This window comes from Capra hircus, chromosome 5 (assembly GCF_001704415.2).
Source record: "Capra hircus breed San Clemente chromosome 5, ASM170441v1, whole genome shotgun sequence".
NCBI classification, from domain to species: Eukaryota; Metazoa; Chordata; class Mammalia; order Artiodactyla; family Bovidae; genus Capra; species Capra hircus.
This window is the reverse complement of record NC_030812.1, coordinates 78,770,753-79,059,110: the sequence shown is the minus strand read 5'-3', so window position 1 is coordinate 79,059,110 and position 288,358 is coordinate 78,770,753. Positions and strand designations below refer to the sequence as shown.

At 38.3% G+C, this 288,358-nt stretch overlaps 3 protein-coding genes and 1 pseudogene across 4 annotated transcripts; 1 reads left to right on the top strand and 3 right to left on the bottom strand.

Annotated features, from left to right (window-relative positions):
* Positions 37,396-39,398, bottom strand: LOC108636029 (synaptosomal-associated protein 23). The gene has a single exon (XM_018048365.1). It carries the CDS (start codon positions 39,250-39,252, stop codon positions 38,617-38,619), a length of 636 nt encoding a protein of 211 aa, XP_017903854.1. The 5' UTR covers positions 39,253-39,398; the 3' UTR covers positions 37,396-38,616.
* LOC102182484 lies at positions 114,290-132,394 on the bottom strand (annotated as a pseudogene).
* On the top strand, positions 144,434-236,560 carry FAR2 (fatty acyl-CoA reductase 2). The gene is made up of 12 exons (XM_005680707.3): positions 144,434-144,594; positions 183,046-183,275; positions 201,239-201,414; positions 206,103-206,282; positions 216,308-216,485; positions 217,768-217,812; positions 219,765-219,883; positions 220,984-221,051; positions 223,709-223,880; positions 228,650-228,779; positions 233,254-233,381; positions 234,556-236,560. The coding sequence occupies exons 2-12, from the start codon at positions 183,087-183,089 to the stop codon at positions 234,716-234,718; spliced, it is 1,548 nt and encodes a 515-aa protein (XP_005680764.1). The 5' UTR covers positions 144,434-144,594; positions 183,046-183,086; the 3' UTR covers positions 234,719-236,560.
* Positions 242,068-286,096, bottom strand: ERGIC2 (ERGIC and golgi 2). Of its 2 annotated transcripts, none has more exons than XM_005680706.3 (14): positions 283,828-283,846; positions 276,744-276,886; positions 274,981-275,089; positions 273,071-273,117; positions 271,479-271,549; positions 266,480-266,520; positions 260,331-260,432; positions 259,159-259,254; positions 257,007-257,062; positions 256,053-256,151; positions 250,546-250,643; positions 247,106-247,268; positions 244,357-244,439; positions 242,068-244,195 (listed from the first exon to the last, which is right to left on the bottom strand). In XM_005680706.3, exons 2-14 carry the CDS (start codon positions 276,847-276,849, stop codon positions 244,133-244,135), a joined length of 1,134 nt encoding a protein of 377 aa, XP_005680763.1. In that variant the 5' UTR covers positions 276,850-276,886; positions 283,828-283,846; the 3' UTR covers positions 242,068-244,132. The 2 variants fall into 2 exon arrangements, with proteins under 2 accessions (XP_005680763.1, XP_005680762.1); XM_005680705.2 differs by lacking the exon at positions 283,828-283,846 and adding an exon at positions 285,965-286,096 and having other exon boundaries at positions 242,757-244,195.

Sequence of the window (288,358 nt, the reverse complement as noted above, 5' to 3'; positions counted from 1 at the left end):
GGGCTCCAACATTACTGTGGACAGTAACTGCAGCCATGAAATTAAAAGATGCTTGCTCCAAGAAGGAAAGCTATGACAAAGTTAAAAAGCAGAGACATTACTTTGCCAACAAAGGCCCATCTAGTCAAAGCTGTGATTTTTCCAGTATCCATTCAGTCATGTATGGATGTGAGAGTTAGACCCCAGAGAAGGCTGAGTGCCAAAGAATTGATGCTTTCAAACTGTGGTGTTTGAGAAGACTCTCAAGAGTTCCTTGGACTGTAAGGAGATCAAACCAGTCCATCCTAAAGGAAGTCAACCCTGAATACTCATTGGAAGGACTGATGCTGAAGCTGCAGCTCCAATACTTTGGCCACCTGATACAAAGAGCCAACTCACTAGAAAAGACCCTGATGCTGGGAAAGATTGAAGCAGGATAAGAATGGTGTGACCGCAGATGAGATGGTTGGATGGCATCACTGACTCAATGGACATGAGTTTGAGCAAACTCCAGGAGGCTTGAAGGACAGGGAAACATGGTGTGCTGCAGTTATGAGGTCACAAATAGTCGGACATGACTGAGCAACTGAGCTGAATTGATTTCTATTAAAAACATTAAAAGTGCTAGTATAATAATTTGGAAACACCTAGGTTTATGTGCTTGATCATGTAGGAAACTGTCTTTCAGTGTAAAAATAGTATAAAATTCTGTCTTGAGTTATATATACTTTCACTCACATAGGTTTAGCTTATGGCTTTAGTAGTTTTACTGTTTGACATTGTCAATAAATTTTAATGCTGTAAATGTGTGTCTGTTAGTTGCTCAGTCGCATCCGACTCTGTGACCCAATGGACTGTAGCCCACCAGGCTCCTTTGTCCATGGGATTCTCCAGGCAAGAATACTGGAGAGGGTTGCCATTTCCTTATCCAATGCTCTAAATAGCATTACTCAAAATAAATTAGTAATCATTGTTTAAAAGAAATCTAGCAGAACCATCTTTATAAAATTGTAATTTTAGTTTGGCTTAAGGCAGTAACTTACCACAGAATTATTAGATTTTCCTTGTGAACTTTTACATTTATAAAAATAAAAAAAGAGAGATTAATCATGGGAAATGTAAGCAAGGCTTTGTTACCTAGTTCTTTTTCAAGAATGTTTGGCTAAAATGTCATTTTTTTTAATACAAAAAGAAAAAAAACTTTTACATATACCATTTATTACATATAGCAGATGGGGTTTGCCAGGTGGCTCAGTATGGTAAAGAATCCTCCTCCCAATGCAGGAGACACAGATTCAATCCCTGGGTTGGGAAGATCCCCTGGAGAAGGGAATGGCAGCCCTCTCCAATATTCTTGCCTGGGAAATTCCATGGATAGAGGAGCCTGGCGGGCTATAGTCCATGGGGCCACAAAGAGTCAGACATGGCTTAGCGACTAAACAACAACAACATATGCCAGATACCATACCTTATTAGTATGTTGCATGCTAAAAATGTTTTATAAGACTTACCCTACTTGGGTGGGTAAAAAAATCAAGAAGAAAAAAATGACATTTTCACTATCTATATTACTGACATGCATTAAAGCTGATGTTCTTTGTGCAGAGGGGAAAGTTACACCAAAAGAGTAAACTAAATCTTCAGCCAGAAGAAAGAGATCATGAGAAAAATAACATTCTTTACTCAATAGAGCATTAACAATTTTAATTTACTTCTTATATCTACAACTTACTAATCACATTACTGTACCATGCACTGTACATACAGTTTTTATGCAGGTGTTCCTGAGATCTGATCATTACTGCAAGGATTCCTCAAAGGCATAAAAGACTAAGAAAGACTTCCCTAACACAGAGACATTACTTTGCCGACTAAGGTCCATCTAGTCAAGGCTATGGTTTTTCCTGTGGTCATGTATGGATGTGAGAGTTGGACTGTGAAGAAGGCTGAATGCCAAAGAATTGATGCATTTGAACTGTGGTGTTGGAGAAGACTCTTGAGAGTCCCTTGGACTGCAAGGAGATCCAACAGTCCATTCTGAAGGAGATCAGCCCTGGGATTTCTTGGGAAGGAATGATGCTAAAGCTGAAACTCCAGTACTTTGGCCACCTCATGCGAAGAGTTGACTCATTGGAAAAGACTTTGATGCTGGGAGGGATTGGGGGCAGGAGGAGAAGGGGACGACCGAGGATGAGATGGCTGGATGGCATCACTGACTTGATGGACATGAGTATGACTGAACTCTGGGAGTTGTTGATAGACAGGGAGGCCTGGCGTGCTGCGATTCATGGGGTGGCAAAGAGTCGGACACGACTGAGCGACTGAACTGAACTGAACACAGAAACATCTGTTGGACACTGCATGGAATGCTTGCTCAAGGCAGTTCATGATTTCAACACTGAATTGTTTTGTTTGTTTTAAAGACATCATTTCTATTTTGAAACTAGGATTTTGGATGGATGTTTCTGTGGGGGGAAAAGGACCAAGATAAAATCAATACAAAACAAGAAATGAGAGTGAAAGTATTCAGTTTCATTCTAAGATCTGAGAAGTTGTGCCATGCCTAACAAGTGCACATATGCTATAAGAAAATAATTGAGTTACTAAAGAAGGAAATACAATTATTTTTCCTTAAGAAAGCTGTGGTACATATACACAATGGAGTATTACTCAGCCGTTAAAAAGAATTCATTTGAATCAGTTCTGATGAGATGGATGAAACTGGAGCCGATTATACAGAGTGAAGTAAGCCAGAAAGAAAAACACCAATACAGTATACTAACACATATATATGGAATTTAGAAAGATGGCAATGACGACCCTGTATGCAAGACAGGAAAAAAGACACAGCTGTGTATAATGGACTTTTGGACTCAGAGAGAGAGGGAGAGGGTGGGATGATTTGGGAGAATGGCATTCTAACATGTATACTATCATGTAAGAATTGAATCGCCAGTCTATGTCAGACACAGGATACAGCATGCTTGGGGCTGGTGCATGGGGATGACCCAGAGAGATGTTATGGGGAGGGAGGTGGGAGGGGGGTTCATGTTTGGGAACACATGTAAGAATTAAAGATTTTTAAATTAAAAAAATAAAAAACTAAAACAAACAAACAAACAAACAAAAAACTTCAATAGAATTACCCACTGGGAAGTCTCAGAGTATTCATAAATTTTCTGGAGTGGAGTGCAAGATTTTTAAATAATTATTATTCTATGTTAATTTCTATAATTTTTATATTTTTGCTACTATGAACATAATAGTTCCTTTCATTGTGTTCTCTAATTGGTTATGATATTTCATAAGCAAGTTATGTTTTTGTGTGTAAGTTTTAAAATCCAAATTCCCCACAAAGCTATTATCTTTTGCTATTAACTTCAGTTGCTTACTATGGATGTTCTAGACCTAAAACAATTTAATCTACAAACAATGTTAATAAATAATGGCAATGATAGTAAGGTAGTAAGTATGTGTTATGTAAAGTTGTCCAACATTCTAATATTCTCTTCCTATTAGCATCCCACCTCGATTTGGAGAGCACTCCAAGTATATGCAATATTGCAATGTTGGTGGGAGAAGTCCTCCCACCAACTTAGAGCACGGTGACTGACACTCTCCAGGGCTTTGCATCTTGAGCCTGTCACTTGGCAGTGTGCTCACTGTTAGAGATGATAATCACAGTGACCAAGGCAGCCTTTGTAGATGAATTGCACTAGGACTACTTCTGACCAGATACCTGCCTGGTATCTCTGCTTCCGCAACTTTGGGGCTTTGTCTAATCCTGTTGTTTCTAATTCTGGTCCTCCAGCCTGTCAACAAATCTGTAAGCCTCCTAAGAATTTTCTAACCAACTTCCTTTTTGCTAAAATTAAGTAGAGTTTTAATTAAAGTAATTTTCATTCTTAATTATTCCTTGGTTTTAATAAGGCTATTTGTAATGTGCAAACTCAGTTGCTCAGTAGGGTCTAGCTCTTTGTGACCCCAAGGACTGTAGCCTGCCAGACTCCATTGTCCATGGGATTATTCCAGCAAGAATACTGGAGTGAGTTGCCATTTCTTCCTCCAGGCTATGTGTAGTAATTCAATCTTAAATATTATTTTAGTTATTGACCTATAGCAAATATTCTTTTTTGGATTAAGGAAATTAACTTTAAATTCTGTTTACTATTTAAAAGTTTTTAAACAAAGAATGGAGTTTGAATTTTTGTCATACTTTTTAAGCATCTACCAAAAAGATGGTTTTGTGAGTTGACCTACAAATGTGACATATCATAATAATGATTTTCTTACATTGAATCATTTCTAGAATAAAGTCTACTTGATCATGATGGACTATTCCTTTACTTTACCTTCATTTGCTGAGCATTTAACCCTATACATTTACACTCACAAGTAAGATATCCCATTGTGGGCCATCTTTGTTAGTTTTTGGTACCAGATTTATATTCAGTTTAATTGGTTCATATTTTCATCTTTTTCTGTAATATAGATTATATGACACTGCTGCTAAGTCACTTCAGTTGTGTCCAACTCTGTGCAACCCCATAGATGGCAGCCCACCAGGCTCCCCTGTCCCTGGGATTCTCCAGGCAAGAACACTGGAGTGGGTTGCCATTTCCTTCTCCAATGCATGAAAGTGAAAAATGAAAGCGAAGTCCCTCAGTAGTGTCCGACTCTCAGCGACCCCATGGACTGCAGCCCACCAGGCTTCTCCGTCCATGGGATTTTCCAAGCAAGAGTACTGGAGTGGGGTGCCATTATATTACACATATATTCTTTAAGAGTTGAAGTTAATAATAACACCATAAGACCCTCAAGCAATTATTGAAGATAAACCTTTCACCATAGACAAAATAGTCAAAGATCTTACAAGACTGAGTTTTTTTTATAAGATTTAATTATATTTTATATAAGGTCTATTTTAATTATAAGTGGAAAATTCTTACTATTTTCTAAAACTAAAAATGTAAGCATGCTTAAGCAATATAATTAAACTCTACTGATTCTAGATATAAAACATATGTTTCATATTTAGATCATAAGCAAACAATCCAATCTCTATGTCTACCTGTTGATAGGTTACCCCAGTTAAAGCTTAGAAATCTTAAAGAACTTTCTTATTTCATGTATTAAGATTATAAATCTCCATAAGAACCTTCTACCTATTTCTTGGTACTGTGAGTATAAAATGGAAAGCTAGTTTATTTGTTGCTTAAAAAATACAGTTATTTGTACCGCTTCTGCTTTCAGTCAGTTCAGTCACTCAGTTGTGTCCAACTCTTTGCTACCTCATGGACTGCAGCATGCCAGGCCTCCCTGTCCAGCTCCAACTCCTGGGGTTTACCCATACTCATGTCCATGGAGTCAGTGAAGCCATCCAACCATCTCATCCTCTGTCTTCCCCTTCTTCTCCTGGCTTCAATCTTTCCCAGCATCAGGGTCTTTTCAAATGAGTCAGTTCTTCGCATCAGGTGGCCAAAGTGTTGGAGCTTCAGCTTCAGCATCAGTCCTTCCAATGAACACTCAGGACTGATCTCTTTTAGGATGGACTGGTTTGATCTGGCAGTGCAAGGGACTCTCAAGAGTCTTCTCCAATACCACAGTTCAAAAGCATCATCTTCAGTGCTCTGCTTTCTTAATACTCCAGCTCTCACATTTACACATGACTATTAGAAAAACCATAGCTTTGATTAGACGGACGTTTGTTGGCAAAGTAATGTCTCTGCTTTTTAATATGCTGTCTAGGTTGATCACTCTGATATTCTTGCCTGGAGAATCCCAGGGACGGAGGAAACTGGTGGGCTGCTGTCTATGGGGTCGCACAGAGTTGGACATGACTGACATCTGCTGGATCATGGAAAAAGCAAGAGAGTTCCAGAAAAACATATATTTCTGCTTTATTGACTATGCCAAAGCCTTTGACTGTGTGGATCAAAATAAACTGTGGAAAATTCTGACAGAGATGGGAATACTAGACCACCTGACCTGCCTCTTGAGAAATCTGTATGCAGGTCAGGAAGCAACACTTAGAACTGGACATGGAACAACAGACTGGTTTCAAATAGGAAAAGGAGTATGTCAAGGCTGTATATTGTCACCCTGCTCATTTAATTTATATGCAGAGCACATCATGAGAAACGCTGGACTGGAAGAAACACAAGCTGGAATCAAGATTGCCGGGAGAAATATCAGTCACCTCAGATATGCAGATGACACCACCCTTATGGCAGAAAGTGAAGAGGAACTAAAAAGCCTCCTGATGAAAGTGAAAGTGGAGAGTGAAAAAGTTGGCTTAAAGCTCAACACTCAGAAAACAAAGATCATGGCATCCGGTCCCATCACTTCCTGGGAAATAGATGGGGAAACAGTGGAAACAGTGTCAGACTTTATTTTTTTGGGTTCCAAAATCACTGCAGATGGTGACTGCAGCCATGAAATTAAAAGAAGCTTATTCCTTGGAAGAAAAGATATGACCAACCTAGATAGTATATTCAAAAGCAGAGACATTACTTTGCTGACTAAGGTCCATCTAGTCAAGGCTATGGTTTTTCCTGTGGTCATGTATGGATGTGAGAGTTGGACTGTGAAGATGGGTGAGCGCCGAAGAATTGATGCTTTTGAACTGTGGTGTTGGACAGGACTCTTGAGAGTCCCTTAGACTGCAAGGAGAGCCAACTAGTCCATTCTGAAGGAGATCAGCCCTGGGATTTCTTTGGAAGGAATGATGCTAAAGCTGAAAATCCAGTACTTTGGCCACCTCATGTGAAGAGTTAACTCATTGGAAAAGACTCTGATGCTGGGAGGGATTGGGGCAGGAGAAGAAGGGGACGACAGAGGATGAGATGGCTGGATGGCATCACCTACTCAATGGACGTGAGTTTGAGTGAACTCCGGGAGTTGGTGATGGACAGGGAGGCCTGGCATGCTGCAATTCATGGGGTGGCAAAGGATCGGACACGACTGAGCGACTGAACTGAACTGATTGTATCCAAAAGTTTGATTTCACTATAGCATAATTTTTTTGCCAAGTTTCCATGTCACTCTCTCCATACATCTCACCCTCTCCTCCCCTTTTCCCATGTCCATAAGCCTGTTCTCTATGCCTGCTTCTCCATTGCTGCCCTGCAAATAAATTCTTCAGTACCATCTTTCTAGATTCTGTATATATGTTAGTATACGATATTTATCTTTCACTTTCTGACTTACTTCACTTTTTATAATAGGTTCTAGGTTCATCCAGTTCATTAGAACTGACTCAAATGTGTTCATGTTTATAACTGTGTAGTATTCCATTGTGTATATGTACCACAACTTCTTTATCCGTTCATCTGTTGATGGACATCTAGGTTGGTTCTACGTTCTAGCTATTGTAAATAGTGCTGCAATGGGATACTCATGTCTTTTTCAGTTTTGGATTCCTCAGTGTATATGCCTAGGAGTGGGATTGCTGGGTCATATGGTAGTTTTATTCCTAGTTTTTTAAGGAATCTCCATACCATCTTCCATGTGGCTTTATCAATGTACATTCCCACCAACAATGCAAAGAGGGTTACCTTTTCTCCACATCCTCTGCAGCATTTATTGTCTGTAGATTTTTGATATTGGCCATTCTGACCGTTGTGACATGAAATCTCATTGTAGTTTTGATTTGCATTTCTCTAGTAGTGAGCAATGTAAAGCATCTTTTCATGTGTTTGTTAACCAACTGTGGAGAAATGTCTGTATAGGTCTTTTTTCCACTTTTTGATTGGGTTGTTTGTTTTTCTTATATTGAGTCATATGAGCTGCTTATATATTTTGGAAATTAATCCTTTGTCAGCTGTTTCATTTGCTACTATTTTCTCCCATTCTGAGAGTTGTCTTTCACTTTCCTTGTAGTTTTCTTTGCTGTGCAAAAGTTTTTAAGTTTAATAAGGTCCCACTTGTTTATATTTGCTTTTATTTCCATTACTCTAGGAGGTGGGTCATAGAGGATCTTGCTTTGACTTATGTCATTGAATGTTCTGCCTATGTTTTCCTCTAAGAGTTTTATAGTTTCTGGTCTTGCATTTAGGTTTTTAATCCATTTTGAGTTTACCCTTGTGTATGGTGTTAGGAAGTGTTCTAATTTCATTCTTTTACATGTAGCTGTCTGGTTTTCCTAGCACCACTTATTGAAGAGGCTGTCTTTGCCCCACTGTATGTTCTTTCCTCCTTTGTCAAAAATAAGGCACTCATAGGTGCATGGGTTTATTTCTGGGTTTTCTATCTTGTTCCATTGGCCTATACTTCTGTTTTTGTGCCAGTGCCATATTGTCTTGATGACTGTAGCTTTGTAGTATAATCTGAAGTCAAGAAGGTGGATTCCTCCAGTTCCATTTTCCTTTCTCAAGACTGCTTTGCTCTGGAGCCTTTTGTTTCCATATGCATTGTGAAATTTTTTGTTCTAGTTCTGTGAAAAATGCCATTGGTAATTTGATAGGGATTGCATTGAATCTGTAGATTGCATTTGATATTATAATCATTTTCACAATATTGATTCTTTCTACCCAGGAACATAGAATATCTCTCCAACTGTTTATGTCATCTTTCATTAGTGTCTTATAATTTTCTGTATACAGTTCTTTTGTCCCCTTGGGTAAGTTTATTCCTAGATATTTTATTCTTTTTGTTGCAATGGTGATTGGGATTGACTCCTTAATTTCTCTTTCTGATTTTTCATTGCTAGTATACGGAAATGCAAGTGTTTTATGTGTATTGATTTTGTATCCTGCAACTTTGCCAAATCACTGATTAGCTCTAGTAATTTTCTGATAGTATCTTTAGAGTTTTCTGTGTATAGTATCATGTCATCTGCAAACACTGAAAGCTTTACTTCTTTTCTGATATGGATTCTTTCTATTTCTTCTCTGATTGCTGTAGCTAGGACTTCCAAAACTACGTTGAGTAGTAGTGGTGAAAGTGGATACCCTTGTCTTGTTCCTGATCTTAGGAGAAATGTTTTCAGTTTTTCACCATTGAGAATAATGTTTGCTGTGGGCTTATCATATATGGCCTTTACTATGTTGAGATAGGTTCCTTCTATGCCATTTTTTGAAGAGTTTTAATCATAAATGGGTGCTGAATTTTGTCAAAGTCTTCTTTTGCATCCACCAAAATTATCATATGGTTTTTATCTTTCAATTTGTTAATATGGTGTATCACATTGATTGATTTGCTTATATTGAAGAATCCTTGCATCCCTGGAATACCCATCTTGATCATGGTACAAGAACTTTTTAACGTGTTGTTGAATTCTGTTTGCTAAAATTTTATAAAGGATTTTTGCATCTATGGTCATCAGTGATGCTGGTCTGTAGTTTTCTTTTTTGTGTTGTCTTTGTCTGGTTTTGATATCAGAGTGATGGTGGCCTTATAGAATGAGTTTGGAAGTGTTCCTTCCCCTGCAATTTTTTGAAACAGTTTCAGAAGGATAGGCATTAGCTCTTCTCTAAATGTTTGATAGAATTCACCTGTGAAGCCATCTGGTCCTGGGCTTTTGTTTGTTGGGAGATTTTTTATAACAGATTTGACTTCAGTTCTTGTCATTGGGTTGTTCATAATTTCTATTTCTTCCTGGTTCAGTCTTGGAAGATTAAACTTCCAAAGTAGAGGATTAGTACTCCAACTTTCTTTTGCTTTCCCTTTGCATTGAATATATTTTCCATCCTTTCACTCTCAGTCTATATGCGTCTTTAGGTCTGAAGTGGGTTTCTTGTAGACAGCATATATATGGGTCTTGTTTTTGTATCCATTCAGCCAGTCTGTGCCTTTTGGCTGGAGCATTTAATCCATTTACATTTAAAGGAATTATTGATATATGTGTTCCTATTGCCATTTTCTTAATTGCTTGGGGTTTGTTTACATAGAGCTTTTTTTCTCTTGTATTTCCTGACTATATAAGCCTCTTTAACATTTGTTGTAAAGCTAATTCGGTGGTACTAAATTCTCTTAACTTTTGCTTGTCTGAAAAGCTATTGATTTCTCCATCAATTTTGATTGAGATCTTTGTAGAAAAATACTGGTTTTAGATTTTTCCCTTTCAGTACTTTAAATATAACCTACCATTCCCTTCTGGCCTGCAGAGTTTCTGCTGAAAGATCAGCTGTTAAATGTACAGGTTTTCCCTTGTATGTTACTTGTTGCTTTTACCTTACTGCTTTTACTATTCTTTCTTTGTGTTTAATCTTTGATAGTTTGATTAGTATGTGTCTTGGCACGTTTCTCCTAGGATTTATCTTGCATGAGACTCTTTGTGCTTCTTGCACTTGATTGATTATTTCCTTTTCCATATAGGGGAAATTTTCAACTATAATCTCTTCAAAAATGTTCTCATACCCTTTCTTTTTCTCTTCTTCTGGAATCTCTACAATTCAATCTCTAAAATTCAATGGTGCATTTAATATTGTCCCAGAGGTCTCTGAAACTATCCTCACTTCTTTTCATTCTTTTTACTTTATTCTGCTCTTTAGCAATTATTTCCACCATTTTATCTTCCAGCTCACTGATCCATTCTTCTGCTTCAGACGTTCTGCTACTGATTCCTTCTAGAGTATTTTCAATTTCAGTAATTGTGTTGTTTGTCTCTGTATGTTTATTCTTTAATTCTGCTAGGTCTTTGTTAATTTTCTTGCATTTTCTCCATTCTGTTTTCAAGGTTTTTGATCATCTTTACTATCATTATTCTGAATGCTTTTTCATGTAGTTTGCCTATTTCCTCTTCAATTATTTGGACTTCTGTGTTTCTAGTTTTTTCCTTCATTTGTGCAGTATTTCTCTGCCCTTTATTATTTCTTTTAAGCTTATTGTGTTTGAGGTCTCCTTTTCCCAGGCTTCAAGGTTGAATTCTTTCTTCCTTTTGGTTTTTGCCCTCCTAAGGTTAGTCCAGTGGTTTGTGTAAGCTTCGTATAAGGTGAGATTTGTGCTGAGTTTTGTTTTGTTTTTCTTCTGATGGACAGGGCTGAGTGAGGTGGTGATCCTATCTGCTGATGATTGAGTTTGTACTTTTGTCTTGTTTGTTGTTTGAGTGAGGCATTCTGCATGGGGTGCTACTGGTTTTTGGGTAGTGGTAGGTCTTCTATTCAAGTGGTTTCCTTTGTGGAAGTTCTCATTATTTGATACTCTTTAAGATTAGGAGTTCTCTGGTAGTCTGGGGTCTTGGAGTCAGTGCTCCCACTCCAAAGGCTCAGGGCTTGATCTATTTTGCAGACATTTCCTCCACAAAACCTATGGGATATTCACAGAAGATTGGGGAAAATTCAAGAGAATTTCTTCTTGTGGTGGTGGAGGGGAAAACCAGCTAATGTGGAAATTTGCAGAGAAGGGTTTCTTTGTCATCCCTTCAGATAACAAACCTTAATTAGCCCCAGTACTTCAGTTCTAAGAAGGTGTATAGGATATGTGAAATCTACAGCTATGGAGATGCAGAGACCTAGTTCAGCCCAAGACTGAGGTTAACTCAGAACAAAGAATGCCCCCACATCCCCAAAACACTTTTAACTGGTGAGGATACAGAGAAATTGGAACTCTCATTCATTGCTGATTGGAGTGAAAAATGGCACAGCCATTTTAGAAAACAAGTTGATAGCTTCTTACAAAATTAAACATATACTTACTTTGCAATCTAGCAATCATGCTCCTTGGTATTTACCCAAATGAGCTGCAAGCCTAAATACACACAAAAAAACCTAAATACACACAAGCCTAAATACACACAAAAAGGAATATTTACAGAAGCTTTATTTTTATTCGCCAAAATTTGGAAGCAATCACTATGTACTGCAGTATTAAGACAGTAAAATATTATTTGGCACCAGCAAAGAAACCAGCTATCAAGGCATAGAAAGACATGGAGGAACCTTAAAATCAGATTCATAAGTGAAAAACTGTTGTATACTATCTAATTCCAAGTGAATATATAAAAAGTCAAAATTATGTAGATTAAAAAATTCTGTGGTTGACAGAGGTCAGGGGACAGAGGGATGAATAAACAGAGCAAATAGTATTTTTATGGCTATGAAACTATTCTGTTGGATATTATAATGATGGATATATATCATTCAGTTCAGTTCAGTTCAGTCACTCAGTCGTGTCTGACTCTTTTGTGACCCCATGAATCACAGCATGCCAGGGCTCCCTGTCCATCACCAACTCCCCGAGTTTACCCAAACTCATGTCCATCAAGTCGGTGATACCATCCAGCCATCTCATCTGTTGTACCCTTCCCCTTCCCCCAATCCCTCCCAGCATCAAGGTCTTTTCCAATGAGTCAACTTTCACATGTAAAGAAAAGTATTGGAGTTTCAGCTTCAACATCAGTCCTTCCAATGAAAACCCAGAACTGATCTCCTTCAGAATGGACTGGTTGGATATCCTTGTAGTCCAAGGGACTCTCAAGAGTCTTCTCCAACACCACAGTTCAAAAGAATCAATTCTTCAGCACTCAGCTATCTTCACAGTCCAACTGTCACATGCATACATGACCACTGGAAAAACCATAGCCTTGACTAGATGGACATTTGTTGGCAAAGTAATGCCTCTGCTTTTTAATGTGCTATCTAGGTTGGTTATAACTTTCCTTCCAAGAAGTCAGTGTCTGTTAATTTCATGGCTGCAATCACCTTCTGCAGTGATTTCAGAGCCCCCCCCCCCCACCAAAAATAAAGTCTGACACTGTTTCCACTGTTTACCCGTCTGTTTCCCATGAAGTGATGGGACCAGATGCCATGATCTTCATTTTCTGAATGTTGAGCTTGAAGCCAACTTTTTCACTCTCCACTTTCACTTGCATCAAGAGGCTTTTTAGTTCCTCTTCACTTTCTGCCATAAGGGTGGTGTCACCTCCATATCTGAGGTGATTGATATTTCTCCTGGCAGTCTTGATTCCAGCTTGTGCTTCTTCCAGGCCCGCTTTTCTCATGATGTACTCTGCATAGAAGTTAAATAAGCAGGGTGACAATATATAGCCTTGACGTACTCCTTTTCCGATTTGGAACCAGTCTGTTGTTCCATGTCCAGTTCTAACTGTTGCTTCCTGACCTGCATTTAGGTTTCTACCTTGACAAAACACATGAAATGCACAGCAAGAGTGAACCCTGGAGTAATGATGATAATGATATGGTGATAATGATGCGTCACTGTAAGTTCATCAGTTGTAACAAATGTGCCACTCTTGCGCAGGATATTGGCAGTAGGATAGGGTGAGAGGAGGAGCACAGGAGGAATATGAGAATTCAATACTTTGTCCTAACTTCTTCTGTGATCATAAACCACCCTAAAAATAGAGTCTATTAAGAAAGAAAAGAAAAAAAGAACAATACTTTGATGCCTGCTACAACATATGAACCTTGAAAACATTATGCTCTGTGAAATAAGCCAGACAAAAAGAACAAATAATGTATGATTCCACTTATAAGAAGTACCTAGAACAAATAAATTCATAGAGACAGAAAATGCAGCAGTGATTACCAGGGGTCAGGGGAAATAAGAAATTGTTATTCAATGTGTACAGAGTTTCGAAGAGCCAACTCATTGGAAAAGACCGTGATGGAAATACTGAAGGCAGAAGGAGAAGTAGACAAGAGGATGAGATGGTTGGATGGCATCACCGACTCAATTGACATGAGTTTGAACAAACTCCAGGAGATGGGGAAGAACAGGAAAGCCTGGCATATTTCAGTGCATGGAGTTGCAGAGTCAGACATGAGGGACTGAACAACAACAGAGTTTCAGTTTGAGAGGATGTAAAAATTCTGAAGGTGGACAATGGTGATGATTATGCAACAATGTGAAACTTCTCAGTAACACTTGCACATTTAAAATAGTTAAAATAGTAACATTTTTGTTAAATATATATTATCAAATTTTTAAAAAGCAAAGAAAGGAAAATCTTTGTTTATATGTACTTTTAGAGTATTTCTATTTTCAGTAATTGTGTTGTTGTCTCTGTATGTTTATTCTTTAATTCTGCTAGGTCTTTGTTAATTTATTCTTGCATTTTCTCCATTCTGTTTTCAAGGTTTTTGATCATCTTTACTATCATTATTCTGAATTCTTTTTCAGGTAGTTTGCCTATTTCCTCTTCAATTATTTGGACTTCTGTGTTTCTAGTTTTTTCCTTCATTTGTGCAGTATTTCTCTGCCTTTTCATTATTTTTTTTTTAAGCTTATTGTGTTTGAGGTCTCCTTTTCCCAGGCTTCAAGGTTAAATTCTTTCTTCCTTTTGGTTTTTGCCCTCCTAAGGTTGGTCCAGTGGTTTGTGTAAGCTTTGTATGAAAGTGAATTTGCTCAGTCGTGTCCAACTCTTTGTGACCCTATGGGGCGTAGCCCACCAGGCTCCTCTGTCCATGGGATTCTTCAGACAAGAATACTGGAGTAGGTTGCCATTTCCTTCTCCAGGGGATCTTCCTAACCCAGGGATCAAACCCAGGTCTCCTGCATTGCAGGCAGATGCTTTACCCTCTGAGCCATCAGGGAAGCTGTCCTGAGTTTTGTTTTGTTTTGTTTTGTTTTTTGTCTGATAAGGCTGAGTGAAGTGGTAATCCTATCTGCTGATAATTGGGTTTGTACTTTTGTCTTATTTGTTGTTTGGGTGACGCATTCTGCAGAGGGTGCTACTGGTGTTTGGGTGGTGCTTCAGACATTCTGCTACTGATTCCTTCTAGATTTAGCTGAGTTTCCAATATGGGCTTCCCTGGATGGCTCATATGGCAAAGAATCTGCCTGCAATGCAAGAGACCCAGGTTCAATCCATGGGTCAGGGAGATCCCATGGAGAAGGGAATGGCAACTCACTCCAGTATTCTTTCCTGAAGAATTCCATAGATGAGGATCCTGGTGGGCTATAGTCCATGAGATCACAAAGAATCAGACATGATTTGACTCTTTGTTTCAAATTGTGTTTCCAATGAAGTTAATTCACAACCAAGTTGAACAATTTACTGAATAATCCTTGTCCAAGAGTATTATAGTTGCATCTGACTTAAGATTTGGCAAATAATTGGACTTTCTCTTTTTCTCAGTCTTTGTTTGTTCTAAGTGAGGTAAGATACAGTGGGCCTCTGGGCCAGACACCTGGTATTTGTCAAGTGGAGTAAAATTCAAACTTTGTTCTCACTCAAATAATCCAAATTTAGTGGTAAACCTGAGCTCTGCCAAAACAATGAAATAAGGTGCCCTGTCTGCACATGCACAGGAAGGTTTCTTGGGGATCGAAAAGGGAGGGGGGCAACATCCCATAATCTGTGGACACTCATCCATAGGCCTCTGTGGTGGGATCAGTTCAGTTCAGTCACTCAATCGTGTCCAACTCTACGACCCCATGGACTGCAGCACGCCAGGCCTCCCTGTCCATCATCAAATCCTGGAGCTTACTCAAACCCATGTCCATTGAGTTGGTGATGCCATCCAACCATCTTCTCATCTTCTGTCATCCCCTTCTCCTGCCTTCAATCTTTCCCAGCATCAGGGTCTTTTCCAGTGAGTCAGTTCTTGGCATCAGGGGCCAAAGTATTAGAGTTTCAGCTTCAGCATCAGTCCTTCCAATGAATATTTGAAGGGATCAGAAAGGGAGGGTGCCCCATCCCATAATCTGTGGACACGCACCCATAGGCCTCTGTGGTGGAATACACCTTAGAAAAAGGTTGCATGTGCATACATCTTGGGGAGGTTCCATGGACCATCAGGAAGAAAGAAACAAGATAATTGGCGAAAGCTAAACAAAGCCCTGAAAGGACTGTCTTATATAAGGGATTTACGAACCCTCTTACTTTGCTCCTCATTTAGGATGCCCACACTCCTCTCCGCCTATTTGTCTCTGCCTAGTTTCTGCTCCTCCTCATCCAAGATGCCCACATTTCTTTCTGGGTGTGTATTTCTTCTCCACTTCTGAGTTAGATAACAAAATGTTTTCCTGTATATGCTCTCCCCTACATTGTGCTGCATATCTAATAATAAATTTTGTGCTTGTTTATATATTTTTTTCCCTCCTTTGAAACATTCTTGCTTTCAAACAGGGGCAAAAGTCAGGGCCACTTTGACTCTAACCTCTAGCCCCTGGTGGTCTAGTTGCGAGGACTCTTCATTTTCATCCAGGTTACCCAGGTTGAATTCCTAGGAAGGGAACTAAAATTTCTCTCAGGGACTGCTCACTGCTCTCCCTCTGAGATCAAAAGGCCAAAGATTCTACATGAAATGTTTTCTATCACTGGACAACCTGCAACTCTCTTAACATGCTTCACAGGTTTAAAGCTGGAAAATTCAAAAGACATCATATTATGTGACAGAATTTATGTTGCTCCTGGGATAACTGGGTCCACAGTAATATTTATAAGACTAAGGATAATATTGTACTAACTTCAGTACAATATCATGTGATCAGCTTTTCCTCAAACTAGAACTTCTTTCCTTGTTCTGACACATTAAAAATTCACCCATCCTCCAATAATAGAAAGAAGTTGGAGCACCCTAATATATTAGCCAGGCCTCTTTAGATTCTAAAGTGCTGAATCATTAGTGAATAAAGTTATACAAATTTTGCTTTGTCTTCAGATTTAAAAAGAACCTGTGTTTCCATACTTCCTTCATAGATGAAGAAACCAGTGCATACACAACTAGCTGAAGTCACATTTAAATATTTTCCCTAAAAGTTGATGTATCTTTCCCTCTGCTTCTGTATAGCCTAAGTGTAGAAATATAGCATTCAAAAGTGATTTTAAGTACATTCAAGATATTAGTGATAGAGAATGGTGATAAATAAATAATGTATTATTTAACAGTATTTTAACAGTATTTTTTATGTACTTATTATATGACAGGCACTGGAGTAAACATTTTAGAAATGCCACATTTACTCCAGGGATTACACGCCAAGATGGTTACATGGCAGGCTCCTGAATTTCCCTTCTCCCATGAATCCACCAAAGGTACACCTGTACATGAAGCAATTACATATGAGAGAATTCCAGAAACTAGATGCTGCTCATACACATCAGGTGACTAAGACAATTCCCACATCAAAATGAACAGGAAAGGCTGAGACACACTCTTACCATAAATCCAGCACCCACATAGCACTGTACAATGGAAAGGTATTGCCTAACTTCCAGCTTATACCTGACATGGGTAGGGTTTGGACCACACATCTTACATCTTAACGCCCAACTTTTAAGGCTCCTACTCAAAGCATGTGCACCCAAAACATCTAGCTCTGAAGACTAACGGGTCTTTATATAAAATGTAAAGGAATCAATTTATCAAGACATGAATATAAAGATTTGAATGTAAGACCTGAAATCATAAAACTAGAAAAAACAGGTAGTGAGATCCTTGGCATTGGTTCTATTGATGATTTTCTTGATGTGTGACTTCCAAAGCAAGGCAACAAAAGCAAAAACAAACAAGTGAAACTATATCAAACTAAAAAGTATCTGCACAGCAAAGGGGGTCATATGCAAAATGACATGAAAACTACTAAATGGGAGAAACTATTTGCAAATTATATAAATATATGATAAGAGGCTAATACCCAAAATATATAAATAACTAATACAGTTCAAAACACACAAAAAATAACCTGATTTAAAAAGTGGGTATATAAATTTCCAAAGAAGATATGTAGATGGTCAATAGGTACATGAAAAGATATCCGATGTCACCAATCATCACAGAAATGCAAATCAAAACTACAATGAGATATCATCTCATTCCCATCAGAATGGTTATTATCAAAACAATAGGCAATAGCAAGTGCTGGAGAGAATGTGGAGAAAAGGGAACCCTTGTGCATTGCTGGTGGGAATGGTAATTGGTGCAGCTACTATGGAAATCATTATGGACATTCCTCAAAAAATCAAAACAAGAACTACCATGTGATCCAGCAATTCCACTTCTGGGTGTCTGTCTGAAAGAAATGAAAACACTAACTCAAAAAGATATATATACCCCTAAGTTCATTGCATCATTGTTTACAACAACCAAGATATGGAAATAGCCTAAATGTCCATTAACAAATTTAGAGCAGATGCAGGATAAAGAAGATGTGGTGTACATATATACAAAGGAGTATTATTAAGCTATCAAAAAGAATAAAATCTTGACAATAAAAACATGGCTGGACCTTGAGGGCATTATGCTGAATGAAATAAGTCAGATATGCATGTATGTGTGCATGTGTGAGTGTTCAGTGATATCCAAGTCTTTGCTACTCCACTTACTATAGCCCACCAGGCTCCTCTGTCCATGGGATATTCCAGGCACAAATACTGAAGTGGGTTGCCATGTCCTTCTCCAGGGGATCTTCCCAACCCAGGTATCAAACCCACATCTTCTATGTCTCCTGCATTGCAGGCAGATTCTTTGCAAACCATCTGGGAAACCCAATAAGTCAGACAGAGGAAAGCAAATACTGTAAAATCTCACTTATATCTGGGATCAAGAAAGAAAGGAAAGGAAAAAGAAAAAAAATGTCATAAATACAGAGAACAGACTGGGGTTTGCCAGAGATGTAGGGTGGGAAGTGGATGAAATAGATTAATGGATTCAAAAATTACAAACTTCAGGTATTGAGGGGATCAAAATGGCAGAGTACAAAGATCCTGAACTCACCTTCCTCCATGAAGACATCAAAACTACAACTTATATAGAGCAACTGTCCCTGAGAATGATATGAAAACTAGCAGAATGGCTCTTCTCCAACCAACACGATAAAGAAAGAACCATATGGAGACTGTTAAGAGGGGAAGAAAAGTAATCTAATCAAGTCCTATATCCCTGGTGAGTAACCCAGAAGAAGAGGGGGATATCATAGGCTCAGGTATCCTTCCTAAGGAGCAAGGGGTTCTAGCCCAGCATGGGTCACAATAGCCCTGATTTTCAGCACTGAGAAACAAACCTCTTGGCTGGTTTGAAAACCAGTGGGGCTTAATGGAGGCTTGTAGGAAACTGAGACTGTGCTCTTGAAGACCACTCACACAGACCTACTTGTTGCAAGTCCCAGCACAGAGACAGTTGATTGACAGTGGCCTGGGCTCTAAAATGAGAAAAGGAATATGTTCACATTAAAAAACAAGACAAAGTCCTAGAAATAAACCCTAATGAAGTGGAAATAAGTAACTTATGAATAAAGAATTCAAAGCAATAGTCATAAAAATGCTCAATGAGCTCAGGAAAATAATACAAGAACACTGTGAGAACTTTGACAAAGAACTAGAAAAGATTTTAAAAAATAAGTAATCAGCTGAAGAGATGGTAACTAATATTAAAAGTATACTAGAAGGAATTTAGAGCAGATTAGGTTATACAGAAGAATGCATAAGCAACTGGTAAGAGAATTGTGGAAATCACTCAATTAAAACAGCAAAAAGAAAAAAAAAATTGTTTAATGAAGATAGCTTAAGGGACATCAGGGAAAATATCATGCATAATAAAATTCACATTCTAGGGGAAGAGACAGAGAAGAAAGAGAAATGGGGTACGAAAATGTATTGATTAAATTATGACTGAAAACTTGCCTAACCTGAAGAAGGAAGCAGATATTCAGGTAGAGCAAACAAAGAATTCCAAACAAGATGAGACCCACCCCAAGACATATCATAATTAAAATGACAAAGTTAGAATTTTACAGTCAGCAAGAAAAAAACAGCCATATACAAAGGAACTCCCCACCCATCAAGACATAAACTGATTTTTCAGCAGAAATTTTGTAAGCCAGAAGGGAGTGACATGATATATATAGAATGCTAAAAGGAAAAGATTGCAATGATGAATACTCTATCCAGAAAGGTTATCATTCAGAACTGAAGGAGAGATAAAGTTTTTTCCAGATAAGCAAAAACTTAAAAAATTCAGCACCACTAAACCAGACTTACAAAAAATGTTAAAGGATTTTTTAACTTAAAAAAAATTGCTGTAACAAGAAATAAGAAAATATATAAAGAAAAAATATCTCTGATAATGGTAAATATATAGTAAAGACAGTGGATCAAAAATGCAAAAATCTAGTGTGACGATTAAGCAAAAAATTATAAAATCAGCTGTAACTTCAATCAACAGTTACAATAAAGGCACAAAATATCAAAGTATAAAATATGAGGAGGGGAGGAGTAAAAAGGGGAGAGTTTTTGAATGTGTTTGACCTTAAGTGACTATATATCCTCATGGTAACCACAAATGATGCTCAGACAGTAAAGAATCTGCCTGCAGTGCAGGAGATCTGGGTTTTATCTCTGGGTCTGGAAGATCCCTGGGGAAGGGAATGGCTATACACTCCAGTATTCTTGCCTGGAGAATTCCATGGACAGAGGAGCCTGGTGGGCTACAGTCCATGTGGTCAAAAAGAGCTGGACATGACTGAGCAATTTTCACTTTCACAACCACAAATCAAACCCTACAATAGATACACACACACATACATATAAAGAGAAAGGAACCCAAATATAATGTCAAGGAAGATCATAACACCACAAAGATCAGACTAAGAAATGAAGAAAAGAACAAATAAGAACTACAAAAATATCCAGAAAGCAAGTAACAAAACTGGAATAAGTACATAACTATCAATAATCACTTTCAATGTCAATGGTCTAAATACTCTGACTAAAAGAAAAAGAATAGCTGAATGGATACAGATATAAAACCCATATATATACTCCTACAAGAGACTCACTTCAGAGCTAAGGACACACACAGACTGAAAATGAGGGGATGAAAAAAGATAATTGATGCAAATTAAAATGACAGGAAAACTAGGATACCAATATTCATATCAGAAAAAATAAACTTTAAAATAAAGTCTACAACAAAAGACAAATAAAAGCATTATATAATGATTAAGTGATCAATTTGAGAAATAGATATAAGTTGTAAATATATATGTACCTAATATAGGAGAACCAAACATATGTAACAAAAATTAACAGACATAAAGGGAGAGATTGACCATAAAGCAATAACAGTAGGGGACTTTAATTATCTATGTATGTTCACAAATAGATCATCCAGGCAGTATATCAATATGGAAACAGTATCCTTAAATAACATATTAAGTCAGATGAACTTAATAGATAACTACAGAATATTCCATCCAAAAGCAGCAGAATGCATTCTTTTCAGGTGCACATAAAACTTCCTTCAGGATAGATCACCTGCTAGACCACAAAATAAGTCTCAATAATTTCAGGAAGACTAAAATTATATAAAGTATCTTTTCTGACCTCAATCACTTAAAACTAGAATTACAAGAAAAAAACTAAAGAAAGACACAAATATGGAAACAAAACAACATACCACCAAAAAGAGAGAGAGAGAGAGAGATGACTTGAAAAGATGAAAAAAAAAATTTTTTTTCAGTTAGACTCATCAAGAAAAAAAGAAAAGGTCCAAATAAATAAAATAATAAATTTAAGAGTAAACGTTATAACCAATATAATAGAGATACAATCATAATTTGCATAGTTATGTGCCAACAAACAGGACAACCTAGATGAAATGGATAAATTCCTAAAATACACAGTCTTTCAAGACAGAATCAGGAAAAAAAAGTAGAAAACCTGAACAGATCACTTACTAGCATTGAAATTAAACTTCCCAAAACAAAATTCCAGGATCAGATGTTTTCACATGGAAATTCTAACAAACATTTAAAAAGAGTTAATACCTATCTTTCTCATAAGTGAAAGTGAAGTCACTCAGTCGTGTCTGACTCTTTGCAATCCCATGGACTATAGTCTACCAGGCTTCTCTGTCCATGAGATTTTCCAGGCAAGAGTACTGGAGTGGGTGGCCATTTCCTTCTTCAGGGGATCTTCCTGACCCAGGGATTGAACCCAGGTCTCCTGCATTGCAGGCAGATGCTTTACCCCCCAATCTTTCTCATAACTATTTGAAAAAACTGAAGAGGAGGTAATACCAATCCTACGAGACCAGTATTACCTGTATAACAAAACCAGAAAAAGATACTATAAGAAAAGAAAATTATAGGTCAATATCACTGATGAACATAGATGCAAAACTATTTAATAAAATATTAGCAAACTGAACTCAACAATACATAAAAGGAATTATACAACATGATCAAGTGGAATTTATTCCTAAGGTACAAGGCTGGTTTAATATCCACAAACCCATCAATGTTATATACCACATTATCAAAGCAAAGAGTAAAAATCAAATTATCATTTCAATAGATGCAAAAAAGCATTTGACAAAATTCAACAACCATTCATGATTAAAACTTTCAAAAAAGTTGGTATAGAGGGAACAAAACTCAAAGTAATAAAGGCATTTTGTGACAAACCTACAGCTAATGCTGTACTCAATGATGAAAAGTTAAAAGTTATTCCTCTAAGATAAGACACAAGACAGGGATGTCCATTCTTATCGCTTCAATTTAACATAGAGTTAGTATTCCTAGGTAGAGCAATTAGATAAGTAAATAAATAGCATCCAGATTAGAAGGGGAAAAGTCAAACTACCACTATGTATAGACAACATGATACTATATAGAAAAAAACCCTAAATTTTCCACCAAAAACTACTAGAACTAATAAATGAGTTCAGTGAAGTCATAGGATAAAAAATCAACTTACAAAATTCTGTTGTATGACTATACAATAATGATGAAACATCACAAATAAAAATTCTTAAAAATCCCTTTTAAAATTGAATCAAAAAGAATAAAATATTGAGGAATAAATATAATCAAAGAGGTGAAAGATCTGTACTCTGCAACTTGTGAAGTGTTGATGAAGGAAGTTGAATAAAATAAAATAAATGGAAAGATTACCTGTGTTCAAAAATTAGAATTAATATTGTTAAAATGTCCATTCTATCCAAAGAAATCTGATGCAATCCCTATAAAATACCCATGACATTTCTCATAAAACTAGAAAAAATAATCTTAAGTTTGTATGGAACCGCAAAAACCCCAAATAGCCATAAAAATATTGGTGGGGGGGGGGGGCAAAGGGAAGCAAAAAGTATCATACTTCCTAACTTAAGACTACATTGCAAAAGTATAGTAATCAAAGCAGTATGGTACAGACACAAAAACAGACATATGGATCAATGGATCAATGTAACAGAATAGAGAATCCAGAAAATAAACCAAGACATATATGATCCATTAACCTATGCTAGAATATACAATAGGCAAAAGGCAGGCTCTTAAGAGTAATGTTGGGAAAACTGAATAGCATCCTGTAAACAAATGAAACTAGAACATCTTCTCACAGCATTTTAAAAACAAACTCAAAGATTTAGGTATGAGGCCTGAAACTGTAAAACTCCCAAAATTAAATCTAGGTAGTATGATCTTTAATACTGAGTCTTAAGAATATTGTTTTGTATCTGTACCCTCAGGCAAGAAACAAAAGCAAAAATAAACAAATGGGACTTAATAAATCTTAAAAATATTTTGTGTGGAGAAGGGAACCAACAACAAAATGAAAAACCAACTTTCTGAACAGGAAAAGATATTTGCAAACATTATGTCTGAATAAGGAGTTAATATCCAAAATATACAAAGAATTCTCATAACTCAAAATCAGACAAAACAAAATAAAAACAAGCAACTTTTTATTAAATTAAAAAGTGGGCAGAGGAGCTGAATAAGCATTTTCCAAAGAAACATACAGATGGCCAATAGACAAAGGAAAAGATACTCAACATGACTAATCATTAGCAGAATGAAAATCAAAACCACAAAATATCACTGGACATCTGTTAGGATGGTTGTTATCAAAAAGTCAAATGATAACAACTGTTGTGAAAGTTGTAGAGAAAATGGAATCCTTTTGTACTATTGGTAGAAATATAAATTGCCACAGTCACTATAGAAAACAGTATGGAGTTGTCTCAAGAAGTTAAAAATAGGACTAGCATATGATTTAGCAATTCTGTTCCTGGATATATATCTGAAAATAATAAAACCACTATCTTAAAGACATATCTTCACCCCTATGTTCAGTGTAGCACTATTCACAGTAGCCAAGATATGGGCAACGACATATGTGTAAGCTGACAGATGAAAAGTAAAAGAAAATGAGGTATATGTGTATAATGGAATATGACTCAGCCTTGGAAATTCTGTTTTTTGTCACAACATGAATGAACTTAGGGAGAAGGTAATGGCAACCCACTCCAGTACTCTTGCCTGGAAACTCCCATGGACAGAAGAGCCTGGGAGGCTGCAATCCCTGGGATCACTAAGAGTTGGACACGACTGAGCGACTTCACTTTCACTTTTCACTTTCATGCATTGGAGAGGGAAATGGCAACCCTCTCCAGTGTTTTTGCCTGGAGAATCCCAGGGACGGGGGAGCCAGGTGGGCTGCCGTCTATGGGGTCGCACAGAGTAAGACACGACTGAAGCAACTTGGCAGCAGCAGCAGCAGAATGAACCTAGACACCATTTTGAAGTGAAATAAGGCAAACACAGAAAAACAAGAACTCCTATGATATCACATTTATGTGGAATAAAAGAAAGTCAAAGTTATAGACACAGGAGAATGATTGTTGCCAGGGGCCAGAGGGTGTGGGACACACAGAGACTAGTCAAGGGGTATGAACTTTCCATTGTAAGATGTATAAAGCCTTAGAATATAATGTATAACGTGGTGACTCTGGTTTATAATACTCTATTATATAACTGAAATTTGCTAAGAGAATAAAATTGAAGTATTCCCATCCAAAAAAAGGTGAATATGTGGTGATAAATGTGTTAATTAACTCAATGGTAGGAATCCTTTCACAATGTATATGTATATTAAATCATCACATTGTACACTTTGTATTAACATTTTACTTGTCGATAATATCTCAGTAAAACTGTGGTGGGGGGGAGGGGAGAGCACATTTACTTCTCACAATGATCCCCTTAGGTAAATACAGCTATGGATTTTCTCTGAGTGAAAGAACCTGAAGCTTAAAGGATATTAAGCAGTTTGCCTGAGATCAGTAGCCAGTGGCAGAGGGGGGATTAGAAACAAGGTCTAATTTCAAAGCTCATGCCCTTAATCATTACAGAATTTGTAAACATTTCCATATGGTCCACATTACAACATTGAAAGTTCATGTATATACGGATTTTTGTTTTAAAGTTAAAAGATATGATAATGAACAACAACAACAAAATGCATGATTTTCTCTAGTCTTAAACTTTACATGTCCCTTTCATGGTTCAGCATTAGTTCAGTCTGATGCCTAAAATTCTCTTCTATCCTGCCTAGCTCCCTCTAACTTGGTGAGAAGAAGTAGAGTATCTATGTATATACAAATTTATCTTTTAACCAAACACAGAAATGATAGAAGCAGAATTAAAGGTTCTGACTTCACCACCACAAACTCCAGGAGCTCAGTGAACTAAAGCTTGGAATTATATATGGTCACTAAATATGTGTGCCTAGCTAGTCTTAGTCCTGACCTGTGGACCAAGGTGATATCTACAAATCTTATTTAATATTTTCTCACATAAACATCTCAGAATCCTTAAGGATGACATTGTAAAATATCTAGACACCAAAACTCTTTATTTAGGCTGTGGCAGTGAATAAAATGTCACATGGAAATCTGGGCAATTCCTAGATATGTATTTAAAATTTTTAAAAATATAGTTTCTTTAAATTAATGGAGTTTATCTTTTTAGATGATTTAGATGATTTGAAGAAAAAATTGAGCAAAAAATAAGAGCTTGCATTTACTTCTCATCTCCCTCTAACTCAGAACTGACTTTATTTGTAACAACTTGCACTAGAGTAGTACATTTGTTACAACTGATGAGCCGATATTGATACAAGCACACTTTGTTTTACTGTGCTTTGCTCTACTATGCTTTGCATATACTGTTTTTATACTGAAAGTGAAAGTCGCTCAGTGATGTCCAGCTCTTTGTGACCCCATGGACTGCAGCCTACCAGCCTCCTCTGTCCATGGAATTCTCCAGGCCAGAATACAAGCTGTTCCCTTCTCCAGGGGATCTTCCCAACTCAAGGATGAAAGCCAGGTCTCCCGCATTACAGGCAGAATATTTACCATCTGAGCCTCCAGGGAAGGTTTATGACAACCCTGCTTTAAGCAAGTTTGTTGATGTCATTTTCCTATCAGCATTGTCTCACTTTGTGTCTCTGTGCCACATTTTGGTAATTCTCATCAGTTCAGGTCAGTTCAGTCGCTCAGTCATGTCCGACTCTTTGCAATCCCATGAATCGCAGCACGCCTGGCCTCCCTGTCCATCACCAACACCCAGAGTTCACTCAGATTCATGTCTATCGAGTCAGTGATGCCATCCAGCCATCTCATGCTCTGTCGTCCCCTTCTCCTCCTGCCCCCAGTCCCTCGCAGCATCAGAGTCTTTTCCAATGAGTCAACGCTTTGCATGAGGTGGCCAAAGTACTAGAATTCCAAATTTTTTAGTTATTATTTCTTGTCACAATTGTCTGAAAACAGTGATCTTTTATGTTACTATTGCAACTGTTTGTGGAGGCCATAAATTGCATCTGCATGAGACAGTGCACTTAATCAATAAAAGCTGTATGTGTTCGATTGCTCCATTGACCAAGCATTCTCTGTCCTTCTCCCTCTCCTCGGGCCCCCTTATTCCCTGAGACACAACAATATTGAAATTAGGCCAGTTAACAACCCTGCAATGACCTCTAGACGTTAAAGTGAAAGAAAGAATCACATGTGTCTCTCTCACTTTAAATCAAATGCTAGAAATGATTAAGCTCAGTGAGGAAGGCATGTCAAAAACCAAGACAGACCAAAACCTAGGTCTCTTGCACAAAACAGTTAGCCAACTTATAAATGCAAAAGGATATTTCTTAAAGGAGATAAAACATGCTACTCTGGCAAACACAAATGATAAGAAACAGCCTTACTGCTGATATGCAGAAAGTTGTAGTGGTCTGTATAGACGATTGGACAAACTACCCCATTCCCTTAAGCCAAAGCCTGACCCAGAGCATGGTCCTACCTCTATTTAATTCTACAAAGACTGAGAGAGGTGAAGAAGCTGCCAAAGAAAAGTTGGAAGCTAGGAGAGTTTGATTCATAAGGCTTTAAAAAGAAAATATCTCCATTAACACAAAAGTGCAAGATGAAACAGCACCTGCTGATGTAGAAGCTACAGCATTATCCATAAGATCTATTTAGATAATTACTGAAAGTGACTACATTAAATGACAAATTTTCAGTGTAGGTGAAACAACCTTCTATTGCAAGAAAATGCCATCTAGGACTTTCATAGTAGAGAGGAGAAATCAGTGCCTGGCTTCAAAGCTTTGAAGGACAAACTGACTATCTTGTTAGAGGCTAAAGTGGTTGGTGACTTTAAGTTCAAACCAGTGCTCATTTACCATTCTGAAAATACTAGGGCACTTTACAGTTATGCTAAATCTACCTGCTTGTGCTCTATAAAGGGAGCCTCAAAACCTGGATGACAGCACATCTATTTGCAACAAGGATTATTGAAGATTTTAAAGCCACTGTTGAGACCCACTACTTGGGAAAAAAGATTCTTTTCAAAATAGTTCTGGTCAACGACAGTGCACCTGGTCACATGAGAACTCTGATGGAGATGTAAAATGCGATTCATGCCATTTTCATGCCTGCTAATGCAACATCTATTCTGAAGCTCATAGATCAAGGAATAGTTTTGGCTTTCAAGTCTTATTCTTTAAGGAATACGTTTCATAAAGCTAAACCTGGAGTAGACAGTTATTCCTCTAAAGGGTCCTTCTGTAACAGATTTACCATGATTTATGATCATGATTTATGATTTACCACTTGTGATTTATAGTAAGAGTCAAAATATCAACATCCACAGGAGTTTAGAAGAAACTGATTCCAAACTTCATGGACAACTTTGAAGAATTTCATGACTTCATTGGAGGAAGTCACTGTAGATATGATGAAAATATTGAAAGAACTAGAATTAGAAGAGGTACCTAAAGTGTGACTGAATTACTTCAATCTCATGATAAAACTTTAATTGATGAGGGGTGGCCTCTTATGAATGATCAAAGAAAGTGGTTTCTTGAGATGGGATCTACTCCTGGTAAAGACACTGTGAAGATTGTTGAAATGACCACAAAGAATTGAGACTATCACATAAACTGAGTTAATAAAGCAGAGGTAGGGTTTGGGAGGCTTGTCTCCAAATTTGGAAGAAGTTCTAGTGTGGGTAAAATGCTATCAAATAGCATTGCAAGCTACAGAGAAATCATTTGTGAGAGGAATAAATGTGGAAAATTTCACTGTTCTCTAATTTTGAAAAGACCCCACCAACTACCCTGCTTTTGCCATCCGTCACCCTGATCCATCAGCAGCCATCATCATTGAGCTAAAACCTTCTATCAGCAAAAATATTGATTTACTAAAGGTTCAGATGATGGTTAGTATTTTTTAGCAATAAAGTACTTCTAATTAAGGTGTGCACATTGGCTTTGTTTCTTGATGTTTTACACATAATGCTATTGCACACTTAATAGACTATGGTATACTGTAGACACAACTTTTTAGATAAACTGGAAAACCAAAAAATTTGTGTGACACTTTTTTTTCAATTTGCTTTATTGTGGTGGTCCAGAACAGAATCCACAAAATCTCTGCAGTACGCCTATACATTATTATTAACTAAAGCTCACAGTTTACATTGGGTTTCACTCTTGGTGTTGTGCATTCTGTGGGTTTGACAAATGTATAAGGGCATGTATCCACCATTATAGCCTCCTAGAATTTCACTGCCCAGAGTACCCTCTGTGCTCTGATGACCCTATAATGACCCTCTGTGCTCCACCTAGTCAAACCTCCTTCTCCCTTTATCCTCTGACAACCATTGAACTCTTCCTTGCCTCCAGTGATTTGCCTTTGCTGGAATGCCATGTAGTTGGCGTTAGATAGTTTGGAAACTTCAGATTGGCTTCTTTTTCTTTATACCTTTTTATGACTTGATAGCACATTTCTTTTTAGAACTAAATAATATTCTGCTGTATGTTTATAGCAGTTTGTGTATATATTCACCTATTGAAGGACACCTTAATTGTACTAGTTTTGGTAGTTGTGAATGAAGCTGCTATAAACATCCTTAGGCAGCTTTTTGTGTGAGTAACTTGCCTGAGGTCACATAGTGGTGGGCCAGACCCGGCCACCTGGTTCCAGAGCCCATGTCCTACAGAGTCTCCCTGCAATGTTTTCTTAGGAGTATAACAAAACTGAAACTCAGTGATTATTTCATAAGGCCTCCAGATGATTCCAGATCTCCAATTGGTTTCTTGATTTCAGACTTGATCCTCTCAAAATTATCCCACATATAGCTACCACTGTAGTTTAACAAAAATGAAACTTACTCAAGTTATTTTCTGCCTCAAAACTTCATCCTCCTGTAGAAGAGCTAGGCCCCTTAGCACAACATCCAAGAGACTTTATGTGAGCACGTCTCTGCTTCATAACTTCTGTACGCCTTCCCACATTGGCATTGCAGCTACAGGTAACAGTCTATGGTTTCTTACACACACTCCATAATCTCTAATTAGTTTCTGAAACACATGACTATATGGGCAGTTCTTACACCAAGTCTCATTCCATCAGGGAAATGCCTATCAACCCATGGCCAAGAATCTTTTCCATACCAGGCACTCCTCTTAACTCCACACACTTCCCTAGGGATGTGCCCTCCTCTACACTTGGCAAATCTCCCTTAGAATTTTATTTATGGATTCTGTACTAGAGTCATAATACAGGGGTCAACTTTTGCCTTTAGACTACAGGTTTTTTGAAGGCAGAATAGACCTCATTCCCTTCTTTTCATATATAAACATTATATAATTAAAAAATTTGACCAACACTGAGGAATGAAGGAGTGATCTAGTGGTTAGCCCTGGCCCCTAAATAATTCTCCCTTACCATTTATCAGTTCAGGTACTTTTGAATGAAGTCATCACTACTAAGAAAAAAACTCAGGAGTGGAAAGAGGGAGGCACAGGAGCTCTGCTCGGTACCTGAGCCTAGTGTGAGGCCTGCAGCTCCTGGGAGCTCACCAAGCCTCTTGACCAGTTTGTGGCAAATGGGAGAGAGCCTGAAAGGAGTGACATGGAGTATAATAAAGCTGAGTATTCTGTCTCGAAATAGGACCAGAGACTAGGAAACACACAGATCAAAAGATGCTGAGTCAGTGTTAGTGAAATTTCCCAATTGCATCATGGCTCCTTTAGAAAAGTTTTAACTGAAAATATCCATGTTTTATTTCACATCGTGCCCTTGCACATAACTGCCAAGCCATAAACCTTAACACAACAAGCTTCCTGTTTTTATTCAAAGCAGTCTAGTGAAGAACACAGTTGCCATGTTTTATAAGATAGAGTTATTTTTCTCCCTCCAGTTCTTTTCAGCATACAGTGTGATTTAATGCCACTCTCTCCCTTTTTGAAAACCTAACAATGCTCGTTTATTTCTTGGTTATAACAAGTCACTTGCTTTAATGTGTCAGTTTTCTCAGAAGGCTGCCTATAATAGAACTGTCTTGATAACTTCAAAATAAAGCCTAAGAAATCAATTTTAAAGGGTAAAACCCTGCTATTGCAAGTTCTTTGTAGGTGTGTGTGCCAAATCAGGCTATTGACATTAAACTAGCTGACTTTAATTTCAATTCATTCACTCAACAAGCAAGTATTGAGTCCTACATTTATAACATTACCTTAAAATAGATTGAAAGGCTTGTCAAAGAACTTGCTAAATAATCTCCTAAGCTTGTTGACATGAATAATTCCTGATTTATGTTGAATGAATAGAGTTCTTGGTATTGGAGTGTTTACGCATTTTCCTTTTTATCAACCAGGGAAAACAATTAACCCTCGAGAGGAAAAAAAATCACAAAATATAGTATAATGCAGCTAGAAAGGGAAATAAACATCAGACTAGCTCAGTTCAGTTCAGTTCAGTTGCTCAGTTGTGCCCGACTCTTTGCAACCCCACGAACCGCAGCACGCCAGGCCTCCCTGTTCATCACCAACTCCCGGAGTTCACTCAGACTCACGTCCATCGAGTCAGTGATGCCATCCAGCCATCTCATCCTCTGTCATCCCCTTCTCCTCCTGCCCCCGATCCCTCCCAGCATCAAAGTCTTTTCCAATGAGTCAACTCTTCGCATGAGGTGGCCAAAGTACTGGAGTTTCAGCTTTAGTATCATTCATTCCAAAGAAATCCCAGGGCTGATCTCCTTTAGAGTGGACTGGTTGGACCTCCTTGCAGTCCAAGGGAATCCCAAGAGTCTTCTCCAACACCACAGTTCAAAAGCATCAATTCTTTGGCGTTCAGCCTTCTTCACAGTCCAACTCTCACATCCATACATGACCGCTGGAAAAACCATAGCCTTGACTAGATGGACCTTAGTCAGCAAAGTAATGTCTCTGCTTTTGAATATGCTCTCTAGGTTGGTCATAAGCCTTCGCCAAGATATTGAAATCTGAAACCCAAGTTTTCCCTGAACTCATGCCAAAACTCTCATAGCAAGAGAAGGTTTAGTAAGTGTTTTCATTATTTTGTTACAGTGAAGTCTCAAATGTAAAATGTATCATAGTTAAACATCAGTGTAAGTCTCAGTTGTATCCAAATCTTTGCCACCCCACAGACTGAAGCCCACCAGGCTCCTCTGTCCATGGAATTCTCCAGGCTAGAATACTGGAGTGGGTCACCATTCCCTTCTCCAGGGGATCTCCCCACCACAAGGATCAAACTCATGTCTCCTGTATTACAGGCAAGTTCTTTACCATCTGAGCTACCAGGGAAGTCCAAACATCAGTTGAAGAAGGTATTTAAGAGACTTTTTAAAAAATAAATTGATTCTAAATTAATTACTCTTTTAGACTACCTGCGTTTCTCATCTTCTGTGAAATAAGAAAAATTGTTACACCATTTTCCAAGAGAGCAAATATGTCAAAGCCATGGATACACAGATGCAGTTTTGTTCACAGTGACACACACGTACACAATTTCAGGTTAAGGAGCTACTACTATTCTCTACTGCCATCAATTCTGAATACTTTTCCTAAATGCAATTTACTCCAATTAATATCTTAATCATTTCAGCTGTAAAGTAGGGACAATATTAGTGCCTACCTCCTGGGTTAGTTGTGTGAAATGAATGAACATATATAGATAGATAGATAGATAGATAGATAGATAGATAGATAGATAAAGCACTTACAATGATGTAGCACACAGCTGGTTTTTTTAAGGGTTAGATATTATTATTCATTCAAAAGCTGTGATATATTTAGAAGTTAGACATGTTGTCTAATTTGTGTTCACAATTCAGATAGCATGAAAGTATGGGCTATAAGAAACCCAACCAACCTCACCAGTAACAAATAGGAGTATGAGGAGTACAAAGAAAACTCACCTCCATAAAAAGATGATTATGTAAGAAGGTTAGAGTTGTCTAGGTTGAATTTTAAATGTGCTTGAGGAGCAGGCTTAGTTAGTTTTGACAGTGGCAGAAATCTATTTGTGTTGCTTTACAAATGAAGATATGTACTATCAGGAGGGTACTAAAGACATAAATGGCCTAGATTCAGTTAGGCTAGTTGGAGGTCTACAGAAGAATTAGAAGCTGGGGAACAGACCAAGAGCTGATGGACTGCAGAACAAGGATGGAGGAGACAGTGGAAAGCATTAGCTGGGCAGAGATGTGCAGAGGTGGTATCATAGGCAGGAAATTTTAAAACATCAAAAATGAGGGGAAAAAGACAGGTGACAGAAAACTGAGAGGTGGCAGAAGGGCAAACCTGTGGGCAGGAGGTAGAGGGAGGACATGGAGACTGTGAGCGAGTGCTCTGAACTCATGCAGGCTAAGAGGAGGCTGAGAGCGGGGCCTACGACCTTACAAGCTCAGGAAGGGGAGAGCAGGAGGGACTGCTCAAAGCTTAATATCTGAGCCACCCCTGTATCCCCAGTGGGCTCACTGAGTGCTTTTCAACATGGCGAAATTGCCTGAACTATATGAAACTTTAACACATTAAATTCTATCAATAGTGCCTGTTTCATACCACAGTACTCACAAAGAATAACATGTGGCTGTGCATCAAAGTTTTCCCTAGTGGCTCAGACAATAAAGAGTATGCCTGCAGTGTGGAGGACCTGGGTTTGAACCCTGGGTCGAAAAGATCTCCAGGAGAAGGGAATGGCAACCCACTCCAGTATTCTTGCCTGGAGAACCTTATGGACAGAGAACCCTGGCAGGCCCCAATCCCTGGGATTGCATCAAAATCCTTGTTGCATCTTATTTAATGGAAGCTGGCAGAAAGAGAGCCTAGCAATGTGCCCAGGACAGAAAGGGGCTGCTGTCTGCTATCATACAAGTGGAAGTCAAGCTGGGATGGCACAGGTGAGAAGTAGAAGCAAGGTGTCCTGGTGATGGGGTGAAGGGTACTGGGACAGCAACGCCAAACTTAGCAACAGAGGGATGTTGAGACAGGCATGGAATACATGTTCACAGAATTTATCTCAGGGTGGTGGGGTTAATTTGAGGGTTTCCTTTGCAAAATGTATTTTCCAAATTTTTCAAACATAAATATTTGATTTTGATGATTAAAAAGACAGTTTTCCAAAAGCAAAGAAAACAAAATAAAGTAAAAGCCGCTGAGGTTGGTGCTACCTGGGCAAACCTGTATTTCCTGCTCACACATTGTAGTTTCTGCTCCCATGTGCCTTCAAAGTACCCTCTACCATCTGACAACTTGCTTTAGGGGCTTGGCATCTCAGGTTGAGGAGGACTGCCTCCACCTGGCAGCAATGCCATCTAATTCTTACCATCAGCTCCATTATGGTGCAAAATTTTTCTGGGGTATAATTTTGAGGACACAGACCTTGAGATGTATCTGTAAGCCCTCATCATCAGTAGAAACTTTAAGCTGTTACCCTTCTGAATAGATACACTGAGTAAAATTGTTTTATAGGAAATATATGTGATCTTGAGCCAGAGAGTTTGGAAGCTGGCTCCATCATTTATTAGCTGTATATTAGTTAATCCCTTTGTGTTTTATTTCCAAAATTACTGAAAAAGGGTAAGAATCTTACTCTATGCATTATAAGGATTAGACAGGAAATTTTAAAGTGTCTAGTGTATGACAGATATAAGGTGTTCAACAACAACAGAAAATAGCTGTTATTATTGTTAAACCAGGGAGGTGATTATGGCTGATTATGCACTTAAAGAGCATACCATTTAAACAGACAGGTAAGCTAATGATTATACAGAGTGTAGAAAGTACGCTGATAGAGCTATGTTCTAGGAACCTGGAGGTGGGCACACACATTAGATCGGGAGGGGACCAGTTTCCTAAGCTAAGTGTGCTTGTGCTGAATCTTGATGAGAAGTAGAGTCTACCACAGGGACAGGCTTAGGGTGGAACGGAGAGGTACCAGCCTCAAGCACAAAATTTAAAAGGGGAGAGGGCAAAATACTCAATAATCAATAGAAATAATATTTTAATACAATACTTTAAAAGTTGAATTAGCAAACTGTAGCCTGCAGGTTGACTGCTTGTTTGTATAAAGTTGTATTGGAGCAGAGGCTGCCCTTTAGGTGAGGTAAGGCAGGGGCACAGAAATGCAGGATCAATTTCTGTCTTTATTTCAAGTTTGAATTTTTTTGTTTATTGTAGATTTTTAAATTATTTTTTAACATTATTTTTCTTGATCACTGCACTTACTGGCACCTCCTTAGATTTTCTGCTTCAGAGGAGTGCCTTACCCTCTGATGAGAAGATAACAGAGATGGAAAAGTTAGGGGATACATTCCAGAAGGGAAAGAAGCCTTGTGAAGACCCTGGGGGCAGGCATGGAATGCTATCCTCACACCAAACAAGAAGACGGCTCCGCGGGGCTGGAACAAAGAGAGCAGGAGGGAGAAGAGCAGGTGAAGGGTCAGAGAAGCTGGGCAAGGCAGATCTTGAGGAACTGTTAAGTACAAGCTTAAAATAACTAAAATTCTAGTGAAGCACCAACCATTTTCACTAGCAGATTGATGGGATAACATTTTCGTTTGAGAGAAAACAACTGTTGGAGAGCCAAGACCAAAGGATTTAAGAGGCTATTTCAGTTACAGGTAAAAGGATGGTGACATGAACTCCAGAGCAGACAGTGTGGGACAGCAGAAGGGCCTAGGTTCACAGACATCTAGAAGGAGGGAACCTTGAATAAGCATTGACAATAACTATCCTAAAATCTCTCCCCTCTCTGCTAGAAAGATGGTAATGCCATTCACCTAGATAATTCATACAGGAGGAAGAGTAAGTCTGGGGGGAGATGATGATGGGGTTGGTGTGGACACAGGAAATTCAGGGTTCAGGTAAGAGGTATAAATGGAAATAACATCACAGGATGGTTACAATCACCAGGAGAGTTTCCAAAACTCCGCTGGAATGATAGACACTATGTGACCAGGCACCAAACTCAGTCCTTTTTCTTGGAAAAGTCAGCTAGGCAATGTGAGGCTGTGGAGACCTGCCTTGTGCAGGGGTCTATGAACCTCTAATACTCAGAGTTCCCCTCAGAGAAAAACACTCACTGGTGTGTCTTTGTAAAGTTGCAAAGCCTGTCCCTCTGGTCATTACTGAAGGAACCAGGAGTTGGTGCCCAAGGGAAGTCAACTACAAGAGAGGTGGTTTGGTCCCAAATCCACTCTTATGGTCCCTTTGTATGGGAAGTTGATAAAATGCCCTTAGTGTAATCTACCAGAAGTAAGTGTATCCAAAAGAAAGTAGCAGGGATTAATGGATGCCTGCTCTGAGGAAACAATAAAATGACCAAAGCAGGTGGGGAGCTGTTATATCTTGTTTAGCAATGAGCTATTGATACTTCTCCCTGAAACTGGCTGTCCGCATTGTCTGGCCAAGGAATCCCTGGGACTCATCCTAAACCAACAGTGGCCAAGATGGGTTTTGGTGCATGGAGTCACAAAGAGTTGGAGATGACTGAGCGATTGAACAATATTTTTGGGGTAATCCCTACAAGCCCCTGACATGTCATTAACATGTGTAGGTTTTTTCCATGTAACCTAAAAAAACTATAGGTGAAGTAAGGCCCCCTTCTCTTGGGAGAGCCAGAAGACCAAAGTCTGACGGCAAGGTTGTGACAGAAACCAGAAGCTCATAGCTAAGAAGGTTAGGACACTGGCAAATTCCAGAGCAAAACTGAGTCACAAGCCAGCACAGGAATCAGATCCTGCAGACTGACAATGGGGAGCATAGGGAGGAGCCCCAACAAAACTCATTCAACAGTGACCTGGCCAAGTCAGTTCTCTGCGCCTTGTTTTTCTAATCTGAAAAATGGAGTTAATCTTGGTACTTCTACATGAGGTTGTGATGAGGATTAAATGAATTAAATGTGCAGTGTCCTTATAGCCAGGAATAAAGTTAACATTATGTAAATGGCTGTCAAAAATACACTATTTGCTTTTATAAAAATTGACTTGTATCGGCCCTTTTCTCCCTTCTTAGACATTGTGTAGCTTCTGACACGCATCACAACTAAAGTTAACCAATTGCCAAATGTACACCAAAGTCCTGGGTCAAGAAGAGCCCCTGGAGGAGGGCACAGCAACCCACTCCAGTATCTTGCCTGGAGAATCCCTTGGACAGAGGACCTTGGCGGGTTTCAGTCCATGAGGTCACAGAGTCAGACACGACTGAAGCAACTTAGCACAGTACAGACACACATCAAGGCCAACAAATTGCTTGATTCAGCTTGGGGTTACACTGTCTCAATTTGGTTTATTTAGCAGCTGTATACAGGACTGCCAGGAATATTAATACATTCCCCAGTGAATCTGGGGAAATAAGCACTTGTGTCTACACTGGATATTTAGTTTTTAAGGTTACTTATAGGGGGAAAAAATATCATCCTACTCTGATGTAGTTCCTAATAAGGCCACTAATCAACAGTAAAAGAATGTCTTTCAAAGTGAAGAAACAGCAGTTAACAAAGTCAGTTGCTGTGAATGTCCTTTATTTCCAGAGTCTAATTTTCCTGTTTGATAATAAGCATCTCCTTTAATTTTTTTTTCTATAAGATATGCTCTTTCTGATTCTGAAGTAATTCTTCTGACTGATATATATGCAATTCATTTTATACAATTTTCAATTGGCTAGAAAGAAAAGAAAGGGCAATTTTCATTGAGAAGCTACTATGGTTTATGCACTATTCTCTTCACTGTTACACATTTTTCTCATTCACTTCTCACTGCACACTTATAAAGTTAGCAATATCATCCTCACTTAAAATGTGATTAAAGAAAGAATCTAGAATTGTTTACTTCTCTTATTATATTGAATCCAGAAGATCATATTAAATCATAAACAGTTTTTTGTTCATATTTTCTTTTTTTTTTTTTCCATTAGTTACAAAATTTAATTGTAAGGATCAAACAGTAGTTATTTGTCAAACCAATCGACATTAATAGCCTTGAAGTGTGCAGAAGCTAGTTTTTAAATAAAAGTGACAAATACCGGTAAGATTCTTATAACACATAAACAAATGTGATTCTGGAAGTTGAGTACAAGAGAATGATAGTGCAATCATCAATAAGTAAACCAAAGGCATAATCTTCTAAATTATTTAAACAGAATAAATTCTAGTTTAAAAAAAGTTTAAAACTACATAAAACTCAAAGCAATCTAACTGTTTTCTACCTGAGATCAAAATAAGTTTTTTTTCCTATCTAAACATAATTTGTGGCATTGAGGTAAATCTGAATTCATGTGATACACTTTGTCAAACTTTTCCAAAAAATTTTAAGCCCTGCTGTAGAGAGAAATTCTCATGTTATACATTCATATTTACACATTTTTTCCTCAAAGACTAATGACAAATTTATGAGGTTAATAGGCCTGTAATGGGACCATGATACTATTAATAATATGAAAATAAAGCTACTCATTTATACCATGTGTTCCTATATGTGCAATATGAAATGGATCATAGAATCTATGTACAAAGGTGAATCACCAAGAGTTCAGAAATTAAGCTTACTTTAAAAAAGCTCGTTCTGTTCTTTTTTGGAGCAGAGGTTGCAAAGTTGTGATGCATAACAAAAACATTGTGTACCCGGGCTCCAAAACCAAACACTGGCCTAAACTGGCAATAACTGCAACTTAAAATAAAAATTAAACCCTACTAGATATTCACTGTGGTTACGCCACTTTTGGCTTTAGGGTCTGTAGGTTTTACTGAGGTAACAACCTCTTATCTCTTGCCTCCCCTCCTGTGCTTGCCCCTACTGCCTCCAGCTTCCTTTCATGTGGCTGTCTTTGGCAATGCTTCCAAATTTTGAAAGCAGAAGAACCTGCTAAAGTAAACGGAGAGGATGAAAAATAAAACTATAAACGATGTATGAAAATCAACCTAACTATATGGACTGAGAAAGAAAATGCTAGACGGAAGACTAAGAATACCCTCAAGGGAAAATTAGAAAATTTTTTTTTTAAATTGGGGACTGTTACTCCTAGATCTTCTTCCACACCTCCTGATTAGAAGAGTGTGGAACCAAAATTTCAAACTCTTGAAAGGTGATGACTTTGAAGGAGGAGCTAAGGAAGTAAATAAATGATAAAGAAGTACAGCAGTAGCTTTAGCTGTCAATGAGTTTCTTTGCTCTAGCATTGGCATTATCAATACGATCTTTGTTGGTATCAGCCTTTTCTGTGATCCGATCTATTTGTCGGTTTTGAGCTTCAATCTCATTGCCCATGTCCAGAGCCATGTTTTTTAGGTTTCCTAGGATACTGCCCACTTGAGTCAGGTTCTCTTCCATTTCATCTTCCCTGGCATCATTTGTTATACGTTTAATGTATCCCCCGCTGGCTGCTCCTGCAGTCGCTTGTTGAGGCTGACCATTTGTCACTCGGCCTGGCTGCTTAGATACTATATTGCTAGGAGAGTTGTCTCCACCATCACCCCATGTTGCTTTATAGGCTTTACTAGACTCAAAGTTCTTTGTCCTACTACATGGGCATACACAAAGGCCACAGCACTTGTTGAGTTCTGTTAAAGTCTTCTCTGCTTCTCTCATGTCTTTGTTTATTTGGTCCATGCCTTCTTCTATGCGTTTTAGTTGTTCCCCTTGTTCATCCAGCATAGTGATAGTCTTGATTCCTGCATCCTGCGACTCAATGGCTAAACCCAGGATTCTCCTTGTACTTTCCAGAGACTCATCAGTAACCTGGTTAGCCCTCAGCTGAATTTCTTCTGCTGACAGATTATCCATGGTCAATTAAAATTCTTGATAGGTACAGAAACTGAAATGTGGATATTCAAGCAGAGTTCCAGCCACTCCTCTCCGGCCGCTACAGCTCGAACACCCGCAGGCCGGACTCCCAGCTGCGACCTTCTTGCGCCTGCGCTCGCCAGCACTGCGCGCCTGCGCACTTCCCTGGCGCGGCGAGCCCCTCATATTTTCATAAATGATGAATTCCACATTAACACTGAAAGAAGATAATACAGTGCTTTGTTTTGTATTTTATTTATTTATCTATTTTGCCTCTCTTCACAACTTGAGGAATTTTTAGTTCCTTGACCAGGGAGTGACCAGGGACCCTTGACAGTGAGAGCTCAGAGTGCTAACCACTAGACTGCCAGGGAATTCCCAAGGCTTTAGCCTTCTATGAACTGCTCACAGGGAGTATTCACTCTGCTTCCCTCTGGTAAATGCTTGACGTGTGACATCTTCCCTTCCCTCTAGACATCCCAAATCTTCCAAGAATGAGGGTACAGGACTGCCAAAGAGCAAAGATTTAATACTGTGCTTTAACTTGACTTAATTCTAACAATCTGGAGCCTGTTAACCTAAGGTTTAATGGATTTCTCCAATTGGCTTAGTGATAAGGAATCTGCCTACAATACAGGAGACTCGGGTTCAATTTCTGGGTTAGAAAGTTCCCCTGGAAGAGGAAATGGCAATCCACTCCAATTTTCCTTACCTGGAAAATTCCATGGACAGAGGAGCCTGGCAGACTGCAGTCCACAGAGTCACAAAGAGTTGGACATGACTGAGCAACTGAGCACACACACACACAGTCTTTATGGGAGATGTGCCTTCTTGTTTGAAGACACTCAGAGCTTCTTATTTAAAAACACAGACTATGCTACTCTTCTGTCATAGCCAGAAATCTCACTGTAGCGTCAAAAAGAGGAGAAGGAAAAGTTATCCAATTTTTAAGCTTCTTTAACTTTCCAGATTTAATTGAGTGGTATCCTTTTTTCTTAAGGATCTAAGTGTATCAACTGAGAAGAGCTTCTCCTTTACTCAGTAAAAGAAGAGCTTCAAATTTTCTTTATTTAACAAAGCAAAATTGGCAATCAGATATATCATCGAAATTATTATCCTCTCAATTCATCTTTCTTCTATATTTATTCTTTGGTTTAGCCTTCAAAAAGCACTAACAAAATACAAGAGTAGCCACTGCAGAAAATTACCAACTGATAAATTACATTTATAGTTAAGGGATTTTTGTTGCTGTTGTTGTTTATTTTCTTTTGTTTTTAAATAAAAGTCCATGGAGTCTACTTGAGCAAAATAACAACAATAAATAACTTTATTGGAAGACTGGGATATTTATTAGAATCCAAGAAAGAGTGAAAATGCCTTGGAAAGGACAGGATCTTAGGAAATTCTAGGGACCCAGTAGCAGAAATTCATGGATTTTCTAGAATGCTGTCTAGAGTTACTGAGCTTCTAGAAACTTTCAGAGCCTGTGTCTTTTGGGTCAATAATTCCAAATCCCTGGAAAGGAAAATCTAATTGACCTCACTAAAGTCAGGTAATCACCCCTGGATTAGCCCTCCAGAAGTTTCCACATCTCTCTCTCTCTCACACAAACACACACACACACACACACACACACACACACACACACATGTATGCAAGAATGTTTCTGTCATGGGAGACAGTGGCAATGTGATACACCATCCCAAACATCCACTTTCATGATTAATACCAATTATGTCCTAGGAAATGCTGTCTTTCTTGCCATGTATCCTCAAAACACAGTGTAACTGCATCTGAATGAATGCCAGGAAGGTTTGAGGTCATGCCATTGTTAGTGTCAGAGAGAGGCGCTACTTTGGAGTATGGTTTGAGTGGCAGAGGCACATAAGCAACAAAGGAAAACGCTAAATAAAAAAAGAAGCAAAATAATTAACATTGAATCCTGCCCCTCAGATACTGTGAATACAATAAACTCCTGCATGATAAAGTGCTTTTCCTTAGTGGTGCTGAAAGTCAAGTGTCTTGTTTCTCTTTGTGTTCCAGTCTGATTCCAGATTAGTGATTCAAATTTGCAATAGTTGCTTTTCATGGCTCAAGACCATTTTGCCATAGTAAACAATTCATATTACTCTTTAACTTGTATATCTAGATCTCAATGTGATACTACGTAACACGCTATCGGTTTTATTAATTTATTTTTGAATTGGAAACTAGAGGAATCTTGAACACTAGAATTGAAAATACTGATAAATTTATTTATATAAAAGTTCTTAATATGATGCATTAAATTTTTTCAAAGAAATTTCATTTTTATTTAAAACTTTGATATTCAATAATTTAACTTGTAGTTTGACTTTTCTGTAAAAGATCATTTAGATGCTTTAGAAAACAGTATTAAAAATACTTTCCTTATTATCAAACTTTGCATTTAATTCTCATTAAAAGATAAACACAAACTTTATCCCTTTTAAATATAATTTCACTTTATTAATTGATTCTAAGCATATTCAAAAGCAGAGACATTACTTTGCCGACTAAGGTCCGTCTAGTCAAGGCTATGGTTTTTCCAGTGGTCAAGTATGGATGTGAGAATTGGACTGTGAAGAAGGCTGAGTGCCGAAGAATTGATGCTTTTGAGCTGTGGTGTTGGAGAAGACTCTTAAGAGTCCCTTGGACCACAAGGAGATCCAACCAGTCCATTCTGAAGGAGATCAGCCCTGGGATTTCTTTGGAAGGAATGATGCTAAAGCTGAAACTCCAATACTTTGGCCACCTCATGCGAAGAGTTGACTCATTGGAAAAGACTCTGATGCTGGGAGGGATTGGGGGCAGGAGGAGAAGGGGACGACAGAGGATGAGATGGCTGGATGGCATCACAGACTCGATGGATGTGAATCTGAGTGAACTCCAGGAATTGGTGATGGACAGGGAGGCCTGGCGTGCTGCGATGCATGGGGTGGCAAAGAGTCGGACACGACTGAGTGACTGAACTGAACTGAATCTAAAATTGAATGCAATTTATACTATTGTCTTGGTATTAATAAGGAGTATGTCAAGGCTGTATATTGTCACCCTGCTTATTTAACTTCTATGCAGAGTACATCATGAGTAACGCTGGGCTGGAAGAAACACAAGCTGGAATCAAGATTGCTGAGAGAAATATCAATAACCTCAGATATGCTGATGACACCACCCTTATGGCAAAAAGTGAAGAGGAACTAAAAGCCTTGATGAAAGTGAAAGAGGAGAGTGAAAAAGTTGGCTTAAAGCTCAACATTCAGAAAATGAAGATCATGGCATCTGGTCTCATTACTTCATGGGAAATAGATGGGGAAACAGTAGAAACATTGTCAGACTTTTATTTTCTGGGGCTCCAAAATCACTGCAGATGGTGACTGCATCCATGAAATTAAAAGATGCTTACTCTTTGGAAGGAAAGTTATGACCAACCTAGATAGCATATTGAAAAGCAGAGACATTACTTTGCCAACAAAGGTCCATCTAGTCAAGGCTATGGTTTTTCCAGTGGTCATGTATGGATGTGAGAGTTGGACTGTGAAGAAAGCTGAGCACCAAAGAATTGATCCTTTTGGAATGTGGTGTTGGAGAAGTCTCTTGAGAGTCCCTTGGACTGTAAGGAGATCCAACCAGTCCATCCTAAAGGAGATCAGTCCTGGCTGTTCATTGGAAGGACCGATGCTGAGGCTGAAGCTCCAATACTTTGGCCACTTCATGTGAAAAGTTGACTCATTGGAAAAGACCCTCATGCTGGAAGGGACTGGGGGCAGGAGAAGAAGGGGACGACAGAGGATGAGAATGCTAGATGGCATCACCGACTCAATGGACATGAGTTTGGGTGAACTCCAGGAGTTGGTAATGGACAGGGAGGCCTGGCGCGCTGCGATTCATGGGGTCGCAGAGTCGGACACGACTGAGCGACTGAACTGACTGACCGACTGACTTGGTGTTAATAATATAATTAGTGATTTCTTTAAACTCAGGCAAGAAAAATCATTTCTGGGAATAAACGATAAAGAATTTTTGAATTATGTGCATCTTTATTTTTTTATTCACCTTACCATTGTCAGTCCATCAAGTGTGCATTCATGTATATGCAATAATTATATTGAGTTATCTTGTTACTTTGGCAACTTTTAGTCATATAAAAGTTCTGGATTTACAGATTTGTCATTATTTTTTTATTCGAAGTTATATTTGTTGAGATAGAAGGTTAGAACATATATAACCGTGCATTAGCTTGATTTGTGATTTAAATGTCTAGACAGTAAAAGCTAGTCAATATTCAGTCAAACTCCACTTGACTCTTGCAACAGGTTTCTTTAATATTATAAGCAGAGCTACATGTATGATTTTCTCTTTATATCTTTCCCCTTCTCATTCATTTTTTCCCTCTGTTACTCTCTGACTCTTTAATTACAGAACTGGCCATAAGCCTTGCTAGCAGATCCAGACAAAGAACGGGAACAAAATAAAACCCTACAGAACAATCATGCAATATTTGAAGAGATCTGTCCTACTGGTAAGAGCTATACTTTTGTTCAGCGTTATCACATGGAAGCATCATTGATTTAAGGTTGCACAGATACAAAGCAGCATGTACATAATTATTTGTTCTTTGGGGTGTAGTAATTTTCACATTCTTTTGTCCTATGACATGTAAGGCAAATTCCTCCAGTGGCCCCATAACCATCTGATTCTAGCTACTATTACAAGGTCCTTCTCTCAGAATTTAAAGCATCTCATCACTGAACTTTTTACTCTTCACAGGTTTACCTTTCCAGATTGTTGTATACTTGAAATCGTAGAGAATGTAGCTTTTTCAGATTTTTTTTCAGGTAGTAATATTCATTTTGGATTCATCTGCATTTTTTTACTGGCCTAATGCCAAAGCCTTTGACTGTTTGGATCAAAATAAACTGTGGAAAATTCTGAAAGAGATGGGAATACCAGACCACCTGACCTGCCTCTTGAGAAACCTATATGCAGGTCAGGAAGCAACAGTTAGAACTGGACATGGAACAACAGACTGGTTCCAAATAGGAAAAGGAGTATGTCAAGGCTGTATATTGTCACCCTACTTATTCAACTTACATGCAGAGTACATCATGAGAAACGCTGGGCTGGAAGAAGCACAAGCTGGAATCAAGATTGCCAGGAGAAATATCAATAACCTCAGATATGCAGATGACACCACCCTTATGGCAGAAAGTGAAGAAGAACTAAAGAGCCTCCTGATAAGAGTGAAAGAGGAGAGTGGAAAAGTTGGCTTAAAGCTCAACATTCAGAAAACGAAGATCATGGCATCTGGTCCCATCACTTCATGGGAAATAGATGGGGAAACAGTGTCAGACTTTATTTTTCTGGGTTCCAAAATCACTGCAGATGGTGATTGCAGCCATGAAATTAAAAGACGCTTACTCCTTGGAAGGAAAGTTATGACCAACCTAGACAGCATATTAAAAAGCAGAGACATTACTTTGCAACAAAGGTCCATCTAGTCAAGGCTATGGTTTTTCCAGTAGTCATGTATGGATGTGAGAGTTGGACTATAAAGAAGGCTGAGTGCTGAAGAATTGATGCTTTTGAACTGTGGTGTTGAAGAAGACTCTTGAGAATCCCTTGGACTGCAAGGAGATCCAACCAGTCCATCCTAAAGCAGATTAGTCCTGGGTTTTCACTGGAGGGACTGATGTTGAAGCTGAAACTCCAATACTCTGACCGCCTGATGCGAAGAGCTGACTCATTTGAAAAGACCCTGATGCTGGAAAGAGGGCAGGAGGAGAGGGGGATGACTAGGATGAGATGGTTGGATGGCATCACCAACTCAATGGACATGGGTTTCGGTGGACTCCGGGCGTTGGTGTTGGACAGGGAGGCCTGGCGTGCTGCAGTTCATGGGGTTGCAAAGAGTCGGACATGACTGAGCAACTGAACCGAACTGATTGAATATCTCATTTATTTTTATCACTAATTAATATTCAGGGCAACCCAGGTATCGTTAGTGGTAAAGATCCTGCTTGGCAATGCAGGAGACATAAGAGACTGTGGTTCGATCCCTGGGTCAGGAAGATCCCCTGAAGGAGGAAATGGCAACCCACTCCAGTATCTTTGCCTGGACACTCCCATGAAGAGAGGAGCCTAGCGGGCTACAGTCCATGGGATCACAAAGAATCGGACATGACTGAAGCGATTTAGCATGCAAATAATATTCATTGTATGGTGGGATGTGCAAGTTTATCTTTTCACCAATTGAAGAACATTTTGATTAACTCCAGGTTTTGGCAAATATGAATAAAGCTGCTATAAACATCCATCTTCAGGTTTTATGTGGATATCAGTTTTCAGCTCCCTGGTTAAAAATTGAGGAGCATGATTCCTGTATTGCATGGTAAATATGTATTTAGCTTTCTTCAGTTCAGTTCAGTTCAGTCGCTCAGTCGTGTCCAACTCTGCCACCCCATGAATTACAGCATGCCAGGCCTCTCTGTCTATCACCAACTCCCAGAGTTCACTCAAACTCATGTACATCGAGTCAGTGATGCCATCCAGCCATCTCATCCTCTGTCATCCCCTTCTCCTCTCGCCCCCAATCCCTCCCAGCATCAGAGTCTTTTCCTTTTTAAAAAAAAATTTTTTTTAATTACTTTACAATACTGTATTGGTTTTGCCATACATTGACATGAATCCGCCGCAGGTGTACATGAGTTCCCTACTCTGAACCCCCTCCCACCACCCTCCGCATATCATCTCTCTGGGTCATCCCCGTGCACCAGCCCCAAGCATCCTGTATCCTGTATCAAACATAGACTGGTGATTCATTTCTTACATGATAGTATACATGTTTCAATGCCATTCTCCCAAATCATCCCACCCTCTCCCTCTCCCACAGAGTCCAAAAGTCTGTTCTATACATCTGTGTCTCTTTTGCTGTCTCGCATACATGGTTGTCATTGCCATCTTTCTAAATTCCATATATATATGTTAGTATACTGCATTGGTGTTTTTCTTTCTGGCTTACTTCACTCTGTATAATCAGCTCCAGTTTCATCTACCTCATTAGAACTGATTCAAATGCATTCTTTTTAATGGCTGAGTAATACTCCATTGTGTATATGTAACACAACTTTCTTATCCATTCATCTGCTGATGGACATCGAGGCTGCTTCCATGTCCTGGCTATTGTAAACAGTGCTGTGATGAACATTGGGGTACACGTGTCTCTTTCAATTCTGGTTTCCTCAGTATGTATGCCCAGCAGTGGGATTGCTGGGTCATAAGGCAGTTCTATTTGCAGTTTTTTTAAGGAATCTCCACACTGTTCTCCATAGTGGCTGTTTTGGTTTGCATTCCCACCAATAGTGTAAGAGGGTTCCCTTTTCTCCACACCCTCTCCAGCATTTATTGCTTGTAGACTTTTGGATAGCAGCCATTCTGACTGGTGTGAAATGGTACCTCATTGTGGTTTTGATTTGCATTTCTCTGATAATGAGTGATGTTGAGCATCTTTTCATGTGTTTGTTAGCCATCCATATGTGTTCTTTGGAGAAATGTTTATTTAGTTCCTTGGCCCATTTTTTGATTCGGTCATTTATTTTTCTGGAATTGAGCTGCAGAAGTTGCTTGCATATTTTTGAAACTAGTTGTTTGTCAGTTGCTTCATTTGCTATTATTTTCTCCCCTTCTGAAGGCTGTCTTTTCACCTTCAGAGTCTTTTCCAATGAGTCAACTCTTCACATGAGGTGGCCAAAGTACTGGAGTTTCACCTTTAGCATCATTCCCTCCAAAGAAATCCCAGGGCTGATCTCCTTCAGAATGGGCTGGTTGGATCTCCTTTAGCTTTCTTCAGTTCAGTTCAGTTCAGTTCAGTTGCTCAGTCATGTCTGACTCTTTGCGACCCCATGAATCGCAGCACGCCAGGCCTTCCTATCCATCACCAACTCCAGGAGTTCACTCAGATTCACGTCCATCGAGTTGGTGATGCCATCCAGCCATCTCATTCTCTGTCGTCCCCTTTTTCTCCTGCCCCCATCCCTCCCAGTATCAGAGTATTTTCCAATGAGTCAACTCTTCGCATGAGGTGGCCAAAGTACTGGAGTTTCAGCTTTAGCATTATTCCTTCCAAAGAAATCCCAGGGCTGATCTCCTTTAGAGTGGACTGGTTGGATCTCCTTGCAGTCCAAGGGACTCTGAAGAGTGTTCTCCAGCACCACAGTTCAAAAGAAACTGCCAAACTGTCTTCCAAAGTGGATGTGCCATGTCCTCCGCAATTAATGAGGGCTTCTGTTGCTCCACATTTTACCAGCAGTTGGTGTAGTTAGCATTCTGAATGTTGGCCATTCTAATTGGTATGTCATGATATCTCATTGTTTAACTTGAAAATTCTTTAATGACGTGCAATGTTGAACATCTTTTCATATGTTTATGTGCTATTAATATCTGGATGTATGCTTTGGTGAGATGTCTGTTTGGATCTTTTGCTCATTTTTTAATTAGGTTGTTCATTTTGTTACTGTTTAGTTCTTTGTACATTTTGGATAACGGTCTTTTATCAAATGCGTCTTTCATAAATATTTCTCCCAGTCTATGTATTACCTTCTCATCTTCTTGACATTGTCTTCTGCAGGGTAGAAGCTCCAATTTAATGAAGTCCATCTTACCAATTATTTCTTTAATGAATTGTGCCTTTGGTGTTGTACCTAAAAGTCATTGCCAAACCTAAGGCTATCCAGGTTTTTCTCCTACTTATCTTCTAGAAGTTTCATAGTTTTGAGTTTTACATTAAGGTCCATAATCCATTTTGAGTTAATTTCTGTGAAGTGAATAGTATCTTTGTCTGAATTGCTTTCTAACTGTCCAGTTATCCCAGCAACATTTGGTAAAAACATTATCTTGGTGCCATTGTATTTCCTCTGCTCCTTTGTCAAAAATCAGTTGATTATACTTTATGTTTATGTGGGTCTCTTTCTGGGCTTTATTCTGTTTCATTGATCTCTCTGTTCAATATCACACTGTCTTGATAACTGTGACACCACAATCAATTTTGAAGTTGAATGATGTCAAGCCTCCAACTTTATTCTTATTAATATTAAGTTACTTATTCTTAGTTTTTTGCCTCTTCATATACTCCTTGGAATCAGTTTGTTGATACCCACAAAAATACCTTGTTGACATTTTGATTTATATTGCATTGAATGTACAATCAAGTTGGATAAAACAGACATCTTGACAATATTGAATGATCATAGTCATGGATATAGAAAATTTTTCTAGTTAGTTATTTTTCAATATCTTTCATCAGAGTTTTATAGTTTTCCTTATATAGATCTTATACATATTTTTATTAAATTTATACCTACTTATGTATTTAATTTGAGAAGGATGCTAATATAAATGGTTAAATGTTTTTTAGCTTCAAATTCCTTTTGTTCATCGCTGGTATATAGGAAAGGGATTGACTTTTGTACATTAATCTTGTACACTGCAACTTTGCTATAGTTATTTATTAATTCTGGGAGGTTTTTGATGATTCTTTTGGATTTTCTACCTAGACAATCATTTATTCTGTGAAGACAGCTTTATTTCTTTTTAGTCTGTTACATTTTATTTCCTTTTATTGTATTCTTCCTGGAGAATCCCATGGAACAAAGAGCCTGGTGGGCTACAACCCATGGGGTCGCAAAGAATCGGACACAACTGAAGTGACTTAGCACACAAGCACGCACACAATGAACTACAATAATTGATTTTTGCATGTTGAACCAGGCTTTCATACCTGGGATAAATCCTACTTGGCCATGGTGTATAATTCTTTTTATAAATTGTTGGATTAAACTTATTGATACTTTGTTGGGGATTTTTGCATCCATTCATGAGAGGTATTGGTCTGTGGGTTTGTTTTCTTTTTCTAATATGTTTCCCTGCTTTTTATTATTATTAGAATATTAGAGTAATGCTGGTCTCAGAATGATTAAGGAAGTGTTTTCTCTACTTTTATCTTCTGGAAGATGTAAAGAATTGGTACACTTTCTCTCTTAAATATTTGGAATTCTACCAACTAGTGAACACATCTAACTGGTGATTTTTGTTTTGGAAGATCATTAATTATTGATTTGATATCTTTACTAGTTACAGGTATATTAAGATTGACTATTTCTTCTTTTGCTAGTTTTGACTAATATTGCCTTTCAAAGAATTGGTCCATAGGAATAAATTACATTATTAAATTTGTGTGCATAGAGCTGTTCATAATATCCCTTTATTTTTGTTTTTATATCCAAGAGATCTATTGTGATGTCCCATTCTTAATTTCCAATATTAGTAATTTGTGTTGTCTCTCTTTTTTCTTAGCCTGGCTATTCTTTCAATTTTATTAATCTTTCAAATTTTTATGATTTTTCCTATTGATTTCCTGTTTGCAATTTCATTGATTTCTGCTTTAATTGCTGTTAGTCCCTTTCTTCCACTTAATTAAATTTAATGTACTCTCTTTTTTCTAGTTTCCTAATGTAGAAGCCTAGATAACTGATTTTAGAGGGTTCTTATATTCTAAAAATATATATTGAATGCTTTAAAATTTTCCCTAAACTCTACTTTTGCTGCATCCCACAAATTTTAAGTTGTATTTTCATTTAGATAAAATCTCCTCTGCGCTATGTGTTATTTAGATGTGGGTTGTCTAATTTTCAAGTATTTGGTGATTTCTCAGCTGTTATTGATTTGTATGCTTTCTATTCTTTTAAATTTGTTAGAATGTGTTTTATGGCCAAGTTTGCTTCCCAAACTCTCTTGGTTTTACATGTAAACTTAAGAAGAATATATATTCTGCCATTGTTGGATGTAGATAATTATATTCAGTTGATTGATGCTGTTGTTAAATTCAGCTATTTCCTTACTGATCTTTTGCCTGCTGTATCTGTCCATTTCTGATAGAGGGATGTTAAAATCTCCAACTATAACATACTGATATATTTCTCCTTGCAGTACTATCAAGTTCTGCCTCATGTACTTTGATATCCTCTTGTTAGATTACTATGTCTTCTTAGGGGGTGACCCCCTTAGGGGTTAAAGATTATTATGTCTTCTTAGGTTATTCATCTCTTTACCTTTAGCTTCATTAATGTTCCCTCTTTATCCCTTATAACTTCCTTTGCTCTACAGTCTGATCTGTCTGCAATTAACATTGATAATTCTGCTTTCTTTTGTTTAGTATTAGCATTGTATATCTTTCTCCATCCCTTTCCTTTTCATCTCTCAGTACCGTTCAGTTGAGTGGCTCAGTCATGTCTGACTCTTTGGGACCCCATGGACTGCAGCACGCTAGGCTTTCCTGTCCATTACCAACTCCCGGAGCTTGCTCAAATTCATGTCCATCAAGTGAGTCCATCCAACCATTTCATCCTCTGTCGTCCCCTTCTCCTCTTGCCTTCAATCTTTTCCAGCATCAGGGTCTTTTCCAATGAGTCAGCTCTTTGCATGAGGTGGTCGAATTATTAGAGTTACAGCTTCAACATTAGTCCTTCCATGAATGTTCAGGACTGATTTCCTTTAGGATGGACTGGTTGGATATCCTTGCCATTCAAGGGATTCTCAAGAGTCTTCTCCAACACCACACTTCTAAAGCATCAATTCTTTGGTGCTCAGCTTTCTTTATAGTCTAACCCTCACATCCATACATGACCACTGGGAAACCATAGCTTTGACAGGATGGACCTTTGTTGGTAAAGTAATGTCTCTGCTTTTTAATATGCTCTCTAGGTTGGTCATAGCTGTCCTTCCAAGGAGCAAGTGTCTTTTCATTTTCATGGCTGCAGTCACCATCTGCAGTGATTTTGGAGCTCATGTATTTGCCATGAAGTAATGGGACCAGATGCCATGATCTTAGTTTTATGAATGTTGAGTTTTAAGCCAAATTTTTCACTCTCCTCTTTCACTTTCATCAAGAGACTCTTTAGTTTTTCTTCACTTTCTGCCATAAGAGTGGTGTCATCTGTGTATCTGAGATTATTGATATATGTCCCAGCAATCTTGATTCTAGCTTGCACTTCATCCAGCCTGGCATTTCACATGATGTACTCTGCATATAAGTTAAATAAGCAGGGTAACAATATACAGTCTTGACATACTCCTTTCCCAATTTGAAACCAGTCTGTTGTTCCACATCCAGTTCTAACTGTTGCTTCATGACTTGCACACAGATTTCTCAGGAGGCAGGCAAGGTGGTCCGGTATTTCCATCTCTTGAAGGATTTTCCACACTTTGTTGTGATCCACATAGTCAAAGGCTTTGGTATAGTCAATAAAGCAGACTTAGATGTTTTTCTGGAACTCTCATGCATTTTTGATGATCTCTGGATCCTCTACCTTTTCTGCGTCCAACTTGAACATCTGAAAGCTCACAATTAATGTACTGTTGAAGTCTGGCTTAGAGAATTTTGAGCATTACTTTGCTAGCATGTAACATGAGTACAATTGTGTGGTAGTATGAGCATTCTTTGGCATTGCTTTCCTTTGGGATTGGAATGAAAACTGACCTTTTCCAGTCTGTGGCCAGTGTTGAGTTTTCCAAATTTGCTGGCATATTCAGTGCAGCACTTTCACAGGATCATCTTTTAGGATTTGAAATAGCTCAACTGGAATTCCATCACCCCCACTAGCTTTGCTCGTAGTGATGCTTCCTAAGGCCCACTTGACTTCACATTCCAGGATGTCTGGCTCTAGGTGAGTGATCACACCATCGTGGTTATCTGGGTCATCAAGATCTTTTTGGTATAGTTCTTCTTTGTATTCTTGCCATCCCTTCTCAATATCTTCTGCTTCTCTTAGGTTCATACCATTTCTGTCCTTTATTGTGCCCATCTTTGTACAAAATATTCCCTTAGTATCTCTAATTTTTTTGAAGAGATTTCTGGTCTTTCCCATTCTATTGTTTTCCTCTATTTATTTGCATTGGTCACCGAGGAAGACTTTCTTATCTCTCCTTGTTATTCTTTAGAGCTCTGCATTCAAATGGGTATATCTTTCCTTTTCTCCTTTGCCTTTTGTTTTCCTTCTTTTCACAGTTATTTGTAAGGCCTCCTCAGACAACTATTTTGCCTTTTACCATCTCTTTTTCTTGGGGATGGTCTTGATCACTGCCTCCTGTACAATGTCACGAACCTCAATCCATAGTTCTTCAGGCACTCTGTCTATCAGTCAGATCTAATCCCTTGAATCTATTTGTCACTTCCACTGTATAATCATAAGGGATTTGATTTAGGTCATACCTGAATGGTCTGGTGGTTTACCCTATTTTCTTCAATTTAAGTCTGAATTTGGCAATAAGGAGTTCATGATCTGAGCCACAGTCAGCTCCTGATCTTACTTTTGTTGACTGTGTACAGCTTCTCCATCTTTGGCTGCAAAGAATAAAATCAGTCTGATTTCTGTATTGACCATCTGGTGATGTCCATGTGTAGAGTTATCTCTTGTGTTGTCAGAAGAGGGTGTTTGCTATGACCAGTGCGTTCTCTTGGCAAAACTGTGTTAGCCTTTGCCTTGCTTCATTTTGTACTCTAAGGCCAAATTTGCCTGTTACTCTAGGTATCTCTTGACTTCCTACTTTTGCATTTCATCTCTATGTGTCTCTATATTTAAATTATCTAAATCCTGTAGACAACACACGGTTGGGTCTTGTTTTTTTGGTTTTTTTTTTTTTTTTGATCCATTCTTATAATCTTTTCATTGCATATTTATATCATTGACATTTAAGAGGACTACTGATATGGCTGTATAAATATCTCCCATATTTGTGATTGGTTTTTATTTTTTATTTTTTTGCCCTTATTCTTTGTTCTCATTTTCGTGTTTTGAACTTTTTCTGTTTTTGGTGGTTTTAATTAAGCATTTTATATGGCTCTTCTATATATTTTACTTCTAATTTTTTATTCACTGGTACTCTTCTTTTCTCTACAAAGATCCAAACTTCTGACCAGTTTCATTTTCTTTCTCTCTGAAGAACTTCTTTTAATATTTTTTGCTAAGTAGTTCTAATGGCAACACATTTCTTCAAATTTTATTAATCTGAGAAAGTCTTCTTTTCTCTTTTACTTTTGAAATATAATTTTATGTGGCACAGAATTCTAGGTTGATGATCTTTTTTTTTCTCTTAACAGTAAACATTACATTTCATGCTATTCTTTGAGTATTTTCTGAGGAGAAATTGGGTGAATTTAAGAATTCTTATTTTTGTTTCTCTATAAATAAGGTGTTTTATTCCTCTGACTTTCTTCAAGATTTTTTTTTCTTTACCTTTGATTTTCTAACGTTTGAATATGAAAACCTTAGGTATACATTTGTAGGTTGGTGGGTTTTTTGGGTTTTGTTTTTTATTTTTGTTTGTTTTTGCATTTATCCTGCCTAGTTTTTCTGAGATTTCTGGATGTGTGGTGTGGTGTCTAAAATTGATTTGGATTTATTCTCAATAATTATTGCTTCAAATATTGGTCTGTTTCTCTCTTTCATTTTCTTCTGGTATTCTCATTATGCACATATATTTTGTAGTTGTCCCATAGTCTTTGGATATTTTTCTTGCTTTTTTCTTTTTTTCTTTTTACTCTTCAGCTTTGGAAAGAATGCTCAAACTACCACACAACTGCACTCATCTCACATACTAGTCAAGTAATGCTCAAAATTCTCCAAGCCAGGCTTCAGCAATATGTGAACCATGAACTTCCAGATGTTCAAGCTGGTTTTAGAAAAGGCAGAGGAACCAGAGATCAAATTGCCAACATCTGCTGGATCATGGAAAAAGAAAGAGAGTTCCAGAAAAACATCTATTTCTGCTTTATTGACTATGCCAAAGCCTTTGACTGTGTGGATCACAAGAACTGTGGAAAATTCTGAGAGAGATGAGAATAGCAGACCACCTGACCTGCCTCTTGAGAAATTTGTATGCAGGTCATGAAGCAACAGTTAGAACCGTACATGGAACAACAGACTGGTTCCAAATAGGAAAAGGAGCATATCACAGCTGTATATTGTCACCCTGATTATTTAACTTATATGCAGAGTACATCATGAGAAATGCTGGGCTGGAAGAAGCACAAGCTGAAATCAAAATTGCTGGGAGAAACATCAATAACCTCAGATATGCAGATGACACCACTCTTACGGCAAAAAGTGAAGAGGAACTAAAAAGCCTCTTGATGAAAGTGAAAGAGGAGAGTGAAAAAGTTGGCTTAAAACTCAACATTCAGAAAATGAAGATCATGGCATCCGGTCCCATCACTTCATGGGAAATAGATGGGGAAATAGTAGAAACAGTGTCAGACTTTATTTTTGGGGGGCTCCAAAATCACTGCGGATGGTGACTGCAGCCATGAAATTAAAAGCCACTTACTCCTTGGAAAAAAAGTTATGACCAACCTAGATAGCATATTCAAAAGCAGAGACATTACTTTGCCAACAAAGGTCCGTCTAGTCGAGGCTATGGTTTTTCCAGTAGTCATGTATGGATGTGAGAGTTGGACTGTGAAGAAGGCTGAGCACCGAAGAATTAATGCTTTTGAACTGTGGTGTTGGAGAAGACTCTTGAGAGTCCCTTGGACTGCAAGGAGATCCAACCAGTGCATTCTGAAGGAGATCAGCCCTGGGATTTGTTGGGAAGGAATGATGCTAAAGCTGAAACTCCAGTACTTTAGCCACCTCATGCGAAGAGTTGACTCATTGGAAAAGACTCTGATGCTAGGAGGGATTGGGGGCAGGAGGAGAAGGGGACAACCCAGGATGAGATGGCTGGATGGCATCACTGACTCGATGGACGTGAATCTGAGTGAACTCTCAGAGTTCGTGATGGACAGGGAGGCCTAGCATGCTGCGATTCATGGGTTGCAAAGAGCTCAACACGACTGAGCGACTGAACTGAACTGAACTGAACTGAACTGAACTGAACTGATTGTCATACCCTCAAGTTCAGAGATTCTTTCCTCAGTGATATCTGGTCTATCAATGAGCCCAGAAGACATTCTTCATTTCTGCTACAATATTTTCCATCTCTTGCATTTACTTTTTATTCTTTCTTAGAATTTACATATCTCTGTTATATTATCCATCTGTTCTTGCATATTATCTATTCTTTCCACTAAAGTCTTCAGCATCTAATGATAGTTTTAAAGAAATTCTTGGTCTTATAATTCCAACATTCCTGCCATATCTGACTGATTTTGATACTTGTTCAGTGTCTTCACACTGCATTTTTTACCTCTAGTATACCTTGTAATATTTGTTGTGGTGGTGGTTGTTGAAAGCTAATCTGAGTGCTGGGTAAAAGTAATCACAATAAATAGGCATTTAGTAATGTAATGGTTATATATGAAGATGGGAAGCATTGTATAATCCTATGGTTATGTCTCAATCTTTTGGTAAGTCTGTGCCCCTGGGCTGTGAACTTCACAGATTCTTCTCAGTTTTTCCCACATTAGATGGAATGAGACAGGGGAGGGGGCTGGAGTCAGGTGTTTCCCTTTCTGCAGTTATGTTGGGTTCTGATAAAATCTCTACAGTTTGGGCTCTAGCAAAATAATTTTTCTTCATGGCAACCTTGTTAAGAAGAGCAGAATATTCTGGCTTTTAAAAAGTGGTTCTTTCCCCCCTCCCACTGTGGAAATACCAGGGGATTATTCACTTGAGAACTTGCGAGATGCTAGAAGTAAAACTCACAAAAGCGTGTCCCGCTCCTGTCTGATTACTGTGTCTCCCTGGTGACTGTAACTCTCAGCGTTGTCCACACTGAGCCTCCAGCAATTCATCTGCTGCAGGTCAGGCATCCCTACTGACACTGATAACGTGAAGGTTTCTGCTACGGGTCAGTTTCTCTTTCCGTCAGTTGTGATTTTCTGTACCCACTCATTTGTTTCTCCACTTTTGGTGGCAGTAGTTTGCCCTGTGACTTCATTTCTCTGCCAAATCTAAAAAGAATTATTTTTTGCTTTGTTCAGCTTTTTCTTTGTTGAAATGGTGTGGTTACTCATAGCATTTTATAAAGTAAACGTTTTAATATAATTTAAATAAAGACATAGACACGAGCATATGATGTCTTAATTTTTCTTTTTTTTTCCATCTTTGCCTGGTACTCCTCTCTCATATTTCCCCTTCATGCATTAGTGCTTCTCCTTCCCCAACCAAGGTAACATGTTAATAACCTAGTATGTATCCTTTGAAGGATACATGTATCCTTTTTTCCCAAGCTTTCATAGACCTATAAATCTATACATATACACATAGCAGTGAAGTCGCTCAGTCGTGTCGGACTCTTTGCGACCCCATAGACTGTAGCCTACCAGGCTCCTCTGTCCATGGCATTTTCCAGGCAATAGTACTGGAGTGGGTTGCCATTTCCTTCTCCAGGGGATCTTCCCAACCCAGGGCTCAAACCCGGGTCTCCTGCATTGTAGACAGATGCTTTACTGTCTGAGCCACCAGGGAAGTCCATATATATACACATACATATTCAGTTATTTGACATTGATTCAATATGAACAAAATCACATTATACATGTTTTCAGCATATTACTTTCTTCATAAACTAAACCTCTTGGAAATTTGTGCAATTCAACTGGCATAGCTTGAATTTATTTCTTTTTAATATCTTCATAATAGTCAGTAGAGAAGATATGCTTTTAGTTAATTCAGCTGTAACCCTATTGTGCTCTATAACAGTTCTCCAAAGAACTCTCAATGGCATCATTCTCATAAAACTCTGGATGTTATGACTCAGGGTTTGAGAAAACACTTGAATACACCTATATTTAGAGTCAGAATGTATGAGTTTAGTCTCCACCTGTTACACTTTCACAATGGTCAATAAAGGAGTTACATAACTTTTAAGGACCTATATATCTCCATAAAGGAAAAGAAAACAAGAAAAAATTCTGTAAAATCCGTATGAGATTAAAGCCCAGGTTGACATTATGATTTCTGCCTTCTTAATCCTGAACAAAAAGCCTGTTATCTATGTTAGAATGAGTGCCATTTGGGACTTTGATAACTATAAATAGGCATTGTTTTAAAACACTAAGGTTACAATAATTGGTTATACAGCAACAGAAAACTAATTAAGTGACCTTATTCAAGACATAAGTCCAGTCTTCCATACTCTAAAATAAAAGCCCAAAGGATGAGCTTTCTAGTTGTAGAACATTGTATTTTTATGATTTGACTGTACATCAAAATCAGTGTATCAGTTTCCATGATACTCTTGATTAACAGAAACACGGTTTGTTTGTTTCAGCAGCATTTAGCAATTACACCACTTTGGGAATACTTGGGTAAATTTACAGTCTCCAACTTTGAGGTGTCATTAGAATGCTCAGACATATTATTTTAGATCTGTCATATTTTAAAACTATTTTGCATATGAAATTAAAAAGCTCCAGGCAGATTAAGAGAAAAACATTTATTTTTATGGGGTTGAATAAAATGGTAAGTCATTAAGCAGTAGTTAGGGAGAGAAGACTGAAAACAGAAGCTAGTTATTTTAATAATCTATTTCTCAACATTGACCATGAGCAGCCACGGTTTTAAGATACAACCCTGGAGACTACTCTCTAACCAAATCAGCATGGAGCTGAATTGTCTTGACAAGAGTTGTGTGTACAGCATGTGTGAGGATGCAGAACCCATTTCATAAAATCAGAATCCTTTGCAGACTTATCAGCACTTGTGCCCACTGGAGAGCAAGATGATAAAATATCTAGCAAGTCTTCTGTCCATGACTTCAAAAGTGGATGAGAATTTTAAGATTTCTAGTAAAATACTCACTTGAAATGGTCTTGAATCATAGATATCTCTCGCAAGAAAAAAAAAAAAAGTAAATAAGCAAGTTTCCACCCCAAATTGCCTGAATTTATTTTCTAGAGCTGTAGTAATAAATTACTGGGTAGCTTAAGCAACAGAGTTTTATACTGTCACAGCTCTGGAGGATGGAAGTCTGATCTCAAGGTGAGGGCCTTGCTCCTTGTGGAGGTTCTAGGGGAGAATCCTTCCTTGTCTTCTGGCTTCTAGAAGCTGTCTACATTCCTTGGCTTTCTTTCCTTGCCCCCCACATTGCTCCAATTTCTGTCTTGTCTTCAAATTACTTTATCCAACATGTGGCTCATATGGTAAAGAATCTGCCAGCAATGCAGGAGACCCAGATTCAATCCCTGAATCAGAAAGATAGCCTGGAGAAGGGAATGCCTACCCACTCCAGTATTCTTGCCTGGAGAATCTCATGAAGAAAAGAGTCTAGTGGGCCACTGTCCTTGGGGTCACAAAAAGTCAGACATGACTGAGCAACTAAGCATGCTATCACTCTATGTGTTTCAAATGTCCCTCTGCCTTTTGTTTATAAAGGCAATTGCCATTGGATTTAGGGCCCATCTGGACAACCCAGTAAGACCTTTTCTGAAGCCTTTTAATTTCATTGCATATGCAAAGACTGTTTCGTCCAAAGCAGGTAACAGTCATAGGTTTCAGATATCTGCACCAGGACATATATTTTAGGAGCCGCAATTCAACCTACTATGTAATAGCGAAGAATCTTTGTATTCTGTTAAAAGTTAATCACTAAAAAGGTGTTGCCTATAAACTTAAATTATACATAATAGCCCCTCTCTGGAAAGCCTGACTCTCAGGTAATGAGCACTAAGCTAAAATAACTTTGCTTAGCTCACAGGAAACATCCTTACCAGGCCCACTTTTGAATGACTGCAAGAAGAAAAAAACACATCCCCTTCTGAGGCTGACTGGAGCCAGGAAATGTTTGACTTTACTCTCTCCTCATTTAGTATAAAAGAGGCCTGAATTCTAACTCACACAAGTTGGCTCTTTGGAACATGAGTCCTCCATATTCTTGGTCTGCCAGCTTTCTGAATAAAGTTGCTATTACCTTCCCTACCAATTCACTTTTTCGATTTATTGGTCTGTTGCAGGGTGAGTAGTATGTGCTTGGAGGCAATAATGACTACATGGTTTCTTCTCGCTGTTATATGCTTATGGGTTGATTTATGTCTTTCTCTACATTTCTCCCAAATTCATGTGTTGGAGTCCTAACCCTCAGTACCTCAGAATGTGACTTTATTTGGAAATTTGTTGTTGTTAAGTTGTGTCATACTCTTTGCAACCCATGGTCTGCAGCACGCCAGGCTTCCCTCTCCTTCATCATCTCCCACAGCTTGTTCAAACTTATGTTCGTTGAGTCAGTGATGCCATTGAACCATCTTGTCCTCTGGTGTCCCCTTCTCCTCCTGCCTTCAATCTTTCCCAGCATCAGGGTCTTTTATAATGAGTCAGATCTTCATATCAGGTGGCCAAAGTATCGGTGCTTAAGCTTCAGCATCAGTCCTTGTAATGAATATTCAGGACTGATTTTCTATAGGATAGACTGATTTGATCTCCTTGCAGTCCAAGGAACTCTCAAGAGTTTTCTCCGCATGACAGCTGAAAAGAATCAATTCTTTGCATTCAGCCTTCTTTATGGTCCAACTCTCACATCCATACCTGACTACTGGAAAAACCATAGATTTGACTAGATGGACCTCTGTCAGCAAAGTGATGCCTCCAATTTTTACTGTGCTGTCTAGGTTGGTCATAGCTTTCCTTCCAAGGAGCAAGTGTCTTTTAATTTCGTGGCTGCAGTCACCATCTGCAGTGATTTTGGAGCCGAAGGAAATAAAGTCTATCACTGTTTCCATTGTTTCTCCATCTATTTGCCATGAAGTCATGGGACCAGAAGCCAAGATCTTTGTTTTTTGAATGTTGAGTTTTAAGTCAGTGTTTTCACTCTCTTCTTTCACCTTCATCAAGTGGCTCTTTAGTTCCTTTTTGCTTTTTGCCATAAAGGTGGTGTCATTTGCATAGCTGAGGTTATTGTCATTTCTCCTGGTAATCTTGTGTGTCATCCAGCCAGGCATTTTGCATGATGGGAATAGTGTTGCAAATGTAATAAGTTTAGATGAGGCCATTAGGATGAGACCTAGTCTAATATGACTGGTGTCTTTATAGAAAAAGAAAATCTGGACGCAGACATATACATGCACATAGAGAATACAAAGTGAAGATGGAGGTAATGATCAGGGTTATACTTCTGGAAGTCAAGAAAAGCCAGAAAAATTGTCAGCAAAAAACTGGAAGCTAGGTAGGTGGCACGAAACTGATTCTCCCCCACAGCTTTCAGAAAAAGAATACTGTCAACACTTTGATCTTGAACTTCCAGACTCCAGAACTGTGAGATAATTTCTGTTTAATTCACCCCTCCATGTCCTTTATTAAGGCAGTCCCAGCAAATGAATACATTATCCATAAAAAAATCATTTTAAATAGTGAAAGTAAAATTATGGTTTAATAACCTATACTAATGTCAAGTACGGATGTGAGAGTTGGGCCATAAAGAAGGTTAAGTACCAAAGAATAGATATTTTTGAACTGTGGTGTTGGAGAAGACTCTTGAGAGTCCCTTGGACAGCAAGGAGATCAAACCAGTCAATCCTAAAGGAAATCAACCCTGAATACTCACTGGAAGAACTGAAGCTGAATGAAGCTCCACTACTTTGGCCACCTGATACAAAAAGCCAACTTATTGGAAAAGACCCTGATGCTGGGAAAGACTGAAGGCAGACAGAGGATAAGATGGTTGGATGGCATCACTGATTCAATGGACATCAAGTTGGGCAAACTCCAGAAGATGATGAGGGACATGGAGGCCTGGAGTGCTGCAGTTCATGGGGTCACAAAAGTTGGATGCGACTTGGCAACTGAACAATAACAACTAATGTTTTGTCAACACTCCATTGAAAGTATGTTATTTTACTTCTACTTATAAATAATGCTATAATAAACATGTAATTTTGTCCATATGGTATTTTCCTTTTTGTGATTATTTTCTTTGGTTATGTTCTAAAGAATGAGAATCCCATTTCAAAAGATTCAGAGCAATAAAAAAAAGTTTGAAGAACTCCCCTTGGAAACTTCTTGCAAATTGTTTTTCAGAGTTGTAACAGTTTACCTTTATCTGCTATGTGATGAATGATTTCAACACCTCTCACCACCAATTGACAGTATCATTTCAAGTGCTGTCATACCAGCTGTTTTGGCAACACATTTAGAGTTATTTTTCCAGTGGGGTCCGGGGGTGGGGGGGGGTGGGGGGGTTGTAACAAAGTATATTTATGTGGTCCTAAGGCTATGGTTTTTCCTGTGGTCAGGTATGGATGTGAGAGTTGGACTGTGAAGAAGGCTGAGCACCGAAGAATTGATGCTTTTGAACTGTGGTGTTGGAGAAGATTCTTGAAAGTCCCTTGGACCGCAAGGAGATCCAACCAGTCCATTCTGAAGGAGATCAGCCCTGGGATTTCTTTGGAAAGAATGATGCTAAAGCTGAAACTCCAGTACTTTGGCCACCTCATGCGAAGAGTTGACTCATTGGAAAAGGCTCTGATGCTGGGAGGGATTGGGGGCAGGAGGAGAAGGGGACGACAGAGGATGAGATGGCTGGATGGCATCACTGACTCGATGGACGCGAGTCTGAGTGAACTCCGGGAGATGGTGATGGACAGGGAGGCCTGGCGTGCTGCGATTCATGGGGTGGCAAAGAGTCGGACACGACTGAGCGACTGAACTGAACTGAACTTTTTCTGTCTCCTTGCTTTCAGGCAACCACCAGAGAAAATTGGTCACAGGGTCTTTAGGCTACATTTTGCTTAATACATTTAACTGTAGAGCGTCCAATAGAAGAGAATTCAAAATGAGTGTGATCGTTTCTAAGAATGCAAAAAGTGGTTCATATGAACTTCAACTTGCATGACTTAAATTTTATTTATTTGCATGCCGATTGTTGTAATGAGGAAAATGAAGACAACTTATAGGACAATATTCCTTTTTTGGCTTTTCTTATTATCTTCCACATTGTCCAAGAAATGAACTTGGGCGTTGACTGCTTTTTTTGAGCACGTCCTGGCTCAGAACTGTGACAGCCCACTCATGTGCCTGTCTGTCCCCTTAAAAGTCTTCCCTGATGAAGGCTTCAGTTTTTCCTTTCAAAACGTATCAGAGACCAAACCAAATCTCCCGCCGCCCCCTCCCCCAAGCTACTAGGCTTACGAACAAAACCTCTCTCATTCTCTTTTCTTAATCTTAAGAAGTGCTGCAGAGCAAAGCTGACCGGCTGCATTTTAGCAGCCACATCTCTGATCCTCTCTAGTCTCCTATCCACCTACCTACTCCCACCTGACGCAGATAGAGCCTGCTTTCTACCCTCCGCACCCGGAGCAAGAGTAAACCTCTTGCCTCCGCCCAGCACGAGGGGCTCCGTGAATCCAGCCCCTCCTGGATTTTTAAAAGGACACTGCGCTGGTCGGTCATTGCCAGGAGCCTCCGCAGAGTTTGGAACCGATAAGAGAGCATCCCTCCCACTGGGCGTGCAGTACGGACAAGCTGAGTACACTTGGATTTTTGGCTGCCTCTTCTGCTAGGGTGGTTGGGGGAAAGGTGCGTCCTCCAAGCGTTCACAATAGAACCTCTGACCCTCTGTCTCCTTCTTCTGTCTCCGTCTCTCCCTTCCGGCTCTGTCTCTCCTCCTCCCTTTTCTCCCACCTCCCACCCCCCACCCCCTTTCTTTTAAGATGTGGGAGCTCCCCTTCTTTTCCAGACCAGAGAGGGGCGCCTTTCCTGCTCCCTCTCCCCCCTTACCCACCGATTTTAAAAAGAGAAAAAAATGAGGGGAAAAAAAATCCTACCCGGGAGTAATAGCGAGCGGATCTGCTCGGCGCTGAATGAATGGAAGCTGCGGGGCGGGCCCGCGCGCACTGCCGCCCTGCCCACCATGAGGTCGCCCGGCGGCCTGTAGGGCCCTCGCCAGCCCCTCGCCCTCCTCCCGCCCCGGGTAGAAGCAGCAGACGGCTCCGCGCCCGCCGCCCAGGCCGCGGTGGCCGCGGGGAAGGTCGGAGGGAGGGTGGTTTCCTCCCGCCCCACACCCAGTCTCCAAGCCGGATATATAGAGTGTCACGTTTGGGAGCCAAAAGACGAGAGCAGCTTCCTTGAGACTGGAGCACTTCCCGGAGCCCCGGGGAAGGACTGGGATTTCGAGGTCCACTAGTTGAGCACCCCCGCAGCCCGGAGGAGCAGGTACTCGGGGTCGCAGTCCGGCCACGCGAGCGCCCACGCCTCTGCCGGCGAGAGCCGGCCGGGGTGGCCCGCAGGCAGGGCGCGGCGGGGTCGAAAGCGAGGGCGGGGCGGCCTCGAGGCCCCGAGGAAGGGTGGGCGCAGGGCCAGGCGGGAGCAGTGGGATTTCCGCGGCTCTGCCCTGGAGCTGCCCTCGCAGTCCGCAGTCAATCGTCGGCGGGTTAGCGCGCTGGGCGCCGGCATCCCTAGCCGAGGTGGGGCGCGCGGGGGCGGGAAGGGCGCGCGACGGGAAGGGCACGGTTGGGTTAACGCCGGAGTCGCGCCGTGGCCGCGGGCCCATGGGGCAGAGGCACCGACCAGGTCTCGCGGAGGCCTCCTCTGCCCCCCGGGCTGTTCCTGGAGAGAGCAGGCCACGTGGGGCGTGGCGGCTGCCCTCTTTGCGCGCTAGAGAAGTGGGGCGCGAGACTCCGAGCCCTACCCCGGGCTGTGGCCGCATGCATCCTCCTACTCGGGCCTCGCTGCTTACCGACCCCTAGACTGCAATGGGCCTGGGCGGCGTCTTACACCATCAGGTGTGTTCCACCTCTTCTTGCTGGGCCTGGGCGTCTTGGAGAGAGCAGGTAAGCGGGTACCAGAAGATTACTACTGGTGCGGATGGGCTTGAGGGAAGCTGCTCACTCACCCTTGGCGAGTACGATAACCCGCGGGGCAATTCCATACAATTAAAAGACTAAATGACCATCTTCCTCCTAGAAACCCTAGAAAAACATCCCACCTGCCAGCCTCCTAGTCTTTCACCTCTCGGGATGGGTAGAATTATGAACACTTATTCTTCCATGGATGGGCGACTAGGTGTGAGCGAAAAGACTCTTTCTGGACCTGCCAGAGCTTTGGCGGCTGGTTGAATTATGTATTGCCCTATTGTGACATGAACAGGGACGAGAGTGGGGACAGCAGAGTGACCAAAATCTCAAGTGAATCGTGTTTTCCTACTTGTTAGAGGCTGCATCAAGAAGTGTTTGACATGCTGTGCAAATGAAAATTTGAGAATTACCCTGAGGTTTCAATTACCCATATCTCAGTATCCCTATTCATATGAGTTGGAGATTTGGCTGAGATGCGTATTTAATGGAAAAGGGCAAGGAGACTAAATACAGTTTTAAGTCAGTCGCTCAAACGGAAGGAGCAGGTCTTAAAGCAAAATCCATTTTAACGGCTATTTGTGTGTGAGTCTTCTAGGAGATGGGATCAGTTTTTACCAGCCAGACTCAAGACTCACAGCATTCTTCTGTTGTATTTCTCAGGGTACAGGTCTTTAGGGTACTCTTTTCCCTTTTCTGAGGGCATCTTCTACACCTGTTCTGTTAACAAATTCCTACCTTACTCCTATTTCTGAGTTATAGTTATCTATAAAATTGATATAAATCAGCATGAGTTGGTAAATCTTACAATGAGACATTTCTCCTTAAAAGAGGGAGTGTGACGTCTAATTGCAGAAGAGGGAGAAGCTTCTGTTAAGGTGGTAAAATAAATAAAATACCTCATATCAGAGTCATGGGTATCACTTTGGGGTTTGTGAAGAAAGTCATCTTGAACGTCTCAACATCACCTTGAATGTCTCATCGTTTGCTTTACTATCGTTTGAAAATGCAATCAGATGTTACTTCTTTCTGGCAACATCTGGGCAGCCCTAAGAACTCTTTGTGTTAATACTTGTGTGCCTGTGAAAATGTGCGCGTGAACAAGCACAGCCGCTGAAGGAACGTTGGTGTACGCGGACACCAGCATGCCGCCTCTGCCAGTCTCTTGTGACATTGTGTTTGGTCTCTTTGAGGACATTCATTACTCTTGAAGAGGAATTCTTAATGCTTTATTTTATTTTCTTAACAGAGCACTTAAGGATCTGATAAAAGCTACAAAATATGAAAAACAAACTTATGCGTATTAGCATAGAATTTTATCTACAATTTCAGGAGCTCACAGCCTCTTGGATACCCAGTCACCCGGATGATAGAGGTCCAGAGACTTCAGGCTAGGCCAGCTCACAGGGTCCAGTACCTAGAAGGGCCCCATACTTGGTTTAATGTTCTGCTGTCACTGTCAGCTGTCTTAGTAATTTTTAAACAGGAGCTTCAGATTTTCATCTTATACTGCTGCTGCTGCTGCTAAGTCACTTCAGTTGTGTCCGACTCTGTGCAACCCCATAGCTGGCAGTCCACTAGGCTCCCCCGTCCCTGGGGTTCTCAGGCAAGAACACTGGAGTGGGTTGCCATTTCCTTCTCCAATGCATGAAAGTGAAAGTGAAGTCACTCAGTCGTGTCCAATCCTCAGCGACCCCATGGACTGGAGCCTTCCAGACTCCTCTGTCCATGGGATTTTCCAGGCAAGAGTACTGGAGTGGGGTGCCATTGCCTTCTCCCATCTTATACTAGACCCTGCAAATTCTGTAGCCAGTGCTGAGCCCAGGTTCATAAGCCTATTCTGTTACTTCCTGAATAACAGCACTGTCTCAGCAATCCAAAGTGACTGGTAAATTCTCTGATACAATCTGAAAGTTAGCTGCGGCAGGCTTCTGTCGCTAAGTCCTTCTACACCCAGTCTTCTCATTGATAAAATAAACACAACAGACATCTACTGCTGCAATCATCTTAACAGGTTGTTGTAAAAACATAGGTAAAAAGAGCTAATAATTGTTAAACTGTCTACTTACCTTGAACAGTTGTATACTAATAAAGACGGTATTATTACAGATTTACTTTTCTACTCCATGTTTCAGAAGTAGCTTGAGGAAATCTGGTTAAGTACATCAAAAGAGTTGCAGAACTTTTATAACCATTATATTTTGGTGAAAGAAGAAAATAAAACAAAAAGTAGCTATGATTTTTAGTATTTTAAGTATTCCTTAAAAATCATTATTTGAGCAAGATTGGAATTGTCAACTAAAAGTACAGAATACCTTTCTGGATCCCAAACATACTTCTAGAATTAAATTGATATTTGGGGAAAGTTCATCCAAAATTGAACAATGAAAAACTGAGTCATTGATTGAAATTTTTTGAGAAGGTAATCCTTTCTGCCTCATTTAACGTTTAGATACTCATATTTTCAAAACCTTGAGCACAGTACTCTTTTTGGGAGATGCCTGGCAATGTAAAGTACACCTAGTCTCTTAACAGGTTATCTTCACTTCCTGTACCACTGTGAGAGGAACTGAGAAACCCTGGACAAGTCCTCTGTCCCCACATTCCTCCCTTAATCACTTCCCTCTGACCTCAGAACTTATCCTTACCACAGCTTTCATTCTCAGCATGATGGCAACACACTGGTTGAGGAAGAAATAGACTGAAAGGAAATGGGTCCTTTCTGAAAGAAAGGAAATGGCAACACACAGGGTTGAGAAAGAAAATAAACCGAAAGGAAATGGGTCAGACTTCCATATTAAAGTCTTAAAGTTGAGGCATTAAAAGAAGGTGGATGGGGACTCTTTCTTTCATTCAGCTCCTCTGTGCAGAGGCATGCTGTGAACTTTAGAGTGTTAAGTAACCAAGTCCTGTACTCCATAGATTTATGATATCATTGGCAAGATCGCATATGTAAATACAAGTTGTTTATTAACACACCTGATAAGTTGTTACAAGTCAATATGAGATTAGGCACCAAATGAACGGTACAGAAAATAAATACAATAAGTTCCTAAGAAGAGAGTAAAGTAAACCAAACTGGTTGGTGAAGTTTAAGAGTTACATGAGTTGGTCCTTTAAGTTCCCCTTCTAATAGAGATGAATGAATGAGGCTTTTGGATGATAAGTGTGCAAAAAATGGAAATCTGAAAGGGTGTAAAGTTTCACATAAGGAAAAGGCAGGAGATAAAAAGCACTTTCCACTGGCTAGTTTTAATCATTTAATATGTAGTTATTAAGCCCATTCTGTGACCAGACACGGATGACAATTTTCCTGCGTTTAGTGTGGAATAAAGCACATGTATAAGATCTTCTGGATCTTACAGACATTAAAAAAGAAATGCATAATAACACATTGTTAGAAGTAGTATGGAGAAGAGCGAGGGGCTGTGGAAAAAACGGGCTGATTCAGATTTGGTGCTCTGTGAAGGTCTCTGAAAAGGAAAGATTCAAATTGATATTTGAAGGAGGCACAGGGATTCACTTGGCAAAAAAGAAAAAGGAGGGGAAAGCAATTTAGGTAGAGGAAATAGCAAGTAGGAAATCTGTAAAGAGAAGAAAAGCTTGGAAGTGTTCAAGGGATAAAAAGAAGGCACGCGTGTTGGAAAAGGGAGTTTCTGAGAGGCTGGACATGAGTGTGTGAGTGTGTGTGTGTGTGTGTGTGTGTGTGTGTGTGTGTGTGTGTGTGTGTTGCGGGGGGTGGGTAGGCAGGAGCCTGATCATGCAGATCATCACAGATCTTGATAAAGACTGTGAATTTTATTTTAATGAGAAGCCTTTGAAGACTTTGAAGCCAGAGGGTAATTTACATTTAAAGGATATCTTTGTAGCTGAAATAAGGAGAATGGACTAGCAGGATCAAGAATGAAAAGTAGAATACAGTTAGGACACAGCCAGAGACTGTGCTGATAGGGAAAATGGAGAGAACTGGGCACACTTGAAGTGCATTTCACAAGTTGAATTGATATACCTTGGTGAAAGACCCGATGAGAGGTGGGGGAGGAAAGAAGTGTGAGAAGAAATTGCTTCAGTAGATACTACTGAGTTTTTATAACTCAAAACTATTGTCCCTGATGCATAGAATTTAGAGTTTTCACAGAAGAACTGAAAAGTGACATGGAAACTGATAATACTGCCTGGTACCTCTGAAAAATATGCCAGGCTGTTGGAAATGGGGTGAGAGATAAGAAAATAATATGCTTTTCATATTATCCTTTGTAATATTGAGATTTTTTTATGAAATGTGCACACACTTTATAATTTTCTAAGAGGTTACCACCACAACAAATATGACTGTTGCTCTTCTGACTTGAATACATGTATAGCATATGGGATAGTCTAAAATGACAAAAACCCAGATAGAAAGGTCTGATGCTTATGAAAGTGATTGCTCTATAGCATAACATACTCCCTTGCTTAGAAGCTTTCTATTCTTCCACCTTTTTTTGTATCAATGTTTCCCAGAAATGTAGTCTATGGATCATTAGTTTCTTGGGATGTTAATAATAGTCAGGTAAAGAAAAAGAAACGCTTCCTGATCATGTAAGTGTAAGGAACAATTTAACCCAATTAAGCAGTTTTATTGCAGGGGTCCTCGGAGCCTTTAATACACTAATAATGCACTTTAAGAATCATCAAGAAAGAAGAGGTATTTTATGCTACATTTCCTAAACTTATTTGACCTTGAAATGCTTTTTTTGGCAGAACATCTGACAGAGTCAGCATTAGCCTAACACGCTTTGGGAAATGCTGCCCTATATTAATAGATTAAACCTCTTAACATCCACAGCTTTCTATTAACCATCAACTTCTCTTATCTCTTTCATGCAACTTAGCTGGAAGAAAGCAGAAGACCAGAATTGAATTGACTCTGTTAATAAGCTCAAAATTGATGATGAAAACAATTCCACTGTATGAATCAGTGATAAAATGATATTCACAAGCAAGATCTGCAGTGTGACTAAAAACAATTTTAAAAAATTTAACTTCTACTTTCCTGGCAAGGCTATGCCGGACCTCTTGAGGGTACATTCTGTCAAGTTTAGATGTACCCATGAGGAAGCTGATGCATAAACAGTGGGGAAGGGCCTCTCGTGTCCCATGGTAGTTCTGAGCCTTAGTTGATGTTTGTAGTATATCTCCAACAGGGCACACAGTGTGAACACATAGGATGTCTGCAGAAACAGTGATTTTGCAGTGAATCTCGTTCATCTTTGTTTCTGCTTCCCAGTGTATTTGCCTGGTGGTGGGCTGGAGGCAGAAGTGCAATTTATGACCAAAGAACAACCAGCAGAGCAGAACAGAAGAAACAAATTCACACAGCTATGGACTCTGGCCAGGGCTTCATCCACTCAGTGCTCTAGCCAAGGGGTCTGCAAACAGTGACTCGAGGACCAATTTTGGCTCCTGCCTATTTTACTATATCTATTGAGCTAAGAATTGTGTTTATATTTTTAAATGGCTATTAGAAAAGCAAGAATAATGTTCCATGGCACATGAAAGATTTCATAAGTTCACATGTTATATGCATCAATAAAGTTTTATTGGAAATCAGCCAGTGCCGTGCACTAATTCATCCTATTATCCTATTGCAGCTGCTTTGGTGCTCCACATTATAAGTAGCTGTGATCTGCAAAGCCTAATACATTTACCACCCAACCCTTTACGTAAAATATTTGTCAGCCCTTACTCTAGGCTACTAACTCATTGGCTGTCAAAATTTTAATAGACTTCTTTTATATATTAGGGGGTAGTCAGTTCAGGCTCGGAGAAGGCAATGGCACTCCACTCCAGTACTCTTGCCTGGAAAATCCCATGGATGGAGGAGCCTGGTGGGCTGCAGTCCATGGGGTCGCTAAGAGTCGGACACGACGGAGTGACTTCACTTTCACTTTTCACTTTCATACATTGTAGAAGGAAATGGCAACCCACTCCAGTATTCTTGCCTGGAGAATCCCAGGGATGGGGGAGCCTGGAGGGCTGCCATCTGTGGGGTCACACAGAGTCGGACATGACTGAGGCAATGTAGCAGCAGCAGCAGCGGTTCAGGCTGCTATAATAAAGTACCGTAGAATGGGTTGCTTATAAATAACAACAAAAACCTGTATTTCTTACAGTTCTGGAGGCTAGTGGTCCAAGATGAAGGCACCAGCAGATGTGATGTCTGGTGAGGACCTCTTCCTGGTTCACAAATGTCCTTCTTTCCTTCGTAACTTCACATTATGGAACTTCACAAGGGAGTTCTTAGGAGTCTCTTTCATAAGGGCACTAGTCTCATTCACCCAGAGAAGGCAATGGCACCCCACTCCAGTACTCTAGCCTGGAGAATCCCAGGGATGGGGGAGCCTGGTAGGCTGCTGTCTATGGGATTGCACAGAGTCAGATATGACTGAAGTGAGTTAGCAGCAGCAGCAGTCTCATTCACCAGAGTTCTCCGTTCGAGACCTAATGACTTCCCAGAGACCCCCACCTTCAAATACCATAAGGTTAGAGACTAGATTTCAACATATACATTTTCAGAGGATTCAAACATTTCAGTCTTATGTCAAAGCTAGGAATACAGATAGGTAAACTGATGTATTAGAAGCTCCTCAAACATTATTGTCATTGGAGTCGTGACAATGTCATTTATTGTGGATAACTAGCCTTGATTCTGGGAAAGATTGGGGCAAAAGAAGAGGGCAGCAGAGGTGGAGATGGTTAGATAGCATTACTAACTCAGTGGACATGAATTTGAGCAAACTCTGGGAGATAGTGAAGGACAGGGAAGCCTGGCCTGCTGCAGTTCATGGGGTCACAAAGAGTCAGACACAACTAAGTGACTGAACAACAGGATAGTTAGTGTTGCCTGCCAGTGTAAAGAGCAGAAGGTAGTTTTGAGGTGATGGCTCTTGAAAGTTACTCAGACATTTAAACTCATATGTAAAGGATGGGCTGTCAGATAAACATACCCAGGGTCCAAGAAGTTTAGGGGGTAATTAACACCCGTATTACTTAGTTGTTGAAGTCTGCTGCTGCTAAGCATGTGTTTCTTGTGAGTAGTCACCTTTGATTTTTATTTCAGTAAAGCAAATCTGTATTTTATTAATGCATCCTTTTTGTGAAGAGTGATGGTTTAAGGGTGACAGTCTTAAGTTTGGGATGACAACTGTACCTTTCATTATCCCTACCCTGCACTTATTGAGTAAGGATTTTTGGTACAAGACTCCCCAGGTACCTTCATACATAACCATCACAGCACAGGTACAAATGTGAGAACAGCTGGTCCAGTTGCTTCTGTGGGACTTAGAAACAGAAGATGGAGATGGAGGCTTGTACTTAGGTCTGTCACTGTGGTCACAGAGTCTATCCAGAGGTCAGTATTCCAGGGGAATCAATCAAATAGGATGAAATACGGGGCTTCTTGCCAGCCACATTCATCAGGGTACTTTGCATGACTAATTCAGAGACCTGTCTTTAAAAAAAGGATTGGTTTCAGGTGAGATCTTCATTCAACAGCTAATTTTTCCACTTAAGTCAACACTGTATCAAAGCAAAAATAATATATATTTCTTTGTGGAACCAACAATGTGATACACAATGAAAAAATCATCTTACTGTAATCAACAGACACTGAGAATAGCATATATCTATTGTTTTAGTCATGGTTTATTTTAGAACTCCTAGATAATTCGTATCCTTTACCTCTGAAGTCCAGCAAAAGCCCTTTCTAGCAGCAGCTGGCAATGCATCTCCTCTGGCTTTTGGACATGCTTTCTAATGCATTTTAACTTCACAAGCTCCTCCAGAGATGGCCCCCAATTGTTGAAGCACACACTTGAGGGAAGGACAAGAAGCTCTGCCTTCTGAATCTGTAGAAAAGGCAAAACTCTGACCTGTCCTATCCACTTACCCACCCATTCACCTCAGTGGAAATGCTGGGTCAATAACTTTCGCTGGTGAATAACAGGATGACCACAGGAGGCAAGAATAATATTTTCTGAGCTAAGAAATGAGAAAAAAGTCATTGTGAAAATGCTCCACATTTTAGATCATTTCAGAAAAATGGTGCTTTATTTATCACAGGTCACATTCCACAAAAGTCAGTGCAAGTTCCCAGTATTTTTGAAGGCAAGATAGTTGGAAATTAGGAAGACCGTTAAATTATGTGTCTGGTCCCAATATATTTAAAACCACTAAAGCATTTCAAACAGAATTAGATTCTCCTATATTGTTAAGAAACTGGAATAATCTGCCCAGAAGAATTTGATAACCTGAACGAAAGAAGCTCTGTATAACAATTCACTATGTGTGCACATATTAAAGTTTTTTCACTATTGTTTTCAAGAAAGAACATTTAATACTAAATAGTGTGTTGGTAATAGCATAATTTTATCCAATAATAAAAGCATTTTAGAGATAGATAACACTCATTTAATAAAAATGGAACTATTTGTCTAAAAATTAAGAGAAATTGTCCACTTAATTCCACATGAAACATAAAAGTACATAAGACACCCTGATAAATATTAGTGAAATCAACTTTATGTCTGTGCATTTTTGGTTCTATTATGCTGTAACTGTTGTCTCTTTCTGAATTGACTCACTTCCATTGTGTTTCATTTACACAAGACCTTCAGGACATAACTGTTCTGAAGATAACTGTGTCTTCTGAAGGATGGACTCTTATTCTCTCACCAAAATGCTTTGAGAACATTAAAATCTGGTTACAAAACTTCTCCAAGCTGCAGGAGAGTTTGAAAGAGTTAACAGTTCTTGAACTGAGCAGTTTCCTTCTTTCTCAGTAACCTGGACTTGTCAAACCTCTCTCCTTACTAGAATTTTGACGTTACTTCTTTCTTTTCTTCTTACTATTTTGGTCCAGTCCTGCCTGAAGCAGTGGTTATGCAAGTGCCATTGAGTGCGCTGCTGATCACAGGATTGCACTTTAGGTAAATTTAGGTCTCAGTTTCTTTTAGGACAGTGAAACTTTCTCGAATTAGCCTTCCCCTGAACTCTTAGACATACTATATGTTAGCACATATGCCATCTAATCTTACATACATAATGGTGAGCAAACGGCTTTGCCTTAACTAACTCAATTCATATTCTAACTTGTAGAATGTTCAAGTACCGTATCTATATTTGATCTAAATTTGTCATTTTATAATGAACAAGACAGTCCAGAAGACCTGAAGTGACTTGTCACATATCTATTTAATGAATAAGTGTAGAATATTATCCAGATCTTATGACTGCAAATTCCATGATTATTCTATTTATTCATTCATTCAGTTTACTGAGCATCTACCATGTGTCAGATTGGGTATTCAGTACAGTTCAGTCGTTCAGTTGTGTCTGACTCTTTATGACCCCATGAATTGCAGCATGCCAGGCTTCCCTGTCCATCACCAACTCCTGGAGTTCACTCAGACTCACGTCCATTGAGTCAGTGATGCCATCCAGCCATCTCATCCTGGGTTGTCCCCTTCTCCTCCTGCCCCCAATCTCTCCCAGCATCAGAGTCTTTTCCAATGAGTCAACTCTTCACATGAGGTGGCCAAAGTACTGGAGTTTCAGCTTTAGCACCATTCCTTCCAAAGAAATCCCAGGGCTGATCTCCTTCAGAATGGGCTGGTTGGATCACTTTGCAGTCCAAGAGACTCTCAAGAGTCTTCTCCAACACCACAGTTCAAAAGCATCAATTCTTCGGCACTCAGCCTTCTTCACAGTCCAACTCTCACATCCATACATGACCACAGGAAAAACCATAGCCTTGACTAGATGGACCTTAGTCGGCAAAGTAATGTCTCTGCTTTTGAATATACTGTCTAGGTTGGTCATAACTTTTCTTCCAAGGAGTAAGCATCTTTTAATTTCATGGCTGCAGTCACCATCTGCAGTGATTTTGAAGCCCCCCAAAACAAAGTCTGACACTGTTTCCGCTGTTTTCCTATTTCCCATGAAGTGATGGGACTGGATGCCATGATCTTCGTTTTCTGAATATTGAGCTTTAAGCCAACTTTTTCACTCTCCTCTTTCACTTTCATCAAGAGGCTTTTTAGCTCCTCTTCACTTTCTGCCATAGGGGTGGTGTCATCTGCATATCTGAGGTTATTGATATTTCTCCCGGCAATCTTGATTCCAGCTTGTGTTTCTTCCAGTCCAGCATTTCTCATGATGTACTCTGCATATAAGTTAAATAAGCAGGGGACAATATACAGCCTTGACGTACTCCTTTTGTATTTGGAACCAGTCTGTTGCTCCATGTCCAGTTCTAACTGTTGCTTCCTGACCTGCATATAGGCTTCTCAAGAGGGAGGTCAGGTGGTCTGGTATTCCTATCTCTTGCAGAATTTTCCACAGTTTCTTGTGACCCACACCGTCAAAGGCTTTGGCATAGTCAATAAAGCAGAAATAGATGTTTTTCTGGAACTCTCTTGCTTTTTCCATGATCCAGCGGATGTTGGCAATTTGATCCCTGGTTCCTCTGCCTTTTCTAAAACCAGCTTAGGCACTGCAAATATAGTGGTAAGCAAGTTATAGTACCTGCCATTAAGCTTTAGTACCCTCTATTCATTGAACATTTTTTAGCCAGTTAAAACTTTGGAGTTTGTGAAATCTTTCAGCAAAGACCCTCAGTGTAAAAATATAAGATATTTTTATAAAATATAAGATATAAGATATTTATTTCCTGTTCTTTCCCCTCCTAACCAGCTTTAGCAAATGATTTAGCTTCCCATGACCCTGAGCAGTTAACACCAAGAAGAGAGTGATGGTATTAAAATGGAAATGCAATTAAAATGAATTAAAGTCCACAGGAAAGGTAATGAAAATTCTCCCCAAGGAACAGTGTTCTCCTGTATTCACCAGAAGTCCTGAGGATTAACTAGCCTGTGTCACCTTCCTCTTAGTCACTCACTCTTTCCCCAGACTGCCATGGATGGAGATCAGTCTTCATGCTTCCTCCTTTCCTTTCTGCCCTTTAAGATGGATAACACAATCTCTTTGTGTTTTAAGTAGTTAACTGCTAATCATAGTGGAAAAGAGAAATGGAAGAGCAGAAACAACCAATGTGGGCAAGTTATAGTTTCAGAATGATACCTTTGAGTCTTGGTGGAGGGCCAGTAGTTAGGCACTGACTTCCTGTGTGATGACACGTGGACACCCCATTATCTTCAGCCATCCAACTTTATTTCTACAAGTGAGATCAAAAGCCAATCCTCTGTTTGAAAAAATCCTCACCTATACTCTTAAGTATTTCTCTCATAGTTCAGTTGGTAAAGAATCTGCCTGCAGTGCAGGAGACCTGGGTTCAATTCCTGGGTTGGGAAGATCCCCTGGAGAAGGAAATGGTGACCCACTCCAGTATTCTTGCCTGGAGAATCCCATGGACAGAGGAGCTGGCAGGCTACAGACCATGGGGTCACAAGAGTCGGACACAACTTAGCAGCTAAACCACCATCACCATACTCTTAAATCTGGATGAGGGTATTTGTCTGATGGGGACATTTATAGTTTTCAACAGATTTTCAAAGGGGTCATAATCAAAGCAAGATGGGGAACCACTGCCTTAGGAACAATCAAATGACCATTTTACCTCCTTGAAGACCTCCAGACTCAGGAAAGATCCCTTCTGAGGATTTCTCACAAGGACCATAGAGCTGTTCTGGATGCTTAGGTTTTCTTGATCCATTTTCAGTGTATCACACAATCCAGAATGTTCCATTGTTCCAAAACAGAAAAAGGATCCTGCCATTCCCTTGCCTAAACCTTCTGCTGCTCTCCATTCCCTAGAGCAGCCTTTCAAAGTGTGTGAGATGCTAGTTGAAGTAGGTGTGGGTGGTAGGCCTCCCTAACGCAGAAGCACTTTGAGCATCACCCGTCCTTCCTGCATCTCAGAAATCTGGAGCCTTGAAAAAGCAAGGAGTTGAAAGGTTGGTTCCTTCCCAAGACTATGAGAGAAGCAACTATTTTAAGCCTCTTCTCGGCTTGTAGATGCCATCTTCTCTCTGTATCTTCACATCCCCTTCTCTCAGGTATGTCTGTGTGTCCTAACTTCCTTTTTCATTAGGATACCAGTCATATTGGATTAGGGACCCGTTCTACTTCAGTACAGTTTCATTCTAATAAGTTACCTCTATGATAATCCTATTTCTAACTTATGTCACATTCTGAGATACTACAGTTGAGGATTTTAACGTTTGAATTTTGGAGGACACAATTCAACCCATAACACCCAGGTAACTAGTACTTGATTCTTCTTTACCACAGTGGAATGTGGTGATGAAGCTCTGTCTACAAGGCATTTCAGTGTTACTCAAACAAAACAAAACCTCCACCAAAAGCAAACAAGAACAAACAACATGAAACCGAAACCAAAACCAAAAACAGAAAAAGAAGAAATGAACACTTCAAAACTATGCATTTTAGATATGGATTAATAATAAACATAGGTAATAACTATTCTCTTTTTTCATGTGTTTTTAATTTTTTTATGAGGTATAACTTATATGTGAAAGAGTGAATGTGTCATAAATACAGCAAGTAGCTCTCAGATTTCAGCTTCCAGATTATAAAGAAAAACACTACCAGCTTTCCACACACTGCCATCCTGTCATCACCTATTGCCCCCCAAAGTAACTGTTAAACTGACCTCTAGGTCATTGATTGGTGAGTGGTGGTGGTTTGGTCACTAAGTTGTGTCCAACTCTTGTGACTCCATGGACTGTGGCCTGCCAGGCTCCTCTGTCCATATGATTCCCTAGGCAAGAATACTGGAGTGGGTTGCCATTTCCTTCTCCAGGGCATCTTCCTGATCCAGGAATCGAATCCACCTCTCCTGTTTTGCAGGTGGATTCTTTACCAACTGAGTCACCAGGGAAGCCCAAATCATTGATTAGCAAGATTCAAAGATAGATTAGTTTTGCTAGGTTTGGAGTTTTATATATAAGTAAAATACAGTGTGTGTTATTTTGTGTCCAGCGTATTCACTCAACGTTATGTTTTTAAGATTCTTTCAGGGCTTTGTATATTCATTCACATTGCTGTCTATTATTCTGAATGTGAATATACCACATTTAATTTATCTTCTACTGTTGATGACAAGTTGGGTAGTTTCCACTATAGAGTTCTTGGGAATAGTGCTACTAAGAACTTTCTCATGAATGTCTTTTGCTGAACAAATGTACAAATTGCAGATGGGAATACCTCTATATGGAACTGATTTAAGTAGAGAGCTTTAATAAAAACTGCCAAAGGGTTTACCAAAGTGGTTTTGCAGTGTATACTCCCAGAAGCAGTAGTCAAGAGGTTCTACTTGTTCCATTTGTCAATACAATTTGACATTTCTTCATGTGTTGTTTGCCTGTTTTTTTTCATTTTATCCATTTCAGTGGGAGAGTAGTTGTATGACATAGTACTTTTGCTTATATTTTTCTGGTGACTGACAGTGGAGCACCATTTTGTACATTGGCCATTTGGATATCTTTTCTTGAGGTGTGCCCAAGTTTTTACCCATTTGTTTATCAGGTTTATTATTTATTGTGTAATTTTTTTCATGATTTGTGCATATACTTTATCTATCTTGGGTGCAATTCCTTTATTAGATATATGTAATTTGAATACCTTCTTCAAACCTGTCACTTGCCTTTTTTTCCACTGAATTTTCAAATATGTAATTTGAATACCTTCTTCCAATCTGTCACTTGCCTTTTATACTCTCATTAAAGCTTTAGTGAGCAAGGCTTTGCCCACTGGAGCAAAACCCAGTTTTCACCACCCAGTCCCTCCCATCAGGAAGCTTACAGAAGCCTCTTAGCCTCATCCACTAGAGAGCAGACTGAAGAAGCAAGAACCACAATCTCACAGCTAGAACAAAAACCACATTCAGTTCAGTCAGTTCAGTCGCTCAGTCGTGTCCGACTCTTTGCGACCCCATGAATCGCAGCACGCCAGGCCTCCCTGTCCATCACCAACTCCCAGAGTTCACTCAGACTCATGTCCATCAAGTCAGTGATGCCTTCCAGCCATTTCATCCTTGGTCGTCCCCTTTTCCTCCTGCCCCCAATCCCTCCCAGGATCAAAGTCTTTTCCAATGACTCAACTCTTCGCATGAGGTGGCCAAAGTATTGGAGTTTCACCTTTAGTATCATTCCATCCAAAGAAATCGCAGGGCTGATCTCCTTCAGGATGGACTGGTTGGATCTCCTTGCAGTCCAAGGGACCCTCAAGAGTCTTCTCCAACACCACAGTTCAAAAGCATCAATTCTTCGGCACTCAGCCTTCTTCACAGTCCAACTCTCACATCCATACATGACCACTGGAAAAACCATAGCCTTGACTAGACGGACCTTAGTTGGCAAAGTAATGTCTCTGCTTTTGAATATGCTATCTAGGCTGGTCATAACTTGTCTTCCAAGGAATAAGCATCTTTTAATTTCATGGCTGCAATCACCATCTGCAGTGATTTTGGAGCCCCCCCCCCAAAATAAAGTCTGACACTGTTTCCACTGTTTCTCCATCTAAAAATCACATTAGAGAAAGTTAATCAGGATGAAAAAGCAGAGAGTTATGTCCCAGATGAAGGGACAATATAAAACCCCAGAAAAACAATGAAATGAAGTGGTGATAGGCACCTTTCAGAAAAAAGAACTCAGAATAATGGTAGTGAAGATGATCCAGGATGTCAGAAACAGAATGGAGAAGATGCAATAAATGTTTACCAAAGACCTAGAAGAAATAAAGAATAAACAAACAGAGATGAATAATATACTAGAAGGAATCAATAGCAGAATAACTGAGGCAGAAAATGGAGAAGTGACCTGGAGAACAGAATGGTGGAAATCACTGCCACAGAACAGAATATAGAAAAAAAAAAAAAAAAGACAGCCTAAGAGACCTCTGGGACAATGTTAAATGCACCAACATTCATATAATAGGCTTCCCAGAAGGAGAAGAGAGAACCTGAGAAAATATTTGAAAGCATAATAGCTGAAAACTTCCCTAACATGGAAAGGAAATTGTTGTCAACCAAGTCTAGGAAGTGCAGAGAGTCCCAGGGAGGATAAACCCAAGGAGGAACACAACAAGACACATAGTAATCAAACTGACAAAAATTAAAGACAAAGATTAATATTAAAAGTGACAAGAGAAAAGCAACAGATAATATATACGGGAACTCCCATCAGGTTATCAGCTGATTTCTCAACAGAAGCTCTATAAGCCAGAAGGGAATGGCATGATATATTTAAAGTGATGGAAGGGAAGAACCTACAACTAAGAATACTCTACCAGCAACACTCTCATTCAGATTTGATAGAGATATCGAAAGCTTTCCAGACAAGCAAATGTTAAAGAGAATTCAGTGCCACCAAACCAGCTTTATAGCAAATGCTAAAGGAACGTCTCTAGGCAGGAAGCACAAGAGAAGGAAAAGATCCATACAAAATAAACCCAAAAGAATTAAGAAAGTGGAAATAGAATCATACATATCGATAATTACATTAAATGTAGATGGATTCAATGCACTAACTGGCTGGGTAGGGAATCATGTGCATGTATGCATTTCCACTTACTGCATCACTCAGCTTAACCCCCCAAATTGTGTGTGTTTCATATTGTTAGGTTAACAGTGTTCCCATTATGGCTTTATTTTTTGTCTGGCTACTGATTGTAAAAACTGATAAACATCTTTTACTATTGTGATCATGTAACTATTATTCACTTAATCCTGTTGTATCATGATTGGTCAATGGAAAAATAATAGAATTCTATATCTCCAAAATTACAATTTAATAGAAAACTTGCAATTGCTTTTTAAAATCCAGATGCGTATCAGAATTATCTTGAAATTTTTTGGAAAATACAAATGCCCAGGTATTGCTATTTTTTCTCCAGAGCTTCAGATATGTTTCTAATGAGCAGCCATGTTTAAAAACAACTGGACTATGTGATAATCTTTTACTTTTGTGTAGTTTGTTTCACTTTTTCTATTTCATATTCAGTGCCCTCATTTCATTTGGTGTATGTTTTCCAATTTCATCATCTCTATTTTTTTTTATGTTCTTTCTCAAGCCTTTATCAAGCATAGTAGAAAAGCTTGTGTGTGTGTGCGTGTGTGTGTATATATATATATAGTATGTATAATATATATATTTTATAAATCTAATGAGTTTTTGTCCAAGAAATTTATGACATTTTGATTCTACTTGTTTGACTTAGTATGGATAGAATGCTAGATTTCTTATTTTTTTTAAAATAGATATGCAACAAGCAGCAAAAATTTACTGTATAGCACCAGGAACTATAGTCCATATCTTGCAATAATCAATAATGCAAAATAATCTGAAAAATAATATATGTGTGTATATATAACTGAATCACCTGAAATATTATGTCAACTATACTTCAATCAAATGTATATATTAAGAAAAAATAAGTCAAAGTATAAAATTTAAAACAAATTGGGCCCTAGATATAGTGACTATGGATGAAGAAAATTGCTGTCTTAATAGCATGATGAGTTCATCACCAAACATGGGGAACAACAATCAAAAGGCTTATCTTTGGTTTTTAAGGCAGATAAACAAAGGGATTACGAGCCTCCATGGAACCTATACACTAATGTCTCACTAGTTTCCCCGGTTCACTTCTATATGGAAGATAGATGAAGTAAGGAGAAATCAAAGATAGAGCGATTTAGTTGGCCTGTCATTCTTTCATGAATTCAATCAACATTTTTAAGTTGTTTGCAAACCAGTAGACAAAACAAACAAATAAATAGCCAATTCCATATAAGCTGATGTTTCCTGGAGGCTCAGAGAGTTTGGCAGGTCTCTATCTCCAACAGAGTGAGGCAACAATTGGGAACCACTTCCCAAAAGAAGTCAGTCTGTGCTTTGGACAGGACAAAGGCATGTGGTTGGGTGAAGCGGGCATAGCCTCTGGCACTAGTCTACAAACTATGTGAACTAGGGTAAATCACTTTAATTTTTCTGTGCCTTGGTTTTCTACTTGTAAAATGAGGTTTATAATAGTAAGTATTGTTAAATTGTGCTGACTCATAGGTTAATACAGGTAAGCCATTTAGAAGAGTGATTGGCCCAATGAGTTAAGCTATTGTCATGTGGGAGAGTTAGAGAATTACATGGGCCCTGCAAAACAAAGAGGTATTATCTATAGTAGTGGCTCCCAACTTTTCTCGTATGAGGGACCAGTTTTGTGGAAGACAGTTTTTCCACAGACTGGGGATATGGGATGGCTTCAGGATGATTCCTGCACGTTACATTCACTGTGCACTTTAACTCTATTATTATGGAGGTGTGCTCAGTCACTCAGTCATTTCCAACTCTTTGCAACACCTTGGACTGTAGCCTTCTAGACTCCTGTCTCCATGGGATTTTTCAGGCAATAATACTGGAGCGAGTTGCCATTTCTTTCTCCAGGGGATCTTCCTGACCAAGGGATTGAACATGCATCTCTTGTACCTCCTGCATTGCTGGCAGATTCTTTACCACTGAGCCATCAGGGAAGCCAACTCATTTCTTGTGCACTTTAATTGTATTATTGCATTGTGATATATAGTGAAATAATTATACAACTCACCATAATGCAAAATCAGATCATCAGGCACTCAGTTCTCATAAGAAGCATGCAACCTAGACCCCTTACATGTGTAGTTCACAGTAGGGTTCGTGCTCCTGTAAGAATGATCTGACAGGAGGTGGACCTCAGGCAGTAATGTGTGTGATGGGGAGCAGTTCTAAGTACAGATGGAGCTTTTCTTGCTTGCCTTCCCCTCACCTCTGCTGTGCAGCCCAGTTCCTAACAGACTATGGATGGTTACCAGTCCATGACTGAGGGGTTGGGGACCCCTGGTTTATAACATATGAGTCCAATGTGAGAAGAGAAGGAAGAGAAGAGCAGACCAGGGCTCAGGAGTCTAAACTCTTGTCCTGATTCTGCCCCCTGCTCACTCAGTGTCTGTGTGTGTATTAGGAAATGACTGGATTATCTCCAAAGTTCCTCCCAGCTCTCAAACCCTAGGGTTCTGTGGCTCCTGCTGAGGTAGGCTTAATAAATATCATTTGGGTTCTGGTTTGTTGTTGTCGTTCAGTTGCTCAGTCGTGTCTGACTCTTTGCGACCCTATGGACTACAGCATGCCAAGCTTCCCAGTCCTCCACTACCTTCCAGAGTCTGCTCAAACTCATGTCCCTTGAGTCAGTGATGCCGTCCAACCATCTCATCCTCTGTCAACCCCTTCTCCTCCTGCCCTCAATTTTGCCCAGCATCAGGGTCTTTTCCAATGGTCAACTCTTTGCATCAGGTGGGCAAAGTATTAGAGCTTTAGCTTAAGCACCAGTGCTTCCAATGAATTTTCAGGGTTGATCTCCTTGATATTCAGGGGACTCTCAAGAGTCTTTTCCGGCACCGCAGTTCAAAAGCATCAATTCTTTGGCACTCTGTCTTCTTTATGGTCCAGCTCTTATATCTGTACATGACCACTGGAAAACCATAACTTTGACTATATGGGCCTTTGTTGGCAAGGTGATCTCTTATTTTTTTATACTGTCTAGGTTTGTCATAGCTTTTCTTCCAAGGAGCCGGTGTCTTTTCATTTCATGCCTGTAGTCACCAGTGGTAAAGAAATTTAAAAAAGAAAGAAAATTCTATTATGAGATTTCCAGTTGAGTGACTAGCTGAGCACTGATTCATTTCAAAAGAAATTGCAAGGCATGAAGAGACTGGTGTATGGAGACTGGGAATGATGTAGCACAGATTCATGGATAGAATTTTTAGGTTGAAAGAAACCATTTCTATCATTTTAATTCAGGGTGGGGGAGAGGCAGTGCATTTCAGTGGCTCACAATGATTATAGAAACAGAAGCTCAGTGATCAGGGCCCAGGCTTGACTCTTTCTGGAAGGTTACTTAAGTGCTCTGTTTCTTCATCTTTAAAATGCAGATAAAATGCAGGCTGAACTGTGCACAATGGCCGTTTGTAGGTCACGATGGTTGACTGTTGGCAATTTCTCATCTTCAACCTAATAATAGACACAAGTAAAGAATCCGCCTGCCAATGAAGGAGACGTATGAGGTTCAGTTTTAACTCCTGGATCAGGAAGATCCCCTGGAGCAGGAAATGGCAACCCACTCCAGTATTCATGCCTGGGAAATCCCATGGACAGAGGAGCCTGGTGGGCCACAATCCATTGAGCCACCAAGAGTCGGCCATGACTGAGTGACTCAGCACTCATACACACTGAGAAATAAAAAATCGAACAATCTAAAGGCAGCAGTTAATACAGGATAAGGTGCCATAGAAATAGTGTCCTCATTAGTAAACCTATTTTACTTGTTTGGCATTTATTGCACCAGGTTTTATTTGGTAAGAACAATAGGCATTGCATAATGCCTCTATTTAAGCCTCTTTTCCTTCCTTAGATATAGGCCTATAAATATAGGTTAAGCAATTAGTCTGTCAAAGTACCACTGTATTCACTTTCAGGATGGCTACTACTACCAGTTTGCTTGTTTCTAGTGCTTTCATCTAGACAGGCATGTAACTACTCCAAAGGGAATTTTAACATCAAAGTTCCTGGGTTGAAACTAGCTTTCTCTACCTCTTTTCCTCAAACCACCCACTCCCTCCCCTTCCCAGCCATTGGCATCCTCAGGCATAGTTTCTACCTCCCTCAGAGTGTAATGCCACACATCATCTGAGGACCCTCAACATTACAGTTACCAGACTGGTCCTCAGGGAGGTGAAAGGAGCAGGGGTTTCTAAGAGTGGCCCTGCATGGAAGCCCAAAGGAGGAGCTAACTGAGGAATACTAGAGAAATAACAAAAACAGAACGTTTTCTATTGGAAAAGGAAGAAGAAAATATGTCCTGAATAAAAGCAGTATACCAGCTACAGTTCCTTACAAAACTGTTTGCTGATCATTGCCTGGCATCATTTGTCTATTAACCATGATTTATGGGGTTGGATTGATGTAAGTCCTGCCATGTGATTTGTCTTCTTACTTTCTTTCTGGTGTGTTTTGAAGAACTCTTCATGTTGGTAAATTTACCAGGTGTTTTCTCTTTGTCTTAGACTTTTATGTCTTGTTTAAAGACATCCTTCCCTATCTGTTTTGCTTTTTAAGTAATCAGTTTGTAAACTTCTTCCTCAGTGAGACTGTGATTTAAGACTCAAGGTTTAGTCAGTTCAGTTCAGTCACTCAGTCACGTCCATCTCTGCGACCCCATGGACTGCTGCATGCCAGGCTTCCCTGTCCATCACCAGCTACTAGAGCTTGCTCAAACTCATGTCCATAGACTTGGTGATGTCATCCAACTGTCTCATCCTCTGTTGTCCCCTTCTCCTCCTGCCTTCAGTCTTTCCCAGCATCAGGGTCTTTTCCAAGGGATCAGTTCTTTCCATCAGGTGGCCAGATAATATTGGAGCTTCAGCTTCAGCATCAATCCTTCCAATGAATATTCAGGACTGATTTCCTTTAGGATTGACTGGTTTGCTATTCTTGCAGTCCAAGGGACTCTGAAGAGTCTTTTCCAACACCACAGTTCAAAAGAATCAATTCTTCGGCACTCAGATTGCTTTATGGTCCAACTCTCACATTCATACAGTTCAGTTCAGTTCAGTCGCTCAGTCGTGTCTGACTCTTTGCGACCCCATAGACCGCAGCACGTCAGATCTCCCTGTCCATCACCAACTCCCGGAGTTCACTCAAACTCATGCCCACTGAGTCGGTGATGCCATCCAACCTTCTCATCCTTTGTTGTCCCCTCTTCTCCCACCTTCAATCTTGCCCAGCATCAGAGTCTTTTCAAATGAGTCAGCTCTTCGCATCAGGTGCCCAAAGAATTGGAGTTTCAGCTGCAACATCAGTCCTTCCAATGAACACTCAGAACTGATCACCTTTAGGATGGACTGGTTGGATCTCCTTGCTGTCCAAGGGACTCTCAGGAGTCTTCTCCAACACCACAGTTCAAAAACAATAATTCTTAGGTGCTCAGCTTTCTTTATAGTCCACCTCTCACATCCATACATGACTACTGGAAAAACCGTGGCTTTGACTAGATGGACCTTTGTTGGCAAAGTAATGTCTGCTTTTTAATATTATGACTAGGTTGGTTATAGCTTTCCTTCCAAGGAGCAAGCATTTTTTAAATTCACAGCTGCAGTCAGCATCTGCAGTGATTTTGGAGCCCAAAAAATAAAGTCTGCCACTGTTTCCACTGTTTTCCCATCTATTTCCCATGAAGTGATGGGACTGGATGCCATGATCCATGTTTTCTGAATGCTGACTTTTAAGACAACTTTTTCACTCTCTTCTTTTACTTTCATCAAAAGGCTTTTTAGTTCCTCTTCACTTTCTTCTATAAGGGTGATGTCATCTGCCTGTCATCTGAGGTTATTGATATTTCTCCTGGTAATCTTGATTCCAGCTTGTGCTTCATCCAACCTGGCATTTCACATAATGTACTCTGCATATAAGTTGATTAGGCCGTGTGACAATGTACAGCCTTGACAGCCTCCTTTCCCAGTGTGGAACCAGTCTGTTGTTCCATGTCCAGTTCTAACTGTTGCTTCCTGACCTGCATACAGATTTCTCAGGAGGCAGGTCAGGTGGTCTGGTATTCCCATCTCTTGAAGAATTTTCCACATTTTGTTGTGATCCAAATAGTCAAAGGCTTTGGCATAGTCAATAAAGCAGAAATAGATATTTTTCTGGAACTCTCTTGCTTTTTCCATGATCCAGTGGATGTTGGCAATTTGATCTCTGGTTCCTTTGCCTTTTCTAAGTCCAACTTGACCTGGAAGTTGGAAGTTCACGGTTCACGTACCGTTGAAGCCTTGCTTGGAGAATTTTGAGCATTACTCTGCTAGCGTGTGAGAGGAGTGCAGTTGTGCGATAGTTTGAGCATTCTTTTGCATTGCCTTTTCTTTGGGATTGGAACAAAAACTGACCTTTTCCGGTCCTGTGGCCACTGCTGAGTTTTCCAAATTTGTTGGCATATTCAATGTAGCATTTTCACAGCATCATCTTTTAGGATTTGAAATAGCTCAGCTGGAATTCCACTACCTCCACTAGCTTTGTTTGTAGTGATGCTTCCTAAGGCCCACTTGACTTTTGCCTTCCAGGATGTCTGGTTTTAGGTGAGTGATCACACTATCGTGATTATCTGGATCATGAAGATCTTTTTTGTATAGTTCTTCTCTGTATTCTTGCCACCTCTTAATATCTGCTTCTGTTAGATCCACACCATTTCTGTCCTTTGCTGTGCCCATCTTACATGAAATGTTCACTTGGCCTCTCTAATTTTCTTGAAGAGATCTCAAGTCTTTCCCATTCTATTGTTTTCTTCTATTTCTTTGCATTGATCACTGAGGAAGGCTTTCTTTTCTCCTTGCTATTCTTTGGAACTCTACATTCAGATGGGTATATCTTTCCTTTTCTACTTTGCCTTTTGCTTCTCTTCTTTTCTCAGGTATTTGTAAGGCCTCCTCTGACAAGCATTTTGCCTTTTTGCATTTCTTTTTCTTGAGGATCATCTTAATCACTGCCTCCTATACAATGTCATGGATCTCCGTCCACAGTTCTTCAGGCACTCTGTCTATCAAATCTGTCTGACTCAAGGTTACAATTAGTCTGTTTCCTCCTATTGGTGTCAATGCAATGATACAGTTCACACAAAGGAAGGGAATACTCCGAGTGAATTGCATGCTAGTAAATCATGGCTGATTAAAATCACTCTTATTTTCCTGAGTGTTTAACAAGTTGAGGTACTATGCAATATACTTTATAAAATCCATATCCAGTCAATCATGGAGGTTACACATTTTGCAGATAAGGAAACTAATATCTACAAAGTTTAAAATAGTCATTAGGCAAACATTAACACAAAAATACAGTTATTGTTGAAGCATAATCATTTAAGAGAGCCAATTCCAACTCAAAAATCTATTTTGAGAGTGAGTAAAAAGAAGCCTTTGGTATTGAAACACTCATGGTTTAGATACAGTAGATATTTGTGTTGAGAGTAGTATCCTGCTTTCCTGAAAATCAGTACAAAATTACTGTATATTCATTTTTGATGAACAGTGTCTAAGGGATAGAATTGTGGGTTTTTCTTCACTCTCAAGAGAGAGTTTGGAAAATAATTGTATCAACAGGTAAATATGCGAAGTCTCAGAAAGGAAATTGGCTGTTGAAGATAGACTCACCTTGCAAATTCAATACACTTGAGCTGTTAAAGTTCTAATATAATGATATGTGGTGGCTAAGAAAAAATGGAGAACAGAGAGGCATCAGGTATGCATGTATCCTAGATGTTATTGTATAGGGAAAGCAGGATGCAAATGAACACCTGGTAAAGATTTTTTTTTTTTTCTCTCATTACCTTTGGGAGTTAGACAACTTCACTTTCTTTTATTAAAAAAAAAAAAAACTTGGCTTTTGCCAAATCACTTGCTGTCTCTTCAGTTTTCACATCCATGGATAATTGTATCTACTATTCACCTCCCAGGATTGTGGTGAGAAAATGCTGAAATGTGCATATTTGAAGAACTATTAAGATGAAGTGCAGGATATTATAAGAGTTGCTAAAATGTTAATAGTAAGTAGTATTGATAGCACACAAGACATAAATTTGTATGCATGTGGATAGATTCCAATATCCATGTCTATATATAATTTTGTACACAAATAGTAATAATAACACCCTTAATTTAAATTACATTTTATACCCCATGAAGGATTTTTCCATTGTTTCACATCAGCCTCCCATGTGAGTTGGGCCAAGTGTCATCCTACCTTTCCATGTTGCTCAGGCAGGTTTTGTTTTCTCCCCAAAGGCAAACCTCTCCTCTTGTGCAATTTCTGCAATTTCTGCCAGTCCTTGTTGCCATTACTTTTCACCTCCAGATCATTCTTCAATATCTGTCAGACACGCAGCTCACAAATGTCCATTCCTTTAAAACTTCTGTCAACTTTCATATCAAACACTAAATAAAGCACCTTGTTTTTAGAAACCTACTTCCTAGTCTAACCTTTGCATGTTGCTCCAGACTGCTGTATCTGAAATCTCTAAATCTAACAGTTCACACTGGGACAGTGACATTCTTGATTCCAGCTCTCTCATTTTCTTTCTCCCACCAGAGCTACTGTTCCAGTTTGGCAGGACTGCCAATCATTTGCCTCCTTTCTGCCCATCTCTCTCCCCCTCCCCCCACATACACACACACACACACACACACACACACGCATGCACACACACATACACTTTCTCCTACTCATCATGAGCGTCCTCCTGGTTTTACTTCCTTCTCTGAGCACCAGGTCCGCTACTTTACCCATCTGCCAGCTGCTGACCTTTTCCATTTGTTTTCCCCAAGTCCATTGTTTATACCCCCAAATATGCATGTTGCCAACAATCTATTTTTCCTGCTCCAACCTCAGGCACTCAGGTGTTGCTGGAGAAAACCATGTAAGTATTTGTATGAAGTGGTAGATAGTATAAATCTATCTTTAACCTCTGCTTGACACTCTGCAGCTTCAGCTTCTTCACTGGTTTCTGGTCTGTTTTCTTTCTTACCTAGAGCAATGATTATGAATATTTATCCCTTTCCAGGAACACTTTCCCTTAGCTCTTTAATTGGCAAAATATGATCTTGCCCTATACTCCTTAGAGGAAAAAATATATAACCAAAGATCTCACTCAGGTTCTGTTTTGACCTACATTTATCTACCTCCCCTCTCCCATACTTCTTTCCCCCATTTTCAGAGGATGAAGTGACCTTGCTATGTTCAGTGTTGATCACTCTGTCTTTTCTACTAATTCTATGTCCTCTCAGCTTCTCTAAAACCTCACCTACATTTATTTTCATTCTTTCTCTTTTCTGTCTAATTCCTCTCAGGTTCTGCATATGCTCAAACACCCCTGTCACCAGTAAATGAACTTTCCCCACTCTTCCTTATTTGTGTGTTCTTCTATTCTGCTGTTACTGCCTCGTCACCTACATTGCTTTTCTTTCTTTTCCTACTCACTTTCTCCCAGAGGTAATTTACTCTTCCTGTTCTAATTAAGTGAACTGTCCAGAGTTGTCCTATAAATACTATGATCAAAGCCAGTTCATGCATTATTCTGACACAATTTGATGCTTTATTTAGTCACTGTTTTCTTCTATGTTGACATTTTACCGTACTCAATAAAGATGCCTTCTGTGGATGAGTATGTGAATGTAACTTGCTGCTTTGACCAATGACTGGGAATGGTATCTGGGGACCAAATGTAAGACCTCATGTAGGAAATGAGAACTTTAAAGATAGTGATGGGAATTATGGGGAAATACAGATCCCTCATTATCAGCTACTGATATGACATTCTTAGAGAAATGGTGCATCAAAAATAAAAAGTGTAGTCAAAGTAAATGTGCATATCCTCGTCAATTAATTATAAATAGGTTTTGCACTCAAAGTTCCAGAAAGTGCCAGAGGGTGAGTTTGTGATAATGTGTCACTTAAAAGTAAACATAGATGTCAAGGGAAGTCTTTTCTGTATGGTTTACCCTGGCTTGAAACCAGAGACCAGTTGGGAGTTGTTGAACTTTGGTTCTTTCTCCATAAAAGAAGAGAGTGTGTACTTAGATGAACCTGCCTCTGTTGACAGAAATTACTAAGATTTATGATGCTGTGAGGGACTATAGGGAACCTTTAACTGTTAGCAAGTGTCAAGTTTCCTCAATGATGTTCCTGGTCAACTCATTTATAGGAGTAGGGAATGGTATGTCTGCTGATGGATGAGGACCCTTAGGGATACTAAATTTGTGCATGTCTAGATGCTACAGAAGCTGATTCCTGAAGACCAAGCTCAGAAGGAAATGAAATGAAAGTAATTCAATAATAATAACATAATATTCCTCTTAGTATATATAATAATATATATAATATGTTATATATAGTATTATTCCAGTACTTTGGCTACCTGATGCAAAGAGCCGACTCGTTGAAAAGGGCCCTGATGCTGGGAAAGATTGAAGGCAAAAGGAGAAGAGGGCATCCGAGGATGAGATGGTCAGATATTATCACTGACTCAGTGGACATGAATCTAAGCAAACTCCAGGAGATAGTGAATGATAGGGAAGCGTGTCATGCTGCAGTGCACTGGGTTGCAAAGAGTCGGATACGACTTAGCAAATGAACAACAACAAAATTCCTCTTATAAAAATGGTGGAGTAAAAAATTGAAAACTAAAACAAAATACCCAAATAAATATGATGAGTAAAAATTAGATGACTTCAGTTTGTGAAATTTAAGGATATTAAATTTAAATATTATACTTTTTAGTTTTATAAAATTATATACATGTTGCTTAAGTTTTCAAAAGCACTAACTGTAGGCCATTTTTATGATCTTCATTATCAAATTTAATTTTAAGCTCCCCAAATTGTTCTTTCCCCATATGAAAATTTTGGGAAAATGTTTACCAACTTTGTTAAAGTGAAATTTAATTCCTAATAGATTGTGGTGGTGGTTTAGTCTCTGAATTGTGTCTGACTCTTGTGATCCCATGGACTATACCTCACCAGGCTCCTCTGTCCATGGGATTTCCCAGGCAAGAATGCTGGATTGGGTTGCCATTTCCTTCTCCAGAGAATCTTTCCCACTCAGGGATCGAAACCACGTCTCCTGCATTGCAAGTGGCCTCCTGCACTGCAGGTGGATTCTTTACCACTGAACTACCAAGCCTGTTTATTTTTCAATAATTTCAAAAGTGGTAAATGAAAATTGCTAATGAATCAAGGTGTGCATTTTTTCCCCCTCAGCCAGTTTGCTAACGTGTGCATCATCTCATTGGGGCCATTGGCCTGCAGCTTAAATGCTCTGATATACCAGTTATCAGAATTCTAGCTGTGTTTGGGTAAGAACCGCAAAACAGACATTTAATTTGCCAATGGCAAAGACAACATTTTGAATATTTTTTATTTAGTTTGCATTACTTTCTTTTACCTAGAAAAGAGAAGGTAATTTCAGAGAAAAAAAAAATTGAAGTATAGATAAAGCAATTCAAAGATCATCTAGAGAAAAATGAAATAAGAACTATAGCTAAAACTATCACAACATTAACAATTGTTATAATTGAACAGAAAATCTTAAATATATAGTCACAAAACTGAGGAAATAATGCTACAGATGTTATGTATATAAAATACAGAAGTTTGGCCCTTGCCCTCAATTATAAATGGTCATATGTAATCATTTAGGCTGTTCTGATTCTGCCTTAACCACTCCGTGTTCACTTGGGCTTTTACCTATGTCAATGCACAGAAAATGGCAAAAGGGAAGTTCTACATAACTCAATCAAATACTTTTTCAGAGAAAAAGTAATAGTTTTGGTTGTGGAAGGGGCAGAAACTATAGGTTAAATTATTCTTTAACTGATGCCTATTGAATTGTGTTTAACCATGCTGCGCTCCTATCATCCATCAACTTACTTAAGCAAGCTAAACCTACACATAGGGCTTACTTCATAAAATGAAGCAATGATGAACCTTATTGAGATCCAATCTGTGGTCAGTTGAAAAATAACCCACGCTAAAAGCCAGAGGACGTTTATGTTTGGTGTAACAGTGAATGGAGTCAGAGCATTTAGATATAAAGTTTGACTGCCTTCATTGGGCACTCAGACCTTCAGATATTTGATGCAAATTTCATCAGTCTTATTTTAGCCCTTCTTTTTTTTGGGGGGGGGGTGCATTGAGTTTACGGTAACAATACAGGTGGAGATGAGCTGCATAGATTTCCAGGAATCCACAGAGCAAATAACAGAGCTAGCTGGGGTTGTGGTCTAGACTAGAGATTCTTAAGGGAGGTTCTTTTCTGCTTCTGTTTTTGCTTTTACTAGAGCATCTTATTGTACAAAGGCTTCTGTGGAGAAACATGAATGGGAGAATGATGCCACTGAGACCTAGACCAGGGGTCCTCTTAACTTCATGGTGGCGTCTTTTCAGACACAAACCGGGATAGAATCAATTGTTTCTGTGACTCACATAGGAAGGGCTATTCTAGGGTTTTCTCCTACAGTTGGATAAATAGCAAAGTATTTGAAAATGATAAAAATGGAGATTGGGTTAAATAAAGCATTGAAATGGCATTACTGTGACACAGTAGCTGACCTAGCATCAAACTCACTGACTCATAGATCTCAGTGCTGGACAAAACCTCAAGTGGGCGCTTGCTCTGGACTTTGGAAGGTATAAGTATGCTCACCTTGTAGCTCTGTTGCAGAATTTTCCCCAGATTATGTGTAATCATTAACTTTATTGTTAAATAGCAATTGTAATGTAAGTCAGAAAAATTCAACAACCGTATTTCTGTCCAGGAAACCAATTGCCTTTATGAATAAGAACCATGCAAGAAGAAGTAAGGAAAATTGAGTTTATCTATACTGCTGATGTAAAAGGGCTATGTGGCAATGCAAGGACAGTGGTTAATCTGCATGTTGCCTCCAAAATTTCAAGTGATGTCCATTACATCTATGAGACACATTGCTCATGGTCTGCAACTTGGAGGCTAAATGAATGTTTTTTTATCTGGTGACCAGTATAAAATTAATGACCCTCAGAAATAGTGGCCTAAGTCTGTCCTAATAATTATAACAATAAAAATAATGATAAAAAGAATTCTTAATAACATTAATTTCCAATTCCGTCACTCTTTTTTTGTTCTTAAAATATGCCAGGAATTCTCCTCCTCCCCTCCCTTCCCTCCTTTCTTCCTTCTTCCTTTTCTTCCTTCCTCTTCTCTTTCTTTCTATTTTTTAAAAAAATTAAGGACTGTGTTGTTCAGTCATGTCCAACTCTTCATGACCCCAGGGACTGCAACATGCCAAGCTTTGCTCCCTCATCATCTCCCTGAGTTTGCCACAGTTGATGTCCATTGCATCAGTGATACCATCCAACCATCTCATTCTCCGTTGCCCTTTTCTCCTCCTGCCGTCAATCTTTCTCATCATCAGGGTCTTTTCCAATGAGTCGACTATTCGCATCAAGTGGCCAAAGTATTAGAACTTCAGCTTCAGCATTAGTATTCATGCTTCCAATGAGTATTTGGTGTTGGTTTCCTTTGAGATTGACTCGTTTGATATCCTTGCTGTCTAAGGGATCTTTAAGATTCTTCTCCAGCACCACAGTTCGAAAGCATCAATTCTTTGGTGCTCTGCCTTCTTTATGGTCCAGCTCTCACAACCGCAGATAACTACTGGAAAGACCATAGCCTTGACTATATGGACCTTTGTTGGCAAAGTAATGTCTTTGCTTTTTAACACACTGTTCAGGTTTGTCATAACTTTCATCATCTTCTAATTTCAAGGCTGCAGTCATCATCTGCAGTGATTGTAGACCCCAAGAAGAGGAAATTGTCACTACTTCCACATTTTCCCCTTCTATTTACCATGAAGTGATGGGACCAGATGCCATGGTTTTAGTTTTTTTAATATTGAATTTTAAGCCAGCTTTTCACTCTCCTCCTTCACCCTCATCAAGAGGTTCTTTAGTTCTTTGCTTTCTGCCATTAGAATGGTAGGGACTGTACATATCACCAAATGCACATATTCAAAAATATATTCACCTCTGGCTATTTTGCTAGGGATACCATAATAAAACAGCAAAACCAGGTGGTTTAAATGAGAGACATTTAATTTCTCATAGTTCTGGAGGCTGGAAATCCATGGTCAGGTTGCCGGCAGGTTTGGTTTCCTCTGAGGCCTCTGTCCTTGGCTTGCAGAGGTGGCCTCCTCACTGTGTCCTGACATTGTCTTTGTTCTGCATGTGCACACTTGTACACACACCCCCCCACACACACAGGTGTGCACACACCCCTCCGATATTTAAATGTCCTTTTCTTATAGGGACATCAGTCAGAGTAAATTAAGACCCACCCTAAATAACCCAATTTTAATTTAGTCACCTAGTTAAAGATGTCTCCAAATACAGGTACATCTGAGGTGCTGGGGGTTAGAGTTTTAATATCACAATTTGGCAAAGGGGGAAGACACAATTCAGTCCATGACAATATCTTAACTGTATTGCATCTGAAACCTGATGCCAAAATTCAGGTTGTAGCTGAGATATATAATGAGAAAAGGAAATGGGAAGGAAACCGACACTGATTTTTTTATACTTCTTTTGTGTGTGGAGCACTGGGCTTGGTAGTTCAGAGGCTAATGCTTCTATAGCCACCTGCTGCATACTCACCCTGTACCAGGATCTTTATGTTCATCCTTTTCAGCCCTCACAATGAAGCTTCAAGCCAGACATGATCTCCACTTAACAGAAGACAGAACTGAAGTGATTGGTGCTTTTCTGAGCTGAGATTCACACCAAAGCATATCAGACTAAGAATCCCTTGCTCACTCTTCATGACACCAGAGTGATACCTGTATACACTAGATCCCTGAGAAGCAACCCATGGCCATTCCAACTTGTATGGTCTAATTTCAGAAACATTGTCCTGTTTTGAGTGGGAAAACTGAGGGCTACAGAGAACAAAACCTCTCCTGGCCCCTCTGACTCCTCTGTGTTGGTTATCTGTCATCCTAAGCAAGTAGTCAATTGTCAACTACAATTGCCTCAGTCAGACATGGAGTTTTGCAGCCAGGAACGTTGCTGATGGGAATGAAATGGGTTCTTTTCCACATAAAATTTAAAACTTTGCTATGGCGACTGCCAAGAACAGAAAAGTGGGTGATAAAAAATCATGCCTTTCAAAGTAGGTGGGCTAAGGAATGTTAATATTAAAGATGTTGCTGTTTATCCCATATTTCAATGGAAAATTCTCTTTAAGAGGAATTTGGGGACAATTCAGTACTTTACAAGATCAGTCAAGAAAAGCTTCTGAAGAATCAAACAACAAAAACTGCCTTTAAAAGGTCAGCATTACTGGTGAAAAGGTAATAGGTACAGCTAACCCAAAGGCAGATGCACTGCTGGGGAAATAAGAGGATGTGAATGTGAAGCTGAAATATCACTTTTCTCAAAGAAAAGAGCTATCACTTCCAAATACAGGAAATGTTGTTCATTGAACCCTAAATGTTTTGCAGAGTAATAACGAATAATTAGGGCTTCCTCAGTGGCTCAGTGGTAAAAATCTGCCTGCAATGCAGGAGCTGCAGAAGACATGGGTTTGATCCGTAGGTTGAGAAGATTCCCTGGAGGAGGGCATGGCAACCCACTCCAGTACTGTGCCTTGAGAATCCTATGAACGAAGGAGTCTGGCAGGCTAGAGTCCATAGGGTTTCCAGGAGCTGGACATGACTGAAGCGACTTAGCATGCACACAATGAATAATAATTGTATTCAGAAGGCATCTCTGTGAGAGCCCAGGACCACCAGTTATAGATTAGCTCATAAAGACAGTCAAACCTATTCAGAATGCTCCTGAGTTTTTCTTTCAGGATGGGTTTCCAGTGCCCTCATGCTGCTCTGGGTCAGGTCTGCCAAACTATCCTCTTCCAATGAAGTCTTTGACGTCACATCCTGGGTCTTGAGGAAATTCCTCCATCTTGATTTGTCTAGTCACTCCTGGTCCTACTGAATTAGTTTCTCAAATTGGAGAGATGCCATAACAAACTGATATGTGACCACTTCTAGAGCACATGTATACAGTTTAACCCCAAATTTCATTGTCTTCTAAGTGTTTTAGACCCCGTGGAGGACTTCTAGGAGAGAGATACATGGCCTGGAGAATCTTTCCTCTCTTCAAACTGAATGTCTTTTCCTAAGCTTACATATTCTATGCAGTGTGTCTATCTATCTATCATTATCTATCTGTAAAAACCACTCACAAAATACAAAGGGCCAGAAATCTCTGGATTTCTTGAGAGAGCATTTGACTCTCTCATGTCCTAATCCTTCTGTGTGCAGATAAAACATCAGCTTGTGATATATCTTCTCTCTATCTTATTGGTATTAGAGTGGGAAGACAGCTCCTTTTGCTCTTTTCTAAGCATATATGTTTTTACATCATCAAAGCCTATCTATTACTCTTAAATGTTCATTAATTCTTATGTACTTATCTATAAAATATGTAATTGCATGTTTTTACTTGCCTCAATGAGCAGTGTTTACCTTGCCAGTGCTTAACATTTTTCAACTATATCATGTAACAGTTGGCAAACTTAGAGGGAGATATAGGAGACGTAAAAGATGCTGGTTCCATCCCTGAGTTGGGAAGACCCTCTGGAGAAGGAAATGGCAACCCACTCCAGTATTCTTGCCTGGAGAATCCCATGGCCTGAAGGGCTTGGTGGACTACAGTCCAGGGAATTGCAAAGAGTCAGACACGACTGAAGTGACTGAGCATGCATGCAGAGGGATATAGAGGTTTTTTTATTAGTTTTTCTGAAATTCATTCACAAAATTACGCATTAAAGATTGATTTTTCTATAGCTACAGTAATAAAAATTTGGTTGAAATGTGCCTTTTGGAGTATAGTACATTTTTATATTTCTCCAGAAGCTAATTAGCAGAACACTCCAATTAGCATTTTACGTTAACCACTAGCAATCTAACTTATTTTTTATTTATCAAGCACAAACAGGTATCATTCATGTATTAACTGACTGTTTTAATTCCAGATGAGAATTTACTAAAACTCCTCAGATTGCTAGATTCTGTACCATGTTATTGTATTATGAAACCTCAAAAAGAAATACACAAAAGACTGCCTTAACTGCAAATATCCACACAAATTTGGAACTTTATCAAGGTGATGGTTGTGTACCATTCTGAATGTATTAAATGCCACTGAACTGTTCACATTAAAAAGGTTTGTTTTATGTTATGTGAATTTCACCTCAAAAAAAAAAAAAAATCAACACAAAGATAGAAAAATCTCCAAGAAGCTCACCTCTCTCCTTTATAAAAAAAAACCTTATATAACTCCACTAGGATAAGTGTCTATCCAGGCCACAGAAATCAATTTGAACCTGCAGTTCTAAGAAAGATTAGATCAGGCTTTAAATAAAGAAGTTGTAGGCAAGTTAAGTTGTCACTGAATTCTTAAATACCACTCAAGTGTCTAAGAACTGTACTTCTTCCAAAATATTTGTTCTCATCATGACAAACTGTGTGGCCTGGTTCCTGAGATCCATTATAAAAGTTGAGCTATCATCCTTGTTCTTAAAAGTCCCTGAAGAGGAAATATTTTTTAACATTTGGCATTTGTGGCATTTTCTGTTATTTTGCTCTGACTCTCAAAGTTTGTATGGCTCAGTTAAATCTCTCTTTCTGCTTTTAATACCCATTTCTTCTCTTTTAAATTCTCAGTAGGAATAGATAACAGCTGACCTGGGTCCAGTAGATACCACTTCAGAAACTTCATATTGTTACTGATCTTCATTTTCCAAGTTTCATAAGCTTTTCCTCAAAGATTTGAAAATAAATGCTAAACTATCTTTATTATTCACCTCTTGTCTCTTTTCAATATTTCCATTTCATGTATCATTTCATAGGCTCCTAAATAAGATAAAATTTTTACCCAGATGTATGATGGAAAATTAATTTTTTCTTCTAACATATCTTCTTGTCCTCTGGACACACAATAATATCACCAAATGCCACTGGTGCAATGAATTAAAATGTGTGTTCACATCTGTATCTCATTTGCTCTGTCAGCCGTATTCTCTTTATTTAAAACAATGACACTGATAATGTGTCGTGCTATATTCTGCATTAGAATTCAGTCTGTATTCAAAATCTTTAGCTATTACTGATGGCTCTTGTCTCTCTGAAATGTTTTATGTGTTCTACGTGTGTTTGCTGTTAAAGTTCACTTTGTATACTTCCTTTCAGTGCTTCCAATTCTTTTTGAATTCTAAAGCTATTTCCAAAATATTCATCCACCTGAGTCCAACCTGGAAAGGCCAATCTTCCAGTGTCTTATTCAGATGGAAATGGGATGTATTTTCTATGTGTGGCTGCAAGCAATACTGGAACATAGCAGAACAGGTGGATGAGGGGCAAAAACAGAAAGATGATGAGGACAGTCCTGGTGATTCACCGGTCAGAGCCCCTAGCTAGGGATCTTGAGTTGACAAGGAGACCATATGAGAACCATGAGTACAGAGTGTGAACCTCTAGTACAAGTACTCCAGCTTATTAACTCCCTGGGAGAAAGCTTCTCAAGCATGATGTATTCATTTGCTATTGCTCCAATAACAAATTATCATGAACTGGGTGGCTTAAGTGATATACCTTTATTTTCTCATAGTTCTGGAGGGTAAAAGTCCAAGGTCAATGTGTTGGCAGGTCTGGTTTCTTCTGGGGCCCTCTTTCCTTGGCTTGGTTGCATTCTTGTTGTGTCTTCAAATGATCTTTCTTTTATGTGCACATCCCTGATGTCTCTTTGTGTGTCCAGGTTCCTTATTTTCACTAGGTCATGACCAATTGGATTAGAGCCCACTCAAGCATGCTTATTTTAGCTTAATCACCTCTGTTAAGGCCCTATCTCCTAATGCTCCAAATATCTTCACTTCCAGGGTTTGCTGAGAAACTGAGGCCTCTTTTCATAAGTGTGTGCATGCTCGGTCATGGCTGACACTTTGAGACTCCATGGACTGCGGCCTGCTAGGCTCCTCTGTCCATGGGATTCTGCAGGCAAGAATACTGGAATGGGTTGCCATGCCCTCCTCTAGGGGGTCTTCCTGACCCAAGGACTGAATCCATGATACCTGAGTTTCCTGCACTGGCAGGTGGATTCTCCACCACCTCACTGACTGGGAATAGAGTGACTTAATTTCACTCCTCACTGGGTGCTTTTCACATCCCTGCTCCTCAAGTGTCCCCTGCACATGCCCAAACTTCTACTCAAATCTTTTCCTCAGGATTAACTTCTGTGGAAAGCCAGACTAGGACAGATACAAAGGAAAGTATGTTACAGTGTTGTAGGGTGACACAAAAACCATCAGCCCGGCATCAGATGACCTGAAGTCAAGTTGGGTCTTCAAATCCTGATCATTTGGCCATCAGGTTTTCAATCTCCTTAAACCTCAATGTACTCTTCAGTAAAATGGAGATGATAATGTCTACTTTTAAGGGTTCTTTCAAGTTCTAAATTAGAAAATGAATATGATACCATAAAGTTATTTTAAAATATTGCCATAGTATTAATAGCACATATCTTCTGTTCTAAAAGAATGTGTTTAATTTGGACAGTCAAATTTAAATCTATGAATTTTTATACTGTGTATGGCAGTATATGGTTAAGATCAAATGAATGACCATCATAGTCACTGCTGAAAATGTTAAATAACAGCAGATTCAAACTCAATCCAGAAAGCTATCCTGACTTCTGGATCCATTTGCTTCGTGATATCTATTATTCATTTGCTCTGGGAGAGAAAGGTTATATAAGAAACTTCCTGCCATCAGAGCTTCTGATCCTATTTGGAGCACAAGACATGTACACAAATGAAATAAAAAGTAGCAGGTGTTAAGTGCTAGAATATTAGATGAATAAACCTCATACAAACTTAGAAAATTATACAGGGTAAACACTAAAAATGGTTGTGTGTTCATCCTTCATGTGGGCTGTCATTAAACACTGCGTTCATATGTTAAAGAAATTTTCATAAAACTAAACAAACAAAAAAAGAGTTTTATAAAAATCACACTGCAGACATAAAAATTTAGTACTGAAAAAGACCCTGTGAACAATTTCCTAGCCCACTGGCTTTTAATCATCCTAGGGGCAAGACCATCCCAAAGAAAAAGAAATGCAAAAAGGCAAAATGGTTGTCAGAGGAGGCCTTACAAATAGCTGAGAAAAGAAGAGAAGCAAAAGGCAAAGGGGAAAAGGAAAGATATACCCATCTGAATGCAGAGTTCCAAAGAATAGTATGGAGAGAAAAGAAAGCCTTTCCCAGTGATCAATGCAAAGAAATAGAGGAAAACAATAGAATGGGAAAGACTTGAGATCTCGTCAAGAAAGTTAGAAATACCAAGGGAACACATCATGCAAAGATGGGCACAATAAAGGACAGAAACGGTATGGACCTAACTGAAGCAGAAGATATTAAGAAGAGGTGACAAGAATACACAGAAAAACTATGCAAAAAAAGATCTTCATGATCCAAATAACCATGATGGTGTGATCACTCACTTAAAACCAAACATCCTGGAATGTGAGGTCAAGTGGGCCTTAGGAAGCATCACTACCAGCAAAGCCAGTGGAGGTGATGGAATTCCAGTAGAGCTATTTCAAATCCTAAAAGATGATGCTGTGAAAGTGCCTCACTCATTATGCCAGCAAATTTGGAAACTCAGCAGTGGCCACAGGACTGGAAAAGTTCAGTTTCATTCCAATCCCAAAGAAAGGCAATGCAAAAGAATGTTCAAACTACTGCATAATTTCACTCATCTCACATGCTAGCAAAGTTAATGCTCAAAATTCTCCCAAGTGAGGCTTCAACAGTATGTGAACTGAGAAATTCCAGATGTTCAAGCTGGATTTAGAAAAGGCAGAGGAACCAGAGATCAAATTGACAAAATCCATTGGATCATTGAAAAAGAAAGAGTTCCAAAAAACACATCTACTTCTACTTTATTGACTATGCCAAAGCCTTTGGCTGTTTGGATCACAACAAAGTGTGGAAAATTCTTCAAGAGATGGGCATACCAGACCACCTTACCTGCCTCCCAAGAAATCTGTGTGCAGGTCAAGAAGGAACAGTTAGAACTGGACATGGAGCAAAGGACTGATTCCAAATTGGGAAAGGAGTACATCAAGGCTGTACATTGTCATCTTGCTTATTTAACTTATATACAGAGAATATTATGTGAAATGCAGGGCTGGATGAAGCACAAGCTGGAATCAAGATTGCTAGAAGAAATATCAATAATCTCAGCTATGCAGATGAGACCACCTTTATGGCAGAAAGTGAAGAGGAACTAAAGAGTGTCTTGATAAAAGTGAAGGAGGAGAGTGAAAAAGCTGGCTTAAAATTTAACATTCAAAATAACTAAGACCATGGTATCCGGTTCCATCACTTCATGGCAAATAGATGGGGAAACAATGGAAACAGTGACAGACTTTATTTTTCTGGGCTCCAAAATCACTGCAAATGGTGACTGCAGCCATAAAATTAAAAGATGCTTGCTCCTTGCAAGAAAACCTATGACCAACCTAGACAGCATATTGAAAAGCAGAGACATAAAATCAAAAGTAAATGTCCATCTAGTCAAAGCTATGATTTTTCCAGTGGTCATGTATGGATGTGAGAGTTGGACCGTAAAGAAAGCTGAGTGCCGAAGAATTGATGCTTTTGAACTGTGGTGTTGGAGAAGACTCTTGAGTCCCTCGGACTGCAAGGAGATCTGATCAGTCAATCCTATAGGAAATTAGTCCTGAATATTCATTGGAAGGACTGATGTTGAAGCTGAAGCTCCAATATTTTCTGGCCACCTGATGGGAAGAACTGACTCATTTGAAAAGACCCTGATTCTGGGAAAGATTGAAGGCAGAAGGAGAAGGGGATGACAGAGAAGAGACGGTTAGATGGCATCACTGACTCAACATGAGTTTGCGCAAGCTCTGGGAGTTGGTGATCGACAAGGAAGCCTGGTATGCTGCCGTCCATGGGGTCACAGAATCGGACATGATTGAGTGACCGAACTGAACTGAGGATATTTGAAACCATGAGAAGGATGGCTTGGGCTGTTATGACTAGAGTTGGGGAAGCATGAGTGGTGGAGCCTAGAAATGCTGGGCTACCCTGCAGTAGAGGGTAGCCCAATAGCCCAACAAGGAACTCCTCTGCCCCATCCTGCCCACCAATCTCCCAGTCTTCTCACACTCTGTTACATAGGATAAAGTGATGCTCACACAGGACAAAAGATTCTCCATACTGGGTTTAGTGTTCATATTTCAGACAGGGCTATATGGTTGAACTACATTTGAACCACAGATGCAAACTATGTGTACTTTTAAGTTTGCTAATAGTCACACTTAAGTATTTTAAAACTGGTGAAATTAATTTTATAATGTATTTTATTCAACCCAGAATATATAAGACAGTATCATTTCAATATGTATTTAAAATGTGATTATTAATGAGATATTTTATGGTTTTTATACTAAATCTTCAAAACCTGGTATATATTTACACTTAACAACATGTCTCAATTCAGACTAGCCATATTTCAAATGCATAATAGTCACCAGGAGCTAATGGCTTCCATATTGCAGCTCCTGGAGAGTCTGTGTTTTTCTAAACCATTTTGCCTTTCTTACAGTATACATGTCATAAGCAACTGAGTGAAAGACCTCAGTTGACTCCATCTACCATTCTTGCCACTGTATCATAGAAAGAAATGAGATTTGTCTAACTGTGTTTGTCAGAAAGCTAAAGCCATGTTGGTTGTTATTTTGTACCTCCTGATCATCTAAGGAGTTGGAAATTGATTTGTGTATGAGTCACTTGAGTATTTTTTTTTTTAATATTTGAAGGTAAATCAACCATTTTATAATTCCAGGGCTAATTTTTTTCTGAAAAATATGCAATCGTTTTGCCATTTGCCATAATTGCTTTCATTATTCAGAATATTACCAGCCTTCCTGCCAGAGTGTTTTATAGCTTGATTGTTCTTAGGGCTCTGTTTTTCTTTTTTAATAGTAGTTTGTCTAAATTCCTCTTACTGAAACTTCCACAAATATTCACACATTTCCTCCAGCTAATGAAACTATTTATTTCTTGCCCATTTTTTTTTTACAAGATCAGTTTTGCATGTCACTAAGTTCCTTCTAGCATTTTTTCATGCTATACTGAATATAACTATTTTGTCCATTCTTCCTCTCACTTATCTAAAACATAGCTATTAAATGATAAAAATTTTTGCCTGGGGTATTATATAATTATTTTTCATAAAAATTCTGTTTCTACTTGACTTTCAATAAAGATACCCCTGAAGTAAAAAATATAAATATAGTTTTTACTATTTGGATTTCAAGTGCAAGACATTTGAACACTAAATGTTTAAATCCAGCAAAACATAGATTTTATGTCAATGGCTAGATTATGAAAAAGAGGCACTCATATCAACTTTTCTCAGGATTCTTAAGGGATGATATATCCACATTTTAGTTGGAATTTGGTAACTTTATTGTCAGAAAGTGGACAAAATAAATGGTCATTTCTAGTCTATACATTGTGTGGGTGTGTGTGTGTTTGTGAACTTCTCAGCCAAAATACAGAGAGTTGTATATTTCAGGGAATGGAATTTTTTCCATTATTTTGTTGCATTATTGTTGATTTACAATTTCATATTAATTTTTGCTATACAGCAACATAATTGAGTTCTACATATACACACATTCTTTTTCATATTCTTTTCCATTATGGTCTGTCAGAACATATTGAATATAGTTTCCTGTGCTACACAGTAGGGCCTTGTTGTTTATCCAGACAATGGATCTTTACATCTGCTTTTATTTAAGTTTTTTGAATGAATTTTCTATAGAAGTCCATATTATAAGCATTTTAAGTGTAAGTATTCCCTTCTCTTGGTTTCCCAGGTGGCACTAGTGGTACATAACTCAGCTGCCAATGTAGGAGACAGAGAGATGCAGGTTTGATCCCTGGATTGGGAAGATCCCCTGGAGGAGGGCATGGCAACCCACTTCAGTATTCTTGCCTAGAGAGCCCCATGGACAGGGGAGTCTGCCCAGCTACAGTACACAGGGTTGCAAAGAGATGGACAGGACTGAAGCAGGTTAGCATGCGCACATGCATTCCCTTCTTCAGGGATCAAACCCTGGTCGGCTGCATTGCAGGCAGATTCTTAACCATCTGAGCCACAAGGGAAGCCCATAAGTATTTTTTTGCTAACTCAATGGTATCTGTCATAATCACTCCATGTGCCTGTCACTGTAGTGTGAAATCAGCCATAGATGATATGTAAAAGTACAGGCTTGACTGTACTTCAATAAAACTTTACAAAAATAGACATCAGGCTATATTTGGCCTACATGCATGCCAGGTCACTTCAGTCATGTCTGACTCTTTGTGACCCTGTGGACTGTAGCACTCCAGGCTCTTCTGTCCATGGGATTCTCCAGGCAAGAATTCTGGAGTGAGTTTCCATGTCCTCCTCCAGGGGATCTTGGCCCCTATTCTAGATATTCTAGAATCACTCACTTTACTCTGACTGTATAAACTAGCCATTCAGTCTCCCACCCTGATTCTGGCATAATGTTGAGTTGTTACACTGAGCTTTGAATACAATGAAGACAATTTCAGACTAATTCTCATCTGACTATGAAACTGTATTTGATGTCTTTATTTTCCTGCTGTGTGTATAATAAAAAATTATTTATACCCCTGCTTTTAAAATTTATCCGATGTTTACACTGCTGTTTTATTTTGGTAGTTTCCATAAAAATGCATCCCTCAGCTTTGTTTGAGGCTTACCGTTTTTAGCCCTTAAGTTTTAGTTATATCCCACTTTGAGTTCTTTTACTATATGGTGTGTGTGTGTATGTGCACGCACGCGTGTGTGCCCTCGCTCAGTAGCTCAGTCATGTCCAAATCTTTGTGACCCCCATGGACTGAAGCCAGCCAGGTTCATCGGTCCATGGAAATTTTCCAGGCAAGAATACTGGCGTGGGTTGACATTTCCTAATCCAGGGGCTCTTTCTGACCAGTGGATCAAACCTGTGTCTCTGGCATGTCCTGCATTGGCCAGAAGATTCTTTACACTGCTACCTAGGAAATGCCTCGCTGCGTGGTGAACACTCTTAAATTTTCTGACATATTGTTGTTTTGCTTAGCCACTAAGTTGTGTCTGACTCTTTTGCAATCTCGTAGACTGAAGTCCACCAGCCTCTTTTGTCCATAGGATTTTCCAGGGAAGAATACTAGAGTGGATGCCATTTCCTTCTCCAGGGAGCTTCCTGACCCTGGAGTCGAACCCACATTTCCTACATTGCAGGTGGATTCTTTACTGCTGAGCCATCAGTGAAGCCTTTCTGACTTATGCTATAGCATAAAAACAGCCTTCCAAGGATGGTTTATCATAAATATTTCTCCATAAAAGTATAGGGATGGATTTATAATGCTCCTGGCTGAAATGGACAACAATTTCAGGATGAATGTGGCTGAAGCCATCACCACTGAAAAATGAGGCCAAGGTTTTTTGAAGAACATTCAATAGTAGAACTTAAATGTGATGCTTTTGAAATCTTAATGTGAATGAACACTCCAAAACAAATGCAACATAATAGCCAAAAGTTTTCAAAGACAGAAAGGCCTAGAGCCACTGAAGAAATGTTTCCTCTGGTTGTGGATACTCTGGGTTGCTACATGTGTTAGGTGGCTAAGTTACAATTGCTATGGGAACTGAAACTTGACCTTTGATATATTTGCATATTTACCACTAACATTATATTAACAAGCTTTTGAATTTACCCTGTGTTTGTAAATGGCTTTGTTTTAGGCTTTCAAGGAGATTAATTTGAAAAGCTCCTTTAGGATGTTGAAAGTGTCTTGACTCTTCGCCACCCCATGGACTGCAGCCTACCAGGCTCCTCCACCCATGGGATTTCCCAGGCAAGATTAGCATCAGAGTTTACTTCTGTAGAATCAGTGCGTTGATGATGCTTTTTGAGGACAGGCAATGAATTCCCATATAGAGAGTACTCCTTGCTTAGCTATTTGTGTAGGTTGATTAAAACTTTGTCTTCACAGCCTCTAAGCAGGTAGATTTTCTGTGGTTTGTCAGAAAGCAAGAGAAGAAAAGCAGTAGTTCAGTGAGTAGCCGTGAGAAATGACCATCATTGATTCTTTCACCTTCTTCGTTACATCAAATTCAAATATGGGTGCGTCAACACACTACTGTAATTCCTACTACTGTTTCATCATTGTGCTTCTACAAAGTTAAATCAATTAAGCTATTCTTTATGATTATGAAGATTTGAATATTCTGTGTAAATATGAACCGTTAGGCTTATGAAGCCCCTACAAGATTTCAGAGTACCAGAACTCAAAAGGACTCACATAGACGAACTTGGAAATGAAAGGAATTGATCATTTATGAAGCATTTCCTGACCTGGGCTGTATGGTGGGTGCTTTATATATGCAATCTCATGTAATCCTCACAAGATTCTCCACAGGACAGATGAGGTTGATGAACTTTCCCCGGTCCCACAGTTAGTTACTAATTATTTGAACCTCGCTCTGAATAACTCTAGAATCCCAGAATTCTTTTTTTTTTAAGCTGTTTTTGCAGATTTCTAGTTCAGCAAATAGTTGTTACATTTTTATCAAATCACTCAAAGTTACCATAAAATATTCCATGAAATTTTGACTTTGATATTTTCAAAAACACCTGGAAATACTGAAATTACCCTCTGGATATACTTCAGGAGTGAAGTCCATTTTTATCAGATTTTATAACAATTAGTGAAATATAAGGGTCTGGTCAGAATAAAGTAAAAATGAAAGTGGAAATGCAAAGCAAGAGAGAGTTGAAATAAAGGCCTTGGTTCCTTCAGTGGCATTTTTCTCCCATTTATATACATTCCTGTAAGTTGGTGTCTACATTGCAGATACCAAAAGCTTTTTGTTTTTATTTCTGTTTGACAACAAAGGGATTAAAATGCTAATATTTCTATTATGCAACTTTTCACATGAGCAGTTACAGTACAGGGTCAAAATCTGACTGCAATGCCTTGTTAAAGCACAGTAAAGAGCTTTAATAGGAAATGTAATAGAGCCAGATTGTTCTGGGCTTTAACACAAAGCTTAGGTCTACTCTCTTTTGCCTGCTCCATTTAAGTTACCTACTGCCCCCTGCAGGCATTTAAGTTTTCCTCCCATAAAATAGAATTGTTCCTTCAAATGAACTGTGCTTTATTTCTTAGAGGAATAAAATCGTGTATCCATATAATAAATAAAATAAAAAGAGAAATTATATTGTAGTGATTTGTTGGAGGGGTTACCAGATTCCAAAGACTAATCTTCAGCTTCTCAGTTTCTGAAACTGAGTTGTAATATCATTTTAACATTGACTAGATTTAATGGAATGAATTTCCAGTATATGAACTCATAAGAAATTGATCTGTGAACTAGAATCCCTGTTTATTATGTTTCTGTTGGATGAAGACTTTTTCCTAGGAACTAAAATTTTTATGTCTTCACTGCAAGGAAACCTCCTTCCAGTATCTTGGTGACTGGATGCTACGGCCAGTCCAAAGAGTTGAGATGGATCCCCACTCAAAATTTGATTTGGATTTCCAGACTGATCATCACACACACACATACACACACACCAAGAATGTATGGAAAGGTTTATTATTCCCATAATGAAGCTTTCTGGAGAGAGCAGTACAGGTCTCTCAAGCTGATCTGAAGTGTCTTGAAGGAACTGCGACAGGAGGGAGCCCAGCGTTTTTGTGGTGGTTAGGGGCTGAGGCTGGAGTGAGGGTTTTAGCACATAATTTACACTTACTGTTGGTGACAAAGCACCTAGGCTTTCTTATCAGCATGCCCAGCTGAGAGACAGAAGGGGAAGAGGGCGGGGTAAGACATAAAAGATATCTGTATTCAAACATGAAGCAGACTGTTATGTTGGGTCCAAAAAAAGATTGTTTAGTGAACACGGAATTAGTGCAATGTGCAGTGAATACTTGTGAAATGGATCATACAAAGTGAGGCAGTGACGTCTAAGCAGAATCCTGTCCTACAACAGTACAAGCCCTTCTGGCTTCCATAATGCCAGGGTTTTATGTCTCTATCTTGTGATCACTGTTGGGAGAAAAAAAAAAAATCTATGAATTCTTGTTCTTTTCTTCTGTTCATGATATTTTCCCTGAAAACATTCTTTGATATTAGAAAATTTGGTAAGCTTTCTGACAAACCCAGTCCTTCTTGAATTTTTAGCCTGAGATTCAACTTACCTTTTTGATGATTTCTTCAGATCAATAAATTTCATCTTTGGTGGAGATAAACTATTTTAACTCATAGTATTTTAAGAAAATGTTACTGTTCATTCACTATCCACAATCACTTTCAGTTATTTTTCTAAACTGGATGATAGTGAATCTTCTATTGTTTATAAAGTCTCATCTTCTATCCAGGACACTGACCTTATTCTTCCATTTCGTCATTTAAAAGGAACATAATATGAATAAGGTGGCATATTGGTCACAGCAGAGAAAATTGCTATACATGATGGTTTAATGGATGGATAGGACAGTAGCGAAGTTGAGATCAGTTCTGAATGACTGTAGACAACAGTTCTGTGTCTCTGCTGAGGAGAGATCAAAAGAATATACACAGAGAGAATATTCAGAATACATCTGGAAAAAATGAGGAGAATTGGGAGAAAACCTCTTAAAAGTTTATTTTTAAATTTGCTTATAAGAAGAATAAACTACCTTTTATGCTTGCAATAGTCTAGGTCAGTGATTCTTGATATACTTGGAGTCACAGGTGGGAGAGCTGATGAAAATACTTGATGGAGAGAAAAACTCACGTGAAACAACATTTATTTGCCTTGGACCTATAATGTGAACTGTTATTCCGTGCTAACCTTATCCTGCATGGTAGACAAAAAAATATTCCCAAGGGCAAGAATTTGTTTCATATGCTACGTGGCCTGCAGTGTTTCCTTATTGGCTGGCTAGATTTGTTTAGAGTTTCCAGTTTGTCTCTGAACCTGGCTTTGTGTTTTGTTACTCATGGCAACCCACTCCAGTATCCTTGCCTGGAAAATCTCATGGACAGAGAAGCTTGGTGGGCTGCAGTCCATAGGGTCGCAAAGAGTCGGGCATGACTGAGCAACTAACACTAGCTAACTACCTCAACTATTAGCCCATTTATGGAACTGAAATATGAGATGCACAGTCTTAGATTTTTATGACTGTGTTGAAGATAAAATAGCCCTTTAACCAAGATCAGATATACACATAATAATAGCAACCTTTGATTGAATGGTTACTAGGTACCGGACAGAGTACAAAGCATAATCTCATGTAATCCTCCAACAACTTTTGATGTGAATATTAATCCCATCTCTTTGATGAATAAAAATGAGACTTAGAAGGTTTAATGATTTGCCTAAGCATTTATTGAGCATCCCTTGAATGTCTGATACTGTAGAGGAATATACCAATTAAACAAAACATAGACTCAGGAATCTTCTAAAACTAAAAGTTTTCTTTTAATTAACTGCATTTTATTCCTTTTTTCTCTTTATTTTTTTATTGAAAGATAATTGCTTTACAGAATTTTGTTGTTTTCTGTCAACCCTCAGCATGAATCAGCCATAGGTATACATATATCCCCTCCCTTTTTAACCTCCCTCCCATCTCCTGCCCCATCCCACCCCTCTAGATTGATACAGAGCCCCTGTTTGAGTTTCCTGAGCCATACAGTAAATTCCCATTGACTATCTATTTTACACATGGTAATATAAGTTTCCATGTTGCTCTTTCCATACATCCCACCCTCTCCTCTCCCCTCCCCTAAGTGCATTTTAAAATATCTGTGTTTGAAATTATGACATGTAGTTCCCAGCCTTATGGTTTAATTATAACTCAAACTAGTGGTGTGGACGTCAACTTCTTCTAAAAGTCTATGGGTGTTCATTTAAACAATGATATATTCAATCATAAGGCTCTGTTGATGATGGCAAACAGAGTTGGTGAATTTGAAACAAAATAAAATCTCAGACTTAATGCAAGCTAATTTTTACAAGCCCCAAATTCATCTCCCTTGTTTGTACATATATGAAGTAATTGATTCAGCATGCTGCTGCTAAGTCGCTTCAGTCGTGTCCGACTCTATGCGACCCCATAGATGGCAGGGACCCCACCAGGCTCTGCCGTCCCTGGGATTCTCCAGGCAAGAACACTGCATAACTGTGTTGAAAAACAGAGACATTACTCAGCCAATATTACCCTGCTGGTCCCTATTGTCAAGGATATGGTCTTCCCAGTGGTCACGTGGTTATGAGAGCTGAACCGTAAAGAAGGCAGAGAACTAAGGAAGGCAGAGCACTAAAGAATTGATACCTTTGAACTGTGGTGCTGGAGGAGACTCCCGAGAGTCCCTTGGACAGCAGGGAGTTCAAACCTGTCAATCTTAAGGGAAATCAACCCTGACTACTCATTGGGAGGACTGATGCTGAAGCTGAAGCTCCAGTATTTTGGTCACTTGATGCAAACAGCCAACTCATTGGAAAAGTCCCTGATGCTGGGAAAGATTGAGGGCAGAAGGAGAAGAAGGTGTCAGAGGATGAGATGGCTGGATGATGTCACCAATGCAATGGGTATGAAATTAGATGGTGAGGGACAGGGAGGCCTGGCGTGCTGCAGTCCAGGGGGTTGCAAACAGTCAGACATGACTGGGTGACTGAAAAACCACAATGGTGACATTAAATGTACTTCAAATAGATGTTACATTGCTGCTTCTTTGTAGCTGTGAACATCTATGTACTTTCAAAATAACAAACTTTAAAAGAAATAGAAGAAAAAATAATGTTTAGAGAGTTTCCTATTTATGTTTCAGTTTAGTTCAGTTCAGTTGCTCAGTCATGTTCGACTCTTTGCAACCCCATGGACTGCAGCACACCAGGCTTCTCGTCCATCACTAACTCCCAGAGCTTGCTCAAACTCATGTCCATCGAGTCAGTGATGCCATCCAACCATCTTATCCTCTGTCGTCCCTTTCTCCTCCTGCCTTCAATCTTTCCCAGCATCAGGGTCTTTCCCAATGAGTCAGTTGTTCACATCAGGTGCTTCACCTTCAGCATCAGTCCTTCCAATGAATATTCAGGACTGATTTCCTTTAGGATTGACTAATTGGATCTTCTTGCAATCCAAAGGACTCTTAAGAGTCTTCTCCAACACCACAGTTCAAAAGCATCAATTCTTTGGTGCTCAGCTTTCTTTACAGTCCAACCCTTACATTCATACATAACTACTGGAAAAACCATAGCTTTGACTAGATGGACCTTTGTTGGCAAAGTAATGTCTATGCTTTTTAATATGCTGTCTAAGTTGGTCATGGATAAGGCGATGGCACCCCACTCCAGTGCTCTTGCCTGGAAAATCCCATGGATGGAGGAGCCTGGTAGGCTGCAGTCCACAGGGTCGCGAAGAGTTGGACACGACTGAGCGACTTCACTTTCACCTTTCACTTTCATGCATTGGAGAAGGAAATGGCAACCCACTCCAGTGTTCTTGCCTGGAGAATTCCAGGGACTGGGGAGCCTGATGGGCTGCCGTCTATGGGGTTACACACAGTCGGACACAAATGAAGTTCCTTAGCAGCAGCAGGTTGGTCATAGCTTTTCTTCCAAGGAGCAAGTGTCTTTTAATTTCATGGCTGCAGTCACCATCTGCAGTAATTTATGCTTACTGTTTTGAAATAGCATTGTGTAAAGACAATTTGGATTCTCTTCCATTATTCTTTTACATTTGAATATCATAGCACCTTTCCTTTAAGTATTATCATCAATATCTACCCATAGCTTTGATACAGGTTTTAGCATATTAGTGCTTTGTAGTAATATGTCCTCTTTTGAAGATTTAAAAAAAAAAACCTGAAGCATAAAAATGTTAAGTGTCTTTGTGAAATAAAGATGCAATCAGTGCTGTACTTCTACCTACTTGGTTATAAAAGCTGAGTGATTTTGAAATCTAAAGAGATGGACTGTATTACAGCCACTGTTTTCTTTCCTACCTCTTTATGCTCCTCACCTTTCCTGATCTTTCAGAATAATTTGAAGTTCATAACACCCTCCCTTTCCTTTCTCTTTGACCTATGTATTCACCCATCTACTCGCCAAACAATTATTCTGAGTAGCAAACACTAGAGATACAAAGATAAAATCATATCCTCTTTCTCAAGGTACTTAAATTAAATTCTAAAGGAAAGACAGATTTGGTATTGAAAAGGCCCCTGGTAAATACACTGAAGTTCCAGGAAACACCATTGACCCAATCTGAGGGGTTGAGCTGGGCCTGTTAAGGAAGCCAAAAATAATGTGTATGACTGAAGTGTCTGGTGTGTTAGGACAAATGGTAGAAGTTGAAAATAGGATAGCATGCCGGGATCAGCTCACTTATAGTGCCTTGTTATATACCACAATTGAGAATTCAAATTTCATTGTGAATCAGATTAACAGGATATAAAAACTGAAGAAGATTCAATGAGAGTGACCTGGTAATATATGCAAAGATCCCACTGGAAGCTAGGTAGAGGCACAATGTCCCAGATTAACAGAAAAGGTGACAGGGAATTGGAGGGGACCATTGAGGTCCCAAGGGGCTTTATAGATGGCTCAGTGGTAAAGAATCCACCTGCAGGAAACATGGGTTCAGTCCCTGGGTGTAGAAGATCCCCTGGAGGAGGGCAAACCACTCTAGTATTCTTGCCTGGAGAATCCCATGGAAAGAGGAGCCTGGCTGGGTACAGTCCATAGAACCGGAAAGAGTCAGACAGAACTGAACATACACACACACATCTAATATGAAAGCTTGATGTTAATAGCCAATAAACACATGAATAATTCTCAACATCTTTAGTTGTTAGTTAAATTCAAATTGGGCTTCCCTGATGGCTCAGTGTTAAAGAATCCACCTGTCAATGCAGGAGATACAGGTTCGATCCCTGGGTCAGGAGAATACCCTAGAGAAGGAAATGGCATCCCACTCCAGTATTCTTGCCTGGGAAATCCCATGGACAGAGGAGCCTGGTGAGGTAACAGTCCATGGGGTCACAAAAAGAGTCAGATATGACTGTGTAACTGAGCACAGCACACACTAAGGTCCCAAACAGCTGCACTGAGAATGTAGCAGGGACATACATGAAAGAGGTTAATTGAGGCAAAATCTCCAGGATTCATAGATTGATGTTTTGTGGGGAGTAAGTGACATAGAGATAATTCTCACATTCTGGCTTGAGTTATGAAGTGGTGGTGGTGCTATTAATCAGGATTGAGAATCAATTCATCTCTTTAATCTTTTGTGGTTTTGGTGCCATTGAACCATCGGAGGTGAACTGTGTAAAACCCAATTAGAGATGAGTCTAGTGCTTGGCAGAGAAGTCTGGTTATAGATAATATAAAGATTTAAGACCATATAGGTTGTGGTTGAACCTGTGTGTATGAATGAGGTCATCAGTTTCTATATGAAAAATGAAAACTGCAAAGGGCCTAGGGTCTCCCCCAAGTAAGTACTACAAACTCCGAATCAAATTGCAAACAGGCTTATCTGGTTCAAAGTCTATATTTGATGCCTTCTGAAAATCATCTCATTGTTACAGTTTATTTTCTCCAAGTAAAAGATGGGTGGGCATTTTGGTGCACACAGATGATAAGGACATTTTGGTGCACACAGATTTGAGACCATTCAGGGAGCTATTTGTATTCTCAAATGAACATTTATTTGTTTAGCTGATAAATATATTGGTGGTCAATACTCTTGAGAACTTCATTTATTTTGAAAGTGAAAGTCGCTCAGTCTTGTCTGACTCTTTTTGCGACCACACGGACTGCCCATGGAATTCTCCAGGCTAGAATACTGGAGTGGGTAGCCTTTCCCTTCTCCAGGGGATCTTCCCAACCCAGGGATTGAATCCAGGTCTCCTGCATTGCAGGCAGCTCCTAGCTGAGCCACAAGGGAAGCCCAAGAATACTGGAGTGGGTAGCCTATCCCTCTCCAGCGGATCTTCCCAACCCAGGAATCTAACCGGGGTCCTGCATTGCAGGTGGATTCTTGAGGAACTGAACTATGAGGAAAGCCCTCATTTATTTTCTTACAATCAAAAACCAAGTTCTGACATGAGCTATCCATAACCTTCTAGTGAAACAATGATCCCAAATCCATTCTAGGTAAATCTTCATGGAAAATCTGAAAAGCATAAAAGAAAGAAATCTCAGTAATATTTTCCCAGAAAGTGGATGCTCTTTGGATTACATTATGCATTAGACCCTGAGAATTCATGGGGACAGATAGTAGGAATAACTCTGTAATTGATTTCAAAGATGACTTTTGAAGAAAGAACTGATATGTGATATTCAGTACTCCACAGATAAGAGAAATACTTAACAAAATTTAATGTTGCTGAAGTTTTGGTCTAAAGCTGTGGCCTTTGGTTTGTATGACATTCTCTTCTGACAAGCCAGGAATCACCTTTTTTTTGCCGAGTTTTATGGTTTTATTAACATAAACAAAATTGCTCAGTAGCCCTCTCTTCATTTTCTTTGCTGTGCAGCCTGGCGTTGGGATTGCTGACTCTGATGGCCAGTAGGGCTGCTCTTTCCACAATGGCTTTGGAGTTCTTGGAGGAGATGTTGTGAGCAGTCCCGGCACTGGAAGACATTACACATCAGCAGTACTTCAAGCTCCTTGAGGTTGTGGACCAGGAACTTCCGGAGGCCACTGGGCCACAAGCACTTTGTTTTCTTATTGCTCCCCTAACCATGTTGGACATCAAGGTCTTTGGCCCTTGAACCTCCTGCCCACCCTGTTTCAGTGCCTCTGTGTTTCTGATGGTTCTGTTTAATTTTGATATTATCGGTCTGACTGGTGCTGGATGAACTCCTTGGTCCTCTTTTTGACCCTGATTTTGGGCTTCAGGAGGGGACTGAGAGTGGCAATGATGCCAAGCAGGAGATGGCTACCACTTCCTAGGCAGCTCCAAAAAAGAGGAGAAATCTCCTCTTTGAACCACAGAAAAATAAATGGAAGTATAGTTACTCTTTTACAATTGTTTCACCTTTATCATTTTTTCAGGAAAGTAATTTATGCTGTACATCTATCCTCTTTTGCAAAGAATTATTACCTAAGCAGGAAGTTTCCTTGGTTTTTGTGTTGCCATGAGGATATCACCCAAGAGTGAAGCTCCTAGTGTGAATGGAAGCTCCCTTTGTGGGAAGTGTCTGCAGACTTAACCCTTGGGCCCCGTGACAATCTCCAAGTTATGGCAATTGCATTAGGTTTATATGACCATCCACCTCTGAGATTACTAAAGTCATTGCAGTTCCCACAATATATATATTTTTAACTTTCATGAAAACTGTGTCAGTGCAGGAATAAAGGTTATAACTGGGTGGAGTCTTGATCACCATCAGCACCTTGCAAATTTCAGAAGACTTTGAGTTAGAAAATATATCAAAGGTAAAATATAATCTTTTAATAGGATCTAGAGTGGTAAGGCCCAGCTGAATTTTGTAATCAGTGACTTGACAAACTGTAGCCAACTCACAGCAACTTGTTTCTTGGGCATAGAAGCAAATGGGAAACATCTCTGTATAAAAAAAGAAATGAATTTGTTCTTCATATAAAAACTAGGTCTTTTGCTTTTCTCCCTCATTTTTTTCCTAAGTGTCTCCTCTAAGCTAGGACTATGCTGGCACTGGAGACACAGTGAAGACCTGATATTCTAATGGAATATCTGACAAAGTATATGCAAACTGAAACAGCTGAAAATTATCATAAGTTTTGTGAAAGAAATTTACATGAATCCAAGAGAAGGAAACATATTCATTACTATTACATGGGGTGTTCCAGAGGGCTTCTCTGGGCATGTGGCATTTAATCTGACACCTGAAGGGTAAGACAGGAACCAGCTTTGTGAACTGTGTGCTCCATGGAAGGAACAGTCTGTGCAATGGTCCTGGGGTGAGCTTGTGTAGCTATATAGCTGCTGTGGGCTTTTACAAAGTCTCTCTTTTTTTTTTTTTCTTGACAGAATCATGCCAATGACTCCTTTATAATATTATATTAATTATAAATATGGGTACCTGGGATTGGGTAGTAAAAGTTTATGCATTTTACTACCTTCAGGAAATGCTCTTGTGTCCTCTCCTAGACCTGAATCGTTATATCATTACACAGATTTCAGGGGTAGTGGAGAGAGATCTGTAAAATTGGAAGAAAATTTTATTTTCTCTGTTCTCAGCACAGAACAGGCCTGGTAATGTTCAGTGCACTGATGTGCTATACAAATCTTTGCCCTTTTGGGGGGGAGGGGTGTTAATTAATCTATATATTTTAATTGGCAGATAATTACTTTATAATACTGTGGTGTTTTTGCCAGACATTGACATGAATCAGCCACAGGTGCACATGTGTCCCCTCCATCCTGAATCCCCCCCTACCTCCCTCCCCACCCCATCCCTCTTGGTAGTCTCAGAGCACTGGCTTTGAATGATCTGTTTCATGCATTGAACTTGACTCGTCATCTCTTTTACATATGGTAATATACATGTTTCAGTGCTATTCTCTCATATCATCCCACCCTTGCCTTTTCCCACTTAGTCCAAAAGTCTTCTTTACATCTCTGTCTCTTTTGCTGCCTTGCATATAGCATTGTCTTTATTGTCTTTCTAAATTCCATATATATGCCTTAATATACTATATTGGTGTTTCTCTTTCTGACTTACTTCACTCTGTATAATAGGCTCCAGTTTCATCCACCTCATTAGAACTGACTCAAATGCATTTTTTATAGCTGAGTAACATTCCATTGTGTATATGTGCCACAGCTTCCTTATCCATTTGTCTGCCAATGGACATCTGGGTTGCTTCCATGTCCTAGCTAATGTAAACAGTGAACATTGGGGTACATGTGTCTCTTTCAGTTCTGGTTTCTTTGGTGTGTATGCCCAGCAGTGGGATTGCTGGGTCATATGGCACTTCTATTTCAGGTTTTTTAAGGAATCTCCACAGTGTTCTCCATAGTGGCTATACCAGTTTGCATTTCTACCAGTGGTGTAAGAGGGTTCCTTTTCTCTACACCCTGTCCAGCATTTATTGTTTGTAGGCCTTTTTGATAGCAGACATTCTGACAGATGTGAGATGGTACCTCATTATGGTTTTGATTTGGATTTCTCTAAGAAGGAGTGATGTTGAGCATCTTTTCATGTGTTTATTAGCCATCTGTATGCTTCTTTGGAGAAATGTCTGTTTAATTCTTTGGCCCACCTTTTGACTGGGTTGTTTGTTTTCCTGGTATTGAGCTGCATGAGCTGCTTGTGTATTTTGGAGATTAATTCTTTGTCAGTTGTTTAATTTGCTGTTATTTTCTCCCATTCTGAAGGCCACCTTTTCACCTTGCTTATAGTTTCCTTCATTGTGCAAATGCTTTTAAGTTTAATTAGGTCCTATTTGTTTTCTGTTTTTATTTCCATTACTCTCTGAGGTAGGTCATATAGGATCTTGCTGTGATTTATGTCAGAAAGTGTTATGCCTATGTTCTCCTCTAGGAGTTTTATAGTTTCTGGTCTTATATTTAGACCTTTAATCCATTTTGAGTTTATTTTTATGTGTGGTGTTAGAAAGTGTTCTAGTTTCATTCTTTATAGGTGTTGACCAGTTTTCCCAGCACCACTTGTTAAAGAGATTGTCTTTACTCCATTGTATGTTCTTGCCTCCTTTGTCAAAGATAAGGTGTCCATATGTGTGTGGATTTATCTCTGGGCTTTCTATTTTGTTCCATTGATCTATATTTCTGTCTTTATGCCAGTACCATACTGTCTTGATGACTGTAGCTTTACAGTATAGTTTGAAGTCAGGAAGATTGATTGCTCCATTTCCATTCTTCTTTCTCAAGATTGCTTTGCCTATTCAAGTTATTTTTTTTTCTTCCCATACACATTGTGTAATTATTCTAGTTCTGTGAAAAATACCATTGGTAGCTTAATAGGGATTGCATTGAATCTATAGATTGCTTTGGGGTAGTATACTCATTTTCACTATATTGATTCTTCCAATCCATGAACATGGTATATTTCTCCATCTATTTGTGTTATCTTTGATTTCATTCATCAGTGTTTTATAGTTTTCTATATATATAGGTGTTTTGTTTCTTTAGGTAAATTTATTTCTAAGTATTTTATTCTTTTCATTTCAATGGTGAATGGGATTGTTTCCTTAATTTCTCTTTCTTTTTTTCATTGTTAGTGTGTAGGAATTCAAGGGATTTCTGTGTATCAATTTCATATCCTGCGACTGTACTATATTTGTTGATTAGCTCTAGTGATTTTTCTGGTGACATCTTTAGGGTTTTCTATATAAAGGATCATCTCATCTGCAAACCATGAGAGTTTTACTTCTTTTTTTCTAGTCTGGATTCCTTTTATTTATTTTCCTTCTCTTATTGCTGCAGCTAGGACTACCAAAACTATGTTGACTAATAGTGGTGAAAGTGGGCACCTTGTCTTATTCCTAATTTTAAAGGAAATGCTTTTAGTTTTTTGCCATTGAGAATAATGTTTGCTGTGGGTTTGTCCTATATGGTTTTTATTACATTGAGGTATGTTCCTTTTGTGCCTGTTTTCTGGACAGTTTTGATCGTAATTGGGTGTTGAATTTTCTCGAAGGCTTTCTCTGCATCTATTGAGAAAATCTTATGGTTTTTATCTTTCAATTTGTTAATATGGTGCATCACATTGATTGATTTGCAAATATTGAAGAATGCTTGCATCTCTGGGATAAAACCCACTTGGTCATGATATATGATCTTTTTAATATGTTGTTGGATTCTGTTTGCTAGAATTTTGTTGAGTATTTTTTCATTTATGTTTGTCAGTGATATTGGCCTGTAGTTTTCTTTTTTTGTGGCATCTTTTTCTGGTTTTGGTATTAGGGTGCTGGTGGCCTCACAGAATGAGTTTGGGAGTTTACCTTCCTCTGAAGTTTTCTGAAAGAGTTTGAATAGGATAGGTGTTAGCTCTTCTCTAAATTTTTGGTAGAATTCACCTGTGAAGCCATCTGGTCCTAGGCTTTTGTTTGTTGGGAGATTTTTTTATTACAGTTTTGATTTCCATGCTTGTGATGTTAAGCACTGTTAAGATTTTCTATTTCTTCCTGGTTCAATTTTGGAAGGTTATAGTTTTCTAAGGATTTGTCTATTTCTTCCAGGTTGCCCATTTTATTGGCATTTTATTGCTCATAGCAGTCTCTTGTGATCTTTTGTATTTCTGTGTTGTCTGTTGTGATTTCTCCATTTTCATTTATAATTTTATTGATTTGATTCTTCTCCCTTTTTTTTCTTGATGAGTCTGGCTAATGTCTTATCTATTTTATTTATTTTCTCAAAGAATCAGCTTTTAGTTTTGTTGATTTTTTCTATAGTCTCCTTCATTTCTTTTTCATTTATTTCTGCTCTGATTTTTGCCTTTTTTAACCTAGTTATTTTGCTGATCTGAAAGGAATAAATTTTCACTTTGTAGTAGTCCTCACCCTTATGCCAAATTGGACCAAGGTGTTTTTCTTTCTACACATTTTGAGTCTTGGATCTAAGCAGCTTTTATGGCTTACTTGAACTCTTTCAGGTTGTTGCAATGTTTCTACAAGGTTTAATACTTAGTGTTTATTGAATGAATCCTCCTCCTAAGTCACGTCAGTCATGTACGACTCTGTGCGACCCCATAGATGGTGGCCCACCAGCCTCCCGTCCCTGGGATTTTCCAGGCAAGCATACTGGAGTGGGTTGCCATTTCCTTTTCCAGTGCAGGAAAGTGAAAAGTGAAAGTGAAGTTGCTCAGCCGTGTCTGACTCTTCGTGACCCCATGGACTGCAGCCTACCAGGCTCCTCATCCATGGGATTTCCCAGGCAAGAGTACTGGAGTGGGTTGCCATTGCCTTTATTGAATGACTAGACGAGGGGAAAAAAGATGAATGAAATGTAGATACCGAAATCTATACCATATTTTAAACTCTCACTATTTTGGTAAGTACATAGGGAAAGAATAGCCAAGTGATACCAAAAGGTACAGGGAAGGCTCTGAAAAAAGGGGGATCAATGAAATGAAGAAGCCTCATATGATTCTTTAAATCTGAATGAAATAATGATACTGGCCAAACACAAAGGATCTCAGATAGAAGGCAGAACACAAAGCATCGTTAGGTCTTCAAGGGCCTCAGAGACCCATGGTATTCTCATAAGTCTTAGTCTCTAGGAAAGAGCAGCTATACCATAGCTGAACACTAAAGGAGGTTGCAAACAGAGACTTAGAGGTCCAGAACTTCTTGATTCTTATTTTGATTTGTCTTAAAAAGAAACCTGTATTCTGTTTTACTGACTTGTGGTTACCAACTGTCCATTATAAAAAGCTTGTTTAAAAAAAATAAATTCCCTTTACTTTGATTAGAGCCAAGGATGGTGTCTTAATGATAGCACATCCTGAAAGTAGAAGCCTAATAAAGATGCAGTGTTATAAATGATAGTGTTTCCTTTAAGTTTATACTGGGAGGCATGTTTCACGAAAGCACATTTTTACCCAGTGAGAACAGTCCCACACCACCTGTTTGTCTGACTTGTTTCCCAAAACCTGGGAGTGGATCACTAAAGGATCTAGTGGTCGTCACCCTTGTACAGAATTGGACGAGGTTGTTTTTCTTTCAACACAGTTTGAGTCTTGGATCTTAGCAGCTTTTATAGATTACTTGAACTCTTTCAGGTTGTTGCAATGTTTCTATAAGGTTTGATACTCAGAACATTAAGACACAATATTCAAAAAGTGACACCTAAGTTTACCTAATGCAGATTCTTGCCTCATCACAACTAAGACTGATTGAGAAACTGTGCTGAATTTCCTAAACTCTGGTTTGTGTGCAACTTGGCAGGAGGGCTTGGACCCTGAGAGCTGAACCACAGGGCACTGTGGGGCATGCAACTCTCCTGCAAAGCTTGTCTTTGGCTGTGTGGATTAAATAATGGTTTGGCTTTGCTTTGGTGTCTCTGACCTCTCTCAGGCAGTTAACATATTTCTTGATCCCTAACTAAAAGGAAAACACAGTGGGATTCAACTCTCATTGTTTTCACCTCTAATTGGGGGATTAAGACACACAGACATTTAAGGAAGGGAAAGAACAGTGAAGGTGCTAAGTAAGAATAAAAGGAGATTATAAGATGAAATGACATGAGGCAATCAATGATTATGTGCCAAGGACTGACGTAAACTGTAGCTGAGGGGATGGGTAGAGGGAGGAGATGTGCCAGGATCCCAGAGTAGCCCAGGCAGGTGTCATGGATGAAGTCAAACCTGATTTGGGCCTTGAGTAGGCCAGTAGTTTGCAAACTTCCATGCTCATCAGAGCCATCTGGGGAGGTTCTAAAGAAGGCCAAGTAGACAGGCATAAAAGAGGAGAGAGGGTGCCTCTGAGAAGGAAAGAAAGTTTAAAGAATCAAAGTTTGTTTGGTTGCTGTAAAAAGTTAGTGTAGGAGGAGAAAAAAGAGAGAAGGCAGAAAAGTCAGGTTTCATCTGATTTTTAAGTAACCTTGTGTGCCAGGCCAAAGAATTATGGAAACATATTTGGCTCAGAATAGTAGGGTATTTTCAGCCATAGCACCTGACTCTCACAACTGGACAAGGATATTAGAATTCCTCTGTATCACATTGCTCCTCACTTCCCACTTCCACTCCCTGCTTGGAAGCTTAACAGAAATTAGGTGTAGATATGTGCTAATATGGGCTTCCCAGGTGGCACTAGAGGTAAAGAATCCTCCTGCCAATTCAGGAAACATGAGACATGGGTTCAATCCCTGGGTCAGGAAGATCCCCTGGAGGAGGGCATGACAACCCACTCCAGTATTCTTTCCTGGAGAATCCCGTGGACAGAGGAGCCTGATGGGCTACAGTCCATCAAGTCATAGAGTCAGACATGACTGAAGCGACTGAGTACACACACATGCATGTGCTAATACATCACCACTTTCTCATTCTCTCACATAACAGGATTCCAGCTGTTACTGTGGGGATGTGGGGATTCATATAAAAGCAGTGCTGTGTGGGAACCCCTGAGTAACAGCCCAGCAGGGGGCACCCTTGAGGCAGCAAAGCTAACACCTCCAACGCAGGGCACTCATCCTGTTTACCTAGGATGAGGGGACTCTTGCATTGGTCCGTCCTGAATCACACAGATATTTTCATTATGGCTTGGGTCCACTTGTCACTTTGATTTGTTCTAGTGTCTCTCTGCTTCTTTTTCTTTCTCCTTGTTTGAAAGATGTGCACAGGTAATGTTTCAATTGTATCGTAGCTTAGTGGGCTGAGGCCATTTTGATGGATGAATGAATGGATGATAGCTAGCTAGCTAGAGATTTTTTTTTTTTTTAAAGAAGCCCATCTAATGAGAAGGAGATGATTCTGTTTCCACCTGGCATTTCATAAGATTCTTTGCAAATAAAATTCTATTCAATTTTAAGATAAATGTTACACTGTGCATGTATGTTAAATTGCTTCAGTTATGCTTGTTTCTTTGTGACCCTATGGACTGTAGCCCACCAGCCTCCTCTGTCCATGAGGTTCTCCAAGCAAGAATACTGGAGTGGGTTGCCATGCCCTTCTCCAGGGAATCTTCCTGACCCAGGGATCCTGCCATCTACTGTCACTCAGCTTCTTAGCACTGAATAGCCACAAACTAGACAGGGAAGGCTTTTGCCCAAACCTCAGTGATGTGGGGGCTTGAACCCTGCTACTTTGTCCATTGAAATAGGGAATTTAGGATTTATTAGAAACCAGGAGTCAAACAACATTTCCTCTAACTTTTTGTGTCATCCTTGATAGGATGGTTTGCCATTCCCTTCAACAGTGGACCATGTTTTGTCAGAACTCTCCACCATGTCCTATCTGTCCTGGGTGGCCCTACATGGCATGGCTCATAGTTTCATTAAGTTAGACAAGACTGTGGTCCATGTGATCAGATTGGTTAGTTTTCTGTGATTGTGGTTTTCATTCTGTCTGCCCTCTAGTGGAGAAGAGTAAGAGGCTTATGGAAGCTTCCTTATGGGAGAGATTGAGGGGAAAACTGGGTCTTGTTCTGATGGGTAGGGCCATGCTCAGTAAATCTATAATCCAATTTTCTGTTGATGGGCAGGGCTGTATTCCCTCCCTGTTATTTGACTTGATGCTAAACTATGGTGGAGGTAATGAAGATAATGGCAACCTCCTTCAAAAGGTCCCATGCACACACTGCTGCACTCAGTGCCCCCAGCCCTGCAGCAGGCCACCGCCAACCCGTGCCTCTGCCAGAGACTCCTGGACACTCCTGGGCAAGTCTGGGTCAGTCTCTTGTGGGGTCACTGCTCCTTTCTCCTGGGTCCTGGTGTGCACAAGGTTTTGTTTGTGCCATCCAAGAGTCTGTTTATCCAGTCCTGTGTAAGTTCTGGTGGCTCTATGGTGGGGTTAATGGCGACCTCCTCCAAGAGGGCTTATGCCTTTCCCAGGTCTGCTGCGCCCAGAGCCCCTGCCCCTGCAGCTGTCCACTGCTGAGTTGTACTTCCACAGGAGATACTCAGAAACAGTTCTGTCTCAGTCTCTTTGGGGTCTCTGGGTCCTGGTGCACACAAGGTTTGTTTGAGCCCTCTGAGCTTCTCTAGTGGATATGGGACTTGATTCTAAATGCAATTTTGCCCCTCCTACTGTCTTCCTGGGGCTTCTCCTTTGCCCTTGGATATGGGGTATCTCCTCAAAGTTGGTCCTGTGCCATGCAGCCACTGCTGCTATTGATTATATTCTTTGCAGCCAAAGATGGAGAAGCTCTATACAGTCAGCAAAAACAAGACCAGGAGCTGACTGTGGCTCAGATCATAAACTCCTTATTGCCAAATTCAGACTTAAATTAAAGAAAGTAGGGAAAACCACTAGACGATTCAGATATGACCTAAATCAAATCCCATACAGTTATACAGTGGAAGTGACAAATAGATTCAAGGGATTAGATCTGATAGACAGAGTGCCTGAATAACTATGGATGGAGGTTCGTGACATTCTACAGGGGGCCATGATCAAGACCATCCCCAAGAAAAATAAATGCAAAAAGGCAAATGGTTGTCTGAGGAAGCCTGACAAATAGCTGTGAAAAGAGAGAAGCTAAAGGCAAAGGATAAAAGGAAAGATATACCCATGTGAATGCAGAGTCTCAAAGAATAGAAAGGAGAGATAAGAAAGCTGACCTCAGTCGCCGATGCACAGAAATAGAGGAAAACAATAGAATGGGAAAGACTAGAGATCTCTTCAAGAAAACTAGAGATACTAAGGGAATATTTCATGCAAACATGGGCACAATAAAGGACAGAAATGGTATGAACCTATCAGAAGCAGAAGATTTTGAGACGAGGTGGCAGGAGTACAAAGAAGAACTACACAAAAAAGATCTTCGTGACCCAGATAATCATAATGGTATGATCACTCACCTAGAGCCAGACATCCTGGAATGTGAAGTCGAATGGGCCTTAGGAAGCATCACTACAAACAAAGCTAGTGGAGGTCATGAATTCCAGTTGAGCTATTTCAAATCTTAAAAGATGATGCTATGAAAGTGCAGCACTCAATTTGCTAGCAAAGTTGGAGAACTCAGCAGTGGCCACAGGACTGGTAAAGGTCCGTTTTCATTCCAGTCCAACAGAAAGGCAATGCCAAAGAATGTTCAAACTACTGCACAATTGCGCTCATCACACACACTTGCAAAGTAATGCTCAAAATTCTCCAAGCCAGGCTTCAACAGTACACGAACTGTGAACTTCCAGATGTTCAAGCTGGATTTAGAAAAGGCAGAGGAACCAGAGATCAAACTGCCAACATTCACTGGATCATTGAAAAACCAAGAGAGTTCCAGAAAAACATCTATTTCTGCTTTATTGACTACGCCAAAGACTTTGACTGTTTGGATCACAACAGTGTGTGGAAAATTCTTCAGGAGATGGAAATGCCAGTCCACCTTACCTGCCTCTTGAGAAATCTGTATGCAGGTCAAGAAGCAGCAGTTAGAACTGGACATCGAACAACAGACTGGTTCCAGATAGGAAAAGGAGTATGTCAAGGCTGTATATTGTCACCCTGCTTATTTAACTTATGTACAGAGTACATCATGAGAAATGCTGGGCTGGATGAAGCCCAAGCTGGAATCAAGATTGCCAGGAGAAATATCAATAACCTCAGATATGCAGATGACACCACACTTTTAGCAGAAAGCGAAGAAAAACTAGAGTCTCTTGATGAAAGTGAAAGAGGAGAGTGAAAAAGCTGGCTTAAAACTCAACATTCAGAAAACTAAGATCACGGCATCATGTCCCATCACTTCATGGTAAATAAGTGGAAAAACAATGGAAACAGTGAGAGACTTTATTTTGGGGGGCTCCAAAATCACTGCAGATGGTGACTGCAGCCATGAAACTAAAAGACACTTACTCCTTGGGAGAAAAGTTATGACCAACCTCAACAACATATTAAAAAGCAGAGACACTACTTTGCCAACAAAGGTCCATCTAGTCCAAGCTGTGGTTTTTCCAGTAGTCATGTATGGATGTGAGAGTTGGACTATAAAGAAAGCAGAGTGCTAAAGAATTGATGCTTTTGAAGTGTAGTGTTGGAGAAGACTCTTGAGAGTCCCTTGGACTGCAAGGAGATCTAGCCAGTCCATCCTAAAGGAGATCAGTCCTGAATATTCATTGGAAGGAGATTCTGAAGCTGAAACTCCAATATTTTGGCCACCTGATGCAGAGAACTGACTCATTGGAAAGACCCTGACGCTGGGAAAGATTGAAGATGGGAGGAGAAGGGGATGACTGAGGATGAGATGGCTGGATGGCATCACTAACTCAATGGACATGAGTTTGGGTAAGCTCCGGGAGTTGATGACAGACAGGGAGGCCTGGTATCCTGCAGTTCATGAGGTCACTAAGAGTTGGATACGACTGAGCAACTGAACTGAACTGACTGATAGGATAGGGTGTGTCGCCATGCAAGTATGGCAGTTTTTGCCTTTCTTTACTCCTCAATCATGCTCCTGCCATCCATTTTTACTAACAGATTCATTATGGCCAATTTTGTAAGAAGAGATGCAGTTGTCTGGTTTTCAGGTAGCGCCTCTCAGGTGACGCTAGTGGTAGAGAACCCGCCTGCCAGTGCAGGAGACATAAGAGATACAGGTTTGATCCCAGGGTCAGGAAGATCCCCTGGAGGAGGGCATGACCACCAACTCCAGCATTCTTGCCTGGAGAATTCCATGGACAGAGGAGCCTGGTCGGCTCCCATGAATGGAGTCGAAGAGAGTTGAATGTGACTGACCACACACACACACAGTAAGAATTTATGAAGAACTGTGGTCTTGAGCAAAATGCTGGAGAGAAGAAACAGAAATTTTTTTGGACATAGTGGCTCAAAAGACAGACTTATAAATATGAGCCAATTAGAGAATAAATGAATGCTAAAGTGAGACATGCTTAAAACAGCTGCACTACCTGTTCTGAAAAGGAAATGATGATTGTGTGCTTTGGAGTGCTTATCTGAAACATGGGACTTACTTATGAGTGGGATTTAATTTCCAGGTCATGGAAGAAAAATGAGCAACATCATGGGAGAATGTTCCAGTAACAAAATATAACATTGGTGTGACAAAATAGAAACGACTATGGGAAAAGCACTCTGGTTTAGGTAGTTTAGTCTGGAGAGGATACACGCAGGACTCTCTAAAGGAGAACAGATCTAGCTAGAAGACAAGCTAGAAGGCTGTTGCAAAAATTCAGTTCAGTTCAGTTCAGTTGCTCAGTCGTGTCCGACTCTTTGTGACCCCATGAATCGCAGCATGCCAGGCCTCCCTGTCCATCACCATCTCCCGGAGTTCACTCAGACTCACGTCCATCGAGTCCGTGATGCCATCCAGCCATCTCATCCTCGGTCATCCCCTTCTCCTCCTGCCCCCAATCTCTCCCAGCATCAGAGTCTTTTCCAATGAGTCAACTCTTCGCATGAGGTGGCCAAAGTACTGGAGCTTCAGCTTTAGCATCATTCCTTCCCAAGAAATCCCAGGGTTGGTCTCCTTCAGAATGGACTGGTTGGATCTCCTTGCAGTCCAAGGGACTCTCAAGAGCCTTCTCCAACACCATAGTTCAAAAGCATCAATTCTTCGGCGCTCAGCCTTCTTCACAGTCCAACTCTCACATCCATACATGACCACAGGAAAAACCATAGCCTTGACTAGACGGACCTTAGTCGGCAAAGTAATGTCTCTGCTTTTGAATATACTATCTAGGTTGGTCATAACTTTTCTTCTAAGGAGCAAAAATTCAGACAGGGGGTAATTTGGACCTGAACTAAAATCAAAGATCTGCACAAGAAAAAGAAGATCCAAGAAAAATCTCATTTTCTGAAAGGGTATAAGATTGTATAAACTTTCTAATTTAAAAGAAACCTTGAGAACATATAGTTTAATGAATAACAAAATGTTTTCCTCTGGTATCAGTGTTCTCAGCAAAGATTTTTGTCTTTAGAAGTGCTTTTGATGTTACAAGTATGTTCCTAAAAAGCCTTCTCTCACTGCCTTTCTTCTTTTTTTCCCATAGATGAGGTTAAAATGAAAAGTGAAACACAGTCTCTCAGTTGTGTCTGACTCTGTGGGACCTCATGGTCTATAGCTTGCCTGTCTCCTCTGTCCTTGGCATTTTCTCGGCAAGAATACTAGAGTGGGTAGCCATTCCTTTCTCCAGGGGATCTTCCCAACCCAAGGATTGAACCCAGGTCTTCTGAATTGCAGGCTGACTCTTTGCTGTCTGAGCCTTCAGGGATGGAGTAGAGCCATCAGGATGGAGTAGAGTAGATCAATCATCACTGTATTTGTTTTGAGAATTGGACTAGCCTGTGTTCTAGTTCATTTGAAACTGAACCTGTACATTTCATCAAGTGATGCCTTCCTTTAGGATGAATAGATTTTTTAGTAGTTTGCTACTGCTGCTAAGTCACTTCAGTTGTGTCTGACTCTGTGTGACCCCATAGATGGCAGCCCACCAGGCTCCCCCATCCCTGGGATTCTCCAGGCAAGAACACTGGAGTGGGTTGCCATCTCCTTCTCCAATGCATGAAAGTGAAAAGTGAAAGGGAAGTCGCTCAGTTGTGTCCGACTCTTCACGACCCCATAGACTGCAGCCCACCAGCCTCCTCTGTCCATGGGAATTTCCAGGCAAGAGTACTGGAGTGGGGTGCCATTGCCTTCTCCCTTTTAGTAGTTTACAAAGGCTAAATTGGTCTAGGGGTGGGAGCAGTGATGTCACCAGCTCAGACTGGGAAGAAGGCATCACTGCCAATGACCTTTTAATCCTGCTAGTGGAAAATATAGAAGTTAGTGTTGCTAGGCAGACTGGGTAGAAATGAACAGTATAAGATTACCTCCTTGCCACTAGTTTTTTTTTTTTTTAAACATATCAGGACTTTTCTTCAACAAGGAACACACACACATACAGTAAAGTGTAAAAGAAAAAATGATGAATTCAATCAGACAAACTAATGTCAAACTCAACCCTGTCCCTACCTCCTCATTCACATATACTAATTTTGTGACATTGGCAAGTCACTTAATTTCTTCTTATTTCCTAAACTTCTCTTGCTTCATCTCATCAGCATCAAAACAATTGTTAATATATGGTAGGCAGTTTATAAATATTTTTGTGAGACAGATAATCAGAAAAAATTACATTTCCTTGTAATCAAGGATGAAGAAATACAAAGAGTTGTCTGCAGAAGGCACTTGTTAGTTTGTTCCAGGACTGATTTCAAAGCCCAAGCTCTTTACGCCACCTCACCCCAGTGGTGCATGTGGTCAAGTAGAGCTTATGCTATGTGTGGTCATTTCTGCCTCTGGTAGTTGTTTGTCCTTGTAGGTATATAAATAAAAAATGGTAGAGCCTGGGTGCATCAGCTATGACAACAAGAATTGCTGACTTTTCTGTGGCTAGCTAGGCTTTTTATTAAATATTCAGTTTTGATGCGAGTTAGCAGAGTATTATGCTAGCCAGCCCAAATTTGATTTACTCTTATAACAATGTGTATTCAAATTAGAAAAAAAAAAAAAAAAAAGCTCACCAGTCTCCCAAGACACAGTACTGGTAACCCTTTACGGACACCACTGTAAAAGTTTGCAGATCCCTTTAAACACAAAGAATAATGACAAAAGACACCAGCCCACCAACCACAGTTCAGCAGAGGTGGAAAGTCGACTTCAAATGTGCTAGTATTTTTTTCTTTATCAACTTTATTGAGGAATGACTTATACATGATAAGCTACGTCTAAAATGAATGAATTCCAGCCATCATATACACTGATAAAATAACCAGTCAATACCTAGAACAATTCCACAAACATAGAATGGTTCATCATTCCTTTTTAAATGTCCATCCCTTCCTCTAACCTTGACACCAGGAAACCACTGTTCTATTGTTGACACCATAGATTAATTTTTAATTTATATAAATTGAAAAATAAAGTAAAAATGTATCGTTCATCTAAGTATGGAAAGTCATTCACTACTTTCATGTCTCTATTGGTTATACACACATTTGTATCCGTATGTGAAGCAGAGTAGTGTTGCTGGGACTAATCTTCAGCTCTGTAGAGTCACATTCTTCCTACAGATACTCTTAAATAATCCTGGCAAAGAATTGGATAAGCCCCTTCCATCCTCTTTCTAAGACTTTTCCCAAGTGCTTCACATTTACCAAATGCATGCACATCACTGTATTTGACTGATAACAGCCATGTCATGTATTTTATGGCAAGGTTAGTATTTCTACACACTGAGAAAGCTATATTCAGAAAAACGGTGACATTCTAGTGAGTGGCTGACCAAGAAAGAGAATCCAGGCTTTCCTCTCCTTTTGCAGTAGTCATGCCGTCATGAACAAGGGAACCTATAACAATAATAAATCCAGCTGTTACATGAATCCCTAGAGAACTGTTAATAACTCCTATGTAACTTTCCAATCATAGAGTTAGAAAATTAAATTGGAAAAGATGGAGTTGTGTGAGTGTTCTGAGTTGAACTGTGTCCCTTCTTCTCCCCTGCAAATTCATATGTTGATGTCCTAACCCCAGAGCCTCAGAATGTGACCACATTGGAAAATAGGGTTGCTGCAGATGTAGTTAGTTAAGATGAAACCATACTGAAGAAAGGCAGGCCCATCATCCAGGGTGACCAGAGTCTTTATAAAAAGAGGAAACTTTGGACACTGAGACCCAGAGGGATAAAAACACATGAAGATTGGAGCTATATAGTCACAATCCAAGAAACCACCAGAAGCTAAGAAAGAGGCCTGGGACAATTCATTCTCTGTCATCTCAGGGGTAGTGTGGCCTTATCAACACCTTGGTTTTGAACTTCTGGCCTCCAGAACTATGAGGCATCTTCTCTTGTTCCAAGCCACCCAGCTTGTAGTACTTTGTTGCAGCAGCCCAAGGGAATGAATCTAATAGAGCGAGTGAGCCACAAGAAAACACAAACTATACTACGACATGAAGAAAGTATGTATTTTAACAAGTACACTTAAGATCTTTCGCTGAACGTTAATGCTGATTAAGATTGTCCAGAAAGTTAATTGATAGAATCAGACACTTTGAAAAGATAAAGAAATTCCATGTTGTCTCAACATTGCTCTAACTTGCATCATAGATTAATACACTTTCATGTCTGGAAGAAATAATAAGGTCACCATGCTCAGCCTTTCAGTGGATAATTGAGTGTCTTTGACGATATGCTAGCTAACTGGTGTTTTCAGCCTCTGCTTGGATACATCTGCTAACTCCTAGGGCTGCTGCTGCTGCTAATTTGCTTCAGTCGTGTCCAACTCTGTGCGACCCCGTAGACGGCAGCCCACTAGGCTCCCCTGTCCCTGGGATTCTCCAGGCAAGAACACTGGAGTGGGTTGCCATTTCCTTCTCCAATGCATGAAAGGGAAAAGTGAAAGTGAAGTCGCTCAGTCGTGTCTGGCTCTTCACGACCCCATGGACTGCAGCCCGCCAGCTTCCTCCGTCCATGGGATTTTCCAGGCAAGAGTACTGGAGTGGGTTGCCATTGCCTTCTCCAAACTCCTAGGGCAACCCACTCTATCTTTAGACGCTCTGATTAAAATAGGATTTCTTAGGTTAAACTGAACTGTATCTATCTATAGCTTTCACCCATTCATTATAGTTTAATTTCTTAAAGCAAGAAAGAATGCATTTAATTTCCTTTTCACAGGTTGGGTCCTTTCAGTGTTTCACATCAATCGTGTCACTCCTAAGTCATTTGCTCCCTGAAATAGCTCTTGAGTTCTTTTTACTATTATTCGCATGACACAGTCTGATCAGCTCCATAGAGTGGTCTAGTTTATCTCATCTCTTTTAGAGTGGAACATCTAGATCTTGATAATGGTCACAATAGTGGAGATTAGAATTAAATTAAATATATTATTATTCTAGATAATATCCTTCAATTAATGATGGCTCCATGATAAAGAATCTGCCTGCAGGGCAGGATCTGCCGGAGACATGGATTCAATCCCTGGGTTGGGAAGATCACTTGGAATAAATGGCAACCCACTCCAGTATTCACACCTGGAGAATCCCATGGACAAAGGAGCCTGGTAGGCTATAATTGATAAGGTCCCAAAGAGTGAGACGTGACTGAGGTAACTTAGCTAACAAGATTATATTAACTTTGGGGAGCATCACCATATTCAGTTGTTGTTGTTATTGTTCAGTTTCTCAGTCCTGTCCTACTCTTTGTGACCCCATGGACTGCAGCACATCAAGCTTCGTCCTTCACCATCTTCCAGAGTTTGCTCAAACTCATGTCCATTGATTGAGTCAATGATTCCATACTACCGTCTCATCCTCTATTGTTCCCTTCTCTTCCTGTCCTTAATCTTTTCCATCATCAGGATCTTTTCCAGTGAGTCAGCTCTTCACATCAGGTGGGCAAATTATTGGAGGTTCAGCTTTAGCATCAGTCCTTCCAGTGAATATTCAGAGTTGATTTTCCTTAGGATTGACTGGTTGGATCTCCTTGCTGTCCAAGGGACTCTCAAGAGTCTTCTCCAGCATCACAGTTCGAAAGCATCAATTCTTCCCAGCACTCCACCTTTTTTATTGTCCAGATTTCACGTCCTACATGTCTAGTGGAAAAACCATAGCTTTGACTATATGGACCTTTGTAGGCAAAGTAATGTCTCTGCTTTTGAATATGCTGTCTAGGTTTGTCATAGCTTTTCTTCTAAGGAGCAAGTGTCTTTTAAAACCATGGCTGCAGTCACCACCCACAGTGATTTTGGAGCTCACTGTTTCTGTTTTTTCCCCATCTATTTGCCATGAGATGATAGGATCAGACGCCTTGATCTTCATTTTTTGAATGTTGAGTTATAAGCCAACTTGTTCGCTCTCCTCTTTCACCTTCATCAGGAGGCTCTTTATGTTCAGTAACATTGCATAAAATTAACTGAAGTTCCTGAGTCATTTTTTCCACCAAATAAGCTGCATGATGATAGGCTTTGGCTTGATCATCAAGAACCATAAGTGGTCTGACACTTAGATAAGTCATCAAATAAATGAATGAATATATGTGTATATACACACACATATATACACATATACACACATATATATATGTGCATATAATACACACAAATGCTAAACAATGCATTCCCTCCTGAACTGACACCATTTGGGAGGAGGGGGTCTTTACTTTATTTTGTTAAGCTCCACCAGGAAAGAAATACCTTCTAACCAGTAAAGAATCCTATCATTTGTCACATATCTTCCAGATAGCAAGAACCTTCCATGTGTTCACAAATTGTTTCTTCTGCACACTTTGATAGCATTGAGGAAAACAGACATTTTAAGACTTGGTCTATATCTGTACTTCAACTTAGACTTGCTGTGTGTTCTAGTCAAGTATTAAAACCTTCTGTTTTCTCCAGCAGTAAAATGGTACTAATATAAGATATTGTGTGTGTAAATTTAGTTGATTGTGTGTGCATGTGTGTATGCATATTTATAGATGACTGCATCACCAGGATTTTTATGCTAACAAAAATCCTGGGGCTTCCCTGCTGTCTCAGTGTTAAAGAATCAGCCTGCTAGTGTAGGAGACATGAGTTCAATCTCTGATCTAGGAGGATCTCACATACCACAGGGCAACTAAGCCTGTGTGCTACAACTATTGAACCTGTGCTCTAGAGCCCAGGAGCCAAAACTACCGAAGCCCTGGTGCCCCAGAGCCCATGCTCTGCAACAAGAGAAGCCATCACCGTGAGAAGCCTCCGCGCCACAACTAGAGAGTAGCCCCCATTTGCTGCAACCAGAGAAAAGCCTGTGCAGCAACGAAGATCCAGCCCAGCCAAAAAAATAAACAAACAAAATTATAAAAAAAACTCCATTTAACCCTTTAATAGTTTTAGTTATAACAGAGTGACTTATGGGATCACTTTGCCTTCTGTGTTTATATAACTATCCCAAACTATAACTTTATGTCAAGGAGGAAAGAGTGTGAACTGCATTCTATTTCCATTTTCCAAATGAATAATTCAATCTTATAAAACAATTGACTCTATCTCTTGTGCTAGATATTCTGTATATTGAAAGAAGAAACATTTTTTCTCGACTTGCAGGGATGTTAAAGACTGATGGGATATATTTACAAAGTGCTACACAGTTAGAGGAAAACTAACTTTGACAGCATCTTGATAGAGACATGAATGCTATGTATATCAAGAAAAATCAATATTTCAAAAAGTTGTGTTTCATAAATATTTTGAATAGCTTGAACTCTCTATTTGATATACTTTGGCTCTCTTAGTTACCTTATTGTCAAATTAATTTAACTATAGTCATTTTTATGAGGAACAGTTTCATGTTAGTTTTTCTTTTTAAATGAAGCATAACTAAATCTTCAGTTTTCTGTTTAAATTTCAATCAAAAATTATAAAACAGTTCAGAAGGCTTTTATTTTAATGACATATGATGAAATCACATTAATCAACCAAGAGTATATATAGCCCATATAATGATAATGAACACTGATCAAGGGTTTCACATTATGCCTTTGTCAGAAGAGCTACTAAACTTTGCTAGTGAAAGAAAAATACCAGTGTGATTCTGTTTTTAAATTTCCTAATGGAAGATCCAAAGTTTGTGTTGGGATATGACATTCCCTATAAATCACTCAAAGGACAGAGAAATGAAAAGTGATTCATACATAGCCATTTGGTAGCCAATTACTACAGCATATTGCTTAAATGGTTGTATATTTTGGAATAATATGGAACTCCCTGTCCCAGGCTGTTTTACATGGTACTTGTGACCATATGTTAGTTTCAGGTAAACCCAATCTTAAATATCCTATTCTACTGTTGCTATAAGATTGTTTTTATTTTATGAACCAGAATGCAGGTCAGATGTGTTTTTCGCTTAATACATTGACTTTTTTGTGTTAATTACGCCCAACCATTTTTCCAGTTGTATTAAGAAGTAATTGACATAATTGACTGTATAAGTTTAAGGTGTACAACATGATGTTTGATTTACATATATTGTGAAATGATTATTAAAATAGGTCCCATTAACATCCATCTTTTAATATAGATATGTAGATAAAGATAAAATATAGATACGTATATAGAGAAAAGAAAGAGAATGAAGGGAAAACCTTGTGAACTGGAATTGCTGGATCATATGGTAGTTCTATTTTTAATTTATTGAGGATCCTCCATATTGTTTTCTGTAGTCCAGACATTTCTTAAATAACCTCATAATATTTTATTGCATGGCTAAATTAATTTCTTTATTCTTCTGTTCTTTATCCTTTATTGTAAGATTTTTTTACAGTTTTTTTCCCCTTATTATAAGCAATGCAGTGATGAATAGGGGCAATATTTTATTAGGAAAAGTAGAAAACTAGAGAGCATGGAAATCGGCCTTCACATGTATAGGGAAATAAAGAATAAAAAAAAGTCTGAGTGATAATTGGGGAAGACTTAGAGGTATAAAAATGAAAGTAAGGGGGCACCAGAAAGGGCGTGAGAAGGTCCAAGATATAGTTTACTTGCCAGTGTGATCCCAGAACCATCTTTCTACTTGTTTGAAAGTGCCTGGCTCGAAGAGAAACCTGGAATACTTATCAAGACTTCACTTGATCTAAGTAGAAAATGTATTTTAACTACAAATCTATGGTTAACATACCCTCTATATTAGTGGTATTTGGTTAACCACTTAAAGAATATAATAGTTAGAAATTCCCAAAGTATGTTTAGAAATCTGTTTATTGGAAATAAATACATACTCATCAAGATACCACCAATACAAGATATGAATCTGAACCTGAATCTGTTATAAGGCAAATACTTTAAAACCTGACTTCTACTTCCTCTGCCCTAAAAATAAAACAAATGTATTCTCTTGAAGAAAAAAAAGTCATTGCTAATTCTAGTAACCACTTTCCAGTCCTCATTCTTGCTAACCTGCCTATTCTGTTTACCACTGATCACCACTGTCTTTAATAGTTCCTCTTCATGATTGTGACCTCTACTCTTCATTTCTGCTTTTACTTCTCTAGCTGATTTTTCTCTGACTCATTTTTTTATGTTTTACACATAGAGTTACTCGGGTGCTCTCTTCTCTTCTGTATTCTTTACTATCACTTGCAAAGTTATCTGTTTATTCTATTCCACATGCATGTGACCCTCAAATTTGTGTCCAGCCCATATCTATTTTCAGATCCTCAAAAAGGATGAATTTTTTTAAAAAATGACATCTAGAAAATTGCTGAAAAACAAGGGTAAAGAGAAAAATGTTAAAAAGTAGCTGTAAGGGAGAAAAGTTATATTCAGGAAAACCACAGTAAGAAAAACAACTTATGTCTCCTCAGAAACAATGAATTTATATCCAAGATAGTTACCACTATTACCTACCAAATGCTTCCCAGGTGGAACTAGCAGGAAAGAGCCCGCCTGCCATTGCATTTGCTGCAGGAGAGTTGGGTTTGATCTCTGGGTCGGGAAGGTCCCCTGGAGGAAGAAATGACAACACACTCCAGTATTCTTACTAGGAGAATCCCATGGACAGAGGACACTTGTATGCTACAGATCATAGGGTTGCAGAGAGTCGGACATGACTGAAGCAATTTAGCATGCACAGGGCTTATATGAAAAATTAAATGGGTTAATATTATTACTCACTTAATAATAGTGAACAGTATCTGGCACAAAGTAAATTCTAAATAAATGTTTGTTATGTAAAATAAAAGCTACATGGTAGTTGGTATTGTAAATTGTTAAAATATCCATTGGGAAAAAATTTCCGGAAACAAATGAGACAACACCAAATACTGTAAGTTATGTGGCATTTACTTTTTCCTTCATACGTTCTATAATCATGTACTACTAGTATTACTGCTGCTGCTGCTAAGTTGCTTCAGTCGTGTCCGACTCTGTGCGACCCCATAGACGGCAGCCCACCAGGCTCCCCTGTCCCTGGGATTCTCCAGGCAAGAACACTGGAGTGGGTTGCCGTTTCCTTCTCCAATGCATGAAAGTGAAAAGTGAAAGTGAAGTCGCTCAGTCTTGTCCGACTCCTAGTGACCCCATGGACTGCAGCCTACCAGGCTCCTCGGTCCATAGGATTTTCCAGGCAAGAGTACTGGAGTGGGTTGCCATTGCCTTCTCCAACTAGTATTATTACAACAAGACAATTTTGATACAAGGTATGATCCATGGAAACAGAGACTTTATATAGTTCACTGTGTACCTCAGCACCTAGAACAGTACCTACTCCTCTATAAATTAGCTCATACCATGAAGATGAGAAAATACTTTTTGAAAATAGTTCCTAATATATATGTTGCAACTATGTACACAAGAAAGAAAAGAGGACAAATAAAGAGAGTTTAGACCCATTTAAGTTCTTAAAAATTGAAATTGGGTTATTTAGAAAAATATAAATATTTTGCAGTTGCTTATATCTGTAGTGCAGATAATCAACCCTTTCATTTTCAAAAGACCCCAAGGAGGAATATGATAGCATCATTTAGATTCCCTTTTTCTAAAAGCTTTAGTCTTTCTTATTCAGATATAGAAAACTTTTTTTTTTCCTTTTGAAGGATTGTGTTTAGGATCAAATCATTTATCATTATGGTACCTTACTGCATGCTTGCATGCTAAGCTGCTTCAGTTGTATCTGACTCTTTGCCACCCTATAGACTGTAGTCCACGAGTCTCCTTTGTCCATGGGATTCTGGAGGCAAGAATACTGGAGTAGGTCGCCATGACCTCCTCCAGGGGATCTTCTCAACCCAACGATCGATTCTCAACCCAGCGATCTCTTACAGCTCCTGCATTGCAGGCAGATTCTTTACTGCTGAGCCACTGGGGGAGCCCATCGTACTCATTATGATTCAAGACAATTTTAGCGCTAGAAGGGGATTTAGAGACCATCCATGTGTGTTACAAATGAGCAAACTGAGCTCATTGAGGTTACAGGGCTAATCAGTCACTGAGCTGGGGCTAGAACCCAGGGCTCCTCTTTAACATCCAAGGTTAGTTTTTAATGGACTCTGACCTTGGCAGTTCTTATTTAAAGGTTTCCTTCAGTTTTTCACATTCGCTGTTAGATTTTCCTTGCTAATGGATGTCAGTTATAAAGTTAGATCAAGAGCAGTATTCTTTTGGGGAATACAGTGGAAAGCTTAGACTTGTTTCTTATCGTAAATTGAAAGCAATAGGAATCCTATGGGTAAATAATTTTTGAGTATATAGGAAAGATTTTTAATTTACAGTAATCCTAAGGAAGATCCCCTGGAGAAGGAAATGGCAACCCACTCCAGTACTCTTGCCTGGAAAATTCCATGGACAGAGGAGCCTTGTAAGCTATAGTCCATGGGGCCGCAGAGTCAGACACGACTGAGTGAATATTGGAATTGGAATCCTAAAGAGACGTAGAGTTTGTTCTCATAAATGAGTTGCTATATTTCTCTATTCATCTAATGGATGACTTTGACAATAATATGGAAAAATCTACAATTTGATCTTAAAGTCAAGGACTTTTTACTACTTATTAGTACTTCCCTTAGGAAAATGGTGATTTACCTATTTACAACTAGTATAAGTGCACATTTTTTTCTCCATGCACCAATATTTGCTCTCTTTATCCTCTGTCCTATCTCCTAATTAGGATTTTTGGAGACTGATATATTTTGAAAGCAAGTGACTGTTTTCAATTAGAAAAATGCAAATATCCTAATTATTATTGGTTCCTTCTCTTCAAAATATATTCAACTTGAGCTGAAATTTAACTGCTATCAATACCCCTTGTATTTAATTTATTTTGGGGAGTTTCCAATTTATCAAGTTATTTCAAATATTTGTTTCTGCTGCATGATCTACTTCCAGTTTTCTCCCCTTTCTAGCCCTACTATTGTGCTGTATGCCTAAGAATGTTATGTCATTATTATTACCACTAATGTTAGAAAATGAGTTTGTTTTAGAATTAATGTGAATAGTAACTTTTATTTTAGATAAAAAAAAAAAAAAAACTAGAGATGATACTTAGGGAAGTATTTTAACTTTTCTATGTTTGCTTTTATGACCAGCCCCTCTTCACCTTTATTAACCAACTGTCATAAGAAAACGTGTCTCTGATCATTACAGGCTCTTTTATCTTTGAGAATTTTTTTTCACAAATGCCCTGTGTAGAGACTGAATCATAAGTTAACCATCAGTTCAGTTCAGTTCACTTCATTTCAGTGGCTCAGTTGTGTCTGACTCTTTGTAATTCCATGGACTGCAGCACACCAGGCCTCCCTGTCCGTCACCAACTCCCAGAGTTTACTCAAACTCATGTCCATTGAGTTGGTGATCCCATCCAACAATCTCATCCTCTGTCGTCCCCTTCTCCTCCTGCCTTCAATCTTTCTCAGCATCAGAGTCATTTCCAATGAGTTCAGTTCTTCTCATCAGGTGGCCAAAGTATAGGAGTTTCAGCTTCAACATTAGTCCTTTCAATGATTATTCAGGACTGATTTCCTTTAGGATTGACTGGTTGGATCTCCTTGAAGTCCAAGGAACTCTCAAGAGTCTTCTCCAACACCACAGTTCAAAACTATCAATTCTTCAGCACTCTGCTTTCTTTATAGTCCCACTCTCACATCCATACATGACTACTAGAAAAACCATAGTCTTGACTAGATGGACCTTTGTTGGTAAAGTAATGTCTCTGCTTTTCAATATGCTATCTAGGTTGGTCATAACTTTTCTTTCTTCCAAGGAGTAGGTGTCTTTTAATTTCATGGCTGCAGTCACAATCTGCGGTGATTTTGGAGCCCCAAAAAATAAAGTCTGACACTGTTTCCACTGATTCCCTGTATTTGCCATAAAGTGATGGGACTGGATGCCATGATCTTAGTTTTTTGAATGTTGAGTTTTAAGCCAACTTATTCATTCTCCTCTTTCACTTTCATCAAGAGGCTCTTTAGTTCTTCTTCACTTTCTGCCATAAGGGTGGTATCATCTGCATATCTGAATTTATTGCTATTTCTCCCAGCAGTCTTGATTTCAGCTTATGCTTCATCTGACCCAGCATTGCTCATGATATACTCTGCATATAAGTTAAATAAGCAGGGTGACAATATACAGACTTGATGTACTCCTTTTCCTATTTGGAACCAGTCTGTTGTTCCATGTCCAGTTCTAACTGTTGCTTCTTGACCTGCATACAGATTTCCTAAGAGGCAGGTCAGGTGGTCTGGTATTCCCATCTCTTTAAGAATTTTCCAAAGTTTGCTGTGATCCACACAGTCAAAGGCTTTGGCATAGTCAATAAAGCAGAAATAGGTGTTTTTCTGGAACTCTCTCAGTTTTTCAGTGATCCATCGGATATTGGCAATTTGATCTCTGGTTCCTCTGCCTCTTCTAAATCCAGCTTGAACATCTGGAAGTTCATGGTTCATGTGTTGCTGAAGCCTGGCTTGGAAAATATTGAGCATTACTTTACTAGCATGTGAGAAGAGTGCAATTGTGCAGTAGTTTGAGCATTCTTTGGCATTTCCTTTCTTTAGGATTGGAATGAAAACAGACCTTTTCCAATCCTGTGGCCACTGCTAAGTTTTCCAAATTTGCTGGCATATTAAGTGCAGCACTTGATAGCATCATCTTTTAGGATTTGAAATAGCTCAACTGGAATTCCATTTCCTTCACTAGCTTTGTTTGTAGTGATGCTTCCTAAGGCCCACTTGACTTCACATTCCAGGATGTCTGGCTCTAGGTGAGTGATCATACCATCGTGATTATCTGAGTCATGAAGATCTTTTTTGTATAGTTCTTCTGTGTATTCTTGCCACCTCTTCTTATTATCTTCTGCTTCTGTTGGGTGCATACTGTTTCTGTCCTTTATTGAGAGACTAGAGATCTTTTCAAGAAAATAGAGATACCAAGGGAACATTTCATGCAAAGATGGGCTCAGTAAAATAGAGAAGTCAACCATAGTAATATTTCATTCCATTGTTCAGTTCAGTTCAGTTGCTCAGTTGTGTCTGACTCTTTGCGACCCCATGAACTGCAGCATGCCAGGCCTCCCTGTCCATCACCAACTCCTGGAGTCCACCCAAACCCATGTCCATTGAGTTGGTGATGCCATCCAACCATCTCATCCTCAGTCATCCCCTTCTCCTCCTGCTCTCAATCTTTCCCAGCATCAGGGTCTTTTCAAATGAGTCAGCTCTTTGCATCAGGTGGCCAAAGTATTGGAGTTTCAGCTTCAACATGAGTCCTACCAATGAACACACAGGACTTATTTCCTTTAGGATGATTGTTAAGCAGAAGTTATTCTGATACTTGTTAAAAATGGCAAGGAAAACTTTATTCCAGACTATTGTGATAGTGGGAGAGGTTGAACTCAACTCCAAGTACAAACAGGGATGAGTAGGACTTTATAGCTGACAGGATAAGGAAGAGCATGGCAGATTACTAAGAGGAGCTCCTTAAGATATTTATGATATTAAGGTGGGGATGAGGAAAGGAACTTGATTAGATACCAAGGTGGAGGAAGAGGAGCTTGATTGGATTTCTAGAGTGGGAAAGATTCTTAATAAACTGACTAAGAAGAGTTCTTTTCTAAAAATGGATTCAGTAGGTCAAGGTTGAAACCTTATCAAGAAGAGGGCTCAAAGGAACCCGACTAAAGTTTGGTCAAGAAGGGAGTCTTTGTGACCATAACCTTTCTACATTTGGATTTACTCACTAATATGGATGATGATCTGACTGTCGCTCAGATTATCAGCTCCTTATTGCAAAATTAAGGCTCAAATTAAAGAAAGTAGGGAAGCCCACTAGGCCATTCAGGTACAACCTAAATCAAATCTCTTATGATTATACAGTAGAGCTGACAAATAGATTCAAGGGACTATATCTGATAGAGCACCTGAAGAACTCAGGATGGAGGTTCATAACATTGTACAGGAAGTGGAGACCCAAACCGTCCTCAAGAAAAATAAATGCAAGAAGGCAAAGGGGTTGTTTGAGGAGGCGTTACAAATAGCTGTGAAAAGAAGGGAAGCATAAGGCAAAGGAGAAAGGGAAAGATATACCCAGCTGAATGCAGAGTTCCAGAGAATAGCAAGGAGAGATAAGAAAGCCTTAAGTGAACAATGCAAAGAAATGAAGGAAAACAATAGAATGGGAAAGAGTAGAGATTTCTTTAAGAAAATCAGAGATACCAAGGGAACATTTCATGCAAAGAGAGGCACAATAAAGGACAAAAATGGCAACTACCTAACAGAAGCAGAAGAGATTAAGAAAAGGTGGCAAGAATACACAGAAGAACTGTACAAAAAAGTCTTAATGACTCAGATAACCAATGGTGTGATCACTCACCTAGAGCCAAACATCTTGGAGTGTCAAGTCAAGTGAGCCTTAGGAAGTATCATTACTAATGAAGCTAGTGGATATGCTGGAATCCCAACTGAGCTACTTCAAATCCTAAAAGATGATGCTTTGAAAGTGCTTCACTCATTATGCCAGAAAATTTGGAAAAACTCAGCAGTGGCCACAGGACTGGAAAAAATCAGTTTTCATTCCAATTCCAAAGAAAGGCAATGCCAAAGAATGTTCAGATTGCACTCATTTCACTTGCTAGCAAGATTATGCCCCAAATCCTTCAAGATAGGCTTTAACACTGCATGAACCAAGAACTTCCAAATGTACAAGCTGGATTTAGAAAAGGCAGAGGAACCAGAGATAAATTGCCACAATATACTGGATCATAGAAAAAGCAGTGGAATTCAAAAAAAAACACATCTACTTCATTAACTGTGCTAAAACCTTTGACTGTGTGGATCACAACAAACTGTGAAATATTTTTAATGACATGGAAATACCAGATCACATTGTCTGCCTCCTGAGAAACCTGCATGCAGGATAAAAAGGAACAGTTAGAACTAGACATGGAACAACAATCTGGTTCCTAATTGGGAAAGGAGTACATCAAGGCTGTATATTTTCACCCTGCTTATTTAACTTATATGCAGAGTACATCATGTGAAATGCCAGGCTGTCTGAATCACAAGCTGGAATAAAGATTGGAGGGAGAAATATCAACAATCTCAGATATCCAGATGATAACACCCTTACAACAAAAAAAATGAAGAGAAGCTAAAGAACCTCTTGATGAAGATGAAAAAGGAGAGTATGAGAAAGCTGGTTTAAAACTCAGCATTCAAAAAACAAAGATCATGGTATTCGGTCCCATCACTTCCTGACAAATAGATGGGGAAAATGTGGAAACAGTGGCAGGTTTTATTTTCTTGGGCTCCAAAATCAATGTGGATGGCCACTGCAGCCACAAAATTAAAATACACTTGCTCCTTGGAAGAATAGCTATGACAAACCTAGACAGCGTATTAAAAAGCAGAGATATCCCTTTGCCAACAAAGGTCCTTATAGTCCAAGCTATGGTTTTTCCAGGAGTCATGTATGGATGTAAGGGTTGGACCATAACAAAGGCTGAACACTGAAGAATTGATGCTTTCAAACTGTGTCATCGGAGAAGACTCTAGAGTCCTTTAGACTGCAAGATCAAACCAGTCCATCCTGAAGGAAATCAACCCTGAATTTTCATTGGAGGGGCTGATGCTGAAGCTGAAGCTCCAATACTTTGGCTACCTGATGTGAAGAGCCGACTCACTGGAAAAGACCCTGATGCTGGGAAAAACTGAGGGCAACAGGAGAAGGGGGTGACAGAGAATGGGATGTTTGGATGGTATCACTGACTCAGTGGATGTGAATTTGAGCAAATTCAGGGAGATAGTGAAGGACAGGGAAGGCTGGTGTGCTACAGTTCGTGGGTCACAAAGTGTCGGACCTGGCTTAGCAACTGTCTTCAAAAAAACAATGGCCCAATTTGAGGTTCCCAGGTGGCACTAGTGGTAAAGAACCCACCTGTCAATGCAGAAGACATAGAGATGGGTGTTTGATCTCTGAGTTGAGAAGATCCCCTGGAGGGCGGCATGGCAACCCACTCCAGTATTCTTGCTGGAGAATCCCATAGATAGAGGAGCCTACTGGGCTGCAGTCCATAGGGTCATAAAGAGCTGGACATGATTGAAGCGACTTAGCACACACACTCACATGGCTCAATTTAGAATGCTAGAAATACTGTCCTAGTTCTATATCTGTGGAAGATAAGCTCTGTTACCATTCATAATGATAGTTGAGTAGAATCAAGGTCTTTATCAGCATGAAGTCTTTTAGCACAACTGTACCCACACTGATGATTTGTTCCAAGTGAAATCCAGGAAATCCAATCAAACTCAGAGAATGATGAGAATATTTGTAGTATTTGTATTGAACTATTTTCCAGGCACTACCCTGGATAGTTTATGTAAATTAATCATGCAAATCCTTACTGCAATCTTCTGATGTAAGTACTATTATAATATCACCCTAATCCCAGGATTTCAGGCAGAGTAACTAAAGCACATAGCAGTTACAAAACATGTCCAAAGTTACTTAATTAAAATATGTCAGAGTTGCAATTGGAACCTAAGTGATATAACTTTTGGAATAGTGCTCCTAATCCTTGTACTTTCCTGCTTCTGTGAAATCTCTAGCCCTCCTTTTTCCCAAGCAAACACAGACAACTGGGAGTTGAGTGAAGGGGCAGTGGAAGGATATATTAATATGTTTGTGGAAGTCCATGTATTTTGGCACATTCTTCACATTTAGAGCTCTTTCTTTCTACTACCTAGTGCAGTACTTTAGATAGCAGGTCACCAGTAATTTTGTTTTGTTGGATGAATGATAAGTGAATAAATTGCTACATGATATTTGGTTCCTGATCACCAGTGAGATAACCAAATTAATGTTTCTCAAAATCTGGCACACTGAGGAAGGCTGCAATGGCAATATTTTAAGACAAGAAAGCATTATGTGCATTTCACAATACACAGGTGATTGCAGCAGTTCCTGGGGGCCCCACCCACAGAGCCCTCCTGTCAGCTTGGGCTGAGCTGGACCTCTGTCACATGGATATAATAGTGCAATGAACCTTCCTCTCCTGAGCTTTTAGATCTCCACTGGTGAGAGGCTGTTGGGTCATGGGATGCTGTGGATGCCCCTATCATTGCTTCTTAGACCTGATTTAAATTCTTCTGCTACATTTCCTGCTTGACACTTACCTTCCCTTTTTGTCCAAGAGAAACCTGAAGCCTGAAAGAAAGAAAGACAAAAGGTAAGAAGAAAACAAGAAATGAACAGAGTCCTAGACATTGCTAAAGTTATTAGTAGGAGTGACAAGCTAAATGAGCCTTGGGGTGACAGACTGATTCTTTATTTCATTTTCACTTTTCCATGGTCTCCACTATAGCTCGTCAGAACTCATTTATCCTAAGAAATCAAATACTTCCTGTGAAGTAGAATCAATAAATCTGCAATGCTCTAAGTTGCTTAAAAATGAGTACTTGGTTCACCTGGGGCTGTGAAGTATAAGCCAAATAATGGTTGTGAGTTATTTAAATGTTTGAATGAAGAAAAATTGCTTTTTGCTATGACTTCATGACATGAAATGCTGAACTTTTATGGAGGCCAGGGACCAATGGGGTTGGGTGGAGGTGGTTGTTGGTGATCTCTGAAATTCAATTCTGCCCTGAGTGTGCGCATTACCAAGTGTCACTTCAGCATGTCTGGTAGAGGTTGACAGTCTAAGAGGTTTTATATGGGGTTCCAACATAGACTACAGTAGCAAGGAACTTGAGAGCTCCAGGGAGGAATATGATATTTCAGGTGTATTTGGTTATTTTATTGAATTTGCCTGGAAAAATCCATTTAAAACTTTAATTTGCATACTCAGAGCAGAGGTTACTCATTCCATCTCATGCCTGATAATAGATTTGTGTGCTTTTGTGTGTATGTGTGTGTGTTTTCATTAAATAAGCAACTTCAGAGTGTTCAAAAGGCAGCTTGTTGTACTTCACTGGACATGGGAGTATTGGACTGGGACATTCATTCTATAAATATTTTGCCAACATTTTTGCTTCACCTGGCTTCTCCATGGCACATGTTCTAAGTGTATAAATACCAAAGTAATGATTTGTTAGACTTAGGCAGTGTTTTTAAAAGATATTAATAAATTGCAAAGTGAAATTAGTACAATAGTATGAAAGACCTAGGATTGTATAGACTAACTGAAAGGTCACTGCTCTGTGCTTAATTGACTCATGTTCTTTTTTGAAGTAAATGGATACAAAAGTAATGCTAATTAACTTGTAGTCAGTTAACTTTGTAAATAAAAAACACTTTCAGACTAGTTGCTTATCCTCTCTGAGCCTCATTTTTCTCATTTTTAATAATCATGCTTGCCTCAAATGATTGTTGTAGGAATAAGTAGGATAATACACATAAACCCTTACCAGAAGGCTTAGGACAGAAGGTCCTGGCTATTATTGTTATTGCTATTGTTAGTCCAAGTTCAGAGCCGTAGGACAGCTCCAGTTATGTTTTACTCTAAACAATTAGCATAAATTTTTCCCAGTGGGAAAAGTGAATGGAGAGACTCTGGACTGGTCTATAATAACAGTGTCAGTGAGAACTTATATAGGACTCTGGCCTTTCTGGCTATCTAATAGGAATGTAGAACAAAGGCTGATGTGGAAATTTTAAGATAAACAGCAAGAGTTAAGGAAGCAATCATGCTCTCCCTGGAGTGGGGCCACCACAGCTTTGCTCAGCAGTTGTCACCTTGAGTGCACTCAAGACCTCAGCTTGAGTGAACTCCCAAAATAATTCCAGTTTCCCTTATTTTCAAACTGAACAACTTATAGGGGTGAAGATGCACACTCTTTACCCTGAGCATATATATTTAAGGGCCTCTCACTAGTTTTGTGCAGAAGGAAACAAGCTCTGGAGACAGAATTCCTGGGTTCAAAGTCCTGTTCTTATCTCGCCATCAGTCTGGCATAGGTTGCTTAAGCTCCCTGAGAGGAGAGGCTTCATTAGTCACCTCATGTAGTTATTGTAAGGATTAAATAAAATAATTGTATGCCATGTGGGACATTTTCTGCAACTGTTGTGCATGCTAAGTCACTTCAGTCATGTTATACTGTTTGCAACCTTATGGACTGTGGCCTTCCGAGTTCCTCTGTCCATGGGATTCTCTTGTCTAGCATACTGGAATAATAGTCTCAATAAATAATAATGACCCATTTATTCCTTTGGCACAACGATACTCTTACTGAGAAGTGTTAAAAGAGAAACTGAGGCATATTAAGACTTTCAAGAGTTTATGTGAATGAAAATCAATTAGAATGAGGCAGCTCCAAAGCATAAGAGATTAGAAACCTTCTGTTAACAGAGGTTAGAGGAAAGACTGATAGAGAAGAGGTGGAAGCAAAGCAAGAATATTATTTGATTGACTATAGCTTATGCAGTTGCATTATTGGAGCAAGCCTAGTTGACTGTGATTGGTTGTCCTTGTGTGTGCGCGTGCTAAGTTGTGTCAGTCCTGCTGGACTCTGTGCAACCCCATGGACTGTAGCCCACCAAACTCCTCTGTCCATGGAATTCTCCAGGCAAGAATACTGGAGTGGGTTGCCATTCCCTTCTTCAGAGGATCTTCCCTACCTTGGGATTGAACCCGCATTTCTTATGTTTTCTGCACTGGCAGGTGGGTTATTTACCACTAGGGCCATTTGGGAAGCCCATGATTGTCCTTAGGTTTTGCTTTTTAAAAAATTAATTAATTAGGCTATGGTGGATCTTAGTTGCAGCATGAGGGACCTAGTTCCCTAACCAAGGGTCGACCTGGTCCCCTGTATAAGGAGCACAGTCTTAGCCGCTGGACCACCAGGGAAGTCCCAGTTTTGTTTTGTTTTAACTTGGAGGCTAAAGTCACAGGCTAAAATTACAGGCTAAAGTTTTGATTTGCTTATGCAGGTTACTAAACCATTAAAGCCACCTCAGTCTAATGGCTTCCTTGTTTAGTAAATTTAACAGGTATTAGAGATACTTCTGATTTTATTGTATGGTTTCTTCTATGAGTTTTGACGCAAGAGTAAAGGAATTTGGAGAAAGAGGAATTAGAAGTCCTGTTCTCAAAACCCATAGACAACTCTGTACTTGCTTCATTTATTATTTATGAAGACGTTCAGTAACTATCTTCAGGATTTAAATGGTGGCTCTTTTCACTTCTAATAGTGAAGGTTTGGAAAGTACCAAAACAAGATCTTTTTTACTAAAGTAGCTGTAAGGTGTTTATTAGCAAAAGTTCATATGCAAATATTGCTCCAGAAAAAGATTTAAACTTTTCCAAATTATTTTGGGAACACAAGTGGTGGGTTTTTTCCAAAATGAAATTCTAATACATTCAAAATCATTTAGATTTTGTTGGACTTCCCTGGTGGCTAAGTAGTAAAGAATCCACCTGCCAGTACAGGACACACACGTTCTGTCCCTGGGTTGGGAAGATCCCCTGGAGAAGGAAATGGCAACCCACTCCAGTATTCTTCCCTGGGAAATCCCACAGAGAGAAGAACCTGGTGGGCTACAGGTCATGGAGTCACAAAAGAGTCAGACATGACTCACCAACTAAACAACACCAAACTGTGGAATAAACATTTATTTTTTACCTATCTTGTCAGAGAGTTTGGATACATGTCTAATTTTCACATTTTGTTCATTTCACTTTGAAATCACTTTAGTCTTAGTTGCATTCTGGTTTGGAGCCAGTGTGTGGACCCTCTAAATTCTTCTAAAGAGATATTTTGAATAATAATACAGAGAACTACTAAATTATTTTAGAGGAAAAATGGCAAAATTTGGGAAGATGGGAGAGGTAACTTTGCAGAGCTCCATACAAAACCATGATGAAGTGGTTTATTTGAAAGAACATAAGATGCTGACTTATTTTTCAAAACTTATTTTTCTTAGATCTTTATAAAATAATATTCAAAAATAAAATTTAAAGCAAATACCACTTTCTCCTTTATAAAAAAATAATTTTTTCTATCTTGGTGAGGACTGCAAGATCTCTTAGAGTGTGGAGGTAGCCAGGTTTCTTCAGAGAACCTTCTCTGCTGTAATCATTATAAATTCTGATCATCTGGTGTTTGTCAACAGACTTGGCCTCTTGTTTGCTAAGCGTTGAAGACATTTTGATTGGCAGTATTAAAAGGAAGCTAATAGAAAAGTTTAAGAAGAGAATTTAAAGAAGAAATAGAAATGTTATAATGAGGATCTCTGAAACAAAACATTGTCAATATAAATGGATAATGGTCTATCTATTATCTCAGATATGATAGTTTCTTAATATCTATTTAAATCCTGATAATTAACATGCATTCTCCCTTTCATCTTTTCAGGGCTAATGAACAATGAATATATAATTTTAAATTATGAGTAAGAAGTAGTAGAAATTATTTCACAATTGATTCTCTGTTGAGAAGATACTCTATGTATTTATAACATATGCTCCAAGACATTCTGCATCATCCTTTTTGTTTTTTTGCCTTTTATACAGGGATATTATGACTGGTTGTCTCCAGGCAGTTTCATCTGCACAGATTGCTTTATTAAACAATCAATTTTTCAAAAACACTATGAAATAAGACCTTTTAGTGTCAGCCAAGGAAATATCTAAAAGAGCAGCATTTTCTTGACTACAGAAAAAAATGTCTTTTCCTAAGAATTTTTATGTTGCATTTAATTTCCAAGGGCAATTAACATCTACTTTATTTAAGATGTAACACTAGGACAGAATAATAGCCGCAAATTGGTATACTTTTTCACTGGTATATTTTGCTAAGGTCAATAAAATTGGTTTCCATTTTGTTTTTTGTTGTTTTTTTTTTTTAGGGTGGATTTGACAAGTCTTATTACCTTTACCAATGTAATTTACATTCTCCTCGGAAAATATTGTCAAGGTTCTACTTTTCAGACTTTGATACTGGTTATTTTGTTTCCAAATTTTAAAAAAATAGAATTTTTAGTTTTAAAATATAGGGGTGATATCTGTTTTTTTTTTCTTCTGAAAAGTGGAACCCTTTCTCAGGATTACATTTATTTTAAAGATTTAAATTTTAAACAAGTTATTATGTTTTAAGTATTGTAATATCAGAAACCTCAGAGATACTTGCTATAAAATTGATTGTTTTTATAGTGATTTATTCCAATTTCTTTCCATCACATTCTGGCAGAAAATCTTGATTTTCCCTGAAGAGTGAATATCTCTGGTTGGCATATGAACTATTTGAGAGTTAAAGTCATAAAAGAATGTCTTTATCTTGAGCAGAAGATAAACACAGAGACTATTAAGGTTTGTTTCTTCATTTGCAGAAACTCAGCAATGTTCTTTCTGTAGCTACTTTAGTTTTGACATTCTTTGCAGTTAGTTCAACAATATTGTTTTTAGAAATATTTCTACCCATGATGAAATATATTCTAAAGCCCGTCTTCCCCACTGAGTATCAGTTCAGTTCAGTCGCTCAGTCATGTCCGACTCTTTGCCACCCCATGAATCGCAGCACGCCAGGCCTCCCTGTCCATCACCATCTCCCAGAGTTCACTCAGACTCACGTCCATAGAGTCCGTGATGCCATCCAGCCATCTCATCCTCGGTCATCCCCTTCTCTTCCTGCCCCCAACCCCTCCCAGCATCAGACTCTTTTCCAATGAGTCAACTCTTCGCATGAGGTGGCTAAAGTACTGGAGCCTCAGCTTTAGAATCATTCTTTCCAAAGAAATCCCAGGGTTGATCTTCAGAATGGACTGGTTGGATCTCCTTGCAGTCCAAGGGACTCTCAAGAGTCTTCTCCAACACCACAGTTCAAAAGCATCAATTCTTCGGTGCTCAGCCTTCTTCACAGTCCAACTCTCACAGCCATACATGACCAGTGGAAAAACCATAGCCTTGACTAGATGGACCTTAGTCGGCAAAGTAATGTCTCTGCTTTTGAATATGCTATCTAGGTTGGTCATAACTTTTCTTCCAAGGAGTAAGCGTCTTTTAATTTCATGGCTGCGATCACCATCTGCAGTGATTTTGGAGCCCAAAAGAATAAAGTCTGACACTGTTTCCCCATCTATTTCCCATGAAGTGATGGGGCCAGATGCCATGATCTTCGTTTTCTGAATGTTGAGCTTTAAGCCAACTTTTTCACTCTCCTCTTTTACTTTCATCAAGAGGCTTTTTAGTTCCTCTTCACTTTCTGCCATAAGGGTGGTGTCATCTGCATATCTGAGGTTATTGATATGGAAACTGTAATTTGGCATAAGTTTTTGGCATAATGTAAGTTTTTGGCATAATATAAAAAAGAATATCCATAATTATCTAGAAAGGCTTATAAAATATCCCTCCTTTTCCAAATACATATCTGTGGAAGGCCAGTTTTTCTCCATATGTTTGACAAAAATATAGCAGATTGAATACAGAAACAGATATGAAGTCTAGTTGCTTCTACTAAGAGATATTAAAGAAGTTTTTAAAAATGTAAAATGGTGCCAACCTTCTCAATATAGATTTTTTTTTAATTTTTGAAAATATTAGTCACTATTCAAAACAGTCACTTTTCAAAAAAAACATGTTATTTCTGTTAACATTTAGTGAGCTTATAGTTTTAAATGATAAGCAAGTATTTTAAAATCTCAGTTTTATTTTCAAATATGTGAAGTATTGGTAAGCATAATGACATAAAGGCTATTTAGGATATTCAATAATTTTGGGTATAAAAGGTTCTGAGACAAAAAAGTTAGAGAATAGGTGGTTTAGCTGATCCTAGCAGACAGAGACTATTTTACTTTTGCTAAACTATAGGTACATAGAAACAGCATATTTTGTGACATTTAATCCTAAGAGGAAGGTAACTGTTTTTGTTGCTTATTGATTAAAATATGCTTCACAGATTGCAGCCAAGGAAGTTTTAACGAGATCTAGCAAGTTTTGTCAGTCAGAGTCCTTTGGTTGAAAGCAACAGAAACTAACTAAGACAACTGGGTTAGTTTTTTATTTTTGTGTAACAAAGTCCTCAAAATAAAACAGTCTAAAACAACAAGTAAGTATCATCTCATAGTTTCCATGCAGTTTTAAAACTCAAGAAACTTGTTTTTCAAAATCAGTAGAATCTCTTTCTTTAGGAAGACAGTAATTCTTATAAAGGAACCACTGATTGAATTAGGCCCACCGAGGATAATCTCCCTTTTCACTTAACTGAGGACATTAATTACAATAAGGCAAGGGTGAACGTCGACATTCTAGGAATCAGTGAACTAAAATGGACTGGAATGGGTGAATTTAACTCAGATGACCATTGCAGCAGGAATCCCTCAGAAGAAATGGAGCAGCCATCATGGTCAACAAAAGTCCGAAATACAGTACTTGGATGCAATCTCAAAAACGACAGAATGATCTCTGTTCATCTCCAAGGCAAACCATTCAGTATCACAGTTATCCAAGTCTATGCCCCAACCAGTAACACTGAAGAAACTGAAGTTGAACGGTTTTATGAAGACCTACAAGACCTTTTAGAACTAACACCCCAAAAAGATGTCCTTTTCATTATAGGGGACTGGAATGCAAAAGTAGGGAGTCAAGAAACACCTGGAGTAACAGGCAAATTTGGCCTTGGAATGCGGAATGAAACAGAGCAAAGACTAATAGAGTTTTGCCAAGAAAATGCACTGGTCATAGCAAACACCCTCTTCCAACAACGCAAGAGAAAACTCTACACATGGACATCACCAGATGGTCAACACCAAAATCAGATCGATTATATTCTTTGCAGCCAAAGATGGAGAAGCTCTATACAGTCAACAAAAACAAGACCAGGAGCTGACTGTGGCTCAGATCATGAACTCCTTATTACCAAATTCACAGTCAAATTGAAGAAAGCAGGGAAAACTGCTAGACCATTCAGGTATGACCTAAATCATATCCCTTATGATTATACAGTGGAAGTGAGAAATAGATTTAAGGGCCTAGATCTGATAGATGGAGTGCCTGATGAACTATAGAATGAGGTTCGTGACATTGTACAGGAGACAGGGATCAAGATCATCCCCATGGAAAAAGAAATGCAAAAAAGCAAAATGGCTGTCTGAGGAGGCCTTAAAAATTGCTGTGAAAAGAAGTGAAAAGCAAAGGAGAAAAGAAAAGATATAAGCATCTGAATGCAGAGTTCCAAAGAATAGCAAAGAGAGATAAGAAAGCCTTCTTCAGTGATCAATGCAAAGAAATAGAGGAAATCAACAGACTGGGAAAGACTAGAGATCTCTTCAAGAAAATTAGAGATACCAAGGGAACATTTCATGCAAAGATGGGCTCGATAAAGGACAGAAATGGTATGGACCTAACAGAAGCAGAAGATATTAAGAAGAGGTGGCAAGAATACACAGAAGAACTGTATAAAAAAGATCTTCAAGACCCAGATAATCATGATGATGTGATCACTAATCTAGAGCCAGACAGCCTGGAATGTGAAGTCAAGTGGGCCTTAGAAAGCATCACTACAAACAAAGCTAGTGGAGGTGATGGAATTCCAGTTGAGCTATTTCAAATCCTAAAAGATGATGCTGTGAAAGTGCTGCACTCAATCTGCCAGCAAATTCGGAAAACTCAGCAGTGGCCACAGGACTGGAAAATGTCAGTTTTCATTCCAGTCCGAAAGAAAGGCAATGCCAAAGAATGCTCAAACTACCACACAATTGCACTCATCTCACGTGCTAGTAAAGTAATGCTCAAAATTCTCCAAGCCAGGCTTCAGCAATACGTGAACTGTGAACTCCCTGATGTTCAAGCTGGTTTTAGAAAAGGCAGAGGAACCAGAGATCAAATTGCCAACATCCACTGGATCATGGAAAAAGCAAGAGAGTTCCAGAAAAACATCTATTTCTGCTTTATTGACTATGCCAAAGCCTCTGACTGTGAGGATCACAATAAACTGTGGAAAATTCTGAAAGAGATGGGAATAGCAGACCATCTGACCTGCCTCTTGAGAAATCTGTATGCAGGTTAAGAAGCAACAGTTAGAACTGGACGTGGAACAACAGACTGGTTCCAGATAGGAAAAGGAGTATGTCAAGGCTGTATATTGTCACCCTGCTTATTTAACTTATATGCAGAGTACATCATGAGAAACACTGGACTGGAAGAAACACAAGCTGGAATCAAGATTACCAGAAGAAATATCAATAACCTCAGATATGCAGATGACACCATCCTTATGGCAGAAAGTGAAAAGGAGCTAAAAAGCCTCTTGATGAAAGTGAAAGAGGAGAGTGAAAAAGTTGGCTTGAAGCTCAACATTCAGAAAACGAAGATCATGGCATCTGACCCCATCACTTCATGGGAAATAGATGGGGAAACAGTAGAAACAGTGTCAGACTTTATTTTGGGGGGCTCCAAAATCACTGAAGATGGTGACCGCAGCCATGAAATTAAAAGACGCTTACTCCTTGGAAGAAAAGTTATGACCAACCTAGAGAGCATATTCAAAAGCAGAGACATTACTTTGCCGACTAAGGTCCGTCTAGTCAAGGCTATGGTTTTTCCTGTCATGTGTGGATATGAGAGTTGGACTGTGAAGAAGGCTGAGCGCTGAAGAATTGATGCTTTTGAACTGTAGTGTTAGAGAAGACTCTTGAGAGTCCCTTGGACTGAAAGGAGATCCAACCAGTGCATTCTGAAGGAGATCAACCCTGGGATTTCTTTGGAAGGAATGATGCTAAAGCTGAAGCTCCAGTACTTTGGCTACCTCATGCGAAGAGTTGACTCATTGGAAAAGACTCTGATGCTGGAAGGGATTGGGGGCAGGAGAAGAAGGGGACGACAGAGGATTAGATAGCTGGATGGCATCACGGACTCTATGGACATGAGTCTGAGTGAACTCCGGGAGATGGTGATGGACAGGGAGGCCTGGCATGCTGGGATTCATGGTGTCGCAAAGAGTCGGACACGACTGAGCGACTGTAGTGAACTGAACATAAACATGGGAGTGTAAGCCATCTTCATTCTGCTGGTTAGAAGCAAATTACTAGACCTTCCCATTTCCAAGGGAAGTGGATTACGAAGTGGGTCATTCGGGATCATGAGGATCTGCCTACCATAGTAATGTAAACAAACAGAGAATTTATTGAAAGAAAATGAGGTAACCACACAATCAAAGGAATGGCTAAAAGTCAGTCTTGGAAAAGGCAAGAAGCCCTTTTCCATTATCCTGAAAGCTATCAAAGCCTTGCTTGCTTTTGCTTTTTGAATCAAGAGAACAAGTATTAATTGACTAAATTATCTAGTCAACATGCCAGCACTAGGTGAATCAACTCCATATTTTTTTAATGTTGTGTCCCTTTACTCAAAATTAAAGATCCTCCTCCTTGGCTCAGTGAGGCAGAGGGTCTTTAATGATAGCCCCTTGAAGACTATCCACAGTGGAGAAAGAGGTGCTGCCTCAAAAGGCGGTTTTTGGACAGTAGGAGGTGAAAGATACTGGAAGGTTAACACACAGGTGTCCACAAAAGCCATCAGAACCAAAGGTAGCATAACTTTTCAAAGAGCAAAGGCAGAGAAATATTATCCTTCAACAGTATGTACTTATCATGTAAAATCTAACAGATCTTTTATACTTCTAAGCTCAAGTTTTGAAAAAAAAAAACTTCTGAATACATCGTTACTAATATTCCTATTGACTTGTTTTTTAATGACATGGAGTAGTTTCACATTACATTTTGTTTATTTCATTTATTGTTGCTATGAAAGAAGGACAGACAGCTTTTAGGGTTTTTTTTTTTCCATACATTGACATGAATCAACCACGGGTGTACATGCGTTCCCAAACATGAACCCCTCACCCACCTCCCTCCCGATAACGTCTCTCTGGGTCATCACCGGGTACCAGCCCCAAGCATGCTGTATCCTGCGTCGGACATAGACTGGCAATTCGATTCTTACATGTTACTATACATGTTACAATGCCATTCTCCCAAATCATCCCACCTTCTCCCTCTCCCTCTGAGTCCAAAAGTCCATTATACACATCTGTGTCTTTTTTGCTGTCTTGCATACAAGGTCATCATTGCCATCTTTCTAAATTCCGTATATATGTGTTAGTATACTGTATTGGTGTTTTTCTTTCTGGCTTGCTTCACTCTGTATAATCGGCTCCAGTTTCATCCATATCATTAGAACTGATTCAAATGTATTCTTTTTAACAGCTGAGTAATACTCCATTGTGTATATGTACCACAGCTTTCTTATCCATTCATCTGCTGATGGACATCTAGGTTGTTTCCATGTCCTGGCTATTATAAACAGTGCTGTGATAAACATTGGGGTACATGTGTCTCTTTCAATTCTGGTTTCCTCGGTGTGTATGCCCAGCAGTGGGATTGCTGGGTCATAAGGTAGTTCTATTTGCAATTTTTTAAGGAATCTGCACACTGTTCTCCAAAGTGGCTGTACTAGGTTGCATTCCCACCAACAGTGTAGGAGGGTTCCCTTTTCTCCACACCCTCTCCAGCATTTATTGCTTGCAGATTTTTGGATCACAGACATTCTGACTGGTGTGAAGTGATACCTCATTGTGGTTTTGATTTGCATTTCTCTAATAATGAGTGATGTTGAGCATCTTTTCATGTGTTTGTTAGCCATCCGTATGTCTTCTTTGGAGAAATGTCTATTTAGTTCTTTGGCCCATTTTTTGATTGGGTCGTTTATTTTTCTGGAATTGAGCTGCATAAGTTGCCTGTATATTTTTGAGATTAGTTGTTTGTCAGTTGCTTCATTTGCAATTATTTTCTCCCATTCAGAAGGCTGTCTTTTCACTTTGCTTATATTTTCCTTTGTTGTGCAGAAGCTTTTAATTTTAATTAGATCCCATTTGTTTATTTTTGCTTTTATTTCCAGTATTCTGGGAGGTGAATCATAGAGGATCCTGCTGTGATTTATGTCAGAGAGTGTTTTGCCTATATTCTCCTCTAGGAGTTTTATAGTTTCTGGTCTTACATTTAGATCTTTAATCCATTTTGAGTTTATTTTTGTGTGCGGTTTTAGAAAGTGATCTAGTTTCATTCTTTTACAAGTGGTTGACCAGTTTTCCCAGCACCACTTGTTAAAGAGATTGTCTTTACTCCATTGTATATTCTTGCCTGCTTTGTCAAAGATAAGGTGTCCATATGTGTGTGGATTTATCTCTGGGCTTTCTATTTTGTTCCATTGATCTATATGTCTATCTTTGTGCCAGTACCATACTGTCTTGATGACTGTGGCTTTGTAGTAGAGCCTGAAGTCAGGCAAGTTGATTCCTCCAGTTCCATTCTTCTTTCTCAAGATTGCTTTGGCTATTCGAGGTTTTTTGTATTTCCATACAAATCTTGAAATTATTTGTTCTAGTTCTGTGAAAAATATGGCTGGTAGCTCAATAGGGATTGCGTTGAATTTGTAAATTGCTTTGGGTAGTATACTCATTTTCACTATATTGATTCTTCCAATCCATGAACATGGTATATTTCTCCATCAATTAGTGTCCTCTTTGATTTCTTTCACCAGTGTTTTATAGTTTTCTATGTATAGGTCTTCAGTTTCTTTAGGTAGATATATTCCTAAGTATTTTATTCTTTTTGTTGCAGTGGTGAATGGAATTGTTTCCTTAATTTCTTTTTCTACTTTCTCTTTATTAGTGTATAGGAATGCAAGGGATTTCTGCGTGTTGATTTTATATCCTACAACTTTACTATATTCATTGATTAGCTCTAGTAATTTCCTGGTGGAGTCTTTAGGGTTTTCCATGTAGAGGATCATGTCATCTGCAAACAGTGAAAGTTTTACTTCTTCTTTTCCAATTTGTATTCCTTTTATTTCTTTTTCTGCTCTGATTGCTGTGGCCAAAACTTCCAAAACTATGTTGAATAGTAGCGGTGAAAGTGGGCACCCCTGTCTTGTTCCTGACTGTAGGGGTAATGCTTTCAATTTTTCACCATTGAGGATAATGTTTGCTGTGGGTTTGTCATAGATAGCTTTTATTATGTTGAGGTATGTTCCTTCTATTCCTGCTTTCTGGAGAGTTTTTATCATAAATGGATGTTGAATTTTGTCAAAGGCCTTCTCTGCATCTATTGAGATAATCATATGGTTTTTATTTTTCAATTTGTTAATGTGGTGAATTACATTGATTGATTTGCAGATATTGAAGAATCCTTGCATCCCTGGGATAAAGCCCACTAGGTCATGGTGTATGATCTTTTTATTGTGTTGTTGGATTCTGATTGCTAGAATTTTGTTGAGGATTTTTGCATCTATGTTCATCAGTGATATTGGCCTGTAGTTTTCTTTTTTTGTAGTATCTTTGTCAGGTTTTGGTATTAGGGTGATGGTGGCCTCATAGAATGAGTTTGGAAGTTTACCTTCCTCTGCAATTTTCTGGAAGAGTTTGAGGAAGATAGGTGTTAGCTCTTCTCGAAATTTTTGGTAGAATTCAGCTGTGAAGCCGTCTGGACCTGGGCTTTTGTTTGCTGGAAGATTTCTGATTACAGTTTCCATTTCCGTGCTTGTGATGGGTCTGTTAAGATTTTCTATTTCTTCCTGGTTCAGTTTTGGAAAATTGTACTTTTCTAAGAATTTGTCCATTTCTTCCACGTTGTCCATTTTATTGGCATACAACTGCTGATAGTATTCTCTGATGATCCTTTGTATTTCTGTGTTGTCTGTTGTGATCTCTCCATTTTCATTTCTAATTTTATTGATTTGATTTTTCTCTCTTTGCTTCTTGATGAGTCTGGCTAATGGTTTGTCAATTTTATTTATCCTTTCAAAGAACCAGCTTTTGGCTTTGTTGATTTTTGCTATGGTCTCTTTTGTTTCTTTTGCATTTATTTCTGCCCTAATTTTTAAGATTTCTTTCCTTCTACTAACTCTGCGGTTCTCCAATTCTTTCTTTTCTAGTTGCTTTAGGTGTAGAGTTAGGTTATTTATTTGACTTTTTTCTTGTTTCTTGAGGTATGCCTGTATTGCTATGAACTTTCCTCTTAGCATTGCTTTTATAGTGTCCCACAGGTTTTGGGTTGTTATGTTTTCATTTTCATTAGTTTCTATGCATATTTTTATTTCTTCTGTGATTTGTTGGTTATTCAGAAGTGTGTTGTTCAACCTCCATATGTTGGAATTTTTAATAGTTTTTCTCCTGTAATTGAGATCTAATCTTAATGCATTATTGTCAGAAAAGATGCTTGGAATGATTTCGATTTTTTTGAATTTATCAAGTTTAGATTTATGGCCCAGGATGTGATCTATCCCGGAGAAGGTTCCATGAGCACTTGAGAAAAAGGTGAAATTCATTGTTTTGGGGTGAAATGTCCTATAGATATCAATTAGGTGTAACTGGTCTAATGTATCATTTAAAGTTTGTGTTTCTTTGTTAATTTTCTGTTTAGTTGATCTGTCCATAGGTGTGAGTGGGGTATTAAAGTCTCCCACTATTATTGTGTTATTGTTGATTTCCCCTTTCATACTTGTTAGCATTTGTGTTACATATTGCGGTGCTCCTATATTGGGTGCATATATATTTATAATTGTTATATCTTCTTCTTGGATTGATCCTTTGATCATTATGTAGTGGCCTTCTTTGTCTCTTTTCACAGCCTTTGTTTTAAAGTCTATTTTATCGGAAATGAGTATTGCCACTCCTGCTTTCTTTTGGTCTCTATTTGCGTGGTATATCTTTTTCCAGCCCTTCACTTTCAGTCTGTATGTGTCCCTTGTTTTGAGGTGGGTCTCTTGTAAGCAGCATATAGAGGGGTCTTGTTTTTGTATCCATTCAGCCAGTCTTTGCCTTTTGGTTGGGGCATTCAACCCATTTACGTTTAAGGTAATTATTGATAAGTATGATCCTGTTACTATTTACTTTATTATTTTGGATTTGGATTTATACACCCTTTTTGTGTTTCCTGTCTAGAGAATATCCTTTAGAATTTGTTGGAGAGCTGGTTTGGTGGTGCTGAATTCTCTCAGCTTTTGCTTGTCTGTAAAGCTTTTGATTTCTCCTTCGTATTTGAATGAGATCCTTGCTGGGTACAGTAATCTGGGCTGTAGGTTATTTTCTTTCATCACTTTAAGTATGTCTTGCCATTCCCTCCTGGCCTGAAGAGTTTCTATTGAAAGATCAGCTGTTATCCTTATGGGAATCCCCTTATGTGTTATTTGTTGTTTTTCCCTTGCTGCTTTTAATATTTGTTCTTTGTGTTTGATCTTTGTCAATTTGATTAATATGTGTCTTGGGGTGTTTCGCCTTGGGTTTATCCTATTTGGAACTCTCCGTGTTTCTTGGACTTGGGTGATTATTTCCTTCCCCATTTTAGGGAAGTTTTCAACTATTATCTCCTCAAGGATTTTCTCATGGTCTTTCTTTTTGTCTTCTTCTTCTGGGACTCCTATAATTCGAATGTTGGAGCGTTTCATATCGTCCTGGAGGTTTCTGAGATTGTCTTCATTTCTTTTAAATCGTTTTTCTTGTTTCCTCTCTGATTCATTTATTTCTACCATTCTATCTTCTATTTCACTAATCCTATCTTCTGCCTCCATTATTCTGCTATTTGTTGCTTCCAGAGTGTTTCTGATTTCATTTATTGCATTATTCATTATATATTGACTCTTTTTTTATTTCTTCTAGGTCCTTGTTAAACCTTTCTTGCATCTTCTCAATCCTTGTCTCTAGGCTATTTATCTGTGATTCCATTTTGATTTCAAGATTTTGGATCATTTTCACTATCAATATTCGGAATTCTTTCTCAGGTAGATTCCCTATCTCTTCCTCTTTTGTTTGGTTTGGTGGGCACCCCTCCTGTTCCTTTACCTGCTGAGTATTCCTCTGCCTCTTCTTCTTGATTATATTGCTACATTTGGGGTGGCCTTTTTATATTCTGGTAATTTGTGGACTTCTCTTTCTTATGGAGCTTCCTCACTGTGGGTGGGGTTCTATCAGTGGCTTGTCAAGGTTTCCTGGTTAGGGAGGCTTGTGTTGGAGTTCTGGTGGGTGGAGCTGGGTTTCTTCTCTCTGGAGTGCAGTGGAGTGATCAGTAATGGGTTATGAGACGTCAAAGGTTTTGGAGTAACTTTGAGCTGCCTGTATATTGAAGTTCAGGAGTGTGTTCCTGTGTTGCTGGAGAATTTGTGTGGTATGTCTTGTTCTGGAACTTCTTGGTCCTTGGGTGGAGCTTGGTTTCACTGTAGGTATGGAGGCATTTGATGAGCTCCTATTGCTTAATGTTCCCTGAATTCAGGAGTTCTCTGATGTTTTCAGGCTTTGGACTTAAGCCCCCTGCTTCTGGTTTTCAGTTTTATTTTTACAGTAGCCTCTAGACTTCTCCATCTATATAGCACCGATGATAAAACATCTAGGTTAAAGATGAAAAGTTTCTCCACATTGAGGAACACCCAGAGAAGTTCACTGGTTTCTCCTGAGGCTTCTCTCCTGGGCTTATAGATAGCTGTCTTCTTGCTGTGTTGTCAAATGATCTTTTCTCTGATGTCTCCTTTTCTTTTTTTCCTTTGTGCTTGATCTGGTTTCTCTTGCTCATGGGGTGGCCCAGGCAGAGGACTTGGCCTGGCCCTTCAGATCTGAGCTCCTAGTGCCTAATGGCTGCATGGAGTCCTCAGCTTGGTGCTATGTGCAGAAGTCTAAGCAGGATGCCCTAGGGGGTTTTAAGCAAAAAGAAGATTTAGAAATTATTTCCTCACTATATTAGTTCTTCCCAATGACTATCCACTTGTCTTCCTTCCAATATTCCTTTTATCCTATACCTGACATGTTCTCTCTTGCCCTAATTCTCTAGCCATCATCAATCATTCCAGTAACGTCCAAAATTGCTCTTCCTCTATCAAGAAGACAAAGTTTATATTCCTCTGACTCCAGCTTCACCAGGGCACCGCCTAAAAATCACTTTAACACTGTGTATCATCACTTTATGGGAAATAGATGGGGAAACAGTGGAAACAGTATCAGACTTTATTTTGGGGGGCTCCAAAATCACTGCAGATGGTGACTGCAGCCATGAAATTAAAAGACGCTTACTCCTTGCAAGGAAAGTTATGACCAACCTAGAGAGCATATTCAAAAGCAGAGACATTACTTTGCCAACAAAGGTCCGTCTAGTCAAGGCTATGGTTTTTCCAGTAGTCACGTATGGATGTGAGAGTTGGACTGTGAAGAAAGCTGAGTGCCAAAGAATTGATGCTTTTGAACTGTAGTGTTGGAGAAGACTCTTGAGAGTCCCTTGGACTGCAAGGAGATCCAACCAGTCCATTCTGAAGGAGATCAGCCCTGGGATTTCTTTGGAAGGAATGATGCTAAAGCTGAAGCTCCAGTACTTTGGCCACCTCATGTGAAGAGTTGACTCATTGGAAAAGACTCTGATGCTGGGAGGGATTGGGGGCAGGAGGAGAAGGGGGCGACTGAGGATGAGATGGCCGGATGGCATCACTGACTCGATGGATGTGAGTCTGAGTGAACTCCGGGAGTTGGTGATGGACAGGGAGGCCTGGCGTGCTGCGATTCGTGGGGTCGCAGAGTCGGACACGACTGAGCGACTGAACTGAACTGAACTGATACAAATCTGATTTTTATCCCACTGTCTGGTTGGAATCAACCTTTCCTTAATATACAAATAACATTAGCCTCACATCCCAGGCATTTTGAGAAATTTCCAAGAATGGTTGGTAGGCTTATATTCTCCTGATTACCTCTCATTCTGAATTACTGCTCCTGCTGAATTCTTCATTCCTCTTCTTGTTTGCTCATCACTTGTTGTGGCTACTCTTTCCCTACCACTTCTGATGGCAGACAAGGCTGCCTTTATGAAGAGTACCACTAACAAATATATAGCAGGGACTTCTTCAAGGCATGAGCTAACACAGAGAGACTATAGCACAAAGTCTAAAAAAAATTTTTTTTACTTCACTGTACTTATCTCACTGTTTCGTTATCCACAGCACAGATTTTTATTCAGATTCCTTTTCCCCAGAGAGCTCCCACTATTGCACTCAGGCCCTCTCTCTTCTCTCTGGAATATTTTTTTCCCTCTCTCTCTTTATATAATGTATATACTTCCTGCCATGTGGAAGGGGTGAGATGTGATGGTTATCATGACTAAACATGCCTGTAGTTGTAAAAGAAATTATCTGTATAACAGAATTTCTCCCCTCCTCCTAACTTTGAATTGTAAATCTCTATGTATAATATTATCACTTTACATTTTATTAGTATTATCTTTTTTTTTTTTTCCTTTGTAAGCTTTTCCTGAGAAGAGACTATATCTGTTAAAAATATTTCCAGGCATATCTGAGCCAACACCAATTCCAGATACAATTTTTTTGGTGGGAGGAGTGGGGGAGATGATATAATTAAAAAGGGTAATTAAACTGTGAAATTATTCACTGAGAAAAGTTATACATTTTCTTAAAGTGCTAGAAATTTTATTGAATTTTTAAAAGACAGTTTTGAAAATGTCATTCTAAACTCGTACTAAAGAAAGGTTAAGGTCGGTATATGCTACTTGTATGATGTGTGTATCTGTGTGTGTACATGTATAATGTATGGCTATTTATATATGTGTGTAAACATGTGCTAAGATGCTCCTCCACTTCTCTGTCATTTTTGTCCTTTAGTAGTGCTATGACTTTTCTCTTTAAATTTGATAGAAATCTAAAAATACTTTCTCAAGAAAAGGAAGGAGGAATTTCTGAAATTTTTCATTAATTCTACCTACATAGCCTGCAAATTCTGGTTTCTGTTTGTATGTGTCTTTACTCCATTTCCTTTTCTGTTTTTCAGCTGTTCTCCCTTTCCTCTTGTCTCTCCAGACCTATGTATTTATTTAATTTTACTTCCACATACTGAGGTATTTTTTGCAGACTGCCCTGCAGTCTGACAGTGTGCCCTTTGATGTATTCTGAGCTGCTTTTCCAAAAAACACTATGACATATAAAATCCCTCCTTTCCTTCCTGTGTGAACATTTGACATAAAAACCAAACAGTCTGCTTTCTGCTGCTGCACATCCCAGAAATGGGACCTGTGTTGCTCACTGCCTATCTCACCCTTCATGCCCCAGGAGGCACCTCAGCTGCTCCAGGGAGTGGCTGATCCTGAGAGAGTTGCTGATGGTGGGCAGTGTTCCCTAGAGGTAAGGAGCCCCGCTTTGGTCCCTCCAGAGAAACCACTTGCATTTGTTCACTCCATGACGGTGAAGGATGGCAGGCATGGAGGCCACCTGGCTTCCTAGCATCCTGAGTCTGAACACTCAGCATGAGCCTTGCCTCTCCATATATTTTTTGCACACCCATTTCAATGCACAGTATTTCACATTACGCAAAAGGATTCACACAGGCTTTGACACAAAACTGCAGGATTTCTGTGGAATCGGAGAGTAAAGTTTCTGTGAGTTTTGAAGCCTTACCCTTGACACCTTTATTTCATTTAGAACTGAGTCGGGGAGATCCCCTGGAGAAGGAAATGGCAACCTATTCCAGTATTATTTCCTGGGAAATCCCATGGACAGATGAGCCTGGTGGGCTACAGTCCACGGGGCCACAAAAGAGTCAGACACGACTAAATAAAAAATAATCCAAATGACGGAATGTGACAACTAAAACAAAAAACTTATTTTCTTTAAAATTTTATTGTCCTTAATCAACTCCCTTTCTTGACCTCTGAGCATTATTATACAAGTAAGTTTACCCTGCACTCTAAATTAGTGAATATACCGATGCTGAAAATCTGCATCATGGAGGTAGCCAGTTATTTTTAAGTTACATGGAGGCCCACACCCAGTACAGTAAGTCCCCTAGGAATGAGTTCTGTTCAAAAAGCACATTCGTAAGTCCAGTTTGTTTGTAAATCCAACAAGGTTAGCCTAGGTACCCAACTAACACAATTGGCTATTACATATTGTATTGTAATAGGTTTATAATTCTTTTCACACAAATAATACATTAAAAAACACAAAATAAAACATATTTCATCTTACAGGACAGTACCTTGAAAAGTATAGCAGTACAGTACAACAGCTGGCAGACAGGAGCTAGCATTGGGTGAACAGGCAAGAAGAGTTACTAGCTAGAGGAAGGAGAGGTGGTGGGAGATGGTGGAGCTGAAGGATCGTCAGCAATAGGAGATGGAGGTCAAGCTGCAATTCCATTCACACCTGCTGTTGATGGCAAAAGTTCTGTTTCCTTGCTGGATTCAATTCTGTCTATCCTCTTATAAAAATGATCCAGTGATGTCGAGTAGTAGCTCTTTTTTTTTTCTTGTCATAGATGACATTCTGGGCTTGAAATAAAGATACTGTATTACTGTACTCTGTACAGCACTATACAGTAAAGTACACAAAAGCATGATCACCTGTAGAGGATGTAGCACATTACAGTGTACACCAGGCACATGGGCTAACTTACATGATTGGACATGTGAATGCAGATTTGCATCTTTGAAAGTTTGCAGCTTGAAGTTTCGTATGCAGGGAACTTACTGTAAATGAAATGTCCTAATTCAGCCTTTGGCATGCAGCAGACATGGGCAGCACTAGTCCCATGAGTCAAAGACAACACAGAGGATTCTTTCCCTATGAACAACTCAAGTCTCTTCACCTGCTGGGCTCTAGACCTGTTCATACTTTCAATTCATGATAAAGAAATATGGAATTAAGTTTACCATTATAATCTGAGGTAGCTCCTTAAACTCTTAACAGTGCATCTAAATTGAAATTTTTGGCTATACCAGCAGACCTATAGATGACTGTCAAACTACTTGGAGTCACTAAAGGAAGTGACTTAAAATGATAAGAAAAGATAAAAGTTATCCCAAAATACAAATTAGGTTTAGCAGAGGACAATAGAAGAAAAACTTCTTTTATCTACATTTGGATAATGGTTAATGGAGTAACTATGGAATTAATGAAACCAGATTCAAAGCCTAGCTCTGCCACTCATGTGCCCCCATTCAGAAGTTAATCTCTGTAAAGATCCCTTACCTGTAAAGGGAGTAGAATAGTTTTGTGGAAATAAATGAAGGCCTACCAAATGAGAATAAGCAAAGTCTATTTATTCTGAGCTGGCAATAGCTAGAAAGTAAGCAACTGTCACCTGCATTTTGGCACAGACTCAGAAGCAGGTGCAGGAGCCAGGAAGACACTATAGTAGAAAAAAGGAAGCTGCACTTGTGCCCTGACTGGGGGCTATTGGGGAGTCTGTAGGCCGACTCGCTAGGAGTGGGGCATTCTACGTGATTGATTAATGCTATGTATTTGGCTCTCTCTGGTTGGTGCTAAGTGGAAGGAGGGACAGAAAATTAGAGAAACTGTTGATTATGAATCAAGCCCTGACTCTTTGGGGCCAACTGTTAGAGAAGTTATTTTCAGCTTCCTGGATCGTCCCTAGAGATAGCAATTTGACCTTCTGAAAATCTGACTTCTAGCTGGCTGGCTTTCCAGGTTCTTTGTTATAGATAATGGGTTGGGCTCCTGGGCAGGTTGCTGCAGGTTATGAGTCAAAGTTCTATTTTTTTTTATATACTCTGGCCATGGTCCATTGGTGTATTCAGTTTCTCAGTTGTACCCATGAAAGGCATTCGTCACAAGGGGACCACATAGCAGACACTCAATAAATAGAAACTCAGTCTCTGCAAGTGTTTGAAACCAGTGCTGTCTGGTGCATTTTCCTTGATGTCAGTGTTAGGTAGATGTGGGAGAACTCAGATGATGCTGGCATAAGAAGGTCCTTCTCTGGAGAGTTATGTCAGAGTTGGCAGGTACTTTATCACTTGTGGGCAAAACATCTGTGAATACCTTAGGAGGACCTAAAAGCTGTACATTCCAAGCTGTACAGCCCAAAAGGAACTCCAGGATCCTAACAGGTCTCTAAATTCATCCCGAGTTTAAGATGTGTTCTGGGGAAGCCATTGAGCTTAAAGACACTTGTGACTGTTAACAGTTCAATAATAAAAACACTCTCATTTGAAGAGAGACGTATTCTGAACAGGTGGGTATCATGTCCGTCCTTGTATCCCCAACATCTGGCACAATACCCGGAACACCGTACACACTTATTCAGCAGCTGAATGAATAGATAAATTTCTCAACTTAGATCAAGTAGCCATTGCAGAGATAGTAGGGGGTCACCTTGCCTGTTATTTCCTATGTAATTTAGATATTCCTTATGTTTTATTCTTCACTAGAACACTTAAACTCTGATTGAACTAAAAATAATCAGATAATTGATTACATAACTTATAATGATAGAAAAAAATCATTTTGGTCACTTTTTGGTCACTTTCTTCCCCACAAATGCTGAATTCTGGAAAGAATGTGCCAATGAACACACTAAATGGAATTTTAAATCCCTGTTCAGTGAACTGAAGTAGCTTAAAGTAGCTTATTAGTGACTTAATTAGTCACTTATTAGTGACTTAAAGTAGCTTATTAGTGTCCATGTGAAATGGTGCCTAATTTGAACTTTAAATGCTAAACTTATTCAAATGATTTCACAAAAATATATTCCAAGACAGTTGGTTCACACAGCCTCTTGGGAACTGTTCATCTCAAAGTGACAGGCAAAACAACCTGCATTTTGTGTGGCAGAGTCCCCAGAGACCAGGATTTCAGACATAAGAACCTAAATTACCGTCCAGCCATTATTAGTGTGCACTCATCCTCCACACATCAATTTGTTCATTGATTCATCACTTAAATAATGTTGATTGAGCACCTTGAGTTTACTAGGCACTAGAGATAAACAGTGAAGCCACTGTCCTTAAAGAGTTCAAGGGTATGATATAAAATCAATGATGAACATAAATGCAGCTAGAGTGAAGAGCAGACTGAATTTATTCATTCAATTATAGTATCTGGAGCACACAATGATGACTAAGATTTCTGCCCTAGAAGAACTCTAGTTCCTGTACAGCAGAAAATTCACGTACACAAATATAAGAGTGAGAACATCGTTACTTAGTAAGATAAAAAACAAAATATCCTTGCAGTGTTTCTGCCATTTATCCCTTCCCTTCCAGCCTCATTGACCCAACAGTAAAATGTGTCAGGTTTTGTCCAACCTTTCTTTAAATTAAATCCACCCCCCCCAAAAAAAAATATTCCCATTTTATAAATGAAAAACCAGCATCTAGTGATGTCTAAATCACTTACTTAAAGTCATGGCTGGTAAATAGTGGAAATTGAAACTCACATCCCACCTATTTAGATGTTATTACTCCTCTAATTATATTAAAGTTTTCCACATATAACCAGTGGAAGAATCCCACCCAGATCTACTGAGTCAGAATGGGAAGGGGGGGTGGGGTGGAGAGAAGACTGGATCTGCAGTTTGAATAAAGAATACCATGTGAGAACTGTACTGTCTTGCCCTTCATTGAACTCTTCCTTACCTTCAGCCATTGAAATAGATTGGACCATTGAAACAGACTCCATTCTCAGACCCTCTTGTGGTTATAAGTCCCTTGTTTAAAGTCTTCTGCCCTTGTAGAGACCTACCTCTTTATCTGGGTACTGATTTTCCCACAGTCTGTTGTCAGCTACTCTTTTGGCCAAGGATCCCTTGAATTCTTTTTAGGTATTATCTCCTATAGCCATGCTAGTGTGCTCTTAATGTACATATCAGACTTTCTCTCTTCCCTTTGCTGTATTATCATCACTACCTTAAATACCTTCTGAATTGCTGCATCTCCTATCATACACTTTATTTAAAAACCAATTCCACAGTACATAAATGATTTACTGTTCACCCTCAAAAGAAGTTAAAAACTCCTTCCTAAAGTCATCTTAATATTTTATATTATTGTATATGAATAACATATAGTATCTTATACTTTATATAGTATTATATCTATGCCAGACTTTGCCTTTTACCATCATGGTATATGAATTCATTTCCTGGTTGAATTCAGGCCCTTAGAAGATAGGCCAGAGTCCAGACTCAAGAGTTCTTTTGTTTGGGTTTTTGGTCATGCCTCATGGCAGGTATGGAGAAGGCAATGGCACACCACTCCAGTACTCTTGTCTGGAAAATCTCATGGATGGAGGAGCCTGGTAGGCTGCAGTCCATGGGGTCACTAAAAGTCAGACACGACTGAGCAACTTCACTTTCACTTTCCACTTTCATGCACTGGAGAAGGAAATGGCAACCCACTCCAGTGTTCTTGCCTGGAGAATTCCAGGGACGGGGGAGCCTGGTGGGCCATCTATGGGGTCGCACAGAGTCGGACACGACTGAAGTGACTTAGCAGCAGTAGCAGCAGCATCGCAGGTATGTAGGATCTTAGTTCCTTGACAAGGGATCAGACCTGTGCCTCCTGCAGTGGAAGCCCAGATTCTTAACCACTAGACTATCAGGGAAGTCCTCAGAAATTCTTGTATCTTCCCCTTTGCCCCACATCATTATCATAACTTAAGGTAGGGTACATAGAATTCAAAAGGAAATAAAAGTTCATTTTTAATTGATAAGTACACATTAATGTGTACTAGATACAAAATGGTTAATAATAAATTGCATTGACCTATAAATGCTGAAATAATGGTTCTAATTTAGAACTAGATTGCAGAGGTTAGTCTGTGAAATAGCAGCTTAAAAGATATGAAAAATATTCTATCCCTGTCCACGGTAAAATGAACAGAGTGGATTTTACAAGTCCTGTACATACTATGAGAAGCATATGAAACAGGTTATTTGATTGGATAGTATATGTTAATCAGCATGATAAAGGAGTTCAGTGTTATTCACTCAATCATGTCCAGCTCTTTGCAACCCCATGGGCTATAGCCTGCCAGGCTCCTCTGTCCACGGGATTCTCCAGGCAAGATACTGGAGTGGGTTGCCATTCCTTTCTTTAGGGGATCTTCCTGACCAGGAATTGAACCCAGGTATCCTGCATTATAGGCAGATTCTTTACCATCTGAGCCACAGTGATTTAAATAACATAGCAACTGGAGAAGGAAACAGAGTGCTTTAATTTCTTTTATTTATTTATTTATTTTAATTGGAGGCTAGTTACTTTACAATATCATGATGGTTTTTGCCATACATTCACATGAATCAGCCCTGGGTGTACATGTGTTCTCCATCCTGAACCCCCCTCCCACCTCCCTCCCCATCCTATCCCTAAGGGTCATCCCAGTGCACCAGCCCTGAACACCCTGTCTCATGCACTGAACCTGGACTGGTGATCTGTTTCACATAATAATATACATGTTTTAGCTATTCTCACAAATCATCCCACCCTCACCTTCTCTCACAGAGTCCAAAAGTCTGTTCTTTACATCTGTGTCTCTTTTGCTGTCTGGCATATAGGGTCATCATTACCATCTTTCTAAATTCCATATATATGTGTTAATATACTGTATTGGTGTTTTTCTTTCTGACTTACTTCTCTCTGTATAATAGGCTCCAGTTTCATCCACCTCATTAGAACTGATTCAAAAGCTTCTTTTTAATAGTTGCATAATATTCCATTGTGTATATGTACTACAGCTTTCTTATCCATTCATCTGCCAAAGGACTTTAGGTTGCTTCCATGTCCCAGCTATTGTAAACAGTGCTGTGATGAACATTGGGGTACACGGGTCTCTTTCAATTTTGGGTTCCCCGGTGTGTATACCCAGCAGTGGGATTGCTGGGTCATATGGCAATCTTGAGAAAGAAGAATGGAACTGGAGGAATCAACCTGCCTGACTACAAAGCTACAGTCATAAAGACAGTATGGTACTGGCTTTTATTTCTTTGTTCAAGTTACCATCAAAGAGTCTGCATAAGAATTTGCCCCAAATGCAGCTTTTATGGATGGTGTCTGTCTGATAGCTTGTACTTTGTTGTATAAAACCTGTATTTTTCTTCTCATGTTTTATAGCTACTACCCATGGCTTAGTACAAATATGAAGTATATGATTTTTTCACATCTCTAAGTACATTCTCTTAAAGACAAGTACCTAAAATCTTTGTGATAAAATTCATTGCACATTGTCAGAGAAAAATAGGAGTGCTGTTTGTGACTTATTGTTCTTCTGACGTGGGATAAATTCCTATGGAGAGAATTGTAAAAGAGAAAGTGTTAGCTTTACTTCGGAACTTAGTTCTTCATGAAGCCCTAGCTGTGTATTTCAAAATGCATTGGATAATCACCTTTATTCAGATGTTTCCTGTCAATTTATTGGCACAGGTTATGATCAGGAGCTTCAATGAAGAAATAAGGATTTCTGATTTAGTGTATCATATCAATGTATGTATAATCAACTAACCTTTATATTAACCTTTAAGAAAGATATAATTTACCACAAGGTTCAAGAGTAGTTGAGTTCAGTCACATCTTTAGGGTCCACTCTTAACTGTAGATCTCTTGCTATTTCTGCCACATCTGCAGCTCCTTTCTCCACTGAAGCTTCAAACTCCTCATTATCCTTTAGGGTTGGAATCAAATTCTTCCAAACTATTTTTAGTGTTGAGATTTTTACCTCCTCCCATGAATCACAAATGTTTTTGATGGCATCTAGAATGATGAATTCTTTCCAGAAGGTTTTCAACTTATGTTGCCCAGATCCATCAGCGTAATCACTGCCTATGGCAGCTGTAACCTTCAGTTCAGTTCACTTCAGCCCCTCAGTCATGTCTGACTCTGCAATCCCCCAGACTGCAGCACGCCAAGCTTCCCTGTTTATCACCACCTCCCAAAGCTTACTCAAACTCATGTCCATTGAGTTGGTGATGCCATCCAAGCATCTCATCCTCTGTTGTCCCCTTCTCCTGCCTTGAATTCTTCCCAGCATCAGGGTCTTTTCCAGTGAGTCAGTTCTTCACATCAGGTGGCCAAAGCATTGGAGTTTCAGCTTCAGCATCAGTCCTTCCAATGAACACTCTGGACTGATTTCCTTTAGGATTGACTGGTGTGATCTCCTTGCAGTCCAGGGGATTCTCAAGAGTCTTCTCCAACACCACAGTTCCAAAGCATCAATTCTTCAGTGCCCAGCTTTCTTTATAGTCCAACTTTCACATCCATACATGACTACTATAAAAACCATAGCTTTGACTAAACAGACTTTTGTTGGCAAAGTAATGTTTCTGCTTTTTAATATGCTATCTAGGTTAGTCATAGCTTTTCTTCCAAGGAGCAAGCGTCTTTTAATTTCATGGTTACAGTCACCTTCTGCAGTGATTTTGGAGCCCAAGAAAATATGGAAAATCTATGTCATGTCATCCCCTAAAAGAAATAGTCTTTAATTCTAAGCAGAACATGAAAAAGTGTGTTGGTTTACTACTCATTTGGTTAGGTTCCTTTTTCCATTGGGTTAATAGATCAACCATTCTTTTATTCATAACCGAACTCAATTTTTACTTCAAGAGGAAATAGGAAGCATCAAGATTTACATTTGATTATGGTTCTCTTGATATGATTTTGGAATCATCACATGCTGACTGATGTTTGTTTACCTATAAACAATAGTAACAATATCATGTACTTTTATAATACTTTACCATTTAGCAAGAGTGTTTGCATATTATCCACACTTAACATATTATAGCACCACAGTAGGTACATCATACATCTATTGAATCAATTATGATGAAGTTATGTTTTAAAATTATATCTTTCTGCTTTTTTATATCTGTTAAAATTGCAGGTTTTTTTTTTTTTTTTTTCAGACTTCCTAAGGAGTTAAGAAGAAGCAAACTAGGAAGAATGTGTTGAGGTGATTGCTAAGTTTTGTGTTTTTAAGCCAGTCTGGACCATCCTTCCCCAGCTGGGATGGCTTCCAAATTGGTTTCTCTTGATGATGGAGCATTGCTAATTGAATTAGTTAGGCCTGTGCCTCAACACCCCTGGGGGTTATTAATTCCTCCATCAAGATCTTAAAAGTTCTCCCAGAAAAACTTTACGTAACAAGCGCACAGTGAAAAGTATCTAGGTTCATTGCTGAATTACATAATGGGATATACTCCAGAAACCAAAGTTATAAAAAAAGAGCTCTCTGATGAAAACTTTTCTTTCACTAAGTTCTTGACAAACAGATATGTGACTTATATATGGATTTTTTTCATAGAGACAGCATATTTAATTTTCCTGATTTGTACTAAAATAAAATCATACTTTTTTCTGGGGGGAAGGGAACTTTTTTCTCTTCCTCTTTTACATAGATGGATATCCAAGGAACTAAGACTAGATGACTTCCCTGTTTTACTTAGGAGATCTGACCCAAGTAAGAAACTATTTGATTATGCAAACATTCCTAGTCCTTCCAGATGTCACTTTTCTCTTTACATTTTAAAATATATTGTTATATATTGTGTTTGGTTAGAAATTTACTGATTTCTTTAAAATTGTTTTTAAGCTGTTGAGAAAGCATAGCAATTTGTATATTTCCTCTTCTCATGTAAAAGATATTCCTTGACTCAGAAATTGGAAATCATTGCCTTTCATAGCTATTTCTTTTTGCCCTGGCTTTTGTGCCTCTGTGAGTGTGAATAGAATGGACTTGGGCAGTGTAACTCATGTAAAGCCATGGGCTCTGTGCTGTGCTGTGCTTTGTCACTCAGTCGTATCTACTCTACGTCATCCCATGGACTGAGTGTAGCCTTCCAGGCACCTCTATCCATGAGGATTTTCAAGGTATGAATACTGGGGTGGGTCGCCATGCCCTCCTCCAGGAGATCTTTCCAACCCAGGTCTCCCCCATTGCAGGCAGATTCTTTACCAGCTGAACTACAGGGAAGCCCCCATAGGCTCTGACTAGAATTTAATTAGAGCCCTTTTAACACTATGTTGTCCTTTCACTTATAAGATGGATATTTTGGGGGGATTTAATATGCAGATAGTGATTATGGTTAACAGTACTGTATTATATATTCAAAAGTTGCCAAGAGAACAGATTTGGAAATGTTCTCACCACAAAAAGGGTAATTATGTGAGGCTAAGGATGGTGTTAGCTAACACAATGAGGTTAATTATTTGATACGTTTGTAAGTGTATCAGATCAGAACATTTGTATGCCTTAAATTTACACAGTATTATATTTCAACTGTCAATAAAGCTGAGAGGAGGTAGGGGAAGAATTATGTATTTCTGAGAATAGAATTTTATGAATCCTGATAAGGTGGAATATACATTTACTTAAGATCCAAATAAATACAAAATCAATTAAGAGACCAGCAGGATGGACTACAGATTGGGCTGCAGAAGCCCATGGATGGGAGAGATTGAAATAGGCTATGAGACTTGTAGGTTCAGTGACTTATATATGGATTTTTAAGGCTTGAATTATTGAGACCTCTGTTGGCTATCATAAAAGATCTGTCCATATTTTAACAAATGTATGAAAATCAAGAACGAGTATCCCACCTCTGTGCCGCAAAGGTGGAACATTGTGACAGATATATTTGTTCCATTATAGAGTTTTACTCCAGGATGGAAAAGGTAGATATAGATTATTGTTGTGTGACTTTACACACTTAACCAAAAATGTTCATGTCACTGTCCATGCATGTTTGTGTGTGTTGGTCTGCTCAAGTTGCTGTAAGAAAAGACCACAGACTGGATGTCTTAAACTGCAGATGTTAATTTCTCATGGTTCTGAAGACTGGAAGTCCATGATCAAGGTGCCGGTAAATTCAGCTTCTAGTGGAGCTCTCCTCTTAGCTTGGAGACAACTGCCGTCTCACTGTGCCCTTATGTGGCTGTTCCTTGTGGCCATTCCTTGTGGCCGTTGCAGGAGAAACTGTTCTCTGGTGCCCCCTCCTCTGCTTATCAGGAAACTAGTCCTATCCAATGTGCGCCTCATTCTTGTGATCTCATTTAACTTGAAATACCTCTCAAAGGCCTGGTCTCCAAATACCATGACATTAAAGACAGGGGCTTCAACATATGAATTTGGAGGGGACACAGTTCAGTCCATAACGCTGTAATGTCAGTTGAGCCACACCTTTAAAAACACTTTAAATACATCTTAAACTAAGGAAGTTTGCTTTGCAAGTTTCTTTGTGTTTCTAGTGCCCACAAAAAAGAGACTATAAAAATGCCAGCTGCTATTGCTTCCTAAGCAGTTTTTGAAAGTATTTATTATTTAATATGTATCATTAAATGCCCTTTTAAATCATGGGGAAAATTTCAGACATGAAGCAGAAGTCTTTATCATTAATCTCATCTCACTGTTATACAATCACTGTCATTTATTTCCTTCAATCTTTCAACAGGGATTTGTGATAAACATTATGATGTCTTTACAAGTTCTTGTTCTCCTTTGTTTTCATTGAATATTATTTTACAAGTGCATTTCCTTAATTCAGATAGTTACTGAAAGAATTTCAGTGTTTGATTTTGATGAAGCAGACCAACTTTCATTTACTGAGTTTTACAAGATTTTTTTTCAATGAACTAGCCTTGCCCAGTGAACTAGTACTCCTGCCTGAAAAATCCCATGGATCGAGGAGCCTGGTGGGCTACAGTCCACGGGGTCGCTGAGAGTTGGACACGCCTGAGGGACTTCACTTTCCACTTTCATGCATTGGAGAAGGAAATGGCAACACACTCCAGTGTTCTTGCCTGGAGAATCCCAGGGACGGGGGAGCCTGGTGGACTGCCGTCTATGGGGTCGCACAGAGTTGGACACAACTGAAGTGACTTAGCAGCAACAGCAGCAACAGCAGCAGCCCATATTACTGTGCAGATTGTCAACTAAAACCCCACTTGCCTACATGAGATCTCTCCTATTAAACAACGTACTTGAATCTTCAAAAAAAGGCAACAGAACTACCAGTAGATGAGACTGATTTGATTGTTCATAGAATTATTACTATTCAGCAACCAATACTAGATAGCTTTATGTTTCTCAGTCAATTTCAAGCTGGTCTGATTGTCATTCTTTCTTAAATGTTCCCAAATAGGTCTAGATGAATGAAGTTGAGAGGCTCAATCTGTGTGAAAGGTGGGATTAGTAGTCTAATTTATAGCACAGAGGGGCTGCCCAGGTGGTGCTAGTGGTAAAGAACACACTTGCCAATGCAAGGTAGGGGTAAGAGACGCAGGTTCAACTGCTAGGTGAAGATCCCCTGAAGGAGGGCACAGGAACCCACTCCAGTATTCTTGCCTAGGAAATTGCACGGACAGAGGAGCCTAGCGGGCTATAGTCCATAAGGTCACAAAGAGTTGGACATGACTGAGGCGACTTAGCACACATGCACTCATAGCACAGAGACTGAAGGGAATTTGGTTAAATACAAAGCAGAGGATCTTTATCTGGAGTAACCTTCCTTCATCTTCATTTTGAGTTCAGTCAAGATTAACCACATGTGTAATTTGCTTGGGTAAATGTAATTAATTGTGAATAATTCAATATAGATAAAATAGAATGTAAAAGTGGATTATATTTCTACTTAGCTTCACAAATAGAAATTTAAGCTTTGAATTTTGACCCTTTAATAGGATGGACAGAATATTATAAACTGAGAAATTTTAAAAGTACTACTAAGCAGTGGCTCTCTGACAGGGAAGGCAGGTTTTCTCCCAGGAGCCCAGTTAGCAAAGTCTAGAGACATTTTGGGGTTCCCTGGTGGCTCAATCAGTGAAGAATCTGCCTGCAATTCAGGAGACTCGGGTTTAATTCCTGAGTCGGGAAGATCCCCTGGAGAAGGGCATGGCAATCCACTCCAGTAGTCTTGCCAGAAAAATCGCATGGACAGAGGAATCTGATGGGCTACAGACCATAGGGTCACAAACAGTTTGGATATAACTGAAGTGATTGAGCACGCATGCACAGACATGTCAGACTATCACATCTGGCTGGGGACAGAAGGATGTTATGACCCTCTAGTGAATAGAGGCCAGGGTGCTGGTAAACACTCCATATTGTCCTGGAGAGCCCACACAACAAATATTTATCTCTCCCAAAATGTTAATACTGCAAAAAAACAAAAAACCTTGACAAAGTATGATTCCTGAGAGGCAAAACACCTGTTTCTTTTAAAAAAATTTTTCCTTTCAAGGGCTACCAAGAAATATGGATTGTCTACCTTAAATGCTTTCTTGAATCTAAAGTTTTTTATTTTCCAGAGGAACCACCCAAAGAATAATTAAAGTCCCCATATGCTTAAACCTGCAAAAAATGTTTAACTTGGCACAACTGTTTGTGATTCAATATTGTAACACACATTCTCTAGAAATGAGAACAGCCTCACTTCTAGAAAACAAAAGGAGAGTGATAGCTATGGAATCCCACTCATTACCATGGAGAGCTGGTGATCTTAAGGAGAAAAAATGCTCCAGAATATAGGAAAGAAGAATCTAAGCTGCATAAGACCTGTTTACTATTAGTCTCAGTGCCTGGACAGTGCCTGGCACATGTAGACAGTCATTAAAAATGTATTGGCTGACTCTCATGTCAGCCTTGTCAGCCTATTTTTCATTCAGCCTTGCATTATATAGGCTGGTTCAGATATTGTCAAAGTAGTTTATGCTTCTCACAAACTATGTTATAAGCATGAGGAATAGGAAAGTGGCCTTTGTTCTCTGCATTAGTAATCTGACACTATATGAAAGGTAAGCCATGTTCTAAACATGTTCTTCCTTCTAGAGTTATATATCTTCCATTTCTGAGTGTAAAATTATTTTAATTTTTGAAACAATTTAATTGTTTTTTAAATTATGTGTATAGGGATATAAGATGTTATTGGAGGAAGCTGAAAGAAGGGTACACAGACCTTTCTGCACTCTATTTTTAAAATACGTGTTTTTGAAGCACTTATTTGTTTGCTTGGCTGTGCTGGGTCTTAGCTGCAGCATGTGGGATCTTTAGCTGTGTCATGTGGACTCCTTCTTGCAGTGTATGGGATCTAGTTCCCTAACCAGGGATTGAACCTGAGGGCACCTGATTGAGAGCATGAGTTTTAGCCCCTGAATCATCAGGGAAGTTCTGAAACAATCTAATTATTTTAATAAATTATATTGCGCTCAGTCGTTCAGTCCTGTCCAACTCTTTGTGACCCCCTGGACTGTAGCCCACCAGGCTCCTCTGTCCATGGGGATCCTCCAGGCAAGAATACTACAGTGGATTGCCATGCCCTCCTCCAGGGGATCAACCCAACCCAGTGATCGAACCCGGGTCTCCCACATTGCAGGTGGATCTTTACTGTCTGAGCCACCAGGGAAGTCCAAATGAATTATATCAACAATTAGCAATTCCTGGACCTTGCTGATCTATGACATGTAGACTGGGGCTTCCAGGGCCAATTTTTATATGGTAGTTTCTGGGTTCAATAACCAAGCCAATAGCTTGAGAACAGAAGCAAAAGTTTAAAGAAACAACTCTGATGCAGCTTTGATTTGACATTTTTCAGAATCACTTGCTTTAATTGGAGTCTTGACCACTACTCCCCTGCCACCTGCTTTTGCCAATTGGGTACTGAGTGCCAGGAGATACTGGCTTATGCTTTGTTTTCCTCTCAGAGCACTCATTATACTGTGCTATGGTTTTTGTTGTGTTTGAGAAATACTTGGACTGTGGGCAGAGCAGGCACATTCCATTCTTTGAGGACACATCAAGTTTTCCTTTGTCCCACAAGAAATTGGTTCATCAGAGATATGCAACCTGCTCTCTAAAGTTTTTCCTCACACATTGCAAACTTGTCTGGGACCAAAAATCTTAACAGTATCTTTACATTTCTAGAAAATATGACTCCACTAAAGCACACATTATTGCAAAACAAGTACATAACATCTTCAGAACCAGTGAGGTTGGGAAGTTGCACTTTCCAAATTCAGTTTCCCATGTATATTTTCCTGCCAACCATGCTCATGTAAGCCTAATAACATAAACATTTTTATATGTAAAGGAGTTGGAAAGATTTATCATTAAGCACAGTTGCATTCAGGGAAAGCACTTTATTTGGCTTGATGATTGAGTATAAATTCTCTCCTCATATTTCCAAAAGAAGGCATATAAAATACATGTCAAAAGGAAAAGCCAGGAACCTTTCATTAAGATGAAAAATGTGGAAGCAATGACAATACTAATAGACAGTACTAGAGGTAAGTTGTATTTTTTAAGTGTTTTACATGTATTTATTCACATAATTCTTACCACAGCACTAGTAACTGGATACTTTTTCCCCATTTTAATGATGAACAGACTGCAGCACTGAGAGATTAATAATTTGCCTGAGATGACACACCTCGTAAATGGTAGATCTGGGAATTGATTTTAGACAGTCTTGCTTAGACTCTGAATGCTAAACTAGAATATGTGCTGTCTTCCAAACTTGATGACATCACTCTTCTGAGCTTCAAGGCAAGCAAGGCAAGAATATTCAATACTTTCCTCGCATGCTACATTCTTGAGAAAATAATTGGATAGACTGTAATATGAGCAACCTTATGTAACATGACAAAAAGTATCTTTCATTGCTCTTTTGCACAAGGTCCAAATGTGTTCTTCAAAATAATTCTCATATCAATCTTTAATAAACAGAATTTAAATAACTCAGTGAATATAGCTAATATTTGAAATCCGCAATGGTCCCTAAAGTGAATGACGATGATTGTGACTTTTGTCATTGATCCTTATTATATTTATGTTTGTAACAGTCTGTAATTAACTTGTCAGTGTATTTATTTATCAGTATATCCCTGGCCTCCTCTGCTTGAGCTACAGCAAGGATTTATTTGCTTTATCCAACTGTTTATCTTAAGAACTTAGAATCTGGCATAGCAGGTGCACAGAATTATTTGAAATCCATCAATGAATGAATCCTCCATAGGCAAAGAGTTCTGCCGAAGAACATAGACTCAAGATGCTCAAAAGTATAAATTACAACTATAATTTATACCATATTGAACAATAATTTATACCAATTTGGACCATAAAGAAGGCTGAGCACCAAAGATTTGATGTTTTCAAATTGTGGTGCTTGAGAAGACTCTTGAGAATCCCATAAACAGCAAGAAGATCAAACCAGTCAATCCTAAAGGAAATCAACCCTGAATATTCACTGAAAGGACTAATGCTGAAGATGAAGCTCCAATATTTTGGCCAGCTGATGTGAAGAGCCAATTCATTGGAAAAGACCCTGATGCTGGGAAAAATTGAAAGCATGAGGAGAAGGGAGTGACAGAGGATGCGATGGTTGGATGGTATCACCAACTCATGGACCTGAGTTTAAGCAAACTCCTAGGGGGAAGGACATGAAGGACAGGGAAGGACAGGGAAGCCTGGCATACTGCAGTTCATGGCGTTGCAAAGTCAGACACGACTTAGTGACTGAAAAACAGCATGAAAAGTCACTATTTGTTACGGAGTCACTGGAGTTAACTTGGCTAGAGCTAAAGAGGCAGGGTGTTGACCTTTTCCCTTGTTTTTTGTTCTTCTTTACAAGCCCTGATGTTCGGGCCAGTCCCTGGAGTTGTGTTCCATCAGATACACACAAATGGCCAAGAACTGGCTGCAGGCAGCACAGTCAAGGACAGAAAGGAAGGTCTGCTCCCACAGTATGGCCGTGCTTCCTTCAAAGCTCCACTGCTGCCAATCAACAATCTTGAGGCCAGGCTTAAAGACCAAACACTTCTGGTTGCATTTCTATAATGTGGAGTGCTTTTTCTCAGAAGTCACAGCATCCGAGTGCTGCATATGACATCCCACCACCAGACTTGCTCCTGGAAATGATTTTCTCTAAATAAATGAACAGACTGGTTCCAAAAAGGAAAAGGAGTACGTCAAGGCTGTATACTGTCACCCTGCTTATTTAACTTATATGCAGAGTACATCATGAGAAGAAGTGCAAGCTGGAATCAAAATTGCCAGGAGAAATATCAATAACCTCAGATATGCAGATGGCACCACCCTTATGGCAGAAAGTGAAGAGGAACTAAAAAGCCTCTTCATGAAAGTGAAAGAGGAGAGTGAAAAACTTGGCTTAGAGCTCAACATTCAGAAAACGAAGATCATGGCATCTGGTCCCATCACTTCATGGGAAATAGATGGGGAAACAGTGGAAACAGTGTCAGACTTTTATTTTTTGGGTCTCCCAAATCACTGCAGATGGTGACTGCAGCCATGAAATTAAAAGATGCTTACTCCTTGGAAGAAAAGTTATGAGCAACCTAGATAGCATATTCAAAAGCAGAGACATTACTTTGCCAACTAAGGTCCGTCTAGTCAAGGCTATGGTTTTTCCTGTGGTCATGTATGGATGTGAGAGTTGGACTGTGAAGAAAGCTGAGTGCCAAAGAATTGATGCTTTTGAACTGTGGTGTTGGAGAAGAGTGTCCCTTGGACTGCAAGGAGATCCAACCAGTCCATTCTAAAGGAGATCAGCCCTGGGATTTCTTTGGAAGGAATGGTGCTAAAGCTGAAACTCCAGTACTTTGGCCACCTCATGTGAAGAGTTGACTCATTGGAAAAGACTCTGATGCTGGGAGGGATTGGGGGCAGGAGGAGAAGGGAACGACCGAGGATGAGATGGCTGGATGGCATCACCGACTCAATAGACATGATTTTGAGTGAACTCCGGGAGTTGGTGATGGACAGGGAGGCCTGGCGTGCTGCAGTCCATGGGGTCACAAAGAGTCAGACGTGACTGAGCGATTGAACTGAACTGAAATACAACTGCAACTGAGGGACTTCCGTGGCGTCCAGTGGTTAAGACTTCACCTTCCAATGCAGGGGATGTGAGTTTAATCCCTAGTCCAGGAGATAGGGTCCCACATGCCTTGCAGCCAAAAAACCAAACTGTAAAATAGAATTGATATTGTAATAAATTCAATAAAGTCTTTTAAAATGGTCCCCATCAAAAAAAAAAATTTAGTGCATAGGAATGCAAGGGATTTCTGTGTGTTGATTTTATATCCTGCAACTTTACTATTTTCATTGATTAGCTCTAGTAATTTTCTGCTGGAGTCTTTAGGGTTTCCAATTTAGAGGATCATGTCATCTGCAAACAGTGAGAGTTTTACTTATTTTTTTCCAATTTGGATTCCTTTTATTTCTTTTTCTGCTCTGATTGCTGTGGCCAAAACTTCCAAAACTATGTTGAATAGTAGTGGTGAAAGTGGGCACCCTTGTCTTGTTCCTGACTTTAGGGGAAATGCTTTCAGTTTTTCACCATGGAGGATAATGTTTGCTGTGGGTTTGTATATATAGCTTTTATTATGTTGAGTTATGTTCCTTCTATTGCTGTTTTCTGGAGAGTTTTTATCATAAATGGATGTTGAATTTTGTCAAAGGCTTTCTCTGCATCTATTAAGATAATCATATGGCTTTTATTTTCAATTTGTTAATGTGGTGTATTACATTGATTAATTTGCAGATATTGAATAATCTTGCATCCCTGGGATAAAGCCCACTTGGTCATGGTGTATGGTCTTTTTAATATGTTGTTGGATTGGGCATACACACTGAGGAAACCAGAATTGAAAGAGACACGTGTACCCCAATGTTCATAACAGCACTGTTTATAATAGCCAGGACATGGAGGCTACCTAGATGTCCATCAGCAGATGAATGGATAAGAAAGCTGTGGTACATATACACAGTGGAGTATTACTCAGCCATTAAAAAGAATACATTTGAATTAGTTCTAATGAGGTGGATGAAACTGGAGCCTATTATACAGAGTGAAGTAAGCCAGAAAGAAAAACACCAATATAGTATACTAACACATATATATGGAATTTAGAAAGATGGTAATGATAACCCTGTATGCGAGACAACCAAAGAGACACAGATGTATAGAACAGTCTTTTGGACTCTGTGGGAGAGGGAGAGGGTGGGATGATTTGGGAGAATGGCATTGAAACATGTATAATGTCACATAAGAAATGAATTGCCAGTCTAGGTTCGGTGCAGGATACAGGATGCTTGGGGCTGGTGCACTGGGATGACCCAGAGGGATGGTACGGAAGGGAGGGAGGAGGGGGGTTCAGGATGGAGAACACGTGTACACCCATGGCTGATTCATGTTGATGTATGGCAAAACCAATACAATATTGTAAAGTAATTAGCCTCCAATTAACATAAATAAATTTAAATTTAAAAAAAATTTTGTTTAAATAAAATACAACTGCAACCAAATTTAAAAATTACATCATAAGTTGTAAACTTTGATAACTGTTCTCATCTTTGGTGTTGCAGGTTTGGGGCTACTCCTAGCCTTATGAATTACATTCTCCTACGCTGAATTCCTTGTATTATTCCTCCATACAGCATCCTACACAACACCTTGGACCTTTGCTTTTGATCTTTCCTTGGTCTGGAATGCCCTTACCCCGATCCTTATCTCTTTTCAAATTTGACCACTGGTGTCACCTTCTGTAGGGGCCTTCCCGAAATTTCCAGATCCTGCTATGTACCCTTTCTTTGTGCTTTCTTTGGTTTTAGAATTACCATATAATATTTAATAGTTTCTAGGAATCCTCCATTAGACTACAAGCAATTCCTTGAGAGCAGGAACCACGTCTTACTCATTTCTTGCCCACAGTTGCTGGCATCATGTCAGGCATAGAGATTAATCTCAAGAAATATTGATGGAAATGAATTGTGTTGCCAATAAACCATGATGCTATCACTCCATCTGACCCTTTTCTGCCTTCAGCTCCTGGAAATGCTAGCAACATTTTAAATGACTGCATTTTAGCACTTCTAAGAATATAATCTTTTGTTATTTCTCTTTCTTTTCAGGAACCTCTTTCTGAAGCTATCGAAGACAAAAGGGAAGAATCATGTCCATGATTGCAGCTTTCTATGGTGGCAAGTCCATTCTCATTACTGGGGCCACAGGCTTCTTGGGCAAAGTGTTGATGGAGAAGCTATTTCGCACCAGCCCAGACCTGAAAGTCATTTACGTCCTGGTGAGGCCCAAGCAGGGCCAGACCCTGCAGCAGAGGGTTTTCCAGATCCTAGATAGTAAGGTATGCCTTATGGGAAGCATCTTGGGGGATGGTGACTCACTGCAATATTCCCTTATAGCCCCAGATGCAGATGGGACCCAGAATATCTGGGCAGATAGGGGAGAGGAGACAAAACAAGAGAGCAACCAACAGTTCATGGAAATCTACTGTAGAATGCAAGAAACATCTTTCATTTCTGGAAGGTGTTTAACTGGAAAAAAGAACCTTGAAAAGCTTTTTCGCTTCACTTTGAAAGAGCCAGTGTGCCCTTTCCCTAATTTGCTGTATGTTGAAACCAGCTCTTGATTGGATTAGAATATGCTGGTGAAATAAAGGAGAAAATGAGGTCAAATTTGAGATTCCTTGGGGGGAGGGAGGCTTTGATGGAAAATATACTGTAACTGAATAAACCTCCTGAAGAAAAAAAGAAAAAAGAAATCTGTGGTGTTTTCCCTTAAGAGGGGAAAGAGTGCTTAGACCCTGTCCAGGGCAAATGAGCAGATAACATAAATATCTGCAAATTACCCAGTAAGAATCAAAATGCTAAAACTTTCCAAGTGGACTCAGTTCAGTTCAGTTCAGTTCAGTCGCTCGGTCGTGTCTGACTCTTTGCGACCCTATGGACTGCAGCATGCCAGGCTTCCCTGTCCATCACCAACTCCCGGAGTTTACTCAAACTCATGTCCACTGAGTCGGTGATGCCATCCAACCATTTCATCCTCTGTCATCCCCTTCTCCTCCCACCTTCAATCTTTCCCAGCATCAGGGTATTTTCCAAGGAGTCAGTTCTTTGCATCAGGTGGCCAGAGTATTGGAGTTTCAGCTTCAGTATAAGTCCTTCCAATGAATATTCAGGACTGATCTCCTTTAGGATGGACTGGTTGGATCTCCTTGCAGTCCAAGGGACTCTCAAGAGTCTTCTCCAACACCACAGTTCAAAGCATCAATTCTTTGGCACTCAGCTTTCTTTATAGTCCAACTGTTACATCCATACAGGACTACTGGAAAAACCATAGCTTTGACTAGATGGGCCTTTGTTGGCAAAGTAATGTCTCTGCTTTTTAATATGCTGTCTAGGTTGGTCATAACTTTTCTTCTAAGGAGTAAGCGAGTGGACTCACCAGGCTTCAAATCTATCACAAGTTTATCCAAACTCTTCCTTAATTTTCTTCTAAATTGAGGGTAGCTTTCCTCAAAATTTTTGGAGAGTCATTTACATATTATATCATATCATATTATAAATATAAACAGATATGATTACTAAGTAGCCATGCAGTAATAGCTTCAGTTGTCTAAATGCTGCAAGTTATATACTTTATCTATGATAACTTGACATTTCTCTTACCCTACTTCTGTTATCCTGTAAATTCCTCTAAGGGAAAAACATGCAAATGAAATATATGTGTGAATGAGCATTTGAGTCTCAAACTCTCTCACTCCCTTCCCAAATTATGAATATATCACCTCATGTCTTCATTTTTATATTTGAAAGCTTTGGTATGAAACACTTTGTCAGTTTATACCTCTTACCCTTCAGCTTGCAACGTTTAAAAACAATGACCTCGTAGGGTTGCCATAGGAGTTAAATATATGTGTCTGGAATGTACAAGGTTAACAAAAGGAAGATTTAAATGAGAATTTTTTACAAAGTCTCCTTTCCAGTGTTTAGGCCTGCTGACATCTAACAGAGATGTGTGTCTGATAGCACAGCACATTATAGACACCCAGTAAGCTTGATGTCTATATTTTATCTGCTGGTACCAGCATGAGATTTTGTATAAACCATCATCAAGAGAAGCACAAAAGTCTCCTGTATCTCATGGCCTAACTCAGCTGTGGGACAAGTAATAATGGCTGACACTTACTGGATACTTAGTACGTGGCAGACATTTCTCAATGGCTTTTTCATGACTTGCGTGCTCAGCCACTTTAGTCGTGTCTGACTCTTGCCACCCCATGGACTGCAGCCCACTAGGCTCCTCAGTCCATAGGATTCTCCAGGCAAGAATACTGGATTGGGCGGCCATACCCTCCTCCACGGGATCTTCCCCACCCAGAGATCCAGCCCATGTCTCTTGTTTCCTTCATCAGCCGGCAGATTCTTTACCACTGGCACCTCCTGGGAAGCCCCTTTCATGTCTTATCTCGTTGATTTTTCAACAATGCTGTGAAGTGAGAATTATTAATATCCAAATTTGTTAAATGAGATAAATGAGACCAGAAGTATTAAATTACCAACGATCTGTGCTTAGTCACTCACTCGTGTCCAATTATTTGTGACTTCCAACCCAAAGATTGAACCCGGTCTTCTGCATTGCAGGCAGATTTTTTACCATCTGGGCCATCAGAGAAGCCCACCCAAGGTCACACAGTCAATAAATAAGCTCACCAAAGGTCACCCAGTTAGTAAATAAGAGCATTAGACTTTAGAGACCCTACCCCAGCCTGCCTCCAGGGCAAGTATGCCTGCATTGTAACTAATGGTCCTGAAGAATAAAATTTAAAAAAAAAAAAAGGCTGATGTGGCATAAAACCAAAATCTAGAAGACACTCACAGATCTCTCTTCTTATACAGCTTTGCTCAGCTATACATCCCTGATGGACTTTGTTTTCATCACACATTTAGCTTTGTAGTCAGCTTATGAATTTCTAGATAACTATTGTGACAGAGAATCTTGCGGTCAGCCTAGTCTCCACCTCCTGTTACATTCAATGTGCTGTATTTGATAACTCTGAGACATTACTTTTGTTATGGAACTCTTGATTCTACTATTAATATCATTTGTGAAACTGATTTGCAAACCTTTAGCCCTGTTTTCACTATTGGGCTATTTATAACTGTCAGCTGTTAACTTTTATAAAGAGTGGTTCTCAGACTGTGGTCTCCCAACCAGCAGCATCAGTATTACCTGGGAGCTATCTGTTGCTATCGGATAGTGCTTAAAATCATGGGCTTCAGGAGCAGATTGATCTGTGTTTGAATCTCAGCACCACTGATAAACCGTGGGACAGTGTGCAAGATATACACTTTACTGATCCTTAGTTTCCTTATCTGTAAAACGGGATAATAATACTTTACTCACGTACATATATGACAGTCTTTGAATGAAGAGAGCTGGCTCTCCCTAAAGCTGTCTTTTGAGATTGATGGAACTTCTTTTCTGGAAACCCTCAGCAAAATTTGCCTTACATCTCATCAGTCAGGGTTAGGTTATGTATCAATTTCTGAACCAACCTGTGTAGCCTGAAGTATGCCATATACTAATTTGTTCAGAAACTCCAGATCTTAGCCTATCACTGTTCATGTGGAAATTCTCAATAATCTCACAGAGAATCTTAAATTAGGGACATAAATCAATTATAATTTATTAAGTTTATAGGGAGATCTAAGCTGACATATGGGTTGACAAGGCAAAATAAATTTCTCTGTGTTTTGTTAATGTAAAATATAAAGTAATCAGTTTGTGGTACTTTTTAATTTTTAAACATTAATTTATTGATTGGCTGTGCTGGGTCTTCCCTGCTGCAGGGGCTTGTCTCCAGTTGCAGCAAGCAGGGGCTGCTCTCGAGTTGCAAGGCACGGGCTTCTCACTGCGGTGGCTTGTCCTTGTGAAGCATGTCTCGGTGGTGTTCAGGCTTCAGGAGCTGCAGCACGTGGGCTCAGTAGTTGTGGCTCCCAGGCTCCAGAGCGAAGTCTCAATAGTTGTGGCTCATGGGCTTAGCTGCTCCACTGCATGCACGATCTTTCTGGATCAGGGATCCAACCTGTTATCTCCTGCACTGACAGGCAGATTCTTTACCACTGTACCACCAGGGAAGCCCCTCAGCTTTATATTTTAACTGATCCAGAGCACACCCATAAGTTTGTCATCTCCAATGCAGAGAGAATGTAGTGTAGTGTCAGTCGCTTAGTCGTGTCTGACTCTTTGTGATCCTATGGGCTGTAGCCCACCAGGCTCCTCTGTCCATCGAATTCTCTAGGCAAGAATACTGGAGTGGATTGCCATTCCCTTTTCCAGAGGATCTTCTTGACCCAGTGATCGAACCCAGGTCTCTTGCATTGCAGGCAGATTCTTTACCATTTGAGCTACAGGGAAGAGAAAACTTGGTGGTATCTTAAAACCAAGAAAACTACATTCAGCAGCCATCTGCTAAATTCCTCAATGCTCAGGACTTTCCATTTCTAGTCCAGCAGTTGTGTTCCAGTTGCAATTTTAAAACATTTTCTCCAAATCTTTCAAGATAGCCCTAATAGAATCAAATCCAGCATAGAAAGTCAGTTTCCTATAAGCAGTCTCATCTACCTACCACCTTGCTAAGCCTTCCTTCACACAGGCTCCTAAATTCAACATCAGAATAAAAGGTATTTTTCCTTTGTCACTAAAAAAATCTTTCCTTTGTCTCAAAGAGACTTTGCTGTAACAGTAACACTATTGAAGATATGTATAAATGATTATAAAGTGAACAATTACTGTAGCACCAAAATGCTCAAGAAATTGAAATATTGAAATACGGACATGTCTTCTTACATCTCTATTTCTGGTTTTGTAGCAAAGGCATTAATTATACTTCCACAAATTTTGACTTATATGGTCAGATAGAAGGAGAAGGCCTGGGCTTCATAAAAAAAGACTGATGTAGTTTAGCATTTTTGCAGCATTTCACTAAAAGTTGAAAATACTCCATATGAAATCTAATCTTCCTCTATTTGCTTAGACTTTGGAGGGAAACAGTACAAGTTGGTTATTCCAAATATTTGGGACCCCACATCCAACTTTCCAATATAGGGTTATATTTAAAGGAATATACACAGACAACTTGGTGCAGGAGACCTGGATTTGATCTTTGGGTCAGGAAGAGCCCCAAGGAGAAGACACCTCACTCCAGTATTCTTGCCTGGAGAATTCCATAGACAGAGAATTCCATACCCCACACAGTCCATGGGGTAGCAGAGTTGGATGTAACTGAGCAACTAACACTTTCACTTTCACTTGACATTCTGCAGGTAATCAACCAAATTTGTTCAGTGAATGAATTTAATGTATTCCAGTTCTTCAGACCAGTCTTTTACTTCTATTGTGTGACCACTCTTACCCTAGGTTTTTACTCAGAGAAGTTTTCCTGTATGGATTAGAATTTCTTCCAGAAGGCCTCTGATTTTACAAATTTTTGTTAAATATCTTCTATGAATCAAGACCAGTCTAGAGTGTGCCATTGAACTTCATTTGGACATGGAGTGATTTAAATGTACCCATGCCTTATTCCCAAGAAAGATCTGGTATCACTTTTAAGCACTGCTTGTCTCCTGCCACACAACAGTGATGCATGAATTCTTACCGAGCTGTATTAATAGTAATACAGTGTGCTTAAAAGTAGGTTAATGGTATCAGGTGTGCAAGGCTTGGAAACTTTTCTTTAATTATAATAAATAAAAATGTTACCAGTTTGCCTTTGATTCCCATTGCATTCAGAGGAAATATGATTGAGCTTATCTATTAAAAGCCTGTTCCTCTATCTATTAAAATTCGTTCATCAGTTTCATTACTTTTCTTTTATGGTATGGATAGCAACCACTTTCACTTCCTGTTTCCATGCCTTCACAGGGAGACATTTAAGTGGGAATGCTTTGGAGAGAAGGTTATTTTTAACTATTTGGTCATATAGGACTGGAACTTAAGAATCAAAAGAGAGGATCAGTTTCCTCACATGTGACTCAGATCCTTGAGTATTTTCAGAGCACCTAAAGGAACACATCAATTGAGATAAATCTATCTGAATTAATGGCAGATTCTTGAGGACTTTCTCACAAAGATAAGGTGGCACTTTAAAAAAACAACCAGACATATATGTAAGGACTGTAAAATATATATTTATTGTAGTATTATTTACGTAGCAAACGTGGAATCAATCTGAATGTTCCACAGTTGAGGAAGGGTACACAGATGTGTTGGACTGTTATGCAGGCACTAAAGTTTATATTTTATAAAATATTAAATAATATGAAAAAGTGCTTATAATACATTCAGAACCAAAAAAATGCAAAATAACATCCAGTGTAATCTCAAGTAATGACCCTAAATAAGTGCTGATGGGATCTTGGATTAATTTTAGTCTCATACTATAATAAGCATGTTTATTTTCATGGTGAGGGAAAAATGTACTGTCTTTTGTAGTGGAAAATCAGAACAATAATCATTCTCCAAAAGAATTCTCTAAATATAATCACAATGAAGATGTTTTATTTTTATGGTGGGAGAAAAAGCCCACTTTTTAAGATGGTAAATAAATAAGGCAGCAAAGCAATCACAAATTTCTAAAATTGTGGAATCAGCTATAAGTTCAGTTAATGTTTAGTTTTGAGACTTTATCAAAATAAACTAGTTTGATTTACTTTTGATTAAAAATATGATTCTAAACCTATAACATTGTTTTTAAGAAAGATCTCCTAATTTCTTTTACAAAATCTGTGGAGTTTCTAGAGGAAATAAGCCAAATTTCCAGTGCTGACATGTGAACATGCTTACCACAGACCCACTTATGGGTTGCCAGGAAGCCCAAGCTGCCTGCTTAGTCTCTTATTATGAAAAATGTGCCCATTTACCTGAACCAACCAGTTTTCCAACTAGGAAAAACCATTTTCAGTGGTGAAATTTATTTTATGTTGCTATCTAGAATATGGCTTTGTTTAACAAGACATGATTCTTTCCCACTACAACAGATAATTGGTTGCAAATAAATCATTCAATTGTGAAGTTCAAAGTGTTGAGAGCATTTTGAGGTTTTTTAGTGCCTTAAAGATGTGTTCCTTTGTATAACAATGATATCCCATTTATATCCATTTAGGATCTGAAGTTGGTCATAACCTACTCTGAATAACTTACACCCGTGGTGGATTCATGTCAATGTATGGCAAAACCAATACAGTATTGTAAAGTAAAATAAAGTAAAAATAAAAATTAGAAAAAAAACAAACATCAAGAAGACAATATCCATATCTGAAAAATAAAACCACAAGTAGATGAATTTATATTGAGTGAGGTAGTTAATTAAGAGTGAGGTCAGAATCTAAAAAAGAAAAAGATATTTGAGAGAATATCAGAAATGCTTGGGCTTTTCCTCTTAAGCTATAGTAATTAGGTAAGGCAAGGTTTATGGTGAGATGTTGCCAGGTTTAGAATGCAGCATATGAGAAGACTAGGCAAAATTCAGGGTTTTACAGGGAAAGGCTATCCTGTATTATACCACTGGGAAGTGGATTTATAAACAAAAGCAGAGCTTGGCAGGTTGCACTGGATATTTCAAGTCAATTTCTCTGGAAAAATGTGAATTACTCAATAAGCTTGCAGTACCTTTAAGATAAACCTACTTTGAAATACCCTGGAGAGCTTTAGATAGTGAATTATGCTGGGACACACATGGGGCCCTCGATTCATAGAACTGATTAGATTTAAGACAATAGAAGATAGCAACATTCCATGAAATAGTTTATTGAATCCTTTTGCAAAACTATCACAGTTTGGTAGTTTTTAGAAGACATTAGATCCCTCAGGGGAAAAATAACGCATTTAAAGAAATTAACTTCTACCAAATAACATCTGCAAAGAAAAGACCAGCACTCTAACATCACTATTAAGAAGCACCCAACAGAAAAGTGGGCTTCCCAGGGGGCACTAGTGGTAAAGAACCCACCTGCCAATACAGGAGATAAAGAGATGCAAGTTTGATCCCGGGGTCAGGAATGGGTTGCCATGGGTTGCCCTGGAGGACGGCATGGCAACCCACTCCAGTATTCTTGCCTGGAGAATCCCATGGACAGAGAAGCCTGGTGGTCTATAGTCCATAGGGTTGCAAAGAGTAGGACATGACTGAAGCAACTTGCACAGCACAGCACACACACTGTGGCTCCACCCTTCCTTCCTACAACAGAAAAGTTAGTTTCATATAATATAAAAGTTCCTTGTTAGTTTGCATAGAATTTCATTAGGAAGAATAGCATTTTCATATTTGGTTCAGGCTACCCTGTGTAAAAGTTGCTTGTTCAGAACTTCCAGAAGATGAATTTCTGATTGATATTAATGATTCTGTTAGATCTCTATTTAAAGCAAAGGCAATTAAAAAAAAAAAAGTTTGTATTTTAAATTCCCAAAGTCAGTTTTGTTCCATTACTATATTTTATTTTTCCTAAGAAACTAATGATCCCACAAAAAGCAAGAGGCTTTTATAAATTTGGGACAACTAGAGGGAATATAACCTTTCCAGGAATTAAAATTCCCCCATGATTAACAGACACATACTTTTGAAAGGGTATAACTGGTTCTCAGTTTGACAGTTACTCAACTCAAATTAGTTGAAGTGTGTTAAGCCTCCCTTCTATGGGTGATTTCTTTCCCTTTAAGAAAAAAAAAAAAAAAGCCTTTTAAAATTAATTTTGTCTTCTTTAAGGTCCCAGAAACAGAAGTAATTTATTTCTCAATCTCTTGTTTTCTTTTACAATACCATTCACTAGTTCATTCAATCACTAGTATGATTTTACATGTCCAACTTCTTTCTTTCTTTTAAAATTTCTTCCAATCACATTATCTTTTTCATAGAAGCTTCATATTGCCTATGCTGATTTCACTCCAGAAGTTACCAAGCCACAGGATTCAGCATGACTCTGAAATATATTCAGTTTTTAGAGATACATGGATCACATGGCATAATCAGAAACCTTGGGTGACCCAACACACACAAATGCACATGCATACTGTCTGATTAACACATTTTGGAAATGGAGTATTTCTGATGGAAACAGAAGAGAAGTTTTCCTATTATTAGAAACCTACTAAGTGGTAGCCACTATGCTAGGCATCCGACATTTATTACCCTATTTAATCTTCACAAAACTCCATGGTATGCCTTATTGCTGCAACACAGATAAGAAATTAATCCAAGAAAGTTGTCACCTATCCAAGGAAGTACCAAGGAAGTGGCAAAGCATATTTTAAATGCAGTTCTCCTATCTCTAAAGCCTATTTTTTTCTCCACTGCATTGCTTTACCACCCCTAGGAAATTAATTCCTCTAACCAGGTACTTATTCTGAAAGAACTCTGTGAAAGTGGCTTTTGATGTGGGAACAAGATGTTGAACTGAGTCACCTCTAGCATTTATTACAGATTCTTAAGTGAATTATAATTTTGCTAAATGCAAAACTGTTTTCAATGACAGCAGAATATGTATGATATAGACGTTGTTAACAGTAAATTCTAAGGGTTCTCACCACAAGGAGAATATTTTTGTTCATTTTTTCTTTCTTTTTATTGTTATCTCTATGAGGAGATGGATAGTAATTGAACCTATTGTAATCATTTCACAATATATGTAAATCAAACCATCATGCTATACCTCTTAAGCTTATATAGTGATGTATTCCAATTATTCCTCAATAAAACTGGAAAAAAAAGAATAGTAGAAAAGAATAGCAGAGTATATATAAATTATTAGTTCTCTGAGATCATGAGTGTTACAGTCCTTTGACTGACATTTTAGATAAACATGCACACTAAGACCCCGAGACCCCAAGAAATGAGTAACTTACCCCAGTCACACAGTTAATAAACGGCAGAACTAGGCTTCAAACTCTGGCCTTCCTGAATCCAAAGAGCCAAATCCAAATTAGGATCTTTCTAATACACCAGTGGTTCTCATCTTCAGTGTGGATCAGTGTCCCTAGTGAGCCTGTGCAAAGTACAGTTGCCCAAGCTTCATCTCAGAACTGAGTCAGAATATCTAAGAGTGGTACATCTGGGTTTTTGTCTTTTTAAACAACTTCTCAAGCAATCCTACTGTATGCTAAAATTTGATAACCATAGTACTACATTTAAGACTGCTTTGTGGTCCTAGAGAGTAGTTCTTATGAAAGCAGTAAAAACTTCTAGGTTAATCCTTTATATCTTATGGAAGTTATCAGTAAACTAGCAAAATTCTAACATTTTGTGAATCTTTACATTAGGTATGATGGGTTTTTGTCTTAATTTGTCATGTACTTATTTGTATTTAATTGTACTCAACTTAGATTATATATATCCTTTTAAAATAAATCTTTCTTGCTCAAGAGCTGACTTATAAAATTCATTGACTTGTTTTAACTCAGCACTCTAAAATTTCAATGATAAATGTTCCAGGCTCTTCTTTCCATTGGGATACCAGATATTTCATAGAGATTGCCCTTTATTTTAAGAGACTCACCCCTTGTTCTTACAAAATAAAAATGTTAAGCAAATTTTGGTGGGTTATTGTGATTAAATAATAGTTATATTTGAAGAGAGGAATCAGTAAACTGAATAAAGATCAAAACCTCTCATGATTAGAAAAGAATGATAACCTAAAGTAGCCTTTAGAAGGTAGTAACCTCCTAGATGCCTCCCAAGTGAGATCATGTGGATAACAAATTGACTGTAGAAGTCCAAGCTCAGGGCTTCTACATTGTTTCAGAAGCATTATATAAATGTCATGCCCCTCAATTTTTGCCCAAGTCCTGTTTTTAATAAAAATGCAGTGCTAGTATTTGGCCACATAAGTCATACCTCTGTTAATTGAACCCCCAAATTTCTCTTTTTGTGAATTTTTTTCTTAGCGTTTTCAAATGTGTCTCTTGGATCTGGGCTATAAGTAACTATTGCCAAAATAGTCTCTCATGTTTAAAAAACAAATTGGAAGAGAAATGCTTCTCTGTGTAATGTCAAATCAATGAAACACTCCTAAACTTTCTAAGAACCAGAGTGAAGTAAGAAAGAAAGAAAGAAAGAAGGCAGAAAGAAAAATACCAATACAGTATACTGATGCATACATAAGGAATTTAGAAAGATGGTAACGATAACCCTGTATGCGTGACAGCAAAAGAGACACAGATGTATAGAACAGTCTTTTGGACTCTGTGGGAGAAGGAGAGGGTGGGATGATTGGGGAGAATGGCATTGAAACAGGTAAAATATCATACATGAAACGAAAAAAAAAGAAAGAAAAATGTATTGCTTTATTATCAGTTCAAAATGTTTAGATCATCTCCCAGCTATTATCTTTCAGTGACCACAGAAATGTGTCTTCCATCTGATATTAAGAGCATGGTTTACTAAAATAAAAAAGCAGCATTCTTGAGTGTTCAAACATAGCAAGTAGTTATTCAACTCTTTACCTTCTTAGTCCTGTGCCATTAAATAAAGAATATATGAGAAGGAAGATGATGAACTCTTAGAATCTAAAGTAATTATATTAAGTTCTTTATTAGTGGGCCTTCAATGAAATTTTTGAAATTTTATTTTTTAGCTCATTTTTATTCCACCTATTTTTTGCCTTTAATTGATGTTTTGTCCCTCACCTTACCCCTCCAAAAAAAAATAATAACTTTCAGAAGAGCTAATATCTATTGAGGATCCATTTGGATCATTTTGTCTGTCCTTTAGTCTTGTCGTTATTACAAAAGAAAAGGGTCTGCGCTGAGCCTTTCCATATCCCCTACCCTTGGCAGTTAATACAGAGGACCCATAGATCACTTTAAGTCTTCTTTTAGCAGTAGTTACCTGCTATCTTTTATCCCACCAACACAAAAGAGCTGGTAACCAATTTCAGGAATCAAACTCTCATTTATGGTCCTATTACTGTTCTTACAGTGAAGAGTGAAAGTGTTAGTCACTCAGTCATGTCCAACTCTTTGCAATGCCATGGACTGAGGCCCGCCAGGCTTCTCTGTCCATGGAATTCTCCAGGCAAGAATACTGGAGTGGGTTGCCATTTCCTTCTCCAGGGGATCTTCTTGACCCAGAGACTGAACCCAGATCTCTGGCATTGCAGGCAAATTCTTTGCCATCCTAGCCATCAGGCAGGCCTGCTCTTAGAGTAATTACTTTCAGTTTAACAAAGAAAATTTGAGTTGTTTCAATGAACTGGGTGCTGTCAAGCATAAAGTGATAAAAGAAGAATCAAGGAGTTTACAAACCAGAGGGTGAAATTTAAGTGCAGAATTTTAAAACGGACATGAATTTTTGGAGTTGGTGTTTCTCTAAGTATGGTATTGGACCATCAGACCTATCCATGGAGATGGTTAAGAAATACTACTCTTGGTTACATACCAAACTTACTGAGTCAAGATCTCTGGGGGTGGAGTAAGGGCATTGTGGGGAGAGAGCAAATTAGCCAAGATGGCACGTTCAGGCCCTCTCGCCCCACATTTTATAAATAATGACTATGGAACAGCTGAGATCATTTATAACACTGCACATGTGCAACACAAGGCACTCGCTTGATCATGAGCTACTTTGTGCTGTAGGCATATATAAGCTCTACCTCGAATGTGGCGGCTTCCCTGGGGGCTCAGACAGTAAAGAATCTGCCTGCAGTGTGGGAGACCCAGGTTTGATTCCTGGATGGGGAAGATCCCTGGAGAAGGAAATGACAATCCACTTCAATATTCTTGCTTGGAGAATTCCATGGACAGAGGAGCCTTGTGGGCCACAGTCCATGGTGTCCCAAAGAGTTGGACATGACTGAGCAACTGACACTTCACTAGAACATGGTGGCATTACTGCTGAATCACGGTTGTGTCTGTTGTGTTGGGTCAGCCATGAGGGGAGAGAATGTAGCATGTCTACTGCTGTGGCTGCAGCATCAGCCAGGAGAGAATAAATATGTCTGCAGTTTCTCTGGCCCCTCGAGTCTTCTTCCAGTCTCTTAAGTTGCACCTTGCCTACCCTGGGTTCAGTGAACAGTTTAAACAGTGAGACAGTTGGCACTGTGAGCAGGATCAGAAACAGAGGCATCATTTTTAATTGGTCCCTAGAATTTTCTTTTGCCTCTACAGTTTGAAAACCACTGATGTCTTGTAACTGCCCTGGGCTGTTAAAGAGGGAAATGAGTCATACATAGTTGTTCATCAGTTATTTGTGTTAACAATGCCACTAAGGAAGTTCTCAGCTTGGGATCAGTTAAAATCAACTTTGAAACCTGATGTGAAATGCAAACTCCTGGGCAGGGCCCAGTAATTTCTTACTTTGTGAGCATGGCATGGGGTCCAGGAATTTTTAGATGCGTATCTACTGATTTCAGTGCAGTTCACTTGGGGATAACATTTTAAAAAGCACTGACCTGTTGCATGGCAGTTGGCTGCAATCTCTAGCACTCTAGGCTTCGCCTACATTTCATGAGTATTGTTTTGTTAGGAGCTACAGCCATATGCTGGGATTCCAGATTAAAAGTTTTTTTTTATAGTCTGAGCCACCAGGGAAGCCCATGCCATTCATATTATCAGTTCAGTTCAGTAGCTCAGTCGTGTCCAACCAGCCCTATGGACTGCAGCATGGCAGGCCTTCCTGTCCATCACCAACTCCTGGATTGAGTCAGTGATGCCATCCAACCATCTCATACTATGTCGAGCCTTTCTCCGCCTGCGTTCAATCTCGCCCAGCATCAAGGTCTTTTGCAGTGAGTCAACTCTTTGCATCAGGTGGCCAAAGTATTGGAGTTTCAGCTTCAGCATCAGTCCTTCCAAAGAACATTCAGGACTGATTTCCTTTAGGATGGACTGGTTGGATCTCATTGCTGTCCAAAGGACTCTCAAGAGTATTCTCCAGCACCACAGTTCCAGGGTATCAGTTTTTCAGCGCTCAACTTTCTTTATAGTCCAACTCTTACATCCATACATGACTACTGGAAAAACCATAGCTTTGAGTAGAAGGACCTTTGCTGGCAAAGTCAAGTCTCTGATTTTGAATATGCTGTCTAGGGTGGTCATAGCTTTTCCAAGGAGCAAGTATCTTTTAATTTCATGGCCGCATTCACCATCTGCAGTGATTTTGGAGCCCCCCAAAATAAAGTCTGTCACTGTTTCCACTGTTTCCCCATCTATTTGCCATGAAGTGATGGGACCAGATGACATGATCTTAGATTTCTGAATGTTGAGTGTTAAGACAACATATTTATTCTCTTCTTTCAGTTTCATCAAGAGGCTATTTAGTTCTTCTTCACTTTCTGCATATCTACATATCTGAGGTTATTGATATTTCTCCCAGCAATCTTGATTCCAGTTTGTGCTTCATCCAGCCCAGCATTTCACATGATGTACTCTGCATATAAGTTTAATAAGCAGGGTGACAACATACAGCTTTGACGTACTCCTTCTCCGATTTGCAACCAGTTGTTGTTCTATGTCCAGTTCTAACTGTTGCTTCTTGACCTGCATACAGATTTCTCAGGAGGTAGGTAAGGTGGATGGTATTCCCATCTCTTGAAGAATTTTCCACAGTTTGCTGTGATCCACACAGTGAAAGGCTTTGGCATAGTCAGTAAAGCAGAAGTAGATACTTTTCTGGAAGTCTCTCGCTTTTTTGATGATCCAGTGGATGTTGGCAATTTGATCTCTGGCTCCTCTGCCTTTTCTAAATCCAGTTTGAACATCTGGAAGTTCAGGGTTCACATACTGTTGAAGCCTGGCTTGGAGAATTTTGAACATTACTTTGCTAGCATGTGAGATGAGTTCAATTGTGCGGTGGTTTGAACATTCTTTGGCATTGCCTTTCTTTGGGGCTGGAATGAAAACTGACCTTTTCCAGTCCTATGGCCACTGCTGAGTTTTCCAAATTTGCTGGCAAATTAAGTGCAGCACTTTCACAGCATCATCTTTTAGGATTTGAAATAGCTCAACTGGAATTCATCACCTCCATTAGCTTTGTTTGTAGTGATGCTTTCTAAGGCCCACTTGACTTTACATTCCAGGATATCTGGCTCTAGGTGAGTGATCACACCATCATGATTATCTGGGTCATGAAGATCTTTTTTTGTACAGTTCTGTGTATTCTTTCCACCTCTTTTTAATATCTTCTGCTTCTGTTAGGTCCATACCTTTTCTGTCCTTTATTGAGCCCGTCTTTGCATGGAAAGTTCCCTAGGTATCTCTGACTTTCTTGAAGAGATCTCTAGTCTTTCCCATTCTATTGTTTTCCTCTATTTCTTTGCATTGATCACTGAGGAAGGCTTTCTTATCTCTCTTTGTTATTCTTTGGAACTCTGCATTCAAATGGGTATATCTTTACGTTTTTCCTTTGCCTTTCACTTCTTTTCATAGCTGTTTGTAAGGCCTCCTCAAACAACCATTTTGCCTTTTTGCCTTTCTTTTTCTTGGGGATGGTCTTGCTCACTATCTCCTGTAAAATGTAATGAACCTCCATCCGTAGTTCTTCAGGCACTCTATCAGATCTAATCTTTTGAATCTCTTTCTCACTTCCACTGTATAATCATAAGGGATTTGATTTAGGTCATACCAGCATGTTTGAAACATATATTCTAAACTGCAGAACAAAAATTTTAAATTCTTTGTAATACTGGTAGTAATCTAGTAACAGGAGAAGGCAATGGCACCCCACTCCAGTACTCTTGCCTGGAAAATCCCGTGGACGGAGGAGCCTGGTAGGCTGCAGTCCTTAGGGTTGCTAAGAGTCGGACACGACTGAGTGGCTTCACTGTCCCTTTTCACTTTCATGCATTGGAGAAGGAAATGGCAACCCATTCCAGTGTTCTTGCCTGGAGAATCCCAGGGACAGGGGAGCCTGGTGGTCTGCCGTCTATGGGGTCGCACAGAGTCGGACACGACTGAAGTGACTTAGCAGCATGTTCTAGTGGTCTTCCCTACTTTCTTCAATTTAACTCAGAATTTGGCAATAAGGAGTTCATGATCTGAGCCATAGTCAGTTCCCAGTCTTGGTTTTGCTGACTTATAGAGCTTTTCCATCTTTGGCTGCGAAGAACATAATCAATCTGATTTCAGTATTGACCGTCTGGTAATGTTCATATTACCAGGCCTGGCTAATATAGTAAAATAGGACCCTAATTATTACTGTGGCTTCAGTTGATGCAGCCAATTCATTGATTTATATCAATGGATTGTAATCAATACCACCTCAATCAGAATACTTAAGCTTCTTTTTAAATTACATTATGTTCATTCAGATATCCCCTTTTATTTGAAAATATAAATCCATAAATAGGATGTTGATTGGGACTTTATTTCAAAAGTCCTTTATTTCAAAAGGACTTTATTTGGGAGAAATAGTAATTATCTCCTAAAACAGTAATGTTGTAAATGTATCTTTGTGCTGTTCAACATTGTACAGGTGGTCTGAAAGTATAGTACAATTTAATAATATTCTCTGACTTTTAAAGTCACAAAAACCCAGGACTTCCCTGGTGGTCCAGTGGTTAAGAATCTGCCTTCCAATGCAGGGACTTGGGTTCTATCTCTGGTTGGGGATTAAGATCCCACAACCATGGGGCAACCTGAGCCCAGGTGCAACAGCTAGGGAAGCCCCTCCATTCCACAACCAGAAAAAGCCTGCACACCCTAACAAAGACCCAGCACAGCCAAAGAAAATTTTAAAAATAAAATCATAAAAGCCAAAGGCAATAGAAAATGTTTGCATGGCAGCTTGCATCATCTGTGATCAGCCCTATTGCTAAAAGAGTAGACACTGAGTTCATCTTCCACATCTTGCTCTGAAGCAGTATCAGTATCTGAAGAATATCAGTATGACTGGAGAGCTGTTAAATGTCTTTCAAAAGAATTTAAATGACCTTTGTTGAGAATGTCCCTGAGATGCTTTATCAATCTTAGATGTCAAAAAGCATTGAAGAGTGGCCCAACTTTTGAATTATTTTCAGGATTATAGTAATACAATATTAAAAAGGCTGGCCCTACAGTGCAGGAAAATAGTAGCTTGGTGACAGATGTATATTATCCTGCCAGGTCAGTATGTGGATTCAATTCCCTTCCTTAGTTGGCTTCATTAAATTTCCAGGATGTCCTCTGAACATGGTCTTACCTGATACAAATGAGACATGATTTCTGTAAATACCTGAAATCAGCTTCTCATTACCCAACAGGTAATAAGAAGATTTACCTGGGGTAAATCTCTAGCGGCAAGGAGAAGCCTGCTGCTCAGGATCAAGGAACAGATGAAAACATTCTTTTGAAGTTAAAAGGGAGAGGAGGATTGTCTGTCTCCACGACTATATTAGTATTCAACCACATCCTAATTTTCTCTGCTCTTAACCTTTCTAAACGTTTAACCTTACTTTTCTTACCCTTACTTTTCACATACCAAACCATTACTACAATAAAGTTTTATTTTATCAAAGAAGATTTGAACCAAGATGATTTCATTAAAATTGTTATTTTCTGAGAAAATGGAAAATACCAATTCAACCTGAGAACTTCTGTGTGGAAGGGAAAATAGAGGCTATGTTTTACCTGAATAATTGTAATAAAAGCTATATCTGCCAGTACTCTTTCCTTTTCCCTTTATAAATAAATTAGAATATTAAAAAAATCAATTAAAATCTGATAAAAAGTACACGAGCTCATGTAATCCTCTTACTAGACAATAACTGCCATTTATATATTAAAATGAGATTATATAAAAATTTTATTTGTTTTACCCATTACAAATTTGCTTAATTTGTTTTTTTTTCTAATTATCTTTGTGCTTCTAAGTTCTCTTGTTAATCTGATCCAATTAACCAAGTTGTTTTGAAGCTGAGCTTATGAGACCTTACAGGCTGGTGATTTTGCTGGTAATTTGTCAAGGTATATAAAGGCTGGTGAGTTTGCCCTGAAACAGTATCTCCCAGGCAGAAATGGAAATAATCACCCTGTTTAAACACGAAGCTGTCTTGGAAGGGAAGAGAGGATGGTGCAAGATATGGATGACTTACCACCACTCCTTCACCCAGGAAGAGTTCAAAATACACTCCTTACTGGTCACTGGAACTTTTTCTGAATGTTTATCAAATTAAGAGAAGCAAGAATTATTCTAAGCTGACCTTGAATTCCATGAAATATAGCAGATGGCTGTCATATTATTACAACTAATAACCAGTTTTTGTAAATTAAAATGAAATAAGTCAGTGAAAATAAGAACATTATTGGTGATGATGATCTTTGATGATTTATATGTTTTAGCTGTTTGAAAAAGTCAAAGAAGTTTGTCCAAATGTGCATGAGAAGATCCGAGCTATTTCTGCAGACCTCAATCAGAATGACTTTGCCATCAGCAAGGAGGACATGCAGGAGCTTCTTTCCCACACAAACATCGTCTTCCACTGTGCCGCGACCGTGCGCTTTGATGACCACCTCAGGTACAGTCCCAGTCCCCTTTCATGACTTGTATTAAACGTGTGTGTGCACACGTATGTGTAAGTTTCTTCATTATTTCTATTTTTATAAAGATGTTCTCAATGAAAACAAAGCAGTAAATCTTTTCCAGAATCTTACCATCCACAGATAACCATTTAATATTGTGAAGACCATCCATTTCAACTTTTCTTTATGCATCTGTAATATAATAGACTTGTGTTCAATTTCTCCAAAAAATGGAATGATGTTTTTTGCAATCTGTTCAGTTTTATTTTTAGATATCTTTCATTGTCAACTGATAATTTATTATAATTTGTAATGACTACATGGCATCCCATTGTACATGTATATAATACACTCAAGCAGTTCTGTACTGAGGGGCATTGCTTAGCAGTTTCACTGTTATAAACAGCTCTGCGATGAACATCTGTTTATATACATTTTTTCCCTTCCGGTAAATTCCCAAAAGTGGAATTATTAGACACATGCCAGATATGTCCAGGTTATGGACAGTTTATATATTTTGACATATGATGCTAAGTTGCTTTTCAAAAAGGTGGTATGAATTTACACTGTTCTTGGGCATATGAGTGCTCATTTCTAACACAGTAGTACCCTATTATAATTCTTTAATTCTTTTTACCATTGTCAATATGAAAATGGAAATAGTATTGCATATTTTGTTTTTTATTTTTGATAATCAGAAAGGTTGAGAATGTTTAAACGCTGATTGACAGTTTATTCTTTTGTGAAATGTTTGTTTGTGTTCCTCACCTATTTTTCTCTTGAAAAAAATTTTTGGGGGTATATTTTAAGACTTCTTGGACGATTTAGAATATTAACTCTTCATCTTTTATTAGGCTCAAAATATTTTAACAGTTTATCATTTGTCCTCAGCTCTGTTTTTATTGTTTACAGTTTTCATAATTTCTTCTAGTACTTTAACTGTTTCATGTTTACATTTAAATCTGACTCATTTAAAATTTACTTACCTCTAAAGAAAAATTGGAAAATTCTATAAAAATAAGAGTGATGTGTATGATGTACAGTATTTTTTTAATATTAACATAGTTATTTTTTAAACAACATATATTAAATGATTTATTTTCATTTTTGTTTAAAAGAAAATATTATATTAAATGCCTATTTCTGAATCATTTTTTTTAATCCCATTAATTAGACTTTCTTTTCCAGTACCACAATATTTTAATGACTACTATTCTTATTTTATTAGGCAAGTATACACACATTTTTCTCTTTTTAAAGAATTTTCTTGACCATTCTCACCTCTTGACTAAGCTTAGAATAAATCTGCCAAGTTTGTTTAAGGGTTGTGAGTTTGACTGAGATTACCTTTACTATGTAGATTGATTTAGAAAAATAGCATGATTTAGACATTGACTTTTCCTACCCAAGAACAATGTATATCTTCATTCAATTTTTCTCTTATGATCCTTAATGAAGTTTCATAATTTTCTTTGTATAGAGCCTACTTATTAATTTGATATCTTTTAAATGTTCTTTTTTTGAATATGTGCCGTTCTTCCATTGTAGACTCTAATTTTTGTTTCTATACAGGAAAGCTAGTGATTTTTTTACGTAACTTTTAGACGTGAATGCCTTATTGAATTATTGTTCACCCCTGTTTTTTCCAGCTGCTTCTGTTTTTTCTCAGATATACAGTTATATAATCTGATAGTGATTTTGTGGTTGGCTTTGCAGTGATGGTATTTATTAACTATATTTTCCTCTCTAATGATAAGGCTGGAACTTCAGAGCAGTGTTAAGTAGTAGTGATTGTGAGCATTTTTCTTTACTCTGCCTTTAAAACCAGTGCTCCTTACTTTTCACCATTAAGCATGACACAGGCTATCAAATTGAAGTATATATATTTTTAAATAATTTTCTTCTTTTAGTGAAATTATAAAAATTGAACTAGAAATGGGTATTGAATGTCATTTTAATTTTTTTCTATATATATATGTACACACAATCACATATTTTTTTTCTTTTATTGAGTTAGAGTAATAGGTTTCCTATTTGTAAGGCCTCCCCAGGCAGGCATTTTGCTTTTTTTGCATTTCTTTTCCATGGGGATGGTCTTGATCCTTGTCTCCTATACAATGTCACGAACCTCAGTCCATAGTTCATCAGGCACTTTATCTATCAGATCTAGTCCCTTAAATGTATTTCTCACTTCCACTGTATAATCATAAGGGATTTGATTTAGGTCATACCTGAATGGTCTACTGGATTTCCCTGCTTTCTTCAATTTAAGTCTGAATTTGGCAATAAGGAGCTCATGATCTGAGCCACAGTCAGCTCCTGGTCTTGTTTTTGCTGACTGTATAGAGCTTCTCCATCTTTGACTGCAAAGAATATAATCAATCTGATTTCGGTGTTGACCATCTGGTGATGTCCATGTGTAGAGTCTTCTCTTGTGTTGTTGGAAGAGAGTGTCTGCTATGACCAGTGCATTCTCTTGACAAAACTCTATTAGCCTTTGCTCTGCTTCATTCCGTACTCCAAGGCCAAATTTGCCTGTTACTCCCAGTGTTTCTTGACTTCCTACTTTTGCATTCCAGTCCTCTATAATGAAAAAGACATCTTTTTTGACAGAATGTGGTCCACTGGATAAGGGAATGGCAAACCACTTCAGTATTCTTGCCTTGAGAACCCCATGAACAGTATGAAAAGGCAAAATGATAGGATACTGAAAGAGGAACTCCTCAGGTCAGTAGGTGCCCAGAAAAATGTCTATTTCTGCTTTATTGACTCTGCCAAAACTTTTGACCATGTGGATCACAATAAACTGTGGAAAATTCTGAAAGAGATGGGAATACCAGACCACCTGACCTGCCTCTTGAGAAACCTATATGCAGGTCAGGAAGCAACAGTTAGAACTGGACATGGAACAACAGACTGGTTCCAAATAGGAAAAGGAGTACATCAAGGCTATATACTGTCATCCTGCTTATTTAACTTCTATGCAGAGTACATCATGAGAAACGCTAGGCTGGAAGAAGCACAAGCTGGAATCAAGATTGCCAGGAGAAATATCAATCACCTCAGATATGCAGATGACACCACCCTTATGGTAGAAAGTGAAGAGGAACTAAAAAGCCTCTTGATGAAAGCGAAAGAGGAGAGTGAAAACTTGGCTTAAAGCTCAACATTCAGAAAACGAAGATCATGGCATCCAGTCCCATCACTTCATGGGAAATAGATGGGAAAACAGTGGAAACAGTGTCAGACTTTATTTTGGGGGGCTCCAAAATCACTGCAAATAGTGATTGCAGCCATGAAATTAAAAGACGCTTACTCCTTAGAAGGAAAGTTATAACCAACCTTGATAGCATATTGAAAAGTAGAGACATTACTTTGCCAACAAAGGTCCATCTAGTCAAGGCTATGGTTTTTCCAGTGGTCATGTATGGATATGAGATTTGGACTGTGAAGAAAGCTGAGTGCCGAAGAATTGATGCTTTTGAACTGTGGTGTTGGAGAAGACTCTTGAGAGTCCCTTGGACTGCAAAGAGATCCAACCAGTCCATTCTAAAGGAGATCAGCCCTGGGATTTCTTTGGAAGGAATGATGCTAAAGCTGAAACTCCAGTACTCTGGCCACCTCATGTGAAGAGTTGACTCATTGGAAAAGACTGATGCTGGGAGGGATTGGGGGCAGGAGGAAAAGGGGATGACAGAGGATGAAATGGCTGGATGGCATCACAGACTCGATGGATGTGAGTTTGAGTGAACCCCAGGAGTTGGTGATGGACAGGGAGCCCTGGCATGCTGTGATTCATGGGGTCGCAAAGAGTCGGACATGACTGAGTGACTGAACTGAACTGAACTGTTTTCTTAATTTTGTATGAAACATATATTTCTAGAAAAAGAATTACTTCAATATTATCATATCCTTATGTTAATGCAGCTTTGTGTTCTATTAGGTAAATTTAGAGTTTTAACATTTTTTTTAACTGAAGTTGATTTACAATGTTGTTTTAATTTCTGCTGTACAGCAAAGTGGTTCAGTTATATATATATACATATATATGTATACATTCTTTTTTATATTCTTTTCCATTAAGGTTTATCATAAGATACTGAATATAGTTCCCTGTGCTTTATTTTAGAAACTTGTAATTTATCCATCCTATAAATAATAGTCGGCATCTGCTAATCCCAAACTCCCAATTCATCCCTTCCCCACCTCTCTCCCCCTTGGCAACTTCATCTGTTCTCTATTGACATCAATTTTATATCTGACCTATACCTTTGCAAAAGAAACATATTTATCCTTTTATATTAATTGTTGCTATCCTCTAGTTTATTTGAATTTTCTGACTTAAGGTAGATGCCTAATTTATGTTTTTTATTCTTTTAATGGCTGCTTAAGAAGTCCCTTTATAAATTCAGAGGATTGTGATTTTTCTTTCCTTCCAGTTGATTTAGAATCAGATGACTTCTCAGCATGTATCACAGGATTTATATGCACAAAAGGCATCATCAACATATAACATATTCCAAGTATCATATAACTGTATGGCCATGACTCATACTTTTCTTCCTGGTCCTTCGATGCAGCCACAAAACTCAGATGGATATGCCAGTTACTGCAGTAGGTGCAGCTCCAGCAAAACGGGATGTGATTTGCCTCACTGTATTTCCTTTTGCCTAACCTTCTCCAGACATGCTGTGCAGCTTAACGTCACTGCCACCCAGCAGCTTTTGCTCATGGCCAGTCAGATGCCGAAGCTGGAAGCCTTCATACACATTTCTACTGCCTTTTCAAATTGTAACCTGAAGCACATTGATGAAGTCGTCTATCCATGTCCTGTGGAGCCAAAAAAAATCATTGACTCCATGGAGTAAGTTGGGTTACATGGGTGGTGGGGGTGAAGGGAGATGGGCTTTCATTCATTTATAAGGTAACACAGTGCGATACCCTGGGAGCAGAATGCTTTGAAAAGGTGCCAGCTTCAGCTCCCTGACCTTGCTAGTCTCTGTCCCCAGTGGGGAGTAGAGTGCCTCTTGATGGAGGAGAATAGGGATAGAAAAGCTGTATTAGGTTGCTTAGAATTCCATGAGGTTCTTGAGAATACTTTACATGGAGGTGGTTTCTCACTTCTTAGTGAACTAAGCTTTGCTACTAGATTTATTTTTTTCAAGGGAAGTATCGGGGTTTCCCAGGTGACGCTAGTACAGGAGACACAAGAGGTGTGGATTTGATCCCTGGGTCAGGAAGATCCCCTGGAGGAGGGCATGGCAATCCATTACAGTATTCTTGCTTGGAGAATCTCATGGACATAGGAACCTGGTGGGCTACAGTGCATAGGACTGCAAAGGAGTCAGACACAACTAAAGCGACTTATCATGCACACAAGGGAAGTTTGCATACATAGTATGTAAACGTCCAGAAGAAAGGTTTTATCATTAGACTGGCAAAGATTCTGTGACCTTGAGCAAATCTTTGGCCTCTCTGAGCCTTAATTCCTTCATGTGTGAAATGAGGCTAATAATAGTGCCTGTCTTTAGAGCTGTGATGATAATGTGAGTTATACAAACAAAGCAGTTACTACAGTGCTTAATAGCAGTTAATCAAAAAGTTAATGAAGAAGAACTAATAGGGAAGAGACATTTCTTCCAAATCTGGCAGACAGTGTCAGTTTCTTGATCTGTTCAGCTGAGAGACACTTCCCTTATGATACTATTATGCAGGAGAAACAGAAGTCTAGCATTTTTCTCTTTGGCCAACTAACAGGAACTATTTTCTTTTTAGGCCATCACTCTGATCTCAAAATAAGTATGTTTTTCTGTTCTGCCTCTTCATTCTTGTGTTCCATTTACCAAATTTGCCTTATTTTGTTTGCTTTTTAAAAGACTCTGCATAAAACATATTATAGCAGAGAAAATATACTCTCACAGTGGATTTGTCAGATTTTAATTTTTTATAATACTGTATTTCTATTTTAGATATACTCTTTAGCTTTAGCTAAATCAAGAGTTTATTCCCTTCAGGGCAAACATTTTTATCTCACACAGCTCTGAGAACAGATATTTTTACCTGTCATTTAAAAATAACCAGGACGGAAGAAAAATGAAAGTCATTTAAAGGAGACAGAGGTTGCTTAAAGTTGCTAATAAATGATGATTTGCTTAACTGGTGCAAAGGAACCTTTCAGAGTCCAGAATTTCTCAGGATAGTTGGAGAAAAGGCACTGCGATGCCAAAGTCGGTGCAAGAAAGTAAAGGTCTAAAGCCTTGGCATGTTTTCAGGATGGAAATGATTTGTATGCTGTTTAGCCATCCTTTTACAGCTTTGTCTTTTGGTAAAAGTGGTGTTTATGGATGTGATACGCCCATGAAATAGGAAATGGTAACCCACTCCAGTATTCTTGCCTGGAAATTCCATGAACAGAGCAGCCTGGCAGGCTACTTACTGTCCATAATATTGCAAAAGAGTCAGACCCAACTGAGAAAATGAGCACACATACTCAGAAACCCAGGAAAGGAGCAGACTTCTCCCTGTCCTTTGATTCTCCTGAGAGGTCACCAGCGAAAAAGGAAGGAAATGGAGATTCAGTTCACTCAGAGATTCCATACCACTTTCTCCCTCCCACACATTTCAAAGAATAAGCTCACCTCCCAGAGGAAGAGTTGATTTATTAACAGGCATTCTCCACTCCCCAGCATATGTCAACTGGTAAAGGCAGGTATCGGCTACATGATTGATGACCAAACTGTAATGGACATTAGTGCAAAATTTATGTCTGTCTGTCATGTACTGCTCTCCAAGGAGAACAATTATTTTAAAACATACATATATGTAGCCAAACAGAACCAGGAGAAAAATTATATTTCATCTCAAGAAAATACATTTCAATTCAGTTAAGGAACTAAAGCTAACTTTTTTTAAACAAAGAGAACATCATTACCATAGTTTATTTATTTAAATTTTTATACTCAGAACCACCTGTCCAGCACCATCCGTCTCGGTCTTTCATTTGTGCTCACTCTCGCTCATACGTCTCTGCCTTGGCTCAGGTGGTTCTGTGTCTAGAGGCTACTTCTACCTCTGCGTCCTCTGGTAAGCTCTTATCCAGACATCAGAGCTTTCCTCTGGGAGCACATGGGTTCAGGTGGTCATTCCCGTGCTCCCAGAGTGCCCTGTGCTCATCCTCATCATGACATTTAGCGCAGGTCATTCTAAATGTCCGATTATCTGTCTGTATCTCCAGTGGCCAATGAGATTCTCAAACAAGAGACTGTCTCTTGTTCCTCTTGTTCTTCAATGCCAGCACAAAGTAGGAACTCAAATATTCGCTGAATGAATGAAAAGCTTTTGATGGAACTGGATTATCATTGTTCATACCACTCTGGCTAAGATGTGTTGTTTCTTGTTTGTTTAGACAAAGCAGGAATAGACAGAATTCCATAGCAAGCTGGTATTTGAGAGTGTGACGTATAACTATAAAATAAAACATATAAAATACATATATGTATTTACATATAAAATACATATATGCCCCCATCTTATCTGTGTTTTGGATTGTTCTTTTTTTCTCCTTTAACTTGGAATAAAACCTATTCATTTGTGTTAAGTTTGGAATAATGCTTTGAATAAATCCCAGCAGCCTCTCACCAACTAGACCATTGTTTATGACTGTTTCAGCAATTCTATATCAGATCGGATTTTCTGAAGTTTTGAAATGACAGCATTAAAGTTATTCTGAATAAATACTACTGTACCTAAATCCAGATTTAGTGTTCTAAGAAAATATTTTTCTCTGATTTCTTCTCTATTTTGTAATTGGCCACTGGTTAAAATAAAATTGCCCTTGGACATTTTTATTAACAGTAACCCTATCGGGTCTAGCCACTGTCATTGTTCTGAGTACTTCAGTGGTCCTCATTTTCTACAAAAAAAGGAACAAAGAGTTAAACAGCAAGAAAATCTTGAAGCTTTGTGATCAAATAAAATCTCTCATAAAAGAGTAATGAATACATTAATTTTAGATGAGGGAGGGAAAATCCTCTCACAATGTATGTATGCATGCTAGGTTGCTTCAGTCGTGTTCAATTCTTTGTGACCCCGTGGACTGTACAGGCTCCTCTGTCCATGGAATTTTCCAGGCAAGAATGGTCAGAGAAGGCAATGGTAACCCACACCAGTACTTTAGCTTGGAAAATCCCATGGACAGAGGAACCTGGTAGGCTGCAGTCCATGGGGTCGCAAAGAGTCGGACACGACTGAGCAACCTCCCTTTCAGTTTTCACTTTCATGCATTGGAGAAGGAAATGGCAGCCCACTCCAGTGTTCTTGCCCGGAGAATCCCAGGGATGGAGGAGCCTGGTGGGCTGCTGTCTCTGGGGTCGCACAGAGTCGGACACGACTAAAGCGACTTAGCAGCAGCAGCAGCAATACTGGAGTGGGTTGCCATTTCCTACTCCAGGGGATCTTTGCCACCCAGGGACTGAACCCTCATCTCCTGCAGCTCCTGTATTGCAGGTGGATTCTATACCACTGAGCCACCGGGGAAGCCCCTTCACAATGTATGTGTGTACCAAATCATCACTATATGCACTGTCTTAAAATGTTGTTCATCAGTTATATCTTAGTAAAGCTGAAAAAAAAAAAAGAAAAGACAATCACCCATAAAACAGTAAAATGAACCTTTGTTTATCCAGAGAAGCAATTTAATAGGAATTACAGTTCTGGGAAATAAAAGAGGGTTTGCACTTTTTTGCCAGGAACTTTCCCAATTGCGCAGGCTGAAGAGATCCTGCTTGGCACTGTTAATAAAGGGAATGGAACTGTGAACCAAACCCAACACCTCTCATTCCTGCCCCGTACTTCTGTCCTTCTCAGCCCACCCCATCTTCTGTCCATCTCACAGCCCAACCCCTCCCTTTCTTCAGCCCATCTCTGAAAATCCAGAGTTACCTTTGTCCCTAACCATTTGCAAAAGATAAATTTTGATTATCTTATTGTGGAAACTTTAGTATACACACATTTTCATAATAAATTAGGACTTGATGCTTTTAATTGGCCTTTCGTGTTCAGCAACTGATTATCTGTGCACTTGTCTTCTGCCCCTCATCCCAACACAGACGTTTTATGATGTAATGATGTCACCATTCTTATAATTTCTGTCTTTATATTTCCAGCTTCTACATAGTTGGTAATATTTACCTTTAGAGACTCATGTGTGTAAATGGATCAGGGATGACCAATAAACTCCAGTTTTCCAGAATAACAGCTTAAGCGGAACGTTTATTTTTAAAAATGCTCATAGCTGACCAACAAGGACAGAAGTTTGGGGCTTATGCGTCCCATACTTTTTAGGCCAAGGTAAATCCTCTTAGGGGGGCTGTGTAGAAGAAAAAAGCTTTTACATCTGTATAAAACCTGGAATAACTAGAGTCAGGAACCAGAAAAAATGGATCCATAATTACTTAGTGCTTTATTGAGCATGCTTAAACCAATCTAGTAAATATGCAGTAAGAAGGGAAGGATTCGATGAATCATCATTCAGCAATTGCTTGGAACAAAGGCACTTTCACACACATTAAATTCCTTAACATAACATTGTAGGGTATACGATTATGGCTAATGTATTAACAAAGGAACACAGGCTCAGAAACGTTAAATAACTCTTCACAAGTCTCTCAGCTAGTAAGTTGCAGAGACACAAAGATTTTCCATGGCCACATGATTATGGTCTTTCTAGTATATGCACAATACCATGTGATTAAATGGTGCTTTCTTAAGATAGGGACTGTACTTTCTAGGAGCTCACAGTCAAATGCAAATAGAACAGAGTAGAATTACCTGAGGTATGGTGGAGGAAATGGGATGTAGTAGGTTTGCTGGTGCTGAAGGACTCTAAAGAAAGACAGATGTGGGAGACAGAACTGGAAGAATATGTACAGTGGGGACAGGTCAGATGAGGCACACACGGGGCAGAGCTAGTGAAGGAGGAAAACCTAGGGCTTGCCTGGGACAGAGCTGTAAGTCCATTTTGGCATCACATAGGTTATATGTAGGCAAGCTGTTGGAGGTCAAGCTGGAAAGATAGAATGGAGCCACACTGTGGACATTTTGAGTACCATGCAGAGGGTTATGTTTAATTCTACAGAGAGATCTGTTGAGGGAGGACTTTGTGTGTGTGTCTGTGTATGTGTGTGTGTGTGTGTGTGTGTGTGTGTCTGTCTGTGTGTGTGAGTGATTTTGGCCCTTTGTTTCATTTTGTTTTAATCAGTGAAAGACTTTGATGAAAGTGAGCTTTAGGAACATGATGGTTATGGAGCACAGGGGATATGTCAGCATGGGGAGTCTCCAGAGGCATGGAGACCCATCACCCAAGATGAATGGTGAAGGGGACTCGAGCCTTTCTGAATGGCAATACATGTAGAAAACCCCTATGTGTTTGTGGAAAGAAAAACCAATGGGGCATGGCTACTGCTTTGCCTATAGGCTTGCATACACCTTTTTTTGTTATTGTTTTCATTCAGTTGCTAAGCCCTGTCTAACTCTTTGTGACCCCATGGACTGTAGCCCTCCAGGCTCCTCTGTCTATGGGCTTTCCCAAGCAGGAATACTGGAATGGGTTGCCATTACCTCCTCATGGGTATCTTACCAACCCAGGGATCAAACCCACATCTCCTGAATTTGCAGCCATATTCTTTACCACTGAGCCACATGGGAAACCCCTGTTTATCTATTCTAGGGGAAAGGAAAAGCTAATTTTAGCATTTGTGCTTTTATTGTCAGGATTGTATAGCATTAAGATGGCATCTAAGCAGCTGACAAAAAAAAAAAAAAAAAAAAAACCCTGGAAATTCTGTGTACTTTCAATAGCACCAGACTTCAACATGAATGACAGCAGGGTTAAATTGTTCTTAAATGAGCTGAATAATTTCTATGTTGTCAGGTCACTGGAACCAGAATATATGCTCAATAAAAGTCTATAGGGTAATACAGAGGCCAAGTCACCACAAGCATTAGGCTCAGATATACCCTTCTCCCCAAGAAATGGTTCAACTTTACTTTGAAGCCAGTTAAATTTACCCTGAAGTCACTGCCCAATTGAAGTTGGCCAACCTTTAGCCTTTCCACTTTTCAGCACTTTTCACCAGTGCCACCGGATACCTTAAGTTCCAATTTTCCTTCATTTCCTCAAAGACATTCCCTCTCTAACATTCCACGGTCTCCCCACAACCACACCTCCTTCTGAGTTCACCCATTCTCTCCTACCATTATCCATCTCAGCTTCCCAAACTTTGGACAGCACTGGCCAATCATGACTGTCTTGTGAAAGAACACAAAGTTAGCTGGTTTCTGGGGAGAATAAGATGATTGGACACAGAGATTAAAAAAATATAATCCTTGCACTCCTGGACTCATTGTGAAGTGGGGAAACAGACATGACCAAGAACTTTTGTGTTCAGTTGCTCAGTTATGTCCAACTCTTTGTGACCCTATGGAATGTACAGGTTCCTCTGTCCATGGAATTTTCCAGGCAAGAATACTGGAGTGGGTTGCCATTTCCTTCTCCAAGGAATATTCCCCACCTAGGAATTGAATCCTCGTTTCTTGCTTTGGTAGGTGGACTCTTTACCCTGGGAAGCCCAAGCAAAAACATATAGCATGATAATTGCAGTAATCAAGGGACAAACATACTCCAGGTCAGAGAAAAGACAGCAAAGCTTACCTTGGGGCAGGATGTCCAGTACTTACTCTCCAGAAAGCTTTTCTTGATACACTACTAGGTCGGCCCTGTTTGGTGCACAGGAAAATTGAGGGAAAATATATATTCCTCTTGCTGTTTCATTCAGTAAATACAAAAATTATGAAAATAATGATATAAAAAGTTGAATAAATAAGTTTCAAACCAAAAAAGATAGTAATATTTAGAGGAAATTGTCTGTATTATGTATGTCTGTGTGTGTGTGTGACTTTGCCTCTTTTAAAGCTATTTAAGTGGAAGTTTAGAATTTGGAGCCCATGAGTTCAGACATCTCCTTGAGTATCCCAAAGTGCTTTGACTTAGTTTCAGAAATGTGCTTTGGTTTATATAGTGTCTTTTTTTTTTTTTTGAAAGGAAAATTTTGTGCATTTTTTAATTGTTTGATGTAGTTAAATATATAGTGTCCTTTTTTCGTGCTAATTTATTTTCTAGTTTAAAGACAAGCAACAGCTCCAAATCAAATTTTGATAAAGGAGAACATGAACCGATTTTAGGTCCTGAAAAGGGCATCACTTAACCAATGAATGTCACATTAATCTCTTTGAACTGAAGAAATGGCAGGGTGAGATATGATCTGTTTGGCTATATTAGAAAAGATATTTTAAAACCAACTGTGATTCCTCTTGCTATTCCTCTTTCTAGATAACATGCTTCTTGGCAGTTTTACTAAATATGTGTTAGCTCATTTTGTTTAATCAAATAGTTTTAAGTGTAGTTGTGAATGTTCCTATTTGTCCTCATCACCTGAAAATTTAGAACACATGCAGTTATTGCTATTTTTCACAAGTGCCAGTGGAGGACATGAGAAAATGATACAGTAGAATGTGGCGGAGCTACAAATAGAAAAGGCAGATCATCTACGGAGCCCTGCAACTTCTTTTGTTTTGTGTTCTTGTGCTCTTAGTATTTTCCAAGATGAGCTAACTCACCAAACTTGGAGAAGCCTCCAAGTGTTACCTTTTTCATGCACACCAACAGCAGTGATAGCACGTGGTACCAGCCACGGGACATACAATCCGAGGGTATTGCTGGCTTCTGATGCTTTCTTAAACTTGTTTTCTTTACAGCTTTGTTAAAACTGGACTGTATTTCTTCAGACCTAGTTTTTGTAACCTGTATGTTTTTGTAGGTGAAAATAAAAATGGTCTTAGGTCAGTTAATCCACTGCTGACCCACAAATAAGACAAGGTAAAGGTAACAGTATTAGAAAGATAGAGAGGCGCCTAGATTGTCCCTCACTCTCTTCCAACACTCAGTGACCATGTGATTGAAATAACTTCTGTTTTTCTAAGTATTTGGAGTTGTTTTTAATTCTCAGACCTTCTTAGCCTTTCTCTTTTCAGTGTAAACCAGAAGGCATTTGATAGCTAGAAGATATTCAGCACTAATAGCCACAAAGCAAGGAAAACTAGACCATAACAGACAGTATTCACATTTCTCTCCAATATTGAAATTGAGAGTTGTTTCTGAATGTCTTGGCATTAAGCACTTCTTAAATACTCAATAATTTGTCATGAGAGGAAAACGAAAACCTCTAATAAGATTTTTCTGCAATCAAAATAATATGATTGTGTTGGGTCCAATAAAATGGGAATAAATGTACCAAACACATTAATTATAAAATCACACTGACATGTCACCTAATTTTTAAAAACTGTGTTATATCCAAAGTTTCACCAAATAGATCTACCAGCTAAGAGAAACATTCAGTATTTAATCAACAATAATTTCATTGCTCTCTTAGAGAAAAGCAGGTAGACTCTGGGATTATCAAAATGATTTTAACATCTTTTTTTTAAAAAAAAATTAGGTTGGTACCATGGTAACTCAGTTATTCATGATACAGATCTTCTTGAAGGTAGAGGTGTTCAACAGTCACTGTATTAAAGTTGCTTCATTGTGCTATTCTCACCCCGCTTGACAGACGATTAAAGCTATCAGAGCACTTTAAAACTCATTGGAAATCTCTGGAAATGGTTACAAGTTATTAGCATAGACTCTAAACAGATCTCCAAAATACAGTGTGTGGGTTCTAAGACAGATTGTAAGTTCTGATAAATGCAGTTGCCTTTCTTTGTTAAGGCATTACTGCTACTGCTGCTAAGTCGCTTCAGTCGTGCCCGACTCTGCGCGACCCCATAGACAGCAGCCCCCCAGTCTCCCCCGTCCCTGGGATTCTCCAGGTAAGAACACTGGAGCGGGTTGCCATTTCCTTCTCCAATGCATGAAAGTGGAAAGTGAAAGTGAAGTCGCTCAGTCGTGTCCAACTCTTCGCGACCCCATAGACTGAAGCCTACCAGGCTCCTCCACCCATGGGATTTTCCAAGCAAGAGTACTGGAGTGGGGTGCCATTGCCTTCTCCAGTTAAGGCATTAAGCAGAATTTAAAACAAAAATCAAAGCTGAAGGTTTCAAGATTAGTGCCAAGGTTCTAATTGGACAATAGTGAATGAGAGGGGCTGCCACTGACACCTCTGATGACAACCTGTCAAGTCCATAACCAAGGCAGCCAGCCCAGTGTTGGACACCCAACTGGCACTCACAATACATTCATTGAATGTACCTTGATAGGTACATTCCCTCTGAGAGGCTATAATTGAAGATAGAAATTAGCTTTATGTAATCAAGTAGCAGGGAGCTTCCCAGGTGGCGCTAGGGGTAAAGAACCCACCTGTCAATGCAGGAGACATGAGACACAGATTCCATCCCTGGGTCGGGAAGATCCCCTGGAGGAGGGCATGGCAACCCACTCCAGTATTCTTGTCTGGAGAATCCCATGGACAGAGGAGCCTAGTGTGCTGCAGTCCATGGGGTCACAAAGAGTTGGACATGACTGAAGTGACTTAGCGTGTGTGCGCACACACACACAATCAAACAGCAGACTGCATAACAGCTGGATACATCTATTGAGACAGAAGGCCATAGGATTCAACTAGTAATGTTGGGCTAAGCAGTGGGGAAGATCTCATCCATCTTGCATCATGTGGATAGGTTCACACTCAAGCCTTGGTGTCCTTTGATGGTTCCGAATTTCAGAACTCAAGCTGGAATGGGGAAGTTCTGTTTGTCGTGTCTCACAATTTCTTTTTGGTATGTTGTCTGACACATGCTGACAACGTTCTTTTTCACTCTGACTACCTTTAGGTGGTTAGACGACGCTATTATTGATGAGATCACACCCAAGCTGATCGGAGATCAGCCTAACACATACACCTATACCAAGGCCTTGGGAGAAGTGGTGGTGCAGCAGGAAGGTGGCAACCTCAACATTGCCATCATACGGCCCTCCATCGTGGGAGCAACCTGGCAGGAGCCCTTCCCAGTAAGCCCACTTGCCTGGATTCCACGCTTTGCTTCTGAACCAGCATCTCTCCTGTCCAATTACTCTCTGATGTCTCTTTTTTTTTTTTTCCAGTATAGATAGCTGAGTACAGCAAATGTGAGGACCAAAGTGCACGTTTGTTTCAGGATTTACTCACCAGCGGGCTCCTCTGATGTTACACTGACTGTCCTAGAGTTGGGTGGAGTCTTCAGTTAGTTTCTCAATAACTCTAGTCTCAAAATTCCCATGGGAAATAACTTTATTTCTTGGCTTCTCCACAATAGTTTAAATATACAAGAATGTTCCTGCTGGCCAAGTTGATAACGTTAACAAATTGCCAGGGTAAATAAGAAACAGCAAAGCTCAGAGAAAGTCCTCAGTTTAAGAATAATGATTTTTATCTGCGTCTACTTCTGTATCTTTTTGAAAGTACTTTGAATTATGCCATCTTTTTTTGAAGCAATTCTGTAAAGTTTTTGTACCGGATAAATTCAAGCTCCATTACTTATTGACATGCAACCTTTTACATATTAGTTGTCTCATATGTAAAACTGGGCTAACCACACCCATTGTGGAAGGTTGATGAAATGAGACAGTGTAGTGGTATGTCTACTGCAGTGCCTGGTCCCTAATAAAAGGCTCAACTAACATTAATCCCTTCAAGTTCTCTCTCCTTTCCCATCTTATGCATTTTGACTTTCAAAGATAAACAGACATAATGAGGTCAACTGACTTGCTTTGGGCTTAGGAGACAAACTCATAAAGACGTTTTTCTCTAACTGCTCCTAAAGATAATATTTTCTCTACCATCTATAGCAAGCTAATACAAGTTGATCTTGAGATAGAATGAATGAAAGATGCTATGATTCTTACCATTGTCAAGTAAGAGTCAATTTTCTGCAAACTATGTTTGAAATGTTCCCCTGAGAAGTTAAAATCAGGCCCAAGTGAGGAAAATGAATTGATTAGCAGATTATGATATTAAGATGAGATCCAATTTAGCTCCTAAGATGTCATAGACAGCTTGAAACTATTCTTGATTCCTGCTATGAAATAAATGCTGGCAGAATTTTAATTCTTCCACAAACCAAGTGCAAAAATATCCAGTGCTTTCTCACTGATCTCTGTTTGCAATTTTGGAAATAGTGGACTAGACAGTTTATCAGCTGGAGTTTCATTGTTCTTGTTTGGAGTTTAAGATTAGACTGCAGATATTCCAAAGGTACAGTGATTTTCTGACATGTGGAACCAACTAGAGATCTTTTCCCTTTTCTCTTTTTAGGGTTGGGTTGATAACTTAAATGGACCTAGTGGGCTCATTATTGCGGTATGTATAACGGTGTGGAAAAAATTACTTCAAATGTAGTGGAGGGACAGTAACGAAATGCTAGCATTGGCTTAGCTTTACTGATGCAAAACCATAAGCATTCCTTTACTCACTACAATTGATGCAAATTATTTCAGTTTTGCTGATTGAAAAATAGAGGCAGAATGAAATTAATTATCTGTCAATATCATTATCAGGAAAATAGAAGTACTGTGATATCATCAATTGCCACTTAGGAATTTTATTTTTGGATAGAATTTTGAGCCTCTAGTACCATGCTTAGTTAACACAAGATGGGGGTATTTCCTTCTTTTCGCTCTTTAACCATAGCTAGAATTATGGATGTGATAAAACTCATATCCCCAAAGATTATTAAATTTATGTGCATTTGGATAGAAAGTATATAAATGCATAAATGTATCAATATCTATTTCTCAATATATCTAAGAAAGAGAACTACCAATTGGAGGAATTTTTTCAAATATAAAAACTGATGACTATAGGAAACACTTTTCAACACTAATCCTCTCAGACAAGGAGATATATCAACCATTCCTCTGGGTCAGCAGACCTTTGTGTGCATCTCCCTGCAGTGAAGACTGATCCTGTGAGCTGCGGAGCTTTCTGGTTCACACTGAAGCATTTTAGGCTCAGAACTACAACTTTTCTCTTTCGGACATTGAAATGGACTTCATGTCTTTAAATGAGTTTAAATTTTGTTTGGGATCTCATGTTTCAGACTGTGCCTCTGTTCTTCACAGAACTAGATCCAACATGAACTAAATACAAATAAAAGACAGTGAATTATGACTACTTGTCAAAGATAGTGACAATGAACTTCTTTCTGATTTCTTTCTCTTTCTGTTCCCTACCTGCCTTCAACTCTTGAGGCTTAGTTGGAAGTGAGTGTTCAGTAACTTAGAACATAGCTATTTTAACATGATCCCAGAGTGAGTTTTATTATACTGTTAGCAAAGCTGCACATGTATTCAGATTTTCTAAAATTTTCCAAATTGATTTCCCATATTCTGAAGGACAGGAGGAGGGCATGGTAACCCACTACAGTATTTTTGCCTGGAGGAATCCCATGAACAGAGGAGCCTGGTGGGCTATAGTCTATAGGGTTGCAAAGAGTCAGACTCGACTGAAACGACTTAGCAAGCACACTTGTCCAAAGGAAGGTTAATCAGTTACAAGAAGACAGAAATTAGGAATATAAGAAAGTGCTGACCACTGCAAATTGATGTCAGAAACATGCAGGGTGTAAATAATCAATTACTTCAAAAAGTCAGTAAACTGGCTCCTTTGTTTATTGACATGGCATTTATTAACATGAACAATTCCCAATTCTTGCATCTATATAGCATCAGTGATCTGTGAGGTAAACAAAGATACTGAACAAAAAGTAAATAACGGTGGCCTTTTCCACAAGTAACAAGAAGTTTTTGTTAAGCAGTGGAATTTTATCAGTTTAAAAAGGTGTTTCTTAAACTCCTAGTTCTTTTTATTTCTTGTAAACTAGTAGACTCTAGCTAAAAATGACAACATTTAAGAAATGGTAAGTTAAATTAATGGGAAATTTGGGAAAAGTTAATTCTTAGAATATCTTATGAATTAATTTTTAAGATATTAAATCTTATTCTTGTTTTTTCTTTTATTCTTGGTGTTTATTAATTAGCTAAATACATTAAACTCCTCACACGCTTGAGGAATTTCACTCTGAAGAGGAACCTGAGGCTCACTGGTGGTTCTTGGAGATGTTGGCACTTGAGCTTGGATGGGGAGGTTGGATGGCCTGAGAGCAGTCAGTCTGGGCACATTAACCTAGCAAGCAGTGAATCAGTGTTAGTTATTATTACTACCAGCATTGATACTATCTGTCTGATACATACTTTAGCCCCAGCTATTACATAACGCCTGGTGCAATAATTTATGTCCTTTTTTCTGTGCAGGCTGGGAAAGGGTTTCTTCGGTCCATAAGAGCTACTCCGATGGCTGTGGCAGATTTGATTCCAGCAGACACAGTGGTCAATCTCACTTTGGCTGTAGGATGGTACACAGCAGTTCACAGGTGTGGAGTGGATACTTAAACTGGCTTTCAAAGATTTGATGAGGAGGAGGGTAACTATGTTGGGCACCTATTCAAAATATATGAATTTTACTGAAGAAGACCCCAAATGTGAGAGGGTATCTGTTTGGATATTTCACAGAGTTCCAATTATGTCATAATATAGGCATCGAGTTGTGTTATAAATACCAGTTAGTACTTGGTTGATCATAAAATAATAAATTCTTCAAATCATTTAACCATGAAATTCTCAATAATTGAAAAGCTTTTCTTTCTATTCAGCAACCTAAAATGCAGCTTCCTTTTTTAAGGCAAAGAAGATAAAAGTAGATGAAATGAAAGCATATTTTTCTTCATTTCTCAGTTCCTAATAAAAGTCAAAAGTTCAGATCACCGTGTGTGTGTGACAGAGGTATTTTTAGTACAAAGAAAAATAATAGGTTGTTTGTATATTTAACTTTGTTAATAAACAAAATTTTTATTAATTATTTGAAGTTAGATATTTAGATGTTGTCCAATCCAACAGCGCTTCATTGGATTTAGGAAAAATCATAGCCCATATTTTTGCCCAGTAAAGACGTCAAGAAATTAGAAATACAATTTGCTTTGTCATCATCATGCTGCCTCCATTTGCTCCATAAATATGTCAGTCTATGGGATTTTGTTCTTCATACACATGTACACACACACACACACACTTGCACTTTTCCTAGTTTTCCATTTTGTTTTAACCCAAAGAAGGAACAAAAGATGAAAGTGGTGTGTGGAGTGCCTTGTGTGTCAGGCTGTGCTTAGTTGCTCAGTCGTGCCCAACTCTTTGTGACACCAGGGACTGTAGCCTGCCAGGCTCCTCTGTCCATGGGGATTCTCCAGGCAAGAATACTAGAGTGGATTGCCATGCCCTTCTCCAGGGGATCTTCCCAACACAGGGATTGAATCCCGGTCTACCATATTTTAGGAGGATTCTTTACCACCTGAGCCACCTAAGAATGCCTTAGTGATGGGAATTATTGGGAAAAAAAAAAATGTGTAAGTATTATTTTCTCTAGCTTTCTTTCATTAGCTCTCCATTTTCTTATATTTACCTAACTTTTGTTTTTCAGACCTAAGTCAACATTGGTCTACCACTGTACATCTGGCAACCTCAATCCCTGTAATTGGGGCAAAATGGGTAAGTGCCTGTAGCAAGGTACCTAAGGAACCATTAGAGAATGCTCATTCGCAATTAGCATCTGCCACAGGGAAAAACAAAGTGTCATGGAGCTTTGAGTCTAATGCGGGAAAAGACAAAACACAGGTAAAGCCAGAAAATTAATTGCAAATCGTAAATGTGTAGAGTTAATTAGAATGCACTGTGGTATCTCAAAGAAAGGGACCAGTGAAACAGCGGCATGATTGTGAGCAATAAGGGCTCCGTTGGCTATAGAGATTTAAAAAACAAATCAAGTCAAGCCAAAGTCAGTAATTATAAGCAATATCAATGATAAAATACTTCTCCTGAGCCACTGTGCTCACACACACAGCCCTCGTCCCCCTGGACATATCACTGAGAATGTGCCATGATTAATGGCCAAGTAGATTTAGAAAAGTCCAATGATACTAACTGGTGTCATTGAGTCAGTGATACTCTTTATTAATTTAGGCAGTCAGCCATAGTGTAACCTTGAAAGTAGCCTGTTGAATTGAATTAGAATTAATCCTGCATATGACAGAAAATTAGCTAACCAATCTTGTACTCTGCTTCTGATTTTCTTACAAATATCTGAAACTTTTAGATCATCTAATTGCTGTTTAGCTACTAGATGTTGAAAAAAATTAAATGTGCTTAATTTGTTAGAATCTTATCTCCAATTCAGAGCATTCCACTGTGCTATTCTATTTACAAAGTTATTATTTCAGTAAAAGTAAAATGAAATTATCTATTACCATCATATCCAGTTATTTAGATCATATAGTGAAATAATTCTGGAAATATTTGGAAATAAAAATAAATCTCTATCTCAGTAACAGAATTAAGGTATCATTCATACAAAGAGGCATTAGTAGAAGTAACCAAGATACTTAAATTCTTAAATCAAAAGATGCTACATGTAAATCCATACCTGGGATTCAAAATAGTCTTCTTCCTTGCTGGAAATTCTATTTTATGAACATACACAATGTAATAGTTGAAAGTGATCTAAAAAATAATCTAGTGTGCTTACTTCTTTTGATTATGGTATATATAAAACTCTTATTCTGCTTTTTCTCTCTTTTCCTTGTTTTTAAATTGAAGTATACTTATTTACAGTGTTGTGTTAATTTCATGTATACTGCAAAGTGATTCAGATAGATAGGTAAATAGATAGATATCATTCTGCTCTTAAAATAAACTTTGCTTTGACAGAAATTTCTGAATCAGTGAAAAGTCAGACAATCAAATCACTGCAGCTTGTTCCATGTTACATAGCCACTTATTAACTTTTTTCTTTATTTATATATATATTATTCAACTATAGCTGACTTACAGTGTTTCCAGTGCACAGCAAGATGATTCAGTTATACATAAACACAGATATTATTTTTAAATTATTTTCCATTATAGTTATTACAAGATATTGACTATAGTTCCCTGTGCTATACAGTAAACCTTTGTTGCATATCTAATTTCTTAAAATTAGAAATCTAGCTTTCTATTTGCCACGTACTAACTTTAACACTCAACAAGAAGGATAAAATTTAGAGGAAAGCCTTTCATTCACAAAACCATTAAAAACTTTGTATTTTCGAAATGAAACTATGGTACAGTAAAAATTAAATTCTTTAAAAAATAGTCTAGTGTTTTCACTTTATTTTACACACAAAGCCCAGAGAGGGTAAATGATTTATTCATTGCACATGGGGAGCGGGAGCTGGACATAGAAGTAAATGAGGGGTATGAACATGTAATGATCACCCCACTAGGGATTCGTAAAGTCAACATGAATCTCTCTGGGAGGAAAAGACCCAGGATCAGATGTTTCTGGATAATCTTTTCTGTATGGGGTATATATTTTTCATACAGATTTCCAGGTAGTATCTTTTACAGAGGACAGTAACCATATTATCATAATAATTGATAACTTCATCATAACTGACTAATGAACTTAGGCAACTTTGAAAATTCTACATAAATCAAAACTAAGTTCAAAAGAATGACTACCTTTTGAAAAGAAGTATTTGATTTACAGATGTACATAAAAAGCTTTAAACCATGTTTTATATAAGTAATGATATACTTTTTAAGATTATTATTTAAGAAAACTCTGGAGACAAGAGTAAAACAATTGAGTCTGACATATTGCCAGAATAGTAGAAACACCAAAGAAGTAAAAGACTGGTATTTAAAATGAACCAACATGAAGGAATCCTAATTTTATAGTCTCTCTTTTATATAGATCTTTATAAAACTTTAAGTAAAATGTTAAGAAACTTTCCTGATTGTTCTGCAAGTAATGATCCAACCAAAGAAATAACACCCCCAGGCTCTGTCTTGGGCTTTCTGAATAGACTAGATAACCTTGAAATTGAATTGAAATTTTAGTATTGACTAAAACTATTTTCCCAAGAAGTTGTTTTAGGGTAAAGGTTTCAAGTGAAGGATTCAATTCTTAACCAATTTACATTGTTTAAATTTGCAGATGACCACTTGCCTGGTGTAAAATTCTTAGTACTATTCTTGACTCTACACAACAAATCCTTCCTATTTATTGTTTTGACCCATTGCAAATACCATCCACCACAATGGGTGGCATTTACAATGCTCCTGGATTTAGCATTTAATCTCCCCCACTCTCACCCCCTCTCCAGGACTCCAAGTCTTAGCAACCTTTGAAAAAATCCCATTTGAGAGAGCTTTCAGGAGGCCAAACGCTGACTTCACAACCAACAACATCACAACCCATTACTGGAATGCTGTCAGTCACCGGGCCCCTGCCATCATCTATGACTTCTATCTTCGTCTCACAGGAAGGAAGCCCAGGTGAGAAACGGAGACAATAGCTTTAGGAGGGTCTCTGCATGAAAGTTAAAGACTCGAGTCCTTTGCCTTCCCATCCCCTACGGATCAAAGTGACAACTGAATCACAGTTATGACTATATCTCTAAGGGAGTTAACTCTATCTCTATATAGTTATGATTTTATCTCTATAGAGGGACAATCAAAGCAGTAGTAGTGGGAACCCCAAGGGAACCCTACCTTAATGTTAAGGAACTTGCTTGATGAATTCAGCAGGTAATCAATCACCTAAAAAGAAAAGTAACAGAGTCTGTATCTGGGAGTTTGTAAATTGTTAGATTCAATCCCTGGGTCGGGAATTTCCCTTGGAGGAGGGTATGGCAACCCACTCCAGTATTCTTGCCTGGAGAATCCTGTGGACAGGAGAGCTTGACGGGCTACAATCCATAGGATCACAAAGAGTTGGATGTGAACTCAGTGATTTAGCAGGACAGTTAATCTTACAATGTACTACAATGGTAACAGCCTCACATACACACAAGGGGTGATGCATGACAAGCTCATTTTAATTCTCACAACAACCCAAGGAGGGTATTCTCATCCCAGTGTTACAGATGAGGAAATGCAAGTTAGAGGAAGAATTTAAGTAGTCTCAGAGGAAGAGACAGAGGAAAGATATGGAGAAATCTGAACTGGACTGACTGCCACGTGGAGATGAGTGGAGAGAGTAGAGGGAGCAAAGTGGAGTGTCAGGGTGTTGATGCTGGGTGACTTAGGGCATGGCCCTTTCTACTCTGGTCTCACTTGAATAATACTTTGTGTGTAATTCCTGCCATCAGAAGCATGATGTTAGCCTCTTTCAAGGAGATATTCTCAGTGTGTTTATTTCCATTCTTATTAGTAGAGCAAATGAGTGATGCTTAGGCAATGTAGAGTTATTCCACACTTTCAGAGATCTTCCTTAGAGTTCATAACTCATTGTCAGTTTCTTCATGAGTAAGGTGAAAAGGGGGACACTATGTTTGTGGAAAAATATTTTTATAAGGGGCTTATTAAATAAAGATGGGGAAAGAAGGAAAACCAAACACTGCTGCCATCAACACTGAAGCCTTTAAAATATATCAGGGTTGGAAGGAGACCTGGATGAAGAGCAAAGTTCAGTAAGTAGAAAAGAAAAACATGGGAGGAACAAGGCCAGTAAAAATCTTTATGTATTTTGTTTGTAAGAAGTTTAATTGTAATATTCATGGGAAATGATTATTCATTTGGTTATAGGAATCTTAAGAATAATCTTTATGGTTGAAAGTGCTAGAATCCTTCTGGACTCTCTCCTCCCCCAAGTGTGTTTGTGTGTAATCACTTATGCATTTACAACCATATGTATGGTTTTGCTTTGAGGTAAGGTGTGTCTCTATGTATGTTTAAATCAATCCTACATACTTTCTTTTTCACTTGTATTCCATGAAAATCCAAGTCATCCTGCTAGTGCTGTCTTTTTCACCCCCATTAAGAACAATGGGACAAGTATCAGTGCACATGCATCCTTACAGAATGTGCCGTTGGGTCTGTAGAGGATGCGGAGGGGTAGGCTTGCTAGACTGGAGGGTACACTCAACATGGATATTATGACTGCTACCAGGTTGCCTTAAAGGCAGCCTCTGTCAGTTTATACACTATCACAACAGCATGTGAAAGTATAAATCTGTTCTTTCTCACTCTCATTAATACTTTGCAAAAATCAATATTTTGAATTGTTAAGCTAATGACAAGAAATAGCATCTCTGTCACTTTGATTTGCATTTTCCTTGATTGATGGAGGGACTGGGCTTTCATTTGTTTATTGGACATTCATGTTTTCTCTGTTATGAGTTGCCTGCTTCTATTTCTCACCTACTTTTTAATTTTGTTTTTATTGAAATATAATTTATTTACAATGTTCAGATGTACAGCAGTGATTCATATATATATATATATACATATATATATATATATACAGGCCCTTATTGCTTATTTTATATATAGTAATGTGTATCTGTTAATATCAAATTCTAAGTTTATCCCTCCCTGCTTTCCCCTTTGGGAACCATAAGTTTGTTTTCTGTGTGATCCTGTTTCTGTTTCACAATAGATTCATTCATATCATTCTTTTTAGATTCTACATATAAGTTATATCATATGATATTTGTCTTTCTCTGTCTTAATTACTTGCTTAGTATGATAATCTCTATGTCCATTCATGTTGCTGCAACAGCATTATTTCATTCTTTCTTATGGTTAATAATATTTCTACTTTTCTATTTGATTTTACTTATTAATTTATGGAGGCTGTGTGTATATGTTTATATGTGTAAATATATAGTTTTTAAAGGGGGAATTCTCTCTCAGTGTGTTTATTTAGGGGCTTCTCTCGTGGCTCAGGGGTAAAGAATCTGCCTGCCAATGCAGGAGATGCGGGTTGAGTCCCTGAGTCAGGAAGATCTCCTGGGGAAGGGAATGGCAACCCACTCCAGTATTCTTGCCTGGGAAATTCCATGGACAGAGGAGCCTGGAGGGCTACACTCCACCGGGTCATAAGAGTTGGACATGTTGTAGCAACTAATCAACAACATTTCTATTTTTCTGTTGGGTTGTACTTATTATGGAAGTGGTGTGTGTATGTATATATGTGTAAATATATAATTAATGTGTTTTCTTAAAGTCAGTGTCTTATCCTGTAGCTCTGATTATGAAGTTTTTTTAATACAAGGGAAACTACATATAATGCAAGTTTTAAGAGCATGGAGTTTGGTCAGACTTACAGACTTAAATCCTGGCTTTCACTAATTTATCCATATGAGCCCTAAATTACTTAACTTTTCTAAATACTAACTTGTTGAAAAGAGATTGTAATCATACCTATTTTACAGGATTTTACATCAGAGTGCATAGAATATAGTAATCACCATTATTACCAAAGAAAAATTTTATATGATAACATGAATCATTTTTCCTTTATAGCTTTTGCATTGTATGCATTAATAAGATCTTCATTACATGAAAATAATAAGTGTACTCTTTCTTTCTAAAAAAATACTATTTTGCTGATACAGTCTTGTACATACAATGATACACCATTGTATACATTGTATAATCACTTGTACAATGATTATTTTTTAAAAGTAAATTATTGAAATCATATCAATTACTTCAGAGTTGTAAAATGAATAAAGATTGTAAATTTGGACTGTTGTAACAGAATATCATCGACTATTTGGCTTATAAACAATAGATTTATTTCTCATAGAACTGGAGACTAGAAAGCCTACAATCAAGGTGCTGGTGGATCCAGCATCTGCTGAGGGCCCACTTCCTGGTTTCTGACAGCCTATGTTCTCTGTGTCCTTACAGGCTGGCAGGGCCAAGGGAGCTTTCTGGGGTCCCTTTAATAAGGGCTTTCCACATCTGCTAAAGTCTCCTTCTCCAATACTACCACATTAGGAGGAATAGGTTTCAACATGTGAATTGCAGGGGGATATAAATATTCAGTCTATAGCCAAGATGTTAGATAACAATAGCAAATGGAACCCTATTATGATGCTTGAATTAGGGAATAATGATTCTACAGCCTTGCTTAAGAATTTCCCATAATACAATGAGAGAAGTACCTCATGAGTCATTAGGGATATGGACATGAGGATTTGACCAGAAATAAGACCAAATTCCCAAAATAGCATCATAAGTCATTATGGGGTCAACTATAGTAGTCACTGTTACCAAGATAAGCCTAACTGGTTAAGATAAAAATCAAATGATCTGTAGGCCAGATATGATTTGTAGCCAGAAAATCTAGGTTTGAGCATTAACTATGTGACCCTGTACCTATTAATCCTTCTTCAAAATGAAGATAAACAATATAGACCCTGACTACCTCATGGAATCATACTGTATAAATTAAGAAAGCATGTTTTTTAAAAATATAAATTGTTACAAAATTGGGAAGTTCAAACAGCAGGTCCTCACCACGGTGTTAAAAGATATGATCCATTTAAAGTAATGAGATCCAGGGGGTCCCATTTGCAAAAGCAAAGACTTTTTGAAGTCCATCAGAACTGGGTGGAATTTTGGCTTTGACACATGATATTATCATGGCTACTCAATCTTTTCTAAGCTAACTTTACCTGTTCATAAAAACACAAACCTACCTAACAGGGATGTTACAGGTATTAGTGGAGACAGTATTTTTTTAAACGTTATCAGCACTGTGCCTGAGTAGATTATTAACAAATAAAATATATTTTCCCCTTAAATCTGCATTAAGAGCTGTTTTTGGTTCACCAGATGCTAATATAGTCACCACTTCTGCCCAGAGTTTGAGGTTTGAAACCTCAAATCAATAAATTAAAAAAAAAAATCCAAGAACATACATTAAAGAAGAGAAATAAGTTTTCTTCTTGTCTACCTCAGAATTCCAAGAACGAAGAGTATGTCATTGGGGGTGGATATGTTGCTCAGCTTTTAAAATACTTGCAACTCTTGAAAAAGAGATGGTAGGAAAGAGACAGAGAAGTAGCTTAGTGGTATTAAAATGCCTGCTATAACAAGCTCCTTTAGGTTCAGCTGCATCCCTTCTTTCAACAGAGGGTTAATGTGGAAGAGAAAAAAGAATAAGAATTTTAATGAGGAACTGAGGGAAAAGTGGGAAGAAATAACTTTTATATTTTTCAGACCTAATTTGTCATATATCCCTATGCAGTAGCAGGAAAGCCACCATCTGTGGTGCACTGATATTTGCTCCTATGTGATCTTTACCTCAGGATGACAAAGCTCATGAATCGGCTTTTAAGAACCCTTTCCATGGTGGAGTATTTCATCAACCGGAGCTGGGAATGGAGCACATACAACACTGAAATGCTGATGTCCGCGCTGAGTCCCGAAGACCAGAGAGTGAGTACACTCCTGACAAGCAACGGGAAAGCCTTCCCCACTCGGAATTTAGAACTATTTGACTTGGAGAGCTGATGAATAAAGGCAGTTTTATATACACATAAATTTTTTTTCTTTTTGGGCTAAGAAAATCAGTGAATGCTATCAACACAATGGCAGGACACAAGTTTAACATAAGAGATCTAGTTTCTTAGCCTTTGGTCAGCGTCTCCCTGCTATTCTACAGTCAGGTCTCATAAACTTTGTTTCACTCCTTTGTTCACCTTTGGTGAGTGAAAGTGAAGTCAAGTCACTCAGTTGTGCCCGACTCTTTGCAACCCCATGGACAGTAGCCTGTACCAGGCTCCTCCATTCATGGGATTTTCTAGACAAGAGTACTGGAGTGGGTTGCCATTTCCTTCTCTTTTCAACAAATCCTCAGTTCCTCTGTCTTTCCCTCCCAAACATATGCCTTCAATGAAAAACAATAATTTTATGGCTCAGCAACTCTCTCATCCACTGTTCTTGTCAAATCAAAATCATTCTGCATCATCAAAGCTACAGTTCCTTTCTTCCTACCTTTTTATTTTTTATTTATTTTTTTTTCTTCCTACCTTTTTAAAGCTAACCTTCCACCTCTGCGTTCTAGCCCACCTTAGATCTCCATCAGCATTCCCCTCTCTGTAGGATTGTCATTCTTCCTCCCTATAATGATTTCTCTTTGACCATTCAGACATTTATTTCTCAAGACAGGCCTATACTTTAAATTGTTTAGTGTAAGTACTATTTGGGCTTCCTGGTGGCTCAGATGGTAAAGCGTCTGCCTGCAACTCGGAAGCCCTGGGTTCGATCCTTGGGTCAGGAAGATCTCCTGGAGAAGGAAAAGGCACCCCACTCCAGTACTCTTGCCTGGAAAATCCTATAGATGGAGGAGCCTGGTAGGTTACAGTCCATGGGGTTGCAAAGATTTGGACATGACTGAGCAACTTCACTCTACTTTTTACTCTACAAGTACTATTTATTTCTCTGTATTAGCTTCTAACCAGTCACAAACGGTTGTCCTGAAATTCACAAATATAGAAAACTGTATTTTATACATGTTCCTAGCTTTGTTTTTCCTCCATTCGTTCCTTGAGCACATCCTTGGTTTTCAATTAAGCTTTAAAGTTTTCAGTCTCTTGACTGACATTTTCCACTAAATTTTCTTAAAAAAAAAAAAAGATAAATTTCTTCATTTATCTTGTACTTGACAGCATGTAGAAGAAACCAAGTCATGTTGAGAAGTAAATGTTAGATAAATACCCTCACCTGCTATCTGCCAGCCTCATAGTGCATGATTCAAATGCAAGTCCTAAAATTACTTCCTACCAGGAAACCTAAGGATTACTTGCAGTCAGACACAATATTTGTTATATTAAATGTACTAGTTGAGATTTTGTTGTTGTTTAGTCGCTAAGTCATGTCTGACCGCTTGTGACCCCATGGACTATAGCCTGCCAGGCTCCTCTGTCCATGGGATTCTCCAGGCAAGAATACTGGAGTGGGTTGCTGTGTCCTCCTCCAGGGGATATTCCCAACCCAAGGACTGAACCTGTGTCTCTTCTGTCTCCTGCTTTGGCAGGTGGGTTCTTTACCACTAACACCACCTCAGTTCAGTTCAGTTCAGTCGCTCAGTCGTGTCCGACTCTTTGTGACCCCATGAATTGCAGCACGCCAGGCCTCCCTGTCCATCACCAACTCCCAGAGTTCACTCAGACTCACGTCCATTGAGTCGGTGGTGCCATCCAGCCATCTCACCCTCTTTCGTTCCCTATCACCACCTGGAAAGCCCTAAAAGATTCTACTAAGTCACTACATTTGAGGAGGAAATTTGTTAAGATTTTCGGTGGCAACGTGAAAAGGCATTCTTTAAGAGGAGGAAATAGCCAGTGTTCTGCGTGTTCCACTCGAAACGGTTCTGAAGGGCTCCATCTAGTGGCATACCGAGAGACAGAGTGGATAAACCTATCTAAAGCAAATAGAGAATATAAAGTCTGCTTAGTTAGTCCTTAGGCATTGCTTCTCAAAGTTTATCTTAATCAGCAAAATGAAGTAGTGATATTTCAGGAAAGGGTGCTAGGCCAAGGGAAAACAGCAAAATTTATTAATGGAAAGAAAAACATATGTAATTTGTCTTGGTGCCTAATGTATTATTCTCTCAAGAAATAATTCTCCTTTACTTGAAATTAAATTAGGTTTCACCAGATTAATATCAGTTCCTTAAAATTTCTAAGACTGCCTAAAGGCCAGATATTTGTCCTTGATCAATGTTTAAATCTAGATCTGATAGACAAGAGTGCCTGATGAACTATGGATGGAGGTTCATGACATTGTACAGGAGACAAGGATCAAGACCATCCCCAAGAAAAAGAAAAGCAAAATGGCTGTCTGAGGAGGCCTTACAAATAGGTGTGAAAAGAAGAGAAGCAAAAAGAAAAGGAGAAAAGGAAAGATATACCTATTTGAATGCAGAGTTTCAAAGAATAGCAAGGAGAGATAAGAAAGCCTTCCTCAGCGATCAATGCAAAGAAATAGAGGAAAACAATAGAGTGAGACAGACTAGAGATCTCTTCAAGAAAATTAGAGATACCAAGGGAACATTTCATGCAAAGATGGGCTCCATAAAGGACAGAAATGGTATGGACCTAACAGAAGCAGAAGATATTAAGAAGAGGTGGCAAGAATACACAGAAGAACTATACAAAAAGGATCATCAAGACTCAGATAATCATGATGGTGTGATCACTCACCTAGAGCCAGACAACCTGGAATGTGAAGTCAAGTGGGCCTTAGGAAGCATCACTATGAACAAAGCTAGTGGGGGTGATGGAATTCCAGTTGAGCTATTTCAAATCCTGAAAGATGATGCTGTGAAAGTGCTGCACTCAATATGCTGGCAAATTTGGAAAACTCAGCAGTGGCCACAGGACTGGAAAAGGTCAGTTTTCATTCCAATCCCAAAGAAAGGCAATGCCAAAGAATGCTCAAACTACCACACAATTGCACTCATCTCACATGCTAGTAAAGTAATGCTCAAATTTCTCCAAGCCAGGCTTCAGCAATACGTGAACCGTGAACTTCCAGATGTTCAAGGTGGTTTTAGAAAAGGAAGAGGAACCAGAGATCAAACTGCCAACATCCGCTGGATCATCAAAAAGGCAAGAGTTCCAGAAAAACATCTATTTCTGCTTTATTGACTATGCCAAAGCCCTTGACTGTGTGGATCACAATAAACTGAAAAATTCTGAAAGACATGGGAATACCAGACCACCTAACCTGCCTCTTGAGAAATCTGTATGCAGGTCAGGAAGCAACAGTTAGAACTGGACATGGAACAACAGACTGGTTCCAAATAGGAAAAATAGTACGTCAAGGCTGTATATTGTCACCCTGCTTATTGAACTTAGATGCCATAGTACATCATGAGAAATACTGGGCTGGAAGAAGCACAAGCTGGAATCAAGATTGCCAGGAGAAATATCAATAACCTCAGATATGCAGATGACACCACCCTTATGGCAGAAAGTGAAGAGGAACTACAAAGCCTCTTGATGAAAGTGAAGAGGAGAGTGAAAAAGTTGGCTTAAAGCTCAACATTCAGAAAGCTAAGATCATGGCATCCAGTCCCATCACTTAATGGCAAACAGATGTGGAAACAGTGGCTGACTTTATTTTGGGGGGCTCCAAAATCACTGCAGATGGTGATTGCAGCCATGAAATTAAAAGACGCTTACTCTTTAGAAGGAAAGTTATGACCAACCTAGACAGCACATTAAAAAGCAGAGAAATTACTTTGTCAGCAAAGGTCTGTCTAGTCAAGGCTATGGTTTTTCCAGTAGTCATGTTGGTTGTGAGAGCTGGACTATAAAGAAAGCTGGGTGCTGAAGAATTGATGCTTTTGAGCTGTGGTGTTGGAAAAGACTCTTGAGAGACCCTTGGACTACAAGGAGATCCAACCAGTCCATCCTAAAGGAAATCAGTCCTGGGTTTTCATTGGAAGCACTGATGTTGAAGCTGAAACTCCAATATTTTGGCCACCTGATGCAAAGAGCTGACTCTTTTGGAAGGACCCTGATGTTGGGAAATTGAGGGCAGGAGAAGGGAACGACAAAGGATGAGATGGTTAGTTGGCATCACTGACTCAATGGACATGAGTTGGGGTAAACTCTGGGAGTTGGTGATGTTCAGGGAGGCCTGGCGTGCTACGGTTCATGGGATTGCAAAGAGTTGGACATGACTGAGCGATTGCATTGAACTGAATGTTTAAATATTTCTTATACATGGCAATCCATATTATCACTGCCTTTAAAATAACAGCTCAAATAATCTCATTTGGAGGGGTATCACCTAAATCTTCCAAACCGAATGTCACTTTTTATATAAAAGAAACTTCATCAAATGTGCAAAGTGATCATCCAGCAATTCTGACAGTCCATAATCTCTTCTTGCCTTTCAGGTGTTCAACTTTGATGTACGTCAGTTGAACTGGTTAGAATACATTGAAAATTATGTTTTAGGAGTTAAGAAGTACTTATTGAAAGAGGATATGGCTGGGATCCCAGAAGCAAAGCAACACTTAAAAAGGTAAGTGTAACAGTTAACATTTATTGAGTACTTAGCATGTGTATCTCATTTTATACCAGGCATGAAATTTGAGAGCAGTTAATATTTTTCCAGCCTTTATACTATATATCCTAGTATACACTGTTTATTTAGACTTCACCAGACTTCTATAAGGCAGGTAGTATTTTTGTCATCCCATTTCCATCAAAGAACTATTTAGGCTCAAAGGAGGGAGTGGGCAAGCTGTACATGGTAAGTGGAGGAGCCAGATTTGTATCTAAGTTTGTTTCTTCTATCATATCCTGTCATAATGTGATATAAAGAATACCCAACAGGCAGGAAACCTGATGGATACTATTTAACATGGGCAAATCAATTAACTGTTCTTCAATAGCTTTGACTGCCTGAAAATTTTTTCAATAATTAATTAATCCCTAAGGAACATAGAATTATAGCAGTCTTGCATAATTCTGGTAGAAGCAAAGGGTTTTTAATGCAGAGATGACCAGGATGGGAAAAGTTGATTGCAAACAGACAGGAACCTTGAAAAGCAAGGTGAGACTTTAGAATTTACCCTCTAGCAAACGAGAATCTGGAGAAGGCAATGGCAACCCACTCCAGTACTCTTGCCTAGAGAACCCCATGGACGGAGGAGCCTGGTAGGCTGCAGTTCATGGGGTCGCTAAGAGTCGGACACGACTGAACGACTTTACTTTCACTTTTCACTTTCATGCATTGGAGAAGGAAATGGCAACCCGCTCCAGTGTTCTTGCCGGGAGAATCCCAGGGACAGAGGAGCCTGGTGGGCTGCTGTCTATGGGGTCGCACAGAGTCGGACACGACTGATGCAACTTAGCAGTAGCAGCAAACGAGAATCAGTGATTTGTGATATACAGTAACATGATCAAAGTGTATTTAAGAAAGCTTATATTAGCCGTGTTTATAAGACAGGTTAAAGCAGAGAGGTATGAGAAAGGGAAACTAGTCAGGGGAATATTGTAGAAATATGATTACTCAGAAGGAATGTGGTGGAAATGAAAGATATCAAAATCAAAAGACTATCAGATAGTGCCATATACCTGAGGATGCTTAATTATTTGCTGGTCATAGCCAGGAAAAGATACATTTATGCCTTAGGTAACATAGTTGGGTATTTGATACTGTGTTGACTTTGACTACATATGTCTGTTTCCAGGCTCCGAAATATTCACTACCTCTTCAATACTGCTCTCTTCCTCATCGCCTGGCGTCTCCTCATTGCAAGATCTCAGGTGGCACGGAATGTGTGGTTCTTCATCGTGAGCTTCTGCTACAAATTCCTCTCCTACTTTAGGGCATCTAGCACACTTAATGCCTAAGGACATTTGGTGATCCCCCTTTGTCTGGAACCTCTCAGATACCTCTAAAACGGCAACTGTGGTTCTCAAGATTAGGTAACAAACATGCCCATCATTACCTGTCAAATGTGCTGCCATGTATTCATCCTTATTTCTAAACTATACATTTTTATTTCATTTCAGTAAGAGAACAAAAGTCATATCCTAGCCAATTATACACATTTTAGGAAAAAAATTGTTTCCAGATTGTTTCTTTAACACTATTCTGTGCTCTTGAATATAAAACACCAAAGGACACCCATCTTCCCTTATTTAGCTTTGTTCTCCTTGAGAGGACTAATGTCAACTAAACATGGAAGGACACATGACAGACGTTGAGATATGCTAAAGAAAGGCAGTTGTCATTGGAACCATTTAGTACAGTGTGCTTAGTATACTTAGTGTACTTAGCATAAAAGCTGAAAATCAAGATAAGTAGACAAAGGTCTCAACATCGTCATAAATGCTTAAGAGAAACAATTCTCCATGGAGGTTTCTGCTTTCTTTTTGTGCTATACTATGGAGTCCTGGTTGAGGGCTGGGGAATTAGAAAAGTGGGTTTACATCTAACATTTTCCTTCACTATACCCACATCTGAAACCTGAAGAGAACCAAGAGGTGTAAATAATGTATATAGAGTGAGGGCTCAAGCATATTTTAATTATGGCTGATTATTATGCTTTTAAGTAAAAATTGGTTCTTATAATTTGAATTTGACAACTATTGTTTCTAAATCGTTTGAATCATCAATTTTCCTGATTACCTCCTCTTAGGAGTTTTCCTCTTGTTCATTAAAGTGGTCAAATCCCTTATATTTAAGCTTATATTGCCCAGGCCTTCGATTAGAGTGAATAATATCAGAGGAAGGCCCTAGGCTAAAATCACGTAAAAACCCATTTTCCTGATCTTTGCCACTGAGAAAAGCAAAATTGCCAACAAAAAATGTAAATGCTAGTCATGTTTTCTGTGGGGAAGTTCACTCTTTCACCAGGACTTGCTAGTATCTTGATCACTCCAGTTGCAGAATGTTACCTGTACAATGTGCAGCAGAAAAGGACAGACTTCATTAAGTGACTGGAAGTTCAGAGAACAGGTGTTGTTTTAAAAATAGTTTATGTATAATGCAAATGAATTAGTAAAAATCTGTTATCAAATTCCCATATTAATAATATAACTGTTATCCCAACTTTCCTCATATTTGAGAGATGAGTGCATTTTAGATTGCAGCACTTCATGTTAAACACTTGGGATATGATTCAAGTAACAGTACCTGGGGCCTAAGTAACTAAAAATAATCATAACTACTAGAAAATTATATGAGCATAAAACACTCAATGGTAGTTATACATATGGCTCACTTCCTGGGATAATTGGTTAATACTCAGAAAGGCACATTCATGTGGTAGAAGTATACTAGAGCTGTGAGGGCAACTTCTAGCTCAGTATTATTTGAAATTTTTCTGAACCCCATAAAGCACATTTGGGGTCGGGGCAGGGAGACTCTTCTGGGCAATGTCTTTCTCAATCTCATCTAAGTTATGCAAACTACTTTCCAGGGCAGAAAACCCAGCTCTGAAAGCAAGCACCTGGTTATCTTCAGTTTGAGATTTCTGTGTGATATGTTTGAGTTGATTAAGATAAAAACTATAGATGATAAAAAAGAAATCAAGATATAATTCAGTGAAATTGGACAAAACATAATAGTTCTAAGAATTTACTATCTTTTGGTTATTTTGTTTCACCAATTCAATAAATTCCGCTGATCATTCAGTTTTGACTTGATTAAATGAAAATTTGAATTAAAGACTCATTTCCTCTCTTCTAGTACTGTATCTTTAACTGTTGACTACTGCAATAGATCCTCTCCCTCATCCTTAGGAAAATAAAAAGAAACTACCAGATGAATATGAATTAACACATACCCATAATGCTTTTTCAGACACCATTAATAGGGTACAGCGCAGGATGAGCACAGCCCTTACACGAGGTAGCTATTGCTGTGCCTCATTACTCTGCACCCTGTTATTAGGGAACAGGTCTTGCTCAGCCATTGGTCAGTCCCTCAGTGGGCCCCACTCACAAGCAGCAAGCTGTTAGTGAGCAACCATTAGTTGTCCTGCTCAGTTATTGGTCAGTGCCACAGTGGGCACACCCCATAAGTAACTGTCAATGAGGGACAATTAGGGAAGTGATTCAGCCAAGGGTCAGTGGTGCGGTGGTCATCAGGTAAAAGACAGATTCAGGCCTTCTCCTAGAGGCCCTCCAGCTCATCCAGGCTTGGGCCAGTGAGTGAACTGGAGGACCCAGGGAACAGACTGGGAACTATGTCCTGCAGGGCTCCAGAGCCCTAAAGCCCTCCACTAGCCTTGGCCCAGACCTTGAGGAGCAGTGAACCTCTCCCCCATCCCTGTCTCTGCTACCAAATAGCACAGATATCCGCCTTGGTTGCAGTCTGTTGGACCTGGTCTCCCCTCTTTTTGGGCAGCCTGAGGAGACTGAGGATGAGGTGGGTTGGGTGCGTGGCAGAGATGACAACTTGGCAGGGTTTGGGGACCTGGCCCTGAGGGAGCTGCCAGCTGAAATCTGCCTCCTCTTAGCCAGGACCAGGACCTTGGAGGATGCAGGTTGTGCCTTGGGACCTTGCCCTTTCTTGGACAAGAGAATAACAGAGACAGAGAATAACATTGGTTTGTAGAGATTTACAGGAACATCGTTCCCCAATCATGACCTGACCTCAAGAACAAAGGATCTGATGCTTAGAAGTTTGTAACAACTAACCACGCCCCTCCTTCACCTTTGGCTTTTAAAGGGGCTTGTTGAAAGCTTTCACTAACTGGGTTTCTTAAGGCATCAGCCAACCATTTCCTTGTATGAATCTGTAATAAACCTTTCTCTGTTCCAAACTCTAATGTTTTAGTATTGACAGACCTCACTGTGCATCAGGCACATGGACTTGCAATTTGGTAACACATGCTGAAGAATATTCTACCTCTGGTATTAGAGAAATGACACAAAGTTCTCTTGTGATGATTAAGCTGTAAAAGTATGTATCTGCATGAAAGAAAACCCCTAGCTACTCTCTATCAAGACCAATTAACAGTAATTTGAGTGCCTAATATATACAATCCAGTAAGAACTTCCTACTTTTGATGGAGAAGGGGGCAGTAAGTACAAAGAAAGGGTTACTTTTAAAAAGCTTTGTTAATCCCTATATTCTGCACCCACAAGATATCACAGTAACAAACATTACAGAATTGAAAAGTCAACACGAGGCAATTAATTCTAGAAAAAGTTGAGGCAGATGAGCACACAAATCAGAAAAACATTTCTCAAAATTTTATACTAACTTAACATCTCCAGCTAGTATAAGATTTAATAATTTAAATTTTTAGCTCATTTAAATAAGTGACTTAGAATCTCATGGTAAAATTGACTTGAGAAGGGACTAACAGTCAAGTAGTGTATCTCATAGTAAGCATTAACAATTAAATTAGACCAGCCTTAAGTTTCTTGGATTGTAAAGAGATCAAACCAGTCAATCCTAAAGGAAAACAATCCTGAATATTCACTGGAAGGACTGATGCTAAAGCTGAAGTTCCAATTGGCTACCTGATGTTCTTTGGCTACCTGATGCGAAGAACTGACTCCTTAGAAAAGACTCTGATGCTGGGAAAGACTGAAAACAGGAGAAGGCAACAACAGAGGATGAGATGGTTGGATGACATCACTGACTCGGTGGATACCAGTCTGAGCAAGTTCAGGGAGTTGGTGATGGACAGGGAAGCCTGGTGTGCTGCAGTCCATGGCGTTGCAGAGTCAGACACGACTGACCGAATAAACTGAATGTTTCTAAAAATGTCAGTATGTTTCAAATTTCACAAGAATCACATGCAGATTTCCACATAACTTTCCCCTGTACATTTTCTCTGAAAATCTAAAAAATTATATTTTGGGAACCATATACAAATATGGAAAATTATGAAAGAGATGGGAATACCACATCACCTAACCTGCCTCTTGAGAAATCTGTATGCAGGCCAGGAAGCAGCAGTTAGAACTGGACATAGAACAGACTGGTTCCAAATAGGAAAAGGAGTACGTCAAGGCTGTATATTGTCACCCTGCTTATTTAACTTATATGCAGAGTACATCATGAGAAACACTGGACTGGAAGAAATACAAGCTGGAATCAAGATTGCCAGGAGAAATATCAATCACCTCAGATATGCAGACGACAGCACCCTTACGGCAGAAAGTGAAGAGGAACTACAAAGCCTCTTGATGAAAGTGAGAGTGAAAAAGTTGGCTTAAAGCTCAACATTCAGAAAACAAAGTTCATGGCATCCAGTCCCATCACTTCATGGGAAATAGATGGGGAAACAGTGGAAACAGTGTCAGACTTTATTTTTCTGGGCTCCAAAATCACTGCAGATGGTGATTGCAGCCATGAAATTAAAAGACGCTTACTCCTTGGAAGAAAAGTTATGACCAACCTAGATAGCATATTCAAAAGCAGAGACATTACTTTGCCGACTAAGGTCTGTCTAGTCAAGGCTATGTTCTTCCCTGTGGTCATGTATGGATGTGAGAGTTGGACTGTGAAGAAGGCTGAGCGCCGAAGAATTGATGCTTTTGAAGTGTGGTGTTGGAGAAGACTCTTGAGAGTCCCTTGGACTGCAAGGAGATCCAACCGGTCCATTCTGAAGATCAGCCCTGGGATTTCTTTGGAAGGAATGATGCTAAAGCTGAAACTCCAGTACTTTGGCCATCTCATGTGAACAGTTGACTCATTGGAAAAGACTCTGATGCTGGGAGGGATTGGGGGCAGGAGAAGGGGACGACCGAGGATGAGATGGCTGGATGGCATCACTGACTCGATGGACGCGAGTCAGAGTGAACTCCGGGAGTTGGTGATGGACAGGGAGGCCTGGCGTGCTGCGATTCATGGGGTTGCAGAGTCGGACACGACTGAGCAACTGAACTGAACTGTTATAAATATGAAAAAATGCTCACTACCTAGATTACTTCTTAAAAATATAACAAATTGCTAGAATTGCTGATTTTAAGATACAACTGACTTGAGAGAGAAGAATGCCCTGTGAGGTGCAGATAGAATTATGACAACAGATACTTAACTGAAATTGTTAACAGCTAGAAAGAGCTCTCTGATATAAAATAGATTAATATTTTAGGTGTATCCCTACCTTATTTGTGGAGAAGGCAATGGAACCCCACTCCAGTATTCTTGCCTGGGAAATCCCAGGGCCAGAGGAGCCTGGTAGGCTGCTGTCCATGGGGTCGCTAAGAGTTGGACATGACTGAGCGACTTCACTTTCACTTTTCATGCATTGGGGAAGGAAATGGCAACCCACTCCAGTGTTCTTGCCTGGAGAATCCCAGGGATGAGGGAGCCTGGTGGGCTGCCGTTTATGGGGTCGCACAGAGTCAGACACAACTGATGCGACTTAGCAGCAGCAGCAGCAGCAGCAGCTACTTTATTTGAAATATCAGTTCCAAGCTGGAATTGTAAATGGGTTGGAAAGATGTGGAGTTGGGTCAATTTCATCAATTCTAGAAAAATATCTTAAAACAAATCAAAGATAAGTATAATACAAGAAATCACCCAATTAGTTTGTATAGTTGCTTGAAAACAGAATTTATAAAATATTTACTACATAATTATATGCCGTGTTGTTGAAGGTCTGCTTTAGTATGTAGTACGTATCTTACATCAATGTATACCTTTTGCCACACCTCCTTATTCTGGGGTTTACATTAAAATTATTATATAAACAGCATAAATGAATTTGGAAGAATTGTTAATGCTTTTGATAAATACAACTTGCAGTCGCTGAAACAAAACCATTAAATGTTTTGCTGATTATAATCTGTTTACAGGTGTATAAATTGGAGTCAACTCTATTCCTCACACGTAACACAAAAAAACATAGAATGCCATATGATACAGCAATTTAGCTCCATCTGAAGCAAAAGGAAAGCTACTGAATGATAAAGATTGCTGTAGTTTTCCTAGGAGGAAAAAGCTTAAATATGAGGAACTAAGGCTTATTTGGGGGTACATGATTGTAAAAGGACAAAAAAAATTATTGTACAATGTATTTTATTGAGTCCAAATCTTTAGGATTGAGACCCTGAATGAATCTTGTGTTTCTTTCTGTTAAAACAATTTTAAAAACTACAAGAAAAAAAATCCAAGGCATTTTGTTGCCTACTCTTAAAATAATGCTGATTTAATCACTAAAATATTCCAAAAGGGGTGGGAGAAATTACAATAAATAAATAGTACTTGGATATTACTCCAGGCTTCATACCATAAGGTAGTGAACAAGTAGTGATCTATTTGGATAGTGCTGACAAAGGGTGACTCATTTTGGCTTAAAGGTTTTCTAGACCTCCAAACAGAGAGGGAAGAGCTTAAGTACTAGGTTAAAGTCCTGATGAGATTTTAAAGATACTAAGGCTCAGGTTAAGTAATTAAAAAAATATACACATCTCAAACTTAAGTTTAAAGGTCTTAAATTGTGAAACAAAGGAGCTGCATGTACATTTAATTTTGGGTACCTGAATTACTAACCTAAGACATAAAAAGACAATACACAACATGTGTCCTTTATACCATTAAAAAAAGTAAACCTTAGTCACTCCTTTAAGAATCCCAAAGCTTGTATTAAAGATTATAAACTTTGTCATTAGTAAAGTTTTATTACAAAAATCAGTGCTTTATATCATAAAATGTATGAGAAAAGCATATTAATCATCTAAGTCAAGAATTAAAAATGTGTAATTCTAAGTTAAGCTTTTCCCAAGAGGTAGTCTTAAGTGTACAAATACTGCAGCAGACAATTATTCATCTTTTTCATTTAAACATTTCATCTTTTTATAGGCTAATGTATGCAAACACAGATGAAAAAGGAAACTCATTTCATGTAATTCCAGATCTCAAAATATTCAGGATGGAATATATACACATAGATACTATGAATGCCCTAATAAAATAAAAAATTGAGTAATAAACTTGGGTATCCTACTAGAGGCATCCCCAGGTACATGCCAATAGATAGACAGGCCAGTACAGTGTTCTCTGCCATGGAAAAGAAACACTTGGTGAGACACTTGGTGAGGTCAAAAACTGCTACTAAATCCTAATATACAAGCGGACCTCATCACTCATCATACAAAGGGCTGGTCAGAATCTTAATACTTTGATTGCCCAAAATCTGACCCTGACTATTCAAGGGGTTTCAGGTGAAAACCTTTCATAACATTTAAAATGGAAATCAATGGCAAAGTAGGATTTTGCTTCAAAGAAATTCCTTTTATACTCAGTTTTAATGGGACAGATTAATACTATTACAATTTTAATGTGGTATTTGGAAAACAAAACGGTAACAAGTAAAAATCATATGCAAGTACCAAAATAATTTTTAAAATCCTTCTTAAAGATATTCAACTTTTATAATCCTAATTGAGAGAAAATAATTCTAAATCAATAGTTTTCCCTATTAAAATAACCCTGAAACTAAATTGAATTTTCTGACAAGCAGATTCACAGAACCAACATTCAGTCTAAAATAGCTAAAATTCTAATTCTAATTAAAAATTCCTTTTCCTAGTCTACCTTCACTGGAAATAACATCTGAAGAAATCAGAAATTTCTAAATAATGAGAAGGCTATTCATTATTTGGAATTTTCTGAATTCAAAAATCTTTCAAAGCATAAACTTGTCACTTATATTAGTCAGTTAACTTAATGGCTCTTAATCATATTAACTATATATTTTAAACAATGATGCTTCTCTTATTATTTGCAAAATAGCATTCTTATATAAGCTTTACTATAAAGTAGTTTTATCAGTATTTCTTCTTCTTTCCGTTATCTGCCCCAACTGCTTTCAACAGGACATTTTTTTCTTTTACTTTTTAACAGAAAGGAATTTGAAAAACTCTAACTTGTGGTGTCCTATTCTCTAAAAACCATTTAAAATCTTGTTTTTTAGTCTTGGTCTTGTCACTTACCTGGAATTTTTGTTTCCCCATTTCCCTGAAAGACTTAAACCACGAGGAACTGGTTGATGATTCTTCTACTGTCATTATTAAGCATTACAACAGGAAAAATCATGTTGGCACACATATTCCAAATTTAGGTTTTAACAGCACCTGAGTGATATACCCCTCTTTAAAATCTTTTATAGTCTAGAAATTTAAAATGAATCCTTAAATAGTAAGAAATCTAGACCAACACAATCTAATACAGAATCAATCACATTCAGGACACTCTGAATGCAGATCGTTTTTTCATAATACAGTTTTACAGTTTAAATGTTTACTATGATAAACATTTAATATTATGTTTAATATGACAGTTTAATATGATAATCTCTCAGTTCTGACATTATTTTGTCTTACTTAAATATTTGCCTTATACTTCTATTTTTAAGTTACCCTGTTGCCCACTACCACAACACATAAAAAACGCTACTTTTCCTCTTAATATTTTACAAACTGATTATTTCCATCATTAGCAGTGGATCTTTTTATTACTCACCCCCTGTTCCCAAACCATAACAAAAAATAAGGATCAGATTAGGAAATTTAGCATCTTTTTTAAACTTGTGCTTTCTTCTCCCTGCGTACGTGCCCACTATACAAATTGTGAATGATACCTGTTACATATTACAGCATCTGCCTCTGTTACATATTACAGCATCTGCCCTTCTGAGTATTTACCTTAGTCTTTCACAACCTTGCCTTGAACAATCAGAAATGTCAACAGCCAAAGTTTAAAGAAAAGCAGTTACCACCCTAAGACCCAAAATTGGATAAATGGTCTTGTCATTATGGCTTAACAGTAATATGGCTATAACACAGGGACCCCGCCTTTTCCTTTATTAACCATGTGACCTGACCACACTTTTTAAAGTCTACACTAGTTTTCCATATGTTTTACATATTTTATTCTGACATCATATCTTTAAAAAAACAAAGAGATGAAAACATTTGCACTTATCAATGCCATTTTCTTTAGATGTGATTTGACTTCTTCCTTTAGGCTCTGTCATCAAGAAGCAAGGTCTGATTTCAATACTGCCCATTTGCTATGAAAATATCAGAAGGGGTCATGTTCAAAGCAATACTCCAGCTGGGCTTATTCACTGATTATAGATTAGCTGCATAATTTCTTCTAGAACATTTGTAACAGACACGGAACATATAGGATTTCAGTTTTGGGTTTTTTTTTTTTTTTTTTTTGTCCCTAGGTGTGATTTCTGTTTTTCATTCATATTTTCTTTTCTTTGAATATATTGCACAATATTTTATTATTAAAAAAGGTTTTATGTCTCAGGCAAAAAGTTCTTCTCCTTTACTTGGGAGATGTTAATGTGTATTATTTTCTAAAAGAGGTACATGGTTGTCCGTGTGGCCATCTTCAAAGGGAACCTAGGGAGGAACAAAAAGATCAAAGTGTGAGCTTTACTTCTTACACTATTTCCTCTAAACATAATGGTTTATTTTGGGCAATTTCTTTTAGGCACCAAGAGCTAATATTTAGATTTAACAATGATACTATGACTTAGGATGGAAATCACTGTATCACTTACAGAATTGACAGGTTTGTAGGCTCCAAGTCTGAAACGACAGTAAATTATTTCAACTATAAATTTGCCAATTCCATGTAACATGCCTGTAACAACAAAATGTTTGTTTTTAATTAAATTATGCTTCTAATGAAATTTCTTCCTGTTATTTACTTCCTAAATTTGTGAGTAAGAATAAAAAACTCAACTAATTACAATGGAATAGGTTAAGGAAGGAAACAGTTTGCTTTACTGACATCCACAGTTAAAAATATCAAGACAAGTGGATTTTAAAATAAGTGAACTTCTTTTCAAAATCAGAAGGCCACATAATTCACGACCTTGACAAAGCAATCTTTTCAAAGGTGCTAATATATCTTACACCACCACAAATTTAAATGACTCTATTGTAAATAAAGCAGTAACCAAAATTTTCATAAAAAAGCTATTCATTCATTTAAAAAATATAATTGAAACTATAAACTCCATGTAATATTAAACAGAAGTTAGCATAAAAAAGGAACTATTTAGGTTGGTATAAAAGTAACTGCAGTTTCAGACTGCATTTTAAATCATTATAACCAGGCTCAAACACTTTTTTTAATCAAAATAGGAACAATTAGAATCAACACATTGTTGCCAATGAGAAATAAGTTTGCTTATTCCTGTAGCATAAAAATCCATGCTTTGGGATTCAATGAAGTCTTGGGAAGTATCTTCTGCCTCCTGCTGTTTTGGAAGCATTTTCCCTGCAAGAAATGGTCAAGATGCTTGAAGAAGTGATAGTCAGTTGGTGAGAAGTCAGGTGAATACCACAAATGAGATAAAACTTCATAGCCCAATTTATTCAACTTTTGAAAAGTTGGTTGTGCAACCTGCAGTCGGGCATTGTTATAGAGAGGAATTGGGCCTTTTTGTTGACCAGTGTCAGCTGGAGGTGCTGCACCTTTCGGTGCTTCTCATTGATTTGCTGAGCATACTCCTCAGATGTAATGATTTTGCCTACAGAGGATTAGATGGGTGGCAGACCACCAAACCATGACCGTGACCCATTTTCTGGTGCAAGTTTAGCTTTGGGAAGTGCTTTGGAGCTTCTGAGTTGGTCATCTCTGGATATCATATACAGCCCACTTTTTGTTGCACGTCACAGTCTGATTGAGAAATGGCTTGTTGTTGCACAGAAAAAGAGAAGACACTTCAAAATGAATTTTTTTATTTTCAGTCAGCTCATAGGCAGCCACTTAAATCAAGCTTCTTCACCTTTCCAAATCGCTTCAAGTGCCAAATGACCATAGAATGGTTGACGTTGAGCTCCTCTGCAACTTCTGTAGTTCTAAGAGAATCAGCTTCAATGATGGCTGTTAATTGAAGCTGTCAACTTCCAATGCCCTGCCACTACACTCCTCATCTTCAAGGCTCTCGTCTCCTTTGCAAAACTTCCTGAAGCATCACTGCACTGTATATTCATTAGCAGTTTCTGGGCCAAGTGCACTGTTGATATTGCAAGTTGTCTTGGCTGCTTTACAACCCATTTTGAACTCAAATAAGAAAATCGCTTAAATTTGCTTTTTGTCTAACATCATTTCCATAGTCTAAAATAAATATAAAATAAACAGCAAGTAATAAGTCATCAGCCATATGTTTTATAAAGCGAGAAATGCACAGTAAAATGATGTATACATGAGCACATTTATTTAGAATGTATTCTAACATCAAATGATAAATTTCAACAATGTAAAAACCACAGCTACTTTTGCACCAACCTAATATTTCCTTTATTCTTTCTATTTTATTTTTCTTTCTATATTTAACACTCAAATTTTCAGTTACAGTTCTGCAAAAGGAATGGCTACCCACTCCAGTATTTCTGCCTGGAGAATTCCATGAACAGAGGAGCCTGACAGGCTACAGTGCATGGGGTCTCAAAGAGTGGGACATGACTGAGTGACTAACACTTTAACTTTCACAATATAGCACTTCTTTTTCCTTTCAAGTTACCTTTGAGAAAATCCCATAACCTTAAAGCAAAATGATCAGAATTCATAGAATTTGGCTGTACATATTTCATAGAACAACATATCATAAAATATAATTTTACATCCTGTACTGTTGAAAATACCTGAATTGAAAAAGAAAATTTATGTTCAAACTATCTACTGTTTCCAGGCATTTTCTCATCTAATCCTACAACACACTTGCAAGTTAGATATTATTATTCCCATTTATATAGAGAGAAAATTTTAGAAAATAGGTGACTGACACAGGGCTACCACCATGTAAATGACATAACTTGAGTTCAATAGGCTCTCTCTAGCACACTCTGTGTGTAGTCCCTTCAATTGTGTCTGACTCTTTGTGACCCTATGGGCTATAGCCCACCAAGCTCCTCTGTTCACGGGAGTCTCCAGACAAGAATAATGGAATAAGTTTCCATTTCCTCCTTGAGGTGATCTTCCTGACCCAGGAAATGGACCCACATCTCTCCGGTCTCCTGCCTTGGCAGGCAGGTTCTTTACCTCTAGTGCCACCTGGGAAGCCCAACCACACTAAATAATCTCCCTTAAGTCACTGAATACAGTGAACTTAAGTGTAACACTTAATCAATACAATCTGTGACGTCTGAAATTAAACCTTAAAGAAAAAGTTCTTTAAACATCAAAACATGAAAATGTATACATTTCTTGCCCCTTTTGAGTAAAAGTATCTTGACTGTGAGCAATACTTTCAGAAATTAGACAAACAACAACAAAAAAAAACAGGAATGAATCTTAACCTGTTGTTGAAAAGATTCCTCCAACAATACCACAAAGTCTTACAAAAAACTGCCAGAAAGGCATATGCTCTTCGGTAACTGTCACCATAAGAGAGCTGAGATCATATTTCATAAAAATCCCAGAGACTCCATGGCTGCCCGCAGCATGGTTAATAACACGTTCCTAAAGAAAGGCAAAAGGAAGGGGAAAGAGAGAAGGAAGACACAACAGGATTCACATCATTAGGCTACTTGCATACAGTCAACTGGAAGCCCTCCAGCCCTCCTGAACAAGAACGACATCCAAATCTCTTCATGAATTGTCCTGCTAGATCAAGTTCTCTATTATGTATTCTTTGTATGGCTGGGTTTTGAAGCAATCAAAAGAACTGAATCATTCTTTCCTATTTTCTCAAAAAAATCACTTCACATTCAAGGTTTCTATTAACCCAAGACTTTAAAACTATATGGCACAGTCTTCACTGGCAAAATCATTGAAAACCATCACATTGCCCAAGAAGTTCGTTTGGGTTTTTCTGTCGCATCATAAGGAAAAACCCAAATGAACTTTTTAGCCAACCAATACATTCCTATTTTAACATACTTTTTTTGTAATATTTCTTTGCTAAGAATTTACAAAATAATTATACTTACTTCCTGTCATTTGAAAAATTAAAAAACAATTTCACTTTCTGTTGTTCATTTTAAACCATATGAGATATAGTACAGGAAGAAAGAATGCATTAATTTGAAAGACTGACTACTGGTTCAGTTTTTAAATGAAATTTTTTTCTTGAAAGGAGTGTAACTAAATTTACAAACCTACCATAGTGTGCACACTGAGTGAGAAAATAATGTTTTGTTTCATCCTGGTTATACTTTAAAAATCAAGCTTGCAAACTTCTAATACATTTCTATCATAACATTCCAAGGGACTCTCAAGAGTCTTCTCGAACACCACAGTTCAAAAGCAGTCAATCCTAAAGGAAATCAATAATGAATATTCATTGGAAGGACTGATGCTGAAGCTCAAGCTCCAGTACTTTGGCCAGCTGATGCAAAGAGCTGACTCTTCAAAAAAGACCCTAATGCTGTGAAAGACTGAACACAGAACGGGACGACAGAGGACCGAATCAATGGACATGAGTTTGAGCAGGCTCCAGGAGATGGTGAAGGACAGGGAGGCCTGGCATGCTGCAGACCACCGGGTGGCAAAGAGTCAGACACGACTGAGCAACTGAACAACAACTCATAGCATTAAACAGCTATGATACCCAGCACTTTGTTACGACTTTTGTGTCAAGCCTTACCTGTTTCTACTACGTTGTAACTAAACTACAAGCTTCAGGAAGACATATAGCGAGGAAAATTATAGCAACTCATGTGGGCACTACAAAATCTCTTTGCCTGTTAGCACAACAGAACTACTGTTATAAGCTTATTCCTTACAAGCTTCCTTATAAGCCACTGATCAAGTTTCCAATATAAAATGATTTCATCTTAAGAGTTCTGATAAGTTAAATATAATGCCAAAATAATAACTACACTGTCACCATCTATATGAGTAGATGTTGTTTCAGGGATCACGGTGTCTACGTAACAAAAGACTCATAATGGTTCGCTTTTGGTCCAGGACCAATGAAGGTCAGTGCTGACCTTCTTATCATCCATCCATTCTGCCAACTTCAGTTACTTTTTCTGACAGTGAAACACAACTATTGTAGTTACCCTATCAGTACAAACACACCCCACAAAGGCCAAATGCTCTGGGATTGTATTTTTCTTTTTTACTTTTATTATTAAAAATATATATATCCTGGAAATAATTTCATATCAGTAAATAGGTATCTTTTTCTCTCTATATTTTTAAAGTTGCATGCTCCCCCATGTGTGGATGTACTATGTGGGTTGTTTCCAGTCTCTGCAATTACAAATAACACAAGTAATAGCCTCATACACACATCACTTCTATTCTTTTATCTCTGGATTCAATTTATAGAAGTAGGATTGCTGTGTCAAAGGGTAAACGCATACATCATTTTCCAGATATTGCCTAACTCCCTTCCAAGCTATTATGCCACTTTACACTCTTAGCAATGTATATCACTCATTTTCCCCAAAGTCTTGTCACTGTGTAGACTGCCTGACCTTCCAGTGTTGCCAACCTTAGCGAGAAATGATATCTCCCCAGCCATACAGAAAAGCAAGCACAATGTATACTTACAGACACTTTAGTTTCTCTCTGTGTACACACAAACATAGTTATATATATATATATATATATATATATATATATATATGTATATATATATACACTTTATTTTTCCCTTCTGAACCATTTGAAAAGTCATAAACACATGACACTACATCCATAAAAACTTTAGTATTTAGATTCCTAAGAATAAAGAAAATTCTATAGTTATTGAGCTCATAATCAACATAAGTCATAAGATTATCAAAGGAAAATCTCATATGGAGGAAAGCAAATTTTTTAAAGCACTTACATTTTGGAATTTTTCTGTATACTAGTATTTGAATATCACCATATTTGAACACAATAAGTAAATATAACTTATAAAAATAAACGAAGAAAAAAGAGAAGGAAAGAAAGAAAATATGGTCCCAGAGTAGATGAGAAATCTGTTAAACTATCCAATTCTAAAACTCTGCTCCTCACTGTCAATATTTATTTATAGAGCCACTCTACCCTAAGGTTACAGAACGTTTTTTCTCTCAATTATTAACAGATGAATACAAAGCCCTAACTTAAGAAGGAAAACCCTCTAAACCTGCTATGTGAGTCACAATAACCATGCATGGCGCAGGGTAGGTGCATTAGTTAAAAACTAAAGGTGAAATTAGAAAATCTGTTGGCAGATAAAAACCTGCTTATACCAATACATAGGAAAACACTAAAAATTAAGATATTAATAGTAAAATAATTAACATCATAGTTTAACAGTTTTTTATTAATTGACAGAAAACATTCTAGATTTTTAAAATCTACTTCTTCTAAAACATATATTTAGTACCCATTTCTGATATTTTATTTGCTTAAAATAAAAGGTCAATCAATGGATTCCAAATCTTAAATGAGGGAGGGGATTACCTGATACTTCAACTTAATTTTGTAGCAGAACTATAAATGCTTTAAAAATTCATTTTAAACCTATTTTGAAAACAATTTCAAAAATAATATGTGTTTAAAAAAAAGAATTCTATTTTTTGAAATTTAATGCTTTTGAACTTTATTGAAATTTAATGTTTTGTGAAATATGAAATTTAAATTTTTGAAATTTGAAATTTAAATTTTTTTTAATTTGAAATTTAATCTTTTTTGGTCAGTTTTTCTAAATGTCCTATGAACATCTAATAACAATGTACATGATACAAACTTTTAAATATATTTGTGTAGTGATACAAGATTTAAAAAATAATTTTACCAGTTGAATTCAACTCACCCTTTCTGTCACGGCAAACTGATGGGTGTCTGCTGAAATTTTGTATGTATGTAATTTTGTTGGCACAATTGTAATAAAATATTGAAACATCTGGTTGTCTAGAATAAAAACAAAATGTAGTTTTTTCCATCAATCCAGTAGCAATGAAACTGCTTCCAAATATATCATTCTTCTATTAAATACATCTAATTTGAGATTTAATGCTATTTATAACAATGTCTAACAAAAAAGTATTATAAAACAATCAATGAAAGCAATAATTCACGCTCGATAAAACAAGTAAGTTCTCAGTAAACATAAAAGACACACACACATATCTATTAGAAGATGTCAAAAAAACAGATGAGCTAGTGACCTCATTAGACATCCTTTATAGTCATTAGTATCCTTTTATAAAATATGGAAAATAAAAAAGCAGTTCTTTATAGTACAGAAACTAATAAAGTTATAATAGTATATAACCACCATGAGATACATTTTCAGTTTCTACTAATATCTTAAGATAAAAAAATAAACCAAAATTGAATTAGCCATTGGATGAATAAACCAAATTGGAGTAGAAAATGGCAACCCACTTCAGTATTCTTGCCTGGAAAGTTTCATGGACAGAGGAGCCTGGTGGGCTACAGTCCATGGGGTCACAAAGACTCCAACATGACTGAATGACTAAGCATGTACCACTCAGGCAAATGAATCAAAAGGTAGTCTTTGGATAAATACAAAGAATCAATACGATAGCAGGAAAAAAACCACTCAATGATGGCCTGGAGTCACTATGTAATTAAAGGGATTTTAATTATATAGTTATTAGGCTGTTCTAGGTTTAATATGTCAGAAAGCATTATATTACTAATTACTGATTTTAAACAACCACATAATAAAAAGCATGTTAATTCTCTAGGTCTTACACTCTAGAAAATTTAGAACTAGATATGCTGCTGCTGCTTAGTTGCTTCAGTCGTGTCCAACTTTGTGCGACCCCACAGACAGCAGCCCACCACGCTCCGCCGTCCCTGGGATTCTCCAGGCAAGAACACCGCAGTGGGTTGCCACTTCCTTCTCCAATGCATGAAAGTGAAAAGTGAAAGTGAAGTGGTTCAGTCGTGTCCAACTCTTTATGACCCCATGGACTGCAGCCTACCAGACTCCTCCATCCCTGATATTGAGTACTTGAGTGGGTTGCCATTGCCTTCTCCAGAACTAGATATACGTATCTATAATTTCAGGTAGGTAAGTGACAGGGCCTCACTATCTTTGTGACATACTTCACATCATATGGTAATAATTGTCTATGAAAATTGTGTACATGAATAAAACATTTTAATCATCCCCCAAACAAGAGAAGCGAAAAGCAAAGGAGAAAAGGAAAGATATAAGCATCTGAATGCAGAGTTCCAAAGAATAGCATGGAGAGATAAGAAAGCTTCCTCAGCAATCAATGCAAAGAAATAGAGGAAAACAACAAAATGGGAAAGACTGGAGATCTCTTCAAGAAAACTAGAGATACCAAGGAACATTTCAAGCAAAGATGGGCTCGATAAAGGACAGAAATGGTATGGACCTAACAGAAGCAGAAGTTAGTAAAAAGAGGTGAAAAGAATACACAGAAGAACTGTACAAAAAAGACCTTCACGACCAAGATATTCACGATGGTGTGATCACTCACCTAGAGCCAGACATCCTGGAATGAGAAGTCAAGTGGGCCTTAGGAAGCAAAACTACAAACAAAGCTAGTGGAGGTGATAGAATTCCAGTTGAGCTATTTCAAATCTTGAAAGATGATGCTGTGAAAGTGCTGCACTCAATATGCCAGCAAATTTGGAAAACTCAGCAGTGGCCACAGGACTGGAAAAGGTCAGTTTTCATTCCAATCCCAAAGAAAAGCAATGCCAAAGAATGCTCAAACTACCACACAATTGCACTCATCTCACAAACTAGTAAAGTAATGCTCAAAATTCTCCAAGCCAGGCTTCAGCAATACGTGAATCGTGAACTTCCAAATGTTCAAGCTGGTTTTAGAAAAGGCAGAGGAACCAGAGATCAAATTGCCAACATCTGCTGGATCATCAAAAAAGCAAGAGTTCCAGAAAAACATCTATTTCTGCTTTATTGACTATGCCAAAGCCTTTGACTGTGAGGATCACAATAAACTGGAAAATTGTGAAAGACATGGGAATACCAGACCACCTGACCTGCCTCTTGAGAAACCTATACGCAGGTCAGGAAGCAACAGTTAGAACTGGACATGGAACAACAGACTGTTTCCAAATATGAAAAGGAGTACGTCAAGGCTGTATATTGTAACCCTGTTTATTTAACTTATATGCAGAATACATCATGAGAAATGCTGGGCTGGAAGAAGCACAAGCTGGAATCAAGACTGCCAGGAGAAATATCAATAACCTCAGATATGCAGATGACACCACCCTTATGGCAGAAAGTGAAGAGGAACAACAAAGCCTTTTGATGAAAGTGAAACAGGAGAGCGAAAAAGTTGGCTTAAAGCTCAATATCCAGAAAATGAAGATCATGGCATCCAGTCCCGTCACTTCATGGGAAACAGACGGGTAAACAGTGGAAACAGTGTCAGACTTTAATTTTTTGGGCTCCAAAATCACTGCAGATGGTGACTGAGGCCATGAAATTAAAAGACGCTTACTCCTTAGAAGGAAAGTTATGACCAACCTAGATAGCATATTCAAAAGCAGAGACATTACTTTGCCAACAAAGGTCCATCTAATCAAGGCTATGGTTTTTCCAGTAGTCATGTATGGATATGAGAGTTGGACTGTGAAGAAAGCTGAGCGCAGAAGAATTGATGCTTTTGAACTGTGGTGTTGGAGAAGACTCTTGAGAGTCTTGGACTGCAAGGCGATCCAACCAGTCCATTCTGAAGGAGATCAGCCCTGGGATTTCTTTGGAAGGAATGATGCTAAAGTTGAAACTCCAGTACTTTGGCCACCTCATGTGAAGAGGTGGCTCATTGGAAAAGACTCTGATGCTGGCAGGGATTGTGGGCAGGAGGAGAAGGGGACGACAGAGGATGAGATGGCTGGATGGCATCACTGACTCGATGGATGTGAATCTGAGTGAACTCTGGGAGTTGGTGATGGGCAGGGAGGCCTGGCGTGCTGCGATTCATGGGGTTGCAAAGAGTCAGACATGACTGAGTGACTGAACTGTACTGAACTGAAAGTTCCTTTGAATCCCTTTCAGTCCATTCCCTCCATATCTGACCTAGGCCAACCACTAATCTACCTTCTATTGTTACACACTAGTTTTGCCCATTCCAAAATTTCATATGAATGGTAGTATATGTATGTACTTTGGCATGTCTTGCTTCTTTTGCTCAGCATGAATAAATTTTTATTTCCATCAATTCAATTTTTCAGTCTCTAATCTCAGCGTAATTCAGAATAGAAGAAAGAGGTAAAACTATAGATAGAAGGGAGAAGTAAGAGTAATGGTCTGTTTAGCAAACATTAGACAAGTTTCTGACAAAATAAACCAAAGCCTGTTTCAACCTCACCATTTCTTATTTCACCTAATGCTTGTACCACTATCAGTTTCATAAACACAAACAGTTTTTGACCAGTTTTCTATTATCAATTTCAATTTCAATCTTAAATATTATCACATATAATATTAGAGCAAGAGGGTGTCAACTTTGTCTACCACCAATAATTGGCTTGTCAGCTGAGCTTTCATCCTTTGAGTCATTTTTTGATATGAAGTGAACTGCTCAATCTGTGCTTATTTCTTTAGATGTTTTATAACTCTATTATATGATAAAAGTAGCAACGTAAAAATGATAGAAGGTGTTCAAATGTTAAGTATTTATGAAAAAAGATGAAATTGAGAGTGGTGAGGTTACACCCAATGCTGTACACATGTGTGGGAAAATTAAGACTTGCAGGAAAAAAGGAAAGACAAATGAAATCTCATACCCTCATACCATGAGGAGTGAAGTACCAATGCAATGAATAATAACCCATGAGGGTCAAAGAAACGCCAGAGCTTTCTAAGCTACAGACTATTTGTCTAATATATAAGATTGCTAGATAACTTAATAACCAGGAAAGGCAGAAAATGCTGTTGCATAAGATTTTGTTGCAAGATTTACAGTCCAAACTGGCACAGCATTAAAGATGTCACTGCTAAGTAATCCCTTGAAAACTGCTACATCAGAGGGGGCAATTATCTGAACCCACCGGATCTGAGATATTGAATTCTTTTTTTCTTTTTTGAAAAAGAGGCCCAACAGAATATATATTAGGCAGAAGAGCATACCTGCTTTAAAGATTTGAAAACCTGCCGACATTCATCTCATGGCATTTTACAAAATAACTCTAAATACCTTAGTCTCCCTGAATTTAGGAACAAATGAACTTCAAGAGTCTTTTGAAAATTAATCTGTTCATATTTAAATCTGCTTCTTTATAAAAATTTATAGTTCATTTTAGGATCCTGAAACAAAGTATTAACCAACATGTTTCAAATGAGCACCTCAGGTAATATGTAATGTATTTCAGTGTGGAATGAACATATACTTAACATGAGATTACAGAGAATAAAGCTTGTAACTCTCAGAATGTTTCTACTCACGTTTCAAGTTTCCTTAAGTGACACATTCCCAAACAGAAACATAAAATACTCATGAATGTGAATATTCTAAATAAAGCATTTTTAATGTATCTGATTACAATGCTGTGCTAACAGAGTAAAATACTGTATATTAATAAATCTATTTGAATTAAAACAAATAAAATCCTTAATTAGTTTTGCAGAGACTAGACTTCTTTTGCAAAAGGAAAGCACAGGAAGCTTTAGAAGACCTCAAGGTATGTCACACAATATGAGTATTTAAGAAGAAAAGCAACCAAAAATCTTCAGGAAATATGAGGAAATATAACTTGCTACAAAATTTAAGAAAATAATCCATTTATATTTGGTTAAGCTACAATTTTAAATGGAACAGTTAAAACAGTTATAAAAGATATCTGTACTACTTCTGTATTAACAACAAACCATTCTAGAAAAACTCTAGGTTTCTGATGTTTGTAAACTTCTCCAGAGAGGTTTTTGATACGGTAAGTATAGCATGCATTTTATAACTTTGAGTCTATAAAAAGAAAGAAATTCTTTTTATAATGTTCAAATTTTCTTTTATTCTTTCTTTGTTGAATATGGAAAAGCGGTTATACCCTCTTACATTAACCTTTCATACATTTGAAGAGCTTTTAAATTCTACTCCTTGTCCTGCTTACTTTTGACTAATTCCTTGTTCTGTTTCACAGTACATTCTTTACCATTCAAATTCATCCACTACTAGGACATTCTCTCCACAAAACACTGTCACTTAATGATTATCAACCATTTAAACCACTTAAAAGATTTGTTTATCTGTTACAAGGGGGTTAAGAAAAGAATTAATTTAAATGTTTTATCAAAGTTACAACAATAATTTGCCTACACGCAAATTCCAACAGTAATTTTTAAATACTTACGATCTAATGCAATTTTTTCAGTTCCATCTAAAGGATTAATAATTCCTGGAACAAGTTCTCCAAAAGACAAATGATCTATTCTGTGAGAAAAGTTGTAAGCTAAGAAGCAAAAAAATAAAACTATTAAGTAGAGACATTAAATTACTTAAAACTATGTTACAGACTAGTTCACATTCTTGTCTATTCTCAAATGAAAGTATCTAAAATCTGGTGGCATGATAATACTGTATTTAAAACCACATTATTCTGAGAAAAAAAGTATATGAATACATAGGAACACTGTATTGCAAATTTCATAATTATATACAAATTAATATCTAAGAAATAATATAACATCTAATTCTGATAACAAAAATAATAATTCTTTTCTAGTCCAAATCATCATACAGAAACAGGACTGTGTTGTTAGAAGAACTGGGGTGATGTCCATGAAACTGATCAGATATATTTTTAATACACATCATTGCTAAATGTGACCAAATTTGTTTTTTATGGAATTTATTACTTGTTTTTATTCTCCAACAGAGTTTAAGAACTAAATTTATGATAACCGTTACATGAAACTAACTTGAATACTTTATATCTGTGTGTAAATGTCCCTATTTAAATTTACATATGGAAACTTCAAATATATTCTCTTCATTATTATAAAAATTAACAGAAATGTGTACTAAGTGATAAAAAGGACACTAAGGCTCTTCCCCTAACCTTAGCAACTTCTGAGCTATGACTAAATAGAATTATGACTAAATAGAGCTATAATCAAATAGGTAGCTTAAAGACAAGAGAAAATAGATTAGGCATTAAGTTAAATCATTTATTTTCTCCTGTAGCTAGCTATCTTCTTTCAGAGCAGGCCACTTTCAAAGCCCTACCTTGTACCTGCACTAAAAATTTAAAAACAAACTCTTCCCAAGGGTATCTTCCCAGAAAGAAATTTCAGAAACTGCTTACAGTCATGGTTGACAAGTGCTGCCAAGTGTGCATGACCTCGGGGATGTGGAATTGCCCTGAAAGGAGGGAAAAAAGATTGGAGTAATAACATTAAATACATGATGAATTAAAATCAGAAAGCAGATCTTTCTTAAACTATATGATTTTCTTAGAATTAAATAATATAACATACTTGACCTATGATTTAAGTAGTTAAATCTATTCATCTTGATGCAATAAACTGGGCGTTAGCAAACATTTTCTGTAAAGTTGTTGTTATTGTTTTAGTTGCTAAGTCATGTACAACTTTTCTGTGACCCCATGGACTGCAGCCTCCCAGATTTTTCAGCCCATGGGATTTTCCAGGCAGAAATATTGGAGTGGGTTGCTATTTCCTTCTCCAGGGGATCTTCCTGACCCAGAGACTGAACCCATGTCTCTTGCAATGGCAGGTGGATTCATTACCACTGAGCCACCTGAAAAGACCTAGACAGTAAATATTTTAGGTTTGTGGGCCAAGATGCAAAACTGAAAATATTATGTAGTTACATAACGAGAGAAAACAAATTTTCACAAACGTACTAATAAACTTCAAATTATAATAGTAATCACTGAGTACTTTTATGGAATCCAGGTTTTTTTTTGGAATCCAGGTATTTTTTCTGGGAGAGAACATTTTGCTTAATTGGGCTTTAGAGTTGGCATTCCTTATTTTCAAAATCCCAGATACGATATGGATAGGATACAAACCAAATGATTTTCCATTTTAACTCTCTTACTGAAGATGTGAATTATCACAAAGAAAGATGTGTAAAGAAATTAAGAACAAAGGCCAAAATATAGAGGTTGCTACTATATTTGTCAGTTTCCCTCTTTCAGTTAATTTTGGAATAGGATATTGTTTGTATCCAGAGATGCAATAAACTTCTAAATTTCTTTGAGCGAACAATTATCTGTTGGACTATATGATATGAAGAAGTTAAGGTTTCCATCTACAGGTTGGGGATGGGAAGAATAGCTCCTGGCAACAGTAACAAAACATGAACATTAAGAGGAGTGGGACAGAGGAAACAAAGCAACACTTGACCTGATCACTGTAAACACTGGAACAAAGTCTAATGTTTTCTCTGCACGTTAAAAAAAAAATCTCCATCCAGCCATGCTCTTTCCTGTTTCATGACCTTTCCTTCAGCCTAGATGCTATTCTCTCCTTTACATATAAAATGTCGAATCATCCATTAGTGTTCAAAGGTTTTCTTCAATAAAGCCTCCACTGATTCGGACAGTAGACCAGCAAACTTGTTATACAGTTTTTTTTATCAGCCACAGTTTTGCTTTATATCTACAATACAACTGTAATTATACAACTATAATTAACTAATTATTAGTGTAATTCACTGTTTAAAGTTCAGATTCTCTCATAGAATGTCAGCATCGTAAGGGCAAACCCTTTCTCTGGTTTTCACTGTTTCATCTATAGTATGTAGCATGGTACTTTGCATGTAGCAAATACTCAAGAAATGTTTTTTACAATGAAGAACTGTTCAGCTCTGAAACTAGCTAGGAGGAGAGAAGGGAGGGAAAGAGGCAGAGAAAGAGGGAAGAGATAATCAGAGAATCTATTTATTTATTCAGAAATTTACCAGGTATTTACCATATGACAGTTTCTGTGCTGGGTTCTGTTCATAAAAAATCTGAGATTTTTCTTTAACATTCACCTAATTTAACTTTATCCCAGACACATTTCTACCTATATCAAAATATTATCTTGAATTAGGGATTCCATTTTGATGAGAATCACTGAAAGGAAAAACAAAAAAAACCTAGTATCATCCAACAAAATGAACAAATTAACGAAATGTCTAATTAAGACCTTTGTGGCTACCAACACTTGGCAAGCTGAAGGTTTTAATTCACATTTACCTACATTTTCTATATTTTAATATATGAAAGATAAGATGACTGTTATCCTTTTGTTTTAAAGAAGAAGTGTTTAAAGTCAGTAGTCTTCTCTTTCCTGAGGCTGAAGGCCTAAACAATCTGAAGACATCAAAGATACACATTTGAAGAGTCATTTAGTTGTTAGTTAGATATTATCTGATTAGCAAAGTTTTGACTTTTAACCAGACTGCCAACTTGTCTAAAGTATTTTCAGCAAGTGAAAAGAACATACTTGCCCACAGTTATGTGAAAATTCCCTGCTACTTTATTGACATACAGATGACCACGAATTCTGCAAGCATCTGGAGGTTGTGACGAATCATCTTCCCTGTTACAAGATACATTATGATCACTTACAGCATAGTCAGTAGTTATCATTTACTGGTGAGAAAATTTTATGGAGGGAAAAAAACTTCTAAAGATAGAATTTTACATAATGTTCTAAATGTCAAAAGCAAAATAGCAGTTTTTTGAAATCTAAACATTTATTTTAAAAAACTACAAAAATGAAAAAAAATTATATATGAAAATGAAAAGTAAGTCAAAGTGTTAGTTGCTCAACTGTGTCTGGCTCTTTGCAACCCTACGGACTGTAGCCCTCAGGCTCCTCTGTCCATGGGATTGTCCAAAAAAGAATACTGGAGTGGATTGCCATTTCATTCTCCAGGGGATCTTCCCAACCCAGGGACAGAACTAAGTCTCTTGCACTGCAGGTAGATATTACTATCTTAGCCACCAGGAAAGCCCAACTATTGAATATATATTTACACAAACTTAAAATTTCATAGTTATTAAAATTTAATCAGAGCACTAAATCTAATGAGAGAAGAAAAATGAAAAGTAAAGAATTATTAGTCCAACAAAGACACTTTCATCATTTGTTTCTGGTACTTTCAGAGACAGGAAGAATGAGGTAAGGGAAGGGCATGACACTTAACTTCATATACATAAGAATATTTTCTTCCTAAACAAATGTAAAACCTCTATATAGTTTTAAATTTAAATAATCATTTTTATCACAATAGCATTTCCAAATATCAGCTCTTCTAATCTATAAAAGAGACAAAAGTAATATAAAAACATGAAATCATGAAATTCCTAACCAAAGTTTATACATCACCATAATGGTAAATGCAATTAATTTGTTCTTAAAACTTAGCACAATTTTATATGAAGGTATACCATACACACATAAAAGAGAAAAATTAAATAAAAATATTATTATTTATGATAATCCTGATCAATATCACAGGCCATAAATTCAAGAGTTAAAAAGGCATCTTCATCATACAGAATGATTATATTTTCTCTAAGAACTATGAGATTCAGAGAACTAAACCATAACTAAATCATGTCACAGTAAATCCTTAGTAAATAGTCTCATAATTAAAATACACATCTCACCTTGGTGGAAGTGCTGTTGATGCACTTTTAAAAGCACTTTTAAATATCACATCTTGAAGTGAATGTTCTTCTTGCAGTCTACTCTGAATCAGCTGTAGCATCCTAAATACAAAACAAACAAGCAACAGTTTAAAAACACAATAAGACACAAAGAGAAAGTCAACAGTATTTGAAATATAACAATGGCTAGTTGACTTAGCTAAGTCATATATTTATTATCACAGAACCTTATTCTAAAATACAGTTCGAAGTATTCTTTGGTCACTTCCTGGAAAGCAGGAAAAGAGAGGTAGTGTGGCTAGAGGTCTAAAAGCCGGGGTCCCTAATCCTGTCTATTTCTACCAATAATGAGCGTGTGTATCCTATTTATATGTCCATCACTGGTGGAATGAGGGCCACCAAGAAAGGCCTTTTCTGTTCATCTGAATATCTAAATTCATTTTTCATGAACGTATGCAGCAATCACAAAATCATTAGCTTTTGTCAGATACTGAATAAAGTGTTATAGATAAAAAGAACAGGACAGATACAGGGTCACATAACAGATTTGGGGGCTTCATTTGTGGCTCAGGTGGTAAAGAATCTTCCAGCAATGCAGGAGACGAAGGTTCGATCCCTGGGCTGAGAAGATTCCCTGGAGAAGGGCATGGCAACCCACTCCAGTAATCTTGCCTGGAGAATCCCATGGACTGAGGAGCCTGGTGGGCTACAGCCCATGGAGTCACAAAAAGTCGGGCATGCAACTAACAGTAGAAGTGACAAATAGATTCAAGAGATTAGATCTGATAGGCAGAGTGCCTGAAGAACTTTGGATAGAGAACATTGTACAGGAGGTGGTGATCAAAACCATCCCCAAGAAAAAGAAATGCAAAAAGGCAAAATGGTTGTCTGATGAGGCATTACAAATAGCTGAGCAAAGAAGAGAAGCAAAAGGCAAAAGAGAAAAGAAAACATATATCCATCTGAATGCAGAGTTCCAAAGAATAGCAAGGAGAGATAGGAAAACTTTCCTAAGTGATCAATGCAAAGAAATAGAGGAAAACAATAGAATGGGAAAGACTAGAGATCTCTTCAAGAAAATCAGGAGATACCAAGGGAAGATTTCATGCAAAGATAAACACAATAAAGGACAGAAATCTAACAGAGGCAGAACATATTAAGAGGTGGCAAGAACACAAAGAACGATACAAAAAAGATCTTCATGACCCAGATAACCACGATGGTGTGATCACTCACCTAGAGCCAGACATCCTGGAGTGCGAAGGCAAGTGGGCCTTAGAAAGCATCACTACGAACAAAGCTAGTAGAGGTAATGGAATTCTAGCTGAGCTATTTCAAATACTAAAAGATGATGCTGTGAAAGTATTTCACTCAATATGCAAACAAATTTGGAAAACTCAGAAATGGCCACAGGACTGAAAATGTCAGTTTTCATTCCAATCCCAAAGAAAGGCAATGCAAAAGAATGTTCAAACTACCGCACAATTGCACTCATGTCACATGCTAGTAAAGTAATGCTCAAAATTCTCCAAATTTGGTTTCAATAGTACATGTACCAAGAACTTTCAAATGTTCAAGCTGGATTTAGAAAAGGCAGAGGAACCAGAGATCAAATTGCCAACATACACTGGACCATAGAAAAAGCAAGAGAATTTCAGAAGAACATCTGACTGTGTGGATCACAACAAATTGTGGAAAATTATTCAAGAGATGGGATTAACAGACCTCCTGACCTGATGCCTGAGAAATGTGTATGCAGGTCAAGAAGCAACAGTTAGAACTGGACCTGGAACAATGGAATGGTTCAAATTTGGGGAAGGAATATGTCACGGCTGTATATTGTCACCTTGCTTATTTAACTTACATGCAGAGTATATCATGTGAAATTCTGGGCCGGATGAAGCACAAGCTGGAATCAAGATTGCTGGGAGAAATATCAATAACCTCAGATATGCAGATGAAACCACGCTTATGGCAGAAAGCAAAGAGGAACTGAAGAGCCTCTTGATGAAAGTGAAAGAGAAGAGTGAAAAAGTTGGCTTAAAACTCAACATTCAGAAAAATAAGATCATGGCATCCAGTCCTGTCACTTCATGCCAAACAGATGGGGAAACAATGGAAACAGTGACAGACTTTCTTTCCTTGGGCTCCAAAATCACTGCAGATGGTGACCACAACCATGAAATTAGAAGACGCTTGCTCCTTGGAAGAAAAGCTATAACCTACCTAGACAGCATATTGAAAAGTAGAGACATTACTTTACAGACAAACATCTATTTATTCCAAGCTATGGTTTTTCCAGCAGTCATGTATGGATGTGAAAGTTGGACTATAAAGAAAGCTGAGCATCAAAGAATTCATGCTTTTGAACTGTGGTGTTGGAGAAGACTCTTCAGAGTCCCTTGGACTGCAAGGAGATTGCACTAGTCAATCCTAAAGGAAATCAGTCCTAATATTCATTGGAAGGATTGATGCTGAAGCTGAAGCTCCAATACTTTGGCCACCTGTTGCGAAGAACTGACTGACTAGAAAGACCATGATGGTGGGAAAGACTGAGAGCAGGAGAAGGGCAAGTTCGGATTGCATCACTGACTCAAAGGACATGAATCTGAGCGAGCTCCAGGAGTTGGTGATAGACAGGGAAGCAGCCGGGCATGCTTCAGTCCTGGGCTGCAAAGAGTCAGACACAGCTGAGCAACTGAACTGAAAAGTGGAGATGACTGGGGTATAAATCCGCAACACGAGCAGCCAATTCTCGGTACAAACTAGGCCACAGTGAAATTTAACATCACCTGGTATCTGCCTTTCCTGAAGTAACCTGAACTTTATTCTATGACATGATCATTTTAAACGAAATATTACATTCTACCTATAATTTTTAAAAAGAGTATCAGCATATAGGGTATAGGATTATAGACAGCTTAGTATACATTTGAGAACTCATGCTTAGATTTTCTTTTTAAATATAGTCAAAATAAAACAGAGTTGCTTGAAGACATTTTTTTAAACTAAATTCTTACATTTACAATAACTCATGAAATTACTTATTCTGAACAAGACCAAGAATAAAAGTATTACTTCTATTTCTACCATTTTCAACAATAACTTCATCTCTTTAGATATAATCCTATTTCACCTACTTTAACTCTGTATCTTTATATAACTAACATCCAAAGTCATCTATATTAGAACTCAAACTCAACTAGTACAAAATTTATAACCCAGAGGGGAAGGAAGGATGAACAGACAAAATAGGAGTTTCAGGGCAGCAAAAATACAGATACTATAATGCTGGGTATATGTCATTAGGTATCTGTTAAAACTCAGAATGCACGTCTCTAAGAGTGAACTCTAAGGTAAACTTCAGACTCTGGGCAATAAGGATGTATTCATATTGTGCATGGGCTTCCCTGGTGGCTCAGATGTTAAAGCATCTGCCTGCAATGCGGGAGACCTGGGTTTGATCCCTGGGTTGGGAAGATCCTCTGGAGAAGGACATGGCAACCCACTCCAGTATTCTTGCCTAGAGAATCCCATGGACTGAAGAGCCTGATGGACTACAGTCCACGGGGTCGCAAAGAGTCAGACAGGACTGAGTGACTTCACTTTCATATTGTGCATAAACTGGAAGAAATGTACCACTCTGGTGCAAGATATTGATAATGGCGGAGGCCATGCATATGAAGGGACAGGGGATATTTGGGAACTCTATAGTTTTCACTCAAATTTGCTGTGAACCTAAAAATACTCATAAAAAGTTTTTAAACATAAACATACATAAATAATTTTGAAAAACTATAAACAAAGAAACACCTGAAGAAGCAAATATAAATCAGAATATACTTTATATCCTATCATGATATAATAATAAACATTTTCTAGAAGGGCAAGTGAGAGATAAAGATAAAATACATATGCATCACCCACTGAGGACATTGGTAAAATAGGCCTAGTTAAAATAAAAGGTCATTTTTACACTGTAAAATCAGTAGAAATAAATAGCTGTAATCAGCAAGGCTATGTCCAGAGTTTGAGATTTACTACTTCAGGAAAAAGATTAGTTGGGATCCTAAATATTTAAGAAAGCAGAACAACTGAAAGAAAACTTAAGTATCTTTAGCAAATTCTGCAGGAAAAGAACATTTTGGTATGCACATTATTTAGGTTGTTAGCCCTTAGGCATCTCTAGTTCATTCACAAATATTTGTTTGGAAGCAGAACACAATAATTTAGGAAGCTTCAAGAGGTCAGATTTCATCTTTAGATGTATACATGTACAGAGACTCAAAAACTTTGTAGCTAATGCTAGCAGAAATTGAATCCTTCATATTTTTGTATGTCATGTATTTCCAGAGTTCAACTTTTACTGCTTGGGCAGTGGAAAAAGAGCTTGATGACAACAAACCATATGTGTGTGTGTGTGTGAGCCTCAAATAGGCCAGTAAAAACCCAAGCTAATGTTCCATGCATGAAGGGATATGAAAAAGTGCACTATGATGAAAAATGGAAAACTGTACGCTGGAACATATTTATAATTTTAATAGTAAAAACACAATCTTGTCTCTCACTTATTACTAGTTTTGAACACTGAATAAAATTCCAGATGAAAGCAGACATAACTTTTAACATTTCTAGAATAAAGTAATACATTTCATTCCTGGACAGCTCTCTACTAAAAGCACTAGAAGCCCAGAGACACCTAACGTTAAGTTATTTTGTTCAACTACATTTGCTTCGACTTTAATTTTAAAATCTCTCCAAACGATGAAAGTGGAAATTAAAAGAGAAAGACATTTGAAATGAACCAATACTTAGGGACTAGAAAGAAAGAAAAGGATGAGTAAAAAAATTTCTTTTTAATAATCTTAAATTAGATAATGCCTTTTTAAACACAAGACACAGCCTAGAAACCAAAAAGAAAGGACAGAGAGGGAATGCAGTAACCATTTACCATAAAAAAGTAATTTCTTTAATATACAAAGAACTCTTTAAAGGTAGTAAGAAGAAACCCAATGACCAAGCAAAATGGGCATATGGCATGAACAAGGAGTTTCATACAAAAATACAAACGGGGAAAAAAAATCAAAGATATTCAGCTTATTTATAAAGAAATGCCAATTTTAAAGTACAATATCATTTTTCATCCATCAAAATGGCAAAAATTAAAAAAAAAAAAGTGATTATACCCACTGTCGGTGAGGTTAAAGAAACAAGTACTCTCACATAGTTGTGGAGTATAAATGAAACTATTTGGGGAAGATATTTGGCATTATCTATCAAAATTTTTTACCAATCTTACTGAGATATAACTAGCATATAACATTATATAAGATTAAGGTATAAACATATATACTGTGAAATGATTACCACAATAAGTTTAATTAACAATCACTACCTCAGCATTAGAAATGTTTTTTCCTTGTGTGACAACTTATCAAAACATTAAATATTATCTAAAAGAGAAATTTCATTTCTAGAAATTTTATATACATATATTCACACAAGTACATAAGGAATATATACATATATTCATATGAGAAATTATATTCAAGAATTTTCACTGAGCATTGATATTAGCACTGTCAGCAATCTAAATGCCCATCAATAAGTATCCAAAAATTATTATAGCTTATGAATAAAATATACCACTGTATATACTTAAGTGGGAAGATGTCCAAAATATAAGGTTAGGTTGGAAAAAGCAAGCTATAAAACAGATGTAGTGAATGACCCCATTTGTATTAGGAAAAAAGTAACATAAGCAAATATGGCCTCATGCAGAAAACTGGTTATTAGCACTCGTCAGTGGTACTAGGTTTAGAGAATGATGAGGAGGCTTCGATTTTCACGTAATATCCTTTATATTCAAATTTGATCATATATGCTTTTAAAAATATTTAAATAGATAATATAATTTTAAATGTAAAATAAAATGTATTTATGGTTCAAAGTGGATTAGAGAAAAAGATATGACATTCCAAAGATTGGATAAAACTTTTGAAATTATAAAGACTGTATTATATACTGTATTCTGTTAATATTTCATTTAAACAAATGCCTAGAAGAATCTATAAATAATTCACAGTAGACAAAATAAGCAAAGCAAGATCTAGATTTCTATGAACCACAATACATTGTTTAGTTATTACCTCTGCCACTCTCTTTGCTGTGGTGAAAGATCAAATATTGCCTGAAATTAAGCAAAACATAATCACCAGAACTGTCAATTTCTCCCAGCTTTAATATCATAATTTAAAACACTTTCTTTGAGCAAGGAACAAATTTATAGTGTCGTTAAAAACAAGTATTCGTAATTTACATTTAATCTTCCATAAGTCAAACTAATAAGTTTAAATATAAATATATAAATTTAAAAACACTTATACTCAAAAGTAGTATACAGAAATTTTACTAACTGAAAGTATTTTCCTGTTATAAAAACCTACATTTATAGGAATGGATACAATGCAATCTATCACATGTACATAATGGTAATTTAGGGCTTAAAATCATTTACATGATGCCAGCAAGAAACTTAAGCATTTAAAAAAGAAGAAGAAATGAAAAACTCATACAGCTCAAGTATAGTATTCAAGCATACAAAGCCTACGTTTCTGTCATGGTATTTTACCACGATAAATTCAACAAGTTTTGAAACAAGCTAAACAGTGTCACTGTAATTCCCAAATGTATTAACCAAAAAAATAATTCAAGAAATGTTACCTAGGTACTATAATCATCAATTCAAAGACAAATTTTGTTATTTTGTAGACTCAGAGGGAAAAGGGCAAGCTCTCATGGTTTGTGGCAATACCCATAATTTAATTTTCCAATAGCAAGTCCACTTTTGATATTTATAAAGACAATTCATAACTAGACATATTAATTCTATGTTCTAACTCATCATTATTATTAATGATGCCTCCATAACATGTCCTGACCTACTACTCTCTCTCTACAAATCCTTGGTCTTAACCCCTCATTCCATCAAACAGCTCTAACTCTATGCCTTTGGTTATTGAATTATGTTAACCTGGAGCCTACCTCTCCTGTAATTGTGACCCTAAAGTCAGTCTAAATTCTATACACCATTTGTTCCAGGTTAAATCACCCCCTTCTTTCTGATTACAATGAAATTACTTTGGTTACTCCTCCTGCAACCTTTTCACACCATGGCACACAGAGAAACTGCTAACATCTAAAAAACACACCAAGGCAAACGGATAAGGCTACATGCACCTGCTCCCCAGTTACTTTGTGAATAAACTGTTGATAGCAGGGACTGGAATTTTTCCTTTGGCATCCCCAAACTGCTCAACATAGTGATTAACACAGCAGGTAAAGAACCACAGAGTGGCTTTGTGTTAGGCCACATGCTACTTAAATTATTATCTCAATCTTCATAACAAGCTTGTGAGTTTATTATTCTTTTATATATATAAAAGAACTCAAAAGGTTAAAATTTTTTTCAAAATCACAGGTAGTAAGGGTCAGTGTATAAGCCCAATTCTCAGATTTTTCACTTTCTCACATCCCTAAAAATGGTTCTTTTCTTTAAACAAATAATAGCTATCACATAGCATAATGTGATCATGGTTTAGAAACTTATAAAATTATTAGAATTAAGTTTCTATATTCAGACTGCATATTAAAAGAATGAGTGAAAATTTAAAAACAAGTAAAAATTATCTCAAATAATTTTACATTAATAATAATTCTGAAATATTTTAATATAAATTAGGACAAGGGAGTGAATACTTACCAGAAACATTGTTAAACATTTTAAAAATTACTGATAAAAAGCTTACAATTTTTAAGTAAAGTATACATATTATTAAGTTTCTAGCTTTATGACTAAGACATGACTTTTATTTCATGACAGTTAAAATAAAACTTTTCTATTTGCAGATGATGGACAGAATGGCAGAAACTGTTACAATGGAATAATCAATAATCTTGCCACAATTACATAATTCTAACATATCCATCAGAGTCTAATATCTGTAATGCATTATGCTTTACATTTTGTGAACTATAAAAAAAGAAAAATATCAAGCAATTTCTTCTCAGGAGTTTAGCATCTAGCTAGAGAGACAAGCTATCCAGAAAAAATATACATTAAAAAAAAATCAGAGACTTAATAAATGTAAAGAGTGACAGACACTCAGAATATGGAGACTGCTAGAAAATATCATAAATAAATTTCAGAGGATAAGCTCAAGATGATATTTCCTCAAATCCTCACAATGCTTAAAGAAACAGAAAAATGAGGACACAAACTATATCACTGTTTTGAATTATCTTAAATTAGCATCCACCTGCTGGAAATTTTTAAGAACTTATGCAAGCCAGCATACAAGGGAGACTAAATTGAGAAAATAGCCCAACACATAATTAATTTCATGAGACAAGAAAAGTTCATGCAAGCAGCAATTAAATTGACAATTCACAGTAAAAGGGGAAACAGGTGATAAAAGACAATAACACACTTGAGGAAAAGACAGCGTCCATCCTAAGAACACTTTCAATAATTTGATCAATGCCAGAGACTGAATTCCACAGCAGTATTATTCCCAGCTTATATGTGACCTGGACAGTAATATCAATTAAGCAAAATTACTGCCACAGCTGCCGGCTAATGAGGACAGTCACACCAGTTAAACAAAAAAGGAATTACCTCAGCTAAATTTACCCCATCAAAAAAGAAACACAGAAAAGAAACACTGTGGTGCCCTAGTGACGCACTCTGCCATCCTGAACCCAGTGTGACTTCTTCCTTTCTTTTCAAAAACTTCTGAAGCTTTAACTTAGAAGAAGCATCGCCTACTTCAACTCTCAATCAGTTATTTGGCCATGCATTTTCCCATCCAAAAGAAGAACAAGAAAACAGACAAAAAAGATTCATTAATTTGAAGGACGTGGTCAATCTGAGGTGGGCCTAATTTTCCTCTATGATACCATTTCTAAAAATAAGAAAAAAAGTTTTTCTAATATCTCTCAATGAGATTTAACATCATGAAGATAGAAAAAATAGAGTGATCTGCAATATATTAGAGGTGGGAAGCAGAATCACTGAATTTTAAAACATAATGAAGGCATTGAAAAAAAAGATTCATTCAGAAGTCAAAAGCAAAGTTCAAAATATTCATCTTATGCAGGAGTTGATAAAATATTGAGAACCACTCCAGGAAAGTCAACATCATTTGATAAGAATCTTTAAAAGCAGAAGCAAAGTATTATTCTGAGTATCTTTAAAGCAAACCAACAACCAAAAAAGACTTAAAAATTCAGATCACTAATATCACCAAAAGCCAAAAACAACTGAAGGAGATCTACATTTGGATATATAGGATAAATGTCTGAATTTCAAAAGTAAAGGAAAGAAAGCATGTAAGTAGATAAATACATTTCCTACAAGGAAAAAAATACTGTGCCAGAAGGCAATAAAGGAATGTCCACAAAGCTGAGTGCAAAGTATCATAAAGCAAGAATTCTATCCTCAGCCAACTTTACATGTATGAACAACGGAATGACAGAATGGCAGTCTGTCACAAAACATAATCCACATAGTCCTAAAAAAAAAAAATTATTTTATACTGGACTATAGCCAATTAACAATGTTATGATAGTTTCAGGTGGACAGCAAACGGACTCAGCCATACATATACATGTATCCATTCTCCCCCAAACTCCCCTCCCAACCAGGCTGCCATATAACGTTGAGTAGAGCTCCCTGTATTATAGGGTAGGATCTTGTTGTTCATCTATTTTAAATATAGTAGAGTGTACATGTCCATCCCAATATTCTTTCTGTGATAAAGAAGCCACAAAAAGTCCCTTAAAAAATGATCAACAAAAATAAAGAAACAAAGAAGTGTAGAAAATAACAGCAGTAAAACTCAGTGAAAGTTGAAGAATTATACCTAAAATAGTATGAAATGTAATAAAAATGTGAACGTGCCTGACAATAATCACCACCCAAACTTCCAGATAACAGTATGCAGTAACATGGTACCTGACTTTGTAAGGTAACCAATCTCATTAAAAATTACTCTATCAATTTTTTGAGTGGAGTAAAGGAGTTAGGAAGTAGAGAGATTCAGAGTGACACTAACAAAAGTTACTTTTTCTTTAGAAAACTTTATTTTAAAAGTGTGTATGAAAAGGCATAAATACATTTTATTGCTATAAACTAAAAATAACTTGGTAATCAGAACTAACCTAAGGGCTTCCTTTTTCTCCTCCACACATTCAGTTACTTCTAATCCTCCATCACCTTTAGTCTTCACTTTCCAATTTTGTTTATAGAGAGTTCACAACTGTCAATGGTAAACAAAACAACTCAAGAATGCATGAGTAAACTTAAGTACCACAAAGCCAACAGAGCAGCCAGCAGACAAACTAGCTGGGAGTTCTGTATGTTCTTCTCTAAAGCTTCTTTAGGCCTAGTTCTGATCAGGACCTGTTATTACCTGCCCCTGTAATGTGATATCTGCCCCTATAATGTGCTGGTGTCTTCTGATAAATTAGTTTCATTACACACAACTTGCGCAATGAAAATGATAAGACAATGTCAGTATTTCACCAGGTCTGGGAAATGGAGGTGTGAAGGTAGGTGAAAAAAAGTAAATGTATATAAAATTCTCCTCTTAGATACTGCTTCATTCTTGATTACATGAGAAATGTAGCTCAGACATTTTTAAGGACTTAAATCTGGTAAAAGAAGAATACAAATAGGACACAGAATTTCTAAATCATCAGAAAAAAAGGAATGTCATCACTCTAGCAACTGTATAAATGAGATAAAGAACTGTTAGGAAGAATTAACAAAAAAGATAAAATAAGTACAAGGTTATTGTTATAGAGGTTTATCCAAATGCTAACAATAGTTATCTCAAGGCTTTAGTATCAAATATAACTTTTTTCTTCCCCTAAACGTTTACAAAGGAAATGTATCACTTTTATTTTCTTGTTTTATTTTTTATTGAAGTATAGCTGACTTACATTGTCATTCATGACTCCTGAAATAAGAAAATGTATTTTTTTTTAAATTAGCTCAGACAAAACTAAAAGCAAATATCAAAACTGTTTTCAAGGGAAAAATTCCTCAAAGCATACAACTGAAAACGACATGTGAATCAAACTTACTGGTTCATAAACTAGACCATCGGCAGATGCAACCATTGTTTCTGCTAAATCCAATACATCTGCTCCAACATCTGCATAAAAAAAAAAATTAGAAGTTTTATATTCTATGCTCAGAACCAAACTATGTGATATAAACTAACAAAATTAGATGAATAATAGAAAACTCACAAATATGTAGGATCACTTTCCTATACTGCTTATTTATTCAAGTTAAAACAGTAGTATTATATAGCTTTGGTGGAAATAACTTCAAAAATTAATAATGCTTTTTCTACTTTTTACTCAGTGAGAAAGATGACTTGGAATCTCACAGTAAAAATAGTATAAACTTAACTGAACTGAAGAGCTTTGCAAAAACTGTCAATAAAATGGCTGCTGTCAGTATTAAATGGCTGCTGAACAAAATATTAATGACAATAATTATTTTTAGAGATTAAAAAAATCTTAAGGCAAAGCTACTGATGACATTTAAATAGTCAACAAACAGGGAAAATTTATCTTGAAAAGGGTAAAATTTTATTGGTATTCAAACATCTATAATAAAGCAAAATATGATAATTTGGTATTAATACTAACAATAGTTTAGATACAAAATATTTCTTTTATCTTAAAACCACTAACATAAGAAAATATAAATGGAAAAGGGAAACAGATTTAGATGAAATCTCTTAGAAATGAATTTCCTTAATTGGATATAATGAGTTTACAACTTTAACAACTTTTGTTTGAATTACTGAATTCTTGGTCTCTACTTTTCAAGCAGTACTTTACATACAATTTAAGATGAAAAAGCATCCTCATTTCTAAGAGCAATACTGATTCAAACAGTATCTACCTGGAATAAAAACATTTTTTCACTTCTACCAGTATAATTAAGTGAAGCCAGTGAAGAAAACAGAAAATGGTAACACCACCATTAACTTAAAAGATTTGAACCTGTGTGCAAAAGTAAAAGTAAAGGGTTGTAAATTTAAACAGTGATAGGATATGTTTGTGGAAGGTGGGTGTAAAAACTGGTACTCCAAGCAAGATATACCTAAACTAGAACTTTGACTGATCAAAATTTCCTCCAATTTTCTTTCATTTTAATCATACTAATGTAAAAGTTAAATCTCTTCATGGAGAAGAAATTTAAAAAATAAAAGCTGTGGAGAAAAACATTCTTATTTGCATTGTTAAATAACACTACAACAGTATTTTACAATATCATAAAGGGAAAATAAAGTTAAAACAACCAGTATTTTTTACTTTTTACTAGCAATTATTTGGAGGAGGCAATGGCAACCCACTCCAGTACTCTTGCCTGGACAACCCCATGGATGGAGGAGCCTGGTAGGCTGCAGTCCATGGGGTTGCTAAGAGTCAGACATGACTGAGTGACTTCACTCTCACTTTTTACTTTCATGCATTGGAGAAGGAAATGGCAACCCACTCCAGTATTCTTGCCTGGGGAATCCCAGGGATGGGGAAGCCTGGTGGGCTGCCATCTATGGGGTTGCACAGAGTTGGACATGACTGAAGTGACTTAGCAGCAGCAGCAATTATTTAACCGTAATTTATATATGCGTTCATCAAGTTAAAGATGTACTTACATTGACACTTCATGGCAACAGTAATATCTATATTGATTCTCAATTTGCTAAAAAATGAAAAGGAAACATTATAATATATTAATTGATCAATAAAACATGAGAAATAAAAATCAACTGATCTATGAAAAACTTGAACTTCACACAGAATATGTCAATTAGAACTTGTATAGCATTTCATATGGCCAAAACAAAGGCTCTTCAAAAGTAACAATTCTATTTTGTAATTATTACAAAAGCCATTCTGACTTACAAGTTTTAAACACAGTATCCTTTAATTAAATGGCAAGTTTACAACTGAGAAGTCTAAGCAACTCAGAAAAAAGTATTAACCTCTGTTTACATAAATCTTATATAGACTATGTGACTAAAGAATGTAAAACTTTTAAAATCAAAAGGTAGGAATTGAAAGTCTTTCTTCCCTTATCAAATAAATACCATGCATCCAGCATTATGCCTGATATGCTACAAACAGCACAATCTTTATTCTTTATCATGGACCTATAAAATGGACAGCGTCAGTTCTACAGATAAGCAACGGTATTTACAGAAGTATAAATGCATGCCTAGTTTAAGACCAGATAACCACTGAAGTGGCATACTGGAAACTAGGTCTGTGTAAGTCAAAATAAATGTACCAAAATTACTAGAAAAAAGAAATCTGATTCTTAAAGTTTTGCATGGCCTTTTAAAAAGACTCACTCAATGCCTTATTTTCAAATGATCAGTTCAAATCAAATTAATTTTCAAAAAGAATTAAGCACCAAGAAAACAGAATGAGTACAATCAGTATTAGTCCTGTCTGTCCTGTGCCTCCTATCAAAACTTTTTTTCACCCTAATAATTTTCATCTGGTTTCAACAGAGAGTATGGATTTTTAGAATTTCATGTAGTCTTAAAGTTGTCTAGAGTTCAGACTGTAGTCAAATAACCCTGGAGTTTAGGCTCATGAGATTTTATAGGAACCAGAAGATGAAGCCAAGTGGACAGGCTTCTGGGCATCCCCATTACACTTGAGGTGAACTACATGACTTCATTTGTAAAGAAAAAAAAGTGTTTCATTGGGGCTAAAAAAATAAATAAATAAGAAAAATAACAAATTCCTTAAAAACTAATGGCATTAAGAATAATATTGACGTTACAGATCACAAAACTAAGGCCCAAAAAAGCCAGCTATATGACTTGCCCAAGATTACAAAGGACCTATTACAAATGTTGACTGACTGAATTCTCATTGATCTGAAGAGGAAAGTAGTATAAATATTATCCCCATTTTACAGAAAAGAAAACTGAAGCACATGCAGATATAGAGTTAGTCAGTTCTCGAAAGTCACACACCAAGTAACTGGCAGATCTGGGACTGAAATTGAAAAGTAAATGTTTCCTGCCATCTAGTGCAACCTACATGTTATAAACCTGTTATCTTCAATCAATTAAAAAATCCAAATGATATGAATAAAGTATGTTTGTTTCCTAATTAAGATACTATTATTTTCAAAGGCTTAAAAGTGATGTTTACCTTAAAATATAGTTTATACATAATTTACAACAATCAAGCTTTAAGTATAAACAATGTTACCATAATTTGTTTTCCAGCTCAGGCAGATCAGTAAGATATTTCAAAATCTAAAGAGTAAACAGTTTTAAAACATCAAACAATTTCCACCTTTTCAACTTCTAAGGAAAAATACATTCTGTTCTCCTAACCTTTTTAAACAAATATATGAACAGAGAACCTCTCTTTTATAATTTAACCAGTATTCAAATGATTCTAAAATATTTTACCTAATTCATAATGAGAATTTTTAAGGACTATTTCTTCAGAATTAAAATAAACTATGTATAAAAATTAAACCATTTTATTTTCAGAACAATTTAAATCTAAAGGCATTTCAAAAAATAAAAGCAGTTACCTAGAAAAATCCTTGTCTACTTCATATTCATACTTCATCCATGTATCTTGATATACTGAAAATTCCATTATAGTTAATAAAGCCATAGTGGTAAACGCTATTAGAGAAACTGAGAAACCAACAAAAAAGAAAGAATTACAATAATTTTTAAAAGGTAAACAGCAGGAAACTGAGATTAAAATTAGCAAAGAATACCCTAATATAATTGCCATGTGAATGAATACTGTAAAAGATTTTTCTTAAAATATTAAAAAAAAATTTCTAAAACAACTTAAAAATGAATATTTAATGAACACAAACATTTGCATTATTGAGAAAGCATGTTATTTCTTCAGTATTAAGGACACTTCTCACTAAATGGATCTGTCAAAATTACACAAAGACACAAAACTTTTACCTTGTTACAAACAGCAGAGTCACAGATATGATAAACGATAAAAGTAAGGAAGTTTCACAACACAAATTTGAAAGTAGTCCCCTCAAATTAAAAATGGCATCCATGCTGTAGCCCAATTAAAATAACAAAAAAACTGCCTAATTTCTTAGATCTTGAGAGTTCACAATCTGTGCCAGAAAGTCAAATAAAATCTCCATCTCTGCTTACCAAAGTAGATAGATAAAACTCAATCTACTTGGAAATCTCCCAAATATTTCACTTCATTTTAAAAGAGCTAATTAAAAGAAAAAGCACTATCATCTACTATGACAAAAAACACTTAAAATGGACAGTGTAACAAGAACTTGTACTATGTTCATTAACAAAGTTAATCACAGGAGATTAGAAATAGCAAATAATGTAAATTTTACCAAATTATTTTACCAAACAAAATGTGAATCTTATGAGAAATATACTGATTTACTAGTTCTTCACATAGAAAAAAGTTATAGTAAATACTGTTACATTTTTCTGATATATTTCATTACTATTTTATTTAACAAATCTCTCTCTCTGTACCAGGCACTGCTCTGAGTATTTCATAAATATTGACTTATTTAATTGCTACTGCAACTCTACCAGGTAAACACTGATAACATCCTCATTTTGTGTAAGAAACTAAAGCACAGACAGGTTGAGGAACTTTCTGAAGATCAAGTATTTAGGAAGGGGCAGAGGTGGAATTTAAATCCAGACAGTCTGATTCCAAAGTCTAAGCTCTTAACTTACTACCCTATTCTACCTTTCTTTAGTAATGTGAAATTTAAGAATTTTATTATCATATCTAAAGTGACTTACTCTTAACCAAAACAGACTAGGGCAGTTTCAACATCATTAAATAACTTCAATTCTATCTACATATAAAAATCTTAATAATAATTCAAGAGCACCAAAGCAGTATAACTGAATTAATTTGTTCAGTTATGCTTTAATAAACACTGCTAAATGCATAGGCTGCTCAGGGTTGGATGCCAAAAAGCATATACAGAAGAATAAATTTAAGGCAAATAGTGTGACATGAGGACAGACCAGCTATAAAGTTACTTTGATGAGTTTAAAGTTATTTTAAAATTCACTGATGAGTTCTTCCTCATAGTGACATTTCTGTAAGTTCTTTTTTTTTGGAAAGAAAGGGTTTTTTTAACCTTTTTTCTTCTTTTTTTCATTGGTGTATAACTGTCCTCCAATGTGTTAGAGTGACGTGAATCAGCTATATGTATGCATATACTCCCCCGTCATGGACATGCCTTCACGCCCCCACCCTCACTACCATGCTAACTCAGAAGATGAACTTCCTGAAGGAGTTCTGATTTGAACTGATACTCACCTGTACCCCCACTGGCTGAAGTCTCCACATAGCTCTCAGGAACCTTTGGAAAGGCATCCAACTCTTTCACCAAACTTAAGGTTTTCCTCCGATTCAGTCGCCTCATCTTCAGGAAAACCTTCTTCTTCTTTCATATAGTCATGCTAAGAAATAAAAAAAAAACGAATAAATGCATCCTTCAGAAAGATTAAAAGGTTTATTTTATTTTTAGATAACTGGCAAATGTCCTTGGAACAACTTAACATTCTCATTCCTCCTCAAGGGAAAAAAAAGCTTAACACTATTCTTTCTCCACTCCCACCCTGACAAAAAGTACTAATGAAAGGTAATTTACACACAGTAACACATTTAACAGCTAAATAATGTGAAAAGCTACTCAATCATATTTGTAATATTTGAATATACAACTTAAAATGGTTATTCTCTTAAATTAACAAAACATACAAAAATAACACATTTCCATTAAAGGATGACAATGAAGTAAAATAGACATGCTCATATATTGCTAACAACAACATAAATAATCACCACTCCTCTTTTCACCAAGTAAATTCCTCTTTTAGGAATGTATCCTAAGGAAAATATATGTGTTGTGCACAAAAATTTCATTATGAGGGTATTTCACAAAACCCTCACACCCAATATACAAATTTGGTGAATTAAAAGTTCTGAGTCTAAGTAAGCACTGAAAATCTTATAAAAGAAAATACAATAATGTACAAAAATACTCATAACACATTAAGACTAGAAGGCCATATTCCAGTTTTATTAGATGCAGGGAAAAAGATACTTGGGGAGAAAAACTGAAAGCCTATACACAAAAGGTTTTAAGTAGATAATGGGAGAATTTTGTTCTCTTTACAAAATTTTGAACTTTACAAATTATCTATTTTTATAATAAAAATATTATTTAAAAATTGACTGCTTGCTATTCTCCTTTTGATCATTATGCCAACTATATCTAAAATATGCAAGCCATAAAATAACTGAAATCACAAATATTTATAGAATTTTATATGGCTGATTTATATAAATATTATAGGTGATACTACAAGCATTACCCAAATCAAAGCTGTACTGATAAAATTAACACCTAATAGAAAGAGTCTATTGGTTGTAAAGTCACTAAAAAAAAAACCCAGTGTCTAGAAGAAAGCAGAAAGACTTATCTAAAATCTAAATAGTATTAATACAGAAAGAAAAGACCATAGAAAGAGTATTCATGGAGAAAAAGGAGACCAGAGAGGTAAAAATTGGCAGGAATCACAAACACTGCCCAAAAGAGAGCAAGCCCTAACCAGGGGCACTACTTAATCAGTCCATGCAGGAACCACGGCCCTAACATGAAGCTGAATGCATTAAAGGGCTGATTTTATTTGCTATTACAAACATCCAACTTACTCCCCTTGCTGATTCCATGTTTAAAAGTGGCCTTCAGATTATAATTTGGTTTTCATATACATGGTTTTCCTAAGAAAAAAAAGAACATGTAGACAATAGAGAAGACAGAGTTTGATTCCCATGATAGATGTGAATTAAAGCTTCTGAGCGTTTATTAAGCATAAGCCATGGCTCCTCATGTTTGTTCAACTCAGTAATCAAATTTATTTTCTATTCCCACTTAGCAGTAATAGCACCAAGACTGATCCTTCTTCCATCTTTCAAATTTCTACTCATTCTCTACTACAGGAGTTAAATAGTAAATACGTTCAAGCCACTTAACTTTAAAACAAAACTCTCAAGGTAAGCTCAAATCCAACACAACTCTGGCTACCGCTTCAGTGTTCTTGCCTTGAAAACCCCATGAATAGTATGAAAAGGCAAAAAGATACGACACTTAAAGGAATGAGTTGTTTCCATTCATATCCTGAGACTAATTCCTCGGTTCTCAACTAAATTTGCTCTCAGCAAGGTCATCAACAATTTCCTTAGTAACAAATCCAATGGACAATTTTGGCCTTAATTCAGTTTTGCTTCTGAGAGAATACATTTTCTCACTTGTTCATCACTTCTTTTCCCTCTTGAAACAGTCTCATACCTTGGCTGAGGTAATACTACATTCCTGATTTGGCTTATTTTGCAGATTCTTCCTCTCAGATTCTGCACTAGGCCCTTCTCTCAACCTCCACACTTTCCCCAAGTGGTCTCCCATCCCTTCCATTTCCATCAACACGTTGATTCCTCTCGAATTTTTATTACCAGTCCAAATCTTTCTGCACACCCTCCACACTTTCCCCAAGTGGTCTCCCATCCCTTCCATTTCCATCAACACATTGATTCCTCTCAAATTTTTATTACCAGTCCAAATCTTTCTGCAGACATGAATATCTTTCTGCCTTCTATTACATTTTCATTGGAGCACTGGAAAGACAATTTCGAGTAAATATGCCTAAAAATAAACACTTCACCCTACCAAACCTGTTTCTCCTCCTGTGTCCCTAAATTAATGATGATACATGCATCCAAATGCACAAGCTAGAAACATGGATTTCACCCTTAAACTCTTCTTAAATTTCTCACAATTCTAACTTTTCCAGGCCCAGAGAAATTCCTTACGAGGATCCTAGTCTCAGCTGCCATAATCTATCTCTGCATTGCTTCAAACAATCTTCAAACCTTAGATTCACTCTCTATATGACAATCAATAATATTTTTAATACATAAAACTCATCATATAAGTTTCATTTTAAAATATTTACATAGGTTCCCATTACATTTGAAGAGTTTGAAATCTATCTATCCCAACATGTTTTACAAAGCACTGAAAACACAGACCCTGCTTACCTCTCTTCAAAACCCAGTTTCTCAAAGTCTTAGTTCCAACCTTACAAAATCACTTTCTATTCCTTAAACACACTATTCTGTCTACTAGAAATATCCTCCCCCTCCTACCTCACCTCTACATTTGGCTAACTTTCTTCACATCTCAGTCTAAACATGTCTCTCAAGGAGGAAAAACCTTCAATGACCTCAAACATGAGTTACAGCATTTGCTCCTAGAACACTGTAGTTTTAGCACACTATTTCTACCTGCTTGTTTTCTCCACAGTAATGTTAAGGCAGGGACCATGGGTAACTGAGTTTTTGTATCTCCAATGCACATGAGGTTACTTGATAAATATTTATGGAAGGAAGAAAAGAAGGAAGGTGGGAAATTCACCATTAACATTCATGATAGCACAGCTTTCCAATCAAAACATCCATACTTAGATAAGTATGTAAAAATATAAGATCTACAAGTATAAATCACTATAGTATATCTCCAGCACCTTTAACAGTGGTTGGCTCATAGTAGCTATAGCATTGTTGAGCAAAAGAATAAAACTGTGAATTTCATTTTCTAAACATTCTATGTATTTTAATAAGCCTTATAAATGCTTTCTTATAAATTGAATCTAAGTATAAAGATATGGCAAGCAAGTAGTTGGTTTTCCCAACACTCTAATATTCATACAGCCTATCCAGTACTCCTCCCTTAATCATCTAGTGTACTCACTGGCTATCTCCCTCTCCCATTTCTAGTTTCTACAACTGCACAGCCTGACCCAGAGAACACATAGAGGGCACTCTCACTGGCTCTCCCCAAACAGACTAGAAAAGCTGACAACAGGCCAAGTTCCTGGTGAAGTGGCGGGGGTCTCACCTTCCCCTCAAGACAGCTCTATTCTACACTCGAGCACCTGCCACTCTGCTGCTCTTCTCTCATTCTTATTACCTCAGCACTAACCTACACCCGAGAAATTCGTTCCACCTCAAAAATTGCCAGTCTGCTCTACAGAGCCACTATTTTGATATGAACAAGTCATCTGTTAACTTCTAGTTTTTCTAAAAGCAAGCCTTCTACCTGCTATTTATGAAACTTGACATTCTTCTAGTGGCTTCTCTTTGAATCCTACTTCTTTTCTGAGACTCACAGGTAAAGTAGCGGCAGGTTTCAACATGATTTCTTGACCATCTCTTCCCTTTTTAAGTCTATCTTCTAATAATAATAAACACACATACTATACAGAATTATAGCTAACTTTCATATTATGTATTCAACTCTTTGACACCCCATGGACTGTAGCCCGCCAGGCTCCTCTGTCCATGGGATTCTCCAAGTAAGAATACTGGAGTGGGTTGCCATGCCCTCCTCCAAGGGATCTTCCCAACCCAGGGATCAAACCCAGGTCTGTACTTCTCTCTTTCCCCATCCCATGACACTCAGGCACTAACTCACAGTGATGTCATGTAAACATAACATTTATTCTCCAATCATTTCCATCTTAATTCTATACAAAGTCACACATGAACAAGGTCACATTTTGGCTCCTCTGAACTTTTAAAATTGTGTGTGTGTGTTTTAGTTGCTCAGTCGTGTCCGACTCTTTGCGAACCCATGGACTTTAGCCCACCAGACTCCTCTGTCCATGGAATTCTCCAGGCGAGACTACTAGAGTGAGTTGTCATCCCCTTCTGTAGGGGATCTTCCCAACCCAGGAATCGAACCCAGGTCTCCCACATTGCGGGCAGATTCTTTACCGTTTGAGCTACCCAGGAAGCTCAATTTTAAAAGTGCTCTGCTGCTAATACCCAAAACACGAATTTTCTTCTCCGAGCAGAAACAATTATCCTTGCAGTTCTTTAATTTCTTGACTAGGGGAAAACCTACTCTTCACTTTCCCTGGGTTCTCAATCCCTTGGATTCCTCCCCATCATGCAGTTCCACTGCTCCCATTCCCACTGAATTTGCTTCTCCATCCAGCTGTTAGCCATTTTCAAAAACACATTTAGAAAGACCCTAGATCAGTGATTTCCAGAGCCACAGGACTGCTATTCTATCACAAAAGTTTCTAATCTGTACCTACTAAATGAAAACAGCAATGATAACATAAGAATTTTTAAAGTTAAATTTATTCAATTTAAAAAAATCTGTCTTTTATTCTGAAATTATTTCCTTTCCTTGTTTTTAACGTGCCAAATATCCTTTCTTTGGTGAAATGATAAAGCAGACAGAAAGTTTTTTGTTTTGTTTTTGGATGTCTTTCTTTAATAAAATTAAAACTTTCAATTCTACATTAGCCGTTGAGTCCAGCCCCTTTCCCTGATTTCTATATACTTTTTGTACTGGTTAACAAAATTTAGGAGCCATTATGCTAGATTCCTTTGCCCAGTGGTTTTCATAATTTGACAATCTCCAGTACCATATCTTCAATTTCTCTCCTATACTGCTGTGTATACTAAAAAATAAAACACATAAGCTCTACTAAGTCATTGATAACAATTGAGACTAAAACAATGCTTTGAAAAACTGCATAAGAAATATGAAACCAACTTTCATGCTGGAACACATATTATCAACACTCAATCTAAGTAATGCCACACAGCCAGTTATTTCATCATCTGTGTCCATGTAAATACAATGAGACTATCAGATGCTTTGCCAAAATTAAAATACAGAATTCATGACACTTCTATGGCTCCATTACATTTAATTATTGCTTCAAACAAAAAGAAAAGAAGGGAGGTGGGAATTGTGGAGACACAATTTATTCCTGCTACTCATACTTTATGAGCTAACTTCTATTTTTAACATATATTTGACAATATGAAAAATATTTAATTGGTTAATACATATGCATTGTTGTGAGCTGAACTATGCCTCCCAAAAGGATACATCCAAGTCCTAATCCCTGGTATCTGTGAATAGGTCTTATTTGAAAATAGCTGGGTTTTCAAAAATACAACTAGTTAAGATGAGATCATACCATATTAAGGTGGCCCCAAATCCAATGAGGGTTTCCCTTGTGGCTCAGCTGGTAAAGAATCCACTGACAATGTGGGAGACCTGGGTTCGATCCCTGGGTTGGGAAGATCCCCTGGAGAAGGGAAAGACTACCCACTCCAGTACTCTGGACTGGAGAATTCCATGGACTGTATATAGTCCATGAGGTGGCAAAGAGTCGGACATCCAATGGCCAGTGCCTTAATGACAAGCCATATGAGGATACACAGACACACTGGGGACTATGCCATCTGAAGACAAGTAGAGATTACATTGATGAAACTACAAGCCCAAATGTTAGAACAGGCAAGGAAGGTTTCCTTCCTAGAGCTGTCAGAGGCAATATGGCCCTGCTGAATTCTTTATTTCAGTCTGGTGGCCTCCAGAATTGAAAGAAAACAAATTTCTATTTTTTTAAACCAGGCAGATGGTAATTTGCTAAGTCAGCCCTGTGAAATTAACACAAGTCATTAATAAGAATGAGAAAGGAGGTGGAATAAATACTATCCAGGCTGCCACTGAACTTCAGAAATGAAAAACAAAACTATGACTTATCTGTAAATTTAAGCCACTTAATAATACTGCATTAGAATACAAAAGAAAAAAAAATTATGAAAGATACCTTAGTTTCACTTTGCAGCACTATGGGCTTCCCTGGTGGCTCAGAGGTTAAAGCGTCTGCCTGGAATGCAGGAGACCCGGGATTGATCCCTGGGTCGGGAAGATCCCCTGAAGAAGGAAATGGCACCCCACTCCAGTACTCTTGCCTGGAGAATCCCATGGAGGGAGGAGTCTGGTAGGCTACAGTCCATGGGGTCGCAAAAAGTCGGACACGACTGAGCGACTTCACTTCACTTACAGCACTAGATATCAAAAAAGTACTCATTCTTTTTTACTTTAAAACTTTTTACAATAGAGTAAAATGTTTAATAATTACAGTTATTTACACTAACATAATTCAAGCAAATCTAACAACCTTCCAAGTGATATTTTTTAAAAATGTTTACTTGGAAGCAAATAAGATGGTATAAATGTGAGTTCTGTGACTGGAAATGCTTGGGGTTCTTCTAGGCACTTACTAGCTATGTGACAAATTTGAAAAGATCCTCAACTTCTCACAATTCTCTATTATAATTTTATTTCAAAAGGAGGGATGGAGACATAATGGTTTACCTCACAGTTTTTAATCAAGATAAAAATGAGTCATTTGATAAATGTCTATGTCTAATTTTCAAAAGAAATGCAAAGACTTATAAGATAGCTGAGATTTGTTAAAGTCTTTAGGAAGGTGGAAAGATTATCTGAATTAGTTGATAATACCATGAATAGTTGAGTTTGATCCCTGGATGAGGACGATTCCCTGGAGAAGGAAATGGCACCCCACTCCAGCACTCTTGCCTGAAAAATCTCGTGGTCGGAGAAGCCTGGTAGGCTACAGTCCATGGGGTCACAAAGAGTCGGACACGACTGAGCAACTTCACTTCACTTCACCATGAACAGACTGAGAATTATGTAAATTGATAGAATAAATGTTGAGAGACATCGAGTGCTGGCAACACAAGTTGGATGCACCTAATAACAAGATGAAGCAAGGTTTGACTCCAGTAAGTACTCAATAAAAGCACACAAAATTGAATTAAGAAAGTAAGGCAAGTGTGAAGAAAAGGTCAGTGACACATGAAATATACTGACAATAGAATGAAAGTCCCCAGAAGCAAGGAGAATGGGTTTCCAAGGCACTAGGTCACTGACCTAGACTGAGGTAAGACTGCATGAAGTAGTAGAAAGAAGAAATCTGTAACTTAGTAATTAAAGAGAGGATAACAGCTTAAGAAAGCAAGCAGTTGGAAGATGGAGCTTAAGCACAAATTAACCATACAGACTGAAAAGTATAATCAATTTTGGAATCAAAGAAATTACTTTAAAAAGCATCTTCTTCATTCTATATTTTGGCTAAGTACAAAAGCAACATTTTGTGAGTAGGTATATAAGACAGAAAACAAAAATTAAAAATTAACAAGAGCTAACACTTTGAGCACCACCACCCACCTTCTGAGTCTGGTATTATTATTTCCATTTTGCAGATAAGGAAACTAAAGTACAAAGAGGTTAATTTATCCATCAGGACATTAAGAGGCAGAATCATAATATTGAAAAACTGTTGAAAACGATTTATAGCAGGCACAAACTGCCTAAAAAATAACTTCTATTAAAAATAAGTTTCACCATTTCTTCCAATTAAATCACTAACCCTAAAGGAAATTTATCATTTTCTTTCTTTCTTTTTCCTGTTATTGTTCCAAGTCAGTACTAGTTTCCTCTGAGACTTTAAAGCTTGGTATATTTTTATGATTTGTACCCTCAATTATAACAATCAGCTGTGACTGAATTTTACCATCACAAAGAAAGAAATTCACTCCCTCTTCTTCCCCTAAAGAAAACCATGAAATTTCTTTTTTTCATGTTTTTCCCCTAAGAGACCCGGAATAATTGCAACAATGTGGAGATATCAATAAACAAATTAAGTAAACAAACATACCTACTACACTCTTCAGTGAACAAACCTGATTCATTTCTTAATAATAGCTGTATACTAGAGTACAGTCAAATATTTAAATACAATTGCAAACAAGTAAATTCCATTTTTAACTGTATCTTTGACTGCTTCTGAAGGCCCGTCTTGCAACATTTTAACAGATATTATGTAACTTTGCGTTGTCCTGAGGGCATTAAATCCTAAATATAAAAGTTACAAGAACACCTTTTCTCAAACAATGACCTACTAATTCTATACACTACCAATACCCAAGGGTATTCTCTACCACGAGTTGACTGTTACCTAACGAGGGTTTCTTAACTCTCGAGGGTTTCAGAAAAGTATTGACACTAGAACCTCTCTCTCCTATAGCATCTCGTCCTATCCTAACCCCCTCCTCATTTTCCTAAGCGGTGCGCGAACCTCCTGAGGGGAGGCTTAGAAGATCTAGGTCTTTCTCAGACAAGAGAGCAACTTGCTGCGAAGAATCTGGTATTTGTCTGAACGGGGATGGAAGCCAGACACCCGGGAAATCCGGACACCATCAGGCAGGTCTTCACAACGTGGGACCCTCGTCGCCTGAGGACGGGAGGAGCCACTGGGGCACGGGGCGCTGTAAGAAGCAATGGGCCAGGGTCAGAAGCTACGGGGAAGTACCTAAACTCCTTCAAGTTGTAAGACAGCGCAGAAACACTGAACCGGAGAAAGCGATTCCCGGCGCAGCGCTGCCCAGGGTCCTGCCAGTAACGCCCCCGGGAAGATAGGTAGAGCGGCTCCCAGGTCCGGCCCGTTCTCCAGAAGAGAGGAATTAAGACAGGGAACAATCCTATAACTGGCTCTCATTACTTTAACCACATTCATGCCCTGAACAGCCCTGGAGCAAGCGAGGGACCAGCACCCAGCAGGGTTTCATTATTTTACCTTGTGTTACGGTCCCAGCCGACCGCCATGTTTCACAGAAGCCCGGGTGGCCCGGGCTCCCATTTACCCGGAAATATCGCGAGAACAGAAGCCACTACCACCGTTGAAAACGTCAACACGGAGTTGGTGTAGAGCTCTCGCGATATTCCCTTTGCTGACGAAGTGCTCTGTGAATCAAGAGGCGTGGTTCAAATTAAAGGGGTGTGGCTAAACAGAAGAGAAATTTAAATATATTTCAGTTATACCTATTTGGCTAATACGGAAGTAACTTCTCCAGGGAGGGATTTGTATTCTACCAATTTGGAAACCTGGGGCTTCCCAACTAGCGCGACTGGTAAAGAATCTGCCTGCCAATGCAGGAGAGGCAAGAGACGTGGGTTTAATCCCCGAGTCGTGAAGATCGCCCGGAGTAGAAAGTGTCAACTCACTCCAGTATGCTTGGCTGGAAAATTCCACGGATAGAGCAGCCTGGCAGGCTATATAGTCCATAGGGTCGCAAAGAGTAGGACTCCACTGAACGAGGGAGCCGGGCATGCACACCCGCATAGGCACGCATACAAGAAGTTGGAGACCACAAAACGAATCTCACGCAGGAATTAACATTTACAGCCCTAAATGTATCACTCCTCCAAAACTCTCGTCACGTTTTGTGCAGTCTTTCTTTACCTCTTTATTTTCTTCTGTCAAGAACGTTTAAACTTTCCCTTTAAGACCAGGTAACAATTATTTATTAAATGTTTGTCTTGTCTATGGGTTGGCCAAAAAGTTCGTTCTGATATTTCCGTAATATCTTATGGGAAAATGCAAACGAACTTTTTGGCCAACAATTAGTAAACTCCATCAGAAAGTACATCTGATCTACAAAGATTCTGATGTACCTATCTATAGGGCAGCAATGGAGATGCAGACATAGAGAACAGACTTTTGAACACAGTAGGGAAGAAAGAGGGTTGGATGATTTGAGAGAGTGGCATTGAAACAGGTGTGTTACCATATGTAAAGTGGGAATTTACTGTATGACACAGGAAACCCAAAGCTGGTGCTCTGTGACATCCTAGGAGGTGGGATGGGGAGGAAGGTGAGAGGGAGAGTTAAGAGGCAAGGGAACATATGTATACCCATGGTTGATTCATGTTGATGTGTGGCAGAAGCCATCACAATATTGTAAATATACTCCAATTAAAAATTAAATTTAAAAAAGGACATCTGTCTCTGTCAATTTTATATCACCAGTACATTTCTATGCACTCAAATATTTATTGAGAAAGAAAATTAATGCTTCATTCAGCTTTTCCGAACACTTCCTATCATAAGAGGCAACAGAAGGGACTTTGAAAAGAAAGGGTTCAAGAGCAAGCCCATGTGTTACCAGATTTTCCAAACATTGAGATTTGAATTTTAAGATTTATTGACCAAAAATTCTCACAAAAAAATAATACTGACTAATTCTTAAGGGGTATACAGCACTTTTTCCCCCCTGTAAGCAATATTTATATGTTTTACTGTCTGTATCTCATTTAACCCTCACAATATTATTCACTTACTAGATATGGAAATAGAAATAAGTGGCAGTTAAGTAGTTTACCCAAAGTCAGATAGCTAGGAGATGCAGAAAAATCTTGACCACAGAACTAAACTGCCTTTCAAAGGAGAAATCATTTTATTTAATTAATTAACACTTACTGAAATATAAAATTTTACTAAATTTAAAATATCCTAGCAAATAAGGGCAAAGAATTTCCACTGATGGAATTTCACTTCCAGACTTTCATCTCAGGATTAGCCCCAAAATTTTAAACCTTCCCTAAACTGATTTAAAGCTTAAACTGATATTTAAGAAGAAACATAGTGGAGTGGTTGAGATCACAAATACTGAGCCAGGATTTCTTGGGCTAAAATTCCAGTTCAATCACTTACTAGGCTGTGACCTTAGGCATATTATTTTATCTCTTTGGTCCTCTTTTGTTTACCTATAAAACGGCACAATAATGAATCAAAGATTGTTACAAGGACTAAGTTCAGTTCAGTTCAGTCGCTCAGTCGTGTCCGACTCTGCCAGCCCATGAATCACAGCACACCAGGCCTCCCTGTCCATCACCAACTCTCGGAGTTCACTCAGACTCACGTCCATCGAGTCAGTAATGCCATCCAGCCATCTCATCCTCGGTCGTCCCCTTCCTCTCCTGCCCCCAATCCCCGCCAGCATCAAAGTCTTTTCCAATGAGTCAACTCTTCGCATGAGGTGGCCAATGTACTGGAGCTTCAGCTTTAGCATCATTCCTTCCAAAGAAATCCCAGGGTTGATCTTCAGAATGGACTGGTTGGATCTCCTTGCAGTCCAAGGGACTCTCAAGAGTCTTCTCCAACATCACAGTTCAAAAGCATCAATTCTTC

Bases quoted from the DNA above. Each gene is read 5' to 3' on its own strand.
- ERGIC2 (XM_005680705.2), bottom strand. From the start codon at position 276,849: ATGAGGCGACTGAATCGGAGGAAAACCTTAAGTTTGGTGAAAGAGTTG. The intron at 271,550-273,070 runs GTAAGTACATCT...TTTTTTATGCAG, and splicing joins TGTTGCCATGAAGTGTCAAT to ATGTTGGAGCAGATGTATTG. The intron at 244,440-247,105 runs GTTAAGATTCAT...TTGTTGTTACAG, and splicing joins AGGAATCTTTTCAACAACAG to GCATGTTACATGGAATTGGC.
- FAR2 (XM_005680707.3), top strand. From the start codon at position 183,087: ATGTCCATGATTGCAGCTTTCTATGGTGGCAAGTCCATTCTCATTACT. The intron at 206,283-216,307 runs GTAAGTTGGGTT...GACTACCTTTAG, and splicing joins AAAATCATTGACTCCATGGA to GTGGTTAGACGACGCTATTA. The intron at 216,486-217,767 runs GTAAGCCCACTT...TTCTCTTTTTAG, and splicing joins CCTGGCAGGAGCCCTTCCCA to GGTTGGGTTGATAACTTAAA.
- LOC108636029 (XM_018048365.1), bottom strand. From the start codon at position 39,252: ATGGATAATCTGTCAGCAGAAGAAATTCAGCTGAGGGCTAACCAGGTT.